We start from the raw sequence: 227,287 nt of genomic DNA, 5'->3' as shown, positions 1-227,287 counted from the left end.
ACTATGCCATGTAAAACTTCTTTCCAAAGAGGTGCCGCACGGCGGCACGCCGTTCGACCTCGGCTATAAAAAGGAGGCCCCTCATCATTGAGCTTAAACTTGAATCGGACTGCACTCATAGATATGTGAGAAGTTTGCCCCTGTTCCTTAGTGAAATGTTCATGGGCAACATTTGCGAATTTTGCTCTTCCAATTATTACCTGTTTTATTAATAACTAGCTAGACGGGTCCCGATCCGCAGCACTTTCTTTTACTTTATACGAAACAAAATTTTCTTTGAAATATTTATTTTTGACAATTATAGAGCTTTAAGTGAAATATCATGCTACGAAAATAGTATATCGCTTGATAAACAGTTTAACAATATTAGTGCATTTATCTGAATCCCATCTTTATTGGTCTACGAATTTAAGTTTGGATGTAAGGTGTACTCCATTCTTAAAATACTTTATTTCAGCCCGATATTATTATGATGTCTGATTTAGGGGTGTTTTGGGGAGTGGGGTGGTCCCCCAAACACTAAACTCTGAAAACTTACCACTAAACTAAGCCTGAAAAAGCCTGCAAATATGTACGTTCTGGGGTATGGGCCCTTAAATCTATGAATATCGAGCTCCACTGTCTTGAAGACCCAAATTGTCTTGGTGAGCAAATACGTCCTACTTGGGGGTTGTTGTGGTGGTGGGACGTTTTGGGGGATGGGGCTGCCACTCAGTGACTAGGCTTTGAAAATATATATCAGATTCGTGTTCTACTCTAAAATACCTCTTATTTGAGCCTCATATTGCAATGGTCAGTAAATACTTCCTATTTAGGTGGTGTTATGTGGGTGGGGTGGCACCATAGACACTTTTCTCGAACATTGATATCAGATTCGTGCTTTACTTCCAAAGACGTTTCATTTGAGTCTCATATTGCAATGGTCGTAAATTTGTCTTCTTTGTGGTATGTTCTCGGTGATGGGCGGCCCCCAAACACTTGATCTCACATCTTGATACCAGATTCGTATCTACACTCAAATACTTTTTATTTAACATATTGCCATGGTCAGTAAATAAATCCTGTTTGGGGGGTGTTTTGGGGAAGGGGTGGACCCCCAGAAATTTTGTACCAAATTTGGATATCAGATTCGAATTCTACTCGCAAATACCTTTCATTTGAGTCCCATATTGCCATGGTCGGTAAATATGTCGGATTTAGGGGTGTTTTGGGGGGGTGGTCCTCCAAACACTTGGTCCAAAAATTAGATATCAGATACGTTTTCCAATCTTAAATACCTTTCATTTGAATCCCATATTGTAGTGATTGGTGTATATATACATTTGGTAGGTTTTAGGTTGGGTCGCCGCCCCTAGATACCCCATCCAAAATTTGGCACACCCATCTCCGAGATCTGACGATTCTGAAAATAAGGGTAAGGGGTGGGTCCGCTCCCCCTTTGGTTATCAAAAAATATAGTACCCTATTTTCACCACGGGATCATTATGCACCGCCAGTGAAAATTTCAAGAAAGTCGGTGTACGGTGAACCAATAGTCGCAGCATACCATTTCTCGCAGCATGCAGTATTTTTGCTCATATCAGTTTCATGCGTTCCTATGATATGCAAATACTGCCTACGCAATAACAATAACAACAACAAATGACTGCTGTTTGCTATGCAGTATTTTTATTGCCTATACAAAACATACTCATAGCAATAATTAACTGTAACAAACTTAATTATAATGTTTCTGTTGTCTACTTTGTCTGCAGCATAAGACATTCTGCTGCCCTTTAGATTTTTTAGTCGTCGCCTAGCTGTTTTTGAATAAAGAATTTTGTCTTTGAATTAAACTTGAAGTAGAGCCACAATCGTTTGTTTTATTTAATAATTTTGGAAAGGGTCTGCAAAAAAGCTTGTAGATTGGAACATTGGTGACCCCGACGTGATATACTTGGATATCACAAAACTTTCGGTTCAATATCAAATCGGATATTTCTTTCCAAAATTATAATTTTCGTCGAACAAAGATTTTGGTTTTTTTATGTTGATTGCTAAACCATGTCTCATAATGAGGAAGCTCCGCCAACAGATCGTCGAAGCAATGAAGCATCAAAATTTCAGCTTTATAAGAAAAGGATTGGAGCCCTGCATAAGCAATTAACCGTCTTAAATATTTCGCTGACAGCAAATCTTTTGGGTGAGATGGACGAGTCTGACATTGCTGTTCGACTTGGGTATGTTGATGGGTTGCATAATACATTCGAGGAAGCCCAATTGTCTATGCTGGAATGTGATTTGGGCGACTTTGATTCTGATTTTGCCTCTAGTTTTGTCAACATATTTTTCGAAGTCAAGGCTAAACTCTCCAGAGAATTGGATAACAAACGAAAGCGACCAGGTTTATCACACACCTCAACGGTACGTCAGATTTCATTGGACAAAACCACGCCACAACGCAAACTACGCTTGCCGGAATTAAAGATTCCCCAATTTAATGGATCGTACACGGACTGGCCAGGATTCATAGCAATGTTCACCATGGTAATAGACAATGATGTTGATCTCAGTTAAATTGAAAATTTTCAGCACCTTCGAGTGAGTGTAACAGGTGCAGCGTTGGACACGATTTCCTCTTTGGAACCCACTGAAGAAAACTACGATAAAGACCTCGAACTTTTACGCAACAGGTTTGACAACAAGCTTCTCAATTTTCAAGCTCACATAAGGGAAATTTTTAATTTAAAATATGTCGATAAAGGTTCTACTGTTAGCCTACGCCAACTTAGTGATAAGTTAAATTCACATGTGCGAGCCCTACAATCTATATGCAAGCAAGAAGAAATTGCAGAGGGCTTCTTGGTTTACCTGGTGACTTCAAAATTGGATTCGAAGTCTCAATCGAAATGGTTGTCCATGTCGTTGTTTTTGGAACGTAGATGCAGAATGCTTGAAAATTTGGAAAATGCAATGGGCGTAAGTACTGCCAAGGCGAACAAAAAATGGAGCTCTTCAGGCCGCAATACGCTTGTAGCAGCTACGGTCCCTAATCCAACATGTGTTTTTTATGACGCCCAAGGTCATTACATTACCAGTTGTGCCAGTTTTGAAAATCTGCCTCCGACTGTAAGGTTTAAGGAAGCAAAAAGGTTACAATTGTGTTTAAACTGCCTGAAGAAAGGTCATATGTTGAAAAAGTGTAAGGCTTCTCGCTGTCGAATGTGCTCATCAAAACACCTCAGTATGCTGCATATATTTAGAAAATGTGGCTAATGAAACATCGGAGAGTGCAGTGACTCAACAGACGGAATCAAACACTTCGCGATCTGCTCTTGTATCATCAATACCGTCTGCAACCGTCGAGTCCCACTCTAGCACGAACGTTTTGTTAGCAACGGCCATCATTTTAGTCAAAGGTCAACATGGTGAGCTCATACCTTATCGTGCCTTATTGGATTCAGCATCACAACTGAATTTTATTACAAGTCGTGCTGCAAATCAATTGCGACTAAAACTGAATGAGTTTGCGGTAACCGTTTTTGGCATAGGCAATGGAAATTTCGTGGCAGATAAATCAGTAGATCTTAATATCCAGTCACGTCATCGAGACTACACAACTTTATTTTCTGCTCTTGTTGTACCCACTATCACCGATTATCAACCCGTTTCTGTTCCCAACATAAATGGGGAACAGAAACATGGGGAACATGGCCAGCGACGCATCGATATTTTAATAGGTGATGGGCTATTTTTCCATCTCTTATGCGTTGGGCAAATTAAGCTGAGCGGCAATTATCCAATATTGCAGAAAACGTTGTTGGGCTAGGTAGCATCAGGTGGAGTTTCTAGTTCGTCAAAGGTATGTTTGTTAGCTGCAGCGTGCAAATGCGTTGAAAATGAGTCTGACAGAAGTAGTTCAAAGTTTTTGGCAAGTAGAAAATAATTTCTTAGATACCTCTTCAAATGATGATGATTTTTGCGGGCGTCATTTTAGAGAAAATACCATTCGTCTTCAATCGGGAGAATATTCTGTGCTACTGCCTAAACGGCCCTACGTCGTTTTAAAGTGCTTGAGAGAAAACTAGACAAACAACCGGAGTTAAAGCTGCAGTATGTAAATTTTATAGAGGAGTACTCGACGTTAAATCATATGTCTATGGTCGCATCTCTTCCGAAGCACACACAAACATACTTTCTAAGAAAACGAATGGGGGAATCTTTTTATGGATATTTTACATATTTTTGGATATGAAATATATGTCGGCGGTAGAAAAAAATAGGAAAAGTACAGTTCAAATGGCCATGTGTTATAGAATTTTGAAGAACTTTTCGTGCAAATGTTATATGAGTGGTGAAATAATTGTTAATAAGTTTAAAATAATTGATTATATTGCCATAATATATATATAATATTGTGTTTATTAAATTTTGTTAATGTGACTTGCAATAAAATAGCATGGTCAAAACTCATTGTCACTGCTGTCCACGTGAAACCCAGAATTAGACGTCGTTGTCTGTGGGACAGAGAGTTTGTGGTTTATATCATATCTACTTTTTTTAATTGGCATAGGGACGGCATAGGTGCGCCCTCTTCATTTTGGCCAACGCACGTGTTTTTTTTGTCAGTACAGTACAACCATATCAACCAGTGGGACCAAGTTGCGGCATTCGGAGTCGATCCAGCTGCGATTGTAGGACTTATTCATTAAAGCCAGAGTCGGAAGTTGTGACAATTTTGTTCGCACGAAACACCACAGTAAGACAGAAAAGTGTAAATATACTTACTTGTATGATTAAGCTAATATCCCTGTTGTCGTCCTATATGTGTATATATTAAATAATTCAACTAACTATATAGAAATTTTTGTAATTATGAATATCAATCATTTACATAAACTTTTATAAACCAGTAAGAAAGAAAGGCCTGAGTAGTAAAGGTCAGTAGAAAAAGACATTGTAAAAGAGAAAACAAACCAAATTTGCTTCAGGAAAGGTATGCAGAGCTATTATCGTTCCTCAACCAAATTTGGCTCCAAACTAATTAAGAAATATAAAAAAAGTACACACAAAAAGAAAAGAAAGATATAATTGTATAAAGATAAATATTTATGTATAAAAAAAGTGAATACATGAATACTGAAATAATACATAAAAACCAAAAATATTAACAGTTACTATCAAAGTAAAATTTGAATTAATTTTTAAATTTAACATAAAAAAATAATAATTATATATGTGTTTATGAGAGTACTTTTGTACATGCATACGCGGGTATATGTATACATAAGCACTTACATAAATAGTAAAAAAGTTTAAAATTTATCAATGATAAAACAAATATAATATTAATTGAACCATAGTATTGAAGATTATAAATAATTTAAATTCATTCTTAAATTTAATGTTAAAAAGAAAAAATGAAATCTATTTCATTAAATCTAATTAAAATAATTAACTATTAATTAAAACAAATGTAAACTTGTATATAATATTTTTTTTTATAATAAAAAAAATATAATTCATGCTATGTAGTTTGTATAACAAACGAATATGTATTGAATGATTTACCTTAGGCTGAAAATGTAACGGCTATTAAATTTTAAATGGCAATATAAAATTTAGGGGTATTTTCATAACATAACCGGCCAAGAAAATACCACGGATGACTGAGAAGTCATACGGGGTGGGTAGCCGTGAGGAACAACAACACCCTGTTCCTTAGGATTCGAACCTAGTTGGACCAAGTCAAAGGCAGTGTCATTGTATATCCGATTCCGTTTTGTTTTGAATTGAGTTTTATTTTTTTCTTTGGCCGTTATAACCATATGGCACATCACATAAATATAAAATGTCAACCCTTAGAGGACAAAGAATCCCCCCATCCGGCGAGCTAAGCCGCAGCAGAGAACACCGTGCCATATCCTCTTCGTGTAAACAGGGGTTCGTGACACAATTCAACCAAAATTGTTTGACTCTCTTTTGCGTTATCGATTTTTGAAGGTAGCTCAAAGCAGCGATATTTGCAAGATGTATCGTTGTGTGAAAATGTCTTATTACGATGACTACCTACAATGCGTGCTGTGGAGAAACGATACATCTGAAAAAATTCAAACATTTAAATTAGATACTGTGACATATAGCACCAAACCAGCAGCATTTTTAGCAATTCGAGCTATGCACCAACTTGCATACGATGAGGAAAAGTCATATCCATTGGGTACTAAAATAGTAAGGCGTAATTTTTATGTTGATGACCTTCTGACTGGCGGGAGATTAAACGGCAAGTGACTGATCTCCTGAATTTGGGCAATTTCAAAATGAGAAAGTTGTGTTCAAATGTACCAGAGGTATTGAAAGGTGTTTCAGCTGATGATTGCGAACAATTTTTAAAATTTCACGATGGGGCAGATATTACCAAGACATTAGGCCTGATGTGGGACCCGAAAGCAGATGTTTTAGTTTTCACCTTTTGTCCTGCTATTGAAAAAGGTTCTGTTACTAAGCGCACTGTTTTGTCATGCATTGCAAGGCTGTATGATCCATTAGGCTTAATAAGTCCGGTGATTTCAAAGGCGAAGGTAATAATGCAAAGTTTATGGAAACAAAATTTACAATGGGACGAAAGTTTACCACAGGATTTGCATACAGCATGGTTGCAGTTTATAAACCAATTTCACATTTACATAAATTTTAATTTCCTAGATTCGTTTCAGTGCCAAAATCCGCAATGCAAATACATGCATTTTGCGACGCAAGCCTATCAGCATACGGAGCATGTATTTATGTCCGATCGGAATTTAATGGTGAGATTACCAACAACTTGTTCTGCTCAAAATCGAGAGTAGGACCTTTGAAGATGATGACGGTGCCGAAGCTGGAATTGTCTGCTGCTGCGCTGTTGGCTGACTTATTAGATAGTGTGTCGAAGGTATTACCAGATGGTTTGGAATATCATTGCTGGTCGGACTCGATGGTGGTGCTTTCTTGGATATGCGAGCAGCCATCCAATTTTAATATATTCCTTACAAACAATATGAAGTGGCATTACGTACCTACGGCCTTAAACCCATGCGATATTTTGTCAAGAGGAGCTAGCCCAACGGAACTCTTGACTTCAAGTTTATGGAAAAATGGTCCAGATTTTTTATTGAATGATCCAAAAGATTGGCCGCAAGGTTTAAACTTTATTTCGGAATTGCCAGAGCGTCGGCGCATAGTCCTATCGACTTCATCCCAGTTTGACATATCGCTAAATTGCAAATATTACAACTCATTTATGAAAATTCAGAGAATATTTGGATATGTTTATCGATTTACTAATTTAAAATCATCACCTAAAGATCGTAAGCGGTGCATCCAATTATCACTCCAAGAGATCGAAATGGGCACATATATGCTAATGAAATGTATTCAAAGGATTTTTTTCGCGAATGAACATAAACAATTATCTTCAAATTCGAACTTGAATCCTTCAAGTAAATTGTACTCTTTAAGCCCAATCATTGATTCTTATGGGCTGATAAGAGTGGGAGGGCGTTTGCAAAACTCGTTTCTTCAATAAGACGATTTCGATATCTGACAAGGTCAAATACTTAGGTCTGATCTTGGACAGGAAACTGAATTGGAAGTGTCACACTCAGGAGCGTATTGAGAAGGCTCACCCACGTTGGGCACTATGTAGACGGGCCGTAGGCTCGAAATGGGGCCTGAAACCGAGGATAGTCCACTGGCTCTACAGGAGTGTGATTAGACCAATACTTATTTACGGCTCAGTAGTTTGGTGGACTACTATGGAGAAAAAGTGCAACATAAGGACCATACAACAGGTTCAGAGAACATGTTGTCTTGGCATAGACGGAGCTGCCTGACCATAATACGGTCCTGCAGGCGGACATCCGGGCGATCACGGAATGCATGAAGTGGTGTGGTGCTAACGCGAGGACGTCGATTGTGAACATCTTTACCGAAAGTAAAATTGCCATAAGGGCAATAACAACCAGGACGATAAGGGGGGATATCCATCTTGCTCACCAGGTCTGGCTTCTCAGCGATCATCTTCCCCTTTCGTGGTGCCTGTGGCCTCCTTTTGGAAGTCACAGTCCTCCATGAAGACTCAGGGGCCGTGCGCGCTTCCTTTGTTTCTGTTCCAACTTTGTCTACCTCCGCAGCACACTGTCTGGAGTCTCCATTGCGAGATGCCGGGTTGGTTTCCCAGAGTACTTGAAAGCGGGGAGCTCTTTTTCTTCTTCAGTATTTTAGCAGTGTTTTGCTCTTCGGGAGATCTGATTCTTTTTCCAGCTTCCATGGAAGTGGTTCGAATGTCAGTTCTATCCCTTCCAGCATCCTGCACTTTCGCCCGATAACGCTGTCGGTACATACTCCTCTGTCTCCTTCGTCGTGCACCGGATCACTTTCTCGGTCTGCTTGTGAGCTTAGAAAAGCCATCGCTCACTTCTGCTGACATCCCGATGCCCTCATCTCTCGATTCGGCTGCGATGACTGTTTCATTGACACAGTCGCTGTCTGAATCTTAATAAAGGCTGGGGACGAACTGTGCATCCCTCTGGTTTATCCGTCTCATCCGCATTAATTAGTCTGATGACTAGTTGGGCGCTTGAAGCATTACTCTCGACTACAGGTGCCAGGCACCCACACCTATAGGAGGGGAGGACAACACGCTACGGTCTGACGCCAGCACCACAGATGTTGAGTCTTTGGAGTCCATTTCTAGCCTACTCCAAAAGGCTTTATAATTTTTTCGTAATAGGTCATACCTATTCCGAGATACGGATATATACATCAAAAAAAGTATTCATCATTTAATGTTTTTTTTTTAATAAGTCTACAAAAGACAATTGGAATAAAAACATATTAAACTAATGATGCAGTAGTGCTTGTGTGATATATATGTACACAATTTCATTGTTTTTAAAGAAAAAAATAGTATTTATTGGAACAAAAAGGGCCATTTTACAGCTGAACACAAAAAATTAAACAAAAAAAGTATTCATCATTGCAAAAAAACAAAAAAATAAATAACATAATTTAAAAAAATTAATACTTTGTTATTCGACCACCGCGTCTTATAACTTCTTTTAAACGGTTTGACATCGATTGGACTAATTTAGCGGTTATATTTTGGTCTATATTAGTCCATTCCTCCATTATCACCTGTTGCATTTGACTCTTGCTCGAAAAATTGCGCGTTCTCAATTTGCGTTCGAGATGTTCCCAAAGATGTTCAATTGGGTTCAAGTCGGGACTTTGAGGAGGAGTTTTAATGACTTTGGGGCAGTTATACAGCATCCACATCTTGGTATTTAAAGCAGAATGTTTGGGGTCATTATCTTGATAATATTGAAAGTTATTACCAAGCCCAAGTTTTACAGCACTATCTTTTAAATTCCTCTTTAAAATGTCAATGTAATACTTATGATCCATTACTCCATTAATAATTTCAAGATTTCCCGCTCCTGAAGCCGCCATACACCCCCAAACCATTAAACCACCTCCACCATGTTTTACAGTAGCAACTGTGTTTCGTTCTTCAAGCTCTGTATTTGGTTTTCTGTACACTATGACCTTTCCATCGCACCCAAAAAGATTAAACTTGCTCTCGTCTGCAAAAATGACTGTTTTCCAAAATGATTCGGGCTGTTTTACATACATTTTTGCGAAGTTTAGCCTTTTCACTCGGTTTATTTTATTTATAAAGGGCTTCTTACGTGCAGTTCTTCCTCTGTAACTATGCCTTTTGAGTGTATTTCGAATTGTTTGTGTAGTAACTTCCTTCCCTAAATATTCCATAGTGTTTTTACGAAGAATGGTCGCATTTGTCTTCGGAGTTTTCTGAACTTGCCGCACTAGCCAACGCACATCTCCAACTGAAAGTGCTTTTGGTCGACCAGATCTTGGTTTATTGTCAACAGTTTTCGTTTCTGTCCACTTTCTGATGATGGATTGTATAGTAGATCGTGGTCTATTTAATATTTCACTGATAGTTTTTTGAGTTAAACCATTCCTCTGGTGTTTTATTATCAAAACTTTTACCTCATCAGAAACCTCGTTTTGCTTACGACCCATTTTGACAAGAACTATATTTTCAATGAAATTAAATATTTCCTGTCAAGGGCAAAGCCTCCTTTACTAAATAAAACAGAAAAGGGGGATTCCCAAATAATATTTGAATTTGACTTTGATGATAGCACATCAATGATGAATACTTTTTTTGTTCTGTTTTTGGTGTTATTATATAAAATTGCATTTTTTGCGCTAATTAAATTTATTTTTTGAATTTATTTTAAAACATATTACGAAAAATAAACTATTGCATAAAACTGCATTATTTGTTTACTTTAAATTTTCTTCAATTACCCAAAATAAGTGAATTTATTATCAATTTTGCTAATGATGAATACTTTTTTTGACCGCTGTATCTAATTTCTTCTTTGACGAGCGAAATAAAACCACGCCCGCTTCACTCAACGGCTACAATACAAATTGTATTGTAGTCATTTTACTTAACAAAGTTTCTTCTCAACAAGTTAAATAATCCTATAGCAAACAACGTTTTTATTTTATTGTTGTTATGTTGAGTTCAATGCTTTCTATAAACCTAAACCTATATTCTTCAATTTGAATTTCTCAAATTTGAGTATAATTAAATAAATTAAATTAAGGTTTTAACTTAAAATTTTGTTTAAAATAAACTTAGGTTGACAGATTCTGTAACAGAGATGATTAAATCCATTCTTCTCAGTAATACCAAACATACATAGCTTTAATGCAATTATAAAGGTGTTTTTTAATCACGTTGTTTGTCAGTCATACAATAATCACATGAATTAAAACTTAGAATATCATAAAGAAAGGTGGATTTGTATTACTTTGTATGGGATAAATAGATCCATGTTAGAAACTCTAAATAAGAAAACCTTAGAAACCTTTAAAGGTTTATTACTGACACAAGTTCTTATTTCCTCTATTCACTTTTGCTGTGCAGTTAAGCATCATGCGCATGCGCGAACGACAAAAAGGCGTCAGCAACACACACACACAGATAACAGCTGAAAACCATGCAAATAAACACGCACAGGTTACAGCTGAAAACCATTCCCGTGACGCACAACGTCAGTGTGATGTACGCATTTTTCAAGAAAGGTCGTGCACGGTGGCAAGAAAGAAAATGAAAAAAATATGAAACAAATTTACCAAGGTAAATTTGGTGAGTCATGATATCCATCTCTTCTTTCTGTTCAAATAATGTTTTCCATTCTTGTCTTAGAATATAATTACAGAAAGAAATTCCGAATGGAATAGGCCGAACATACAGCGTGAAAAGTCCCGAAATTTGGGTAGCAATTTAATAAAAAACAATTGTTTTGTTTTACTGATCTATATTTAACTTTGTTTAAAATTGAAATGTGATCTACAATTTATGCAGCGATGGAATATTTTAACGCAAATGATTTCTCAGAGGATGTATACTTCTAATTACAGGCGGACACCGTTGATGGTAAGTATTAGAATGGAAATAAAACTACGTAAATATATTCAACACTTTCATTTAATTTTTAGCAGTCTATAAAATACTGTGTAAATGCCGAAAAGGAACTTCTGGGAAAATATGGTGCTTACTCCTATGCGACTTATTTGGCAATTTTCCAAAGGCATTAAAAACTAAATTTGTAAACGTTTTTATTTTAACAGTTAATATATACGAAATTTATATTCCCAACTTGTATATTGGAAATATGTTAATAAAATAGAACAAGCGATTAATATGAGAATAAATAATACACCTACAGAGATTTTGCCAAAATTTTGTTCAGTTGTATTACCACACAGTAAATGTTTCCGATATTTTATTCCATTAATTGTATTGATTTCAGTTCCAAATATATTTCACGACTGTTCATCATATGCACTGAGTAGAGAATAATTTAGTTCCATTTATAAGTCATGGTTGAACCATGTTCACATGAAGTTCGCCAAATATAGAAGGAGCTATAGTACTTGAATGATATTTTTTCTATTACAGAAGACTTAGATCTTCCAATTTTACTTCCTGAGACCACAAAATGCTCATTTTCTACCCGATTTGGCCCATACTAAATATGGGCCAAATCGGATAGTTTTCTGTATAGCTGCCTTGCCCAAATTTCTGCACAATCGCCTGATCGGCTTGGCCGATTGTGCTGAAATGTTGATCCAAAACCCGTGCTGAATATCATCCAAATTGGACCGTATTTGGATAACTTTCCTTCAAAAATATTCTGCTTCCTTGAATTTAATGGTTAAATAACACAATCGCCTTATTTCGGTTGGCGATGGCGTAGTCGAATGTCGAAATTTTTACAAAATGGTATTAGGTTGTCGAAGACGAAATTCGTTTGCATTTATGTTATCACATAAGTCAAATTCGACTGTAAAATTTTACGAAAACTATCGATGTACAAGTTAATTGCATTCTAAACTACATCACGCCTGTTTGTCGAAAGAATAAAGAACCTAGTTTTCATTACTTCTTTATTTACCATAATATTTTTCTGTTATCAAACTGTCGAAGGCGAATAAGAATCAGAATACCACGAAATGTGAAATTCGCCTTAGCACAAAGTTGATTTTTGTCCACATTAAGGGACTAAAAATATGCATATATCATAGTTATTGTTTTGTTTTATAAAATAAATACTTTGATGTCATATTTTTTGCCTTACTTCTGGAAAATAAACGAAAATTTTTATAAACGATAGGTAAATTGCTGCGACTAAAGACTCGCACATTTCAGTTCGAAGTTTCGAATAGAATCAATCTAAAATGGATGCTCGACTCGATCGTAAAAGTCCATTACGAATGCGAAAATCAGGCCTCTGAATTCGCTGACTGGACCATACTTTCGACGGTGTGTTTTCTTCTTCTTGTCTTAGGTTAGGTTGAAAAGAGTGTGAGGAAATGTATTCGCCCAATGCCACTACAGGCATACAGCTAAGCCTACAGTCGGCTTGTTTTTACCTTCTTCCTCTCTTATGCGTTATTTTCGTTTTTCTGTTCTTATTTGATGTCTTGTATCGTTCTATGGTATATGTTTATAGGTTCCATGACAGTCGGTTGTACTTACCAGATTGACCCGATCTTCACCCTTCATCTGCAAGACCTGCTACCTCAGACCTGCTACACACTGTTACAAAAACAACGGCATCAGTACTAAGTGATAATTGCACTTTTATTATTTACTAATAATTTGGCTTAATATTAATTTACACTTGTTATTCTGGATTTGTAAGTTAAACCACAATCCTTTATGATTTTATACTATTTCTGCTGAGTTCGGCATTTGTTTCGATGTCTAAAATGTCGTTTTCATCTAGGGGGTTTACCAAATCTTCTGGCGTCAGCTGAAAAAAAAAAAAAACATTTTAAATTTTCATCCAATTTCATGCAGTATGCAATGCTTACCACTCTAACTTTGTGACCCATTGATTGCAGTAGCTGTATTTTTAACCTTAATATTGCCACAGGTTGTCTACTAGTTAACAGTGTCTGGGATTCCGTCATAAATTCAACAAAGAAAGGTGTATTAGAAGTAGATGTTTTCACTACTAAACCTGGGATATTAATACCACTAATAGGACAAGCAATTTTAACCGATGAAACCTTTTCGCTTTCACACAATTGGGAAATTATTGCTTGATACGGTATACTAGTGTTCAAAAGGTATTGGGGTACTGCAGAGTTCAAATCAAAGGATTTAAAACTTTTTGGTAGGCTTGAGCACCAAGTGGGTTCTTCAATATGCGCGGCCGATAATAGAACCGTTAGACGACTGTCCACTTTCGGTTGATGTCGTTTTGACTGAGCTTGCAGCTTGAGGGAAACGGCATGATGCAATAATTCTTTTGATTTAAAACCAAGTATCCATAGCGACAGACACGACTCCACTAGTTGATCTGGGAAATAAACAAACTCGTTTTTTTGCACTTTCTCTAACAAGTTATCTTCCACCACACAAAACTGTTCTCTAGACATCCTATAGTTCAGCTGGGAACAACACCACAGAAAACTTGCTATGTCTTTACCCCTTACTCTATCGGCATATGTGTTCTTGGGTGGCATTTTTAAATTCCGAATGAATTCATCAACAAGTGTATTGGCAGCTGCAGAATTATCCCACAAGTTATCAGCGAAAAAGGCGAACATGTGAATTTGACCGCGGGGTTGAAACTGACGTAGTTTATTGGGATTTGTGCAAATATTAGTAAGATGCTTGCATACGTCTGTCGAATTCACTCGTTGGAATCGGAGCGACTTTATGAAAGTAATTAAAAGAGCATCATTTCCACCCTCTGCCAATGAAAACGAAAGAACCCCATCGACCAAACGTTGATTGAAGTTTTCATTCTCAATTTTAGTTGAAGTCTTGTAAATTGCACTAGCAACTAAGGCTAAATCAAGCACTCCCATTTGCGGCAAAAATCGGCTTAGATGCGCTTCCACAAACAATTTCCATGAATTCGCAAGATTTCCTCGGGACAAATTTTTAGATAGTCCGAAATAGAAGCACGTTTGAATAAATAATTCTTTAGATTCGCAATCCTTTTGGGCATTTCGAAGTAGATTCTTCATAGCTGCTGTATAAAAATCCAGTTTTGTCATCCAGTTAGGTATAAGGAACAAAAACGAGTAAAGCGTTCTCAATATAGTATCCGCATCCATTTTTTCCACATTTTCCATTGCAAATTTATCCATTTCGTTAAGAATTATGGCAAACTTTCCGGGATCGGCATTTGGACGATACGACGAAGCAAATACAATTACTGAGGCCAATTGATTCGTTGGAGTTTTTGAAAGTTCCCTTTGAAAATACCTTATGTCGCTAACGGGAAAATAATCTGCATATTGGACCTTTGTAGGAATCTCTTCACATATTTTTTGTCTCTCGATTGCAACATGTTTTGCGAAGCGTGTAAGAAGAGTACCGGCTTCGTCGGAGGTTTCATAAAGGATATCTTTTATGGTGAAGGATGCAAAACTTCGATTTGTTTTCTCCAAAATATTCCAACATCCACTTAAGGGCTTCCATCTGGTTATTGATTTCATACAGTTATTGATCATAATCACGTTAACTCAATACAACCAAAATTTATATAAGACCAAACCAAAATAATCTAAAATGTTGTTATTCTCCACCACGAGATATCAGCCGATTTTACAGAACACCAAGTCGATGCATAAAACATCTGTTTAGGAGCCAGCTCAAATTGGAACCTTTTGCATCAGCGCCTGTCAACGCATGCAACATTGTGGAACGACGAAACGGTCGGTAGGACGGCGAAAATTCTATGGGGGGATCCAGATCGTGAGAAGACGAGGCTATTGCTGAAAGGAAGGAAGAAGGAGGTCAGTATAGTTATTGGTATCATAACGGGACACATAGGACCACGAGCTCACTTATGTAAAATCGGTGCGCCAAGTGATAGCATGTGTAGGGCATGCGGGGAAGATTATGAGATGTCGGAGCATTTCCTTTCCCATTGACCGGCTTTCGCGTCTAACAGATACCAGCACTCAGGTGGAGACACAATACCAAATATAATCCAACTTAGGGGAGTGGTATTGAAACAATTAAGGATTTTGTACGTAGCACGGAATTCCTAAGTTTAAATTTTCTTTTTATAGGTTACTTTATAGTTTTTAGAGCCCCAACAAGCCAGTTTCTGGCTTAGGTGTATGACCATAGTGGCATGGGGCGGATTAATATCTGCACCCTCTTTTCAATCTAACCTAACATAACCTTATCCCAAATTAAATTGTTTTCAAATCATTAACTATTTGTAGCCATAACATCTTTTGCTTATATTTTTAGGTTATGTCATACAAAAATAGTATATGAAAAATGATGAAAATTGTCAATTTTCATAATAAATACCTATGATACATAAAGGTGGCATGTCATAAGATAAGAACATGTAGTGTGATAGAGCCTTTTCTGCGCTATAAGAAAGATTGCCTGAAAAGAAACATGTAATCTTTTAGTGACATCACATTCTGATGACCCGCCCTATACATTTAAGACTATTTAAAGGGTTTGTGTTGTTTCGTTTTTCTTTTTGAAAATAGAAACAGGAACGAAAACGCACTTGGCCTAAAGCTGCCATTAGACCATAATTCATATCATATGTAATTTCAATAACAGCACCTCTGAAAGTTGTACACATTGTGTGATAAATTTTCATCTTGATATAACAAATGGATTTGGTTCGTAGGTCGGCCAAAAAAACCCGCAACAAGAAATGACAGATACTTTTAGTGAAATCAACGTTGAAACCCATGGCGAAACAATTAAAGGTGGTCTCATTTGTACAACAACCACAAATCATATGGTGCAATCCGCCATGTTGCCATCAAGCTGATCGACGTTTTGCCAACACATACAAAAAAATGTGTGTATACGCAGAGAATATGCGAGAAAGAAAATAACAAAAAAATTAATGCAAACAAAAATATGCCGTCTTAATACCGTCAAACCTGGCCGGCTTTTAACAGCTGTTCGCGTGGGACCACCTTTTTAAATCCGCTTGGGTTAAAAACCGGGATTTCAGAAACATATTCATGGCAAGTAGCTGCGTTAAGGCTGGTACTACGTTTTTTGGGGAAATTTTTCCAAAAATCGTTCTTTCCATGGTTTGACAAGGATACCACAATTTTTTTGGATTTCTTTCCAATTTCATTCGATCGTCTTCAAATTTGGCACATATGTATATTTTTTTGGAGTAGTGACGCCTATTGAAATTCGAAAAAATCGATTCAGATTTGGATTTGGCTCCCATAAATATATTCGTCCGATTTGCAGTAATAATGCAAGCAAATGGTCATTTGTTAACCTATTCTCTCCAAATTTACAGTAACGATTTTCTCTTGAATCTCGACTCGAATTTCATAGAATCGGTTCAGATTTAGATATAGCTCTCATACATATATATCGACCGTTGTTCACTCATACCGAAAGCGTATTTACTGACCGATCTTGCTTTTGCACAACGCTTTCCTCGATGACCACCACAATACCTAAGAAGTTTGCTCAAAATCGGTTCAGATTTAGATATAGTTCCCATATATATGTTCGTCCGATTTTGAGAAATATTGCAATAAAGTGCTCATTTGTTAACCGATTCTCTCAAAATTTGGCAGGAAGGATTTTCTTATAGCTGGATGTTACTGGTGAAATTCATAAAAATCGGATTAGATATAACTGCCATATATGTATATTGCCCGATTTTCACTTCTAGAGCCACTGCAAGCGCATTTATTGACCAATATTGCCAAAATTGTGAAGAACGCTTTCATCGATGCCTACCACATTATCTACGAATTTTAGTCGAAATCTGTTCAGATTTAGATATAGCTCTCTTACATACGTTAGCCAGATTTTGGGTAATTTGCAATAATGCTGTCATTTGGCAACCGTAGTTATTACAGTTTGAACATATTTGTTTGGAATTTGATACGGATTGTTTAAAAACCCATCGGAAAACATCCACAGAGGTCCATCTAAATTGGTTCAGAATTAGATATAGCTCCCACTTTGTGCATATGGGGTAGGTGTAGGGTATTATACTGTCGGCACCGCCGGCTTTTCTCGACGAGTACCACATTATCTGAGAAGTTTGCTCGAAATCGGTTTAGAATTAGATATAGCTCCCATACATGTATATGTTCGTCAAATGTTGGGTAATTTGCAATAATGTTGTCATTTGTGAACCGTAGTTATTACAGTTTGAACATGTTTGTTCGAAATGTGATACGGATTTTTAATAACCCATCTGAAAACATCCGGCGAGGTCCATCAAAATTGTTTCAGAATTAGACACATCTCCCACTTTGTACCTATAGAGTACGTGTAGGGTATTATAAAGTCGGCACCGCCCGACTTTTGCCTTTCCTTACTGGTTTCATGATTGCTTTGTATGCATTTTTTTGCCACAAGCAACAAAATGAAAGCTAACATACTATGAATAAGAGATGATTCGAACCATTCGTTCAATATTTGTTGACATTTTGGTGTGGTGCGAAACGTGGAGTTAGAAATTTTACAAAAAATTAAATCTCTCTTACCTTACCAACACCGTCCAAAAGCAAAAGTGAACGGATCGGACAATATGGAACTCAAATGAAAGGTATTTGAGAGTAGAGTACGAATACTATATCAACACAATTGTATCCAAGTATTTAGTGGGCCGGCCCAGGCCCAAAATTGCCCCAAACCGAAAATCGCCCCAAATAGGCATTTTGGACGATCATGCCAATGAAATTAAAAATGCAGTCCAAGAAATTGGGGACCGCTCCAACCCCCTAAACCAGTCCCCAAATCGTAATATTAGCTGATCATGACTATATGGGGTTCAAATGAAAGGTATTTGCGAGTAGTTAGCTGACCAATCATGACAATGGTGGGATCAAGTGATGTATATTTGAAGTAGAATACGGACATAACATACAAACCAACACAATCTGAAATTTTCACAGATTGTGTAAGTTGGTCTGGAAGGAGCAATGGGCTATATTTTGTTTTTGTCGTAGCCAAATTTTTATGTAGAGTTGGCGATCCTCGACAAGCTCTTGTTGGTGAGCAAGCTCGTTCCGGTCCAAATGACCGATCGCCGCGGGAACAATGTGGCCATTGGTTATGTAAAGGCGCCAATAACCCGCCTTGTTATATCGAGCACACCTCATGACCATTGTCCGCGAATGCTGTTGCGTCTACTCCGTATAGAGCATTTAACTAACCGTAACCGTTAGCCCGCAGCTAAGACTCTCGTGACAGCAAGCGTGACAGATCGGACCTCAATGTTCCAGCCTGTGTGGTGCTCACAGCTATCCAATGCCGTGCCTATATAATATGTTAGTATCGCAACATGATGGACTCTCACCTAAAGGTGTTTGGAAGAACAACACGAATTTGGTATTCACTTCTGGGGCTAAATGCTGGTTGTTCAAAACACTTCCGAAACACCAACAAAAATGACCTACTTTCCGATAACGGCAATATGGGGGGTGGGCAGCCGGTTGTATGTACCGGATTGACCCGATGAAGTTCTTCATCGGCAAAGTCTGCCGCCTCGGTGTATAACACTGCTACAACAACAACCAGAATTGGATACCAAATGCGTGTTCTAAATGGTGATTTTTTAGCTCTTATCTTTTTGGCAACACTGGGTTAAACAGCTCACACACGTTTCGTGTTTTATTTCACTGTTATACATCTTCCGTTTGGTCTATAATTTAACCATAAATCGTCTTACAAACTAACAACGCTTGCAAATTATTGAATTTTATTATCAAAATGCGTGCTCTGTTAAGAAAGTTCATCGCGCGTTCATTTTAGCTCATTTTTGGCTCCATGGGTACATGAATAAGCAGAATTGGCGATTTTCAAGTGAAGATCAGCCAGAAGCATTGCAAGAGATTCCAATGCATCCAGAAAAGGTCACAGTTTGTTGCGGTTTAAGAGCTGGTGGCATCATTGGACCGTACTTCTTCAAAGATGATGCGATGATATCCAACATTTTTTTGCTAAAAATGCCAGAGCTTGAGCTTGGATGACATGTGGTTTCAACAAGATGGTGCCACATGCAAAACATGACCCGTAAAAATGGAATTATTGAGAGGCGAGTTCGGTGAACAATTTATTTCACGTTCGGGACCGGTCAATTGGCCCCCTAGATCGTTCGATTATAGCCTCTAGACTATTTTTTGTGGGGCTATGTTAAAGCTCATGTCTACGCAGACAAGCCCGCTTTAATTGACGCATTAGAAGACAACTTTGAAGCATTTTTTCATGAGATACCGGCCGAAATGTTGTAAAAAGTATGCCAAAATATGCCATTTGCATGAATATTCTTCAAACGTTAAATTATATGGGCCGTACTATCGATTGAAATAAAGATTTCATGCATTTTTCTGAATTTTATGTGTATTTTTAACTTCCCTATAGCTTTTAAAAAATTCTTTGGCATTCTCTTCCCCATTCTATGGTGGTGGGTACAACTGAAATTAACGAAGTATTTTAAAAATTTCCCTTTAAAAGCTATAAGGCTTTACAACAACACTAAAACTATTTACACCATTGGCTGCATATTCGTTGACTTTGAGAGTGTTAAGTAGATGAAGAAGTCATGCAATGCAATGCACGGCTTTCGCCATATTCACTTTCTATGACGACAATATGCATTATTTTTACTATTGGATTCATAGGCAATGGAAATGGCATTCAAACCGTTCTCTGATGCATATCGTCCCTTACTGCCTTTAACACTTCCATACATGAGCATTTTATTTCTTTATACATAATGTCGATATTACTTCATAAAATTTGTCAATCATTTCTTGATTGTCCTTATATCCAACAATTTCTTTTGCTGCCTCCTTAGTAAGCCATTTTAATTCCGTATGTTCTTCTGAAAGGGTAGGTTCTTTAGATGGATCATTTAATTCGGCCAGCCAGTAAATAACAACTTTAGGTTTGCCTTTTACTTCGTAGTTCAATGTAATTGGATTATCTTTGTATATATTCAAATCTTCTTCAGTGTATCTACAGAAAAGTTTTAGTGGTAAGTAAAACAAATAATAGTTTAATTTCGATTGCCTTACCCGGCTTCCTCTCTCGTTTCTCTTACAGCCGTAGTGTAATCATCTTCCCCAGGATCTACATGCCCTTTGGGTGCTGACCAATGGAAGTTGCCATAAGATGCCTGCAAATAATAAACAATAATGTAAATACTCTATCAAATATACCTAAGAATTGTAATTGTAAGCATTATACCTTTAGTAAAAGAAATTCTATTTCATCTTGTAGACGGCGAAATATGACAAATCCAGCAGCTCTTTTAGCCATTGTAATATAGCTGTTTGTAACTTTGGTTACTTTAAGGTGAGGTTGTTTTCTGCAATTAATAAATCTGTTCGTGTATATCAACATTTGTTTCGCATTACTTTTCATGGCATAAAGGTAGATCGATAGAATATAATACCATGGGACAGTCGGAACAGTTTTATAATTAACAAGTAATGGACCGTACAAGTCATAGAAAAATATCACCTCCAAAATTTCAAGCATGTTGAGTAATAATTGCGCCGTCACGAGGCTCGGAAAGTCTAAATCGGTTTATATGGCAACTATAATATATAATAAGTCATAACCAAACACCTCATGGCCAAATCGGATAAGAATTGCGCCCTCTAGAAGCTCAAGAAGTCTAATCGGGCGATCGGTTTATATGGCAGCTATATAAAAACATGGACCGATTTGGCCCATTTACAATCCCAACCGACTTACACTAGTAAGAATTATTTCCAACGCCTAGCTTTGCTCAATCGAAAGTTAGCGTGCTTTGGACAGACGGACGGACATGGCTAGGTGGGCTTAAAATGTCATGACGATCATGAACACATATATATTATGGGGTCTTGGAGGAATATTTCGAGGTGTTACAAACGGAATGACGAAATTAGTAATTGTGGTATACAAGGTTAACTCAAAATCATATTAAAAAAAGAGAGAAATATTCATGGTAGAATAAAAAAAAATAGAGGTACACCCACAGAATGTTGGTGATATTAGCAAACACAGCCTGTTTATATTAAATTAAAAATTTTAAACTTTTGAATAGTTTAGGCTATGGTTTAAGTGGCAGTCTTCCATCAGACTCACTTAAACGTTTGAGCCATTGTGATACCTCAGGAACAAGAACCTTTTAAAAAGCTCAACAACTTTCGAATGTTCATACCCGCTTATCAGACAAGAGAATTTAAAGTGGAACTCCTTCTGACTGCCAGTGCAGGACACACACGCAGCAGATGTTCTATAGTCTCTTCTTCCTCGACGTCCTCACAGCATCTGCAAAAGTTGTTACTTGCAACCTTCAGTCTGTCATCCACACTGTCTGGATCATCGGGCATTGTATCAGAATAACAAAGCGTCCGTAGCCGCCGCATGACCAAAGAGAAAGCTCCCTTAGCCTCACAGCAGTGGTGGCATTAATGTCCTGAGGCGTTAGATATAGCATTAAATTCAGTAAATCAGATGGTGTCGTCCTCAGTGCTGCTATGTACACAAACAAGCCATCATTTGGATCCGGTTGACTATTTCAGTAAATGGAACCTTCTCTCCTCCCGAGGAGACAGGCAAGATATATTTCCTGCTGAAAAGAACAACTTTTGTTTCCTGCTGAAAAGAACAACTTCCGTCTTAAGCTGAGTATTCTGTTCATCCTTTCAAACTCCATATAAAAAAAGTCGACGAAACGTTGGTTAAAAATAGGCGGAAAAGTAGTACTCTACTTATAGTGAGGAAAATGACAAAAATTATCAAAGTGGGAACACTTGAAACCATTGCCGGCATCATTTGTGTATGTTTTATTAATTTTAATGGTTCGTTTTTCTTCATTCGTAACCAGCTGATTAATTGTTTGATGACATTTTTATTTGAAAACGGCAACATTTTGGCCAAAGAAACCCAAAATATCAACCTTGCCAAACCACCGAAAGAACGATTTTCGGAAATTGTTCTGTAAAAAAGAACGTAGTACAAGCCTTTATTTGCGAAAAAAATTAAATGGAGAAAACAAAAAGTGCAGAAAAAGACATGTTTTGGTATGGAAACAAAAACATGTGATTGCTACCAAATTCCGCTCGCGGAACAATTAAAAATTTCAGCGACTATTCCGAAAGCAGAATAGAATACCAACTCTTAGACGGACTTACGTCTAGACGTCAAAGTTAAAAATTGTTAAATTGTTCGCGCTTTGCTTTTGCGATTGTCTATCCGCAAACGTTACGTCATCAGCACATGCGACGACATTTACATATTTTTCTTCCATAGACAATAATATATTGTTAATGGCTATATTCCAAAACAGAGGAGACAGTACACCTCCTAGAGTCATTTCTTTCTTGACAACAAAGATATTGCAAACAAAAATCTGACATCTTTATACCGCCAAAGCCGGCCGGCTGTTAACAGCTGGTCGCGTGAGACCAACTTTTAAAAATTCGCCTTGATCATCCAGCCGGTCGAATACCTCAAGTGCGGCACAATTTCCCGGCGCAAGCAGTGGTACTTGCAGCTAGCTAAATCTGGTAATAAACAGGGTAGTCAACGAACATAAGCGGAATCAGCGTGCTGAATCTGGAAATAAACAGGGAAGTCAATAAACATAAGCGGAATTTCACTTGGAGCAATGTAACTTAGGCACCTGTGTTCCACTGATAAGTCACTCTCGAACCCTGGTAGTCGGGATGACAGGACCTCAGTCACGGCACTGTTCAACCTCTACCTACCCCTACTCCACCCCCTCCAGGCGGCGTATCATATTTGGACGATTGTACGATCATGGCCTCAGGCCCCCCACCCATTGTTGACATCTGCGATAGGTTGAAAATCTACCTCAACGAACTTGCCTCACATTTCGCTGCAAGAAATCTGAAGATATCTGCCACCAAATCTTCAGCCACACTGTTCACTCCAAATACGCGTGAGGTGAAATCTGAACTGTAATGGTCGATGGAGAAATGATTCCGACCAAGAAGGGTCCCAAAATACTTGGCGTTACATTTGACAGCTCTTACATATGCTCCCCACATGGGCTGTCTCCTCAGTTCTCTTGTTGACCACCTCCATCAGGAGACAAAGATCCTACCAGTGCGAAGACATAACTACATGCTGTCTAAGCAATACCTTTTGGGCTGTTATCGCAGAGACCATCCAAATCATCATCTTGTGGATAGATATCCACCGCCCAGAAGCCTTAAGGTAGATCTACATGATCTAGAGCGTGAGGTTCAGCGCTACAAGAGAGAATTTCTAGATCAAGCAGGTCTAGACAACATTCATGCAGACACGGTAGCAGATGCGGTAATTGGCCGATGCGGTAAATTGACCTCCCCCGGCTCAATTACGTTCCGGCAGATGCAGACGCCTAAACTCCTACAGAGCAAGGATTGATGCCGACGTTCAAGATGTATGTCCCAATTGTAACCAGGGACAGCACGATACACTTCACCTGCTTAACTGCCCGGCCAGACCCACTCGACTCAGACCCATACCCCTGTGGACGCACCCCATTTTAGTCGCAGAGTTCCTCGGTCTTGACACTCAGCACAATCAAGCAGACGAAAGATATTGGGTTGCCCAAAAAGTAATTGCGGATTTTTTAAAAGAAAGTAAATGCATTTTTAATAAAACTTAGAATGAACTTTAATCAAATATACTTCTTTTACACATTTTTTTTTCTAAAGCAAGCTAAAAGTAACAGCTGATAACTGACAGAAGAAAGAATGCAATTACAGAGTCACAAGCTGTGAAAAAATTTGTCAACGCCGACTATATGAAAAATCCGCAATTACTTTTTGGGCAACCCAATAGAACACAATAAACTGCTACAACAACAACAACCCTATGATTTATGTTTTAATTTATTAACTGGATACCCTGGCAGGTATATGAGTCAGTTGACTCCGACAACTAATTAATAGTTAAAAAACATATAGCTAATTCAATATTTGTGGTCTTATAAAGGGTGATTTTTTTGAGGTTAGGATTTTCATGCATTAGTATTTGACAGATCACGTGGGATTTCAGACATGGTGTCAAAGAGAAAGATGCTCAGTATGCTTTGACATTTCATCATGAATAGACTTACTAACGAGCAACGCTTGCAAATCATTGAATTTTATTACCAAAATCAGTGTTCGGTTCGAAATGTGTTCATTCACCGTAACGTTGCGTCCAACAGCATCTTTGAAAAAATACGGTCCAATGATTCCACCAGCGTACAAACCACACCAAACAGTGCATTTTTCGGGATGCATGGGCAGTTCTTGAACGGCTTCTGGTTGCTCTTCACTCCAAATGCGGCAATTTTGCTTATTTACGTAGCCATTCAACCAGAAATGAGCCTCATCGCTGAACAAAATTTGTCAAAATTTGAACACATTTCGAACCGAACACTGATTTTGGTAATAAAATTCAATGATTTGCAAGCGTTGCTCGTTAGTAAGTCTATTCATGATGAAATGTCAAAGCATACTGAGCATCTTTCTCTTTGACACCATGTCTGAAATCCCACGTGATCTGTCAAATACTAATGCATGAAAATCCTAACCTCAAAAAATCACCCTTTATAAGAAATAGCGATTTTTCAAATTCAAGAAATAGCGAACAGACCATTTACTGCAAATTATAACAGCTGTTCTTTGTTGGCATCTTTGTTGTGCATTTTCTGTCAGTTGGGTGTATTTTGATAAGGCATAAGGAAAATCCGTTTATAAAATGTATTTTCAGTGATAAAGACTTGTAATTGGATTATGTGGTGTGTCCATCCCCTGCTTATAATAATAAATGAATGATTAATGTTCTGAGAAACTTAGCAAAGCTCGGTTTCATTTAGCCATTTACGATGTAGATCAGCTTTTGTTCAGATATTTGCCTCGGATAAGAAGAATACATACATATCAGATACGGGAAAATGATACATTGGAATATAGGCAAATGGAGGAAGTTGTTGATTTTCTTAATAATTATCGCTTTTCTCCTGGCGACTTGTCAAATATTGCAAGGTGAAAATGGAAAACAACGATGGACCACAAAAGCGGCACAAAACCACATTCCGCTGATAATTTGGTGGACACCCTTACTTGACGGTGGTTATGACTCAAAGCGAATGTGCGAAACGAATTTTTGTAAATTCACCACAAAACGGGATCAACTGAACGAGGCAAAGGTATGTTTTCAATAATTTATAAAAATGCCATGCCCTTAACAATTTATTAAGATTTTTTTTGATTCACGAGGACAAATATAAAAAAATGGGAATATACGGATCATTTTAGTTTTCTATGTACACATATTGATTTCTATAGTTGAATAAAAGTTTTTAATTTGGAAACAAACCTTGTCGTTCAGAGTAAAAAAGAATTCTTCGAAAATTCGAAAGTCATGTATAATTAAAAAATAGTACTCTTACTCAAATTTCTTATTACAAACCGTCTGAGCATTAAAAAAGGTACATCATTCCTTCAAATATCAAAAATTCCTTTCAGACATAACACAAAAGTGTTTCAATAAAAATTGAAAATAAAGACTTTTTTTATATTTTGAAGCTGCGTTAAGATTTTCCGGACCATGCGTCCATTTGGTGTCCACATTCTTTCATTATTGAAGTAAAACTAAAACGCATTAAGTTCGGACGGATCGAATTTGGCATAGTTACAACATTTCATCAAAATCCGGTAGCAAATGTACCAATTATGAACCCATAGTACGGTCCGATCAAGACTAAACTCCGCAAGGGCGTTAAGCACCGTTCCAAATTTCAGTAAATTAAACGTGCCATTATGGGTTAAAGATCATAAATTGGAAGATCAGTCAATAGGAAGCTATATCCAAATATAGTTCCATCTGCACTATATCCGGGAAGGATGTGTAGTGATCTAATAAAACTCTGTGCCAAATTTCAGCCGGTTAGGCTGGGTTGAAAAGAGGGTGCGGATATTAAAAATCAGAACAAATTTTTGAGGTGGTTTTACCTTCCTAATGCTGGCAAAATTTGTGAGGTACTATGCCATGTAAAACTTCTCTCCATTGATATGTGAGAAGTTTGCCCCTGTTCCTTAGTGGAATGTTCATGGTGCAAAATTTGCATTTGCAAGCATAGAAGACATTGACGACAACTTCAACAGAACTACCACTGCACTAGTGGATAGCTGTCCTCTTCGAAAAAGGAAATCAAACCGAAAAAACCCTGGATGACCGGGAAGATTTCCAACATTGGGAAAGTACGATGTAAAAAGCAGAAGTATATTGGTATGTGTTTACATACGGCTCATTGAATATAATAAAATTATCAGAGCGGCAAAACGTACCATTAGAAGCTTTTTGCGACTAGGTCGATACTGTTAATTACGCCGCCAAGATGAAAAAGTTTCTCTCAAAACCCAATGTCCAAACTGAAACATTAGTAGACGACATAGGAGTGAGAGCAGAGACAACGGAGGACGTCTTGAGGCTTTTGATGAAAACACGTTTTTCCCAGGAGAAAAGGTACTCACAAAAACACCGAAATTTTGAAAAATTGCGGTTGATCGAAGGCTTATCATAACGGAATTTATGACCAAGGAAGTCTTGAGGAGCTTCAAACCATTTGCTTAACTGCTTAAATACAAACAGCATGCCTATGTCAACGGAAAGTCAGCAGCCGGTTGTACGCACCGGATTGATCTGATGGAATCCTTAATCGACAAGGGCTGCCGTCTCAGCGTACGTGTTCGCCCTTTTTTCGTCATGGAAAAGGGGAATCCCGGAATGTCTTTTCCGCACGCTTGTGGTCCGTGCCGAGATTGAAAAGAACCCCGGACTCTGGTTATGTTCGGTTTGCCAGAACCGCCTCCATCATCGGTAGGTGAAGGTGAGGTGTAACCGGTGCATGGAGTGGGTACATTTCCAAATTTGGACTGGCCTTACATCACTACGAAATTATAGTTACACTGAATATGTTGCAAGGTGCTATGCGAACATAAGCAGAAGTAGGTAACAAACGTCGCCTTCTGCGTCCTTGTGGTCGGACTATATGACCCACCCTACCTATCTAGTGCGGCAATATACCCAACAGCATCATCCTAGCCCCAATATTGCGAGGCCAGCGACGGGAAGTATATCATTTTTGCAATTGAATTGCAAAGGTCTCCGTAGCAAGATCAACGAGATTGTGGATTTTATGAGTCGGAAGAACATATTGGTTGCAGCGATCCAGGAGACAAAGCTGATCAACACCTGCAGCTTGCACAGTTTTCACGGATATATTGTGCCACGTAAGGATCGCTCAAGGAATGGAGGTGGAGGATTGGCCTTCGTGATATACCATTCCGTGCAGTATAGACCCATCTCGCCTGCGGGATAGCAGTCAGGTCCGGTACAGTCGAGATAGAGCTATACCACGTGTACATACCGCCGGTTGGTAGCTGTGTCCCAGTTAACGGCCAGGTTTACAAGCCCGACATAGCTAAGCTATTATCTGCCTCGTAGGAGAATTTCCATTCGCCGAGCATCAAAATGGATTCCGAAGACTGTATAGCACAACAACTGCTTTGCATGCCATCACCGGACACAGCCCAGGCTTCAATCAGCCCAGGCCATGTGAAAGGACTGCCTCGTGGCACTGGACCTATCGAAGGCATTCGACACGGTCAGCCATGCCAAACTATTTGAGAACATAGCCAACACGTCCCTTCAGCCAGCCCTTACACATTCTCCCCACATGTCTCAGCAATTTGCGATAAAACAAAAGTAGAAACAAGGTCCTCAAGTCACTTGCCGGCAGCACTTGGGGTGCAGATAAAAATACCTTGTTGACCACGTACAAAGCAATTGACCGGTCTTTGGTAAGTTATGTAGCGCAAGTGTGGTCTCGTCAGCGCAACATAGCCAACACGTCCCTTCAGCCAGCACTTACACATTCTCCCCACATGTCTCAGCAATTTACGATAAAACAAAAGTAGAAACAAGGTCCTCAAGTCACTTGCCGGCAGCACTTGGGGTGCAGATAAAAAAACCTTGTTGACCACGTACAAAGCAATTGGCCGGTCTTTGGTAAGTTATGTAGCGCCAGTGTGGTCTCGTCAGCGCTACAAGAGAAAGCCTCTAGATCAAGCGGTAATCATGCGGGTCTAGACACGACACGGTAGCGGATACGGTAAATAGTTCAGTTCCACCTGAAGAAATTGACCTCCTCCGCCAAACCAGAGTAGTGCTGGCTCAATTACGTACCGGCAGATGCAGCCGCCTCAATTCCTACTTAGCAAGTATTGATGCAGACGTGCAAGATGTATGTCCCGATTGTGACCAGGGACCACACGACACACGTCACCTGTTTAAATGCCAAACAAACAAACAGCTACAACATCAACGGAATATCGGTGTAGACTGCCCTGCACGAGGTTGTGCTTTAAAAGAGATGAATCCTTCGATGCCAAGACGTACACATTGGCGGTTTGAATTGACATCGAGGAGACGTTGAACACTTGATCCAATCCTTAGATCAGTACCGGATGGACCAGGTCCTTAGAGCCTGGATAAACCATATGCCAAGGAACAGGTCGATAAATTTCGTGTCCCATGACATAAATATAAGGGAGATAGTCGCACAGGGCGCTCCACAGGGGGGCATTTTATAGCCACTCCTTTGGGTGATCACCATAAATTACGGATATTGACTGAGGAGGGATTTGAACTCTTTAATACTTCTTAGGGGTAATGATCCGAACCATCTATGCAGAAGGACAGAAAGGGTCTCGCATATGGCATATGACTAGGCTAGACCCAGGGGTTTCAATGTTAATCCAGAGAAGGCTGAAATATGCCTGTTCACGAGGAAGACGACGCAACAAAGCCTTTACTCAACAAAGCGATTTCGATATCTGACAAGATCAAATAGTTAGGAGTGATCTTGGATAGGAAACTTAATTAGAAGCGCCACATTCAGGAGCGTATTGAGGTTTCCGATCGGATACTTGAGGTCGAGTGCAAGGCATTGCTTGCAGCGGCACAGTCTTGGACTGACGGAACCATAGTAGATCATGTTACCCAGATGGGCGTAAAGTGGAAGATCATGTTACCCAGATGGGCGTAAAGTGGTGTGGTACTAACGCGAGGACGTCGATTGTGGACATCTTTACGGACAGTAAAATGGCCATAAGGGCAATAACAACCAGGACGGTAAGGTCACGAACAGTCTTGCAATGTATGAAGGATATTAACGCCTTCTCTGAGGATGGCACAATCCACATCGCATAGGCCCATTGGTGGGCGTTCAAATTTGGTCACCTCGCCCCTTCAAAATTTTGTTCGGGCTGTCAAAAGCGCTTTTATGGTCCGATTTTCAAATTTTTTTTCGGGAAAGTGCTTAAAATGCCCTACAAAACACATGCCTAAATGTGCCGGATATTTTTTATAGTGTCGAAGAAATTTGACTAACAAATTTTTTTGTTAAATTTTCGCTGAGGCTTGTCTCTTATTTTGTTGCTTGCGAAAGAATTTTTGAGCCGATTTAAATTTTTTTAACTAATTTGGAAAGCTAATAAAATTTATTATTTTTTATGAAAAGACAATATTTTTTTTTTTTGTAAAAAAAGATAATTTCAATGTTTCGTCTCTATACAGAAAACTCGGCCTAACACTATCAATTTTGCTTAAAGAAAACTTAATATAGATGAGTTTTAGGTGTTATTTTTATAAATTGTGTTAACTCTAATAAGAGATCTGCAAAGTACAATATTGGCTTTTTTTAACAAAAAAAAAAACTTGGAAAACACTTCGAGTTCTCAAAACGCAAAGCTGAAACCCCCAACTTTATAACGTACTTTTATTGCCCTAAGCAATAACTAATTGCATGCAAAAATTTTTTTGCGCCATCCAAGGATTGAGGTCTCTACGGACATTTTACAAAAAAATGCCAATTTTGCAAACATCTTTTCCCAGTGTGTAGATTTTGGGTGTTTTCATCACGAAATGTGGCCAACATGTTTACTCATTTTTTAAAAAAGATCTACAAATTTGTGCAAAATTAGAAAGATATCTTTAGTAGTTTTGGTTTTATGATATTTTCAATTTAAATTTTATTTTTCACAAAAGTGTATTTTTTGGCCTTATTTTGGGTTTTACCCAAATAATAAAACTAAAATTTTACTTTTTATACCCACCACCGAAGGATGGGGGTATATTCATTTTGTCATTCCGTTTGCAACACATCGAAATATCCATTTCCGACCCTATAAAGTATATATATTCTTGATCAGCGTAAAAATCTAAGACGATCTAGGCATGTCCGTCCGTCTGTCCGTCTGTCTGTTGAAATCACGCTACAGTCTTTAAAAATTGAGATATTGAGCTGAAATTTTGCACAGATTCTTTTTTTGTCCATAAGCAGGTTAAGTTCGAAGATGGGCTATATCGGACTATATCTTCATATAGCCACATTTATTACCCGATTTTGCTGAAATTTGGGACAGTGAGTTTTGTTAGGCCCTTCGACATCCTTTGTCAATTTGGCCCAGATCGGTTCAGATTTGGATATAGCTGCCATATAGACCGATCCTCCGATTTATGGTGTTAGGCCCATAAAAGCCACATTTATTACCCGATTTTGCTGAAATTTGGGACAGTGAGTTTTGTTAGGCCCTTCGACATCCTTCGTCAATTTGGCTCAGATCGGTTCAGATTTGGATATAGCTGCCATATAGACCGACCCTCCGATTTAGGGTCTAAGGGCCATAAAAGCCACATCTTTTATCCGATTCCACTGAAATTCGGGACAGTAAGTTGTGTTAGGCCCTTCGACATCCTTTGTCAATTTGGCCCAGATCGGTTCAGATTTGGATATAGCTGCCATATAGACCGATCCTCCGATTTATGGTGTAAGGCCCATAAAAGCCACATTTATTACCCGATTTTGCTGAAATTTGGGACAGTGAGTTGCGTTAGGCCCCTCGACATCTTACTTCAATTTGGCCCAGATCGGTTCAGATTTGGATATAGCTGCCATATAGACCGATTTCTTGATTTAAGGTTTTGGGCCCATAAAATGCTCATTTATTGTCCATGTCGCCGAAATTTGGGACAGTGAGTTAAGATAAGCTCCTTGACATACATCTGCAATATCGCACAGATCGGTCCAAATTTAGATATAGCTGCCATATAGACCGATATCTAGGTTTTAGGTTTTGGGGCCATAAAGACGCATTTATTGTCCGATGTCGCTGAAATTTGAGACAGTGAGTTTAGTTAGGCTCTTCGACGTCCTTCTTCAATTTTGCCCAGATCGATCCAGATTTGAATATAGCTGCCATGTAGACCGATCTCTCGATTTAAAGTCTTTGCCCCATAAAAAGCGCATTTATAATCCAATTTCACTGAAATTTTACATAGTAACTTATGTTAGGCTTTTCAACATCCGTGTCGTATATGGTTCAGATCGGTTAATTTTTCGATATAGGTACTGTACTTATTAGTATTTGGTCCAAATCGGAACATGTTTTGATATAACTGATATGGGTCATAAGGTGTGAAATTTTCACCGAATTTTGATGAAAGGTGGTTTACATATATACCCGAGGTGGTGGGTATCCAAAGTTCGGCCCGGCCGAACTTAACGCCTTTTTACTTGTTGCTTTTGCATTTTATTGTAGCACCCGTCTTGACCTTTCCAGAAACGCATAATTTGTATATATAAATATGATATTATGTGGGCCGAAATCGATGCACAATGTGCACACCTCGGTTATTTTGGAATTCATTCATGACATAAAAGTTGTCTCAAAATTATAATTGTGTTTGCTCGTTACTTATATGTTTGCTACATAAAATTATTACCCTACGTCATATTTAGTTGAAGTATGTCATAAAATATGACCTGCTTGACTTTAATCCACTATTTTTAATTACATCAATGTATTGGGTTGCCTAAAAAGTAATTGCGGATTTTTTAAAAGAAAGTAAATGCATTTTTAATAAAACTTAGAATGAACTTTAATCAAATATACTTTTTTACACTTTTTTCTAAAGCAAGCTAAAAGTAACAGCTGATAACTGACAGAAGAAAGAATGCAATTACAGAGTCACAAGCTGTGAAAAAATTTGTCAACGCCGACTATATGAAAAATCCGCAATTACTTTTTGAGCAACCTAGTATGTAGTCGAAATATGTCATAAAACATGAAGTGTGTTTTTTTATCCCAGCCAAAAATAACCCAACCCTTCGCAACAGATAAGAACACAACTAGAGATTTAAAAAAGTTTGGTTATATTTTTTATTTGTTATTTTGTATCTTTATATTATATGATTTCAATAAAGTGATCGTCTGTGTTGGACCCCAGATCTAAAAGGTACATTAAATCCCTTAAATTTTTTGGATTATCAGAGGTTAAAGACCTGTAACAAATCCATCGGTCCCTACGCGCTGATCTAATCGTTATAATCTGTGGTGGTATAGAGGAAGTGGTCGTGGATTAACAGCTGCAGGATCCCAGGTTCAATCTCTGGCCATAGAGAAGTTTCTTTTCAAAAATTTTGTTTGTTTTTTATATTTTTTAATAATATCCACCAAATTTGTTAAAATACCATGGTATTCTAACAAATTTTGTGCAATTTATTTGCTCCCCCTTCACTAAAAAGTACTTTTTATTTCTAGTTAATTCATATTAAACATCATATTTCGTTTATTATTCAAAATATGCAAATTGCAAATTTTGCCCATGAACATTCAACTAAGTAACAGGAGCAAACTTCTTATTCAAAATATATTAACATTAATAATTTTTGAAGACTTATCATTTATTTTGTTTCTTTGTTTTTTTTTAATGCAACTGTTTATGTTGTTGTAGTTGCTTATGTTGTATCTTGTTGTTTTTTTGTAGTTCATTTATTTTGTGTGGTGGCGCCCTCCGTTGAGTGTTTGGCCCCTTGCCACTACGGAATCTTTGGAGTGGTTAGGCCGACGACAGTACTTGCACATCGACAGAGCCTCACACTCCCACGCCTCGTGAGCTCGACCCAAGCATTTGAAACAAAGGTTCATCAATTTGACATTGATGAACCTTTGCTCCAAAGGAAGGGTCTTAAATTTCTGGCAAGGGGGCAAAGTGTGACCCCTCCGGCAAAATACACATTTAATTTGGCATTTTTGTGTCGGTTTCGGCGGCGGCTACGGTGGTGGCCCAAAAATAAACGCCAACGAATGATTCCAATTGTTTTTTATTAAACACATCACAATTTTTATGTTAATAATGTTTTGAACTTGTGTATGTGATTAAAATAAAGAAAATCGTAAACAAATTCAACATAGTTGCACAATCGTGCATACAAATTGGTAATAGATTAGGAGAAATGGGAAAAATACGCCTATGACAATCCCAAAATCGTAAGCATGTGAAAATGAACACTCTGACTTACGTATGTGCAGGCGAAAAATTAAATTTGACCTACACAAACTAATACATTCACCATTTTCCCACTGGGTATCTATAGAACAGACGTAACTGTAAACAGCACCTAGTGAGTAGTAAAGTGATATTAGTAAGTAGCTCAACCAGTAACATAGTTGGGAACGAACTGTATTTTAATTAATTTTAAGCTAAAACAAGTAAAAAGTCGTTAAGTTTGGCCGGGCCGAACTTTGGATACCCACCACCTCGGGTATATATGTAAACCACCTTTGATCAAAATTCGGTGAAAATTTCATAACTTATGTCCCATATCAGTTTTATCAAAATATGTTCCGATTTGGACCAAATACTAATAAGTACAGTAGCTATATCTAAAAATAAACCGATCTGAACCATATACGACACGGATGTCAAAAAGCATAACATAAGTCGCTTTTGGTCCCATAAAAGGCATTTATAGCCTTTTATGGGACCAAGACTTTAAATCGAGAGATCGGTCTATATGGCAGCTATATTCAAATCTGGTCCGATCTGGGCAAAGTTGAAGAAGGACGTCGAAGAGCCTGACTAAACTCACCCTCTCAAATTTCAGCGACATCGGACAAAAAAATGCGTCTTTTATGGCCCCAAAACCCAGATATCCGTCTATATGGCGCTATATCCAAATCTGGACCGATCTGTGCAATATTGCAGAAGTGTGTCTAGGGGCTTAACTTAACTCATTGTCCCTAATTTCGGCGACATCGGACAATAAATGAGCATTTTATGGGCCAAAAACATTAAATCAAGAAATCGGTCTATATGGCAGCTATATCCAAATCTGAACCGATCTGGGCTAAATTGAAGAAAGATGTCGAAGGGCCTAAGACAACTCACTGTCCCAAACCTCAGCAAAATCGAATAATAAATGTGGCTTTTATGGGTCTAATACCCTTAATCGGAGGATTGATCTATATGGCAGCTATATCCAAATCTGGACCGATCTGGGCCAAATTGACAAAGGATGTCGATGGACCTAAAACAATTCACTGTCTCGAATTTCATCAAAATCGGATAATAAATATGGCTTTTGTGAGCCTAAGACCCTAAATCGGAGGATCGGTCTATATGGCAGCTATATCCAAATCTGAACCGATCTGGTCCAAATTAACGAAGGAAGTCGAAGGGCCTAACACAACTCCCAGTCGCAAATTTCAGCGAAATCGGATAATAAATGTGGCTTTTATGGGCCTTAGACCCAAATTGGGAGGATCGGTCTATATGGCAGCTATATCTAAATCTGGACCGATTTGAGCCAAATTGACGAAGGATGTCGAAGGGCCTAACACAACTTACTGTCCCAAATTTCAGCAAAATCGGATAATAAATGAGGCTATTATGGCCCTAAATCGGCGGATCGGTCTATATGGGGGCTATATCAAGATATAGTCCGATAAAGCCCATCTTCGAACTTAACCTGCTTATGGACAAGAAAAGAATCTGTGCAAAATTTCAGCTTAATACCTCTATTTTTAAAGACTGTAGCGTGATTTCAACAGACAGACGGACTGACGGACGGACATGTCTAGATCGTCTTAGATTTTTACGCTGATCAAGAATATATATACTTTATAGGGTCGGAAATGGATATTTCGATGTGTTCCAAACGGAATGACAAAATGAATATACCCCTATCCCTCGGTGGTGGGTATAAAAAACGTGTATAGTCAACATGTAATAATATTAAGGGAAAGTTTGTATCTGCTTTACTGTGGCGTTAAAATGCAAAGGGAAACCCCTGTTTTGACAGCGCTTCTTAACCCTCTATGTATAAAGCGTTAATTTAAACTAACAAACTTTTAATTTGTACACATACATTTTACAACGTTTTTTTATTGTCTTTTATTTGTTATACAGATTCTTACGAAATATTTTTCTATTTCCTCAGAATTTGTAATTATGTACATTTAGTACATACTCGGCCGACACGGGGTAATTATGGGCACCACACAGGCTGGAACTTTGAGCTCCGACTTGTGTGGTGTCCATCGTTACCACGGGCTTAGCTGTAAGCTACCGGGAGCTTCCAGTGGCAAACTATTGTCCACTCCATGGAAAATGCCGCGAAAGGCGTATGCATCAGCTGATCTGCGCAATCTGGCCAGAAGAACGCATACCCGATAATTGGAACCTCAGCATACTATGTCCCGTACACAAGGAAGGAGACAAGACGGAATGTGCGACCTACAGATACTCTCGAGCGTACTGTGTGAAAGATTAAAACCTAAAATCAATGAGATAATTGGGGCCTATCAATGCGGCTCTAGACCTGGTAAATCCACCCTGGACCAGATATTCACACTGCGCCAAATCCTGGAAAAGACCCGAGAAGGATAAATTAACACCTACCATCTCTTTGTTGACCACAAAGTCGCTTTCGATACTCCTTTACGTTCAAAGGTATTTCAAGCCATGTCTGAGTTTGGTATCCCTGCAAAATTAATAAGACTCTGCAGGATGACACTTGCTGCCACGCGTTCCTCGGTAAGAATAGGAAAGAATCTCTCCGAACCATTTAATACCAAACGAGGTTTCAGATAAGAAGACAGCCTATCGTGTGATTTCTTTAATATTCTGCTGGAGAAGATTATACGAATGCAGATGTGAATAAATATGGCACACTAATCACAAGAGAACACATGCGCTTATGCCGACGACGTCGACATCATAGTTCGGTCACCGAAAGTAGTAACTGCTGCCTTTGAGAGAATCGAAAGGGAATCAATGAAAATGGGTCTGGCAGTAAATGAAGATAAGACGAAATGGATGGTTTCAACTCCTAAAACATCTTGTAAAACCGAACAGATAAAGAAAATGGAGAATGTTGGGAACCACAACTTTGAGATTGTAACTTTATCTACCTCGACACCGCCGTAAGCGAAACGAATGGCAACAATATTGAGGTAAAGCGAAAAATAATACTGGCAATCAGATGTTACTTTGGACTAAGTAAGCAGTTTAGAAGCAAGGCCATCTCTCGACAGACGAAGATTACACTATACAAGACACTGATACTACCCGTGGTGTTATATGGTTCTGAAGCATGGGTACTTGTGAAAGCAGATGAGGCCAAGCTTGGAGTATTTGATAGAAAGATTCCTCGTTAAATATATGGACCAGTTTGCGTTAATGGAGAATATAGATGACGTATAAAACACGAACTGTATGAACTGTACGACGACGATAGTATAGTTACATGCATCAAAATACAACGGCTGCGTTGGCTAGCCGTTGTATTCAGAATGGATAAAGAAGCTCCAGCAAAGAAGAACATGGTGGTACACGTAAACCGGGAAGACCAACAGCCCAATGGAAAGATCAAGTGGTGGGAGACACCAAGTGGTGTCAGAGATTTTAGAATCAGCGCAGAGATCATGGCGCTTGGAACGCTATTCTACGTTCGGCTAGTGGAACAAATGTTCTATCATAGCCAATTAAAGTAAGTAAAGTAAATTACATTGAGTACAATGTTGGATGAATTTTAAAATGAAAAATGAATTGCAAAGAAAATTAAATTGCAGATTTGCTTGAAGAATTTTTTCTACTGATGAAAGATAAAAGGAAAGCAGTCAATAACGCTATATCTGTTGTAGAACTATATGATGAAGACATTGTGGCAGAGGTGCCATCGAAAAATTTTCAAGACGAAGAGAAGCAAAAGTGTATAAATATTAGTGAAACGTCAGGAATTGGCAATATTGAAAAGGAAATCTCGGTCAAAAATATTCATAATGTTATTGAACCATTGTGGTAGTTCATCTTCGGAAAGCTTTCAAAGTTTTTTTCCAAGTACTGCATATGTCTTAAATTCGACTAAAATACAAGCCATTCCTAATCAAATATGTAAAAGAAGTGATAATCGAAACGATCAAAATGTAGATTTGCAATATCTTGTTGATGAAGTAATGAATTTGTCAAATGAAAATTAAGTTCAAAGAAATGAAAGTTCGTCAAATTCTGAATGGCCAATATCATCCAAGTTGGGTAAAACAGAGGTTTCAGCCGATAGTACGAAAATATTGAAATATGCTTTAGCATTGATCTCGAAGTCCTATGTGTCCCGTTATGATACAAATAGCTATACTGACCTCATACTTGCTTCCTTTCAGTAATAGCCTCGTCTTCTCACTATCTGGGTTGGATAGGATTTTCGCCGTCCTACCGACCGTTTCGCTGTTCCACAATGTTGCATGCGCATTCTTCGCCCACTCCCTTAACTCGGACTGCGTCGACCCGAAAGTTTATTGACGGAAGTCATCTGGCCTTCACCGCCAAATCGTGTGCCCTTTCATTTCCCCTTGCTCCGTTATGGCCCGGCATCTAAACGATGCGGATTTTGACATCCTCAGGGAAGCCGTTAATCTCCTTACACTGCAGGACTGTTCGTGACCTAACCGTCCTGGTTGTTATTGACTTATGGCAATTATACTGTCCGTAAAGATGTTCACACTCGACGTTCTCGCGGATCTCCGCCTGCAGGACCGTATTATGGTCAGGCAGTCTAAAACTGATCTCAGTCCCTGGGTTCTCAATGTAAATCCCCAGGCCCACTCTGTCCTCTAGCTTTGATCCATCTGTGTAACATAATCTCCCAGATGGCAATACTAGAGTTCCGTCAATCCAAGACTGAGCCGATGGCAGCAGTGCCTCGCACTCGACTTCAAGGTTCATCTCAGGTATCCTATCGGAAACCTCTTCTCTTCCTTCCAGGTTTCCTATCGTCGCCTCGATTATACCGCGATGGTATGAGCTGCTCCCATCCTCAATCCATTCTCCCATCGCCTTAAGTCTCATAGCCGCAGTGGCTGCCTCACACTTAATCTGTATGTCAATGGGTCGGATATCTAAAATAGTCTCCAATGCCCTAGTGGGCGTGGTTCTCATCGCTCCGCCTATGCCAAGACAACATGTTCTCTGAACCTATTGTATGGTCCTTATGTTGCACTTTCTCCCCATAGTAGTCCACCAAACTACTAAGGTGGAGTAAGTATTGGTCTAATCACGCTCCTGTAGAGCCAGTCGACTATCTTCGGATTTGTTGTAATAATAAACATTTCTACCGGTATTATTTTCTATGTTTCGTAAATGCTTTTGCAAATTAACGACTAAAAATAAAAAAGAGACATTTTTTTAATATATTTTACAGGCCATTTTATTTTATGGATCTAATGTGAAAATTGGTGACTTCCCTCTTCCACGGCAACCTCATCATATATGGGCCCTAATACACGAAGAATCGCCGCGAAATGTTCCGTTTATGCCATATATGGAGTGGCTTCAACATTTTAATTTTACGTCGACTTTTAGTCGCCACAGTAATATGCCGCTTACGACGTATTATTTGACTGACGTAGATAATTTAACAAGTCCCACCTATGTTATACCCATTGGAGAAAAATCAAGACACAAAGACGAAGCTCTGGTACTTTTTATGCAATCAGACTGTGATACTATGTCCGGACGCGATGATTATGTAAAGGAGTTAATGAATTACATTAAAGTGGATTCATACGGCACGTGTCTAAAGAATCGCAAGTTGCCTCCCAGGTACACTACAGAGAATAAGACATTTTTATAGATTGTATATTTTGTTTATATTGCATTCACACAAATATTAATTTGACCAGTCTGCAGAAAATTCAACATGACTACCTAAATAATCTATACTCTCCCGAACTGTTAAAATTCATGGCACGCTATAAGTTTATAATGTCGTATGAAAATGGTGTTTGCGAAGATTACATAACGGAGAAATTTTGGAGACCCCTTATTGCAGGAGCCATACCGATTTATTTTGGCTCGCCTTCAATAAAGGTAAGAGCAAATTATGTATTAGTAAAATGTGTGTAATTATACTTATTTGCAGGATTGGTCTCCAAACGAAAAATCATTTATAAATGTGCGAGATTTTAAGAGTCCGGAATCATTAGCCATTTACCTAAAGGAATTGGATTCACACGACAAAGCATACAATTCCTATTTAAATCATAAGTACAATATGCTTCAGCCAATTTCTAACAAGCGGCTATTGGACGAGCTCAATTCGCGTAAAGCAGCAATGTACAATGGTGATATATTTCAAAGCTTTGAATGCGCCGTCTGCTCATACGTTCATGAACAGACAAAACAAGCAAAACGTCAAATGGCGTCAGAACTGCCTTACCAATGTTCGCATGAGCCCGTGTACCCATCTATGTATGCTAAAGTTTCAAACTATGAGGATTGGTATTCAATAATGTCCGTAGGCAAATGCAAAGCTATTATACTAGACAATTTGTTTAAACGCAACAAGAATTTTTCAGACGCGGAATTTATGAAAATGTTAAATAAAGATCTATCTCTTGGTAAATGTTGAATATAATACAAACATATCTAATTAAAATTGAATTACCGTCGTAGTGTTTCAAATAGTTTTTGATTTTAATGAGATGTTTCAATAAAGAAAATGAAAAAAGTGTTGCTCGGCATTTTCTGATAACAGATTGACATACATACGTATATTGTTTGAGATAGCCCTTTTTTTTAAGAAATAAAACCAATCTTTACAAAAAATTTCAGTTACAAATCGAACAGCTTTATTAGATTAATTATTACTAACGAGTGAAAAACAATATTCACAAAAGAGGACTGTACAACCAAGATATATGCATTTACAGGTAGTAGCAGTTGCCCTACAACAAAATTTTGAGTGCACCATCTGTTATTAGTGCAACTCTGAGTTGAGTATATTACTATTGTAGTTTGCGCTATTTTTCGTTATTTGTGTGTATGGTTTTTAACTATAGTACACACACTCAAAACCGAAACTCGATGACAGATAGTGCACTTCGCGAGAAAAAATTGTACTCATCTGTTTGTGGTACAATACCTGGTATATATGACATGAACGTTACCCAAAATTTGTAGGTACGCAGCACAAATCAAATTTTCTTTGCGTAACAGGGTGACATGATTGGCATTGGTGAATTTTTTCTTGCAACTACGAATGAAAATTTATGTTTTAATAGCTCCATGCCAGGATGTACTTATTATGAAATTAAGTTATTAGCAAGTAAAAACGATTAATTAAAGCACATATGTACTTTACTAGGCAAAAATTATTAAAATTCGACCAAAATTCTACACAACTATTTTTCAGTGGCGACACAAATGTCTTGACTGCAACCGAAAATCTCAATCTCAATCCTGAAAACAAAGATTTTGAAATCTTTGTTTGCTAAAAAGCCTTGAGGTTTGAATGAAATTTGAAATTGGAATCCCCCAGAATTTCGACAGTTTTTAGCTTATAGGGGAATAGTTGCGGTGAAGTAGATGATGATATATAAAGGGTGATTTTTTTGAGGTTAGGATTTTCATGCATTAGTATTTGACAGATCACGTGGGATTTCAGACATTGTGTCAAAGAGAAAGATGCTCAGTATGCTTTGACATTTCATCATGAATAGACTTACTAACGAGCAACGCTTGCAAATCATTGAATTTTATTACCAAAATCAGTGTTCGGTTCGAAATGTGTTCATTCATGTGTTCAGCGATGAGGCTCATTTCTGGTTGAATGGCTACGTAAATAAGCAAAATTGCCGCATTTGGAGTGAAGAGCAACCAGAAGCCGTTCAAGAACTGCCCATGCATCCCGAAAAATGCACTGTTTGGTGTGGTTTGTACGCTGGTGGAATCATTGGACCGTATTTTTTCAAAGATGCTGTTGGACGCAACGTTACGGTGAATGAACACATTTCGAACCGAACACTGATTTTGGTAATAAAATTCAATGATTTGCAAGCGTTGCTCGTTAGTAAGTCTATTCATGATGAAATGTCAAAGCATACTGAGCATCTTTCTCTTTGACACCATGTCTGAAATCCCACGTGATCTGTCAAATACTAATGCATGAAAATCCTAACCTCAAAAAAATCACCCTTTACTACCAATTTCTTTTATTACACTACTCCTACCGAATGATTTGCTTTTCCAAACAATGTGACAGCAATGTGGCGGCCCCCATTTACTTGGACCCAATTTTTAATTTGAAATTCGCACTCTACTCTTAAATACCTTTCATTTAAGTCCTATATTGTCCCGAACGGTCCACTTTTATATTTGGGTAGTACTTTTGGGGTACCGCCCCCTTGCGATATCAGTAAATTATATAGCCTATACCTCCTTCCTGACCATATTCGTAATCTACTTCCGGATACCTTTCATTCGAGCTCAATATTGTCGTGTTCGGTCGGACCCCCAATTACTTAGACACAATTTTTTTTATGAAATTCGTTTTCTACTCTTGAATACCTTTCATTTAAGATCTATATTGTACCGATCGGTCCACTTTAATTTTTGGATGGTACTTTTGGAGAACTTGCGATATAAATAAATTATATAGCCTATACCTCCTTCCTGACCATATTCGTAATCTACTCCCGAATGCCTTTCATTCGAGCTCCATATTGTTGGGTTCGGGCGGACCTCAATTACTTGAACACATTTTTTATTTATGAAATTCGTACTCGACTCTTGAATACCTCTCATTTAAGACCTATATTGTCCCGATCGGTCCACTTCAATTTTTGGATGGTACTTTGGAGTAAGGAGGAACCACTCCCCGCAATCTAAGAAAATTTCGAAGAAATTGGTTTAGCCGCATTTGAGTCTATACGGAACAAACAAATTTACAAACCTACAAACAAACACAAATTCATGTTTATATATACATACATATAGATTTAAGTACAAAAATACCTAGAGGCTAATGCTATTAAATTATAAGTATTACTTCTGAAAAAAAGCATTCTTTAAGTCTTTTAACATTTTTAAAAACGTTTTGAGTTAAACAAAAACGATCTCTACTTTTATTATTATTTTTAAAGACTTATGTTTTGTGCTGAAAAGGAAAACAACTTGTCAATAAAATCTTAAATCAAAATTACCTTAAAACTTCAAAACAAATAATTTCTGTTTTTTTCGTATTATTAAGAGCAAATCTCGAATAATCGTTTATTATTGTCCGTTATCACATGCTTGCTTTAAACCTGCCACCAGAAATCTGGTGAATGCGGTGACGTAAGAAGGCTACCTTAGAATCGACCGCTAAGGACAAATGCTACTAGGCGTTCCCGACAGCCACTTCCGGCCGTCCATTGGTGGCAACAATCAATGCTGAAATGAGGTGTGTGGCCCTTTTGGTTTAACATGGGTTTGCCCTATGAAGGTAGAGTCAATCGCCCATATTAATTTATGCTGGGACTAGCGGTGGTGCGTTGATAGCTAGCGAAAATACACGCTTTACCTTGGTCCTTCGCACCACTCGGGGGTGATTTTACTCGCCACTTTATTGCTTGTCTTGTCGAAAATTTGTTAAACCCGGTACGGGATCACTATGAGCATCACACAGGCTGGAACTTTGAGCTCCAATATGTGCGTTGTTCTTCATCGCGAGAAGCTTAGCTGGGAACTAGGTTGCGGATAGTGGAATGCGTAGTTGCAACTGCAGTCGCGGACAATCCATGGTATCGAGTGAGAGGCCGGGCCATCATGTTCCCGCGACAATCGGTCGTATAGACCGGAACGAGTTTGCTCGCCATTAAGAGCTTAACGAGGATCGCCACTTCCACAAGCGAATGTGGCTATAACAACAATTTCTATTACCAAAACAACCACAATAACACACACAAAACAAGCAACAAAATAAAAAGAGTTTCCGTTACACACTGCTTTGGGGTTGTACACATGACATAATTATCAGGTAGTGTACCGTAAACAGCTGTGTACCATTTTTTCTCGCGAAGTACACTATCTGTCAAAGAGTTTTGGTTGTGTGTGTGTATTGTAGTTAAAAACCGTACCCACAAACAACGAAAAATGTTGCGAACTAGTAACATACACAAAATCGGAATTGCTCTAATCACTAATTTTGACAGATAGTGCACTTAATATTTTGTTGTTGGGCTAATGCCACTACCAAGGCGGATTTAATAAGATGGTCTCACGCGACAACTGTTAACAGCCGGCCAGGTTTGACAGTATTATGATGTCAGATTTTTGTTTCGATTCTCTTTGTTGTTATCTTCTTTGTCGCATATTCTCTGCTCATATATGCACACGTATACACACAAGCACACACATTTCTTTGCCTGGTGGGCAAAACGTCGATCAGTTTGATGACAAGATGGCGGATTGTCCCGCATGATTTGTGGATGTTGTACAAATGAGACCACCTTTAATTGTTTCTCCATGTGCCACTACCTGTAAATTAATATATTAGTGTGTAGTTTCTTTTGGTATTTATTTGAATTGAATCATATAGCCTTAAGTCTCTTTTCATATTTATTTGAATTGAACTGCTGGTTTTCATAAAACAGCCCAAACCTCCAGTAAGAATTTGTAAGCCCTCAATTACCAAACCCCTCAATTACCAAACTCTCAAATTTGTGCAAATTTCCACAAATTGTTACTGGAAATCTTTTGCGTACTTTATTTTCCAGCAGAACAGAGCGGTAGAGTGCGTGAGGACAAGCAAAATGTTGAGTTTGATAATTAAAAGCTTGCAAGTTTCTACTGGAGGTTTTTATTCCAACTTCCAGCATCGAACACAAGGTGAATTAATAAATGTGATCTCACGCGAACAGCTGAAACAGCAGGTCAGCTTGACGGTATTCAGATGTTAGTTTTGTGTTTGCATTCACAGCAAATCACTATACTTTTTTGCACGTTTTCTTTGTTTGTGGTTCTTTTACTCTCATTTTACTTATACACGTACACACACGAGTGCAAGTTTCTTTGGTTGTGTTGAAAACAATGTCAATTTTGAAGTGACATCTTGATTACGAGATAGCGGATTGCACCATATGACTCAAGATATATTAATTTACAGGTATACTATAGCGTAGGTATATGTATACTATATGTACTATTCTATAGTGGCAATAAAATATTGAGTGCACAATCAGTCAAAATCGGTGATTACTGCAACTCTGATTTTGTGTACGTTACTAGTTCAAGCCATTTTTCTTTTTTGTATTATGGTTCTTAACTATAATGCACACACACACAGCCAAAACTCGTGACAGATAGTGCACTTCGTGTGAAAAAATTGCACTCATTTGTTTACGGTACACTACCTGGCAAGGCATATTTATAAGGTGGCCGCATCGGCGAATTACTACAACAAAGCATCTTTTTTGCGAAATTGATATGTCAAAATTTGTAAACAGGGCGAAAGAAATTGAATTCGTCGTGACATTTAAAATTTTCGGAAAATTTGCTTCGACCAATAAGGGCAAGAAGAAAGAAATTTATTAATTTTTAAGTGTCAAGCAGAAAAAAACATATTTAAAAATTTTCGAAATTCCTATTAGCTCCAAACGAAACTACAAGATAGCAGGTTTAAATAGTTTTCACTAAAAGCTAGCAAGAATGCATTTAACCTCCCACGATAGACCAGGATAGTTCTAACTCCATTCCAATGGGGTTGGGATTGATTCCAACACCACACATCATATGTGTCAAAAGTATAACTCTCTGGTGGACATGAGTAGAGATAGGTTTCTACCGGGTAAATACCAATGCTTGGGTATTTATAATTTTGCCGATATCTTGGACATAAAAATATTTTCCAAACGATTTATGATGATTTTGTATTCTTTGTATATAAACCTGATCTCATAAAATCGGATTTTAGTTATATATAGCCGCCATATAGACTGATCTCCAGACTTAATGTCTTAAGGCAATAAATTAGTAATTTTTCATCCGATTTCGATCAAATTTGGCACAGTGAGTTGAATGAACTCCTTTATTCCTGCCTAAATTATTTTCAGGTACATAGTTCTTTCGCCATTTTTGAAAGCGATAGGGGCTTGAAATGGCATTATTGTCATGCATGTTGGCTCCTTATCTCCTTCTTTCTAATATCTGGCATTGTACTGCCGTAAATTGTGTGTTTGTTCTTCAGCGCTTGTTGAATCTATTCGGGGTCGACGCAATAAACCTCAGTTCCCTGAGTGAAGCTGATAGCGATTGAGATTGCTAGACGCAAACCATTATATAACCTAAGTTTAAGAACAAAAATAGCAGCAAACACAAAATTCAATTCATAAACTATTTATTTTTATAAGGCAAATTAAAAAATGATTTGACATATCAAATTCCATCAGATGTGCTGATGCGGCCACCTTATTAAATATGCTTCCCTACCTGGTAATTATGTCATGATATGACTTGTGGTTGCTGTACAAATGAGACCACATTTAACTAGGTCTGTTCGCGTAATTTTTCAGTAAAAATTTGCAGGAGAGTGTCATTTTAGTCTCTTTAAAAATACTGTCAGCAAAAGTACGCGAACGACGAGTGAAAATTTGCAGAGCAGCTGATTTTTGTTTTGGTTGTTTTTTATTTGCTTGCTTAGAGGAACAATTGTTTTAAAATAAAAAATGCTGGTGATACTTGTGTGGTATTTTCCTTAGATAAGCGTCAATTTATTGGCCCGATAGTGACAAGGCTAGAAGGGGAACCATTCTTCGTATCCGTGATCTCCATGTTGCTGGACAGTCATCACAATTTACCGTGCACGAAGCTACGAATGTCATCCGTGGTGCCAAGTCGCGCAAAGCGCTGGTCTACACTGATGCTAAGAAAATTCGATCTGCCTGGAGTCGAGTACCTTACACCTGTCCTCAGCCCGTCTGAATACTTTTATAGTACCGCATGTTTGGCAGACGGGCAGTGTGATCCCGCTACAGAAACATGGAAAGGGCACGAGAAAGGAGAGTAGTACAGACCGGAATATTGAGGTCCGATTTATGTGGTGTTCATTGCTGTCACGAGAAGCGTGGATGCGAGCTACCGTGCGCGTCCACAGGTAGCGGATAGTGGAATGCTCCATACGGAGTAGTTACAACGTTTGTCGCGGACAATCAGCGGAGAGCCTCAGTGAGAAGCCGGGCGGCACCGGCTCTTGCAAAAATACTTGTTGCTCGATAAAGCAAGGAGGGTTATTAGCGCCTTAAAATAACCAATGGATTCCCTGTTCCAGCGCCGATCGGTTTTTTGGACCAGAACGAACTTGATTATCTACAGGAGATTGACGAGGATCGCCACCTCCACACGAAAATGTGGGAACAACAACTGCGTTATCATTGCATATGTCTGTATTTGTTCACAACTGGCAGACTAATTCCACAATCGTGGCTTTTAACTGCCCTGCCAGACCCACTCAAATTCAAAGGAACTGTGTGGTTTCAAAAACTTCATTTGGCGAGTTTTCGTACCTGAACACTGATTGCTACCTTGAATCTTCATTAAGAGTAAATAAAAATTTAATACTTACCAATAAAGAATATATTTTTAGTTTTTACGTACCTCTGCCTTTTTGATTCATTTTGGTGTTAGGTTTTGCATTTTCATGTATGAGCTGCTCTTCATTAAACAGCTGACCGTTACAAAACAACTGTTCAAAGTTGCAAATTTTTGCTGGCAAAAAAGTTGCTTTCTCCCGAGCTCCTTTCTGCTTGCAAATAAAGTACGCAAAAATTTGTGAAAATTTACAAAAGTTTGAGTACCCGAACGCAGCTATTGTTTTGCTATGCATCGAACAGTTGTTTTATCGAAACCAAATGGTTAATATAAATAAATAGCAAAAAACATTAGTCTGCAAATTATACTGGAAAAGTACGCGAACAGACCTAACTTGATGTAAAATAAATTGGGGAGTGTAAATAGTTAAACAGCTGTTGAAGTGTATACTTGGCGAATTCTGAACGAAGTGTAAAAAGTGTTATATATTGCTTTATCTTGTTGTATCTTATGTACACCAATTAAACAATAAAATGGTATAAGAAACGTATGTGAAAAAAATGCTTAGACAGGAAAATTTGGCAGCTAATTTTTGTGGCTTATTGGTCAGCCAGGGTTGTACTGGTAAGACTTGTGTATATATTTGGTTTATTAAAGTACTATACACATACTGTTCTTTAGATAAGTCCATCGAGTGGCGTGTATTGGGCCAAGAACAAGATGGCTCAATGCTGGCTTCCTGGCAATTTGAAAAATTTTCAGAGGGAAAAGAAACATGCATTGGCCATTTCAATGCATCTACCAAAACATTGCGTATACTGTGGCGAATAAAGGAGTCCGTCGAAGTTGTTCAAGCCACGGTTAATAGCTCATTAAGTCTACTGTCATATGTTGTGAAAAAAATGTGGCTGGAGGAATGTGGAGACAGCACTGAGGATGAGAAATCGCCTGCGTTGCATTACTTTGCATACATCACTGAAGTTCGGGGGGAAAACATGAGTGCTGAAAGCACACCTTTGCTAACAAAACCTAGCAGACGTCAAGTATTGGTCCAATTCTTGTGGCGTACGGAAAATCGATTCGACAAAATATGGCAAGACAAGCTGCTGGTACTTACACATGAAATAAGTAAGTATAATTGTGAATGTGGCAGACATACAGAGGAACAGATGCTAATTAAAAGGGTTTGTAAATGGTTGAGTCTTCCAAAGAGATATCTAGCTGTTAATCCTTATTTGTATTCCTATTTTTTTGTAACCCAGGGTATCGTATTTTTGTTTATACATAGGTATACTTCAGTACACATGCACTATAAAACCAACGGATACAAACGCTCTGACGCTCGATTTCGCAAACGACAGTGCTTGGTTTTTGGACTCATCACTGTTGATGGCTGAGTGTTTGGCGAAAAGTTTTTCTTGGGCACAATTCGATAGTGATAATCAGGCTTTGTACTATATACATATGAAGCCTAAAGCGAAAAGCACAAGTCTTTTGGAGACGGATGACGGCGATAAAGAAATTAATGACGTGATGAGTCCAACGCTGTCCGCATTCCAGTTTAATGACAAATTACCTACGGAAACTGTGGTACGTTCAAGAAAATAGAAAAAAATTTTAAACTAACCTTTGGTTTATATTTCGTTGATGGCGATCACGGAACGACTAAATGTCCATTTCTTTATTATCGCGACGAAATTTATGCTATTTTTTTATTTTGCATATTTTTTTACCATGTCACACTATAAAAAGGTTTTATCTAGTCTAAATAAGAATCAAATTTGGCCAGCTTCGAAGTCGCGATCTTCGTAGCATGCCCAATGCATTTAAGTATTCCACAGACGCCATAACTTTAAAAGTTTTTTATTTTACTTTCTATTCTAAATAGAAATCCAACTATAAAATAAAACAATCAAATTAAAAAGTTGCCCAAAAATAGATAAATAAGATTACCATTAAATAAGTTGGTTGCTGTTGTTATACACACATTTTCATGTGGAGGTGGCGATCCTCGCCAAGCTCCTATGTGAGCAAGTTCGTTCCGGTCCAAAGGACCGATCGCTGCGGGAACAAGGTGGCCATTATTTATTTAAAGGCACCAATAACCCTCCTTGTCATATCGAGCATCATATTGGAGCAAGAGCCGGTGGCGCCCGGTCTCTCACTGAAACTTTCTGCTCGATACCACTGATTGTCCCCGACTGTCGTTACAGCTACTCCGTATGGAGACTTCCACTATCCGCAACCTGTGGACGTTTCCGGTAGCTGGCAGATAAGCTTCACGTGACAGCAACGAACACCACACAGATAGAACCTCAATGTTCCAGCTTGCGAGGTGCTCAAAGCTATCCCGTGGCCAAACACCATTGCATCAAAAAGTTTTTAGTGTCATTAGAAAAACATGTAAGGAAAGGCAAAAGTCGGGCGTTGCCGACCATTTACTTATAAAAAAATACATGCCAAATTTCATGAGAATCAGTTACCAAATTACTGCAATATTAGTCCAAACCGGACGAATAGATATGCAATAGGGTGATGACTATTTTACAACCTCATATTCCTGTATTATGTTGTTGTTGTTGTAGCAGTGTGCTGTACACTGAGGTGGCAGCCCTTGCCGATGAAGGACTTCATCGGGTCAATCCGGTACCTACAACCGGCTGCCATGGGATTGTTGCATTATATTTGGATGAGCTTTTTTTTAAGATTAGTTAAAATCTAACTTATAAGGTGATAAAAACAACCTCAAACACAAAATAATTTTAAAATTTGTACAGCATGTTGGGCTATTTTTTGAATTCTTGGTAAGCAGTTTTATAATTGAACACAGGCTTTAGAGCCATATATATGAAACATTACATAGGATCATCAAACCCACAAGGAAGTTAAATATTCACGTTGTCTATGGAGAGGATGAATGAACAGTGTTCCAGCCTGTGTGGTGCTCACAGCTATCCCTTGCCGGAGGTGATTTAGTCGACCCATGGAGCTCATCGCCCATGACAACGCTAAGATCGCGAAACAGCGCATGGTGCTGGCAATTGTTAAACTTGGGTAGGGGTGACCTTTTTTATCGAACATTTACTGCAGTCGAACTACAACGTCTGTCCTTTTGCTCTTATTCACGCTTGTTGAATCGGCAACAATCATCACAATTGATGCCCATAGGTTGAACCCATCTAACACCTTCTCGTGTCCTTCTGCGGTTCTGTTCTCAAGGAGATTGTCGTCAAAATGCTTGCTCCACTTTTCCGTGCTTACCAATTAATCGTTCACTCGAGTAGCTTTCTTTTAGATAGCTTGTGGATTCATGGCTGACATGGGGTTGGGATTTCAATGCCCACAGAGGAAAGCTGATGTCACACCGTTGCTGCCGATTGAAACGACCGCTTTGTGCTTTTTATTGCATTTTCCGTTACATCTCTATGGAAATGGTGATCCATTCTTTGAGTATTTTTAGTTTTATGAACCACAGCTTACCATGAAAAAGCACTCCATACCCATTATGTTTCCTCCATCAGGATTTATGGCCTTTAAAATATATTGAGGGTTAAGTTTTTTTGTTGACTTGCATGGTAAAAAATACATACGACGTCCTCCAAACAAAAAACTTGACCCTCAGTATACCTTAAAGGCTATAAATCCTGATGGGGGCAACATAATGGTTTTAGGGAATTTTTCGTGGTATTTTGTGGTTCTTAAACGTACAAAAACTTAAAGTATGGATCACCATTTCCATAGAGATACAACGGAGAAAACATTTGTTGTTATTGTTGTAGCCAAATTTTCATGTGCAGGTGGCGATCCTCGTCAAGCTCCTGTAGGTGAGCAAGCTCGTTCCGTTCCAAAGGACCGATCGCCGCGGGAACAGTGTGGCCATTGGTTATTTGAAGGCGTCAATAACCCTCCTTGTCATATCGAGTATCATAGGCACTCAGTATATGTACAAGAGCCGTAATCGCCCGGCCTCTGTCTGAGAATCTCCGCTCCATACCGCTGATTGCCCACGAATGCTGTTGCAGCTACGCCGTTTGCAGCATTCCACTACCGCAACCTGTGTATGCGCCCGGTAGCTCGCGGCTTAGCTACTCGTGACAGCAACGAACACCACACAGATCGAACCTCAATGTTTCCGCTTGTGAGGTGCTCACAGTTATCCGTACCGGTTATGTGGTTTTTTGCAAAGGTTATAAGCAATGACATTTTTTTCAGTTTTGGATTTATATGGTTTAAAAAGAATGAAACTATTTTAATTTTTCACACAAATATAACTTCCAAGTGGTTTATGCATTAACTTTTTCAACATTTAAATAAAATATATGTCATTTTAGTCATTAATAGGCCTAAGTTCATGCATTCATGACACAGTAAATTATTTTTGGGAAAAAAAAGTCAAAAAGTCATCACCCTAATATCCAATGTATGGGAGCTATATCCAAACCTGAGCCGGTGTTTCCAATCTTGGTCGTCCTCGTCTCCAGGCCAAAAGTGGAAGACGATAGGGTGAAAATTGCTACCTGTACTATGTACACAAAATAACATCCCAGCAAAATAAATTGGAATTTATTCTTATTATGTCCAAAGTGACATAGTTTGCAAATGCCATGTTAAGACGCTCCATGGAATATAAACTGGTAGGAGCCATGAATGAGACCTGAGAACGATCGAATACATGAGACGGCACTTGAGGTTGAGTGCACAGTCTTGAATTGGCGGAACCCTAGGTTTGCCATCTGGAAGATCATGTTACACGGGTGGATTAAAGCTAGAGGACAGAGAGGGTCTGGGAGTCTACACTGAAAACCTAGGGACTGTCATCTGTTTTCGACTGCCTGACTATAATTTGATCCTGCAGGCAGAGATCCGGGCGATTACGGAATGTGTGAAGTGGTGTGGTTTTCACGCGAGGACGTCGAGTGTGAACATGTTTAGGGACAGTAAACTAGCCATCAGGGCAATAACAATTAGGACGGTAAGGTCACGAACAGTCTTGGAGTGTAAGAAGGAGATTAATGCTTTCTCTGAGGATGCCAGGTCATAGCGGAGTAAGGGGGAATGAAAAAGCAGACGATGTGGCAGTGAAGCCCAGAGGACTGCCGTCAATAAACTTGGTTAATCCGAAGCTTTTCAGCTCTACGCAATTCGAGTTAATATCCGCACCCTTTTTTCAACCTAACCTAGCCTATGAATGAACAGAATTTTTCGCAGTTTTAAATGGACATATTCTTGGCTGAGAGTTATATGTTCCATACGCCATTTTATACTATTTGAGTTAGGTGCTTTAAAAGGGGTTTCGCCATGCACTTGCAGATTTTTGTCGGGTCGGCTTTTAGTTTCTTGGACAATTTTTTCTATGCCCTTGTTCCCAAGATCTTATTTAAACTTAATTTTGTAAACCGATTTAAGCTAGGTTAGGTTAGGTTGAAAAGCAACGAAAGCATAGTGTGATTGTTTATAGGCCTGACGGCTTCATATTTCATGAATGAATATTAATGCGCCCCATGCTACTATGGACATACACCTAAGCCAGTTGTCGGCTTGTTGTGCGCTCTAAAAACTATGAAGTAGCCTCTGAAAAGAAAATTTTAAGTTAGGAATTCCGTGTTACTTACAAAAATCTTAATTGTTTTCAATTCCACTCCCCTTAGTTGGTTCATGGCTCGTACTGTGTCTCCACCTTCGTGCCGGTATCTGTTAGTCGCGAAAGTTGGGCAATGGCATAGGAAATGCTCCAACGTCTCATAATCTTTCCCGCATGCCCTACACATGCTATCACTTGCCGCACCGATTTGGCATAAGTGATTACATAACCGATATAAAAAATATTGAGAATATTAATGTTGTTGTTGTTGTTGTTGTAGCATTGTGTTGTGCATTGTGGCGGCATCCCTTGCCGATTACGGATTTCATCTGGTCAATCCGATACGTACATCCGGCTGACATGGAATGGAATATTAATTTAATTAATATAAGTTTTAGAGTATGTCTAGATCCCCAAAAAATAAATGTTTTCTACATCTTTGGAAGCAAAAAGTTTGCTGGGATGGGCAAACGGACGGACTAAGCTATGTCGAATCAGAATTACTAATGTGTCAATACTTATTAATGTGTCAATCTCTCCTCTTTCTGGGAGTTGCAAACAAATGCGAAAATTATAATAAACTGTACCACAGTAGTGGGGTAAGCATGTATATGAAACACTTTTATATTGCTTTGAGGTAGATTAGGTTAAGTTGAAAAGAGCATGGTCATATGCCTAAGCCTCTAATCCGCTTGTTTTGCGCTTCAAATTCTAAAAAGTAACCTTAAAAAATCTATCTCAGTGGGGCTAACAAAATTCTTGATTGTGTTCCATACCACGTTTTATGTCTGGTATCATGTCTCTACCAGCAGTTAGGTGTGTCTGTAAGCCGTGAAAGTCGGGCAATGACATAGGAAATGATCCAACGCCTTTAACAAATTTATACTGCTTTGAGATAACAAACCAGTATAAGTTTGTTAAACTTTCTTCCTACATAATTTATCCTTTCATATGCACTACTTCTCAAGAGCCTCGTTGGAGAATTCCATTCGCTGGGCATTAGCATGAATTTCAAACACTGCTTAGCGCAATAATTGGTTTGCATGGCATCACCGCACTCATTTGCCGCGGCTTCAATTAGCGATTCCGCGACACGACCTTTCACTTCGCTTGCCACTTTCCGACTCTAACTCTTCGTCGGCCATCCTGTCATTGCATTCGTTCTCCAATGTTCTGTCGTTGATTTCGAATTCTTCTTGACTGCGTATATGAAATAAGTCGTCGTCGCTGATTACTTCGCTGTCATGTAGTGCTAGAACTTGTTCTGAGGAATATCTTGTTCTGAGGAATATCTTGTTCTGAGGAATATCTCTTGGTCAGAGCCCAAAGAGAAGCTGTTGTGGTGTTCTTCCTGTTGTTTTATTCGCCATCGTATTAATAGACCATTGTATTTTACGCAGCTGATCATCCCACCGCTTGTCTTCTTTCGTTGACGGTAGGAACATCCAGGATGCACTTATATATTTATACCCAACACCGAAGGATGGGGGTATATTCATAGAAATATCCACTTCCGACTCTATAAAGTATATATATTCTTGATCAGCGTAAAAAATCTAAGACGATCTAGCCATGTCTGTCCGTCTGTCTGTTGAAATCACGCTACAATCTTTAAAAATAGAGATATTGAGCTGAAACTTTGTACAGATTCTTTTTTTTGTCCATATACAGGTTAAGTTTGAAGATGGACTAAATCGGACTATATCTTGATATAGCCCACATATAGACCGATCCGCCGATTTAGGATCTTAGGCCCATAAAAGCCAAATCTATTATCCGATTTTGATGTAATTTCCAACATCTTTAATATCATCTTTAATAATCCAACATCTTTCTTCAATTTGGCCCAGATCCGTCCAGATTTGGATATAGCTGCCATATAGACCGATCTCTCGATTTAAGGTCATGGGTCCATAAAAGTCGCATTTATTGTCTGATTTTGCCAAAATTTGGGACAGTGAGTTGTGTTAGGCCCTTCGACATCATTCTTCAATTTGGCATAGATCGGTCTAAATGTGGATATATCTGCCATATAGATCGATCTCTCGACTTAAGGTTTTGAGCCCATTGAAGGAGCATTTATTGTCCGATGTCGCCGAAATTTGGGACAGTGAGTTGTGTTAGGCCCTTCGACATCCTTTTTCAATTTGGCCCAGATCGCTCCAGTTTTGAAGCGCATTTATTGTCCGATTTTGCCAAAGCCCTCGACATATTTCTGCAATTTGGATCAAGATTTGCATACAGCTGCCATATAGACCGATCTCTCGATTTAAAGTTTTGCGGCCATAAGAGGCGCATTTATTGTCCGATGCCGCCGAAATTTGGGACAGTGAGTTAAGTTAAGCCCCTCGACATACCTCTGCAATAAAACAGAGATCGATGCAGATTTGGATGTAGCTGCCATATTGACCGATCTCTCGATTTAAGGTTTTGGGCCCATAAAAGGCGCATTTCGCCGAAATTTGAGGCCGTGAGTTGTGTTAGGCTCTTCGACATTTTTCTGAAACTTGGCCCAAATCGGTGCAGATTTTGATATAGCTGCTATATAGACCGATATCTCGATTTGAAGTCTTCGCCACATAAAGGGCCCATTTATAATCCGATTTCACTGAAATTTGACATGTGATTTATGTTAGGCTTTTCGACATCCGTGCCGTATTTGGTTCAGATCGGTCTAAATTTGGATATGGCTACCGAATAGACCAATATTTTGTTCTGGAAAATTGAACAATGACTTGTACTTATTAGACCACTCAATATCCATGTCGAATTTGGTCCAAATCGAACCGTATTTCGATAATGTTACTAAGGGGCATAAATTATGAATTTTTCACCAGATTCTGACAAAAGGTGGTTTATATATATACCCGAGGTTTATATATTGGGTTGCCCAAAAAGTAATTGCGGATTTTTCATATAGTCGGCGTTGACAAATTTTTTCACAGCTTGTGACTCTGTAATTGCATTCTTTCTTCTGTCAGTTATCAGCTGTTACTTTTAGCTTGCTTTAGAAAAAAGTGTAAAAAACTATATTTGATTAAAGTTCATTCTAAGCTTTATTAAAAATGCATTTACTTTCTTTTAAAAAATCCGCAATTACTTTTTGGGCAACCCAATATATACCCAAAGTTTGGCCCCGCCGAACTTAACGCATTTTTACTTGTTTTACTTTTGCAGCAAATCCAAATGTCAAAGGCTTGAAAACACAGCTGTGATTTATTATATCCTTATATCATAGGATTTTTATGCCTACCTCGATTTTCATTTTAAATTCCAATTATATCATTACCCATCATCATCATAATATTGCTAAATGCAAGTATTTAAGGTTTGCTTGTTCTCCACTTGCGATATATTATCCGTTTTACTTCATTTTATGCATACAATTTCGATTTAATTTTTTTGTCTGCTAACTCACTTTGCCGTCAATATTATTGAGCCTAAAACTGTAATTGGACTGCACTCATTGATATGCGAGAAGTATCCCCTGTATCTTAATGTCATGTTCATGGGAAATTTAGTAACTCGCCTTGTCATATCGAGCATCAAAGGCACTCAGTATTTATGCAAAAGCCGGTGCCGCTCGTCCTGTCACTGAGACTCTCCGCTCGATGCCGCCGACTATCCGCGACTGCAGTTGCAGCTAATGCGTACGGAGCATTCCAACTTGTAGACGCGCATGGTAGTTCGCAACTAAGCCTCTCGTGGCAACAATGAACACTCCACAGATCGGAGCTCAAAGTTTAAGCATGTATGGTTTATGTTTTTCCCGCGCCGGGACTATTTGTGTATAATAATGTTGTCATTCCGTTTGCAAAACATCAAATTCTAGATCGTCATGAAATTTTAGTGTGATATAACCATATGAAGTTTTCCGTCTGCTGTAATTATGCTTCATTCTTTGAAAATGAGGATATTGGGTAAAAGGGTCTTTCGATGTCCATAGGCAGGCTAATTTCGAAGAACCTATACCTATATAACTATACCGAACAACATTTATAAATTCCCCACATAAATAGATTTATTGTCTAGAGCTCAATAGAAGTCGGGTAACCTAATACTAATGAGTGCTTGAAAAAAAAAAATAAATATAAAATTGCATTTTAAAAAGGGTTTCGATTGTTTTTATTTTTCCAAATAATTGAATAAATTGACTTTACTTCTAGCTCAATATTCCCTTGAACTTGCCGAAATTGCCCACCGGTTCATTCCATGACGACGATGATCCAACTTACGAAGATGATGTGGTTCCTTTGCGAGTTCACGACTCATCGCTGAATCTTATTATCTTGGCTGATCCGAGCGGCATGCTCTTTGTTTGCCATTACTATTTGTATCAACCAATTCAACCGAAGAATGTTGACGAAAGTGAAACACCATCGGCTGGCAGCTCAACAACGGCGTCTTCTACGTCATCAGCGAATGCGTCGCGCAAGGTGGATGTTCACTTTGCATATTCTGTTACTCTACTGCATCATGGTTGTGTGGTGCACTGTGTAATGCCGGGGGTGCCCTGGGAGAAAGCTCGACTTTTAAAACCTACATTTGCTCTACATGGCGCCCATCATTTGCTTGTATTCCAGCCAGACTTGTTTGTACATCTTTTGGACGTAGGTTTAACACATGAACCCTGTTGCCACATAGTGTGTCCAGCTCACAATCGCAATCCCTTAACTCATCTAGTCCCTTGTCGAAAGTGGGGATCTATGGCGTACGATACAGCAACATTGGATTTAGTATCATTGTCTGTACCGCGATCACATTTAATTGAAGCATTTCGAAATGACACATCGGTCGACAATCGCCTGAGCATTATTCACCATTTCTTGGTACACGCCTCAAACGACCAGCTAGATGTGTTGGCAGAACTTTTAAGTATTATAATGGAGCGTCCACTGTCCTTGGACACAGTAGCATTGTTAAAAGAGTCTCTAGTTGCTGGTAGCTATGCAGCGGCATTGCGTGGTCTTCCCTCGGATGCCTTGAGCATGTCAAAGTATCTCCCACTAACCACTGCGGATGCTTCAAAACCAATACAGGCAAGAGTGGCCGAAATTAGTGTCGGTATATCGCATGAAAGCTTATATAATACTAGTATGATGTTGTTGTCTCCACAACAAAGACTTTCTCCATATAAAGCTGATATATGGACACGTTTGTGGGAACATTTAAATGATGCAGGACAAAAAGAGAACTCAAGTTGCATCCACAGACGTTTTACAGTGGAACAAGTTAGTGAAAAACTTATGTTTTCACTGGCATGCTACCAGCCGGAAGCTCTGTCACGTTGCACAACACCCCAAACAACTACTCCAAGCAGTGGTGCAAATCTCGATTTTGCATCCGCTAGTCGACGAAGTTGCAATGAGGTCATGCCGTTTATTGAAATTGAATCATGTACAGCAACCAAACAAGAACACGTCATGTCGGTGGTAAGGAAAACTTTACCTAAGCACCTAATAATCCAGATTTTTCACAAATTTCTGCATCTTTTTAGACATTACGGGAGCTAAGTGTGCATTTGGTAAAAAATTCATCGAAACCAAATACAGGATTTCGTTGGCTCAAAGAAACCTTTTTTGAGAGATCCCAAGCGCCAGCACATGTACACGCAGTGGCTACACAGTATGTGGCATCGCAATTGGACCTCTCACGTTCACTTTGCTCATTAGTTTGTCGTGCTGCGGGATTAGATGCTCGTCACGAAACTTTTCGTGGCTTCCAGTTAATGTAATTTCGAATTGTTACTTTTGTGATTTGTATATTAACCCGTTTATTCCCCCGTTCTGAATGCAGAGACCAAATGAGCAATGGGCAGCAGTACTCACTATTTCTGATATTGGAGCGTTACTGTTTAGCGGTAGATTCGATTGCATTCCCATTACCACAGGGATTTGCTTCCTTCTTTACATATCTGGGTTACAGGGCTCTCACCTTTGAAATGTTTTTGCAGTATATCCAGAATTTTGTCTTCGAGCTTCAGATTGATGTTATGAAAACCATTTTAAGTGGTAATTATTTTATTTTATACTAACTGATAAACTTTATATATCTAATGTATTGCCTCTAGATATCGATGATTCCAAGGAGGGCATTGAGAAAAAATTATCTTTGCTATCTGCATTACCGAAGCAGCGTGCCCAACGTTTACTTAAAAATTGGCATCATCCCGAAAGTCTAATGATACGTGGTCGCGAACATGCTTCAAATATACTTTCCGGAAACCCGGTTCAGCAAAGGAAGGGCAGCGTATGTAATGTCAACTCGCAAATACGATCGACAATCCGGAGTGGTAAGTGGCAGTTTTTCGTTTCAATTAGAGACAGAAAACGGGAAAAGTGAGAAATATGACCTAAAGGCTGGTGCAAAATTCTTGTGGCGAAATTTTTTTGTGTTTACTTTTTTATATAATAGATATTTTGACGCAAAAAAACTTGGTGTTATTGTAGCCACATTTTCATGTGGAGATGGCGATCCTTGTCAAAGTCCCGTAGATGAGCAAGCTCGTTTCAATCGCCGCTCGATTACATAGGCACTTAATATTTGTGTCGTTGCCGCCCGGCCTCTACTGAGACCCCCCGCTCGATACCGATGATTGTCCGCGACTGCCGTTGCAGCTACTCCGTATGGAGCATTCCACCATCCGCAACCAGAGGACGGAATTTAAACGAAAGTATTATGTTCTCATTGAGATTATTGTAGTGTTTCAAAAATATAATCGCGAAAAAAATTGTGTTCAATTGCGAAAAATTAACATACTACCAGCCATAAGTTAAAATAATTTCTCTTATTTCTGGCATCGAAGCTCGCCAGTACATTTCTTGCAAACTTAGACAACACCCGCAGGTGTTCGAAATTCGTTTTTATTTCACATTTTCATTCACATCATCAATGTCAATCTGAGTTATAATGGAGCCAAATCCTATGATTTGACATGACCACTGATAAACATCCTCTTAACTGAATTTTCACTACTGTATCCACATTATCATTTTATCATTTTGTGTTTAGATTCCTTTGGCAAATCTGCCACATTCCAGTGTTGCAGGATACCGCTTTTATTTGTTACATTATTTCTGGTTACAATAGGACTTTCGATAATATGCATTACAATCGCTCGGAAAGGCAATTAGTTCTTTCAATATAATTAATGGTAAGAGAATAGTTGCAGAATAGGCTGTCGTGGTGTCTTAATTGTTGCAGGTAGATACACGTGTAGAAATGTTTCGATACTTGTTAACTCTTTCTGGTTAGACGTGCTGTATGTCTTTTACTTTCTCAATATGTAGATGGTACAACATATGTTCGATGAATTTTTTATTTTGAAATGTTCTAATTTGCTGTTTATTTTGCAGGTATTGCCGCTGAAAAACTTTCGCCATTGGATTCATTTTTGGATCTTCTCACAGCCAAAGCTAGTCTAAACGAATTGGATTACAATTTACTTATTGAAACTACAGTGTCATCCATGGAGCATTTGAATGTAGAATAATGATGTGCCATCGTACCTTCTCCTCCAACGTGCTGAAACGAGTATTTTTTACTTATGGCTGGTACCATGTTCGTTTTTCACCATTGAAACCCCTTTTTCCGCCATTACTTTTTTGAATCAATACAAAAAAAAAAAAAAAAAACAATTTTATTAAAATTTTACCATAAGTATTGAGCGAATGTACTTCTGAATAAAATCAGCAGGTTTGCTTGCTTTAAAATCTTATCTAGAAAAAGTAATCGAAAAATATCACGAATATAGTACCAGCCTTTAGATGTAATTTATATTAATAGATATAGTGTTCATTCACATTTATAACTGAAGCTATTGCAATACGCTAACGAGGCTATTCTTATCTCATGGCAATGTCTTTAGTCAATGTGCAATTTTTTGTAACAAAAAAATAAAATAAAATGTTCTGCAATGAGTTGTCAACTTGTAGGCTCCAGGCGATCAGAATCAGAGTGGCTGTGCCATCTTTTTTTTTATTAGTGTTTAAGTTGATGCAAGTATGATTTTATAAAACTCAATTACATTCCTGCTTATTTTGTTGCAAGTCATTTATATAAATTTTTGTTAGAATTATTTTTAAGGAATATATTTTGTTATTTATTAATTTATTGCAATAAAGTTATATTTTCTTTAACTTGACCTCTATCATTTTATTATTTTGTTTAAAAATGCCAAAATAAACTTTTTGAAAATTGTACGATATGCATCTTCATCGAAGTTTCGGTCGTCTGTTCTGCGTGCACCGACTCTGGGTTTGTATTCTAATCGGAACATCCATGATGAAACAATAAGTGTGTTAGTGTACTCAAAAATTTGTGCCAAATTGCAGAAGAGAGCGGGAGAGTGCGTGAGAGCGAGCAAAATATTGAGAGTTTGGTAATTGAGAGCTTGAAAATTTCTACTGGAGGTTTTTTGCCGGCAAAAATTTGCCATAGACTCTTACATAACATAGATATCCCATCCGACTCTTAAAAATCGTCAGTTGCAACGATTAGAAATAATCTATGAAATTTAAGAGAATATCAACGAGTAGAAATAAAACCGGGTGATTCAAAACTTGTTGTGCTTGATTTAGCCACAATTAGACCAATTTTGTATTTTTTTCCTTTGGAATTATATTTTATTTTTTACAAAGAGAACAAAAAGCATATAGTTGATATTCGTCTATGGTTTGCTGTGAATGCAAAAACAGAATTGATAACTTAATACAAACTGGACGGCTACTGACCGACTGTTCGCGTGAGACCACATTTTTAAATTCACCTTGCGGAACATCAGTCATTCGCATAACATGGTCAATTTTATCATTTTAATTATAGCCTACACCACTACTGTGGTACAGGGTATTATAACTTAGTGCATTTGTTTGTAACATCTAAATGGAAGAGAGATAGACCCATTGATAAGTATACCGATCGACTCAGAATCACTTTCTGATTCGATTTAGCTATGTCCGTTTGTCCATGTTAATTTGTGTACAAACTACAGGTCGCAATTTTCATCCGATCGTCTTAAAATTTGGTGTGGGAATGTTTTTCGGCCTAGAGACGAATCCTATTGAAAGTGGAAAAAACGGTTCAGATTTAGATATAGCTTCCATATTGGGTTGCCCAATAAGTAATTGCGGATTTTTTAAAAGAAAGTAAATGCATTTTTATAAATCTTAGAATGAACTTTAATCAAATATACTTTTTTAACACTTTTTTTCTAAAGCAAGCTAAAAGTAACAGCTGATAACTGACAGAAGAAAGAATGCAATTACAGAGTCACAAGCTGTGAAAAAAATTTGTCAACGCCGACTATATGAAAAATCCGCAATTACTTTTTGGGCAACCCAATATGTTTTTCCGAATTGCTGTAATAAACTGGCCATTTGTTAACCGATTCTCTCGAAATTTGGAAAGAAGTATTTTTATTTATTTTTTGTGACTCGTTTAATTATGTCAAAGTTTGTTTGACTCCATCGGGCCAATCCGGTACGTACAACCGGCTGCCATGGGATTGTTGTTGTAGCAGTGTGTAGTGTTCTACTCTTTCGTCTGCTTGATTCTGTTGAAATATCCAGAACTTGAAACTCGGTGACTAAGGTGCGTTCCGTCTAGAGGGAACTGGGTCTGAGTCGAGTGGGTCTGGCTGGTCAGTTAAATAGGTGACTTGTGGTCTCAGATCACAATCGGGACATACACCCTGCACGTTGGCATCAATCCTAGCTCTGTTGGAATTGAGGTGGCTGCATCTGCCGGATCGTAATTGAGCCAGAGCCACTCTGGTTTACCAGGGGAGGTCAATTTCTTCAGGTGCAATGGGAGGCGATCGTTCTCCAAGGACCACATTTACCCGGTGGATATTCAACGCATCTGCTACCTGCATGAATTTTGTCTAGACCCACTTGATATGCTGTTTAATCCAGAGGTTCTCTCTTGTAGCGTTGAACCTCCCACTCTAAATCATGTAGATCTACCTTAAGGCTTCTGGGCGGTGGATATAAGATGATGATTTGGATGGTAACTGCGATAACAGCCCAGAAGGTATTGCCTATGTCTTGGCACGGGTAGGATATTTGACCGTCGCAGTTCGAAGAGCGGAATTTTGACAGATCTTAATATTATTCCACTGTGTGTCACACACTGCCACACGCAGCGCAGAGGTTAGCATGTCCGTCTATGACGCTGAAGGCCTGGCGAGAACATCAAAAAAAAATTTCAGCTCCTGATGCTGGTGACATTTGTGAGGTATTATGCCATATTAAAACTTCTCCGCAAAGAGCTGTTGCAATGCGGCATGCCGTTTGGACTCAGCTATAAAAAGAGGCCCCCTATCATTGAGCCTAAAATTTGAATCGGACAACACTCAGTGATGTGTGAGATGTTTGCTCAAGATGAGATCACACAGGCGACGATTTATTTACGAGAGACCGGCCAATTGTTTTGTACGTAATCAACAAGGTTTCTTTGTCTACTTTTGACTTTATCGCAAATTGCTGTGTCATGTGGGGAGAACGTGAGATCTGTCCAATGTGACACCAAGTATTTTTTGACAGTTGATGGTCAGAATCGCTTCTCCATCGACTACCACCAGGATGCACTTATAAGGTGAAGTCATGCGAACAGCTGAGTATATATATTTTTTTTTGTTTGGATTTTGCAGTAAATCTAAATGTCAAAAGATGGATAAAACAGCTGTGATTTTTTTCTAAAATCCTTAAAATATGTTGATCCGTACTGTACTCAGGTGCTTGCATGACTTCAAATTATTAGTGTATTCTGAAGCTATTGGGTGTTTTGAATATTGCAGTGAAGTGAGAAGTGGTAAGTACTGCCGATACTATATAGATTTTTATGCCAAAAAAAGTTTTCCAACATGAAATAAGCATGAGGACACGGATAACAACTCATCTTTTTATTTTTAGGACCATTCCGAACTAACTATCGCCTGTAGGAGGAATTACGGCGTAAGAACTTAGTACAAATTTGCAAATCGAAGCCATTGATAGATAATCAAAATTTACACAAAAAAGGTAACCGTGAAGCAATTTTTCTTTGACTGTGGAATACCTGTGTTCGTGTTCAACGTCGATTTTATGCTCCGAAACGATCCAGCCTTCTCAGAGGCTGGTCAAGGATCGCTTGCAACAACAACAACACCACGCCCAGATTTATGTGTAAATTCTATCTCAATAAATTTAACTAAGTATCCCAGCTTTTGGTTTTATTTTTCTTTTCTTTTTTAGATGTAATGAAAGCATTTTATAAACAGTAGAAGAGAGTTCCATGAATATAATAAATATCATTATAAAATTTTTTCTAAATGTTATGAAAAATACTCTTAAATGTTATGCAAGTTTTTCATTAATGTTATGACACCTTTTCAAATACTTTATGTTTGATTTTCATAAATAGTATAACATGCTTCATTGAATTGAGATTTATGAAACGTTTTTCATAAATGTTATGAAAACTTCATTGGAACGTGTTTAAACATTTTTTCATAAATGTTATGACAAAATCATTAATATCATGAACATTTTCTTTTTGTGTGGTACGAGTGTTACGGTATCTCTTTCAAATTTCTTAAATTCTTGGTAGGAAATGCGGCTTTAAGCCTTCAATAGGAAAAGAGACCTAAGTGGCAGCCGCATACAAAGATGTTGAGGGGTCCATGCAACTCAAGGTAATAATGCAAATTGGTAGTAAAAGCGCATTTCTGGGCCCAAACATTTAAGTCGGGAGATAGCTTTATTCAAACTCGGCACGTTTGACAATTGAAATCGGGGCATAAATACGGGTATAAAGGGTGTTATGTTAAGATATAGGCCATCATAGAACGTAAGGCTAAAGAGTGATTTCAACAAACATACGGACAGACATGGATAGATCCTTTATGGATAACGACAGTACTAGATCGTTTGTAGCGTTGAAAATTTATGTATGTAGCGTTGAATATGATGTGTTTAAAATGTAATAACAAAATGGCCTAGTCTCCGGTGGCGGGTATAAAAACACATACCGCATTTTTGGCTTGTAGTACATTTGGTAGGTTTTGGTCGAGTGCGTACATGAGCAGTCAGAATTTCAACATTTACACAATAATATGCCTTTGGTGCATCCATCGTAAATAAAGGGTGATTTTTTAAGAGCTATAGGAAAGTTAAAAAAACACGTGTAATTAAAAAAAAAAAATCTGGACATCTTTTTTTGAATCGATAGTACGGTCCATATAATTAAATGTTTGAAGATTATTATTAGGATCGTGACTGCGCCCATCCGCTTAGTCCAATTTTGGAATACTCTTTCCATCTTTTCGGCCAGTATCTCACATAAATGCTTCAATGTTGTGTGCCAATGCGTCAATTGAAGCGGGAGCTTGAGCTTTAACATTACCCCACAAAAAATAGTCTAAATGCGTTAAATCGCACGATCTGGGCGGCCAATTGGCCGGCCCGGATGTGAAATAAAATGTTCACCGAACTCGTCTCTCAATAAGTCCATTGTTACACGTGCTGTGTGGCATGTGGCAAGCTCTTGCATTTTGGGCAAAAAAAAGTTGGATATCATCTCACGATAGCTCTCACCATTCACAGTTGCGTTCTTCATCACTTTGAAGAAGTACGGTCCAATGGTGCCACCAGTCCATAAACGGCATCAACCAAACTGTGACTATTTCTGGATGCATTGGTAGCTCTTGCAATGCTTCTGGCTGATCTTCATTCCAAAATCGACAATTCTACTTATTACGTACCCATTGAGTGAAAAATGAGATTCGTCTCTAAAGAAAAAGAAGCGCGCGATGCACCTTTTGTTAATAAAATTCGATAATTTGCAAGCGTTGTTCGTTTGTAAGACGATTCATTGCTAAATTATAGACTAAACTGAAAATGTTTGACAGTGAAACAAAACACGTGCGTGATCTGTTTAAACCAGTGTTGCCAAAAAGATAATAGCTAAAAAATCACCCTTTATTATGACCGCTTCACCATTCTCCTTGTGATGATTTATTTTGTGCAGAATATCGTTTATGCACATTGAAGCTGATAGGCATGTGTATTTAGTGGATATACATATTTGTTCTATTTCTCTATCCGGGTTTTTACAATTAAATTGATTATCTTCAAAAGGACTGGTATATGGGCCATAGGTCTATGGTTTGCAAAGATATCTAGATCTTTCTTTTTTTTTGGATTGGTACTATTTTAATTTTCCTCCTTTCATAACTTATCACGCAGTTAGTCCATGAGCTGTTCAGAGTAGGGGTCTAAAAGTCGACTTTCGATTAATCGACTATTTGCGTAAAAAAGTCGAAGTCGACTTTAACTGTATATAAAACAAGTAAAAGCGTGCTAAGTTCGGCCGGGCCGAATCTTATATACCCTCCACCATGGATCGCATTTGTCGAGTTGTTTTCCCGGCATCTCTTCTTAGCCAACAAAGGATATAAGAAAAGAGTTGCTCTGCTATTAAAACGATATCAAGATATGGTCCGGTTCGGACCACAATTAAATTATATGTTGGAGACCTGTGTAAAATTTCAGCCAATTCGTATAAGAATTGCGCCCATTGGGGCTCACGAAGTAAAATAGAGAGAACGATTTATATGGGATCTGTATCGGGCTATAGACCGATTCAGACTATAATAAACACGTTTGTTGATGGTCATGAGAGAATCCGTCGTACAAAATTTCAGGCATATCGGATAATAATTGCGACCTCTAGGGGTCAAGAAGTCAAGATCCCAGATCGGTTTATATGGCAGCTATATCAGGTTATGAACCGACTTGTACTTTATTTGACATAGTTGTTGAAAGTAAAAATAAAATACGTCATGCAAAATTTCATTCCAATCGTATAAGAATTGCGCCCTCTAGAAGCTCAAGAAGTCAAATCCCCAGATCTGTTTATATGGCAGCTATATCAGATTATGGACCGATTTCAACCATACTTGGCACAGTTGTTGGATATCATAACGAAATACTTCGTGCAAAAATTCATTCAAATCGGATAAAAATTGTGCCCTCTAGAGGCTCAAGAAGTCAAGACCCAAGATCGGTTTATATGGCAGCTATATCAGGTTATGGACCGATTTAAACCATACTTGGCACAGTTGTTGGGTATCATAACAAAACACGTCGTGCGAAATTCCATTTTAATCGGATAAGAATTGCGCACTCTAGAGGCTCAAGAAGTCAAGACCCAAGATCGGTTTATATGGCAGCTATATCAGGTTATGGACCGATTTAAACCATACTTGGCACAGTTGTTGGATATCATAACAAAACACGTCGTGCAAAATTTCATTCTGATCGGATAAGAACTGCGCACTCTAGAGGCTCAAGAAATCAAGACCCAAGATCGGTTTATATGGCAGCTATATAAAAACATGGACCGATATGGCCCATTTACAATACCAACCGACCTACACTAATAAGAAGTATTTGTGCAAAATTTCAAGCGGCTAGCTTTACTCCTTCGGAAGTTAGCGTGCTTTCGACAGACAGACGGACGGACTGACGGACGGACGGACGGACAGACGGACGGACATGGCTAGATCGACATAAAATGTCGCGACGATCAAGGATATATTTACTTTATGGGGTCTCAGACGAATATTTCGAGTAGTTACAAACAGAATGATGAAATTAGTATACCCCCCATCTTATGGTGGAGGGTATAAAAAGGAAGGTCAAAAAGTCGAAATGGTGCAATAGGTACAAACGTGATCTTTATAGGCAAACAATACCAAAAAGAACTCGAAATGGAGCGTTTAAAAAACGAAAGCAAAAAACACAAAACCCCAAATGCACCACCCAAAATCAAAAGTGAGGACAATATGGGTATCAAACGAAAGGTATTGAAAAGTAGAATACGAAAAAAATTTGGGTTCCAGTACACATGGGGGAGCTCCAACCCCAAAGCTCTTTCAAACAGACATATTGGAGTTCATGTCATTATGGGGCTCAGATGAAAGTAGATTAAAATATGGCATAGACATTAAGTCCATTACTTGGACTTGATTTTTATGCCCCCACTTCTAAAAATCCCTCCAAATGGGCATATTAATCGATAATAGCTATATGGGACTCAAATGAAAGGTAGTTGAGAGTAGGTTACGAATATGACATTAAAATTAAAACCACCTCAAAAAAGTTAATTGACCCATCATGTCAATCAGGTATCCAATTTTGTAACCAAGTGTTAGGGGGTCCCATAATACCCCCAAACGGTAAGGTATTTGGGAGTAGAGCATGCATTTGATGTCTATATCTAAGGCACAGTATCTGAAGGGCCATCCAACCCCAAAAAGAACACCTTATTATCCTAATTTCCAAAAAACCCCATATTTCGATGATGGGTGGTCCAAGCAAACCAAAATTTTTTTGCACTCTTATTTAAACTAAAAGCAAAAATTTCGTTTTAATTGCTCTGGTGGGGTGCCTAGAATCCGTACCCCCCAACACCGCCAAAATGACATAAAAATCAATCATGACAATATGCGACTCAAATAAAAGGTATTAGAGTAAACAAGTAACAAGGCATTAAGCTCGGCCGGACTGAACTTTGGAAACCGCCCACTCGGGTATATATGCATGTTAACTACCTATCGCCATAATATGGTGAAAAATGCATCATTTGTGAACCCATAGCAGCTATATCGTAATAGGGTCCGATTTGGACAAAACTCGGCACGGACGTCAAGAGGTCTAATAAATATAATTAACTGTTCAGGTTTGTAAAACAGAATATTGGTCATTATGGCAGCCATACCCAAATATACATCGATTTAAGCCATATGTGGCACGGATGTCGAAAAGCCTACCATAGGTCATTGTGCAAAATTTCAGCGAAATTGGGTAATAAACACTGTATTAATCGGCCAAAGGACTTAAATCGGGAGGTCGCATAAGCGTAGATAGCCCTATATGGGGGGATGGTGTCAGGCCTCCAGAATTTCTGGTGAGAAATTTAAAACAAAATTTTTAACTTTTTCATTTCAACGGATACAATATTTAACAAATCAAGTTAAATCGTTCTTATCCTTCCTGGATGTTGGGAATCCACCACCATAAATTCTACTAAAAATGTACACAACAAAACATAGTTCAAAGGGACATGTATCCAAAATCAGCCAAAAATTGAGGCTTCTTGGGACGGTAGGAGACTAATCGGGATATCGGTTTATATGAATGCCATTGGCGTAGCTTGGGGTGCCGGGGGATGCTAAACCACCAGCACAAAATCAGTAGCCCCCATACCATTACTGTGGTACAGGGTATTATAACTCCCGCACGGGTTACCTATGAACATCACACAGGCTGGAAGTTTTGCTCCATTATGGGCGGTGTTCTTCGTTATCACGAGAAGCTGAGCTGGGAGCAACCGGGCGCGTCCACAGGTTGCGCCCGGCCAAATATATATATATATATATATACATATATATATATTTGGCCGAAATTTTGCATCTCGTGTTCTGTTATGACTTCCAACAACTGTGCCAAGTATGGTTCAAATCGGTCTTTAACCTGATGTATTAAGATCCCAAATAAACTGATCTCCCGATTCGACTTCTTGAACTCTTACAAGGCGCAATCATTGTCCGATTTGGCTGACATTTTGAACACAGTCGTCTGTTATGACTTCCAACAGCTGTGCCAAGTACGGTTTAAATCGGTATATAGCCTGATATAGCTCCCATATAAACCGATCTCCCGATTTTATTTCTTAAGTCGTTACAAACCGCATTTTTTCCGATTTGGCTGAAATTTTTAAACTTCCAACAACTGTGCCAAGCACGGTCCAAATCAGTCTTTAACCTGATATAGCTCCCATATAATGCGGTCTCTTGATTATTCTTGTTCCTTAACTTAAACTTTTGTTAGTTTCACAGAAGTTTGGTATGTGAAAAATATTATGTCCTTCAACTAAATTTATTTTGTACAATTTTTTAGCAGAATCCATGGTGGTGAGTTCCCAAGATTTGGCCCGGCCGATCTAAGCACGCTTTCACTTATTTGTATCTAACTTAACTAAGGAGTAAAAAAAAATCATATCCCAATGTGAAATTTCAATTCCAAAAATAAACAATAGTGAAGAATAAGTAACAAGTAAAAGCGTGCTAAGTTCGGCCGGGCCGAATCTTATATACCCTCCACCATGGATCGTATTTGTCGAGTTCTTTTCCCGGCATCTCTTCTTAGGCAAAAACAAGAAGTAAAATAGAGAGATCGATTTATATGGAAGCTGTATCGGGCTATAGACCGATTCAGATCATAATAAACACGTATGTTAATGGTCCTGAAAGGATCCGTAGTACACAATTTCAGGCAAATAGGAAAAAAAAATTTGCGACCTCTAGAGGCTCAAGAATTCAAGATCCCAGATCGGTTTATGTGGCAGCTATATCAGGTTATGGACCGATTTGAACCATACTTGGCACAGTTGTTGGATATCATAACAAAACACGTCGTGCAAAATTTCATTCTGATCGGATAAGAACTGCGCACTCTAGAGGCTCAAGAAATCAAGACCCAAGATCAGTTTATATGGCAGCTATATAAAAACATGGACCGATTTGGCCCATTTACAATACCAACCGACCTACACTAATAAGAAGTATTTGTGCAAAATTTCAAGCGGCTAGCTTTACTCCTTCGGAAGTTAGCGTGCTTTCGACAGACAGACGGACGGACGGACGGACAGACAGACAGACATGGCTAGATCGACATAAAATGTCGCGACGATCAAGAATATATATACTTTATGGGGTCTCAGACGAATATTTCGAGTAGTTACAAACAGAATGACGAAATTAGTATACCCCCCATCTTATAGTGGAGGGTATAAAAATGTTATAATTTCGGCCGTGCCGAACCTTGGATACCCAACACTATGAATAAATTAACCAAACCCGTTTAAAACAGCTCTACTCCTATATCCATAGTAAAATGCAAATGGGGGCTGGTCTGGATCATATGTGATTGAGGTCCTGAGAACTCGGGCAACAAATCCTCTTTTTATTGGATTAAGACCCTAAATTGGAAGGTTGGTCTTTTTGGCAGCTATATCTAAATATAGTCTTATGTGCTTAAGATCCTGAATCGGCAGATTAGACTATATGGCAGCTATATCTAAATATAGGATGTCGGATGTCGGACGCATTCAAATTTCAAATCGTATAATATCTGCGGCTTTTATGGGTTCAAGACCCTTAATCGGCAGATCGGTCTATACGGCAGCTATATCTAAATACACTCCAATCTTAACCATATTTAAGTCGGATGTCGGGAGGCTTAAAAAACTCACTGTTTACAAGAAAGAATCTCTCCGAACCATTTAATATCAAACGAGGTTTAAGCCAAGGATACAGCCCGAACCGCACGGGTTCTGAAGCATGGGTACTTGTGAAAGCAGATGAGGCAGTGCTTGGAGTATTTGAGAGAAAGATGGAGAATATAGGAGACGTATGAACCACGAGCTGTATGACGACGATAGCATAGTTACCCGCATCAAAATATAACGGCTGCGTTGGCTAGGTCAAGTTGTCAGAATGGATGAAGAAGCAAAGAAGTCTTTTGACGGCAAACACGGTGGTACACGCAAACCGGGAAGACCAAAAGGCCGATGGAAAGATCAAGTGATGGGAGACACTTCGAAACTTGGTTCAGAAATTTTATAATGAGCGCAGAAGGTCGAGGCGCTTGGAACGCTATTCTACATTCAGCTAGTGGAACAAATATTCTTTCATAGCCAAATTAAGTAAAGTTTATAATTTCAGCGAAATCAGAATTCAACGGATAATAAATGCGCCTTTTACTGGCTTAAAACACTTAATCGACACATCGGTCTATATGGCAGCTATATGTAATTTTGATCCGATATGGGTCATATTCTGTTTGAATATCGGGGCCCCAAGTACAACTTCCTGTTTCAACATTTCAGCGAAATCTGACAAAAATGCGGCTTTTACGGGCTTAAGGCCCTAAATCGCTAGATCGGTCTATATAGGAGCTACATCCAAATATAGTCCAATTTGGCCTATTCAAGAATTTAACCTGCGTATGGAAGAGATACGAGTCTGTTCAAATTTTCAGCTCAATATCTCAATTTTGAAAGACTGTAGCGTGATTAGCAACGGACGGACACACGCATGGACAGAAACACGGGCATCGTTACATCGTCTTAGAAGTTTACGACGATCAAAAATATGTGTACTTTGTAGGGTCGGAAATTGATATACCGATGTGTTGCAAACGGAATGGCTAAATGGATATACACCCTATCCTTTGGTGGTGGGTATAAAAATCATGTGGCCATGCCAAGTTAAGCACATCCATTGCTTTAATCGACTGTACACGTCAGAAATCGAATGTTAGTAATGAAAAAAGTCTCAAAGTCTTTTCTACACTACTATTCCACCAGTCTTTAGGAGTGAAGTCGTTCCTAATATATTATATATTTTGCATTGCTTATTTCCGGCCCGAATTTCGCTTTCTTCACACTTCACACTAATTTCCATAGTTTCGACAATGTTTAATAATTTTTGTTTGACAACAATTTTTTGATCTTTTTAAGTTTTTGACATTTACTATTACGGGAAAATGGTGGCTTCCTTCTACGGTGGTTTCATGCACACGCCATGAAAGATCTGTGGTAGAGTTAAATCTAAGACAGACCCCCTAGTATCAACTAATCGTTTCTTGAAAGTAAGTATACCGTTGTATGTCTATAAACAGTTTATTTAATAAAATTGCAACAAGTCAGAGTGTGCAAATTTCGACTGGGCCGAATCTTTTATACCCTCCACCATTGATCGCATTTGTCGAGTTCTTTGCGCGGTATCTCTTTTTAGGCAAACAGAGAATAATGGAAAATTATTGTTATGCTGTAGGAGCTATGTCAAGCTATAGTCCGATTCGGACCATAAGTGAATTAAATGTTGGAAACCATAGTAGAAGTCATTGGGTACTATTTCAGTCCATTCGGATAAGAATTGCGCCTTGTAGGGGCTCAAAAAATTTCAGCAAAATCTGATAAGAATTGTACCCTCTAGTGGTTGAAGAAGTCAAGATGCAAGATCGGATTATATGGCAGCTATATCAGGTTATAGACAGATTTAAACCATACTTTGTTGTTTGAAGCGATACCAAAACACCACGTGCAAGAGGCTAAAGAAGTCAAGATCCCAGATCAGTTTATATGGCGGCAATATCAGTTTGTTGGAAGTCATAACAAAATACTTTGTGCTTAATTTCAGCTCAATCGGATAAGAATTGCGCCTTTTAGTGGTTCAAGAAGTCAAGATCCAAGATCGGATTATATGGCAGCTATATCAGGTTATAGACCGATTTAAACCATATTTGGCACAGTGGTTGGTTTCATTCTAAATTTCAGCCAAATCGGATGAGAATTGCGCCCTACAGTGGCAGAAGAAGTCAAGGCCCAAGATCGGTTTATATGGCATCTATATCAGGTTATGAACCGATTTGAATCATAATAAGCACAGTTGTTGAAAGTGAAAGTGATCGGTCTATATGGCAGCTATATCCAAATTTGGACCGATCTGGGCCAAATTGACGAAAGATGTCGAAGGGTCTAACACAACTCACTGTCCCGAATTTCAGCAAAATCGGATAATAAATGTGGCTGTTATGGGCCTAAGACCCTAAATCGGCGGATCGGTCTATATGGGGGCTATATCAAGATATAGTCCGATATAGCCCATCTTCGAACTTAACCTACTTATGGAAAAAAATGTCTGTGCAAAATTTCAGCTCAATATCTCTATTTTTAAAGACTGTACCGTGATTTCAACAGACAGACGGACGGACATGTCTAGATCGTCTTAGATTTTTACGCTGATCAAGAATATATATACTTTATAGGGTCGGAAATGGATATTTCGATGTGTTGCAAGCGGAATGACAAAATGAATATACCCCCATCCTTCGGTTGTGGGTATAAAAATTTGGTATCCAAATTTCGGATGATGTACCTAGGGGGGCCGCCCCACCCTAAAACCTACCAAACATATATTAAGGCCAATCACGACAATGTGGGACTCAAATGAAAGGTATTTAGGATAAGAAAACGTATCTGATATTCAATTGTCGAACCAAGTGCTAGGGGGACCACCCAAGCGCCAAAACACCCCTAAATTGGACATATTTACCGACCATGGCAATATGGGACTCAAATGTAAGGTATTTGCAAGTAGAATACGAATCTAATATCCAAATGTGGGACCACGTTTCTGGGGGTCCACCCCTTCCCCAAAACACCCCCCAAACTGGACTTATTTACTGACCATGGGAATATGGGACTTAAATAAAAGGTATTAGAATGTAAGATACGAATCTGATATCCAAATATGGGACCTGGTGTTTGGGGGCCCGCCTCTCCCCAAAAACAAAGAAGACAAATTTACGACCATAGCAATATGGGGGTTCAAATGAATGAATTTGATATCAATATTCGGGAAAAGTGTCTATGGGGCCACCCCACCCCCACAACACCACCCAAATAGTAAGTATTTCCTGACTATTGCAATATGAGGCTCAAATAAAAGGGTTTTTAAAGTGGAATCCGAATCCGATATATATTTTCAGCTCACTGAGTGGCCGCCCATTCCCCAAAACACCACCCAAGTCGATCATGTTTGCCGACTATGGAAATATGGGGCTCAAATTAAAGGTATGTGGGAGTAGACCACGTATCTGATATAAACATTAGGGGCCAACTGTCTAGCGGACGTCCCACCACCATTACAACTCCCAAATAGGACGTATTTGCTCACCAAGACAATTTGGGTCTTAAAGAGAGTGGAACTAAATATTTATAGCTTTTAGGGCCAATACCCCAAACCGGACATATTATCTGACTTTTGCAATAAGGAGTTTAAAGGAGATTAGAAAACGAATTTGATATCCAATTGTGGGGGCAAGGGCAATATGGGGTTCAAATAAATGATATATAGATATATGAGAATAGAGCACGTTGCTGATATATTTTCCGGGCTTAATGTTTGGAGGACCACCCCAATCGCCAAAACACCCCTAATGTGGAGCTTAAATGAAAGGTATTTGGGGATAGAGCAAGAATTGATACCCACTTTCGCAAGAATTGATACCCAAAATACCCCACAAACAGCAATTTGTTAGTGACCATCGCTATATGGAGCTCAAATAAAGGTATTTGATAGTAGAATACAAATTTGATATCCAAATTTAGGACCATGTATTTAGGGCATCACCCCTTTCGCAAAACACCCCCAAAGGGAAAAAATTTTTCAAACATGTTAATATGAGGCTCAAATGAAAGGTATTTGAGATTAGAAAACGAATTTGATAACCTATTTTGGGGCCATGTGTTTGGGGGACGTCTCATCCTGTAAACTCCTCTTAAGCCAATGGCAATATGGGCTTTAAATAAATGGTATTTGAGAGAAGAGCACGGTGCTGATATTTTTTCAGGGCCAAGTATCTGGGGGACCACCTCTCCCCCTAAAACATCACCAAATCAGACATAATGAGAATATTAGGCTGAAATGAAGTATTTTAAAAATGGAGTACACCTTACATCCAAATTTAAATTCGTAGACCAATAGAGATAGTATGGGATTCAGATAAAGGCACTTATATTATTAAACTGTTAGTCAAGCGGCATACTATTTTCGTTGCATGGTATTTCACTAAAAGATCTTTTATGTCGAAAATAAATATTCCACTTTTACTTTTGTTCCATTTAAAGTAAAAAAAGCGGAGCGGGCCCGGGTCAGCTAGTATATATATATATATATATATATATATATATATATATATATATATATATATATATATATATATATATATATATATATATATATATATATATATATATATTCATAGGCAAAATTTGCAAAAATTTTTCAATCTTATCTTTTTCAATCCACGCTCCTTCCGTGTATAAATGTTCAATTCAATTAAAAATTTGTATAAGATGTATTATATAAATTTCAATTTCTTTTATTTTCACAAGTAGTCAGCACGACTTTCCAATGTTTGGTATGATATGTTCTTAAAGTTAACATATAGTATTTAGGTAAAGAAAGCATTCATCCATATTCTGGTTGCCGAAGGCGTAGTCGATTTTCAACAAATCTGTATTATTTCGCATGGTGCCAGTTTTAAAAATCAAGCATAATGAAAATTTTGATCGACAGTTTTCGCCAAATTTTGCCATTCAACAGGACTTGGGGATATTGGAAAGCAAGTAACGGTTCTGATTGGTTTTGACTTGCCAAAATCCAGGCTTATCTTGATATTTCTTCATCTCAAATGGGGACACAAACCTCGCCACTGTGTCACCTTAAAGATAGTGAGCTAAGATATGCGACGAGTTCACCTATAGAGCAATAAAAGGATAGGTTGGGGTGTCGGGATATTAGCCCATCACCCGGAAAATTTGAAGGAATTACTTTGAAAAAAAAAAAAAAAAAATAACAAGAAGTAAGGATAGGCTAAAGTCGGACGAATCCTACCTTTTGATACCCTACACCACATTGGAAATGTAGGCTAAGTCGCCGAATTAAAAATTTTTTAATATTTGATTTGTAGAACTTCGATCAAAACTGATACATATTGTAGGAGCCATAGAGTAAATCGTTGGAAAAATTTTTGGAAAGATCGATTGATAAATGCGTTAGCAAAGGCCTTAAAAGTGAAAATCAGGAGATGCATATATATGGGAGCTATATCTATGAAATCTATATGACATTCATCAGTCATAAGAAGAGTTATAAGAGAATCCCTCGTGCAAAATGTCGTTAGAATCGGTTTACAAATGACGATATAATTGTAATTTTAGACCAAATCGGACGAATAATTGTTTGGGAGCTATATCTAAATCTGAACCGATTCCTATGAAATCTCCAATAGTGTTAAGATTTATAAAAAAACGCCTCGTGCAAAATTTCGTGAAAATCGGTTTACAAATGACGATATCTAAATCGTCTCTAGGCCCAAGAAACATGGACAGAGACATACGGACAGACAGATAGACAGACGGACACTGCTAAATCGAATCAGAAGGTGATTCTGAGTCGATCGGTATAGCTTTCAATGGGTCTATCTCTCTTCCTTCTGGGTGTTACAAACAAATTCACTAAGTTGTAATACACAGTAATGGTGTAGGGTATAAAAAGGGGATCCTCCTTGTTGACGGCCCCGCGAACGTTTTAAGGACCATGATTTGTGTATCTGCACCTGGAATGTCCGCACTCTTTATAGAGAGGGTGCAGTGTACGCACTGGCGGATGTATTTGAGAAATACAAGGCAGACATTACTGCAATACAGGAAGTGCGATGGCACGGGGAAGGCTCCACAACAATACCGAGTGGTGACGCCCTATATTATAGCTGCTATGAGACGAGGCATGAATTCGGCTGTGGATTTGTGTTTAGTCGGAGAATGAAACACCTTGTATCCAGGTTCACTCCGGTGGCATAAAGGCCTAATTCTTTAACATGAGTCTTATTTTTGTCCATGGACAGTGGTCATAGTCCCTACCGCCTAGAAAGGGAATATGACCACTGTCCCGACCATGACATTAATATCATTCTGGGAGATTTTATTTCGAAAATAGGGAAGGAAAATATCTTTGGGCCAACAGTCGGAAAATTAAGCCTACACGATGAAACTTCCTATAATGGATTGTGGCTAATAGACTTCGCCGAGGCAAAGAACATGGTAGTGAGCAGCATCAGATTTCAACATCGAAGGATTCACACTGTCACATGACTGTCACCCGATCAAAAGGCAAGCAACCAAATAGATTATATTGTAATTGACCAGCGTGTTAGATGAAAAGCTGCAAACACAACGTATGACAATGGCATACTCCGCTCGACTGACCCAACTGCTCGATGGAAGCATGCCTTCTCCCAATGATATAATGACGCAGTGGCAGTCGATTGTCCACTCCATGAAAATGCTGCAAAATCCGTACTTGGGTACAGGAAGCCTCCCCCAAAGAACCCATGGTACGACCAAGTGTGTCGAAATGCTACAGAAGCTAGAGGAATCCTGCAATCAGTAGCAACGCGCCAGATGCAGGAGAGTGATTGGGAGAAAAGGAGAAAGGAGAAGCGTCTAATCCGCAGAAAGAAAAAAGGAATGGAAAGACGTGAGTGTGAGCGAATTGAGATGTATGGGAGTCAGAAGGAAGTCCGAAAATTCTACCAAAGGATTAAACATCAAACCGATGGCACATCCTCCTGCAGAGACAAAGAAGGAAATCTGGTAACTGACACAGATAGCGTGCTGATGGAAAGAACATTTTACCGTAGAACAAATCTCTGATGAAGGTGTAAAATGTTCACCTCCTAGTCATAACGAGGTCCTGGTAGCAGTGACCCGACTGAAGAACAACAAGGCAGCAGGAGCCGACGGGGTACCCGCTGAACTATTTAAGAATGGCGGCGACACGCTGAGAAGACGTTCCTCAGTAAGAATAGGAAGGAATCTCTCCGAACCATTCCCTGCCAAACGAGGTTTCAGACAAGGAGACAGCTTATCGTGTGATCTCTTTAATATCCTGCTGGAGAAGATTATATGAGATGCAGATGTGAATAGATATGGCACACTACTCACAAGAGAACACATGCTACTCGCCTATGCCGACGACATCGATATAATATCCCGGTCACCGGAAGTAGTAACTGTAGCCTTTGAAAGAATCGAAAGAGAGTCAATGAAATTGGGTCTGGTTGTAAATGTAGAAAAGACGAAAGAGACGGTTTCAACTTGCAAAACAACTTGTACAACCGATCAGATAAACAAAATAGAGAAAATTTGGAACAATAACTTTGAGATAGTCATTAACTTTATCTATCTCGGCAACGCCATAACCGAAACGAACGACACGATTTTTGAAATAAAGCGAAGAATAATGCTAACAAACAGATGCTACTTTGGATGAAGTAGGCAGATTGAAAAACAAGGCCGCCTCTCGACAGACGATGATAACACTGTACAATACACTGATACTACCCGTGTTGTTATATGGTCCCGGGGCATGGGTACTTGTGAAAGCAAACGAGGCAGTGCTTGGAGTATTTAAGAGAAAGATTCTTCGTAAAATATATGGACCAGTTTGCATTAATGGAGAATATAGGCGTCGTATGAATCACGAGCTGTATGACGACGATAGCATAGTTACAAGTATCAAAACATAACGGTTGCGTTGGCTAGATCATGTTGTCAGAATGGATGAAGAAGCTCCTGCAAAGAAGTCTTTTGAAGGCAAACATGGTGATACACGAAAACCGGGACGACCAAAAGCCCGATGGAAATATCAAGTGGAATAAGAGATTTTAGAATAAGCGCAGAAGATGGAGGCGCTGGGAATGCTATTTTTCATTGGGCTAATGGGTCAAATATTCTGTCATAGCCAATTAAAGTAAAGTAAGTACTGTTTCATTGTTTTTCAAGTCCATCTCAATGATCAAGCGAGTGCAACACATAAAGGAGAGATTGTTGGATGAGTTTTGAAAGTCAAAAAAGTACTAAAATAAATCACAGTATATATAACAGATAAACACAAAGGAAGAAATACATTTTTGAACCTCAGGGACTCAATGTGCTCTATGAATTAAAAAGATGAAAAGTGTTGCTTGTGTGGGTTTTAAAAATTTTTTGATGATGGCACCCCTCTAAAATGTTTCATATTGTTAGATTTTAAGATTCCCAAAATTGAAGCACAATTGGAAGATATGCGATTTAAGTGACTTTGAGGACCCATATCTAAATTTTTAACAATTTATGTTCAATAACATAAGTGGTACTGAATTCGAGATAATGAAGCCAATGTCCCTAAAAATGTGCAAGGTAACCCTTGTGCTGATAGTCAGTCTGTCGTTTTTTGTAATTTAGGTAGAGATCGCATTTATTTATTATCCAATCATCCTTAAAATGTTCACATATCACTTTTTAAGCTCAAAACCAAAGGTTATCAATTGTGGAAAAAAATGGTTCCGATTTAGATATAGCTCCCATATATATAATGCGTCCGATTTACACTTAAAAGAGCGTAGTTACAATAATTTTGAATGGATATGCACTAAATTCGGTATGGAATGTTATATTACTCATCTGGAAGCCTCTGCCAATTTTCGGTCTAAATTTTGATATAACTTCCATATAAAGACAGTAGCCGAAGTTGATTTATTGGGATGTAGTGACTATAGGTTGAAACTATAATGGGAACTATCTCCAAATCAAATTTACAGCAAAAAGAAAAAAAAAAATAAAGATACACATATTGGAAGCTACGACTGTCGAAGCCCTATATACGTGCAGTACGCCATAGTTGCCTGCACGGGAAAGGAAATATTGCATATTTACAAAATGCAAACGAGGCAAACTGCATGCCATTGAGAGCAGAATTCTGCTTGCGGCATGTTCTAAGATAAGTCTCATTTATCTATATTCACACGCTCCACCAACCAATGTGCTCTATGAATTAAAAAGATGAAAGTGTTGCTTGGGTGGGTTTTACAAATTTTTTGATGATGGCACCCCTCTAAAATGTTTCATATTGTTAGATTTTAAGATTCCCAAAATTGAAGCACAATTGGAAGATATGCGATTTTAGTGACTTTGAGGACCCATATCTAAATTTTTAACAATTTATGTTCAATAACATAAGTGGTACTGAATTCGAGATAATGAAGCCAATGTCCCTAAAAATGTGCAAGGTAACCCTTGTGCTGATAGTCAGTCTGTCGTTTTTTGTAATTTAGGTAGAGATCGCATTTATTTATTATCCAATCATCCTTAAAATTTTCACATATCACTTTCTAAGCTCAAAACCAAAGGTTATCAATTGTGGAAAAAAATGGTTCCGATTTAGATATAGCTCCCATATATATAATGCGTCCGATTTACACTTAAAAGAGTGTAGTTACAATAATTTTGAATGGATATGCACTAAATTCGGTATGGAATGTTGTATTACTCATCTGGAAGCCTCTGCCAATTTTCGGTCTAAATTTTGATATAACTTCCATATAAAGACAGTAGCCGAAGTTGATTTATTGGGATGTAGTGACTATAGGTTGAAACTATAATGGGAATTATCTCCAAATCAAATTTACAGCAAAAAGAAAAAAAAAAACAAGTAAGAAGGCGTTAAGTTCGGCCAGGCCGAACTTTGGATACCCACCACCTCGGGTATATATGTGAACCACATTTCGTCAAAATCCAGTGAAAAATGCATACCTTATGCCCCATAGCAGCTCTATAGATATCATCCGATTTAGACCAAATGCTTATAAGTACATGTCATTGTTCAACCGAGAGATCGGTCTATATGGCAGCTATATCCAAATCTGGACCGATCTGAGCTAAATTGAAGACAAATATCGAAGGGCCCAACACAAGTCATTGTCCCAAATTTCGGCGACATCGGACAATAAATGCGCCTTTTATGGGCCAAAACCTTAAATCGAGAGATCGGTCTATATGGCAGCTATATCAAAATCTGAACCGATCAGAGCCAAATAGAAGAAAGATGTCGAAGGGCCTAAGGCAAATCACTGTCCCAAATTTCAGCAAAATCGGATAATAAATGTGGCTTTTATGGGCCTAAGACCATAAATCGGAGGATCGGTCTATATGGCAGCTATATCCAAATTTGGACCGATCTGGGCCAAATTGACGAAGGATGTCGAAGGGCTCAACGCAACTCACTGTCCCAAATTGCAGCAAAATCGGATAATAAATGTGGCTTTTATGGGCCTAAGACCATAAATCGGAGGATCGGTCTATATGGCAGCTATATCCAAATCTGGACCGATCTGGGCCAAATTGACGAAGGATATTGAAGGGCCCAACGTAACTCACTGTCCCAAATTTCAGCAAAATCGGATAATAAATGTGGCTTTTAAGGGCCTAAGACCCTAAATCGGCGGATCGGTCTATATGGGGGCCATATCAAGATATAGTCCGATATAGCCCATCTTCGAACTTAACCTGCTTATGGACAAAAAAAGAATCTGTGCAAAATTTCAGCTTAATATTTCAATTTTTAAAGACTGTAGCGTGATTTCAACAGACAGACGGACAGACGGACGGACATGTCTAGATCGTCTTAGATTTTTACGCTGATCAAGAATATATATACTTTATAGGGTCGGAAATGGATATTTCGATGTGTTGCAAACGGAATGACAAAATGAATATACCCCCATCCTTCGGTGGTGGGTATAAAAAAATAAAGATACACATATTGGAAGCTACGACTGTCGAAACCCTATATACGTGCAGTACGCCATAGTTGCCTGCACGTGAAAGGAAATATTGCATATTTACAAAATGCAAACGAGGCAAACTGCATGCCGTTGAGAGCAGAATTCTGCTTGCGGCATGTTCTAAGATAAGTCTCATTTATCTATATTCACAAGCTCCACCAACCAGTCTATTTTTATACCTACCATCATAGGATGGGGGTATACTAACCTAGCTATCCCGTTCGTAGCACCTCGAAATAACGATCGGCGACCACGTAAAGCATATTCTGGATCGTCTCGACATTCAAAAATCGAATCGAATCGTCGAAATCATTATAGCGGTCGAACGCGTAAAGCTAGCTGCTTGAAATTTTGCACAGATACTTAATATTGATATAGGTCGTTTGGGATTGCCAATGGGTCATATCGGTTCAGATTTGGATATAGCTTCCATATAAATCGATCTCCCGATTTGACTTCTTGAACCCCTGGAATCCGCAATTTTTGTCCGATTTGGCTGAAATTTTGTATGTGGTGTTCCGTTATGCCTGTTAACAAGTACGGTTCGAAACGGTCTATAACCTGATATAGCTCCCATATAAACCCATCTCCCGATTCGACTTCTTGAGCCCTTACAACCCGAAATTTTTGCCCAATTTAACTACAATTTTGCAGTTAGGGTTTTGTTATGACTTCCAATTACTGTACCAAGTACTGTCCGAATCGGTCTATAAATTGATATAGATCCCATAAAAACCGATCTCCTGATTTGACTTTTTGAACCCTTACTAGCCGCATTTTTTCCCGATTTGACTAAAATTTTATATGCGGTGTTCTGTGATGACTTCCAACAACTGTGGCGAGTACGGTCCAAATCAGCCTATAACCTGATATAGCTCCCATATTAACCAGTCTCTCGATTATCCTCGTTCGGTTCCGAGAAGCTGTAATTTTTGCTGGTTTGACAGAAGTTTGGTAAGTAGAATAAAATTATGGCCTTCACCTAAATTTAGTTTGTATAAACTTTTAGCAGAATCCATGGTGGTGGGTTCCAACGATTCGGCACGGCCGAACTTAGCACGCTTTTACTTGTTTAAGTTCAAATTCTTTATCTATATATAATTTATCTATGCTTCAGATTCTGAAAATGCTGTCAAATTCCGGTTTGAAATGTTAATGTTCCATTGCCAGCTAACATAAAATGCATTGAAATTTTGTATGTTGAAGTCATTCAGGCAAGTTCCTCTTTAGCTGAGAGCAAAGTAGAAGAGATAACTAAACGAAACTCAACTCTGAAAGATAGGAAATACTTTAATTGCTGGTATGTAGTAACACATGTTGCTAGTGGAAAGAATTCATTTGTTATGTGGTAAATATACAGCCACTAGGAGAATAGACATGAACATCCAGTATTGATTTGTAGCCGATATAGGTATTTAAACATACATAAACTGATAAAACGATTGTATCCACATAGATCCCACATTACCCCTTCAAAGGGGAAGTTCACCACTGTTTTAAGTGTTATACATTTTATTGGAAGGAGATACATTGCCAAGGAATTAATAACCTTTCGTTACCAGCAGATGGCAGCAGTGGTATTGGACAAAATAAGGTGTTTGTGCAAGTGAGAGTAAATGGTAAACACCGAGAGAAACGGATACAAAAGAGCCAGTTTCAAACTGTAATAAAGAGAAGCCCGCAATTCGCCATCGAATGTTATATTCGTTTGCAACAACGACGTACTACCGTATTGTGGATGGTGCATACTTCCTCCACTGGCGCTCCAGTTGGACATTGCCTTATGTTGTTCTTGTTGTTGACTGACGGTGGTGGTGGTGGTGTATAATATCTGGCTGAATGGCTGCTGGTTGGCGCGGCTCAGATGGGTTTGTTTATTTATCCAGTTGACAGTTGTTGGAAACTCGTCACGGTGTGCACATTAAAACTCGGATGATACTCTGCTGCTTTGCTTCGTTGTTCCGTTACGACAAAACGAGCAAAATCTAATCAAATTCAATCGCAATTGAACGTATTTAATACAGCCTTGGTCTTCCGTGTGGACGTAGTAACTTTACATCAATAACGCCATCAACATCAGGGATCCATCACTTTGGCGTTTCGCATGTTTTTATCTTCTCTAGCGGGATTCGATTATTTTGAAATGCATTCGACATTGATTCGGAAATCACATAACTAGATTATGGTGAAAATTAAGGAATAAAAAAGAAATAAAAGAAAAATATAATAATAATAATAATATCGATATATATATATATATATGTATGTATACAAATAACCAAATATAGTTGTAACAATGTTAAAAGTGCATAGAAGTGAGCGACACAATTAAAAATGTCCAATTCATATCTATTGGACTTCATAGAAAATTAAAGTTAAACAATTCAATCAAAAATACTTGGCATTCAAGAGGATTACAGTGTTGAAAATAATTCATATCCCACTATTTATCAATCATTCTGCGGCAATGTGTTCCAGCACATCGTTAACCCTTGGATTACTTTTCTTAGCTATCTGCAGCCTGGTCCAGAGTCATTTAAATGTTTATCTAAATCTACATGAGGTCATGCGCCTAATTGGTAAGTCTTTCTGACGATATGCAAAAGAAGCAAATATGTGTCCAATTTCCTAGGGCATTGTAACTGCAAATGTTGAGCAGTTGGCATTTGGCATGCTGAAAATTTAAGTTCTAAATGTGTGACAAAAAATTCTGTTCTGTTGTGAGAATTGTTTCTTATTTCAAAAGTTATAGAAGAAGGCTTCTCTATATTACATTATGTTCTGATCTTGACAATATTCGGGTCTGACACAACTAACTGTATCAAATTACAGCGAAATCTGGTATTAAATGTGACTTTTATGGTCTGAAGACCTATTATTTGGAGATCGGACCATATGGCACCTATATCTAAATATGGTCCGATCTAGACCATACTCTGCACAGATGTAAACTCAGTGATCCTTATTTCGGCGAAATTGGGCAGTAGATGCTCCTTTTTTGTGTCTATGTGTTATGGTATATACAAACATGGCCCGATCTGGAAAACATAAACAGTCCAACTCTAAAAACTTCCTAAGAGTTGATTCCCAAAAATTTTTTTCGAACAAAATTCTTCCTATTCGGATTGAGGAATAGGGGAATTGAGGAATAGGGGAATAATTTAGCAGAAGGAATTTCGAATTTTCGAAAACAGCTGTTTTGCTTCAGCTGCTTTATTTTGGCTAAACATTTGACTATTATTTTTTGGAAAGAAGAACATAAAATGGTGAAATAGGCAAAAAAAAAGTTAAAACAGTTTACAAACATGTTTAGTGTTGCTTTTGTAATCTTTGGTTTACTTTATTTATTATAATTTAATATTGCACAATTATGGCCTACAGCTTGTCACGTTATATCTGTATTGCAATAACAACTTTCCGCCTTCATCCATCAATCGTTGGCCAAAATGTGATGCTTCCAGAGTGGTCTGGTGGACAGATGAACAGATTAATTGTGTCGTGTTGTCCCTGATTGCATGCGGGGCACACATCCTGCACGTTGGCGTTTTCCCTTACCAAAAAAATTTTAGATAGCTGAATCTACCGGATCGTTCTTGGGCAGAACTACTTTAGTTAGAAGTAGAAGTTTGATTCTATAGCCGAAAATCGACTATGGATTTATTCCTACTCCCGTGGAGTAAATGCTGCCAAATGGTCTGAAGTGTAATTTTGCAAATTACCCCCCAAAAATATTCAATCAAGGAACAGGCAGAAGACTTCTTACATATCAAAGAGTCCTGCCCGATTCTACTTTAAGTTCAATAATAAGGGACCCCTTTTAGTATCCGGTTTGCCACTAAGCGATACGTATATCATTATACACATGAGTCTAAAAATATCAAAATATGAACTGACGCTGAATATTGCGATTGCTAATCGGCCACTTGTGGCTTATAATTGCATAATAAACAAATCAATAAAATAAATAAATATTTTGATACCTATGTAGCATATTCATATACCAATTCTAAAATTCTCGTCTTTTGTTGTCAATAAAACTGAAAAACTTATGCAAACCTTCTATGGTGGGTACATGCCATATTTATACCTGGAGGGCCTAACTAAATTTCTTCCTATTTTTGACGATAGTGAAAAATAATTTGCGTTCATAATAAATTGTTCGTAAATAGTAAGAGGTGGAATCATTAAAAAAACAATTAAATTCATAATTTGTATACATTCCGTTTGTAATACCTCGAAATATTCTTCTAAAACCCCATAAAATAAATATATTCTTGATCATTATGACATTTTAGGTCGATCTAGCCATGTTCATCCGTCTGTCTGTCGAGAGCACGCTAACTTTTGAAGGAGTAAATATTCGTCTAATACCCCATAAAATATATATATTCTTGTTTGTTATGAAATTATAAGTCGATCTAGCCATGTTTGTCAGCATGTCTATCGAAAGCGCGCTAACTTTCGAAGAAGTAAAGGTAGGCGCTTAAAATTTTGCACAAATACTTCTTATCAATGCAGGTCGGTTAGGATTGTAAATGGGACAAATCGGTCCACGTTTTGATATAGCTAGCCACCGATCTTGGGTCTTGACTTCGGGAGCTTCAAGAGGGCGCAATTCTTATCCGATTTGGCTGAAATTTTACATGAAATATTTTAGTTAGACATACAACAACTGTGCTTAGCATTGTCTAAATCTATACATAACACACACATAATACACATAATAGATGCTATATAAACCATACACATAATAGATGCTATATAAACCGAACTCCCGATTAGGCTTCTTAAGCTTCTAGAGGACGCAATTATTATTCGATTTGGCTGAAATTTTGTACATAGCGTTTTGGTATGACTTCCAACAACTGTATCAAGTATGGTATAAATCAATCTTTTTCTTGATATAGCTGCCATATAAACTGATCTCCCGATTAGACTTCTTGAGTTTCTAGAGGGCGTAATTTGGTATGACTTCCAACAACTGCGTTAAGTACGATCATATTTCAGTCCAGCTCCTGATATAGCCGCCACATAGTCCGACCTCCCGATTAAACTTCTTAAGTCCTAGACGGCGCAATTCTTATCCAATTTAGCTGAAAGCTGAAATTTTTCATATGTTGTGTTGGTATGACTTCCAACAACTATGCCAAGTATGATCTAAATCGGTTCATAACCTCATATATCTGCCATATAAACTGATCTTCCAATTTGACTTTCTGAGCCTCTTGAGGGGGCAATTATTATTCAGTTTGCCTGAAAATTTCAAGGTGATATTTTTCTATGACAAGTACGGTCAATAACCTCATATAGCTCATATATATTTGAAAAAGTAATTCAAAGTACTTGACAGATGAGATCCATGGTGAAGGGTATATAAGATTCGGCCCGGTCGAACTCAGCACACATTTACTTTTTTTATCCTAACTCCCTTCTATTTGTTTGGGGGAATTTTTCCCAAATTTGTCGTCTCTTTCTTCCTTTTATTTCAATTCAGTATACCTGCATTTTTCTTTGGGAGATATTTCCCTTTTTCGAAAAACAAACTCCCAGGGAATTGTTATTTAGAATAGGGCTGAACATTCCATTTTTCAGCTACTACTGTATTTGTATATTGACATTCAAATAAATGGACAATGCTTTATATATAGTTTGGTATTAAATTCACATTGGATGTAGACAAATGTTGCGATTTGTAGATAAGTCGTAACGGATTCTAACTCCTACTAAGAAGTTCTCAAAGTAACAATTTGATTTAGATTTTCCAGGTCCACATTATTTTCATGATGCAGGATTTTATTATTATTTATTTCATTTTAATACTTTCCTACAAAAAAGAGTATATTCGACTTTTATAACTTTAAAAAATACATTCAGGGGAAGGCTTCAGTATTTTGTAAGTTCATTAAACATAATTTGGCAATTCTTTTTGAGAGATTTCTGAAGACGCAGTTAAATTAAATTGCTGCAAATACTTCGTTGTGTAAGTTTTGATGCTTACCGGACCATGTCAATGAACTGAGAAATAGTCATAATCATTATTTGCAACCTCCTCTAATTCTGTTCTTAGATAAAAATAAGAAAAGATTTGAAAAAACTTAAGCTAAATTTTTTATACATATACAGTCGAACTGCTCTCTAACGAACTTCCCTAGAAAGAATTGTTCTACCTAACGAATAAAAATTGAAAACACAAGTTTTTTCAGCCATTTTCACCTCTCTATGACGAATACTTCTCTGCTAAGAATTGTTTATAAAGCGAAAGTTGAAATTCTCTCAGAAACTAATCTCTCTATAACGATTTTTTTGGCAAGTTCACACAAGAAAGGTGAAGTTCACACAAAACGAAACTCATCTAATGTTGATAATTTACGCAATTGTAGACGGTCAAAAAATAAAAACTGCCGTAAAATAGGTTACATATGCATTGACTACTATGTCTAGTTTCTCGGATGAATAATCCAGCAAAGCTTTGTTTTTGCATTTTTAGTGGTCTAACGATTGATTGGAAAATTGCGAACAAAAGAAAAAAAAAATACCAATTTAAAATAAGTTGTGTACTGATCGGACGACAGACAAAAAAAAGTCAAAACGTAACGTATCTGTTGAAGAAAAGTGTTATATTATATCCAAAGTTGATGAAGGCTTTAAAAAATTGAGGCATATCGACTAGAACACTCTCAAATATTTCAAAAACAGAAACGCCATCCGCAATTTATTGTATCCAGCAATTTTCAGAACGTTAGGATGCCTGAGATGCTTTACAATGGGTAAGAATCCGAAAAATGAGCAAAAAATCAGCCGTGTGAACGGATAGAGATTATGTGTAAAATTTCAAGGCCGTCATTTGTCCGGGCGCCTCTCATCAGGCCACTAAAATTGGTCACCTCGGCATTTGGAAAACTTTTTCCGGCTGCAAAATCTTTGTTTGTGGTCCGATTTCCAAATATCTTTTCAGGTCTCGAGGATTTCCGGCTTTTAAGTTTTTTTTAAATTTTAGCCGAGACAGGCTTCCTAAACATTTTTTCCACCAAACAATATTTGTTGCCTCCTTCACTGCCAATTTACTACAGGCCATCTTTGCCCGAAATGGGTGTTTGGGTGTATTCATGAAGCTTTTATTTTTTGTTTTTTATGAGAGTTTTATCTGCACACTTCGAAATGATCGTTTTCAGAAAATTGAAAGTCGGACCACAAATGAAGATTTTATTTAGGGACTTGCCAAGAGATACCGGGGCGCCCATTTTCTCTTGTACTTACACTGGCGTAATAGGTCAATGTTTATTTAATTCTTCTTTTCAAATATATTGAAACTAACGTAAAAAAATAAATGATACATAAATGGTATAAAAACTTAAATTACATATTGGCAAATAAACAATTTTATATTTTACAGTCTGTAGAAGGCCGTATCAGGCAGTCTATTCTTTTTATTAATTTATATTTAATTTAATCTATTTAAATATTGTTTTAATCTATTTAAATAAATATTACGGTAACAGAAAAGGGGCACACATTCTCATATTTTAAATACACAAAACCTATCTGCTAAATCTCGGTCTGACCAAATGGATTTGTTGTTCAATCATCTTCATGGAATACACCAGTGATGGGCACACTAACACAATTGAAAAAACTAAACTTTGTTTGTATGAGGGATAGTAAAACTCGAACGACCAACCCAGTGAATTAGCTAAGTAAAATATCAATAATGTGTCAACCGAACGAAGCCGTACGGAGTTGCTTACACTATCGGTACTATTCATTTTTCCTGTGCGTTGGATTTTATTTGTGATTGTGTGTTATTACCCATCATGGGTATACACTGTTTCTGTGCATCTTTCTAAAGTTGTATTAATAGCTTCGAACGCTGGATAACGGCCAGAGAGGTCCGTATGACGATTTTCTAGGTTTTCGACAATCAAAAAGTTGTAAACGTAGAATATGTCATATACTTGTATAAAATTTAATAAACGGGATCTTTTTGTTCTTAATTTGTTATGCATTTTTATTTACATAAAATATTGAAATCGTTGCTTAATTTGCTCTCAATACGTCATTTAGCATTTTTCACATACATTTTAATATTGGGTTGCCCAAAAAGTAATTGCGGATTTTTCATATAGTCGGCGTTGACAAATTTTTTCACAGCTTGTGACTCTGTAATTGCATTCTTTCTTCTGTCAGTTATCAGCTGTTACTTTTAGCTTGCTTTAGAAAAAAGTGTAAAAAACTATATTTGATTAAAGTTCATTCTAAGTTTTATTAAAAATGCATTTACTTTCTTTTAAAAAATCCGCAATGACTTTTTGGGCAACCCAATAGCATTCATGCAATTAAAATCTTAAAATTTGAAAAATTCACACGTTTTGCGCTACATAATTTGTTCTTGAAATAATTCATACAATCGGATATTATACGGAATATCCGTTGAAATTTTTAATTGTTTCGCGAGCGAAATTTGACGGCTGTCAAATGTTTTTGTTTCCATACCAAAACACGTTTCATTTTCTTCACTTATTGTTTTCTCTATTTTATATATTTTTTCTCAATTAGATAAAGAAAAACAAACCATTTAAACCAACAAAACAAACAAAAATGATGCCGCCAATAGTTTCAAGTGTTGCCACTTGGATAGTTTTTTTTGCAATTTTCCTCACTTTAAACAGAGCACTACTTTTCTGCCTATTTTTAGCCAACGATTCGCCGACGTTTTTATACCCTCCACCATAAGATGGGGGGTATACTAATTTCGTCATTCTGTTTGTAACTACTCGAAATATTCGTCTGAGACCCCATAAAGTATATATATTCTTGATCGTCGTGACATTTTATGTCGATCTAGCCATGCAGGAGATTAATGCAAACACATTCTTAAATAAATAAACATGTACAATGAGAAATTAGAATTATATTGAAGTTGGATGTGTATGGGAATGTCCTAAACAATACTCGTGCGTATACAAATACATTTTAGTTACGAACATAATCGTTCACTTACATGTGTTGACATAACAAGCAAACATTGTCATTTGATATGATTATAAGATGTTGGCAGTACGACATATCCAACCACAAAACCACAATCAATAGTCATGTAGAGGGAATAATTGTAGATTAAGAATTAAATCCACATGAGAACATCTGCAGTTTAAGTAATGCAGTATATCGTTCAGCTGCACTGCTGTTGACTTAAAGACAGATAAGATGGCCTCAACTAACCCTTTGGGTGCGGTATAGCCTGGTGATCATATCGTAAATTACAAAAATGTTTATTTACGAAATTAGTTAATCTGCGAGTGGCATTCGAGTTAACAGAAAAGTGATTGATCGATTGATGACTGAGTTGATTTATTTGTTTATTTGGAATAGCGCTACCAAAAGTACATCGATTGATTTATGAGTAATAGAATTACAAAAGAGAAACCTCTAGTGTTTCCACTCTATATTTGTTCATTTATTAAGAATGGCGCAAATAGTGCCACTAGTCAGCGCCACCCAAATAATAGAAAATACAGTCACAGAATGCTGCTTCTGCAGCGATGGAAGAAGTGTTCAATCGCCCAAACTACGGGGCCTTAAATCCAGAAATTTGTATTTGAGTTTTGGCCAAATAAAAACCTCTCAAGTAGAACGGCAAGCTCGAAGCTTCTAGGGAAGAAGAAGTGTTCAATCGCCCAAACTACGGGGCCTTAAATCCAGAAATTTGTATTTGAGTTTTGGCCAAATAAAAACCTCTCAAGTAGAACGGCAAGCTCGAAGCTTCTAGGGCGCCATGAAGTCAAATAAGAAGATCGGGCTATAGGGGGGATATATACATATGAACAAGATGCTAAAAACAGAATAACAAAATTAGTATACCCCCATCCTATGATGGACCTATTTTAATCGTATTCAAAAACGCTCTCTGTGCCCTCAAGAAAAGTATCGTGAGATCGATTCATGTGGAGGCTTTATCGAGAATTTAGACCAGATTGCCTTTGCTAGGGGGCTATCGGGCCCGAGCCTCGCGTTTATATACTTATTATGTTTTGTTGTTCTAACATGGCCCGCTTCAAAATAAAATCCTGGTTATGTCCCTGTCCAGGATATATAATTTATTGGGTCGAAAATACCAATGGTCTCTACAGGCCTTTTAAGGCCCCTTGAACTCTTGCAATATGTTTATTAAACCTACTATTTTATCAGCGCCTTATGCCTCATAAGAGCACTTTGTATTGGCATGTAGTATCCGTTTATCGGGAAAGGTACCTGCAACAGCTGATGTACGCGATTGTTTGCGCTTATCAAGCTTAACCTAAATTCTAAATCCAACAAAGGAAATAAAAGTTAAGTTATTCGTCGGTCGGTTCCAACACACATAATCAAACTCAAACTGCAGCACAAGATTGTTAAACAAAAATTTATTGTTTATTTACACAAAAATGTTCACATTTGATTTGTTATGGGCTAGATAACGCCAGATACGTTAATCAACCGCAGACTATTTGTTACGTGCGAGTGGTTGTTTAAATAACAACACTGACTCCAATTAAGGGGAGAAATGCGGTAAAAGTGCCTATCAGTTAGTTTTGTTGACAGAATTGGCGTCTGGCAAAGAAGACATTGTAATTGTAGTGCATTTTTCCTGACCAAAGATGAACTAAAATTCTAGCGCCATCCTTCTTATTTGGTTTTATAGTGGAAGTTCTTAAACAAAACGAACCAGGTTAGCTATCAAAGAAGATTATCGGGAACTTGTCATGGAATATTATGACATGTCAATTGATACGTGGGTAGGTATTCACACCATTCACATACGGGTGACGGTTCGGATAGCTATCAATGATGTGCCACTAAGTATCGCAAATAAAGGGTGATTTTTTAGCTATTATCTTTTTGACCACTCTGGTTCAAACAGCTCACGTACGTTTCGTGTTTTGTTTCATTGTCAAACATCTTCAGTTTGGTCTATAATTTAAGCATGAACAACGCTTGCAAATTATTGAATTTTATTATCAAGAGTGTGCTCTGTTAAGAAAGTTAATCGTGCGCGTCAACCATTGAGCGACGAAGCTCATTTTTGACTCAATGGTTACGCAAATAATCAGAATCGTCGTTTTGGAGTGAAGATCAGCCAGAAGCATTGCAAGAGTTACCAATGCATACAGAATCGCCTAGATCGTGCGATTTCACGTCTTTAGACTATTTTTTGCCCGCTTCAATTGACGCATCGGAGACAACATGGAAGCATTTATTGGTGAGATACCGGCCGAAATGTTGGAAAGAGTATGCCGAAATTGGACTAAGCGGATGGACCATTTGACGCGCAGTCATAAAATAAAATAATCTACAAATATTAAATTATATAGGCCGTACTATCGATTCAAATAAAAATTTCATGCATTTTTCCGAATTTTATGTGTTTTTTTCAAAACTTTCCTATAACTTTTAAAAAATCATCCTTTACAATACTTGCAACAGGGGTCTTAATGCATTACTTCGTCAACGTAGCCGTTGTATGTTTAATTTTTTTTTTATTATCAAGACATCATCGTTACTCGGTTTTATTTCACATCATTGTTCTAGCCCATCGATCAATTATGCGTATGTATTAATGGTTATTGTGTCAGCAATGCTTTCAATAATTGAAGTCACAATGGCTATTTTTGTGTGAGAGCTGTCACTTGACAGAGTTGTGATATGCTTACCTTAAGACACTCCACACATCTACCACTACTACTACCACACTACCATGTAATATTTTAAGATGGACAACAGATCCAATGTCAAATATTTTAATTTATGACAAACTGTGAAAACCAAAAGATTTTCTTCAACACGGTAGATTTGAGTTTTGCCATTTTCTGTAATGTTCGAGGGTGCAGCATTTTCTAAAAAGTTATGCAAGGTGCTGGATGCGTTTATGGCATCTTGCAATGACGTTTTTATACCCTCCACCATAGGTTGGGGGTATACTAATTTCGTCATTCTGTTTGTAACTCCTCGAAATATTCGTCTGAGACCCCATAAAGTATATATAGATCGACATAAAATGTCGCAACGATCAAGAATATATATACTTTATGGGGTCTCAGGTGAATATTTCGAGTAGTTACAAACAGAATGACGAAATTAGTATACTCCCCATCCTATGGTGGAGGGTATAAAAATGTTCAACTTTAAATACGCCGTAAGAAAAAAGTAAACTGTATGGTTTCAATGGTATTGATAGTAAAGCAACACCATGAATTAATAGTAGAACAATACCGTATGGTATTTATAATGCTTTACATCATCCATACCATACGGTAATGTTTTGGTATTACTTTACTATCATTACCGTTGGTAAAAATTGTTCCTTTCGGCGTGGGGGTTTGCATTTCCCGTCTTTTTACAATGCCGGGAAAACGGGAATATTTTTTTTTTAAAATATATGTTAAATATTTTTTAATAAATATAAAAACTAAATGGGAGTAGGAAATGTTCGTGTTTAACTGTTAGTGAAAAGTTTTGTCCTTAAATATTATATAAACTCATATTACCCTTAAATTGTCTAATGAGTTTCTTGCACGGTTATTTTCACTATTCAATATTCCTACATAGACGGTATCAAGAACAATAAATTGACCCTTGTTATAAATACCGGAAGCGTTCCAGATAATCGATTTTCCCGGTTAATCGAGGTAAATGTTTGTACTCGTTTTTACATAGATATTCGTTACCTATTTATATTTTATTTTTCTTACGCGATTAGTTAACAAGTAAAAAGGCGTTAAGTTCGGACGGGTCGAACTTTGGATACCCACCACCTCGGGTATATATGTATACCATCTTTCGTCATAATCCGGTGAAAAATGCATAATTAATGCCCCCCATAGCAGCTTTATCGAAATATCGTCCGATTTGGACCAAATTCGATACGGGTATTGAGTGACCTATTAAGTACAAGTCATTGTTCAATTTTGTGGAACCAAATATTTGTCTTTTTGGTAGCCATATCCATATATAGACCGATCTGAACCATATATGACACGGATGTCGAAAAGCTTACCATAAGTCACTGTGTCAAATTTCAGCGAAATCGGATTATAAATGTGCCTTTTATGGGGCGAAGACTTTAAATCGAGAGATCGGATTATATGGCAGCTTTATAAAGATATCCGATATGGGCTGCATCTTCGAATTTATGAACAAAAAAGAATCTGTGCAAAGTTTTAGCTCAATATCTCCATTTTTAAAGACTGTACCGTGAATTCAACAGACAGACGGACGGACATCGCCAGATTGTCTTAGATTTTTACGCCGATCAAGAATATATATACTTTATAGGGTCGGAAATGGATATTTCGATGTGTTGCAAACGGAATGACAAAATGAATATACCCCCATCCTCCGGTGGTGGGTATAAAAATGTCTTATAAAGTGGTTTTCTTTTCTTCTTGACCTCTGTAGTTTGCTTTTCATGATTTTCTGGAATTTTTTTTTTATTTTGTCTTTATCTTTCAAAAAATCATAAAACGTTCGCTTCCCAACACTACATTTTTGTGTTAATATTTGAACAGAAACATTTTGTTTGGAATATTCGTTGATTATACTATACTTTTCTTGCACTGTTAATTCTATTCTTTTTTCCTTCTGTTCGGTTTTACGGATGATGATGCCACTATAAAATTGCAAAACAATCCCGATGGCTCAAATTTCTAATGAAAACATCAAAATAATGGTATTCCCCTTATTCACTTTATACACATGTTTGCTAACTCGTTTAAAGCAACTATCGACAACATAGACACATGTTTTGCAATCCCGGATAATCGAGGTAATCACGGTTAGTATATATATTTCTTTCGCAATCGATCCCACATTGTATGCACTTTCACGCATCATAAAATGTATACCCTTATGTTAGTTTAACAGTTGTAAAACTGCCCAAAGGTTAAGCGGAGACTTCCGCTTTCAATATGCTGCTAATTATATTCCGGTACCGCCTCAATCCCATGGCAGCCGGTTGTACGTACTGGATTGACCTGATGGAGTCCCTCATCGACAAGTTCTACCGTCTCAGTGTTCAACACACTGCTACAATAACAACAACAACAGATACCGACTGAAAAACATGAAATAAGTTTACCAAGAGCATTTCCCGAACTTTTATATTGAGAGCTTAATTTAAAAAATGCGCTTGGAGTTTGGTTTTCATTTCACAAAGCAAAAGCTTATTTTGAATTACTTTAGAAACTTTTGTAGTTTCATACCGTACTGCAAAGGATGCAGGTTGCAACATATCACATTTCATCATTCGATACAAAACCCGAAAGATTTTATCGGTAATATTCTAATATGAGTGGTTTATTTAATCTGGGCTGGTATCTCGTAGAAAAAATAAAGTTAGTGTTAGCTAACCGGACCATTTTTTTATCGTGGGGATAAACCTCCTGTTAACAAATTTCGTTTTCTGGTACACTTTAAGGTAATTTAGAAGATATGACTACATTACGCAGCTATCAGCAGTAAGGGGGTTCGCGTACTCAAAAATTTGCACAAACGTTAAGCGAAAGTCGTGCCTGTTTTCAATAAGAAAGAGTGTGAAAAGAATGTTAGAGTGTTTTGTAAATAAGACGTTTCAAATTTCTGCTGGAAGTTTTTTTCCCCCAGTAGAAGTTTCTTACTCTCCTGCAAATTTTTACTGGCAAATTGTTACTGGATAAGTACGCGAACACACCTAGTATTGCGCAGCAATTTCTAAAAAAACTGTATTTATTGGGACGATAGGGCACTAACCGGCACCCATCTGCCGGTTGTCGTTAGCAATTAGCATATATTTAAAACACCAAATTCCTTCAACTAGAAGAATATCGATTCAATAAATGAAATTGAATTCGCTTTAATGAAAAATCGCTTAACTGAACATACCGCTAAAATACCAAACCTCATTTTTATATGAAACTGAAATAGCATAAGTGAAGATATTATTTCTATACGAGTCTATGTGAAATCGAAAACATTCGATTTCACGCAAAAATATATTTTAACATTTTTTAACAGTTCAACTGAGCATTGCTCTTCTTCAACTCAAGTTGTTTTACACACAATTGGCATGTTGTCGAAAATTCGATTTCCCTTATCCTTTTATCGCTTAACTGTAAATGAATTTCAGTTATCCGAACTATTCTTCACTGGACTGTACTTTCATTGAATGTATTGATTTGAACTTATTTATTACATTGCGATGTTTTTAACTGAAGAGTTTTTTTTGAAGGTATTGATATTTTATTCGCCCTTTCTTAAATTTTTTAAGGGACTTTTTCAAATTTTTAAATATCTTAGAATTTTTTTGTAATTTCTTAAAATGAAATTTTAAAATCTATATCAGAATAACCAGTATTCCCGGAATCACGACTCACCAGAAAGCACGACTCAAGATTCTCTTTGATTACTTTTGGAATTTTTCCAAAAAGAGTTGAGCTTATGATCATGAGAAATTTTGTGAATTTGTGATATATTACTTCAAAGAAATTACCTGATGAACAATTTTCTTGTGCACCATTTATATACATTTCGAAAGGTGGCTGAATGCGCTTGCAATTTTGTTGCTTTCCTTATGCTTACATGACTTTCATGGGTACTTATTTCGAAATTTATCAAATAAGTTTATGGAATATAAACATCCCCCGCACTTGGGCGGGGACACTTTACCAGGCATGAACCAACTTAAGGGAGTGACATGGAAAACAATTAAGGATTTTGTAAGTAGAACGGAATTCCTAACTTAGATTTTCTTTTCGAGGTTACATTTTTTTTGTATTTAGAGCGTACAACAAGCCGATTACTGGCTTAGGAGTATGTTCATAGTGGCATGGGGCCGATTAATATCTACACCCTCTTTTCAACCTAACATAACCTAACTTTTGTGCAACGTAACAAAAAAGTTCTATCCATTGCTGTTGAAAGTTGTTTTTTTTTTTTGCAAAATCATATGTGCAGTGCAACAAAAACATTCTGTTCTTTGTTGGAAGTTCTTCCAACAATCCACATCCAACTTGTAGCTTGAAACCCCTGTTTTTAATGTTATCTTTCTTTGAAACTCAACAACAACTACATTACTTTAATGTTTTTTCTGTGCCGCAGACCACGCGTAATCGGTGGAATGTTAAGCAATTACTCATGTTTGCCTGTTACTGCCGGATATGTGTTTTTATTAGTTTAGGTATTTTTTCAGGCTGCGATTAGGCAATTTTTAAATTTAAATTTTATTTTATTTTGGTTTACTCTCGCATCATTAATTAAGCAGCAGTCATTTTTAGAAAACAATAGACTTTTCAGCAGCCAGCCTGCTGTTGTAGAATTGCAGAACTACTGCTGCAAAAGCAGCAAAATTAACTACCAACAGTCTGCAGACAGTGTTTGCTATTTTCATAATGACACACCAGCACGATTTACTAATTCCCGCCGTATCGAACTGGGATGTCGATGGGCTATCCCAAATTTCAGCGAATCGAATGATAAATGCGCATTTTATGGGCCCAAGACATTAAATCGGTCTATATGGCAGCTATATCCAAATCTACCTCGTATTGAATAAGGATGTGGAGATAGCTAATATAACTCACTGTCTCAAATTTCAGCGAAATCGGATAATAAATGTGACTTTAATGGGCCTAAGATCTTAAGTCGGCAGATCGTTCTATGTGGGGCCCATATTAAAATAAAGGGTGAATTTTTAAGATGTATAGGAAAGTAAAAAAAATAAGTAAAAGCGTGCTAAGTTCGGCAGTGCCGAATCTTAATACCCTCCACCATGGATCGCATTTGTCGAGTTCTTTTCCCGGCATCTCTTCTCAGGCAAAAAAAAGGATATAAGAAAAGATTTGCTCTGCTATTAGAGCGGTATCAAGATATGGTCCGGTTTGGACCACAATTAAATTATATGTTGGAGACCTGTGTAAAATGTCAGCCAATTCGAACAAGAAGTAAAATAGAGAGATCGATTTATATGGGAGCTGTATCGGTCTATAGACCGATTCAGACCATAATAAACCCGTATGTTGATGGTCATGAGAGGATCCGTCGTACAAAATTTCAGGCAAATCGAATAATAATTGCGACCTCTAGAGGCTCAAGAATTCAAGATCTCAGATCGGTTTATATGGCAGCTATATCAGGTTATGAACCGATTTGAACCTTATTTGACACAGTAGTTGAATCGGATAGGAATTGCGCCCTCTAGAAGCTCAAGAAGTCAAGTCCCCAGATCTGTTTATATGACAGCTATATCAGGTTATGGACCGATCCATACTTAGCACAGTTGTTGGATATTATAACAAAACACGTCGTGCAAATATTCATTCAAATCGGATAAGAATTGCGCCCTCTAGAGGCTCAAGAAGTCAAGACCCAAGATCGGTTTATATGACAGCTATATCAGGTTTTGGACCGACTTGAACCATACTTAGCACAGTTGTTGGATATCATAACAAAACAAGTCGTGCAAAATTTCAGCTATATCAAAACATGGACCGATATGGCCCATTTACAATACCAACTGACCTACACTAATAAAAAATATTTGTGCAAAATTTCAAGCGGCTGGCTTTACTCCTTCGGAAGTTAGCGTGCTTTCGACAGACAGACGGACGGACGAACGGACATGGCTAGATTGACATAAAATGTCGTGACGATCAAGAATATATATACTTTATGGGGTCTCAGACGAATATTTCGAGGAGTTACAAACAGAATGACGAAATTAGTATACCTCCATCCTATGGTGGAGGGTATAAAAATAAAAATTCAAGAAAATGCATTAAATCTTTGTTTGAATCGATAGTACGGTCCATACAATTTAATATTCGAAGATTATTTTATGCAAATGTTGATCGTGACTGCGCCTCAAATGGTCAATCTTCAATGGTCATGCGTCAATTGAAGCGGGCTTGTCTGTATAGACGTGAGCTTTTACATAGCCCCGCAAAAAATAGTCTAAATGCGATAAATCGCACGATATAGGCTGCCAATGTGGCACCGTCTTGTTGAAACCACATGTCAAGCAAGTCAAGTTCTTGCATTTTCCTTTCAAAAAGTTGGATAACATCTCACTATAGCGCTCATCATTCATAGTTACGTTACGATTTGCATCATCTTTGAAGAAGTACGGTCCAATGATGCCACCAGCCCATAAACCGCACCAAGCTGGATGCATTGGTAGCTCTTGCAATGCTTCTGGCTGATCTTCACTCTAAAATCTACTATTCTGGTTATTAACGTAAACATTGAGCCAAAAATGAGCTTCGGCCATAAAATGAAAGAAGCACGCGATGAACTTTGTTAACAGAGCGCACTCTTGATAATAAAATTCAATAATTTGCAAGCTCTGTTCGTTGGTAAAACGATTCTTAGTTAAATTATAGACCAAACGTAAGATGTTTGACACACGAAACGAGAGTGAGCTGTTTAAACCAGTTTAAATAATTAATAACTTGGATAAAGTTAAATGTTTGTGAATATTAATCTGTCATTTTTAGATAATTAAAACGGTATTGATTGTTTTGGTATATACCCTTTTTATATACCCTCCACCAGGATCGCGGCATACTAGTATCGCGGTATTCTAGCACCTCATCTTTCATGATTTCTTCCTATAGGAAGGTAAAAATGTTCAAAAAGTAAAATCAAAAGATGGGTTTGATGTGGCAGCAATACCAGGTTGGCTACCGAATTGGATTAAACTTGACTTGGGTAGTAGTAGTTATAAACGAAATAGATATACAAATTTCGATGAATGTTCTCACTAAGATTCGAACACAGGCTAAAAACTGCGCCACTGAAGCATCGGCGACATAATTTTTATCAATTATGAAAAATAACAGCTTTTTGTAAAATTAAATGACAAAACCACTAAAACTTTGTAGCATGTATCGTTCGCCAATTGTTTGCAAATCAGAGACGAAGTTTAAATTTCCAAAAATCAAAAAATTCAAATCTACGTTAAGTTTTGTGAATACCGGTGATAGACTATTTCATACACAGAAAAAAAGTTCAAGATTTTCCTTATATGTAAGATTTTATCAATGAAAAAGAGCCAATAATCAAAACTTTAAAATAAAAATGCTATCTTTAATTTATTTAATTTTTTAAATACTAAAGGACTCGACCATCCATTTCAAATTTTGTTGGGTGATTGATTTTTTCACTACATAGATGAATTTCCAATTATATTAAAGACGCTTCTACTTCTAAGGCTATTTTGCGTCTTAAACTGAGTTACACTGTATTCTCTTCCCAAAGTAAATTTCCTAACATTCAACGATATTTTAACTTTCATCTATTAACCTACCATTTAACATAAAAAGTTCTTGATATAAAGGAAAATATCTTCCACCCAAGGAAATGTTTCCCTTAAATGTTGGAAAATTTAATATATTTAAATTATATTTGCTTATCTTTGGCTCGAATCTTTAAAATTAGGACAAACATTTTTTCAGTGTTGAAAACTCTCCTATTATCCATTTGATATGCTAAATTTTCTTTGCTTAAAATTAGAAGCCAGAATATGGTTGGCTCATCCCGACTTTTGCTTTTCCCTAGTTATAAGAATATCAATACAATTTGATACTCTTTAATGAGCATATATTAACTTTCACTAATTCTACACAATGTTTGGAACTTAACTCTTCCACAATTAGGCTTCACAAGCTACTTGTTTGCGTAAGTAATCTGTCTACGAAATCAATTGTAATTTGGTGCAAATCTTAGAACACAAGTCATGGCCTGTTTTTAGTTTGAAACGCATATTTTTTAATCCCATCCTCCACTACGATAAAATTTTTCCCAAATTAGATTTACTCAATTGGAGTTTAGAAGGAAGTTCTTAGAAGTTTGTACTTACGTGCGTGTATGACGACTGCAAAATGTTACCAAGAAGAAGGCGGCGGGAGTTGCTGATGTTTAAAACGTGATTGCTGTAATGATTTGAAAACTTTTAATTGAGATCTATAAGATATCGTGTGATGCATACCGTGCACAGGCTAGAGCATGTGTGCTTTGACATGTATGCCTTTGAAACATATGCAAATACACACACTTCGGGTGGGAGACGAAAGGTGGCGAGTTAAGTAAAAGTGCTCTTACACGGCTTACTACATATGTAAGAGTGAAGCAGTTAATCACGTATTTTATTAAGCACAACATCAGAAAAAGGCTAACAACACATGACACCTTGACAGAGCAATGTAGAAAGTAATGACATCTCTCTTACAACCTGCTTCAAAGTAGCAACAGGATACTAAAACTCCAAAGCCATGACATGTAAACCAAGACAAAATGTTTATTAAAATATATTATTTTCCGCTCTTGCTCACGTGCAACAAAAAAATTTGGCACTCTATATTTTTCTTTCAATTCATTTCTGGCCGCGACAGCCTGAAGACTTCGCCGTGTCTGAGTTATGAGCTGTACAAGCTTTCCTTTTTCCCTTGCCCCAAAACTTGGCGTTGTAATTAAGTGATTGTAGCATGGTATACGTGTTATAAATTTAAACAAAGCTGTAATAATTATTATCTCTTATCTCACGCACCTTGCGTGAACAATGGTTACGTTTCAAGTCGAAACGACGAAGCTAGGTTGAATGCAATACCACTAAACCCATGGAAATTTGTTCCTTCTTTAAAAATGGTAATGAAATGACCTCGTCAAAAGCATTTTCAAGTGCATAATTTAGCATGTCATTATTCAAATAGTGCATTTACTTATTCGGTATTATTAAAAGGATAAATTTTCAACTGAAAACGAACAAGTTTAAATATGAAGGAAAAGGAACTGTTATATGCATGTACATAGCTAATACTTAGGGCTTTGCAAAGGGAATTCCTGAGCCGGGAAATTCCCGGAACTCCCACTTTTTTTGAAAACGGGAATTTTACAGGAAAATTTTTAATTTTTACCGGGAACGAACAATATGGTCTTTCTGAGATGTTTTTATTTAAAGGCTGGTGCAATGTTCGCTTTCAACGAATTTTTTTCGTGATTACTTATTGTATATTTTAAAGCAAAAGAACCTTCTTGATGATTTCATTCAGTTGGACATTCCCCCATAATTTATGAAGCAATTTTAATAAGAGAATTATGCTTTCATTGAGCATTTTGTATTGTTCTAAAAAAGTAATCACAAAGACAAACGTAGTATCAGGCATAAAAAGAAACAAGTAAAATAGCATTTAGTTCGGCCGGGCCGAACTTTTGATAAAACACCTTTCGTCATAATCCAGTGAAAAGTGCATAATTTATGCACCCATAGCAGCTTTACCGAAATATGGTCCGATTTGGACAAATTCGGCATGAACATTGGGTGGTCTTTTTGGCAGCTATATCCAAATATAGACCGATCTGAACCATATAGGATTCAGATGTGTAAAAGCCTAACAAAAGACATTGTGTCAAATGCAGAGAAATCGGATGATAAATGAGGACAAGACTTTAAATCGAGAGATCGGTCTATATGGCAGCCATACCTAAAAAAGATCGATCTGGGCTATATTGAACACGAATGTCCAAGAGCCTAACACAGAAATCGAATAAGAACATGCTGTTATGGTCCGATCTGAGCCGTATTGAGTGGCATAATGCAACTCGCTGTCCCAAATTTCAGCGAAATCGGACGAGAAATGCGCCTATTATGGGCGCAAGACATTATATTGAGAGATCGGCCTATATGGCAGTTATATTGAAATATAGGCCGATCTTAACCACACTCGGTGCGATCGTCGAGGGCCCTAATGCACTCATTGTAGCTAGTTTTAGCAAATTCGGTTAATAATCACACCTTTCATTGGCCTAAACCTTAAATCGGCATATATGGCAGCTATATCCAAATGTGGACCGATCGGGGTTGTATTGAACAGTGATGTTGAGGAGCCTAGCACAACTCGCTATTCAGTGAAATCGGACAATAAATGCGCCATTAATGGACCCGAAGTCATAAATAGGCAGATCGGTATATCGATTTATGGGCCCTAGATCTTAATCCAGCAGATAGGTATATATCCAAATCTGGACCGATCTGGGCCAAATTGAAGAAGGATGTCGAAGGGCCGAACACAACTCGTTGTCCCAAATTTCAGCGAAATCGAACGATAAATACGTCTTTTATGGGCCCAAGACCTTAAATCGGGAGATCGGTCTATATGGCATATATGGCAGCTATATCCAAATCTGGACCGATCGGGGTTGTATTGAACAGTGATGTTGAGGACCCTAGCACAACTCGCTATCCCAAATTTCAGTGAAATCGGACAATAAATGCGCCATTAATGGACCCGAGGTCATTAATAGGCAGATCGGTATATATCGCAGCTATAGCCAAATCTGGACCGATTTGGGCCAAAAGCGAGATCGGACAATAAATGCGCGATTTATGGGCCCTAGATTTTATATATACACGGAAATTTAAAAAAAAAAACATTAAATTCTAAAAATATGCATTAAATCCTTATTTGAATCGACAGTACGGTCCATATAATTTAATGTTTGAAGATTATTTCATGTAAATGTTGATCGTGATTGCGCCTTAAATGGTCCATCCGCTTAGTCCAATTTTGGCATACTCTTTCCAGCTTTTCGGCCGGTTTCTCACGAATAAATGCTTCAATGTAATCTTTGAATGCATCAATTGAAGTGGGCTTATCTGTATAGACATGAGTTTTAACATAGCCCCATAAAAAATAGTCTAAAGGCCTTAAATCGCACGATCAAGGCTGCCAATTGACCGGTCCCGAACGTGAAATAAAATATTCTCCGAATTCGCCGCTCAATAAGTCCATTGTTACGCTTTCGTGTGTGTCAGCGTAATCGGATTAAAAATGTGCATTTTATCGAGAGATCGGATTATATGGCAGCTATAAAAAAATCTGAACCGATCTAGGCCAAATTGAAGTGGGGTGACTAAGGGCCTAACTCAACTCACTGTCCCAAATGTCGGCGAAATCGGACAATAAATGTGCCTTTTATGGGGTCAAGACCTTAAATCGAGAGAGGCAGCTATATTCAAATCTGGACCGATCTGGGCCAAATTACAGAATGTTGTCGAAGAACCTAACGCAACTCACTGTTCGAAATTTCGGCGAAATCGAACATTAAATGTGCCTTTTATGGGCCCAAGACCTTAAATAGAGCGATCGGTATATATGGCAGCTATATCCAAATCTGGACCGATCTAAGCCATATTGCAAGAAAATGTCGAGGGGCCAAACACTACTCACTGTCCCAAATTTCGTCGACATCGGACAATAAATGCGCCTTTTATGGGCCCAAAACCTTAAATCGAGAGAACGGTCTATATGGTAGTTATATTCAAATCTGGGCCAAATTGAAGAAGGTTATCGACTGGCCTAACACAACTCACTGTCCCAAATTTCAGCAAAATCGGACAAAAAATGTGGCTTTTATGGGCCTTAGACCCTAAATCGGCGGATCGGTCTATAAGGGGGCTATATCAAGATATAGTTCGAGATAGCCCATCTTCGAACTTAACCTGCTTATGGACAAAAAAAGAATCTGTGCAAAGTTTCAGCTCAATATCTCTATTTTTAAAGACTGTAGCGTGATTTCAACAGCCAGACGGACGGATATGGCTAGATCGTCTTAGATTTTTACGCTGGATATGGATATTTCGATGTGTTGCAAACGGAATGACAAAATAATATACACCCATCCTTCGGTGGTGGGTATAAAAACTTGAACAAAGTTAAATGTTGGTGAATATTAATCTGTCATTTTTTAGAAAATAAGAGGATATTGATTTTATTGGTATCCTATAACTTTAATAGCATTGTAAATTTTTTATGTTTTGCATTAGTCAGATTCAAAATCTCTGTATATGTTGTTTTCCCCTCATATTATGGCGCTTTTTGGATGGTTTGTCTGTCTGCGGTTGTATGCGTACAAAATATAATTTGCTCGTGGTACATTTAAAGGTTTTGCAACTATTGGGTGTAAGACACTCAAATAGCGCGCAATTTTTATTTGCCAATGATAAATAAGAATTGAAAGTCTATAGTCTAAATATACCATGAGCAAATGTGGGCGTATGTATTTCTATATATCATTTTTTACAAACTAGGGAACTTCCTAAAAAACAGGTAAAAGCGTGTTAAGTTCGGCCGGGCCGAATCTTGGGAACCCACCACCCGGGATTTTAACAAAATAAATTGAGGGGCATAATTTTATTTTGCATACCAAACTTTTATGAAACCAGCAAAAATTAAACCTTCTTGGTACCAAACAAGGATGATCGAGAGACCGGTTTACATGGGAGCAATATCAGGTTATAGACTGATTTGGACCGTATTTGACCATATTTGGCACATTTGTTGGAAGTCGTAACAGAACACCGCAAGCTAAATTTCAGCCAAATCGGAAAAATATTGCTGCTTGTAAAGGCTCAAGAAGTCAAATCGGGATATCGGTTTATATGGGAGCTTTATCTAAATCGGAACCGATATAGCCCATTTGCAATCCCTAACGACCTAAACAATATTAAGTATCTGTGAGCGGCTAGCTTCGACCGTTCGACCGCTATCGTGATTTCGACAGACGGACGGACATGGCTAGATCGCCACCAGCGAAGGACGGGGGATAAAGATATTGAGCTGCAACTTTGACTTGTCCAAGATGGCATATATCTTGCTATATCTTTATATAACCTCCCGATTAGGCCTTAGGCCCATAAAAGTCGAATTTATCGCCCGATATATCTTGATAATATTGCTGAGTATGTCCCAATGGGATCCACATTCGGATATAGCTGTCGTATATACCGATTTCCCGATTTAAGGAAAAATAGAACACATATGTGTGTCTCAATGGATATTTATAATCGCCACTGAATGTATACATTCCATAATTATTTTTCTTTCAATTAAGATACAAAAGGCCATGCCAGTCATGTGCACATTAGTACAGCAATAACAAACAAGTAAGACTGTGCTAAGTTCGGCCGGGCCGAATCTTATATACCCTCCACCATGGATCGCATTTGTCGAGTTCTTTGCGCGGTATCTCTTTTTAGGCAAAAAAAGAATAATTAGTAAGAACTGTTATGCTATTGGAGCTAAATCAAGTTATAGTCCGATTCGGACCATAAATGAATTGAATCTTGAACATTGTCCATTCGGATAAGAATTCCGCCTTGTAGGGGCTCAAGAAGCAAAATCGGGACATCGGTTTATATGAGAGCTGTATGAAGCTATAGATCGATTCAAACCATATTGGACACGTATGTTGAAGGTCATGGGAGAAGAAGTTGTACAAAATGTCAGCCAAATTGGATGAAAATTGCGCTCTCCAGCGGCTCAAGAAGTCAAGATCCAAGATCGGTTTATATGGCAGCTATACCAGGTTATGAACGGTTTTCAATCATACTTAGCACAGTTGTTGAAAGTGATAGAAAAACATCAGGTACAAAATTACAGTCAAATCGGATAAGATTGCGACCTCTAAAAGCAGAAGAAGTCAATACCCAAGATCGGTTTATATGGTGGCGGCTATATCAGGTTATGAAACGATTTGAGCCATACTTTGCTCAATACAAAGTGATACCAAAACACCATGTGCAAAATTTCAGTCAAATCGGACAAGAATTGCGCCCTCTAGAGGCTCAAGCAGTCAAGACCCAAGATCAGTTTATATGGCAGTTGTATCAAAACATGAGTCGATTTGGCCCATTTACAATGCCAACCGACCTACACTAATAAGAAATATTTTGTGCAAAATTTCAAGCGTCTAGCTTTACTCCTTCGAAGTTTAGCGTGCTTTCAACAGACAAACGGACGGATAGACGAACGATCATGGCTAGATCGACTTAAAATCTCATGGTGGAGGGTATAAAAATGGAGCTAGCTCAGCTACATTTCGAAATGTATACCAATGGATGTATCAAGTAGGTTCTTTACATTAATATTCCACAAATTAAAAACAACTCTTCCGACAAAATTCTTAAAAAAAAAATTCTAGAATATGCCTAAAGTAATCAAAACAAGTAACTGACAATCGTAAAAAGTAGCATAAATGTTTTTTTTTTTTCAGCAGACTTGTGTGCTCGGAACAGCAGCAAAAAAATGTTTGCTAATACAGCAGCCCTATGTTAGCTGAAACTGCATTAATATCTGCTTTCCCATTTTCAGCAGACAAAAACTGTCAATATTTTTGCTGTTTTGAATAACAAATTTAGTTGAGTGTAGCTTTTTACTTTACTCTATGAGTCCTCTATTTTTATACCCTCCACCATAACTACTCGAAATATTCGTCTGAGACCCCATAAAGTATATATATTCTTGATCGTCGCGAAATTTTATGTCGATCTAGCCATGTCCGTCCGTCTGTCTGTCGAAAGCACGCTAACTTCCGAAGGAGTAGAGCTAGGCGCTTGAAATTTTGCACAAATACTTCTTATTAGTGTAGGTCGGTTGGTATTGTAAATGGGCCATATCGGTCCATGTTTTGATATAGCTGCCATATAAACTGATCTTGGGTCTTGACTTCTTGAGCCTCTAGAGTGCGCAATTCTTATCCGATTTGAATGAAATTTTGCACGACGTATTTTGTTATGATATCCAACAGCTGTGCCAAGTATGGTTCAAATCGGTTCATAATCTGGTATAGCTGTCATATAAACCGATCTTGGGTCTTGACTTCTTGCGCCTCTATAGTGCGCAATTCTTATCCGATTTGAATGAAATTTTGCACGACGTATTTTGTTATGATATCCAACAGCTGTGCCAAGTATGGTTCAAATCGGTTCATAATCTGGTATAGCTGTGATATAAACCGATCTTGGGTCTTGACTTCTTGAGCCTCTAGAGGGCGCAATTATCGTCCGATTTAATTTTGCACGTAGTGTTTTGGTATTACTTTCAACAACTATGCTAAGTATGATTCAAATCGGTTCATAATCTGGTATAGCTGTCATATAAACCGATCTTGGATCTTGACTTCTTGAGCCAAGTGATGGCGCAATTCTCATCCGATTTGGCTTAAATTTTGCATGAGGTATTTTGTTATGACTTCCAATAACTGTGCTAAGTATGGCCTAGATCGATATAGAACCTGATATAGCTGCCATATAAACCGATCTGGGATCTTGACTTCTCGAACCTCTAGAGGGCGCAATTCTCATCCGATTTGGCTGAAATTTTGTACAAGGCCTTCTCTCATGACCTTCAATATACGTGTCTAGTATGGTCTGAATCGATCAATAGCTTGATACAGCTCCCATATAAACCTATCTCCCGATTTTGCTTCTTGAGCCCTTACAAGGCGCAATTTTTATCCGAATGAACTGAAATATTACACAATGACTTCTACAATGTCAATCAGCATTCAATTATTGTCCAAATCGGACTATAACTTGATATAGCTCCAATAGGATAACAGTTCTTATTCAATTATTATTATTTGTCTAAAAAGAGATACCGCGCATAGAACTCGACAAATGCGATCAATGGTGGAGGGTATATAAGATTCGGCCCGGCCGAACTTAGCACGCTCTTACTTGTTTGATCTAAATAGTCCAGATATGTACCACGTATGTTTTATCGGATTTCGAGAAGTTTGAATAGAAAATATAACCGTGGTGGTGAGGCCAACTTAATGCGGTTTTACTTGTTTGTGTTCGATAGCTGCTTCAATAAAATAGCCATTTTAGTAGGTATTACTCTAATATAATGGCAACATTTTTAATCACTAGCTGTTCGCTGGCTGGATTTTTATGCTAAATAAATTACTGACATTTGTATTTTATGCCCTTAATGTAGAATTCTGTTTGCTGTATGGTTGTTGTACAACCAAGAATACAGTCAAATGTAAACAAACTATCTATCCCCCCGATAATAAGTGGTCATAATTGTTATTTTCAGAAGCCTGCCCCTTTCGAAAAGGGCAAGCAACACGCATCCGCTTGTGAATGAAGCTCCCATAAAATGGTCATTGCATAGGGCCTCGTAAATTAAATTGTTAAATATTACAATTAAACACAATTAATTAGGCTATTTTATGTGGCAATTGTGGATATCAGCAGCTTCGTCATTGATAACGATGATGATGATGATGATGATGAAGAAGATTGCAATTACATTTGGAGTGGTCATATTTGCATTTTCGAACCAGTTTCAATTTGAAACACTACTTTATTGTCCCCTTCTTTGCGTCTGCGGCCAAAATAAGGGGGATAGGGAGCTGCACATTGGCATGCGAACGATATAAACTTTATTGTTATTATTAGACTCCCATTATAGTTTGTGATTAGAATTTTTTTTTGCCTCATGGAAATCTTTTGTGGGAGGTGAACTGTTCACTTTAGTGGCTCTGCGGTGACCCACGTCCCATGCATGCCATTATCTTCCAGTTTGTTTCGGCTTTTTCTTGGGCCTTTGTTGTTATTGCTATGGACGTTGTCTTGACTCCACTTCATTTCATGTTTTTTATTTCTTGCCTAAAGTCGTCGTGAGTAATGGCCATAAATCACATTGAGTGGACACAAGCAATTGAATTTAATTAAAATGAATTCCATTTAAAGTACGCCCGACCTATATTAAATTTACTTACACATGCACACACCAACACACTCTCTCGCACATCCGTATTTCGAAATAGAAATGGAAGGAAGTATAGGCAAGGAGCATATTTCTGAAGAGCCAACACACATCTCCAGTCGCTTAACTCAATACAAATTGGGTGTTTGGCCAGAAATACATTGGGGTTTCCTAACAAATTTGGCAAATTTAGATAATGTTTCGGCTGGGTGGGTGTCGGATATACACACACACATACACAGTCGTTTAAACGAAATGACCATGACAAGCAGCGCCAGGATATTTTTGTATAGCACAATGTGTTGGCCACAATTCTATGGGTGAATGTGGTGGTGTAGTAGGTCATAAACAACATGAAACTGTTTTGACAGTTTTTTCTTCTGGCTTTTTTGCCTGTTACAGCCTTCCGTACACTCTTCCCATTACACTGGATATAGGAACGAAAGTACATACTCGTACAATATTATTTTATTTTTTCACTTTTGTTGGGCCATAAATTTGAGATTTTCCTCTTATTAGTATTTGCACAATTTAATGGAAGATCGCAAGCTTTCCATAATATAGGATACTCTATCATCTGTTAATTACCACAGCTAATATTGTTTCATTAATACTTGTCTCAGTAAAAGCAAATTCCCGGACATTAGGTAATTATTTGTAATCAAGAAAATAGAAATCATGTTCATCGAAAAGTTTTATCAAAGGTTTGTTTAGCTATAATTTTAAGCAAAATCCTCACGCCATGGACGGAGGGCATGTACTATGAGAACATAGCATCTATTCGCCAATATGAACAAAAGTTGTTCGTATTTAGGTCCGGGTTTAAGAAGTCTTGAATGTCTACATATGTTTTAGGGAAATCGCTTTTCAGTTGGATAAATCAAATCGGGCATGTTTTGGCCAAGTAAGATGATAATTACTCACTCAGTAAGATCAAATAAAAACGTGCCACGTACCAGCCGAATCTTAGGCACCCACTATCATCGATTCTGTTAAAACTTTACTCAAATGAATGTAGTTGAGATGGATTTATATGAATGCTATTTTTTGCAAATTTGTTATTCAAAACACCAAAATGTTTGCTAAAACAGCAGCTTTTGTCTGCTGAAAATGGGAAGGCAGACATAACTGCTGTTTAAGCAAACATAGGACATTTCGGTCAGCTAAATCAGCAAACAAAATCTGATGTTTTAAGTACAAAAATCTGCTGAAAAAAAATATTAAGCTATTTTTTATGTTTGCCTGTTTCTTGTTTTGATTTCTTTAGACATTTTTTAGAATTTGTTTAGAAATTTTGTTGGAAGAGATGATTTTAATTTGAGGGAATATTACTGCAAAGAAGCTACCTGATCAATCCATTGGTATACATTTTGAAATGTTGCTGCGCTCGCTAGCATTTTTTGTTATTGCTCTATCGGCCCATCCCCCAAAACCTTCCAAATATTAGAGCAAAATGATTTCTCAAGAAAAACGGTAACGGATCTCATAAAACACGTGAAGAACAAGAAGTAAAAGCGTGCTAAGTTCGGCCGGCCGAATTTTATATACCCTCCACATGGATCGCATTTGTCGAGTTCTTTCCCGGTATCTCTTTTTAGACAAAACAAGTAAAAGCGTGCTAAGTTCGGCCGGGTCGAATCTTAAATATATAGACCAATCATGACAATATGGGACTCAAATGAATGGAATTTAAGAGTAGAAAACGTATCTGCTATCCAATTGTCAGATTAAGTGTTTGGCGGACCACCCCAACCGCCAAAACAGCTCTAAATCAGACATATTTACCGACCTTTGCAATATGGGACTCAAATGAGAGGTATTTGCGAGTACAATACGAATTTGGTATTTAAATGTGGGACCAAGTTTCTGGGGGTGCACCCCTTCCGCAAAACACCCCCCAAAAAGGACTTATTTACTGATCATGGCAATATTGGCCTAAAATAAAAGGTATTTAAGTGTAGAATATGAATCTGATATCCAAATGTGGGACCAAGTGTATGGGGGCCGCCCCTTCCAAAAACAACCCTCAAAGAGGACAAATTTACTACAATAGCAATATGGGGCTCAAATGAAAGGTCTTTGGGAGTAAAATACGAATCTGAGATCAATATTCGCGAAAAAGTGTGTATGGGGCCATCCACAACACCACCCATATAGGAAGTATTTTCTGACTATTGCAATATGGGTCTGTAATAAGAAGTATTTTAGAATAGAACACAAATCTGATATATATTTTCAGGGCCAAGTCACTGAACGGCCGCCCTATCCCCCAAAACACCCCCCAAACCGGTCATGTTTGCCGACTATGGAAATATTGGGCTCAAATGAAAGGTATTTGGGAGTAGACCACGAATCTGATATCAACATTCGGGACCAGCTGCCCCCATAACAACCCCCAAATAGGACATATTTGCTCACCATGACAATTTTGGGCCTTGAAGGGAGTGGATCTTGATATTGATAGTTTCTAGGGCCCTTACCCTAAACCGGACATATTTGCAGACTTTTGCAATAAGGTGTTTAAAAGAAAGATATTTGAGATTAGAAAACGGATTTGATAACCAATTTTGAGGCCAATGGCGATATGGGGTTCAGATAAATGATATTTGAGAGTAGAGCGCGATGCTGATATATTTTCAGGGCTAAGTGTTTAAGGGATCACCTCACTCCCCAAAACACCCCTAAATCGGGCATATTTACCAACTACGTCAACCTTCCCTAAAACACCCCACACACAACAATTATTTACTGACCATCGCAATAAGGGGCTCAAAAAAAGGTATTTGGGAGTAGAATTCGAATCTGATATCCAAATGTGATACCATGTATTTGGGGCACCGCCCCTTTCCCAAAACACCCCCCAAACAGCACAAATTTTGGGGCCAAATGTTTGAGGACGCCTCATCCCATAAACTCCCCTTAAACCAATGGCAATATGGGATTTAAATAAATGGTATTAGAGAGAAGAGCCCTATGGTGATATTTTTTTCTGGGCCAAGAGTCTGAGGGACCACCTCACCCCCGAAAACACCCCGAAATCGGACATCATGACAATATCGAGCTGAAATAAAGACTTTTATGGAGTTTATCTAACACCCACACGTTAATGACCCTAAACCATGCGAGCGAATTCATAGACCAGTAAAGATCATATGGGATTCAGATAAAGGCATTTATATTGTTATGCTTTTGCGAAATACATACATTATTTTCGTAGCATGGTATTTCACTAAAAGCTCATTAATTGTCGAAAATAAATATTCAACTCATTCAGATACTCAAAATGTCAAATAGGAGATAGGTTTATATGGGAGCCATATCAGTTTTTAGACCGATTTGGGTCATACTAGGCACGGTTGTTTGAAATCGTAAAGGAACATAACGTGCAAAATTTCACCCAAGTCGGATAACACTTGCGGTTTCTTTGTGCTCAAAAATTAATTTGGTTTATATGGGAGCTATATCAGGTTATAGACCGATTTAGACCATACTTTCCCCAATCGATTCATGAAAAAACACTATTTGTAAAATTTCAGTCAAATCGGATAATAATTGTGGCTTCTAGAGTCATGTCGGACGCCCAATTTTATCTCATATGCATAAGAGTTAATTACATAATACTCGTTAGTCCATAATATTTATCCACCGTTAGTTAAAAATTCCTTCAAAGTGAGAAAAAAAATCACATTGTACGAAAAAAGTAACTACTTGTGAGTATAGATAAGAAATTATTGAACTCGCAACGAGCATATTGTTTTTTAGCGCCATAGAAAGTTCAATATTTCTCAAAATTAGTTTATTTTAACTAGTGATGAGGTGCAAAATGTTTTGAGTGTGGTAGCACCAAAACCGTTGATATTGGGTAATTATTAGGCCTGTTATGGGACCAAGACTTACATCGGAAGATCGGTCGAGTGTGGTCTGATCAAGACCATATTGAATAGAGATGTCGAGGGTTGCAATATAGAAAATGTGCTTTCTATGGTGTCAAAACCCTTATTTGGGATATCTGTCTATTTGGGAGCTATATCAATATGTGGTCTCATCTGGACAATAAGAGGCAAGACCAGATTAAAATTCATGGTTTCAAATTTCACGTCGAGTGTGAACATCTTTACTCGCAGTAAACTGGCCATCAAGGCTATAAAAACGGATCTACCTTAAGGCTTCTTGGCGGTGGATATCAATCCACAAGATGATGATTTGGACGGTCTCTGCGGTAAGGATCTTTGTCTCCTGATTTAGGTGGTCCACATGAGAGCTGAGGAGACTGCCCGTCGCAGTTCGGAGGGCGGCATTCTGACAGATCTGACTATTATTCCACTGCGTGTCACAAAGTTGAGGAGACCACACTGGCGCTGCATAACTTCACTCTACGGTGCTTTGACTTCTTATCCCTAAATTCCACAAATGACCACACAGGTAATTCGCGATCTATCGTTTCAGGCCTGGCTGGAGGGACGTGTTGGCGATGTCCTCAAATAATTTGGCATGGCTGACCGTGTCGAATGCCTCCGTTAGGACCAGGAAGACCGTCCTATCACATGAGCTGGGCTGATTGAAGCCACGGCAAATGTGTGCGGTGATGGCATGCTGTTGTTGTGCTTTACAGTCTTCGATATCCATGTTGATGCTCGGCGAATGGTTATTGATTTCTCGGAATTTCCTCTCGGTCACTAGCACATCAGAGGGGGGTGGCAGTTCACTGAAGCGGCGATTGGTATACTCTCTGAAGCCAGCCCAATCGACCTTCTTACGATTGATAAACGTCCGGCGTTCAGAGGTTATGAAGTCGGGTGGTCGGTCGATGGAGAGAATTATGGGGAGGTGGTCTGCCCCTAAAGAGATGACGGCTTGCCAGAATACGTCACTCAGGAGATCAGGGGATGCAATGGAGATGTCTGGCGAGCTGCTGCACCTCCTCGTAATCCTAGTGGGGCATCCTTATTCACCGTGCAAAACGTGGAGCTGGTCGTTACCTAAGGGAGGATGCCATGAAGTGTGATGCGCATTAAAATCCCATAGAACCAGACGACTATGGCCAGATAGCAACCCACTTATGTCGGGGTTGTAAGCCTGGCCATTAAACAGGACACAGCTACCAACCGGAGGTATGTATACGTTTAATAGCTCTATCTCGGCAGTACCGGACCTGACTGCTATTCCCATGCATTCCATGTAGGGCTCACTAGTGCCATGCGCAAGCGAGATAGGTCTATATTGCACGGATTGGTGTATCACGAAGGCCAATCCCCCACATCCATTCCTTGAGCGATCCTTACGTAGCACATTGTAACTGTTACAATGTACGTAGCACATTGAAACAGTTGAACTGCAAAAACGTTACACTTCCCGGCAGTTGAACTGCAAAAACGATACACTTCCCGGCACTGGCCTGGCAATATTTGGGCTGGTATGCTGCCGTTGCGTAAATTGCCATACAGGAGTGGTCGGGGGGTCACATAGTCCGACGACGAGGAGACGTAGAAGGCGACGCTATGTTCGCACAGCACCTTGCGATATAACCAGTATTACTATACTCCCGTAGTGAAGTGAGGCTAGAACAAGATCGGAAATGTACCCACTCTATGCACCGGTTACACCTCACCGACCGATGATGGAGGCGGTTCTGGCAAACCGAACAGAACCGGGGTCCGGTGTTCTTTTCAATCCCGGCACGGACCAGAATCGTGCGGAGAAGGCACTCCGGGATGTGCCTCTCCCATGACGAAAAAAGACGAACACGTACACTGAGGTGGCAGCCCTTGCCGATGAGGATTCCATCGGGTCAATCCGGTGCGTACAACCGGCTGCCATGGGATTGATTGTTTGGGTGACGGGCCGTAGCGGAGCAAGGGAGAATGAAAGAGCAGACGATTGTGCAGTGCAGGCTAGAGGACTGCCGTCAATAAACTTGGTTAACCCTAACCCTTCCAGGTCGATGCACTTTGAGTAAAGGCCGAGAGCATGTAGCACTTTGGAACAACGAAACGGTCGGCAGGACAACCAATAGGAGATCCGGCTCATGAAAAGATAATGCTACGGTTCGAATCGGTCTATAACCTGATATAGCTTCCATATATACCGAACTCCCAAATTGACTTCTTGAGTCCTTACGTGCCGCAATTTTTGTCCGATTTGGCTTCAATTTTGCATGCGGTGTTCTGTTACGACTTTCAACAACTTTCGAACAACCTGGCCGAACTTAAAGGGTTTTACTTGTTTTAAAATTGAATTACTGTACAATAATGCTTTTACAGTTATTTCATCGTGAAAAAAATAATGTCGGTAGGCTAGAGGATGCCTGCAAGATTACCAAACATAAGATAAGAGTTTAAATCGCGCGGCGGGCAAAATGAATAAAATTATGCGTCAGGAAATCGGTCTATGTGACAGCTATTTTCAAATATGATCTGATTTTGCTGGTTCAACCTGGGTACGTAAAAAAAACGAATGAAAAATCAGGATGTTACAAAATAGACCCTTATAAAATACTTACTTTCATTTTACGCACAATATGCAACAAAAAAGTACTGTACTTATAGCACATTATTATGTAGTCTTTGATACATCGCCCAAAATGCAATAGGGACTTGACAACGTTGAATTTATTTAGTGAACGCACTCTTACACTAATTATCGAACTGTCACTGTCAATTTATTGTGTAATCTCAACATATTCATCATGCTAAATTACACCAACGAACAATGTCTGGGAATCATAAAAATTGGGAGTTTGAGTGAATTTCTTACCGGGAGTAGTCATACCTTGTCGCAGCTCCAGATATTTCCGAGTCTATTGCTGTATTCGGCCTTTCCACACAAAACGGCTACTGATTTAATAAAGTTCCTCTACCTGGCCATTGTTGGGCATTGAAGTGCGGTTGATACCACAGCTGGCCTTTCACAAAATAGCGATTTTAAAATCAAAATAACACAGAATTGAAATTTATTTTATTGGAAAGTGTAAATTATCGCAATTTTACTCAAAGGTGCAAAGAGTTGTGACGGACGACCAAAGAAAACAGCTGTGTTTATTTCTTTCTGGCAAATAGTGGTTTTAAGCGGTTGCCACCTTTTATAACGCTGGTATGTAAATGCACAGCTTATTATAATCCCAGAAAAAGAGGAAGAATACCAGTTGCGCCTAAACACACACTACATATTTTGGAAATATTGCCAGTTCCACCTAATTTCTTAGTCGTCATTGCATTAACGTCGCTAAATCTAGTACCAAAACTTGGACTCTAAAAGCATGTCAACGCCACCAGTTAACTCACCGTACAACACAAGTAACACAGTGGGCCTCATCGAACAAAAAGCTAAGCGAAAACTGATGGAGACTTCTCCTGAAAACCCGGTAATTGTAGGAAACATGCCAACCATGGAGCTTATGAAAATGATGCAGGATTCAATGTCAAAATTGCTAGACGAGAAATTAGAAAATCTCCCAACTAAATCAGACATCACCGACCTAAAAAACAACATTGAAGGGGTAAAAGACGACATTAAGCGCTTAAAAATCGAAAACGAAGAATTAAAGGCAGAGGTGCAAAAGCTTAGAGAAGATAAGGAGGAAGACAAAAAAAGACTTCAAAAACTGGAAGACCAATTGGGAAGAAACAAGTTAATTGTGAGAGGTCTACCTTACCAGAAATCGTTGCATGGGGCAGTCAAGAAACTTTTCAATGGAAACCTGAAGATGAGCATTGAACCGGAAATCGACTTTATAAAAAAAGTGCAGGAGACAAATGAGAAAATGACAGTTTTAGTGGAATTCAAGTCAACCAAAACAGTGGCTGATGTCCTTAGAAATACTAAAATGTTAGCTGGCACATCCATATTTATTGAACGCGATTTGAGTGGTGTTAGGCTGCAGAGAAAGAAGATTATGTTGCTTCTAAAAAAAGAATTGCAGAAGCACAACGGAGAAAAAAGGATTGGAGTTAGAGGAGAGCAGTTGGTACTGGATGGAAGAAGCTTTTATTGGAACAATAAAAATGAACTAATGAGTGGCCAAAACAATGGTATGAAAATATTGCAAAGCATCATTGGTAACAGTATTGAAAATATAGATTTAAGTTATGAACACTTTATCGAAATTTTGTCTTCAAAAAACTACTAAAAGCAAATACTTTTTCCAACAACAATAATAATACTAGTAATAATATAAATATTAAGAATAAAAATACCGAGGTGAAAGATGATTTTATATTAAAAATTGTAGCATACAATGTCCATGGGTTAGCTAGCAAAAATCTTCATCAGAGTTTTTACGAATATATAGAAAACTTTCATATTTTTATACTTTCCGAAACACATGTCGAATTGAAAAATCAAGAAAACTATACGAAAAAATTTAAAAATTTCAAAATCTATTGGAAAGCCGCATCCAGAAACTATCTAAGAGGGAGAGGTATAGGTGGTCAGTTATATGGTGTGAGAAACGATTTGGAAGAAGAAGGTTTTAAACATTCACTACTACAATGGGAAAACCAGGATGTGATTCGGTGTGAATTAAATGCAACAATGTTCGAGATAATACCTGTGTATCTGAGAGGCGTAAACTGGGAAGCAGATTTTAATGGATTGAAAGCTACTATAGCGAGTAACGATAGCCTTAAAATTGTTATCGGTGACCATAATATCCGGATAGGCGAGGAACAAGACTTGCCCGAGGAAATTGCGGAAAGATATACTCGAAAGTCTGAAGACAAAACGAGCAGTGCAAATGGGAAAAAATTCATCGAATTCTGCAATGGAAATGGGTTAGTAGTTTTGAATGGCAGAACCTCAGGAGATGAAGATGGAAAGTTTACTTTTGCAAATAGAAACGGTAGCTCAGTAATCGATTTGGCTGTCGTATCTTTGGATATTATGCCCTACGTGTATAAATTTGAAGTTGAAGATAAAATTTGGTCCGACCATTTCCCAATTGTGCTAACAATAAAGATACCTCGTACTTCAGGACGGGGAAAGCAAAAAAGTAAACTCTTGCCGAAATTAATATGGAGGGAGGCAAATAAAATTGTCTATCAAAATGCTCTAATTCGTGAAACAAAAAATTTACCCGCAAATCCAGATATGGAAATGTTTATCAAAGCTATCAACGATTCATACCCGAAACAGTCAACCAGAAAAAATGGGCGTTTCAAAGAAAGTTGGTTCGACCAGGAGTGCTTAAAAAGCAGAGTCAAGACCATGAAAAAACTTGGTTTATACAGAAAAACTGGAAATATAGTCAACAGAACTGAGTACATCCAGCAGAAGAAATGTTATGAAAAGTTGTGCAGGCGGAAAAAACTTGAATATAACCAGAAAATTGAGCTCAGAATTGACATGGTGACCGACAGTAAATCTTGGTGGAGATTAGCCAAAGAAATAAGACAAAGAGACAATGATTGCAGTTGTAGTATTCCGGCGCTAGCCTTAAAAGATTATTTTGAGCCCCTATTAAACCCAAAATCCAATATCGTCGACATATCCTACGCCCCCTATTTTGTTTTTGATAGAGACTTAGATAGAGATTTCACTCTTCAAGAAATCAAGTTCTTATTGAATACCCTCAAATCATATAAGGCACCCGGAGAGGACCGAGTCCCGTACGAGTTTTTTGTACACGCACCAGAGGAGTTCTTAGTTGCACTATGCAATGCTTTTACCAAAATTCTAAATGGCTACGACGACTTTAAAACATTTCGCTCCGGTGTCATATTTCCAATTCACAAGAAAGGAAATATCAATGATGTAAGAAACTATAGAGGTATCACATTCATGAACTGTGTTGGGAAGCTGATGATAGGAATGATGAACAATAGAATCACTGAATGGGTAAACAAACACAAAGTATTAAATGAGTACCAGGCGGGCTTTAGAAGAGGCTATTCCACCATAGACAATATATTTAATTTGATGGCAATAATTAACATAAAGTTAAGTGAGAACAGAAAAGTCTACGCATTTTTCGTCGACTTTAAAGCCGCCTTTGATAGAGTGCCGAGGCAGCTTCTGATATTCAAACTACATGAGATTGGACTTTCTTCGAAAATAGTGAAGTTTATAGAAAATATTTATATCGAAACTAAGTCAGCTGTGTGGACCGGTACAGGATTATCGGACTACTTCAACACTACTACTGGAGTAAAACATGGGTGTTTACTATCGCCTATGCTCTTCTCAATATACCTAAATGATCTACACGATTATCTCGAAGGAGGCCTTTTTGTGGACGATATAAATTTGCGCGTCCTAATGTACGCGGACGACATTGTTATATTGGCTGATGATCCAAACACTCTGCAAAGAATGATAAAAAGGCTGGAAATGTACTGTAAAAAATGGGGTATGGAAGTAAACCAAGTCAAATCGGAGATTATGGTGTTCAGGAATGGAGGGCGCCTTGCCGCAAGCGAAAAATGGTTGTACAATGATGAGATAATACGAGTTGTAAACGAATATAAATACCTTGGTTTAACGTTGACCCCGAAACTATCATTTTCAAAGCACTTATCTCAAAAAGAAGTAGGGGCTAAAGTGTCGATTAACTCAACATGGAAAAACTTTATTTCAAAACCCGCCGTATCTTTGAAAGCAAAATGGAAAATGTTCCTTTCGGTTTGCCGCTGCATTCATAGTTATGGAGCCGAAGTCTGGGGAAACTCATACTTTGAGGATGTGGACAAACTTTATCGTTATTTTATCAAACGTGTATTGAGACTACCGGAATGTACACCGAATTATATAGTAGCTTTGGAAACTGGATACGAACCCGGATACATACACACGTATTCTTTACATTTATCATATTTATCAAAGTTGCTGTTTAAGCTTGAAGATTACAGACTTCCACACATCCTTGCATTAAAACTATCCGAAAAAAACCTAGCCTGGTTTAAAGATTATAGAGTCCAACTTTCATCCTATAACATTGATAATAGAAACATTATGCTTGACCAGACATGTTGGCATGGTGTAAGTCAAGAACTCCTTTACAAAATTACAGAAAATGCCTATAACTCACATATCCAAAAAGCTCAAGAAAGCGAACGGCGTGGATACAAATACCTTGATTTTAATATAGGGGTTTACTACTGCAATGAAAAATTTACCTTGGAACAAATTTCACTTATAATGAAAGCAAGAGGTGACCTTTTCCCACTAAATGGAAATAAATATGGGCCGGATGTCGACCAACGATGCTCACTGTGTAATTCAGGGGAAGTTGAGTCTTTAGATCACTTTATATGCAGATGCCCAGTACTAAACGGGATACGAATAAAATATTTCAACCAATCATCATTGGAGCGAAATGACTTAATATATATACTGAACGGGTGTGAAGATTTTTGCTGGCTTACTTTATGCAATTATTTGAAGAAAGCGATTGCTTACAGAAAAACTTTAATAGAGGAATTTAATTATTAATCAAAACTATTATACTCATTCTTCCAGCAGACGGTTTATACATAAACCACGCTGTGACATTCTTTATTAATATAGTATTATTATACTGCACATTGAAATAATTTTTGTAACGTTATATGAAATAAAGAACATTGAATTGAATTGAATTGAAATCATAAAAATTTACTACCGAAATTCGGAGTCGGTGACCGCTTTTTTAAGAGCATTAACTCATTTTTTTTGGCTTAATGGGTTGGTCATAAAAAAATGGTGCGTTATTGGTCAGGTTTAAAAGCACAAGTGCTTCATGAATCTAAGCTTCATCCACAAGAAATAACTGTTTGGTGCGGTTTGCAAGCCCGCGGCGTCATTGGGCCATACTTCTTCGTCGACGATGCCCATCGTCATGTTACCGTGAATGGACAATGCTACCCCACCATGCTCACTGATTATTTAGGTCTGCATTGGGAGATATGAACCTAGACGATATGTGGTTTCAACAAGACGGTGCACAAGCAACACAGCACACGTTACAATCGATTTGTTGGAGAGTATGTTTGATGAGCGTGTTATTTCAAGAAATGGCCCAGTTGATTGGCCACCTCGTTCGTGCAATTTGACGTCTCTGGACTATTTTCTTTGTGGCTACGTCATATCATTGGTATATGCCAACAAGAAGAAGACGTTGAAAGAGCTCTCAGCCAACATTGAACGAGAAATAACGTCCGTTTCGCCTGAGTCATCGAAAATTGAGTCCAACGTATTGACAGATGCAAACGTGACCGCGATGGCCATACGAACGAAGTCGAATTCCATTTATAAAAAATTTGTTTATACTTCAAGCCGACAATAAAGTTTTTGAAATATCTCAAATGATTTGCGTTTTATTTAAAAAAGAGTTGTCAACTCCTTATCGGAAAATCCATATATACCCAAAAAGTGTTCTACAACAGATCGAAAATTCAAATCTTCTCCGCACATGGAACATCAAGAGAAATCTACATATAAATTCAAATTCATTCATTCAAAGGAAAGCATATTACTTACTGGATTCATACAGCAATTTACGAAAACAAAACAATTTTTTTTGAAATTGCCCGAATAAAAAGGAGGATATGAATTCCGTTTTTGAGGTCAATGCATGGCGACGAATATGGGCAACAATGAACTCAAATAAAAGAACATTTTGTGTAGAATATGAATTTGCCCGTACGTGAAAAGCGGGAGGGCACTAGAGAATTTTAATACCAATTTTTGCATTATATTTTTCCATTTTCTCAAACAGAGAATTAAATAGGATCGTGCGTCTTTCGTATATATAAAAGGTTGTACATAATATTGAAATAAACGGAATTTTCTGTGGAAACCTTAACCTGTCCTCAGATGAATAAAAGTCGGATTTCATGATATTGTTACAACTTGTCTCTCTTTTTCGCCACATAACCGGGGGATAAGGTAACACTTTAACAGAACAACCGATTTATAATTTAAAGAGTTTCCTTTCCTCATGGCACAGGCATATGCGACAATAAGTGAGAAATGTTGTCTACGGTCTGTCAACTTTGACAACATTTGTCACTTTCACCCTAGCCCCAGCATTGTCACTTTTTGCTTAATCGACCAGAATGTCTAAAATAAACAGGGCTGCAGAGTATGCACGCATTCACGTAACATTTATGATGAACAAAGGGTCCTTGGTCCTTCAGGAGTGGAAAGAGGACGACACGCACGTATGTCTGTACATACCCGTAGTAGTATTGGCACGCATCGTGAAGAGATGGGTTGATATGAATCTATGTCCGGCATTAATACATTCTCACATGTACTTACCTTCATATCTACGCCAAGTTGTCGTAGAAAGAGGAAAAGTAAACATTTATTTAAAGCAGCAACAATGGGAAGCAGTAATGCAAACACCAGCCGGAAGTGAACTAACACATTGCAACACCAGCACCTACTGTTACCAAGGGCCATTGCACACCCACAGATACTACCACGTCTGGAATGGCCTCTGTCAACAAACAATGTATTCCGGAATACACGTTTCATTGCATTGTAGCAAATGCCATGCCGTTGCCATTGTTTTCCTGTGATGGTTTTCATGTTGATGGTACAGATGACGATGATGCCATTTTATTGGAAACATCCTCCCCTTAAAATGCCTTTTCATGTGCACTGCCCAAACACCGGAGGTGGAGTTAAATGGATTTAAGGACCTTCTAATGATGCTCGCTTTGAAATGATGTGCAACAGTGTTGAAAAATGAGCTGAACGTTACCATTTTGAGTTCAGGTTGCTCTCTTAATGCGGAATGCTGCAACGTATTGAGTTAGGCAAACATTTAATGCCAAAAATTCTGCAGCAATTTTTAAAAATTATTTGTAAAATATTATTTGTCTTTAAACGGAATTGGAAGTATAACACCGACATAAAATATAGAGAGCGAGAGAGAGTTATAAAATGTATCATAAAGGGCATATACCCTTCAAACATTTTGAATTGACAAATAATTTTTCGCGTTTCTTCTAGATGATGATGATGATGATGATCGCGGAAGGACTTATCTAAGAGTCGTCGACGAATTCTACGTTGTGACGAGTTTTGACCTCGGGACGAACCTGGCAGAGTTTCAATCTTTTATGTATGTTACCAACAAGTAACTCCGGGGAGTCTTTAAGAGTTGCCCTTTTTCATGTTTGTTTTAAGTACTATATAGTGCAAATCACTATTAATCGTTTCCTATTATCTGTTATTCCATGTTATCGATAACTCACCAACCTTGCAACTTCGCACTGATATTTTATGCAGAACATCTGATTTACACTGGATAGGACTAAAATAAAACACAGAAATTTTTCTTTTGAATGAAAATAATGACATGGAGCATCGCCCAAGGCAATCGTATCAGGCGAGTCAATCGTATACGATTAGAATTAAATAAGTTATACAGAGTGCAATTGTTGTGAAGGTCAAGGTTATTTTGCCTTAAACAATCGTCATTCAACCTACTGAGAATTCTTCTTGATGTTGTCGAAAAACATCACAAAACATAATGCAATCCCAGCCCTTGTATCTTTATAAGTTGAGCAATTGGAAATAGTTGCTCAGCCAATTTATAAACAAATACTCGGAACGATAACTACATACTGAGTTTTAATTGAGTCATGTCGTAGAGTTGTCATCTGCTCCGCAGAGACTATCATATCGAATCCTGGCGAAACTATCATAAAATTTTCAGCGGTGGTTATCCCCTCCTAATGCTGGCGACATTTGTGGGGTACAATGCCATGTAACAACTTCTCCTCAAAAGAGGTGTTCCGGACTCGGTTATAAAAAGGAGGCCCTTTATCATTGAGCTTAAACTTGAATCGGACTCCACTCATTAATATGAGAGAAGTTTGCCTCTTTTCCTTAATGAAATGCTCATGGCCTAATTTGCAATCCAATGATTATGTAAAAATCTTCCAGAATATAGTTTTATTCTTCCCGCGTACGAAAGCTCTTCTAAAATTATCAAAAATGTTTGCAGGATACATATATTCACGCTTCTATAAATTCACCCACATCATCTGAGTGTCATTTTATTTACCTCAAACTTAGTTTAAACGGTCTCAAAATATAAAGAGTATTTTTTTTAAAGCTCAACCTTAATTTTTTCCCTTTGATTGAAATTATCGCGATCGGTTAGCTATAATTTCAATGAGCTTCTGGATTTTGTACCAAACCGTTAATGTTTTTATTACCAAACCAAACAAATGAAACGGCAGGGCCGAACTTTTAATACCCACCACCATGTATATATTTATTATCCAAATGTATTATAACATTTCTATATCCATATTAATAGCCAAATATAGGCCGATCTTCATCATGTTTGGTTCAGATACCGAGAAGCCCTATGCAAGCAACAGATTCAAATTTCAGCGAAAGCTGGTAATAAATGCGCCGTTTATGTGATTAAGCTCTTAATAGGATAATCGATCTATGTGACAGCTATATCTAAATATGATCCTATCTAAACCGTATTTGGGTTGGATGTTGGGAGTCTTAAAACAGTCTTTTAAATTTCAGGAAGAAAATATGCGCCTTTTATGGTGTTTAAACCTTAAAGCTAAATATGGGTCTCTATGGCAACTATATCTAAATATAGCCGATCTCTATCATTTTCGTGAGTTGGGATTTCTAATACTACTCACTGTTCCATATTTCAGTGAAGTCGGATAAAAAATGTGCCTATTGTAGGCCTAAGACCCAAAATCGGCATATCGGTCTATATGGCAGCTATATCCAAATATGGTCCATTTTTAGTTCGGATATTGACGGGCTTTATAAAACCCACTGTTCTGAATTTCAGCGAAATCGGGTAATAAATGCGCCTGTTATAGGCCTATCGGTCCATATGGCAGCTATATGTAAATATGGCCCATTCAAGAACTTAACCTGCGTATAGAAAAAATACGAGTCTGTCAAAATTTCAACTCAATATCTCCATTTTTAATGACTGTATAGTGATTACAACTAACGGACAAACGGATATCGCTAAATCGTCGAAGAATTTCGCGACGATCCGAAATATATATACTTTGAAGGGTCGGAAATAAATACTGCGATGAATTCCAAAACGGAAGGGCTAAATGAATATACTTTTTAATCTAAGTGGTGCGTATAAAAACATTGGAAATTATTTATATTCTAAATTGCAAAAAATAATGTTACACCGTCATCAACCTCGACTCTTTTTATTCAGTAATTGATTCCATATCCATTGATTTCCAGTAGTGGTTTTCATAAGAATGCGCCAATACAGCACCGTTTACCACACAACAGATTTTATCATGTTTTTGATATAGATAAAGTTCTTAGAGTTTATACTTTTTGCCATTTTCATCGCTGTCAAGTATTTGAACACGTTTTTAGCCACTCAAATCGTATTAAATCATTTTATTAAAGTAAAACAAATATTTTATGATGGATCCAATATTTTAAGTACAAAGTTAAAACAACACTTTTTGCCGCGGTGACAAGAATACAAATATAACGCCGTCAATTTTCAATGGCCTTCATCGACTGGTATTAAACTGATACCAAGTGGTATTAAAAATATTTGCAGCGAATATATTAATACCGCCTGCTAATGGTATTGGTAAAGTGTCGTATTTTTCTATCAGTGTACTATTTTAGTCATTACGTCAAAATATTGATCTGCGATCCTATGACATATATAAATTTTTGATAGCGTTGACATTCTAGGTCGAAATCACTATAGCGTATTATAGAGTAATTCGCTTGATGTTTAGCACATATATTTCCTATCAGTAAAGGTCGTTAGGGATTGTAAATGGGTGAAATCGGTCCTTGTTTAGATATAGCGCCCATCATGCAATTTTCATAACGACTGATCTCATGCAATTTTCATAACGACTTCCCTCATAACCTTCAACATCGGTGCCAAAAATGGTTCAAATCGGTCCATAACCTGATATAGCTCCCAAATAATCCTTTTTCTCGATTTGACTTTTTGAGCACCTACAGGAAGTAATTGTTATCCAAATACATATATCCATGGCATTTATATTGATGGGCTTAATATTGGGTTGCCCAAAAAGTAACTGCGGATTTTTCATATAGTCGGCGTTGACAAATTTTTTCACAGCTTGTGACTCTTATTTTCCTTTTTTTAATCCTGTAAAGAGAATAAGAATATGGAGGCCACCGTTGCGCAGAGATTGTCGTGTCCGGCTATGATGTCGAACGGTTGGGTTAAAATCCCGGCATGAAAATCAAAAAAATTTTCAGCGGTGGTTATGCCCTTACTAATGCTGGATACTTCTCTCATATCAATGAGTGCAGTCCGATTAAAGTTAAGCTCAATGATAAGCGACCTTATTTTTTATGCCGGGTCCGAACGGTGCACTGTGGGGAATTGGACCTCAAAAGTGTGGTTTAATTTAAAATTAAAATTTCAAACTATAATAAAGTATTATGCACCTTTCGAAAGGGTATAAAATTCTCTTGCATTTCTTAGGACATATAACCTAGTAGTTTATGAACATACATTTTTCTAAGGTTTTTATATCCTCCACCATAGGATGGGGGTATACCAATTTCGTCATTCAGTTTGTAACACCTCGAAATATGCGTCTGAGACCCGACAAAGTATATATATTCTTGATTGTCATGTCATTTCAAGTCGATCTAGCCATGTCAGTCCGTCTGTCCATCCGTCCGTCTGTCTGTCGAAAGCACCCTAACTTTCGAATGAGTTAATCTAGCCGCTTGAAATTTTGCACAAATACTTTTTATTAGTCTAGGACGGTTGGGATTGTAAATGGGCCTAATCGGTCTATGTTGTGATAAAGCCGCCATATAAACCGATCTTGGGTCTTGACTTCTTGAGCCTCTGGAGTGCGCAATTCTCGTCCGATTTGACTGAAATTTTGCACTGGGTGTTTTGGTATCACTTACAACAACTGCGCTAAGTATGGTTCAAATCGGAACATGTTTTGATATAGCTGCCATATTAACCGATCTGGGATCTTGATTTCTCGAGCCCCTACGAGGCGCAATTCTTATCCGAATGAACTGAAATATTACACAATGACTTCTACAATCCTTTTTTTGAATTTCTACTAAATAGTTTGGTATGTATATATATTAGAATTATATCTAAATCTGATTCGATTTCCTTGATAGTTATGAATTTTTTTCTCATTTACCAACATCTTTGGTGTATTTTGTACCTTACGATTTTTAAATGGGACAATATAATGACAATTAAAATCTTTAAAACTATTTGCGAATATTCCAAAAATATCCAAATTTGAACCGATTTTGTTGAAACTGTCCACACATTTTCTAATACGCGTGGACAACGTTTTCAGTAAATTTCGGCCAGATCTGTTGTTTAATATTGATGTTGTATCACTTTGAAGAAATATCCCAAATACTATATATATCGGAGCTTTATATAAATCTGAACCGATTTTCTTGAAATTCACTATATATCATTTCCTAGGCATCGGCAACATCTGAAATTTCGTCCTAATCAGTTGTTGTTTGTAGATGTAATAGCATTAGAAAGAAATATCACAAGACATATGTATGTCGGATAAATCTGAATTTTTATACCCTCCACCATAGGATGGGTTGAAATTTTGCACAAATACTTCTTATTAGTGTAGGTCGGTTGGTATTGTAAATGGGTCATATCGGTCCATGTTTTGATATAACTGAAATTTTGCACGACGTGTTTTGTTATGATATCCAACAACTGTGCCAAGTATGATTCAAATCGGTTCATAATCTGGTATAGCTGTCATATAAACCGATCTTGGGTCTTGACTTCTTGAGCCTCTAGAGGGCGCAATTCTTATCCGATTTTATTGAAATTTTGCACGTAGTGTTTTGGAATCACTTCCAACAACTATAAACCAATCTTCCGATTTTGCTTTTTGAGCCCCTACAATACACAATGACTTCTCCAATGTTCAGCATTCATTTATGGTCCGAATCGGACTATAACTTGATATAGCTCCAATAGCATAACAATTCTTATTCAATATTCTATGTTTGTCTAACAAGTAATACCGCGCATAGAACTCGACAAATGCGATCAATGGTAGAGGGTATATAAGATTCGGCCCGGCCGAACTTAGCACGCTCTTACTTGTTTCGTTTGATATTCACCAAAAATCTTCTTTTTATCTTCCTTTCTTCCTGTGCTGAATTTTTTGAAATTTTATTCTTAGCTAATGGCTGTAGTAGGCGATGTTGCATATATTCTAAATAGAGAATATTCCATGTTTGATATAAGATCGACATTTTTAATCGACTTATTGTAGTAGCCTTTTGAGAAAAACGATGCACACCATAAGTTGGCCTCAAAGATTTTTTTACTAACCCTACTGTAGAAGAATTGTTGTATTTATGGCTTTTATTAGTTCCAATATCCTTTAGCTTTATCTTCCTTATTGTAGTAGCCTTTTGAGAAAAACGATGCACACCATAAGTTGGCCTCAAAGATTTTTTTACTAACCCTACTGTAGAAGAATTGTTGTATTTATGGCTTATATTAGTTCCAATATCCTTTAGCTTTATCTTCCTTCACTCATATGCACTTTAGAGAATTGTGAAGCACAAAGCGAGCCATTAATATGGGTCACATCTTGAACTCACTCATGCAGTCTACTTATGTCGCAAGCACCATGCCGTGAATACTATAGCGTATGGCTAAATAGAGCAACATATCCTTTGATTACCAAGAGGGTTACTTTGGTTTGTACTTGCGAATGTGAATACTTCCGCATTAAGTGAAAGTGGGTTAGTGCAACCCCATACCAAACCCAAAAGCCTGAAATTCAATTTCAGCTTAAACGATGGAAGAACAAAGAAAACAAGTAAAAGCGTGGTAAGTTCGGCCGGGCCGAATCTTATATACCCTCCACCATGAATCGCATTTGTCGACTTCTTTTCCCGGCATCTCTTCTTAGGCAAAAAAGGATATAAGAAAAGAGTTGCTCTGCTATTAAAACGATATCAAGATATGGTCCGGTTCGGACCACAATTAAATTATATGTTGGAGACCTGTGTAAAATTTCAGCCAATTCGTATAAGAATTGCGCCCATTGGGGCTCACGAAGTAAAATAGAGAGAACGATTTATATGGGATCTGTATCGGGCTATAGACCGATTCAGACCATAATAAACACGTTTGTTGATGGTCATGAGAGGATCCGTCGTACAAAATTTTAGGCATATCGGATATTAATTGCGACTTCTAGGGGTCAAGAAGTCAAGATCCCAGATCGGTTTATATGGCAGCTATATCAGGTTATGAACCGATTTGAACCTTATTTGACACAGTTGTTGAAAGTAAAAATAAAATACGTCATGCAAAATTTCAGCCAAATCGGATAGATTTGGCTGAAAGAAGTCAAATCCCCAGATCTGTTTATATGAGAGCTATATCCGGTTATGGACCGATTTCAACCATACTTGGCACAGTTGTTGGATATCATAACGAAATACTTGGTGCAAAAATTCATTCAAATCGGATAAGAATTGTGCTCTCTAGAGGCTCAAGAAGTCAAGACCCAAGATCGGTTTATATGGCAGCTATATCAGGTTATGGACCGATTTGAACCATATTTGGCACAGTTGTTTGGTATTATAACAAAACACGTCGTGCGAAGTTCCATTCCATTCGGATAAGAATTGCGCCCTCTAGAGGCTCAAGAAGTCAAGACCCAAGATCGGTTTATATGGCAGCTATAACAGGTTATGGACCGATTTGGACCATACTTGGCACAGTTGTTGGATATCGTAACAAAACACGTCGTGCAAAATTTCATTCCAATCGGATAAGAATTGCGCACGCTAGAGGCTCAAGAAGTCAAGACCCAAGATCGGTTTATATGGCAGCTATATCAGGTTATGGACCGATTTGAACTATACTTGACACAGTTGTTGGATATCATAACAAAACACGTCGTGCAAAATTTCATTCCAATCGAATAAGAATTGCGCACTCTAGAGGCTCAAGAAGTCAAGACCCAAGATCGGTTTATATGGCAGCTATATCAAAACATGGACCGATATGGCCCATTTACAATACCAACCGACCTACACTAATAAAAAGTATTTGTGCAAAATTTCAAGCGGCTAGCTTTACTCCTTCGGAAGTTAGCGTGCTTTCGATAGACAGACGGACGGACGGACGGACAGACGGACGGACATGGCTAGATCGACATACAATTTCACGACGATCAAGAATATATATACTTTATGGGGTCTCAAACGAATATTTCGAGTAGTTACAAACAGAATGACGAAATTAGTATACCCCCCATCTTATGGTGGAGGGTATAAAAACTTAATTACAGCTATTTTAGAGTTGGGGGATTATCTAGGCAGAGTGTATCGCATCGCATATAACAACATATATTGTTTTTTGCTCAAGTCTGCTCGTTGTGCCTTAGTTAAATTTTCCTAATTGCCCTTGTCAGAAGTTATGGATCTAAACACATAGTTCCCACTTCTGATAAATTGGATTAAAAATGTTTGTTGTTGTTGTAGCAGTGTTTTGTGTTCTTTTTTTCGTCTGCTTGGTTCTGTTGAATATCCAGATACAGGAATTCTGCGACTAAGGTGGGGTGTGTATAGAGGGATCCGGGTCTGAGTCGAATGAAGAATTGAAGATTTAGGTGTCATTTTTATACCCACCACCGAAGAATGGGGGTATATTCATTTTGTCATTCCGTTTGCAAAACATAGAAATATCCATTTCCGACCCTATAAAGTATATATATATTCTTGATCAGCGTAAAAATCTAAGACGATCTAGACATGTCCGTCCGTCTGTCTGCTGAAATGACGCTACAGTCTTTAAAAATAGAGATATTGAGCTGAAATTTTGCACAGGTTCTTTTTTTGTCCATAAGCAGGTTAAGTTCGAAGATGGGCTATATCGGACTATATCTTGATATAGCCCCCATATAGACCGACCGGCCGATTTAGGGTCTTAGGCCCATAAAAGCCACGTTTATTATCCGATTTTGCAGAAATTTGGGTCAGTGAGTTGTGTTAGGCCCTTCGACATCCTTCGTGAATTTGGCTCAGATCGGTCCAGATTTGGATATAGCTGCCATATAGACCGATCCTCCGATTAAGGGTTTTAGGCCAATAAAATCCACATTTATTGTCCGATTTTGCTGAAATTTAAGACAGTGAGTTGAGTTAGGCCCTTCGACATCCTTCGACAATTTGGCCTAGATCGGTCCAGATTTGTATATAGCTGCCACATAGACCGATCCTCCGATTTAGGGTCTTGGGCCCATAAAATCCACATTTATTATCCGATTTTGCTGAAATTAGGGACAGTGAGTTGTGTTAGGCCTTTCGACATCCTTCTTCAATTTGGCCCAGATCGGTCCAGATTTGGATATAGCTGCCGTATAGACCGTTCCTCCGATTTCGGGTCTTAGGCCCATAAAAGCCACATTTATTGTCCGATTTTGCTGAAATTTTGGACAGTGAGTTGTGTTAGACCCTTCGACATCCTTCGTTAATTTGGCTCAGATCGGTCCAGATTTGGATATAGCTGCCATATAGACCGATTCTCCGATTGAGGGTCTTAGGCCCATAAAAGCCACACTTATTATCCGATTTTGCTGAAATTTGGGACAGTGAGTTAAGTTAAGCCCCATGACATACTTCTGCAATATCGCACAGATCGGTCCAGGTTTGGATATAGCTGCCATATAGACCGATCTCTCGGTTTTAGGTCCTTAAAAGGCGCATTTATTGTGCGATTTCGCCGAAATTTGGGACAGTGAATTGAATTCGACATTTTTCAGCAACTTGGCCCAAATCGGTCCAGATTTGGATAAAGCTGCCATGTAGACCGATATCTCGATTTAAAGTCTTGGCCCCATAAAAAGGCGCATTTATATTCCGATTTCACCGAAATTTGACACAGTGACTTATGTTAGTCTTTTCGACATCCGTGTAGTATATGGTTCAAATAGGTTTATTTTTAGATATAGCTACTAAAAAGACCAGTATTTTGTTATACACAATTGAACAATGACTTGTATTTATTAGTATTTGGTCCAAATCGGAACATATTTCGATATAACTGCTATGGGACATAAGGTATGCAATTTCACGGGATTTTGATGAAAAGTGGTTTACATATGTACCAGAGGTGGTGGGTATCCAAAGTTCGGCCCGGCCGAACTTAACTTCACTCGCCCCAACCCTAATAGATCAATAGTTTGGAAACATTGTAGAAAAGATGTAAATAACAGTCCATAATGTGTATTTATGATTTAATACATAATTGAATACATATGATTAATACATACATAGCCATAATTGTGCAATCGTTCGCATATGATACGATGATGATGCTCAATGTAGTCTGGAGATAGTAGAATAGAGGAGAAGTAGAGTTTAAACAGTTCCAGAAATATCACCCCGCTTTGGGGAACTCCCTGTTTCATTCTACGGGGTTTTGACTTCTTATCTTTAAATTCCACAAACGACTGGAGACCACAAAGATAATTTGTGACCCAACGACGCAGGCCTGGTTGAAAAGCGAGTTTAGCGATATCCTCAAACATTTTGGCATGGCTGACCGTGCCGAATGCATTCGACAGGTACAGTGCTACGAGAACCATCCTATGACATAGCCTGGGCTGATTGAAGCCACGGTGATGTCATGCAAAGCAGTTGCCGTGTCATGCAGTCTTCACTGATGCTCAGTGAATGGAACTTCTTCAATGAGGCTCGGTAGGAATTGTCCCTCATGCGTCTTGGCTACTGGTGAGAGATTGGAAATCGGTCTGTACGACTACCCTTTAGTCAGGTCATTTCCAGGCTTCAGTAGCGTGAATACTATGCCCATCTTTCAGACATCGGGTACTAAAGGGCCATTATCTTTTTTTAGCCATTATCTTTATGGCAACACTGGTTAAATCAGCTCACCTACGTTTCGTGTTTTGTTTCACTATCAAACATCTTCAGTTTGGTCTGTATAAATCGTCTAACAAACGAACAACGCTTGCAAATTATTGAATTTTATTATCAAAATACGTGCTCTGTTAAGAAAGTTCATCGCGTACTTTTTCCATTTTATGGACTCATATTTGACCCAATGGGGGGTACGTAAATAAGCAGAATCGTCGATTTTGGAGTGAATATCAGCCAGAAGCATTGCAAGAGCTACCAATGCACCCAGAAAAAGTCTCAGTTTGGTGCGATTTATAGGCAGGTGGCATCATTGGACCGTACTTCTTCGAATCGTAACGTAACTGTGCATGGTGAGCGCTATAGTGATGATATCCAAATTTTTTTAAAGGAAAATGCAAGAGCTTGACTTGCATGACATGTGGTTTCAACAAGACGGTGCCACATGCCACACAACAAGCGTAACAATGGACTTATTGAGAGGCGAGTACGGTGAACATTTTATTGCACGTTGTGACCGGTCAATTGGCAGCCTATATCGTCGGATTTATCGCATTTAGACTATTTTGCGGGGCTATGTAAAAGCTCATGTCTATACAGACAAGCCCGCTTCATTTGACGCATTGAAGGACAACATTGAAGCGTTTATTCGTGAGGTACGGGCCGAAATGTTGGAAAGAGTATGTACACAATTATAATATACACAAGAGAACGGACGTGTTTCAATTACCTCCTTGAAGTTTTAATAGAAACATCAGTTTAAACCCATTTCAATCTACCGACAACCAAAGATTGCCATAACAAATTCACTGTGATACCTAAAATAACAGAAAAACAGTCAAACACCGTCGATACAAATAAACAAAACAAAATAGAATAAACAAAACAACTTGTTTGCTACAAGTACATATACATCAAACTAGATAAATTTGAACATCTCTCTGTGCTCTTTATCTAAATTCTCGTGAGTGTCTGCGCTTGAAAATATAAAGAACCAATTAACATTCAGTGCAAATTCTTAAGTGACAACAAAACAAAAACAAAAAAAAAAAAAAAAAAAACACAAACCGAAAAAATAAATAAATATCTCTTAGCATGGCACACTCTGAGCAAGTACCAGTAATTGAAATAACAACAATAAACAGTGAAAACACGCTCACCACAGATAAGTTGGTTATGGCGCCAAAAAGGTGGAGAGAAGGCCGTGGATCTTACTCTGATGAGAACGTATGCAAAACTCCTCGCTTGTCTAATTATGACTCTCCTCAACGTATTGTTCAACTCATAGATAAACGGTTCGAGAAACAATCTGAGCTTATCAAAGCATTGATACTCGAGAGTGAATCTAGACTCTTAAGTGTTATAGATAAGAGCATGGATGAATTTAGAAAAGACATTGGTAAGCTATCAGAAAAGCTTTCTAATATAACCAATCGTGTTGAGAAAATTGAAACAGTGGCAGACAAAATTGAAAACATGAACCAGGATATAGGTGTATTAAAACATGAAATCGAAAAACTAAAAGTTCAACAACAAAAACACGAAAATTTACACGTTGCGAGTGACCTTCGGATAAACGGTATCCCTTATACAAATAACGAAAATCTATTTCAAATTTTTGACACTCTTTGCAACAATCTAAACATTGCTACTCCAACCATCAGAGCAATTTATCGAGTCTGCAATGTTAATAAAAATAGAGACACTCCAGAAACAATCATGGTGAATCTAACATCACCCTCTGATAAAAACTTTATTTTAAAAAATATATCGCAGTTCAAAAAAAGTCATAAAACTGCATTGCAACTACAACATGTGGGATATGATTCCGATAAACATATCTATGTAAACGAAAATCTTACCAGTTATAACTACAAAATACTTCAAAATGCACTTAAACTAAAACGGCAAAAATGCATCGAGTCAACATTTAGTCTCCGTGGCCTCGTATATGTCAAAAGAACAAAAGATGAGCCACCTATCATGGTTGATAGTACCAGCAAATTAATCAATCTTTTTCGCGGCGGTCCTGAACCAATCAACATGCCAGCAGAATATTCCAGCAATAATAATGATCAAAATTAAAATATTTCATGACTCAATATATAAATTATTCGAACTTTTTATTATTATTTACATAAATTGTTACTCACTGATTTCCTGCATAGAAAAAATAAATGTTACACCACTTACTTTAAGTAAATTTCACATTGTAGTCCTAAGTAACTATACAAACCTTTGTAGCATTACTTATTTTTCTTATAATATTAGATAGAGCAAAACAATGTTCCAAAGACAACTTAAAATGCATGATACGAATACTATCAAAACAAAAAACAGGCCTAAAACTGGTGCACATAAATGCCCAAAGTCTTAATAACAAAATGGATGAGTTTCGCGATACATTTATTAACTCCGACATCGACGCCATTTGTATATCTGAAACGTGGTTTCATCCTGAAATCGATAGCAGCATTTTTCATGTTACGGGATACAAACTGTTTAGAGCGGATCGTCATACTCATGGCGGCGGGGTAGCTATATATATCAAACATGGTATAAGCTGCTCTCTCAAATGTATGTCAAACCGCTCTTCCCGCATTGAATACTTATTTCTGGAACTTTTATCTGATGACAAGAAAAGATTACTGCTGGGTTGCGTCTACAGACCAAATTCATCAATAGATTTTGAAGAATTAATAGAAACTATTGATATAATTTCCATCGAGTACGACAATATAATCGTAGCTGGTGATTTTAATAGCAACTTGCTTGTTGAGCGCTGTCTTGCCGACTCAATGCAAACCCTAGGGCTACTTCCTGTGAATGATTCCGCACCAACTCACTTCACAAGAAGTAACGCGAGTCTGCTAGATGTGTTCTTTGTCAGCCATTTGTCCAAAATATCTCTCTACAATCAGCTAGATGCCCCCGCATTCTCCAAGCATGATTTGCTTTTCGTCACATACCACTTCGAAATTAATCCCACTGTTTGTACATCGACATATCGCGACTTCAAAAACATTGACTGGCCACTTCTGCATCAAAGTTTAGATGAAGTACCTTGGGAAGAGATTTTCTATATGGAAGGTGTTGACGAACAAGTTTCCTTCCTAAATCATAACCTTTGCTCAATTTACGACACATGCGTTCCTGTCAAAGTCATTTATACTAACAGAAAACAACAGCCATGGTTTACTCCTGAAATCAAGCACTTGATCAGCGTTCGAAATTTGGCATATAAAAGATGGAAACGTTATAGACTGCCTACACTGTATGACACGTTTAAATCCGCTAGAAGAGATGTGCTCAAAAAGACTAACGAGTCCAAAAAGCAGTACTATAAAAGGAAATTCGAAAATGCAATTGATAGTAAGCGAAAATGGAAAGAAATAAGGAACATCGGAATTGGATCGAAATCCAATACCAACACTGATTGTCTTTCTATCTCTGACCTAGATGAGATAAATGAAAACTTTTTGAAAATAAATACTGTGGACCCTGGCACAAACACTTATTCTAATATTTCTACAGCACAGATTGAAGACACATTCTCGTTTAGATGTGTTAGTCCCGAAGAAGTCTTACAAAGTTTTGCAACCATAAAGTCTGACGCAATGGGATTTGATGGCATACATCCTAGATTTGCCAAATTGGTACTGCCGAAAATACTTCCATTTGTTACACACATTTATAACAACATTCTTACAAAGTCAACGTTCCCAACAGACTGGAAATTGGCAAAAATTATACCGATACCCAAACAGAATTCAGAGTTCCGTCCGATTGCTATCCTGCCGTTTTTCTCTAAAGCTTTGGAACGTATTATAAATACTCAAATAGATGCCTTCCTGAGTTTCAGAGGTCTTTTGAATGATAGACAATCTGGTTTTCGAACAAAAAGAAACTGCTCTACTGTATTAATTGACGTTGTGGAAGAATTGAGACAAAATATGGATAATAATATGGTATCATTTCTGGTTTTACTGGACCACAGTAAAGCCTTTGACACAGTGAACCATGATATTCTTATCTCGAAGCTTGACAGACTTTTCTTTTTCTCCAAACCGGCCTGTAAACTGATTTCATCATACATTACCGGACGCCGTCAATCCGTCAATGTCGGTGATACAACATCTGCGGCACTTGATGTACCTAGAGGTGTTCCGCAGGGCTCTATCCTTGGTCCCTTACTTTTTTCTGTATACATAAATGATCTACCTGATATTCCAATGCATTGTAATGTGCAAATGTACGCTGACGATGTTCAGCTTTTCTCCAGCGCTAAACCAAATTGCGTACAATCATGTATAAATAATATTAATTGCGATCTGAATGAAATCCAGAACTGGGCGAGTAAAAATAGTCTCTGTCTAAATCCGTCAAAAACTAAACTGATGAAAATTTTAAAACGATCAACCACCCAGATTCCTCCTGTAAGAGCTACTTTGAACAACTCGGTAATAGAAACTGTTGATACATCCTGCAACCTTGGTGTAATATTCAATTCCAAACTGACTTGGACTAATCATATAAACAAAGCTGTTGGTAAAGTTCAAGGAATGCTGCGAAGTTTGTGGTCTGTGCGGACTTCTACACCTTTTCAAGTACGTATGCTTTTAGCGAAATCTTACCTTATACCTACTCTACTTTATGGATGTGAAATTTTCGCAAATTGTGATTCGAGAGACTTCAACAAACTAAAAGTAAGCTACAATAACATTGCTCGCTACATATTTAATAAGAAAAGGAGAGACCGAATTTCTCAATTCGCCCACAAAATATTCGACATTAGTTTCGAAAACCTCCTCAAAGCGAAATGCGTTATTTTACTGCAAAAAATAATCTATCTTAAGCAGCCAAAATATCTTTATGATCATCTCCATTTTGCTCGATCTGGCAGAGGACTAAAAATCATTCTACCACGCTTCCGAACCTCAAACTCTGAAAAACAATTTTTAATCAACAGTATTCGTCTTTGGAACAATTTGCCATCCAACATCCAAACCATAAGTAATGCTACTCTTTTCAAGAAAACAATTTTCAAACACTATATTTAAAGTATAATTCCTAAAAAAATTCTCTTATGATAAATTTTATAATATAATTACTTTTTTATTTATATTTTTCTTAACACATATTCGATGTAATCCATTCCTTAAACCGGCATCGTCACTTATAAGATTTTTATCTTGTGATGTCTGGTATCAATAAACAAACAAACAAACAAAATTGGACTAAGCGGATGGACGATTTAAGGCGCAGTCACGGTCAAAATTTGCCTGAAATAATCTTTTAAACATTAAATTATATGGACCGTACTATCGATTTAAATAAAGATTTCATGCATTTTTCATGCAAATAAAGCAACTGAGCATTCTGATCGTCTGACATATATGAAGCATTTGAGATGAAAAACGTATGTTGGAACCTATACGCAAATTTTCCATTAGAGCGGACATACAATTTTCATCCGACATACAAGAAATATGTTAATAAAAGTGCAATACATATGACAAAAACATGCCGATTACAGCTCGCTCTATTAGTATCTGGCATACATAATTATGTTGGAAAGAGTATGCCAAAATTGGACTAAGCGGATGGACGATTTAAGGCGCAGTCACGGTCAAAATTTGCCTGAAATAATCTTTTAAACATTAAATTATATGGACCGTACTATCGATTTAAATAAAGATTTCATGCATTTTTCATGCAAATAAAGCAACTGAGCATTCTGATCGTCTGACATATATGAAGCATTTGAGATGAAAAACGTATGTTGGAACCTATACGCAAATTTTCCATTAGAGCGGACATACAATTTTCATCCGACATACAAGAAATATGTTAATAAAAGTGCAATACATATGACAAAAACATGCCGATTACAGCTCGCTCTATTAGTATCTGGCATACATAATTATAGTTATATTGATAACATATCAAATTATTAAACCCCATAAGGTATATAAATTTTTGGACCTCGTGACATTTGAAGCCGATCTAGCCATGTCCGTCAATCTGTCTGACTGTCGAAAGAAGGCTAGCTTTCGAAAGAGTAAAGCTAGGTGCTTTAAATTTTGCCTAAAGAGTATTGGGATTGTAAATGAACTATATCGGTTCATGTTTTGATATAACTCCCATATGCACCGATCTCGGTGTATTGCGTCTATAGGGCGCAATTCGTATCCGATTTGCCTGAAATTTTGCACAATGACTTCTTATATGGTCCCCAACATCCATTTGAAGTATGCCCTGTGTCCCATAGCATAGCAAGTTTTATCCATTATCCCTTGGTTGCCTATAAAGAGATACCAAGCAAAGAACTTGACAAATTCGATCCATGGTAGATCGGCCGAAAATAGCACGCTTTTATTTGTTGATTCAGGTTTGACACGTATTAGCAACAAAAATGTTGGTGCATTTTTACCTGTGTACAAATCAGGGCTGCGGAGTCAAGCAAATTTGACTCGACACCGACTCCGGGCAAATTGTTCGACTCCGACTCCGGGCACTTAAAAGTGCAATGTTTTATACCCACCACTAAAAAATGGGGGTTAGGTGCTCCAACCTAGGCAATATGCATATCAAATTAAAGGTATTTGCCAGTAGATTACGAATATGTAAAAACTAAACAAGTAGAAGCGTGCTAAGTTCGGCCGGGCCGAATCTTTTACACCCTCCACCATGCATCGCATTTGTCGAGTTCTTTGCGCGGTGTCTCTTTTTAGGCAAACAAGGAATATTAAATAAGAACTGTTATGCTATTGAAGCTATATAAAGTTAAAGTCCGATTCGGACCATAAATGAATTGAATGCTAAACTTTGTAGAAAGTATTGTGTAATATTTCAGTCCATTCGGATAAGAATTGCGTCTTATAGGGGCTCAAGAAGCAAAATCGGGAGATCGGTTTTTATGGGAGCTGTATCAAGCTATTAATCGATTCATACCATATTAGACACGTATGTTGAAGATCATGAGAGAAGCCGTTGTACAAAATTTTTGCAAAATCGGATCGGCCATACTTAGCACAGTTACTGCAAGTCATAACGAAACACCTCATGAAAAATTTCATAATATGCGCTAAATGATGCAAAATTATAATTATTTTGTACTCTCTTCTTTTAGAAGCAATTCTACCGTCGATAAATTGTAGAAGGATATTGCAACAGCTTAGAAAAGAGATATATTTATTGCCAAACGATATTTAAAAATTAAAAAATAATTATTATTGTTAAATTAATTTGTTTTCGTTTTGAATTAATTCTAAATTGTTTTGTTTTTATACCCTCCACCATAGGAAATATTCGAAATACTCGAAATATTCGTCTGAGACCCCATAAAGTATATATATTCTTGATCGTCGTGAGTTTTATGTCGATCTAGCCATGTCCGCCCGTCTGTCTGTCGAAAGCACGCTAACTTCCGAAGGAGTAAAGCTAGTCGCTTGAAATTTTGCACAAATACTTCTAATTAGTGTAGGTCGGTTGGTATTGTAAATGGGCCATATCGGTCCATGTTTTGATATAGCTGCCATATAAACCGATCTTGGGTCTTGACTTCTTGAGCCTCTAGAGTGCGCAATTCTTATCCGATTGGGATGAAATTTTTCACGACGTGTTTTGTTATGATATCCAACAACTGTGTTAAGTATGGTTAAAATCGGTTTATTACCTGATATAGCTGCCATATAAACCGATCTTGGCTCTTGACTTCTTGAGCATCAAGAGTGCGCGATTCTTATCCAATTTGAATGAATTTTGGCACATAGTATTTTGATATGATATCCAACAACTGTGCCAAGTATGGTTCAAATCGGTTCATAACCTGATATAGCTGTCATATAAACATATCTGGGGACTTGACTTCTTGTGCTTCTAGAGGGCGCAATTCCTATCCGATTTGGCTGAAATTTTGCAAGACGTTTTTTGTTGTTGCTTTCAACAACTATGTCAAATAAGGTACAAGTCGGTTCATAATCTGATATAGCTGCCATATAAACCGATCTGGGATCTTGACTTCTTCAGCCTCTAGAGGTCGCAATTATTATCCGATTTGCCTGAAATTTTGTACGACGGATTCTCTCATAACCATCAACATACGTGTTTATTATGGTCTGAATCGGTCTATAGCCCGATACAGCTCCCATCTAAATCGATCTCTCTATTTTACATCTTGAGCCGCAAAGGGCGCAATTCTTATTCGAATTGGCTGACATTTTACACAGGTCTCCAACATATAATTTAATTGTGGTCCAAACCGGACCATATCTTGGTATCGCTCTAATGGCAGAGCAAATCTTTTCTTATATCATTTTTTTGCCTAAAAAGAGATGCCGGGAAAAGAACTCGACAAATGCGATCCATGATGGAGGGTATATAAGATTCGGCCCGGCCGAACTTAGCACGCTTTTACTTGTTTTATACACCCACCATCATATAATGGGGGTTTACTAATTAAGTCATTCCGTTTGTAACACCTAGAAATATTGATCTAAGAACCCATAAAGTGCATGTATTCTTGATCGTCTCGACATTCCGAGTCGATCTAGCCATGTCCGTCCGTCTTTCGAAATGACCACAGAGATTGAACGCGTAAAGCTGCCTCTTGAAATTTTGCACAGATTCATACTATTGATGTAGATCGTTGGGGATAGCAAATGTTCCATATCAGCTCTGATTTGAAAATAGCTCCCATATAAACAGATCTTCCGATTTGATTTCTTGAGCCCTTACAAGCCGCAATTTTTGTCCGATTTGGCTGAAATTAGGCATATAGTGTTTTGTTATGAGTTTCAACAACTGTGCCAAGTACGGTCCGAATCGGTGTAGATCCTGATATAGCTCCCATATAAACTGGTCTCCTGATTTGACTTCTCGTGATTTTTGTCCGACTTGGCTGAAACTTTGCATATCGTGCTCTGTCACGACTTCCAACAACTGTGCCAAATACTGTCCCAGTCGAGCTATAACCTGATATAGCTCCCATGTAAACTTGTCTCTTGATTATCCTTGTTGGTGTGTAGAATGAAATTATGCACTGCAACTAAATTTATATTGCATACATTTTTAGCAGAATCCATGGTGGTGGGTTCCTTAGATTCGGCCCGGTCGAACTTAGCACGCTTTTACTTGTTTTAATTGCTATATATCTAAGGAATTAAATCACATGTTAATAATCCATGTTTATGCATTTTTTACATAGAATATTGAAATATTTAAAAACACTCGAAGTTCACCGTTGTCGCTGTTGGTATATTCTGCGAATTCATTGCAAAACACAGTAAAATAAAAAGCTGATAAAATGCTTACAACATATTACGGAATACGTCAGTAGCATATGAAAATATAAGCGATTATTAGATTTTTTCCCCCAAATTTAGTTCATTTTAAGTACACCATTTTCTATAGTAATTCAGAAAAGTCCAATAAAAAATTCATTTGTTATTCAGAATTTCCATTTGAAATTCAGAAATTCCATTTGTAATTCAGAAATTTCATTTGAAATTCAGATACTCCACTTGAAATTCAGAATGTTTCAATTGAAATTCAGATATTTTATTTGTAATTCAGAAATTCCATTTAGAATTCAGAATATTTCAATTGAAATTCAAAATATTTTAATTGAAAATTGGAATATTTTAATAGGAAATCATAATATTTTATTTGATATTTCGAATATTTCATTTGAATTTCAGAATACTGCAATTGAAATTCAGAATATTTCAATTGGAATTCAGAATATTTCAATTGAAATTCAGAATATTTCAATTGAAATTCAGAACAATCTTATGTCTAAATAACTATAAAGTATGAAATAATTAAGAAGTTTTTTGGTCTTGGTCTTTTTTGTTTTTTGGCTAAATCTTCTTTTTCATGTCTTTATTGTTAGTATCTTTGTTATTATTATTATCTTTATTTTAAATAATTGTAGTTAATTGATTTCCTTTTTATTTTTTTGTTTCATAGAACTACTTGGTATGATCTTTGTTATCTTTGAAGATATTCCAACAGGTATATCTTTCAGAGATAGGGCTTCTTCCTGGAATGTTGGATGGCGCGACTACAGTCACCAACAACAATAGTTAATCAGCTTCGTATTTAGAGTCAGTTATCTCTAAATATTTCAGTCAATGCTATCCAATATTTGGAAGTACCATGATTGGAGTATGCATATGATATTTGACGTAGATTTTCATTTTACTCCATATTATTTCAATGGGGTTCATTTGAGGTGAATATGAAGCCAATCTTAAAACAGATGCGGGAGACAGTGAAAATCTACTACATAACATAAGTTCTGACAATTGGTTCTTGAGAAAACCAACTGGACCCACTAATTTGCTCCCAGTCCCTCTGATAAAATGTTTGCATAAATTATCAGATGGCTGATGGTATGATTACTGTGCTATCCCAATTAAGTAATCATTATATTAAATGTTAAGGTTATTATTTGCTTTAACCCTCAAGTTGATGCTCTGGTATTTGCTTTATAGTCTGAGTTTCAATCGAAATTTTCTGAATTTCAATTGAAATATTTTGAATTTCAAATGAAATATTCTGAAATTCAATTGAAATATTCTGAAATTCAATTGAAATATTCTGAAATTCAATTGAAATATTCTGAAATGCTAATGAAATTTCTGAATTAAAAATTTTATATCTGAAATTCAATTGAAATATTCTGAATTTCAAATGGAGTATCTGAATTTCAAATGAAATATTTTGAATTTCAAATAGAATTTCTGAATTTCGAATGCAATATCTGAATTTCAAATGGAATTTCTGAATTACAAATGGAATTTCTGAATTTCAATTGGAATTTTCTAAATTTCAATTAAAAATGGCGTAGTGTTGAGACTCAAAATCTAGATAAAAATCTACCCCCAACGAAACAACCTTGATTGGCAAATGCCGTAAATGCAAATGTCAAAGTGGTTTTAGAAAAAACTTTGTTTTACAATTTATCTTCTTCAAATGTGTTTTAAAGTTATATTTCCATCATATAACACTGCTTTGTTGCTTATGTGTTGGTAATCGGATCAAATAAAACATCGTTTTAAGATCTTAGATCTTATTTGACATTTGGATTTAATGCAAAATCAACGCAAAAATAAAAAATTTTACTCAACTGTCCGCATGACCCCACCTTATAGGTGTATCCTGGTCTGTGATAATATCATGGGGTTTCCATACATTTGCAACACTGTGCGGCATTCCATATTCCATTCACTCACCATATTCTTCAAAACGGCAGTGAGTGTTCGAATGAGCCAGAGTATTTAAAGCGTAATTTTTTTTTCCAACTACTGCAGCATTTGTTGGGATTAATTTAGAAGGTGGATGGTAGGTGTTGCCGACGAACAACAAACAATGCCAATAACAATAATGCGGCACCTGTAATGAGTGTGTGCCACATCAACTGCAACAACACAAACGGTTGTCCTGGTTGTCGTCATTAGCATCAAGTGATGGAGAGTACAACTATATCAGCACACACTGCACATATAAGTGCTGTTTTATCTGAGCTCTGTAAACCAAGAGACAAGAATAAATCGCATAAAATGTATCCAGTACAAGATTCGTAAAAACGAGTTAAGATATTTGCTAATAAATAAACCTCGCGAAAAATGTGTAGCAATGGCTTAGAATGAAATTTGTTCACATAGCTTTATACATAAATAGCTGATCTGGTATGATTGGCCAAACAAGGCCCTAAAAAGGCTTTTTGAAAAAACAAATATTTGTTTCAATCAACTCTCCTGTCCCGGAGGTCTAGCGTTGTTAAAAATAGGGGTCGCACCCTCCTCTCAAATATCATAAAAAGTACCCTTTTTCATCGGAGGCTCGAACTATACATTCTCTGAAAATTTTACCAAAATGTGTTCAGATATTTCTGAGTCCCTACAGAAGCAATAAAGAAACAAAAACTTTTTTCTCTTATATGTAAGGAGAAGAAGTGTGAAATTTAAACAAAAATATCACTCTTCCTATGTCTAGACGTATTTATTGAGTTTGCCACACTTATTGGTGAAAAAAGTACGACGACAATTATGGAGGACAATGTACCTCTGCACTAGATTTCTATTCCGAACGTCTTTGTACTGCATAAATTGCATTTCTACACAATTTGCACTGCAATATATAGTACTAAAATATAAAACAGGGCTATGATAATCGCACACCATGTCACATCCCCATCAAAGTGAGATTGTATTTGCTCATATATTGGTTTCCCTTTTTGAAATGCAGAAATCCACATCTTCATATGGTGCTCAGATCAATGATTACAGATTTGTGGTAATGAAATAATGCAACAGCATCAATGCCATACCACACAGATGAGCTTGGATGCAGGCTGTATTACTGCATGCTCCGATATACTTGGGCATACAACGTTACTGCCACATCAAATAGACATATTTCGCCTCCTATTATTGTTATTGTCATCATTTCCCTCATCAAGTGCCAATAATTACGCCTCTGCCGCAAGAAAACAATTGGTGGTCTTTCTCGGTGATGCCATAATCGCCTGCTGCTTGGTAGGTTGGCGATTGTATGACTAATGGAAACATATGATGATGGTGCTGTGATTATGATCAGGGATGATTAGATAGAGGGATGTCTTATGAATGCGACCTGTGAGTGGCAACTAACTGGATCAGATGAATGTACGACTTGCACGTGCCCCTCATTTGTGTGTAATTGTCCGTTTGTTGCACATGCCAAGCATTTTAGCGAATTCTTCCGTACTTTAACCTCTCGTCCCACTTCACACCAGATTTACTTCGCTCACACGCAGACTACGTACACACAAAAGTCGTGCACATTCGACTCCCATGTACGACAAGCAACAGTAACAGCAACAATTTTCATTCGACTTTAATAAGTGTCAATTTGACTAAATTGCAATATTGTGTTCGTGCTGCGAATTTAGATGCTAATTTGATTATAAACATTGCGAATGCATGCACCTTAGGGCGGGAAGTGGGATATAGAAACATTTTTCATAGGCTACGGCTGCCCATTTTTGGCTTGATGTTATAAACGGGTTTATAAAATGCTAAGATATCTTATAAAAGGTTTTCCAATAAGGACTTGACAACTTCGATTTTAATTTATGGACGCACTCTTACGCACCAAAATCCACCAAATATATGTATAAATTGACCAATCACAACAATATGGGACTCCAATGAAAGGTATTTAAGAGTGCAAAACGTATCCGATAAACCCCATTCCCATAACACCTCTCCCCCCCAAATCGGACGTATTTCCTGACCTTTGCAAATGAATTTTAAAGTAGGAAACGAATCTGATATTTATTTTTAGGGCCAAGTTATGTTTGCTGCCTATGGAAATATGGGGCTTAAATGAGTATTATTTGGGAGTAGAGCAGGACGTATTTGCTCACCACGACAATTTGGGGCTCAAATAGCAGAGCACGATATTAATAGATTTTAGGACCCATCCCCCAAACATATTTGTTGACTATTGTAAAAAATTGATACCCACATTCGGGACCACGTTTCTGTGGATCCACACCAACCCTTAAACCCACAAACCACCACTATTGGGCCCTTCCCACTCCCAGAATTCTCCTCTAACATCCAAACTTGAATCACCCTAAACCCTCCGAGCGAATTCGTAGACCAACAATGATCATATGGGTTTCACATAAAGGTATTTATATTCTTATACTGGAATATTCTTAAATAAATATTCAAGCTGAAAATAGCAATTTTTGTCTGCTAAAAACGGGAAAGCAGACATTAATGCTGTTTCAGCAAACGTAGGGCTGCTGTATTAGCAAACATTTCGGTCAGCAAAATCAGCAAATCAGATGTTTTAAGTACGAAAATCTGCTGAAAAAACCCCCAAACTGAAGTATATACCGAACAGCACAATCCACTTTTGGCGCCGAGTATTTTGGAAGACGCCCACCCTCCAAACAACCCGCTCACACGACTTATTTACCATCAATAGCGATATAGGGCTCAAATAAAAGGTATTAGAGAGTGAATGAAGGTGCAGCGGACCGGTCCAGGCCATTAAATGTCTGAAGAACATGTTTCTGAATTCCAAGCCTTGGCTATCGCAAATCTCTCAACCCATCTCATTAACCCATCTAGTTAACAATTTAATAAATAAATCTCGTTTGGTTACTTAACAACTATCTAATAAACACTCAAAGAAATTTGTTAGTAAGAACAGCAAAAATGTTTGTTGTAACAGCAGAAAGTCTGCTGAAAAGGGGACAGGAGACATTAATTTGTTGCCAAAAACGCAAACGGTATAACATTTTGAAAAAAGCTCAATAAATATTTGAACAATTTGTATATTCCATCTTATCTTTCAATTTTACATGCATATAACGCAAAAGTTTTTGTAATTTGTTAATTTTTTTTTAACGAACGAATAATAGCAGAAAATATAACTACTACCATAATATATATGCTTTTAAACAAACAATTACCGTCTAAAATTGCTAATTTTTTTATTATTATATAGCAAATGCCACAATAGTTGTTTGGAAGTTCAAATATATTGAATAGATTTTTTCAAAAGTTTCAGTGTTTGCTCTTATCAGCAGAGTTATCAATTAGTAGATGTGCCTTGCGACGCTTTAAAGCTTGGCTAGGTGCAAAGATTAGAAAAAACGAAGAAAATTAAGAGAAGATAGAATTTTATGAGTACTGTAAATGATCAATGAAAGTTTTTTAAGCAAGTTTTCAATCGAGTGTGGACATTTTGTTGCTTAAAAACCTTAAATTTTTTCTACAAAACAATTTTTTGCTTTCAATTATTTTTGCCTGTTAGGGCGAAGATCATTAGAATTCCGCAATTTTCGTTTGTTTCTCTTTCGAGAGAATTTGCTTGTGTTTTTTGCATTTTGTAAGTTCATTCATTTACTTTTTTCTTTCTAACTCTCCCTTGAGGTGACTCTTATGAAAGAAACAAAAGAAAATGTTATCGCTGCATTTAGAAGTCATTTTTCTCGAAGAGGGAATGCTTATCTACCTATATATGGTCTATGGTCGCTTGCAACTTACTTCTTCTTTTGTTCAAAGACGTTCGTTTTTTGATGAACGATTTCGAACGGTGTTGCGACAAGTATATACGAACTACCTTACACATTCCAAAATACAAATGGGCAAGAATTGGAGAATGGCCAAACAACGAATGAAACAAATATAATAGATTGCGTGTGACTTGACAGGAACGATGCCGTAAGAAGATGGATATCACTGGTTACAGCACATCGAATTTGAGCCAATATTTCAGCGGCGAGGACTTTGGCTCTACGGCCCTCGTTTCAGACTCGACTTCTAAATGTACCATAATTTTGTAATGTAACTAAACTTCATTTCTTCATCTTTTTATTCGCTCCACACCAATGAAGTTTTCGTACATAGTTGTACAGCTTCCAGGTTCTCATTAAATAAAATCTAATTTGTCTACACTTTGAAATGCCAATACAATACAATAGTCACTATAAGCCACAATATTGACTGTAAGATGTCAATGATAGATTCAGTTCTTGCTGGTGTCAATATCATTAAGGGGCTGGTGGTTAAAATTTCAAGAAATTTGCTAATAATTGATTTTGATGTTCTTCAGAAGGTATTTAAATAAAGGTGTAATGTAATAAAATCGGGGTTCGAAATTGGACGCTTTAAAGGTGCTCATATGTATATTGATGTTGTAGTCTACCTTGCACAGTGTGTATTTGAAATATACATTAAATATACAGTCAATCAAATAAATTTACGTACACTTTATTTATTCAACAATCATCCAATTAAAAATCCTCATGATGTACAATTTCTTAATAAGCACTTTAGTCGTAAAGACGAGATCATGAAGACATTATATGTTATTGACCAGAGAAGTAGCCTTAATTTTGGTCGCAATGTCCCAAATTCCACAGATTTTGGTTGTTAAAATGACGTGATATTTGTACGAATGTAGCAATAAAAAATTAAATCCCCATGTTATTCAAAAAATTCTGTAAAGGGACTGTTGTGTATCATGTCAAAAACATGTACTTTTAAAAGCAACACAAATGATTGTTTGGAGTTAGCTCACACAGCATTTAGTGTTGTCGATATTTTTTTTAGGTTTAAGCGATGGGTCAGTATAGAATATTTTTGAATCGGATTGTCCATTAAATGGGGGAAAAACTACTGACGCTTTGAAGCTAAACCATAACATTTCTCCTTTATGGCTTGGGGTGCCCTGGCTTTGGTAAACTATTTGCCATCGTGGAAAAATGGATAACCATATTTATCTAAACCTAATCTGACTTAATCAGTAATTATTTAGAAAAATGTGGCATAATTCCAGCAAATTTTATTTTCCACCAACCGTTGGTCTAAAAAATACGGCTAATAGAGTTCGAAAATGATAATGAAGTGATTGTTTAGAGCTTTTAACACTTATACAGGGGAAATGTACACCCAAACTCTGGTTAAAAGCAAACAAGTAAAAAGGCGTTAAGTTCGGCCGGACCGAACTTTGGATACCCACCACCTCGGGAATATACGTAAAATATCTTTCATCAAAATCCGGTGAAAATTGTATACCCTTTGTCCCATAGCAGTTATATCAAAATATGCTCCGATTTGGACCAAATACTTATAAGTATAAGTCATTGTTCAATTGTGTATAACAAAATATTGGTCTTTTAAGTAGCTTTTTCTAAAAATAAACCGAACTGAGCTACACACGACACGGATTTCGAAAAGCCTAACATAAGTAACTGTGTCAAATTTCAGTGAAATCGGATTATAAATGCACCTTTTATGGGGCCAACTTTAAATCGAGATATCGGTCTATATGGCAGCTATATCCAAATCTGAACCGATTTGGCCCAAGTTTCAGAAAAACTTCGAAGGGCCTAACTCAACTCACTGTCCCAAATTTCGGCGAAATCGGACAATAAATGCGCCTTTTATGGACACAAAACCTTATATCGAGAGGTCGGTCTATATGGCAGCTATATTCAAATCTGGACTGATCTGGGCCATATTACAGTAGAAAGTCGAAGGGCTTAACCTAACTCACTGTCCCAAATTTCGGCGAGATTGGACAATAAATGAGCATTTTATGAGCCCAAAATTAAATCGAGAGATCGGTCTATATGGCAGCTATATCCAAAACTGGACCGATCTGCACCAAATTGATGAGGGATATCAAGGGGCCTAACACAATTTACTGTCCCAAATTTCAGCAAAATCGGATAATAAATGTGGCTTTTATGGGCCTAAGACCCTAAATCGGTGGATCGGTCTATATGGCAGCTATATCCAAATCTGGACCGATCTGGCCAAATTGACGAAGGATATCAAAAAGCCTAACACAATTTACTGTCCCAAATTTCAGAAAAATCAGATAATAAATGTGGCTTTTATGTCCCTAAGACCCTAAATCGGAGGATCGGTCTATATGGCAGCTATATCCAAATCTGGACCGATCTGCGCCAAATTGACGAATGATGTCGAAGGGCCTAACACAACTCACTGTCCCAAATTTCAGCAAAATCGGATAATAAATGTGGCTTTTATGGGCCTAAGACCCTAAATCGGAGGATCGGTCTATATGGCAGCTATATCCAAATCTGGACCGATCTGAACCAAATTGACGAAGGATGTTGAGGGGCATAACACAACTCACTGTCCCGAATTTCAGCAAAATCGAATAATAAATGTAGCATTTATGGGCCTAAGACCCTTAATCGGAGGATCGGTCTATATGGCAGCTATATTCAACTCTGGACCGATTTGATCCAAATTGACGAAGGATGTCGAAGGGCCTAACACAACTCACTGTCCCAAATTTCAGCAAAATCGGATAATAAATGTGGTTTTTATGGGCCGAAGACCCTAAATCGGAGGATCGGTCTATATGGCAGCTATATCCAAATCTTAACCGATCTGGGCCAAATTAATGAATGTTGTCGAAGGGTCTAACGCAACTCACTGTCCCAAATTTCAGCAAAATCGGATAATAAATATGGCTTTTATGGGCCTAAGACCCTAAATCGGCGGATCGGTCTATATGGGGGCTATATCAAGATATAGTCCGATGTAGCCCATCTTTGAACTTAACCTGCTTATGGACAAAAAAAGAACCTGTGCAAAATTTAAGCTCAATATCTCTATTTTTAAAGACTGTAGTTTGATTTCAACAGACAGACGGACAGATGGACAGACGGACAGACGGACGGACATGTCTAGATCGTCTTAGATTTTTACGCTGATCAAGAATATATATACTTTATAGGGTCGGAAATGGATATTTCGATGTGTTGCAAACGGAATGACAAAATGAATATACCCCCATCCTTCGGTGGTGGGTATAAAAAATTGACGATTCGCAGCAATTGCCGCATTTAAATAAAAATTATTTAGTTTTCTAAACACAATTATGCTCTTCTTAATGAACATAAATTTTGTTTATGATTTTCCGACAATTTTTACGTTTTTCGCTACATTTCTACCTTCTCGTAAACTTAACGCGGTAAAAACCTGTTATATATTGCAATTTAGAGCAAAAAAAATAAATTAAATATCTATATATTAATGGTAGGAATACAGCCTTTTTATTTGTTAGACACATGTGTGAGTAAACTTGTACATACAGTCAATTGATAAAGTTTACGTACACATGTGTCTAGCAAATAAAGAGGCAGTATTGTAGATTTCACACTACTGTTGAATATATTGACTTTTGTGTTATGTGTTTTTACCCTTTTATGCTCTTTGATTTGATTCATGCTCCTTATTTCATCACCGTTTTTTCGCCAATATCTCTGAATTTTGGTTCAAATCGGTTCAGACATAGATATAGCTCCCATATACATATATAAATTTTTTTCCAATCACCTTTATCTTTCTCTTTTTGATTCAATTGAGCTATGTCAGTCTGTCTGACTGTCTATGGAAGTTTGTATGCAAAGTCCGTACTGCAGTTTAAATCTTTTTTTTAATTTGGCACAGGTGACATTCAAGTAGTAGAGACAAATTCTACTGAAATTGGTAACCATATATGTTCGCTTGTTTTATACTAAATCAAATGATAAAATTTAATAGGTCATTTTAATTATCTGCATCGGCCATTGTTGTGGCTTTATGTTATATGCTCTGAATATATGAATATTTAGTAAACAAACTTCACAGAATTTCGGCACATTAGATTCCTTTATGATGTTTGATATTATAGTTGCATTTTATAAAAATCAGTTTAAATTTAGATATAGCTCGCTTATTCATATATGTAAAAAGCGATTTTCACTACTACAGCTATAGCAAGCGACATCTCAAAATGTTGCACAATGATTTCTTTTATGATTACACTGAAAACAAATTGGTAACGTATGATATTAATGGTATTCATAGTAAAGAAAAACTGTGATTTAATACCAAAACATTGTAATATCCAACAAAGAGAAAAACCCACAAATCGATTTAGACGAGTCTTTTGATCGAATAAATCAATGGAGCGACCTATGCGGGGCCTCCCTTTCCAGAACGAAATGCAAATACATCCATATATGTTGCAAACAATCATGCCAATGCAGAAAAAAATCTTTGGACTATGTTTCGACTGAGACCGACTCTTTGCGAATACTATTCACTTCACAAATATTGAAACATTATAAAGTGTTTGGCTTCGAAATCGTATAATTGCAGCACCAACCCCCTTATATATATTTCCAATGCAATGATTTTGTCACGCATTAGGTTCTCTTTACCTTTTTTTAGCTCTTCACCCAGCTCAAAATTAAAACGAATTAACACTTTTAAAAACTCTGCCATCCAGTGTATCACAATGTCTAAAGAATGTGGTCAATATCGGTATTGATTTACATATAGCTCTCATCGAAATTTGAGTTATTATGGAATAATTTATTTTCTTAAACGATCTTTACGAAATTTCAAAAAAAATGTTCTATTGTGACTATTTATATTAGCGGTAGCTCCGATTTATAAGTATCACCTGATTTTCTGTTACCGTAATGTTGTTTTCTAAAGACGCTTTTATTTTGCTTTGTACTTATTTGCACTACACCTAAAGAAAAATTGATACCGTATGGTACCAATTGTATTGATAGTAAAACAAGTTAAAGCGTGCAAAGTTCAACCGGGCCGAATCTTATATACCCTCCACCATGGATCGCATGTGTCGAGTTCTTTTCCCGGCATATCTTCTTAGGCAAAAAAGGATACAAGAAAAGATTTCCCCTCCTATTAGAGCGATATCAAGATATGGTCCGGTTCGGACCACAATTAAATTATATGTTGGAGACCTGTGTAAAATTTCAGCCAATTCGAAAAAGAATTGCGCCCATTGGGGGCTCAAGAAGTAAAATAGAGAGAACGATTTATATGGGAGCTGTATCGGGCAATAGACCGATTCAGACCATAATAAAGACGTTTGTTGATGGTCATGTGAGGATCCGTCGCACAAAATTTCAGGCAAATCGGATAATAATTGCGACCTCTAGAGGCTCAAGAAGTCAAGATCCCAGATCGGTTTATTTGGGAGCGATATCAGGTTCTGAACCGATTTGAACCTTATTTGACACAGTTGTTGAAAGAAAATTTCAGCCAAATCGGATAGGAATTGCGCCGTCTACAAGCTCAAGAAATAAAGTCCCCATATCTGTTTATACGGCAGCTATATCAGGTTATGAACCGATTTGAACCATACTTTGCACAGTTGTTGGATATCATAACAAAATACTTCGTACAAAAATTCATTCAAATCGGTTAAGAATTGCGCACTCTAGAGGCTCAAGAAGTCAAGTCCCAAGATCGGTTTATATGACAACTATATCAGGTTATGAACCGATTTAAACCATACTTGGCACAGTTGTTGGATATCATAACAAAACACATGGTGCAAAACTTCAGTCCAATCGGATAAGAATTGCGGCCTCTAGAGGCTCAAGAAATCAAGACCCAAGATCGGTTTATATGGCAGCTATATCAGGTTATGGACCGATTTGAACCATTCTTAACACAGTAGTTGAATGTCATAACTAAACACGTCGTTCAAAATTTCATTCCAATCGGATAAGAAATGCGCACTCTAGAGGCTCAAGAAGTCAAGACCCAAGATCGGTTTATATGGCAGCTATATCAAAAGATGGACCGATTTGAACCATACTCGGCACATTTGTTGAATATCATAATAAAACACGTCGTGCAATATTTCATTCCAATCGGATAAGAATTGCGCACTGTAGAGGCTCAAGAAATCAAGACCCAAGATCGGTTTATATGGCAGCTATATCAGGTTATGGACCGATTTGAACCATACTTAACATAGTAGTTGAATGTCATAACAAAACAATCGGATAAGAATTGCGCACTGTAGAGGCTCAAGAAGTCAAGACCCAAGATCGGTTTATATGGCAGCTATATCAAAACATGGACCGATATGGCTCATTTACAAAACCCAACCGACCTACACTATTAAGAAGTATTCGTGCAAAATTTCAAGCGGCTAGCTTCACTCCTTCGGAAGTTAGCGTGCTTTCGACAGACAGACGGACGGACATGGCTAGATCGACATAAAATGTCGCGACGATCAAGAATATATATACTTTATGGGGTCTCAGACGAATATTTCGAGTAGTTACAAACAGAATGACGAAATTAGTATACCCCCCATCCTATGGTGGAGGGTATAACAACAATACCGAGGATTAATTACAAAACTATAACAGATTGTATTTATAGAGCTTTACACAATGCATACCATACGGTGTTGTTTTGGTATTATTTTACTATCAAAGCCGTTGCTATCAATTTTTTTGTTCGGTGTATGGTTTACGGTATGAAAATGTTGGCTTTAGTCCGTACTTACCTTTAGTAGCTTAGAGTTTCAGTAACCGGCATTTCCCTACACCTATACTAATCATCAACAGTAAGCACTCCCAATGTAATGGGAAGTTGAGTGGCGCAGGAATGAATGCATGGGAGTGCCACCGCAAAATATGTAATTTAGGGTTATTATATTTCCAGCACCAACCGAAATTAGGTTTTCCATACCTGTTTAAGCAGTCATTTGTTTTCTAACTACTTTAGGTCTATTTCATTTTAGCAAATATTTATGCAACTCGAGTTACTATCTTAAATCCATTTTCCCTGTATCACTCAAGGAAATAGAGAACCACTTAGGAATGGAGTTCATATTTGCGGGGTTTTACAAAAGAACTTCTAAATGTTTTCAAAAGACTGTGTAAAGTTTTTATTCAAACTCACAGACAATGAATTGTGTAGACTTGGGTTTTTTGTGTCCTTTTTTATCGTCACATACCTCTACGACTAAATTGAAAATGTAGCCACTTTTTATGAGCAGCACGTTTGAAATGTGTCACAAAGCAAATGGGGAGCTAATGCTAACGCTGGAGAAATGATGTAAATAATGTCACCCGCATCAGCATCATTATTATCTTGGAGAACTCAGCATGATGCAACAACTAACATTGCCACATTGTATACGAGCCTCATATGCTTACAAACATGGAACTCTCTTGATTGTGACAAAATGGAATGCAGTCTTCTCTAACGATAGGAACTGAACCACCACACTTATCACTAGCACAAAACTTACCGAAGGGAGGTGCCAGTATGCGGGGAAAACAATTGTTGCAATTGTAACTAAGTAAACAAACAATTTTGTTTGAAAAAAAAAAAACAACACAAAAAGAAGAGAAATAAAACAAGAGTCACAGCTGGTAAATAGACCATAGTATGGATACATATTTATCGAGTACATAGTCTATACGAGACTCCATACATACATAGTCATATCTGCACGCCCATCTGAAACATCTGCAACAACTCATCCCAATCATAAAAAAAAATTGCGAGCCATGTATCGAAAAATGAGGTTCGACTGATAAGTTGGTTAAAAAAGGACTTGACATTTTATTTTGTGGTTACTGTACTCTGCATTCACTTCAGGAATTCAACAAATTTGAAGGAAAATTAAGCTTCCTATGGCTTACACAATCAAAAATATGATTTTACCTTTTTATACCCTCCACCATAGGATGGGGGGTATACTAATTTCATCCTTCCGTCTGTCACACCTCGAAATATGCGTCTAAGACCCCATAAAGTATATATATTCTTGATCGTCATGACATTTTAAGTCGATCTAGCCATTTCCGTCCGTCTATCCGTCCGTTCGTACGTCTGTCGATAGCACGCTAACTTTCGAAGGAGTAAAGCTAGGCGCTTGAAATTTTGCACAAATAGTTCTTATTAGAGTAGATCGGTTGGTTTTGATATAGATGCCATATAAACCGGCCTTGGGTCTTGACTTCTTGAGCTTCTAGAGGGCGCAATTCTAATCCGATTTGACTGAAATTTTCTGATATGACTTTTAACAACTGTGCCAAGTATAGTCTACATGATGTTGCTGCCATACAAACCGATCTTCCGAATAGGCTTCTTGAGCCTCTAGAAGCCGAAATCCTTATTCAATATGGTTGAAATTTTGCATATGTTGTTTTGGTATGACTTCCAGCAACTATTCTAAGTATGGTCTACATCGGTATATAACCTGATATAGTTGCCATATAAACCGATCTCTCAGTTTGATTTTGAGCCTCTGGGGGCGCAATTGTTTCTCGATTTGCCTGAAATTTTGGAGGTGGTGTTTTTCTATGACTGGTATTTTTCTATTCGAAAAAGTCATTTATAGAACTTGACAAATGCGATCCATGGTGGAGGGTATAAAAGATTCGTCCCGGCCGAACTTATCACGGTTTTACTTATTTATATTTGACACATTTGCCAATGGTTTGGCGTTTCTGCTTGTTGCTGAATTTTGAGTAAAGCGTTGCATTAAGGTCATTATTTTTATACCCTCCACCATAAGATGGGGTTTACTAATTTCGTCATTCTGTTTGTATAACCTCGAAATATGCGCCTGAGACCACATAAAGTATATATGTTCTTGATATACAATATGTTCTTTTAAGTCGATCTAGCCATGTCCGTCCGTCTGTTTGTCGAAAGCACTCTAACTTTCGAAGAAGTAAGGCTAGCTGCTTGAAATTTTGCACAAATATTTTTTATTAGTGTAGGTCGGTTGGGATTGTAAATGGGCCAAATCGGTCCATGTTTTGATATAGCTGTCATATAAACCGATCTTCGGTCTCGACTTCTTGAGCCTCTAGAGAGCGCAATTCTAGTATGATTTGACTTAAATGTTGCACGTAGTGTTTTGGTATCACTTCCAACAACTGTGTTAAGTATGATTCAAATCGGTTCATAATCTGATAATCATATAAACCGATCTTGGATCTTGACTTCTTGAGCCGCTGGAGGGCGCAATTGTCATCCGATTTGGCTGAAATTTTGCATGAGGTGTTTTGTTATGACATGTTATGACTGTGCTAAGTATGGCGCAAATCGGTGCATAACCTAATATAGCTGTCATATAAACCGATCTTGGATCTTGACTTCTTGTACCTCTTGAGGGCGCAATTTTCATCCGATTTGAAAGAAATTTTGTACAACGGCTTCTCTCATGACCTTCAACATACGTGTCTAATATGGTCTGAATGGGTCAATAGCTTGAAACTGCTCCTATATAAACCGATCTCCCGATTTTGCTTCTTGAGCCCCTACAAACCGCAATTCTTATCCGAATGAACTGAAATATTACACAATGACTTTTACAATGTTCAGCATTTATTTGTGGTCCGAATCGGATTATAACTTGATATAGCTCCAATAGCACAACAGTTCTTATTCAATATTCTTTGTTTGCCTAAAAAGAGATATAACTCGACAAATGCAATCCATGGTGGAGGGTATATAAGATTCGGCCCGGCCGAACTTAGCACGCTCTTACTTGTTTATAGCTGCATTTTCAAACTTAGAGCCATTCTTCCACTATTGTGAACATGGAGACACGACGTGAACTTGTTGATCTTTTTGGCTATAGTGAAATCACGATATCCATTGCTTTCAAAAGCTTATTTTGTCTAACTTTTAAAACGGTATTTTGATTTTCTTTTGCTTCTTTTACAGAAGGAAGAAAGAAAAGCGATTAAAGCGAAGAAAGAAAGACAATTTACTGTTGAAATTATAAAATTTCAAAAAAGTATGGTTCTTTGACTTTTATTCAAGGTATAATTGAGGAGGTGTTGAATGAGCTTTAGGCAATATTTTCGACAGTGTTGTTTATTTCGCGAAAAGTTGGTAAAGACATTAAACGTAACATAATTGTATTCTTTGTCCCAAGATTGGGTGATCGCATGATGGATCCAATTTGAGTTAATATGTTTATGATATATCCCACTACACCCGACAAAAGGAATATTAAAAATTAGAAATATTTTCTTAGACCGAAAGATTTTTGAAATAATTGGTAACCAAACCATTTAAAGTGAGCATCTTTATTTTTAAAATATAAATATTGAAAAACGCCCCTTTTGGTAAGGTTTCTTGAGTCTTTGACTAAGGTAAAATATAAACCTAAACTAACATTAAAAGATATTTTGACCTTCATTTAAAGATTTTTCACTTTTAAAATAAGACACAAAGCTTTGGATCTATAAAATTTCTATTTAGGATAAGACGAACTTAGTTATTACACACATCATCATTGGATAGGAGCGTACTAAACAGAAAAAATATAGGCCTATATTTGACCGCTTAAATATGGTATTGACTTATAAAAACTTTTCAAAAAAAATCGATTTTTTTCCGTAACACGGCATGTGATTGGTAAACAAGGCATACGTTGAACATATTTTTCATTGTACGAATTAAATTGTTATTTAATAGTATAATTTGTGTATTGATCAAGATAATATTATTTTTCCTTTCACTCATATCCATTGAGAGAAGTAAGAATGTGTCAAACATATTCCTCGATTCTATCATATTCATAAACAAATTGGCGTGGGTAGACAAAAAAAAACAAGAAAAATAGAAAGAGTAGTTTTTTAACTCTCCACAAAATTTCTTTAATTGCAATTTTTCTTCTTGTCCGATGCTTGGGATCATTAAATAAAAAATATATTTATTTTTTTATACGCAATTTAATCCAATGAAATAAAAAGTTGTTTATACATGTGAAAAATATCAATAATTATTTTTATTAAAGCAGTAAAACAGTTGCTTAAAAGAAAGGGTAAATTTCAAATAATTAGTTTATGGAGTTAATAACCACTTTAACTGGATTTTTGAGCTAATCATAAATCCAAATTGCAAAATTGTTAATCAATAACACAAATTCCTTTATACAACCGATTTCAGCAAATTTTTTAATTAAATGTACACATTTCATAATTGAACTTAGTTTTTAATATTTTCTGTATGTAGTCATTTCATTTGATACGCTCCGAAATATGGACGTACAACCTTATAAAGTATTTATATATATTCTTGATCGTCTTGACATTCTTAGCCATTCCAGCCATGAGGCCCCATTGGATCTTTAAAATAATCCTAATATAAACTAGGTTCCTTTTTGTAAATTTATTCTAACAAGGTTCGCGTTGAGTGCTTTTTTTTGTTCGACTTAATTGGATCATTAAAATGGTTGATTTTTCTTGAGATTTCCTAATTTATTTCTCAGAGGGCTTCGTGCATAGATAAACAATGTAGGGGATATTATTTACTGGCGCTTCCTTCCCTTTTCCGTCCTTCATTATGCTGTTCCATCACGAATGTGTCCCATAGTGACACATATGGCTTTTTCCTTCTATTACTAAAATTATTATGACACTGAAACTCTGAACTGAAGATAGAGATGACGTGAATGTGGGATCCTGCGATAGAAATGTGGAAGTTGGTGAAATTGAATACTTTTTTGGGTTTTGCTTGTTGTTTTTGTTTCTTTTTCCGTCTTCTATCGTCCCTCTTCTAATATTTACACAACAAAAATATTTACAATTGTAATAAATTATTCAAAATAACCCACCGTAGTAAGCCGAAACAATTGAGACTGCAATTTGTCTCACACAGTGTGTCGTCTTGGATTGTGACATTCAAGGAACGGACATGTTGATATACAAACATGAGTCGCACTCAGTCCCTAGCAAGTCCTTGCCGCATCTGTTGGCTGGCTGAATGCCACCTAGTAGAGATAGCCACATGGGTTGCTTGGGTTGTGTTTGAAGTGTTTCCTTGAAATTGGTAGTAAATTTTCTTCAGCATCATTGTTTTTGTCTGTGCAGAGCATCGTTGGAATTGGAAATTAGGACATGGCCATAAATATGATTTGTTTTTAAAATTTTGTTTCATTTTCAATCTCTTGGGCGAAAACTGGCGAATGTTTAAAGTTTCAGGTATTTTATAATTCTATTTGTCACATAATCGGCGTCAAAAGTTTAGTTAACAAGTAAAAGGCATTCAGTTCGCCCTGGCCGAACTTTAGAGTCCCCCACTTCGGATATATTGTATAAAAAAAAAATTTCCGTTGAAAAATGTAAATACTGAACCTATAGCAGCTCTATCGAAATGTGGTCCTAGCTGAACAGAACTCGCCACAATTTACAATTAAAAATGTCAGCGTAGTCTGGTAATAAAAAAGTGTATGGGTTGAAGACCGTAAATCCGAAGATCGATATATATATAGCAGCTATATCCAAATAACATCCGATCTGAACCAAATTTGGGGTTTTTACCATATAGGGGAGCTATACTCAAAAATAATCCGAACAAAACCATACTCGACTGGGACTTGGAAGGGCTGAACACATCTCACTGTGTTAAATCAGCTTTTATGAGCCTAAGACCCTAAAATGGAAAATCGGTATATATGGGGGCTATGTTAAGGTACAGACCGATCCGAACCAGGCACAGAAGTTGGTTATATAAACACAAATCGTTGTGCTTAATTTCAGCCAAATCAGATAATAAATACAGCTTTTATGAGCCTAAGACCCCAAAATGGAAAATCTGTCTATTTGGGGCTCTATTTAGATCCAGGTCGATCGGAACCATATTCGGCACTGATATCAAGGATTTTAGCACAAATAATTGTGCTAAATAATTTGTATACCCTACCTCACCATTGTGATACAGGGTATTTGAACTTAGTGCATTTGATTGTAACACCCAGAAGGAAGATATATAGACCCATTGATAAGTAATCCGATCGACACGGAATCACTTTCTGATTCCATTTAGCTATGTCCGTCCGTCTGTCTGTTTGTCGATCTGTCCCTGTTCATTTGTGTACAAACTACAGGCCGCAGTTTTCATCCAATGTTCTTCAAATTTGGCACATACTTTTTTTTGGCGCAGAGACGAAGCCTGTTGAAATTGGAAAAAATCGGTACAGATTTGGATATAGCTCCCATATATATGTTCGTTCGATTAGGACTAACATTGCAATAATGTGGTCATTTGTTAACCGATTCTATCGAAATTTGGTATGACTCCTAATATTACCGGTCAATTTCATAGAAATCGGTTAAGATTAAGATATAGCTACCATATATGTTTATCGCCCGATTTTCACTTCAAGAGCCACTGCAAGCGCATTTATTGAACAATATTGCCAAAATTTTGCACAACGACTATCACAATATCTGTGGAGTTTGGTCGAAATCAGTTCAGATTTGGATATAGTTCCCATATATATGTTAGTCAGATTTTGGGTAATTTGCAATAATGTCATTGCCAACCGTAGTTAATACAGTATGAACATAGTTGATCGAAATTTGATAGGGATTGTTTAACAACCCATATGAAACGACCGGTATTATACAAACGGCACCGCATGACTTTTGCTTTTCCCTACTAGTTTTTACTGAATCTGAACTTTTTCTATTATGAAAAATTAAAAAACTAATTGATTCAATCAGTTTTTATGCCCACCATCATAGGATGGGAATATACTAACCTAGTCATTTAGTTTGTAAAACCCTCAAATATTGATTTACGACCGCACGAAGTATATACATTCCGGATCGTCCTCACATTTTATGTCGATGTAGTCTTGTTCGTCCGTCCATCCCGATAACGTTCGAACCAATAAAGATATCCGCTTGAAATTTTGCACAGAGACATCTTATATCAGTCTATGGCAGTCTATCAGACGTTTTCGTCCATTGTGATACCACAGGAACAGAAGAAGGAAGATGCCTTCTAGTTCTTACCGTTGAACCATCAAGATCGCTTAAAAAAGCCCAACAACTTGCGAATGTTCACATCCGGTAAATCAGACAGGTTCTCAAAGAAATGAGAACCTTATGCGGAATCCCTTCTGAATGTCAGTGCGGGACACACACATAGAAGGTGTTCTATAGTCTCTTCTTCTTCGATGTCGTCTCAGCTTCTGCTGAGTCGTCGTCGTTACTGGCAAACTTTAGTCTGTCAGCATGTTTTCCGATTAGGCAGTGACCTGTCATGAAGGACACAATGACTGAGACGTCTGTTCAAGTCACTGACAACAAAGCGGTACACCTCTTCAAGTCTAGATTAGGCCACATAGTTTTGGAATACTCACAGCCCCCTCTTTGTGATTATCTATCATTCGTTGTCCTTCGGGCCTGATACTGAAATCTAAGCTTACATGTCGCTAGAGGCATACCCACAGATGCCAGTTTCCTTGGAATGTGTAAGGTAGTTCCTAGTCTGGGAAGTTCACCCAGAATAGGTGAATTTTGAACTGTTCAACCATCTGGTTGAGAGATCTGCGAGAGTCGAGGGTGTTTTTTGTGTTCAGAAATACGTTCTCCAGTGAGAAGATATTTATGCCTATCGTCGTTATGGCATTCTATCTATGTATTATTGTATTAAGGATAACACAGTGGCCAATAACCTGACATAGATCCCATAGAAACCGATCTCCAGATTTGAGATTTTTGTTTGATTTAACTGAAGTTTTGCACTGTGTGTTTTGTTATGAGTTCCAACACCTGTGCCAGGTACCGTCCAAATCGGTCTATAACCTGATACAACTTCCATGCGCCGAGAAACCTGTATTTGTGCATCATTCACATGTTTTGCTGCAGCAACAAAAAGCTGCTCATTCTAATTAATTGAAGATTAAAAAATTTCAATAACGATTGTGATGGCAAAAATTGCAATCACAACTGTAAATATTGAAAAAAATCATATTCAATCAAAACAAGTAAGAGCGCGCTAAGTTCGGCCGGGTCGAATACCTTATATACCCTCCATCATGGATAGCATTTGTCGAGTTCTTTGCGCAGTATCTCTTTTAAGCAAACAAAGAATGATGAATAAGAACTGTTATACTATTGGAGCTATATCAAGTTATAGTCCAATTCGGACCATAAATTAATTGAATGCTGAACATTGTAGAAGTCATTGTGTAATATTTCGGTGCATTTGGATAAGAATTTCGCCTTGTAGGGTCTCAAGAAGCACAATCGGGAATTCGGTTTATATGGAAGCTGCATCAAGCTATAGATCGATTCAGACCATATTGAACACGCATGTTGAAGGTCACGGGAGAAGCCATTGTACAAAATTTCTGCAAAATCGGATTAGAATTTCGCCCTTTAGAGGCTTAAGAAGTCAATATCCCAGATCAGTTTATATAGCAGCTCTATTAAGTTATGTACCGATTTGCGCCATACTTCGCACAATTGTTGAAAGTCATAACAAAATACCTGATGCTAAATTTCAGCCAAGTAGGGTGAGAATTGCTCCCTCTAGCGGCTCAAGAAGTCAAGATCCACGATCGGTTTATATGGCAGCTATACAAGGTTATGAACCGATTGGAACCATACTTAACTGTTGGAAGTGATAGCAAAACACCACGTGAAAAATTACAGCCAAATCGGATATGAGTTGCGACCTCTAAAAGTTGAAGAAGTCAAGACCAAAGATCGGTTCATATGGCAACTATATCAGGTTATGAACCGATATAAACCATACTTAGCAAATATATTGAAAGTGATACCAAAACACCACGTGCAAAATTTTAGCTAAATCGGACGAGGATTGCGCCCTCTAGAGGCTCAAGAAGTCAAGACCTAAGATCGGTTTATATGTCAGCTATATCAAAACACGGACCGATTTGTCCCATTTACATTTCCATCCGACCAACGCTAATAAAACGTATTTGTGCAAAATTTCAAGGGCCTAGCTTACTTCTTCGAAAATTAGCGTGCTTTCGACAGACAGACAGACGGACGGACGGATGGCTACATCGACTTAGGTTGTCATGACGAATAAAGAATATATATACTTTATGGGGTCTTAGACGAATATTTCGAGGTGTTACAAACAGAATAACTAAATTAGTATACCCCCATCCTATGATTGAGTACATTATTTTTTTTTATTGTCCATTAAATTTTCTATAGATTTTTTTTTGAGATTTTTTTCTGAAAGGTTATATGAAAACACACCACGACATACGTGCATTTTTGGAAACCTCCTAGTGGTTTGGATATAAATACCACCCTTGCCTCCTGCCAGGATTTCGGAGTATATGCAACTACTAGGCACAATGTGAAAATATTGTCCAGGTGGGACTCCAGATAGTCGGCTTCCTTCTGTAGTAACGCCGGAAATATTCCATCAGGTCCGAAGCTCCTTAAGGATTCCTTCAATATAAAAACCATTGATCAACATCATTATTCCAAGATTCCGGTGTCTCCTGTGGAAAATGGGGTTTCATCGAAAGCCTCAACATGTCCTTCGTTGTCTCTGCTCTCACTCCCATGTTGTCTACTAAAGTTTCAGTTTGGACATGGGTTTTTGAGAGAAACTTTTTTAACTTTGCGGCTGCATTAACGCTATCGACCTGTTCGCAGAAAAGCTTCCAGAAGGCACGTTTTGCCGGTAGTCTTATTGTATTCATTGAGCCGTGTGTAATACTCGTCCCAATAAACTTCCGCTTTTTTACGACGTGCCAATCTCCCCGGTCATTCAGGGTTTTTCTTAGGCTGATTTCCTTTCCCGAAGAGGACAACTATCTTCGAAGGACCCCACCAGCGCAGTCGTAATCCTATTGACATTTTCGTCAATGTCTTCTATGCTTGGACAATTTAAATTATATTGCCCAAGTCTTCTTCTGTGTAGTCCTCCGAATTTTGTCCAGTTGGTTTTCAACTTATTCCGGAAACTTATCGGATTCGGTGCTGGTCGTGCTATTCTAAACCTAATGTAGCGATGGTCTGAGAAAGAATGTTCCATGGAGACCCTTTAATCTTTAACCTCATCGGTTAAATTTTCGGAATATTTCTTCAAATCGAATTCCTTCTCCCTAATCCTATTAACAAAGGAAGCCGTGTAACCAATATTAAGTGTTATTAGGCCGTTAGTATTCAAGAACTCTGCTAGGGCTTGGCCCCGCTTATTTTTGCAGGTATAACTCCACAAAATATGGTGAGAGTTCGCATTGCAGCCTATTTGTACCTCGTTTCCTGTCAGTTTTGCTTTTCTCACATGCCGTTGCAGCTCTGATGTGGGTGGCGGTGTCGGAGCCTCTAAATGCAGATAAAGTGATGTAAGGTATGCTCCACCGTCTCCCTGTATCACGACTGTTGCATCCGACGTTGACAACTCTGGGGAAATTATGTAATGTACATTTTTAAGACAAATAACGTAGGACCTCGACCGAGTACAAGTGTTTGATATGGTTCAGTCCAGAAACTATTTTCGGGGTCGTCCTCCTGAATTAAGGCAATATGAATCTTGCCCTTGCTGATTTTCTCCAACAGATCGTGTGTAGCAATCTAGCTCCGATGGGGTTTATCTGGATTACCTCAATCATTGGCACTCCTGTAGATATGCATCTTGGGAGTGGGTGATGATCGTCTGCTTCCTCTTTTTAGACAGCATTGGCTTTCTTGTCACTGCACTGCCTGATTTCATCGTATTAGGTTCTTTGCCTATCCTAGTCTTCAGAATCTTTGTAAAGTCGGCAATGGTTCCATATTTGGGTCCTTGTTCGTTAGGTTGTATTGAGTTTCCATTCCCTGTACTGCCAGATGTTTCAATACTAGGATCTTTGCCTACTTATTCTTCCAAATCTTAAGTAAATGGGCTTCTTGGGAGTAGGTGATGGTACCATAGTCGGCTCCCTATTCGTTAGGCTGCATTGAGACTCCGGTCTTTTAAATTAAAATCTTGAAGTCGGTGATGAGTTTGTCGTCGGGCCCCTGTTTGTTAGGCTGGGTTTGGTCTCGCCACTGCATTGCCTGATATTTTAGTATTAGGATCTTTGCTTTTTCTAGTCTTTCCAAAATTAAGAGAGGCTGTGATTGTCCCGTCGTCTGGCCCCTGTACGTTGAGCAGTATTAAGTCACCTGCCACTGCACGGCTTGATGTCTCAATACGAGGATTTATGCCTATTCTAATCTTCCCAATCTTGGAAAAGATTGCTCCCGCAATGGACCTAGCCTTTAGTCTTAGCCAAACTCGCCGCGGAGATTTAATCAACGTCAACCACAAGGAGAGTTCCTTCCTCCTTCTCTCCCCTGTGGAAGACCTCCCACTTATCTGCGACCAAACCTTGGTTTTGCTTCCCAAAGAATTCCAACAAGAGTTCCTTCGCAAATTTACTGCCCAATCCCTTGACAAAGACTGTCGCCTTTCTGAGCTGGGGGATATCCATCCTTCTCACCAGGTCGAGCTTTGCGCCCTCCCAGGGAACGTTGATAACTCTGGCAAGCTGTTTGACGGTATCAATACATTCCGACGACGCAAAACGCAGCGTAATACTATACTCTATACTCGCAGCTCATCATTTGAATGGGTGGATCCTCTATAGAGTTCCATACATGTTCGAAAATCCGCTTGTTAACCTGATCCTTTACTTGGGACCGATGATCTGGTAGAATCCTTGATGATTGCATAAGTTATCTCATCTTTGTTGTGCTTCCTTACCACCCTGTTGTAAGAGGGCGGCTCCTTAACAATCTCAGCGACCATCTTCCCCTTCCCCATCCTTTTGGAAGTCACAGTTTACTTGGTTCCTGTTCCGAATTTGTTTACCTCCGCTGGACACTGTCTGGATCTCGATTGCGGGATGGCTAGCTTGGAAAGTGGGAAGTCTTTTCTTTTTCACCATTTTAGCAGTGTTATGGGAGATCTGATTCTATTTCCAGCTTCAGTAGAAGTGTCAGGTCTATCCCTTCCAGCATCCTGCACTCTGTCTCTTTCGTCGTGCCCGGATCGCTTTCTAGATCTGCTTGTGAGCTTAGCAAAGCTATTGCTCACTTCTGCCGTTATCCCGGTGCACTCATCTTTCGATTCGGCTGCGATGACTGTTTCATTGACACCGCTGCTGTCTGATTCCGAGTCGGAAATACCACCTTAACTTAAAGGCTGGGGGACGAACTGTGTATGCCTCTGGTTTATCCGCCTCTTCCTCATTAATTAGTCTGACGACTAGTTGTGCTAAGGCACCCACACCTATAGGAGGGGAGAACAACATGCTACGGTCTGACGCCACCACCGCAGGTGTTGGGTCTTTATAGTCCATTTCTAGCCTACTCCAAAAAGCCTTAAAATTTTCCTTAATAGGTAGTACCTATTCCGATATAAGGATAATTCTTCTTTGAGGAGCGAAGAAAACATGTCCGCCCCACACAACGGCTACAATACCTAGTTATATATAAGTTATAACAATAAAATGTATGCTCTTTGATGTTGTGCACCCAAAACATAGAATAAGCAGGAACGTTTTTGTCTTGATCTCGCATTAATTGAATAAATTAACTTTTAATCGCAATTTAGTTTTAAAGCTATTATCCTTGTACAAGTACATGTACAAGGACATGCTGTAGAACTTTCTCTAATTCAATTGACCAATCTTTCTTTCCACTAATTATCCTCTTTACGGTGTCAATATCTGTGAAATTGCATCACAGCCACTTATTATCCTTAAAATAGTCCCCATGAAATAGATCTCGGATGGCCGTAGCGCAATTTCGAGTCACACGAGCACCCCTATTAAAAAATAATTGCTAAACAAAAAGGAGAAACCGTAGATTTCATGGTCTTTTAACATTGCCCAAAATATACATACACACGCCGTGTTCGCACGTACTTTGATCCTTGTTCAAGGAGGAAAGTTGGGTGTTGTTGTGTTAAGTGAAATGCCATTTAATCGGATTAAAATAAAACTAATTACTTCACGGTGAGAAGGAGAGTCCGTTCTTGTGTATACCGGAATAGAAAAAAAATTTACACTTTTTTAATTTGATTATCTTCACATGTCAAATTAAAAGAATTTGAAAAAGGTCCTTTCTGCCACAACACTTTTAAGTGGGGCCATGTTGGTGTGTGCAATACATTCACATTTCACATGGCAGTTAAGAATAGATGAGGGTATTGAAACTATTTCCTGAGTGTGTACTCGCCCATGATGAGCGTGTGAGGCGTCCAAGCGTTTATGACCCTTTGTTTCATCAAAATATCAGGACCAAAATAAATTTTACAAAAACTATAATTTAGTAAGAGCCCATATTTTTTTTCGTTTAATCATCAGGGTTAATAATTTTATTTTTAAACGTGTGTTATAAACATAACAGCGAAAGAGAGGGGATAAACTTGTCTAACGTTAAATGAAAAAAAAAAAATCTTCCTCAATTTTGAATTCTTAGTTTTAGTAAACTATGAAAGAAAGCAAGCAACCACACAGTTACAGCAATGGACTTGTGATTGACAAAATTGGGATTTAAAGTTAGAAAAAGAATTTTATAAACAGGTTTGGCTTTAAAACAAAAACGATTTTATGGGACCCACTACAAGAGTAGTAGTCCAAATCTTGTTAATTGACATGATACCTTTATTTTTAAAGGATGAGCACATCAACTATAATTTTTTAGAAGTGAAAGCAACTTCCACACCCATGTACATAGTGTTATTAGAAGAGACAGACTGTCTAGAATTGGAAGCACACAATGTGTTGCCATCTTAAATGAAAGACAACGTGATTCGCACAACATAAACTTCACAGGAAAAGAAAAACCTGGTTGCACTAAAAGTATGTTAACAGCGGTAGTACAACTGTTGGATTTTGAGCTTTCGTTTCGTATGAAATTAATTTTTAGTTAAGGAAAACAAAATAAATTATTATTGGCAAATTTTGTTGGTATACTCTCAACTCTTAATCCGTCCAAACTGAACAAAGTTTGCAGATGCAGTGACATCTCATATAATACAAAAGTCAGAATCTTTAACAGTAGTGTGAAATCTACTTTATTATATGCCTGTACAACTAGGAACTTGACACAAGCGACAAAATCCAAGTTTTTATAAATTGCTGCCTACGACAAATACGTCCAATTTCTTGGTAATCCCAATTTCAAATTGCCCCATTCAAAACCCCGAAACTAACCATTTGGATATAAATATCTAGGGCTAACTCTTAGACTCAAGCCGACGTATTGATGGAAGGTCGATCCTGTCTATAATTAGCACATAATATAAAACAAAATTTTGTGTATTTGGGACCTTTAGAACGTGGAATCGGTGCATAGTGTTCCGTTCATGACAATATTAAATTTGAAAACAAAGTACATTTAAGAAAGTTGCCGGCAGGACCATGTCACCTTTAAAATGTTGAACGTTCACGTTTTTGAACTGTTGCTCTTTTGTAAATCTATTGGTGAGTATATTTCCATTTTGCTGATAGCATTGGGACCAGGGATGTATCCGCGGGCCCTTGAAACCACCGAATTCCTTCAGCGTTCTTTTTAAGAACATTTTTAAAAAAAAATAATAGGTGTGAACCATGTACAAACTACGCATTCTGGAAAACTGTAGAATTCCATTTTTATGTAATATGGTTTTCTAGTAAATTTTAATAAATTGTATACTACCGAAAAAAGCGCAGTGGCGCTGACCTTGTCCAGCTAGATAAATATAAAATTAAATGAGCAATAGCAAATATTGCCGTTAATTTTTTTTATAAATTACTGCGTTCTTCCAACAAAGTGAAGTAGTTTTGAGATTTACTCCTTATAGCAATTTTCAACTGGAGGCCACCGTAGCGCAGAGGTTAGCATGTCCGCCTATGACGTGAACAGTTGGGTTCGAATCCTGGCGAGACCATCAGAAAAAATTTTCAGCGGTGGTTTTCCCCTCCTAACGCTGGCAACATTTGTGAGGTACTTACTTACTTTACTTTAATTGGCTATGACATAAAACATTTGTTCCACTAGCCAAACTTAGAATAGCGTTCCAAGCGCCTCGATTTCCTGCGCTCAGTTTAAAATCTCTGACACCAAGTTTCGAGGTGTCTCCCACCACTTGATCTTTCCATCGGGCTTTTGGTCTTTCCGGTTTGCGTGTACCACCATGTTTGCCTTCAAATGTCTTTTTTGCTGGAGCTTCTTCATCCATTCTGACAACTAATGCGTATAACTATGCTATCGTCGTCATACAGCTCATACAGCACGTGGTTCATACGTCAACTACATTCTCCGTTAACGCAAACCGGTCCCTATATCTTACGAAGAATCTTTTTTTCTTAAGCTTTAAGCACTGCTTTCACAAGTACCCATGCTTCAGAACCATATAACAACACGGGTAGTATCAGTGTCTTGTATAGTGTAATCTTCGGTCGAAAGGTGGCCTTGTTTCTAAACTGCTTACTTAGTCCAAAGTAGCATCAGTTTGCCAGTATTATTCTTCGCTTTATCTCAAAACTGGTGTCATTTGTTTCGGTTACGGCGGTTCTGAGGTAGATAAAGTTTCTGACTATCTCAAGTTGTGGTTCCCAACTTTCTCCATTTCCTTTATCTGCTCGGTTGTAAAAGGTGTTTTAGGAGTTGAAACCATCCATTTTGTCTTATCTACATTTACTGCCAGACCCATTTTCACTGACTCTCTTTCGATTCTTTCAAAGGCTGCAGTTACTACTTCCGTTGTGCGGTACTATGCCATGTAAAACTTCTCTCCAAAGAGGTGTCGCACTGCCGTTCGGACTCGGCTATAAAAAGGAGACCCCTTATCATTGAGCTTAAACTTGAATCGGACTGCACTCATTTATATGTGAGAAGTTTGCCCCTGTTCCTTAGTGGAATGTTCATGGGCGAAAAATTTGCATTTTAGCAATTTTTAACTTAGAATCATACATATTTACTCGAAACTAATGCAGTTTCGACTGTACAAAAAGTTCTTCTGCAAACATATAATTTTTTTCTTGCATTACTTACTCTCCATTTAAGGTGACGATGTGTTATTTCATATATATCTTCTGCGAATATCCAAATCCTATTTCTATTGGAAAAGTTTGATTATCTTTTTATACCCTCCACCATAAGATGGGGGGTATACTAATTTCGTCATTCTGTTTGTAACTACTCGAAATATTCGTCTGAGACCCCATAAAGTATATATATTCTTGATCGTCGCGACATTTTATGTCGATCTAGCCATGTCCGTCCGTCTGTCCGTCCGTCCGTCTGTCCGTCCGTCCGTCCGTCCGTCCGTCCGTCCGTCCGTCCGTCCGTCTGTCTGTCGAAAGCACGCTAACTTCCGAAGGAGTAAAGCTAGCCGCTTGAAATTTTGCACAAATACTTCTTATTAGTGTAGGTCGGTTGGTATTGTAAATGGGCCATATCGGTCCATGTTTTGATATAGCTGCCATATAAACCGATCTTGGGTCTTGACTTCTTGAGCCTCTAGAGTGCGCAATTCTTATCAGATTGGAATGAAATTTTGCACGACGTGTTTTGCTATGATATCCAATAACTGTGCCAAGTACAGTTCAAATCGGTCTATAACCTGATATAGCTGCCATATAAACCGATCTTGGGTCTTGACTTCTTGAGCCTCTAGAGGGCGCAATTCTTATCCGATTGAAATGGAATTTCGCACGACGTGTTTTGTTATTATATCCAACAAGTGTGCCAAGTATGGTTCAAATCGGTCCATAACCTGATATAGCTGCCATATAAACCGATCTTGGGTCTTGAATTCTTGAGCCTGTAGCGTGCGCAATTCTTATCCGATTGAAATGAAATTTTGCACGACATGTTTTGTTATTATGTCCAACAACTGTGACAAGTATGGTTCAAATCGGTTCATAACCTGATATAGCTGCCATATAAACCGATCTTGGGTCTTGACTTCTTGAGCCTCTAGAGGGCGCAATTCTTATCCGATTGAAATGGAAATTCGCACGACGTGTTTTGTTATGATACCCAACAACTGTGCCAAGTATGGTTTAAATCGGTCTATAACCTGATATAGCTGCCATATAAACCGATCTTGGGTCTTGACTTCTTGAGCCTCTAGAGTGCGCAATTCTAATCCGATTGGAATCAATTTTTGGCACCAAGTATTTCGTTATGATATCCAACAACTGTGCCAAGTATGGTTGAAATCGGTCCATAACCTGATATAGCTGTCATATAAACAGATCTGGGGATTTGACTTCTTGAGCTTCTAGAGGGCGCAATTCCTATCCGATTTGGCTAAAATTTTGCATGACGTATTTTATTTTTACTTTCAACAACTATGTCAAATAAGGTTCAAATCGGTTCATAACCTGATATAGCTGCCATATAAACCGATCTGGAATCTTGACTTCTTGACCCCTAGAAGTCGCAATTATTATCCGATATGCCTGAAATTTTGTACGACGGATCCTCTCATGACCATCAACAAACGTGTTTATTATGGTCTGAATCGGTCTATAGCCCGATACAGATCCCATATAAATCGTTCTGTCTATTTTACTTCGTGAGCCGCAATGTGCGCAATTCTTATACGAATTGGCTGAAATTTTACACAGGTCTCCAACATATAATTTAATTGTGGTCCGAACCGGACCATATCTTGATATCGTTTTAATAGCAGAGCAACTCTTTTCTTATATCCTTTTTTGCCTAAGAAGAGATGCCGGGAAAAGAACTCGACAAATGCGATCCATGGTGGAGGGTATATAAGATTCGGCCCGGCCGAACTTAGCACGCTTTTACTTGTTCGATATTAGTTTTTATACGCTCCTCCATATGGGAGTATACTGATTTCGTCATTCTGTTTGTAACTCCTCGAAATATTCGTCTATGACCCCATAAAGTATATATATTCTTGATCGTCATGACATTTTAAAACGATATAGCCCTGTCCGTCCGTCTGTCTGTCGAAAGCACGCTAACTTTCAAAGGAGTAAAGTTAGCCGCTTGAAATTTTGATCAAATACTTCTTATTCGTGTAGGTCGATTGGGATTGTAAATGGGCCAAATCGGTCCATGTTTTGATATAGCTGCCATATAAACCGATTTTGGATCTTGACTTCTTGAGCCTCTAGAGGGCGCTATTACTATCCGATTTGGCATGATATGTTTTGTAATGATACCCACAAGTGTGCAAAGTATGGTTAAAATCGGTTCATAACCTGATATAGCTGTCATATAAACCGATATGGGGTCTTGACTTCTTGATCCTCTAGAGGGCGCTATTACTATCCGATTTGGCTGAAATTTGGCATGACATGTTTTGTTATGACTTCCAACAACGGTTTCTCATGACCTTCAACATACGTGTAAAATATTGTCTGAAAAGAACTCGACGAATTTTATGCATGGTGGAGGGTATATAAGATTCGACCCGGCAGAACTTAGCACGTGTTTACTTGTTAGTATTTAGAGCGCACAACAAGTCGATTACTGGCTTAGGTGTATGTTCATAGTGGCAGAGCAATATCCGCACCAACTTTCGACCCAATCTAAACTATGACTTTTAGCCACAGAGAATTTCACACACATTCTAAAGTGGCAATAATTCTTCATGAAATCTTATAATTTTTAATTCTTTTACATTTAGTGCCTGAGTTGCACTTAATTTCTGTCGAAAGACATCTGTATTTTATTTCCTCCCTGGGAGAAAAGCATTTGTGTACAATTTTATGGGGGTAATCAGTTTATCGTTTCTACTTAAAAGTGCTGCTCTTACTACAGTAACTGAAAGTGAATAAAACGAGGAGTAAAGATGAAAAGCATTTCCCTGCATAAAAGGCAACACCAATCAAATCAAATTAATCTTCATATTTTTTTACTTCCCAAGGACAGCGGCAGCGAAAAGGAAAAAAGAAAATGCAGTTACAGCCATTACTAATGAACAAGACGAGAAAAAACTCAATAGTATGAAACTTTATTTTGTTTGATAACTAAATGTGACATTTCATGCCGAATCTGCCGATGAAGCACTAACGTATAAATTCTGTTATTGGACAAATGGACGGAACTTAATTAAAACAATAAAAAAGCCATACAGAATCCATTTCAAGTGGGTATTTCACAATCATTTTCTATGACAGTACTCGAATAGCCACAGGGCCGTTCAGTTTGAATTTGAAGAAATGTGGTTGCAATGGAAATTAAATTACAACAATTTTTTGAAAAAGTTTTCAAAATAACTCGCATTCATATCGTCGAAAAAGGGCGGGCGAGTTTGTTGTTATAGCTGAGTATTTACTAAGCAAGTTGTTACAGTTGAATTCGAATGGTGTCCTGCACTCTGGGCGTGTTCATTTTACAATTGAGATGCATGTTTTTCTTGAATTCCCAACGGATTTTCAAGTGGGAAATTCCCGGCTAGAGAAAAGCTTCGCCGGTGAACACAATTTTTTGATAAAAAAGAATCTTCATTCAACATTGCCAACGCCCATTCACCAAAAGGTAGCCTTTGTGGTAGATCATTATTATTAAATTATGAAGCAAATTAAGCGTTGAACCCAAATAAGTAACCAAAATGTAAGTTGCCCTTTATACACCCATAGAATGAAGTTTGCAGAAAAAAGCAAACACTGTCTGCTGACTGTTAGCCGGTGAACTGCTTTTGCTGCTATTACAGCAGTAGTTCTGCAATTTCAGAACAGCAGGTTGACTGCTGAAAAATCTGTTGTTTGTTGAATATAAGAAAATGAGAAAAAAGAGGTTGCGGTCGCACACCCACACTGCACACAAAAAAATGTGTTTTAAGTACAGGCAGCGCATATGCGAATTAGGACATAGTAAAAAGGGTCATGGTTGTGTTAAGAAATACACAGCACACATCATAAGCAATAAGTAGGTATGAAACATTAACGCAGCATTTCCGCTTTAAAATACGTTAAAAATAAAATATGTTAAAATGCAAACATGTCTTAAAAAACAATCAAATGTATTTTCTCGCAGAAACGGAGAGTAAGAAGGGACAATATATAGGTAGACCATAGAAAAATGTTGGCACAGGCAGATTTAAGGAAGTTTCGTTAATGAGATATTGAGGCAAATGGAGATGTGTGTCTCTCATTGGTAGACTAAAATATGTTGGCACAGGCAGATTTAAGAAAATTCTTGAATGACATATTGACCAGGAGGCGAATGGAGATGTGTGTCGCAGTGGCCATTTACATTCCATATGGTTTGTCCATATAATATCGATATACAATAAGTAGAAATAAGCTATTCAGTGCAGCAATAAAATGAGGAGTGAGTTCTCCAGTATAGAACAATGCCCGCAATGTCTATGTGTACAAGGATCTGTTGATCAGGTAATTTCCTTTCAGTAATATTCCACAAATTAAAATCTTTTCATCCAACATAATTTATCGTGTTCATTAGCTCGACTCGCTTTGTAAAAAGTGCCCAAAGTAATCTAAACATACGACAGACCGTAAAATGCAAATAATTGCATAAAATAAAAATCATTTTTTTATACCCTCCACCATAAGATGGGGGGTATACTAATTTCGTCATTCTGTTTGTAACTACTCCAAATAATCGTCTGAGACTCCATAAAGTATATATATTCTTGATCGTCGTGACATTTTATGTCGATCTAGCCATGTCCGTCCGTCCGTCCGTCTGTCTGTGGAAAGCACGCTAACTTCCGAAGGAGTAAAGCTAGCCGCTTGAAATTTTGCACAAATACTTCTTATTAGTGTAGGTCGGTTGGTATTGTAAATGGGCCATATCGGTCCATGTTTTGATATAGCTGCCATATAAACCGATCTTGGGTCTTGACTTCTTGAGCCTCTAGAGTGCGCAATTCTTATCCGATTGGAATGAAATTTTGCACGACGTATTTTGATATGAGATCTAAGAACTGTGCCAAGTATGGTTCAAATCGGTTCGTAACCTGATATAGCTGCCATATAAACGGATCTTGGGTCTTGACTTCTAGAGCCTCTAGAGTGCGCAATTCTTTTCCGATTGGAATGAAATTTCGCACGACGTGTTTTGTCATGATATCCAACAACTATGCCAAGAATGGATCAAATCGGTTTATAACCTGATATAGCTGTCATATAAACCGATCTTGGGTCTTGACTTCTTGAGCCTCTAGAGGGCGCAATTCTTATCCGATTTGAATGAATTTTGCACGACGTGTTTTGTTATTATATCCAACAACTGTGCCAAGTATGGTTCAAATCGGCCCATAACCTGATATAGCTGCCATATAAACCGATCTTGGGTCTTGACTTCTTGAGCCTCTAGAGGGCGCAATTCTTATCCGAATGGAATGAAATTTTGCACGACGTGTTTTGTTATGATACCCAACAACCGTGCCAAGTATGGTTTACATCGGTCCATAACCTGATATAGCTGTCATATAAACCGATCTTGGGTCTTGACTTCTTGAGCCTCTAGAGTGCGCAATTCTTATCCGATTGGCATGAAATTTTGCACGACGTGTTTTGTTATTATATCCAACAACTGTGCCAAGTATGGTTCAAATCGGCCCATAACCTGATATAGCTGCCATATAAACCGATCTTGGGTCTTGACTTCTTGAGCCTCTAGAGGGCGCAATTATTATCCGATTTGCCTGAAATTTTGTACGACGGATTCTGTCATGACCATCAACATATGTGTTTATTATGGTCCAAATCGGTCTATAGCCCGATACAGCTCCCATATAAATCGATCTCTCTATTTTACTTCTTGAGCCCCCAAAGGGCGCAATTCTTATTCGAATTGGCTGAAATTTTACACAGGCCTCCAACATATAATTTAATTGTGGTCCAAACCGGACCATATCTTGATATCGCTCTAATAGCAGAGCTAATCTTTTCTTATATCCCGTTGTGCCTAAGAAGAGATGCCGGGAAAAAAAAACTCGACAAATGCGATCCATGGTGGAGGGTATATAAGATTCGGCCCGGCCGAACTTAGCACGCTTTTACTTGTTTTTATTTCAGCAGATTGTTGTTCAGTATTTTTTAAATATTTTAGCAAATTTTGTTTGCTGAAATTGCTGTAACAAATGTAACGAAATGTCAAAAACAACAGCACTATGTTTGCTGAAAGAGCAGTAATGTCTGCTTTCCCTTTTTCAGCAAACAAAAACACTTTTGCTATTTTGAATAACAAATTTCGTTGAGTGTAAGATTCAAACATAAATTTTATTTAATATCTCGAAAGAGCGTTCTTTGTATTGACAAGACTAACAACACATGTTATTTATATATTGACAGCATTCGTGAACACATGTCCTGGTAAATAAGCAAGCAATTACATCGGGTGACAGTGAACAATTAAAATATGAAAAATAAAATGTACTATGGTATTTCAAAATATAGATTTCCTTGCAGCCTTTTCTCATAGCATTCTCTTTGAGTCTAACTATGCAGATACAACTTTTGGGGAATTTTTCAATACTCCTTACAGCATGTAATAGTTTTAATTAATTTATTTCCTGTAACTAAATTAATTGCCCAACTAAAATTATAGGCTTAATGTGTAATAGTGATTTTGAGCCGCTGCTGGTAGTAACATTGCTTGTTTGCTGTCGCACTGGTATTGTAGCCATGTAGCTGGGTATAAAGTACTTGCAGTACATACTTTAATACAGGAAACTAATTTCCATAAGAGGCAAGCAACTACATACAGCACAATGACTATATGTTGCTGACACAAGGGTACGACATGCGTGTACTAAATAAAACGGCAAGCTAGCAATGGGACAGACTTCCTAACAATACATCCTCTGGTTTCCCACTTATTGTCAAGGTGAAGGAAGGGTGCTCGTTTTTATTGTGCCTCTAAATGCTTAATGCTAGTATTTTACCTCTTCCATGTTGTCTTTCTGTTAAGCCAATGTCTAAGAGATACTGTAGCTAGTCCCATGAATCCAAATAAACGGCCAAGTTCTATCCGTATTCATGTGTGTATGCCACAGCCCATATGGACGCACTGTGCATTTGCAAATGTGAAAGCAAAAGACACCTGCAGTCCTGCATAATTTTGCTGAAAGCCAAGCCATTTAATATGAAATAAGGTGACCAACTATAATTAAGTCGCAAAAGCTGTGACTTTAAGATGTATGCCCATATTCACAAAACCTAAGGAAGCGTTAAAGTAGGCTTATTGGACAGATTTCCTCTATAGAACTGTCAAATAAACCCTCTATAAAGCTGTTTTAAGTTTTATGAATACGGTGTTATTTTACAACTTGTACAAAAAATGTCTTTATATAGTTTTGGCGTTCGACGTTATAATTTTTAGGAAACATGAAAATTAGTGATGAGTTAATACAGTAGTAAAAGGGAATGATGATTTAGGTATATATAGGTTTCAGAAAGTAATAAAAATTGGGAATTCAAAAACATTAACAAACGGCAACATTTATTGTACTTTTTAATAAATAGTAAAAAGTAACTGAGAATAGATCTTAGTCCTGATGGACGGTTGTTCTCAACACACACAGTATTAGTGAAAAATTGAACTTTAGAAATTAGGTACTTATGTCAAATAGGTGTAATACAATTTCAGAAATACGAGTTTGTAATCAACCTTTATATGGTGGAGAATTTTGCTAATATAACAACACTGTTATGTTAATACCCTATGCCACCGTTGTGGTACGGAGTATTATAACATGTGGCGATTTCGATTGTGCAAAAAAATTTAGCATTTTTTCTACATGTTACACTGCAATTGAAATTTTGTGTTCGTTTGGCTCAAAAATATGTAACCCCACCACCAGGTGTAGTGTTCGTTTTGTATTGGTGTTGCCTACAGAAATTGGAAAAATGTTGCATTTCTTACACCGTGCCAAGTCTACGGTGGAGAATGTCGCACTTTAAATCTGCAGCTATCATTTTGTTTGAAAAGAAGAAGTTAAAATTTGTTTAATGTTTGGGAAAAAAGCGGCAAAATATTTTAAAGATATATATAAAAAGTAAGGACGGGCTAAAGTCGGACGAAGCTGACCGCTTGATGCACTACACCACACTGAATATGCAGGCTAAGTCGTCGAATTTAAAATTTTCTTGTATTGTGTATGTATAACTAGCTGTACCGGGCCCGCTCCGCTGCGCCTTCTTTTACTTTATGTGGAACAGAATTTTCCTTGGAATATTTATTTTCGACAATTAAAGAGATTTTAGTGAAATACCATGCTACAAAAATAGTATATCGCTTGACAAACAGTTTAACAATACAAGTGCCTTTATCTGAATCCCATCTTTATTGGTCTACGAATTTAAGTTTGGATGTAAGGTGTACTTCATTCTTAACTTTGTGAAGTTCGGTTAGTAAATGACGATATAATTGCTATATCCAAACCTGAACCGATTTTTTCCAATTTCAATAGGCTTCATCTCTAGGCCCAAGAAAACGCTGGTGTCAAATTTGAAGACGATCACAAATTATATCAATTATACACAAATTAACATGGACAGATGGACACAGCTAAATCGAATCAGGAAGTGATTCTGAGTCAATCAGTATACTTATTAATGGTTCGGTTAGCAGATAACGATATAATTGCAATTTTAGTCCAAATTGGACGAATATATATATATATATATCTTAACCGATTTCTACAAAATTCACCAGTAATGTCGAGACTTCTAAGAGAACCCCTTGTGCAAAATTTCGTAAGAATCAGTTTACAAATGATGATATAATTGTAATTTTAGTCTAAATCGGGCGAACATATATACGAAACCTATATCCAAATCGTCTCTAGGCCTAGGAAAACGCTTGTGTCAAACACAAATACGCAAATTAACATGGACAGACGGACACAGCTAAATCTAATCAGGAAGTGCTTCTGAGTCGATCAGTATACTTATCAATGATTCTCTCATCTTCTGGGTGTTACAAAGAAATTCACAAAGTTATAATACCCTGTCTACAGTAGTTACGTAGGGTATAAAAATGGAAAAAGTGAACGCGCTTTATTTAGCTAGCGGCATATTAGATGGATTGCTGGAAAGTTGTTCATTCGAAGACGAGGATACGATTTTTACCGTATTATTTTGTCGAAATGAGTACATATGAAAATGTTCGAATGAAAATGCAAAAAGTGTAACACTACGAGAGGGTTGGGACGACATTTGCAAAATGTTGTACTGTAAAAGTGCAATATTAGTGTAACATTTTTTGCCAGAATCGAAATCACCATTAGTGCATTTGTTTGTAATACCCAGAAGGAAGAGAGATAGAGCCATTGATAAGTATATCGATCGACTCAGAATCACTTTCTGATTCGATTTAGCTATGTCCGTCTGTCAAAGTTAATTTATACAGGTCGCAATTTTCATCCGATCGTCTTAAAATTTGGTACAGGCACGTTTTTCGATCTAGAGACAAAGCCAATTGACATTGGACAAAATCGGTTCAGTTTTGGATATAGCTCTCATATATATGTTCTTCCTATTTGCACTAATATTGCAACAAAGTGCTCATTTGCAAACCGATTCTATCAAAATTCGGTAGAAAGCATTTCCTCTTGATTCTCGGCATTATTGGTGAACTTTCATTGAAATCGGTTTAGATTTAGACATAGCTCTCATATATGTATATCGGACGATTTTCCCTTCTAGATCCACTTCAAGCGCAATAATTGACCAGTCTTGCCAGTCTTGTACAACGCTCTCCTCGACGACTACCAAAATGTCTATAGAGTTTGGTCGAAATCGGTTTAGATTTAGAAATAACTCCCATATATATGTTTGTCAGATTTTGTGAAATATTGCTATGAAGTGCTTATTTGTTAACCGATTCTATCGAAATTTGGCAGAAAGGATTTTCTTATGACTCTTAATATTACTGGTGAATTTCATATAAATCGGTTCAGATTTAGATGTGGCTGCCGTATACATATGTATATTGCCCGATTTTCACTATTATATACACTGCTAGCGCATTTATTGACCAATCGACGACTACCACACAAAATCTTTTAAAAACACTTGGTAAAAGATGTAATTCTTAAGCTCAAAAAGGCAATCATCTTATGTAGTCAATAGAACATCATACACCGCAGACAAAATTTTCTTATGGTTTTGTCTTTCACCTTAAATAGTGCCACATTTTAAACTTAAGTCGAATATTGGAGGCAAACATTACATAATTATTTGTAAAAAGACTTTGTTTGTCACAACAATTTCTCAAATGTTAAATGAAATCGTATAGTTGTTGAGCTGAAAACTCAGTGATGGTTCAGATAGGAAATGGTCCGTATCTACAAATTTGCTTACGAGCATTCCTTTAAGGAACAGTGGCAAGCTTCTCACATATCAATGAGTGTTGTCCGATTCAAGTTTATAGGGACCTCCTTTTTATAGTCGGGTCCCAACGGCTTGCCGCAGTGCGACACCTCTTTGGGGAAAAGTTTCGAAATGGCATAGTACCTTACAAATGGCGCCAGTATTAGGAGGTGAAACCCAAAGCTGAAAAGTTTCTGATGTTTTCGCCAGGATTCGAACCCAGGCGATAAGCGCCATAGGCGGATATGCTAACCTCTGCGCTGCGTTCCTAAACAATCAAATTTTTCAGTCATATCGTTTAAAGTGGCCACCCTAATTGACCCGAAAAATGACTCAATGTAGCTTAAGGTTCCCTTTATCAGAGTGTGCCTGAACGGCATGTGGCATTTTTGGCAAAGCACATGACACTCGCTTATACTATTCAATCTGGTCACATATTCATTTAAGCCTTGTTGCCGTGTTCCTGCTCATCTGTAACTTATTGTTGGACTTTGGCATGTTTTCTTAACTACATCATCCAGGGAAGTGAGTGAGTCCGTCCGTGTATGTTCTGTAGGTCTCATTCGCAAGGAGGTTGGCTGCTGGATATACTTGTGTCTGAGGCTGGACGATCTCCGCCTCTTTCATATGGCACATCATAATCATTATGCATCATGCATCATGATATTTTACCCATAGTTGAGGCTTCTGTGTGTTGCTGTTATCTCTACTCATTGCATTGGGCTACGATGTTCGTTCGGATGAATGGATGCATTGGACAAAATGTTGGCGAGTGGGTTCGATTTGTGGGTTGGACGTTTCATTCGTTGGTCCTATTTTGTTATTTGCCATGTTGGAGCTTTGGCGTATGGCTTTTCCTAGATTCCTTCTCATTTCCAGCCGAAGTGGAAATGGCGTTGTTGTTGCGGCCTTTAGGCTACTAGTTTTTTGTGCAGCTTTCGTAGTGGCAACAATCACTAGGACGACGATGTTTTCCCCATACTGACAATCTTGTGTTGGGCACTGATGTGCATACCAATCTGTTTTGGAAATCACATTACACATTGTTCTTTTTTTTACTTATTGTTGCCTTCTGTGCTCGCATAGATGGTTCAAAGTCTTTTTCTAAAAACGGACATTTGAAAACGGCCAATGAATGTTGATGTGGAATAATATCTGACCAAGAACGCTGCTATGACATGTCCAACATTCGAGGGATGGACTTGAAAATTCGATAAAAATTTGTAAATGCATTCTCGTTTTTCTTTTCCAATAAATGTACTACACTTTTCTAATTCTCATGGTTCAAGACGGAATTCATACATAAGTTGTAACAACATTGATTCTATCTCAATGGAACCACCCTTCGCATACCAAATTGTATCTTTGGGTTACTAAAAAAGTTGGAAACAAAAATTCGTTTAAATCTCGTTACTTATCTCGGAGATGTGGCGTTTTTGAAAATTGAGGTATGGGAACCCATTTTCACCACATTACCATTCTACATCTCCTGTGAAAATTGGCTCAGCCGCCCTACACCGTAGGGCGGGGGTGTACTAATTTAGCTTACACCTAGAATTATTGGTCCCATTCTAGGTGTAAAGTATATATGGCATTTTAAGTCACTCTAGCCATGGCCATCCGTCTGTCTGTCTGCCTGTGGAAAGCACTCTAAGTTTCGAAGGAGTAAAGCTAGGCGCTTGAAATTTTGCATAAATACTTCCCATTAGTGCAGATCGCTTGGGATTGTAAATGGGCCACATCGGTCCATATTTAGATATAGCTCCAATATAAACCGATCTCCAGATTTTACTTCTTGCGCCTATTGAAGGCGCAATTCTTACACCGATTTTGCTGAAATTTTGCCAAGTGTTCGAATCGGCTCAAAACCTGATATAGCTCCCAGGCAAACCCATCTCCCCATTTCACTTCTTAAGTCCCTCTAGGGCGCAATTCTTATCCAATTTGGTTAACACTGTTTATAACCTGACAATATAGCATAGCAACTCTTATCTATTATCCTTTGTTTGCGTATAAAGAGATACCGCTCAAAAAACTTGACAAATGCGATCCATGGTGGAGGGTATACAAGATTCGACCCAGCCGAACTTAGCATGCTTTTGCTTGTTATATAAGAGTTGTGGAAGCGAGTTAATTAGTGGTATAGATGTATTTGTGGAGGCCACCGTAGCGCAGAGGTTAACATGTCCGCCTATGACGCTGAACGCCTGGGTTCGAATCCTGGCGGAAACATCAGAAAAAACTTTCAGCGGTGGGTTTCCCCTCCTAATGCTGGCAACATTTGTGAGGTACTATGCCATGTAAAACGGTGTCGCACTGGGCGTGCCGCAGTTCGGACTCGGCTATAAAAAGGAGGCCCCTTATCATTGAGCTTAAACATGAATCGGACTGTACTCAATGATATGTGAGAAGTTTGCCCCTGTTCCATAATGCAATGTTCATGGGCAAAATTTGCATTTGCATACATGTATTTGTGGTTGATGATTGAGAATGAATAATATTTTGATTATTAGGTCTTCTTTAACCAAGTGCAACAAATAAAATGAAATGAATTGGCGTAAAATGAAACTGACGGTTCCATTTGTTCGGTGGCTATATCCAATACTGGACCAATCTGGGTGGTATTTTGCATTTTCTGCTCATTCAGGCGACAATTGAAGCTTCTTGAGGCTGAACAGAACTCTGATTGCAAAAGTTGAATCAAATCAATTCGAAGGACCAATTTATATGGGAGGTGTATCTAAATGTGAACCGATTTGGCCCGCTGGCAGTTCCTAACGACAATACGAAGTATCTGTACAACGGAGAACTTAATCATTGGACCGCTATTATGATTTCTACAGAAGAAAAGACATTAATTAATTTTTGGACTTCCAAACTGTAGAACTTGCAATTGAGTTATCAGATGTGGACTCTTTTTAAGGTAAAGTCGTTGTTAATTTTGTCGCGAATGAAAATCGACCTACAAATGCCTTCGTAAATTGCCAAGCAGGTCTCGGTCAAAATTAAAAAAAAAAAGTAAAAAGGCGTTAAGTTCGGCCGGGCCGAACTTTGGATACCCACCACCTCGGGTATATATGTAAACCACCTTCTATCAAAATTCGGTGAAAATTTCATACCTTATACTCATATACCTCATACCGATCTGAACTATATACCACACGGATGTCGAAAAGCCGAACATAAGTCACTGTGTCAAATTTCAGTGAAATCGGATTATAAATGCGCCTTTTATGGGGCCAAGACTTTAAATCGAGATATCGGTCTACATGGCAGCTATATCCAAATCGGGACCGATTTGGGCCAAGTTGCATAAACATGTCGAAGAGCCTAACACTAAGCACTGTCCCAAATTTCGGCGAAATCGGACAATAAATGCCTCTTTTATGGGCCCTAAACCTTTAATCCAGAGATCGGTCTATATGGCAGCTATATTCAAATCTGGACCGATCTGAACCAAATTAAAGAAACATGTCAAAGGGCCTAAGGCAACTCACTGTCCCAAATTTCAGCGAAATCGGACCATAAATGTGGCTTTTATGGGCCTTAGACCCTAAATCGGAGGATCGGTCTATATGGCAGCTATATCCAAATCTGGACCGATCTGAGCCAAATTGACAAAGGATGTCAAAGGGCCTAACACAACTCACTGTCCCAAATTTCAACAAAATCGGATAATAAATGTGGCTTTTATGGGCCTAAGACCTTAAATCGGCGGATCGGTCTATATGGGGGCTATATCAAGATATAGTCCGATATAGCCCATCTTCGAACTTAACCTGCTTATGGACAAAAAAAGAATCTGTTCAAAATTTCAGCTCAATATCTCTACTTTTAAAGACTGTAGCGTGATTTCAACAGACAGACGGACGGACATGGCTAGATCGTCTTAGATTTTTAAGCTGATCAAGAACATATATACTTAAAGGGTCGGAAGTGGATATTTCGATGTGTTGAAAACGGAATGACAAAATGATACCTCGATGGTGGGTATAAAAGAGGAGAAAAATTATTTCCCTAAAAACATCGTTGGAAATTTTTCGCCGATATGACTGCAGTTATGAAAACGATCACATAGTGCAATTTAACTCCGACTCTGAGTATTAGTATTTGTAATGGTAATATTAATATTAGTATGTATGGGCATTTATATGAATTACATGCTTATTTTTCCTAAATGAATTTATTTCCGACTATATCAGCGACCAAATTGCACCAGAGTATCGTAGCGACCAAATCCAAAATGTTGGTAAAGCACATCCGAATTTCTTACGCAATATTTGAAATTTTAGGCTACCAAAGGTCACTATTCTACAAAAGAATTGCAGCTTTTTAATTCATTGCCCAATGAAGTAAAGCTTGAAGCCAATACAAACTTTTTAATCGATAAATTGCAAAGTTTATAAAAATTAAAATTTTAAACTAAATTAATATATAAGTTGTAATTTGTAATACAATGCATTAAGTATACTTAAAAAGTTTGATAATAATAATTTCATATAGTTTTTCAAAGAACTGGAATAATTTTGTATGTATTGTAGATCAACTCAAGCAATAAAATTGGAGCTTTAAGGTATGAGTTATTTAAATTTCGATTTAGGTTAGGTTAGGTTGAAAAGAGGGTGTGGATATTAATCCGCCCCATGCTACTATAAACATATACCTAAGCCAGTGATTGGCTTGTTGTTGCGCTCTAAATACTAAAAAGTAACCTCGAAAAAGAAAATCTAAGTCAAGAACTCCGAGCTGCTTACAACATCCCTTATTGTTCTCCATACCACGCCCCTTACAAAATCCCTTATTGTTCTCCATACCACGCCCCTTAGTTGGCTTATGTCTGGTATTGTGTCCCCACCTAAGTGCCGGTGTCTGTTAGCTGCGAAGGCCGGACAGTGATATAGAAAATGCTCAAACGTCTCATCATCTTCTCCGCATGCCCTACACATGCTACCACTTGGCGCACCGATTTTGAATAAATGAACTTGTAATTTTATGTGTCCTGTTATGATACCGAAAGCTATTCTGACCTTACTTTCTTTCAGTAATAGCCTCGTATTCTCAAAATCCGAATCTGTATGTCTATGAGTCGTGCCATAGTAGGCATGATCATCATCGTTTCACCTATGCCAAGACAACATGTTCTCTGAACCTGTATTATCCTAACGTTGTACCTGTATTATCCTAACGTTGTACTTTTTCTCCATCGCAGTCCACCAAACTACTGAGGCGTAATTAAGTATTGGTCTTTTCACGCTCCTGAAGGACTTTCCTTGGATTCAGGCCCCATTTTGAGCCTACGGCCCGTCCACATAGTGCCCAACATCTGTGAGCCTTCTCAGTACGGTCCAATTCAGTTTCCTGTCCAAGGTCACACCTAAGTATTTCATCTTGTTAAATATCAAAATCGTTCCATTGAGGAGACGTGGTGCGATAAATTTGTCTTCGGCCCTTCTGAATAGGTGGTTCGGTTCCTTACCTCCTAGATGTACTATAACATTGTATTATAACAGTGTGTCGGTCCGCACATTGTTAAAGCCCCATCGATGCCAATGCATACCGCCGTGTGTACGTCTTGGCATCGAAGGATTCTTCTATTTTATGCATAACCTCGTGCAATGCAGTCTCCGCCGACCTTTTCTTGATATAGGCATGCTGTTTGTATTTAAGCAGTTCGTTGGATGTCCTACTCTTTATCATGCCATCCGCAATGCGTTCTATAGTTTTGAAAGGATGTAAGGCGTATATCGTATTAGGTTTTTTGCCTATCCTAGTCTTCCGAATTTTTATAAAGTCTTTATTGGTTCCATCGTCGGGTCTCTGTTCGTTAGGCTGCATGTAGACTCCTCTCGCTGAGCTGCCTGATGTTTCAATATTAGGATCTTAACCTGTCCTAGTCTTCCAAACCTAGAAGTCGTTGATGGATCTGTCGTCGGCTAGGATGTGTTGGGTCTCTCGCCCCTGCACTACCTGTTGTTTTAGTATTAGGATCTTTGCTTATCCTAGTTTTATCCTAGACGGGATTGTCCCTTCCTCGGCCCCATGTTCGTTAGGCGTTTTTAAGTGTCCTGCCACTGCACAGCCTGATAGCCCAATATGAGGATATTTGCCTATCCTAGTCTTTCCAATCTTGAAAAGACGTCCTTGCTAAATTTGTCACGGTGACTTGATCAATGCTCACCACAAGGAGAGTTACTTCCCCCTTCTCCTCCCTGTGGAAGACCTCCTATTTTGTAAAACCTCCAAATCTTGGTAAACCACCACCATGGAGTTTGCTAACAATTTTAAAAAATTAACGTAGTTCAAAGGGCATATGTGTAATTTACGTACCAAATTTCTGCCAAATCTGACAAAAATTTTAGGTGCCGTTGAAGGCTAACCAGAAGATCGGATTATATGGGAGCTATATCAAGTTGTAGACCGGAAACTTCAGCCAAATGGGAACAGAATTTGGTCTTCTAGGGGCTCAAAATGTCATATCGTAACATCGGTTTATATGGAAGCTATATGAGATTATAGGCCGATTGTTGTTGCAAGTTGTAAATAGCACGTGCAAAATTTCAGCTAAATCGGACCACAATTGCGGCTTCTGATGGCTTCAGAAGTAAAATCGGGAGATCGGTTTATGTCGGAGCAATATCAGATTATACACAGACTTGAACCATACTTACCATATTAAAACATTATTTCAGCCAAATCGGCCCGTTTGCAATTCCCAAGGACCTAAATACATCAATAAGAAGCATCTATGCAAAATTTTGAGAGAATACGTGTACCTTTATTTGTTCGACGGCTATTGTGATTTCGACCGACTGAGGGACGGTCGACTTAGAAAGTTAAGACGATCAAGAATATATACAGTTTATGGTAACACTTTCAATATTTCGAGGTGTTAAACATATTTTGTTATGATTTTTAACAGTCAGGGCAAATACGATCCCTATCGGTCCATAACTTGATAAGGCTTCTACAATATTAAAAGGTTACCTATTTGGAAATAAGAAGGCCTGTAGAGACCTATAAAAGATTTGGCCCAATCCACCGTAGCGCTGAGGTAAGCATGTCCGCCTATGAGGCCAGGGTACGACTCCATGTAAAACTTCTCTCCAAAGAGGCTTCGTTCTGCGGCACCCCGTTCGGACTCGGCTATAAAAAGGAGGAGGAAGGAGGCCTCTTACCATTGAGCTTAAACATGATTCGGACTTCACTCATTGATATGTGAGAAGATTGTCCCTGTTCCTTAGTGGAAGGAATGTTCATGGGAAAATTTTTTTAATTTTACTATGACATGTAAAAACTTCTCCCCAAAGTGGTGTCGTACTGCGTCCGCCGTTCGGACTCGGCTATAATTAGGAGATCCCTTATAATTCAGATCTAATTTCAATCGGACAACACTCATTGATATGTGCGCATTTGGCCTCTGTTCCTTAGTGGAGTGTTCATGGACAAATTTGCAAATTGTATCAAATCCACCACATATGTATCTTATTTTCATATTACTCTTTAATTCTTACTTATTATAAACCGATTTGAGCAAAAATTTGGTTTTAATTCTAACCGTCAATGCTGTTGATTTGCTTATACCATACCACCTTTTACTTTGCATAGGACTTTATGCAACAAAACCTAATTTAAAAATCGACCTTTTATTTTTTAAGAAAAGTGGGATTTGGCGGGTAAACAGTAAAAGAGCGGGATAATCCCCACAAAATGCAGTCTAAGTACTTTTTATCAAAATTCTCATGCACCTCTCGTATTTTCAACGCTACGTCTCGCTCAATCCAGTTCTTTAAATGCTGCGTCTTTTGGGTGAACTATTCAAAGACTTCTATCCTTCCATCATGGCCACATCATTTGTTTTCCAATGAAGGCTTGGTAAGTTTCTGTCAGTCTAAGAAATTTTTGTCATTTTTCCTTCTCTCGATCAACCCGAAAAGAATTTTCACTAGGAGTCTGGTCTGGCAGCGTATGGTTGGTTGGTTTTTGCTTCGATGATGACCATTGAAGCTTGAATTTCTTTGGCACCATTTTATTTAAAAGCCTTGTGGCAAAGTTTCAACATCAACATCCTCGTCATCATCACCACTAGTGTCACCATCGCCTTGTCGCTGCTCTGGCCTTACATCCAACTATTGGTATTGGTATGTATGTCTGTGGGGCCAAATATGTGGCAGAATAAATTAAGTGTTGGTTTAAGCATCCATACCAATCTATCCAGGCATCCTCTGCTTGGTGCTAGCTCGCCTTACTCGCCTTCAGTGTCGTCATATATGGGATTTTGTTTGTCGTTTAAGGTGATGCGTTTTTAATTGGAAAAATAAACTTTGTCTCCATAAATCTATTAGATTTTCTTTTGTAAAGAGAAGAACATGAAACAAAGAACGAGTCGACTCTACATATGCACGAATAAGTTGTGTGTATATGATTGGAGCTATTTTGTATATGTATGGACTATTTTCAAGAAATATTATAAATAATCTTTGAGACTGACTATAATACAGCAAACGAATTAAAAAGGCTTGAAGCTGTACAGACATACTGACTTTTTTCATAGCATTATAGGCCTGCTGGACATGTTAGGCCCCACCATAAGCCTCATATAGTCGCCGATTTGCCTTCTTCACATATAGAGCTTATTTGTTTACTTTTATAGCTGAGTTCAAAGTTCGACCCGGTTCGGCCGCTTTTTATTTATTATTTTTCATTTCACTCAGGCGTTCCTCTTGATAGACAGCAGAGCATATGGGCATAGATAGCTTTATTTTAATTTTATCAAATAATTCAAAAGATTCATTGCGTTCATTACATTTCGCAGGGACACAAAATGAATTCACAGAAAAGTTTTATCCCATCAACACCAGCAGTTTAAATTAAACTTTTCCATTCATATGAGGTGACTTTTTTAATGACTTTCCTTCATCAATTTCCTCCTTCCGAACGTTGTGTCATTCATTTGTTAATCGTCCTACCTCGAAAGGACTTAAGTTGTGCCGGCGAATAGCGGCGTTGGTGGGAACAACTTTGCTTCAATTCAATTATATCGAAACTGTAAACAAACCAACCAAAGTGGAACAAAGAAACTTTTCTCGGATTTCTCTTCGTTCTCATCTTGTGTTTATCAGTACTCTGGCATGGATAGAACTTCAGCAAATCGTCGAACATCCATCATAATTTTTGACTTGCAGTGACAGTGGCAATGGCGGACAGCTGGCAGCCTGTGGCAACTCATTTTCAATTTTCAGCCCCGAAGGGAGTTGGCGTCGAAAATTGTTCCCTTGAGTGCGAACGAGATTTTCGCTTTGGCAAGGGCTTAACTTGTATGACGGCGTACTAGCATTTGTAGGTATGGTGTGTGCCTGTTCTTTTCAACGACTGGTTCAGGAAAAAGGAAGTGTTTTGACAAGTGGGCCGATCAATTTGATTATTGCCCGTCGAAGAAGACATTGTTTGAAGCCGTAGGTCGGTCCCGCATGCTTGAGTGATGGACAAATGTTTGTATTTTTGGGATTTATTACTTGCGCTGTTATTGCGGTTGGAGCTACTACCCGGCCAGTAGCCAGCTTGAACCCACCATCAATGGCTAGATTATTATTTTCTTTTCGGTTATTGTTCCTCGGTTTTTGTTTATTACAAATGTTTACTTTTACAAATTGAAAAAGTTTGCTGTTTTCGTTGATTTTTTTGTGGTTTTGGATTTACTTTGACGCAAAGGTAAATGAGTTATGATGGGACGTGGAATTTAATGTCATATTGGGGATTATTATTCACAGTCTCCGTTGTTGAGTTGGCACATTTCCATTGACGGTCAATCATCGGTGGGATTGCGAGGAATTAACAAGAAATGAGTGCGGAAATATGAGCATAATGGACCCTTTGGGTACCATAAAATATAAAGAGTCCTATGCTTACAATTCATGGGGAACAGGCCCATCATGTGCTATATAATGGTACACAAAAAAAAAGTGTGCTACTTCAATAGCTACGTTAATATATCGAGAGTCATCGAGTGATATGGAAACAGACAAAAAATATCTAAGTTCGGCCAGTCCGAACCTTGGGTACCCATCACCAAGGAGTCTGCTGAATATAAAAAGTAGTTAAATCAGTTTATATTTGTATAATTTTGATGGTATAAAATAGGGTAATAATTGGGGTTTCATGGGGCTCAAGAAGCTATATCGCGGCAACGGTTTATAAGAAATTTTGATTTGTTTATTACCCCATACGATTAACAATTAGTGTCAATTTTGAGTAACTTGTTTTACCAAATTTCGGCTAAATCTGAAAAAAAAAAACAGTAAGGAAAGGCAAAAAACCGAGCAGTGCTGCTGTATAATACCTTACACCTACCCTATAAGTACAAAGTGGGAGTTGGATCTAATTCTTGACCAATTTTGATGGACCTCGGCGGATTTTTTCGAATGGGTTATTAACAATTCGTATCGAATTTCGAGCAAATATGTTCAAACTGTAATAACTACGCTTGAAAAACGACAACATTATTATAAATCACTCAAAATCTGACGATCATATATATAAGAACTATATCTAAATAGCCGTCGAGGAAAGAGTTGTAAAAAATTTTGTCAAGATCGGTCAATAAATGTGCTTGCAGTGGCTCTTGGAGTGAACATCGGGCGATATATATATGTGACAGCTATATCTAAAACTGGACCGATTTTTATGAAATTCACCAGTTATATTAAGAGTCATAAGAAAATCTTTCCTGCCAAATTTCGAGAGAATCGATTAAGAACTGAGCTCATTATTTCAATATTTCTCAAAATCGGACGTACATATATATGGGAGCTATATCTACAGCTGAATATTGTTTTAGTCGTCGAGGAAAGCGTTGTGGAAAATGTTGGCAATATTGGTCAATAATTGCACTTGCTGTGACTCTATAGGTACATCATATAGCAGCTTTATCTGAACCGATTTCAATGAAATTCACCAGTAATGTCGAGAGACAAGAGCAAATCCGTCGTACCAAATTTCGAGAGAATCGTTTAGCATATAACCATTTTAATGCATTATTACTGTAAATCGGACGAACATATATATGAGAGCTATATCCAAATCTGGCCGGAAAGCATGCCTGTACCAAAGTTGAAGACGATCGGATGAAAATTACGACCTATACTTTGTACACAAATTAACATGGATAGATAGATGGACAGACGGACAGACAGATGGACAGACAGACATAGCTAAATTGAATCAGAAACTGAGTCTAGGTGTTTCAAAAAATATCCTGTCCACAGTTGTGGTATGAGGAATAAAAATAAGGCTTGAAAGAGCTAAAGAAGTCAAATCAAAGGCCCATTTTGTAGGGGAGGTATATCCAAATTTGAACCAATATGTATCATTTACAAGCCCCTATGATCTACACAATTAGAAGTGTTTGTTCAAAATTTCAATGGGATTTCGATAAACAGATAGACGGACGGATGGACATGGCTAGGTCAACTTAGATCAAGACGATAAAAAAACTGTACAAAATGAGTAGCAAATTTTATACTCATTCCGAATGTTGCCAATTTACATTCAATAATAAATAAACACTTACTCAAGAAATATTGGGTTGCCCAAAAAGTAATTGCGGATTTTTCATATAGTCGGCGTTGACAAATTTTTTCACAGCTTGTGACTCTGTAATTGCATTCTTTCTTCTGTCAGTTATCAGCTGTTACTTTTAGCTTGCTTTAGAAAAAAAGTGTAAACAAGTAAGAGCGTGCCAAGTTCGGCCGGGCCGAATCTTATATACCCTCCACCATTGATCGCATTTGTCGAGTTCTATGCGCGGTATCTCTTTTTAGACAAATAATAATAATTGAATAAGAACTGTTATCCTATTGGAGCTATATCAAGTTATAGTCCGATTTGGACCATAATTGAATGCTGATTGACATTGTAGAAGTCATTGTGTAATATTTCAGTTCATTCGGATAAAAATTGCGCCTTGTAAGGGCTCAAGAAGCAAAATCGGGAGATAGGTTTATATGGGAGCTGTATCAAGCTATTGATCGATTCAGACCATACTAGACACGTATATTGAAGGTCATGAGAGAAGGCCTTGTACAAAATTTCAGCCAAATCGGATGAGAATTGCGCCCTCTAGAGGTTCGAGAAGTCAAGATCCCAGATCGGTTTATATGGCAGCTATATCAGGTTATGGACCGATTTATACCATACTTTGCACAATTGTTGGATATCATACCAAAATACGTCGTGTAAAATTTCATTCAAATCGAATAAGAATTGCGCACTCTAGAGGCTCAAGAAGTCAAGACCCAAGATCGGTTTATATGGCAGCTATATCAGGTTATGGACCGATATGGCCCATTTACAATACCAACCGACCTACACTAATAAGAAGTATTTGTGCAAAATTTCAAGCGGCTAGCTTTACTCCTTCGGAAGTTAGCGTGCTTTCGACAGACAGACGGACGGACGGACGGACAGACGGACGGACATGGCTAGATCGACATAAAATGTCACGACGATGAAGAATATATATACTTTATGGGGTCTCAGACGAATATTTCGAGTAGTTACAAACAGGATGACGAAATTAGTATACCCCCCATCCTATGGTGGAGGGTATAAAAAAGCATATTTGATTAAAGTTCATTCTAAGTTTTATTAAAAATGCATTTACTTTCTTTTACAAAATCCGCAATTACTTTTTGGGCAACCCAATACAAAATTAGTAGTCGGCAGTTTTAGGATTGTTGTTTTGTTTTGTTTTAGTTGCATTAACACAAAATTTTTATTTCCTTTATAAATTTTGTGAAATTTGAAATTTAAAAAAAAGCGATGTTCGGATTGACATGTTGCTAAAGTCGCCACATCGTATTTTCTTAAAGAAAATATTAATTAACAAAGAAACTTACTGATGCGTTTATTTTAAAACACAGATTTTACATTATTAACTCCCTTCTTTACACAAACAAGTAAAGCGTGCTAAGTTCGGCCCGGTCGAATCTTGGGAACCCACCACCAGTATACGGATCGGCTTAGAATCACTTTCTGATTCGATTACCCTATGTTCCTCTATCTGCCTGATCATGTATTCTTGTGATCAAGGTACAGGTCTCATTTATTGTCCGATTGTCTAGAAATTATCCATATGCCATTTTTTTGGCCGAAGGACGAACGCTGTCGATTTTGAACAAAATCGGTTCAAAAAATTTAGATATAGTTCCCATATATATCTTTCATCCGATATGGTTTTTAAAGCTGTAGCAGTCACAATTTTGGTCCGATCTCTACAAAATTTAGCACGATACATTTTTTTAACGTCGCAGTACATGTGCAAATTTTCATTAAAATCGGATCAGATGTAAATATAGCTTCCATATATGTCTTTCATCCGATAAGGCCTTTTAAGGCAGTAGAAGCCAAAGTACTTGTCTGATCTTTATAAAAGTTAGCATGAGATGTTTTATGTAACGTTCCAATATGTGTGCAAAATTTCATTAAAATCAGTTCAAATTTAGATATAGTTTCCATACATATCTTTCATCCGATATGGCCTTTTAAGGCTGTGGTTCTATTCAATATTTCATTAGGTATGCAAAATAAAAGTCTGCATTGATTTCAACATAGGTTCCATGTATTGAGCGTAGTATGTATTCTCGGTGGTGAAGGATATAATATACGAACCAAAATAAATGGGTTTAGAGCAATGGTGGTCAAATACACACTGCATTTTATTGTGCACGCGCACGAGAACATAAGCCCGTAGGCTTGGAAGAAGTGTGCACATCATTTAGGGCGCCCACCATTGGTATAGAATACTGAATAAAGAAATGGTAATGGTAATGGTTTCAAGTACATTCTTTGGCTGTAAATGTGCTTTTTAAATCCGTTTTCTTCTAACTGTGCTTTGAGTACCAAAGTTGAGTTCAAATTTGTACCAATCTGCCGACTTAATATCTTAAAGAGTATATGTTCCAATTTCGTTTACAGTTTTTTTTGTTGGAAATTTTCTTTCATTTTTTATGTTCTGTAATTATCTGTGATGGAGGCCACCGAAGCGCAGAGGTTAACATGTCCGCAGCTCATAGTAAGTTAGGATCGAAATCTATCAGAAAATAACAAGCATCGTTGATTATTGTAGAAATTTATTAATTCTGTAGGCTTAGACCGTAAGGTTGGACACACTGAAAAATTTTTAAAAAATTTTAAATTTTACATTTTGAATTATTGATTTTGTTTAAAAAAAATCTTTTCACAATGAAAAGAACTTAATGCGCACCTTAAGTAAGGAAATGTTAAAATAATACTAGTCGGCAGACTTTTGTCTGTGAGAGCAAGTTTTATATTGTGCTTACGGTTGTCGCTAGGCCATTTGACATCAATTATTTATTTACATCATCTACCGAGCATCATTTAAGCAGAACGTAGATGGCTCGTCGTAAAAACTGATCAAAATTTATCTTTTTTTTTAAATATTTATAACATTTAAATTTGCAAATTTCTTCAATTGGTTTGAGTAAAATTTTATGAAAGTAAAAGTCTTTTAAATCCAATTGACCGACACAAACAATAACCTGTTGAAATCATAAAACTAGTTTGAGAGCAAATTAAAATGAGCGCAAACTAAATTTCATCAATATACTGAATCTAATTCACCAAAACAATCACTTTAAAACTAAGATATTCGCAAAGACAAACACATTTTAAAGGCTTTGAAAGATTAGGATCGGCCTATAAATAGTGTGTTGGCAAGCAGTAAGAAATTCAAAGGACTTAAACCAAATATCACCGCTGATGGGACAGTTCCTGCACACAGTAGCGGCCACAATTTTCAAAAAAAGTTTGAGTTTGATCTTTCCCAATTTCACAGTAACAGAACAATTTTAGCAATTTTCGTTTTAAAAAAAATGTGGGGTGGTCTCCCCCCCAATCGGAACCGATTTTGACCAAATTCGATGCACATTATAGGAGTCATAGAAGAGGACATTGTGCAAAATTTGATAAATACTCTTGCAAAAAGCCCTAGAAGTGAAAATTAATTGAATGATATATATCAGAGCTATAAAATAAACTGAACCGATTTCTGTAAAATTCACCAGTAATCTCAAGACTCCAAAAAAAATTTTGCGTGCTAAATTTCGTGTAGATTAGTTGACAAATGACCAAATTATTGCAATATTAGACCGAGTCGGACGATCATATATATGGGAGCTATGTCTAAATCTGAACGGATTTCATACAATTTGAGTATATTCTGTCTCCAGGCCTTAAAATTCATCTATGCGAAATTTCAAAAAAATCGGATCAAACATGCGTTTGAAAATAATTGCTATGCTATTGGAGCTATATCAAGTTATGATCAGATTCGGACCATAATATGTTGGAGACTATAGGTGAAGTCATTGTGTAAAATTTCAGCCAAATCGAATAAGAATTGCGTCCTTTAGGGGCTCAAAAAGTAAAATAGGGAGATAGTTTTGTAGAGGAACTGTATTAGGCTATAGACCGATTCAGACCATATTTGACACGTATGTTGAAGGTCATGTTCTAAAAATTTCAACCAAATCAGATAATAATTGCGCCCTGTAGAGGCTCAAGATGTCAAGATCCCAGATCGATTTATATGGCAGCTATATCAGGTTATGAACCCATTTAAACCATACTTTGCACAGTTGTTGAAAGTCATAACGAAACATGTCATGAAAAATTACAGCGAAATCGGATAGGATTTGCGCCCTCTAAAGGCTTAAGAAGAACACCTCGTGCAAAATTTCAGCCAAATCGGATAAGAATTGCGTCCTCTAGTGGCTCAAGAAGTTAAGACCCCAGATCGGTTTATACGACAGCTATATCAGGTTATGGACCGATTTGAGCCATACTTAGCTTAGATGTTGGAAGTGATACTAAAACATATATATGACAGCTATATCAAAACATGGATCGATATGGCCCATTTACAATCCCAAGCGACCTACACCTATAAGAAGTATTTGTGCAAAATTTCAAGCGTCTAGCTTTATTCCTTCGAAAGTTAGCGTGCTTTCGATAGACAGACGGACGATCGGACAGACGGACGTCTGATCTGATATTCATGATCGTCATGATGATCAAGAATATATATACTTTATGTGGTCTGAGTCTAATATTTCGAGGAGTTACAAACAGAATGACGAAATTAGTATACCCCCATCCTATGGTGGAGGGTATAAAAACGCCAAGAAGTGTGATTGTTTGTTGTTAATCCCATTATGCTTTGTTTTGTGTTGCCTTACAAATTATTGATCGTCTACAAATAGTACAGATTCGAAACCAGTTCATCATGATCTGTAGTGAAAGAAAGGGAATGTTGACTCTCGACCATAACAATTTTCAACCTCCTATTGTGAAGAAACATACAAATATAAAAATTATTGAAATTTAAGTTTGATTTGTTCATCGTTTTTGTTCTATTCATTGATCCTCGCCTTGTGACGGCTATATATTTTCTGTCACGGATTTATAACATTAAACACCTTGATAGTGCTCTTTTTATCTACAGTGGTGTCCTCATATAGCTTTACGATTAGGTTAGAGGTTTTCAGATTAGAATAGTTGACATCATTTATTTGCATTGATTTGTATGCTCATTGGCAGCAGCGCCTATTATAGGATGAGGGGAGCCGTTTCGATTGCATTCTGCTGTAAGGGGAATTGTTGGTGGAATCAAGATTTCAATCTCTCCCTTTTTTTTTTTTTTTTTTTTTTTTTTTTTTTTTTTATTTTTTTTTTCCTCATCTCTTCTTTGTTCTGTCATACCTAGCGGTATCATGCTTCAAGGGGACAACATGAATTGAACCGACTGGCGCATAGGTTATGACATCTGCTATTTCAGTTTTAGTGCTCATTCCCATTCAGTGCCGGTGAAGTAAAGATCGAAATTAGTGGCCTAAAATACTTTGGGTAAATACACAGTGAACAACGTCTTGCCAGTGCTCGTTCACGGGTTTTAATTATTTCCTGTCAGGTGGAATTGTGACAATTAGCAAGTGCTATAAAGGTAGTGTTTTTGCATAGATTTGAAGTGAATTTGCTAAATCCATCATTTTCTTCAAGATTTGTGTCCACGATTTTAAAAGGGGTCCACGTGGGTCGACCGATAACTTAAGGCCCCACGTGGCCAATTCAATTGTATGATCCTGGTGATTTGGATATGTATGACCAAAGATTGATATAGAAGGAGGCTTAGTGAATGGGAATTGATCATAATTCTGCTGTCCAGACATTTGGAGTTACACTCGGCGAGGTTAGAGCAGTGGCATACCATTTGGAAGCATTGGAATTTTTATACCATCAGCACAATTTGATTTGGACGACAAGTGCTATAAATACCTTTGTTTGATTTTAAATTTATTTAACCGCCCTTCCTGGACTCGCAAGGTTACATTTATAACGTGGATATTTTGTTGCTGTTAAGTGATTTTGATTTCATTCATCATTTTCATTCATCATTTTCATTCATTATTTGCATTTGCCATTTTCATTCATCACCCCGTGCTTCCTTGATATTTCTTTTTTTTTATTCTCAAATATCTATTCTTTGCTATTCCTTGTTATTCTATTGTTCTCTTTCTCACAAAATTTTAACTCTCTGAGACAGACTTACAGTGGCTGTGGTTAATGGGGAGTTGATCTCGTCTTCCCTCCACCTCCCCGCTAACTTAGGCTACTTGTCTCAAAGCATAGCAGAGAAAAGAGATTAAAAGTAACTAAGTAATGTTGTTGTTGTAACCACAGATTGAATGAGTAACTGAGTAGTAATATTGCAAACTCTTATACTTCTATTTAGCGAGTTTGTTTTGTTTTTTTAAGTACGTACTCGTTATTTACTTTTCATATCAATGTAAATAATAGTTCATTTTGATACATTTTGGCGAGTTTGTAATTATAAGTACATATCATTAGTTTTAATATAAAGTTATTCCCAGCGAACGTTTTCACCGCATGCAGAGGCCTCAGCATAATGGATGTTCGGAGTTAGACATGTAAGTTGTTTCTATCATTCTATCATTATTCTATTGTTTTTTTTTTTGATATTTAGATTTACTTAATTACCAAGGTCATTACCTATATAATACGTTTAAGAGAATACCTTTGTTTTCTAGAATAAGAATTGAATAATTAAATATGGGCTAATTTTTGTTTAAGAAGTTAAAAGGGGGCCAAGCCAAAATCGGTGTCCATTCAGGGGTTCTCCATAAAATGAGAAGGGACTTTATGAGAACATAGGTCGGCGTGGGCAAGGGGTCTTTAAGAGCAATAGACCCACATATGTAAGGTGAAATGACTTAATTTTTTTAATATTAGAGTCAGTCATAGTCCGATTAACGTCCTTCCGATATTTAATTAGTACATACTATAGCTTTGCACGTTCGATTTCTTGTTTTGGTCGATGGAGGATTTAAGAGAGCACAAGAACCCCACCCCATCCGGCGAGTCCTAGCCTTTTCTAAGAACGTGCAGTCCTCTCTGAAGTCCGAACGAAATCCTTTTCATACCACTGTTACGTGATAACGAAAAGAGACCATTACAGATGGCGCCCAACGTGGGGCCTGACTATCCAAATCGTCCGTAACCATTCGACTCTATCTTGTTACATGGGATTAGTCAGGTTTCTACATCTACAAGGTGCAGTTATTCGGGATCATATTAAGGAAATTTGCAGGAATTACTAGTTGTCATGTGATAGACATACATTGTCACTAGTCCACAAGTGGAACTCTTTTGAGATCGTTAATGCATCTACTCAATAACTTTCTTTAGATTACCATAGCCAATTTGGAAACGTTGTGGAATTTTAACCCTTTGTGGACGATTTTAGGTACTCTGGAATATAGCTTTTATTGTCACTTCTGATAGATCAGTTATCCGATACTTAAACGTCACACGTGATAGGATCTCCGATGTTTTCCATCCATTTATTCACAGTTTTTCACCTTACAATAAATTTTATTCACTGCTTTGGCTTGGCTTCTATAACTTCATAATACTTATTAGAAACGTAAAATTTCAAATTTGACTTGAAATTTAAAGATGGCAACCCCGATGAATTTACAGTGTAGTATTTGTTCCAATTTATTTGATAATCTGCAAGTTCTTGTGTCTACTAAATGCTCCCATACATTTCATTACGTATGCCTACAGAACTTCACCGAGAATAATCCATTTTGTCCAACTTGTCAGGCTTCGGTTGATATGACTGGTCTGACGCAGTTTAGACTGTCGTCAGTTCCACCTCCTCAAGGTACGGGGGCAAAGAAGAAGACGACATCCTCGAAGGCAAATACGATTCAAACTAGGTCTGCTAGAAGGTTGGCTGGACTTGATGGCAACAGGAATCTTTCACTACCAGGTAGTGGTGAAACGCAGAATCCTTCCGGGGTGAATAACCATACGTTACCGAACTCAGATACTGTTCCGCGTGATGATTTAGGTGCCGACGATAATGTCGGAAATGAGATTACCAAAATTTATCAGACTATAGAGAGGTTGTCACGAAAATTAGATGAACTGAATGTCAGTAGGGTTTTCGAACCAGATTTTCCGCAGGACGTTTTTCCGCCACTTAATACCCGACCGACATTCCTTGGTGGTCATCCTTTGGGCCGAAATACGGCATCTGGGGCCAATTATGATATTCCACAGTTGAATTTTGCTGACGTGAGTCGGGGTGGACATAACGACACAATTTCCTCGATATCTCTCACAAATAGTAGTAAGGTGGCCAATGTGATAAATAGTTGGTCCGTGAAATTTGATGGCAATTCGACAAATTTTCCTGTTGGAAAATTTTTATACGTAATTACTTCATTGACACGGGACAATCTAGGAGGAGATTTTCAGCTTCTATGTGACCATTTCCACATTCTTTTGATTGGAAGAGCAAAAGAATGGTACTGGAGGTATCGCAGTGCAGTGGGAGTAATAAGATGGGATCCGTTGCGTGGAGCATTGAGGTCGTATTTTTCAGATCACCTTTCGGATAATGATATAAGGGAGATGATAAGGGATCGAAAGCAGATGGCTGGTGAGAATTTCGACGAGTATTATACGGACGTTTTGAAACTTTGCGATAGGCTCCGGTACCCATTGTTGGAACACGATTTGGTGGAGATGCTCAAAAGGAATTTAAGGCCGCAATTGAGAAAGGAGCTCTTTTACATTGACGTAGCTTCCGTAGCCCACCTTCGACATTTGTTACTGAGGAGAGAAGTGCTGAATAGTGAGATTGAAAAGCAGACTTATAGGACTCCTATGAAGCGAGTAAATGAATTAGAGTTAGATGAGGTTGAGGATGTTGCAGCGGATGTTTCTGCAATGGACCGGGGTTCCAATGTTGTCTGCTGGAATTGCAGGAAACCCGGCCATACCTTCGCGGATTGCTTAGAAGAGAGATCCATCTTCTGCTACGGTTGTGGAGCAGAGGAGGTTTTGAAACCGAACTGCTCGAATTGTAAGATTCAGGGAAACGGGAGAGCGGGCGGATTCCGCTCGAAAAAATAGAATCACATAATTCTGTATCTACCCAGACATGTCAATTACCTCCAAGCCACGGCTTCGGATATGAACCTAGACTTACACCAATTATACCCTATCATGAGAGATTGAGACGATATCAGGCCATTAGGAGCCGAATATTTTGTGAATCGATTGCTTTCTTGCCTACTCGAAATGGAACTTCGAAACGGAACACAGAAAGGCTTCGAAGATTTTGGAAAGATGTCAAATTGAACCGAAAATTTCTTAAAAATTCCATGAACGCCTTCACGGATACTAAGGAGGATTTAAGACCGTACGTGAGGTTGAACGTATTAGGAATGGATCTTTTGGGACTGGTTGATACGGGTGCATCTGTCACTTGCATTGGAGGAACCGCAGCTAGATCATTCTTAGAAAGAGATGTACCGTATAGGCGATTGCGTGAGACAATTTCGACCGCAGGAGGCTCTCAGTGTAATATCGCCGGTTATGTGGACTGCGATATTGGATTTCGTGGCGAGAAAAAGGGTTTTAGGGTCTATATTGTTCCGGATTTGAAGTACGAATTGTATTTAGGAATAGACTTTGTGAAATCATTCGCCCTTTTGAACTTGGTTGGCCTAGAGGTTAACGAAGTATCTCGGACAGCTGTGCCGGATGGACATGCGCTCACAGCTGATATGCAGACGAGGCTCAACACCGTAATTGAATTATTTCCGTCCTTCAAGCGAGAGGGCTTGGGTAGAACATCGTTGCTGGAGCATACCATTGAGGTCGAGACTGGCGCGAGACCCGTAAAGCAGAGGTACTTTTCTGTATCTCCCGCCATAGAGCGTTTGATACATGCGGAAGTAGATGAGATGCTACGTTTGGGGGTCATCGAGGTCGCGCCGCCGAACTGTCCTTGGAGCAGCCCAGTCACTCTCGTCAGGAGGAATGGCAAGTCAAGGCTATGTTTAGATTCAAGGAGGCTCAATGCGGTGACAGTAAAGGATGCATATCCTCAACCTAAGATAAGTAATATACTGTCCCGTTTGCCTAAGGCGGAATATATAACCTCCTTGGATCTAAAACATGCATTTTGGCAGATTGGGCTGGCTCGAGATTCAAGGGACATGACGGCTTTCACCGTACCCAATAGGCCTTTGTATAGGTTTTGTGTGATGCCTTTCGGATTGACGAATGCCCCCCAAACCATGAGTCGCCTAATGGATGTTGTTATTCCGGCCAATCTGAGACATCAGGTATTTATTTATTTGGACGACCTTTTGCTCGTATCACAATCGTTTGCGGATCACCTTGAATTGCTTATAGAGGTCTCACAGTGTCTAAGGAAGGCTGGTCTCACACTGAATATTGATAAGTGTAGGTGGTGTTTGAGGCAAGTGAAGTACCTTGGGTATGTCATCGGAAATGGGGTGATAAAGACCGATCCCGACAAAATTTCGGCGATAAGAGATCTATTACCACCAAAGTCTGTTCGGGAGGTGAGGCAATTTCTGGGTCTGGCCAGTTGGTACAGACGATTTATTGATGGCTTTTCTGCTCTGACCGCACCCATTTCCGATTTGACGAAGAAGACGACCCGATTTGCTTGGACGAAAGAGGCGGACGAGGCATTCGAGACCCTTAAAACCCGTTTGACAAGTGCTCCCGTTCTCATTACACCGGACTTCGACAAACCCTTCGTGATTCAATGTGACGCCTCGAAGGTTGGAATTGGAGGTGTTTTGGCCCAGGAGGACGAAGAGGGGGTTGAAAGACCTATATCATTCTTTTCCTATAAACTGAATAAGTCCCAGAGGAATTATTCAATTACTGAACTGGAGTGCTTGGCGGCTTTAAAATCGATCGAGAAGTTCAGAGAATACGTGGAAGGCCATAGATTCAAGGTAGTCACAGACCACGCCAGTCTACAGTGGCTGATGCGGCAGACCGACTTGAATGGTCGCTTGGTGCGGTGGTCGCTGAAGCTGCAAGGCTTCGATTTCAAGATTGAGCATCGAAGAGGTAGTCTTCAGACTGTACCGGATGCTCTTTCCCGCCTGTCGCTGGAATCATTTTCTCTTGAGGACACTGGACCTGATATTGATTTACAGTCCCCGGCGTTTAGTGGGCCCAAATACACAGATTTGCGTAGTTCGATTCTAAAGGAGCAGTGTAATCTTCCGGATCTGAAGATCATCGATAATTTTATATATAAGCGCACGAATTTCTCGGATGGCAATCCTTTTAGCGAAGCTTCGAACTGGAAATTGTGGGTGCCGGGGGAATTAACAGCAGGTGTTATACGCAGATGTCACTCCTCGCCTAATTCTGCCCATTGCGGCATAGGTAAGACCCTGGAGAAGATACGGAGGAACCTGTTTTGGCCTAAAATGACAGTGGAAGTTAGGAATTTTATAAATAAGTGTGTGGAGTGCAAACAATCCAAGGCTCCGAACGTTGTCTTGAGACCCCTTATGGGTGATCGTGTAGTTAGTGAGAGGCCATTCCAGCGAGTGTATATGGATTTCCTTGGGCCATATCCTAGATCGAAAATGGGACATATTGGGATACTTGTATTACTTGACCACTTTTCGAAATTTCCTATATTAAAAGCTGTGAAGCGTTTTACAGCCAGTGACGTTTCCGATTTTCTTCAGTCTTTCCTTTTTACTTATTATGGAGTCCCGGAGTACATTGTGACAGATAATGGGAGCCAGTTTCGGTCGGTACAATTTAAGGAACTCATGGGAAGGTACGGTATTCGACACGTTTTTACTGCACCATATAGTCCACAGTCCAATGCATCCGAACGTCTCAATCGCTCGATCTTGGCTTCGGTGCGATCTTACCTGAAACGGGACCAACGAGAATGGGATGTCCATCTGGATAGCATTTCTATAGCCTTACGTAGCCTCGTTCATACTTCCATAGGTTACTCCCCATACCACGTCCTATTTGGATACCCAATGATTACGCACGGTGGGTCGTATGAACTCCTGAGACGTTTGGATGGACTTAACGAAGGTGAGGATATATGTCATTCGGATAAGCTGCAAATCATTCGACAAAATGTGAAAGAGAATTTGGAATCCGCGTATAACTCATGCCAAAGGATATATAATTTGCGATCAAGAGCCATAGAGTATAAGGAAGGGGACATCGCGTATAGAAGGAATTTTGTCCAAAGCCGGAAGGCCGACAACTTTAATTCGAAATTGGCACCACGGTGGCTACAGTGCAAGATTGTCAGACGAGTAGGGAATTGCTACTATGAATTAGTTGACCATGAAGGAAATCCTATAGGTACCTATCATGGAAAGGATTTAAAGCCGGCATAGTTGGCCGTTTCCAGATATATTTTCATTGGGATAAATGAAAATCTACCTGCTTTGTGACGGCTATATATTTTCTGTCACGGATTTATAACATTAAACACCTTGATAGTGCTCTTTTTATCTACAGTGGTGTCCTCATATAGCTTTACGATTAGGTTAGAGGTTTTCAGATTAGAATAGTTGACATCATTTATTTGCATTGATTTGTATGCTCATTGGCAGCAGCGCCTATTATAGGATGAGGGGAGCCGTTTCGATTGCATTCTGCTGTAAGGGGAATTGTTGGTGGAATCAAGATTTCAATCTCTCCCTTTTTTTTTTTTTTTTTTTTTTTTTTTTTTTTTTTATTTTTTTTTTCCTCATCTCTTCTTTGTTCTGTCATACCTAGCGGTATCATGCTTCAAGGGGACAACATGAATTGAACCGACTGGCGCATAGGTTATGACATCTGCTATTTCAGTTTTAGTGCTCATTCCCATTCAGTGCCGGTGAAGTAAAGATCGAAATTAGTGGCCTAAAATACTTTGGGTAAATACACAGTGAACAACGTCTTGCCAGTGCTCGTTCACGGGTTTTAATTATTTCCTGTCAGGTGGAATTGTGACAATTAGCAAGTGCTATAAAGGTAGTGTTTTTGCATAGATTTGAAGTGAATTTGCTAAATCCATCATTTTCTTCAAGATTTGTGTCCACGATTTTAAAAGGGGTCCACGTGGGTCGACCGATAACTTAAGGCCCCACGTGGCCAATTCAATTGTATGATCCTGGTGATTTGGATATGTATGACCAAAGATTGATATAGAAGGAGGCTTAGTGAATGGGAATTGATCATAATTCTGCTGTCCAGACATTTGGAGTTACACTCGGCGAGGTTAGAGCAGTGGCATACCATTTGGAAGCATTGGAATTTTTATACCATCAGCACAATTTGATTTGGACGACAAGTGCTATAAATACCTTTGTTTGATTTTAAATTTATTTAACCGCCCTTCCTGGACTCGCAAGGTTACATTTATAACGTGGATATTTTGTTGCTGTTAAGTGATTTTGATTTCATTCATCATTTTCATTCATCATTTTCATTCATTATTTGCATTTGCCATTTTCATTCATCACCCCGTGCTTCCTTGATATTTCTTTTTTTTTATTCTCAAATATCTATTCTTTGCTATTCCTTGTTATTCTATTGTTCTCTTTCTCACAAAATTTTAACTCTCTGAGACAGACTTACAGTGGCTGTGGTTAATGGGGAGTTGATCTCGTCTTCCCTCCACCTCCCCGCTAACTTAGGCTACTTGTCTCAAAGCATAGCAGAGAAAAGAGATTAAAAGTAACTAAGTAATGTTGTTGTTGTAACCACAGATTGAATGAGTAACTGAGTAGTAATATTGCAAACTCTTATACTTCTATTTAGCGAGTTTGTTTTGTTTTTTTAAGTACGTACTCGTTATTTACTTTTCATATCAATGTAAATAATAGTTCATTTTGATACATTTTGGCGAGTTTGTAATTATAAGTACATATCATTAGTTTTAATATAAAGTTATTCCCAGCGAACGTTTTCACCGCATGCAGAGGCCTCAGCATAATGGATGTTCGGAGTTAGACATGTAAGTTGTTTCTATCATTCTATCATTATTCTATTGTTTTTTTTTTTGATATTTAGATTTACTTAATTACCAAGGTCATTACCTATATAATACGTTTAAGAGAATACCTTTGTTTTCTAGAATAAGAATTGAATAATTAAATATGGGCTAATTTTTGTTTAAGAAGTTAAAAGGGGGCCAAGCCAAAATCGGTGTCCATTCAGGGGTTCTCCATAAAATGAGAAGGGACTTTATGAGAACATAGGTCGGCGTGGGCAAGGGGTCTTTAAGAGCAATAGACCCACATATGTAAGGTGAAATGACTTAATTTTTTTAATATTAGAGTCAGTCATAGTCCGATTAACGTCCTTCCGATATTTAATTAGTACATACTATAGCTTTGCACGTTCGATTTCTTGTTTTGGTCGATGGAGGATTTAAGAGAGCACAAGAACCCCACCCCATCCGGCGAGTCCTAGCCTTTTCTAAGAACGTGCAGTCCTCTCTGAAGTCCGAACGAAATCCTTTTCATACCACTGTTACGTGATAACGAAAAGAGACCATTACAGCCTACTGTGAATATGTCTCCTAGGTCACTATTTACAGTAGCGATGGGCACTAATAAACTATAGAATATTGTTTCCCAATTCTTACGATGTACGCAACAATTGTAATTGTGTGAGTATGCCCATCACTGGTTAAGAGGAAAAGACAAACGAAAACTCTTCTGTCTTGGGCAATCTCAACGTTGTGTTGTTGTGGCCACAATCCCCATCTGTTTTTCGCGTTCTGAAATTGTTCATTCAAAATCCAATTAATTTAGCAAAGTGAAGAAATCAAATGGATGTGATTCAATTTGGCGTATTTGGTATTTTAAATTTCATTGCTAGCGAAGATTTCTCTTTTATCCTTTAAACTTCTGCATTGCGCTTCCGTTTTGTTTCGAGTCATAATTCAATTTGAGTTTTTAAGGAATTGCTTTTTGGTGCCATCGCCTATTTTGCTTGTTTCAGCCAAATAATACTACCGTCACATTTGTAGGGGTGAGATGCGAAACTTAAAAACAAACCAAAAAAAGGTTCTTAATGTCTTTCCGACGTTAGGGGTGGCGTGGATGGGGACTCTATTCTAAAGTTTTAAATAAATTCGAGTAATACCATGTTATCTAAGGTTTTTTTCTCCTCCCTCTTCCTTGCAGGTGTGTCTGCCGAATTGTACTACGTACGCGAGGGCCAAGTCAATGATTATGCCTTAAACTTTGCCGTTCCTGTGCCGGCGAACATTAATGAAATATCATTTACATGGCAGAGCTTGGCACATAATCCGCTGGCCTACAGTCTCAACATAATCACTTCAGATCCGTCGGTGTTGCCGCGGCCAACAGTGAATATTTCGCGCATAGGCGAAATACCCTTAGAACCGCAGACATTCGCCATTGGCATGAAATGCTCCGGCCTTCGCGATGCTGAGGTTGAAGTGACCATAGCTGTGGAAATTATACTAGATCAACAGACGCATAACATAACGGATTTGGTGTTTAGACGTAAGAAAAAATGTCAGGCCGGTCTGCAAGAGGATAGTCACAACGAACCACACCAGAGTGTTGAGTTTAATGGGGTTGGAGGCGTTGGTATGCCACACAGTGGCTTGGGTGGCGATGGATTCATGCACGACACATCGTCTGTGGTTGACAGTACGCGCCTGGAGGAACACTCGTCAGAGGATGGCGTCAACAATCACCACCACAGTGATAATAGTGCCAATACAGGTGGCATGCCCATGGGTGGAGGAATATTGCATGAGTTTGATCCCATGTTGAAGGAGACAATAGCTCCCCCAACTGGCAGTTTAATAACATTAATAATTGGCGTTGTTTTAGCTTTAATCCTTGTGACAATCTTAATATTGATTGCTTATTGTGCCAAGGGTCCAACAAAACGACCCAACCATCATGGAGTCCATCTTATAAAAACTGCCAGCTTTCAGCGATTGCCCACCATCTCCTCGACAGCGCACAATTCTATTTATGCATGTCCCTCCACCATTACACCTACATATGCCACACTGACGCGACCCTTCCGGGAGTACGAGCATGAGCCGGAAGAGTTTAGTCGACGTCTCAACGAATTGAATGTACAAAAGTGTCGCGTACGTCTCTCGTGTTTGCTGCAGGAGGGCACCTATGGGCGCATTTATCGCGGTACTTATAATGACTGCCAGGAGGTCTTGGTGAAGACAGTGGCCCAACATGCCAATCAGATGCAGGTGACTTTGTTATTGCAGGAGGGCATGATGTTGTACGAAGCCGCTCATCCCAATGTTCTGTCCATATTGGGCGTATCGATTGAGGATTATACCACGCCCTTTGTTTTGTATGCCGCTGCTAGCAACTCAAGAAACTTAAAATTATTTTTGCAAGAGCCAGCTTATGCCCGAAGTGTGACCACCATCCAGACGGTGTTGATGTCATCGCAGTTGGCCATGGCCATGGAGCATTTGCACAATCATGGTGTAATACATAAAGATATTGCAGCAAGAAATTGTGTGTAAGTACATACATTAGAGTGGCTCAAAAAACCTAAAGTTTATTTTTGAAACGCACACCCGTTATATACATGAGAAAATGTTGCGCTTTGCTTGTTTTTTTTTTATCCGTAATTTTCACAAATTTTTCACAGATAGTAAAGTCTGGCCCCAGGCGAAAATAGGGTACTTACTTTTGTGGGTACAGTACGGGTACGGTACGGAGATGGGACCTTATGGTAACCCAAAAGCATAAATTGTTCTAAAACGTTGGGGTCAAATAACCTGGGGGACGCCCCACCCTAACACCAACCAAACGGACATGTTTACATATTGGGACAATATGGCTATCAAATGAATGGTAATTGGAAGTAGAGTACGAAACTGATATGCAATCTTAGCCTAAGGTGTCTGGGAGTCACCCAACCCCCAAAAAGCCTCCTGAAATGCATTTTAAAGTAAATTATAACTCTCATATAAAAATTTTTATCTTAGAGTTTCTTGGGGGCTGCCCACCCCTTAAACGGGAATGCATGCCCATTGACACAAAATGGAAATGAAAAGGATGTCATATCGAGAAGACTACGGGATAATATGGGATTTTAATGAAAGGTCTTTGACAGTAGAGTATGAATCTGCACGCAAAAAAATAAAAAATAAAACACTTGAAATATCTTTGAGACAAAAAAATGTGTTTTTATTGGAGGAGGGCTTTTTTTAAAGTAACTGTGCAACAGTTTCGCTCCACTTTAGTTATGGGCAAACTTTTAGGAACTTCGTCTTTAGTAAAGATGGGTTGTTACAGGAAATGAAAATTCGCTTGGCTTGCTTAAATCTTGTGTAGAGTGAAGCTCAAAAAACGATTTATTTTTCTTTTTTCATTGAATAAAGGCCAGTAAGCCAGGAATGCGAATGTAAACTCCGAAAACGACAACAAATTTTTGCTCAGATAGAAAATATATCTGTATTTACAATATTTTTGCGTGTGATATTAATGCTAGGGACCAAGCCCTTCGATAGGATAAGTGTATCGCGACTATAAGCGACTGGTATAAAAAGTCTTCGACAAGTGTCGGAGGAATCGAGGTGTAGCGAAGCGGATCGGGCCATCTAGTTCAAATAAAAAAAAAGAAACTCGGAAAAGCTAAAGACTAGTATTTTTATGTTATAATCATATATCTTTTTGTTTCATTTTTTTCGTTTGTCCAGCATTGACGACCAGCTGCGTGTCAAACTTTGTGACAGCTCCTTAAGTCGCGATTTATTCCCTGGCGACTATCATTGCCTCGGTGACGGGGAGAATCGTCCCATTAAATGGATGTCACTGGAAGCTATACAAAAGAAACATTTTAATGAAGGTAGCGATGTGTGGTCTTTCGGTGTTCTAATGTGGGAGATGTGTACTTTAGCTAAGATGCCTTACGCCGAAATAGATCCCTACGAGATGGAACATTATCTCAAGGATGGCTACAGACTCGCGCAACCATTCAACTGTCCCGATGAACTGTAAGTAATTGCTTGATCTCACACACCCATTGTATTTTTAACAAATTGAATGCATTTTATAACTTTTTTTCGATACACTTCATTTGCTTATAAAAATTCTTTACAATTTTTCTTTTCTTTGGCAGATTTACTATTATGGCCTATTGCTGGGCTTCACTTCCAACGGAACGGCCTTCGTTTGGCCAACTGCAAGTCTGTTTGTCGGAGTTTCACACACAAATCACGCGTTATGTGTAAATCGCGCGTTGACTAATTTCAACTTCTTTGTAAATATCTAGAATTTAGTTTTAAGCGACGCGGCTGGCAATGCTTTACACTGCAGCCAGCAGAAACAGAATCAACCCTAAGACAAACAAAAGTAAATTATTTTTGTAGTTTGTAGATAGTATGCAACTCCTCATCCCGTCCCATTAACGTCTCGTCTTCTCCCAAATGTTTCTCCTAATTTGTAATATTACCAAAAAAGCCGTACGATACTTTAACCTCATAACAGCTAGATTTACACTCCCACAATGACGTCAAACTACCATCACATTGTATATATACCCGTACACTTTGCGATATTTGTTTATCTCCAAACTTCATTAAGCCTCTACTTTTCCAATCTCTAATAACCGTCAATGTAATCATCCTTTGTATGTTATTTAGTGACTAACTCCGGATTGCGTTATCCTCTTGCCGTCTCTCACACTCAGGTGTAGTTACTTTGTTTGTATCATTCTATTTATTATTACGTCTACTTTCGTCTGTCCATTCTGTCTCTATTTGATTGCCTTTTTCTATTGTATTTGTGTTCAATGTTCTACACATAAAGTATATCCTAGTTTTACGAAGGCATTAACGATTATGTTAAGTTATGTCTTAATTGCATCCTTCCTTGTAAAAATGATAAGCAAGCATATAAGAAGTAATAAAATCGAATAAAACAAATCTTAAATTTTAATGTCTAATCGATAAACATACTGAAGTTAGATTCCTTGTGAGTGGTAATGGAGAATAAGAATTCATTGGTAAGTATAAATAAGTTTTAATTCTATTTTGATATTTGGACACATGTAAATCTTGAATCTGAAACTCAGATTAACCAATAACTTGGGCAGTGTGGACCAGGGCTGTGGAGACGACTAATTTTGTATCGACTCCCACTCCGGAATAAACTCCGAGCACTTTTCTTTTGAAAAAAACTTGAAGAATTTTTAAAAAAATAAAACTTAATTTCTTGTTATTGCTTAAAGCCTAGTACTGACTTCATTAGCACCGAAAATGCCTATTAAATTATTGCGGACTTTTTTCTTTGTCAGAAAACCAACCAAAAGTCAAACAACAACACGCAACAAAGACAACAGCATTGAAGCAGGGTTGATTCGGCACATTTCATGAGCATTTAATTATATTTGCAATTAAAATTGTGCGAAACTTATCCTGATGCAGGGACATGTCGCTACTATTTTGCTCGTAGCACTTGGTACCACTCGTACGGAATTTGTTCACATTATCTTCGTTATTCTACATACCAAACTTCTGTCAAACCAGCAAAAATTATAGCTTCTATGAACCGAACAAGGATGATCGAAAGACCGGTTTACCAAAACACCATGTGCAAAATTTCAGTCTAATCGGACGAGAATTGCGCCCTCTAGAGTCTCGAGAAGTCAAGACCCAAATCGCTTTATATGACAGCTATATCAAAACATGGACCGATATAGCCCATTTACAATCCCAACCGACCTACACTAATAAAAATTATTTGGGCAAAATTTCAAGTGGCTAGCCTTACTCCTTTGAAAGTTAGCGTGCTTTCAACAGACAGACGGACGGACACAGCTAGGTCGACTTTAAATGACATGACGATCAAGAATATATTTACTTTATGGGGCCTAAGACACATATTTCGAGGTGATACAAACAGAATGACGAAATTAGTATACCCCCATCCTATGGTGGAGGGTATAAAAATTGCTATGATATTGGAGCTATATCAACTTATTGTCCGATGGTCCGGACCAAAACTGAACTGAATGTTGAAGGCCATAGTAGAAGTCGTTGTGTAAAATTTCAGCTATATGAGGTTATGAACCAATTAAAACCATATTTGGCACAACTGTTGAAAGTCATAACAAAATTTTAGCCAAATCGGACAAGAATTGCGCTCTCTAGTGGGTCAGGAAGTTAAGATTCAAGATCATTTATATGGGAGCTATTACAGGTTATGGACCGATTTAAACCATACTTAACACATTTATTGGAAGTTATAACAAAACACCTCATGCAAAATTTCAGCCAAATCGGATAGGAATTGCGCCCTCTAGTGACTCAAGAAGTCAAGATCCAAGATCGGTTGGTATGGTAGCTATATCAAAACAAGGGCCGATATGTCGCATTTACAATCCCACGGCTATATACCGATTCAGACCATAAATAACACGTATGCGAGAAGTTGTTGTACAAAATTTCAGCCAAATCGGATAATAATTGCGACCTCTAGAGGCTGAAGAAGTCAAGACCCCAGATCGTTTTATATGACAGCTATATCAGGTTATGAACCGATTTGAACCACACTTAGCACAATTATTGGAAATTATAACAAAACACATCGTGCAAAATTTCAGCTATATCGGGTGAGAATTGCACCGTCTAGTGACACAAGAAGTCAAGATCCAAAATCGGTTTATATGGCAGCTATATGAAAACAAGGGCCGATATGTCCCATTTACAATCTAAACCGACCTACGCTAATAAGAAGTTTCCGTGCAAAATTTCAAGTGACTGGCTTTACTCCTTCGAAAGTAAGCGTGCTTTCGACAGACAGACGGATATGGCTAGATCGACTTAAAATGTCATGACGAGCAAGAATATATACACTCTATGTGGTCTCAGAGGAATATTTCGAGGAGTTACAAATAGAATGACGAAATTATTATACCCCCATCCTATGGCGAAGAGTATAAAAATGCCTAAAGTTATCAAAACAAGTTACAGACAAACATAAAAAATAAAACAAGTAAAAGCATGCATGGCCGTGCTATGTTCGGCAGTCAAGACCCCAGATCGGTTTATATGGCAGCTATACCAGGATATGGGCCGATTCGAACCATATTTAGCACATCAGTTAAAAGTCATAACAAAACACATCATGCAAAATTTGAGCTAAATCGGATAATAATTGTGCCCTCTAGTCGCTCAAGAAGTCAAGACCCCAGATCGGTTTATATGGCAGCTATATAAGGTTATAAACCGATGTCAACTATTCTTAGCACAGTTGTTGAAAGTCATAACAAAATACCTTATGCAAAATTTCAGCTAAATCGGATAGAAATTGCGCACTCTAGACGCTCAAGAAGTCAAGACCCCAAATAGGTTTATATGACACCTATATCAGGTTATGGAGCGACTTGAACTATACTAAGCACAGCTGTTGGAAGTCATAATAAAAACACTTCATGCAAGATTTCAGCCAAATCGGATAAGAATGTTGCCTTCTAGCGGCTCAAGAAGTCAAGATCCCAGAACGGTTTATATGGCAGCCACGTTTTGATATCGTGGACCGATATAACCCATTTATAATCCCAACCGACCTACACTAATAAAAGTATTTGTGCAAAATTTTAAGCGCCTAGCTTTGCTCCTTCGAAAGTTAGCATGCTGTCGACAGACAGGCGGACGGATATGGCTAGATCGACTTAAAATGTCATGACGATCAAGAATACTTTATGGGGTCTCAGACGCGTATTTTAAGGAGTTACAAACAGAATGATGAAATAAGTATACCCCCATCCCATGGTGGAGGGTGTAAAAAATAAAATTTTTCAGCAGATTTTTATATTGACCGAAATGTTTGCTAATATAGAAGCCCTATTTTTGCTGAAACAGCAGTTATATCTCTTTTCCCATTTTCAGCAGACAAAAACTGTTGTTTTGGTAAACATTTTTGCTGTTTTGAGCAACAAATTTTGTTGAGGGTAGATAAACCATATGCTTAGAAAATCCACCTTTTTCTTATGAGTCTTACGACATAAATATAGGAGAGAAAATGGCGCAGAGCACACAACATTTTATAGCAGCTCCTGCACAGAAAAAAACAAGTAAAAGCGTGCTAAGTTCGGCCGGGCCGAATCTTATATACCCTCCACCATGGATCGCATTTGTCGAGTTCTTTTCCCGGCATCTCTTCTTAGGCAAAAAAATGATATAAGAAAAGATTTGCTCTGCTATTAGAGCGATATTAAGATATGTTCCGGTTTGGACTACAATTAAATTATGTGTTGGAGACCTGTGTAAAATGTCAGCCAATTCGAATAAGAATTGCGCCCTTTGTGGGCTCAAGAAGTAAAATAGAGGGTCGATTTATATGGGTGCTGTATCGGGCTATAGACCGATTCAGACCATAATAAACACGTATGTTAATGGTCATGAGAGGATCCGTCGTACAAAATTTCAAGCAAATCGGATAATAATTGCGACCTCTAGAGGCTCAAGAAGTCAAGATCCCAGATCGGTTTATATGGCAGCTATATCAGGTTATGAACCGATTAGAATCATACTTGGCACAGTTATTGGATGTCATAAAAAAACACGTCGTGCAAAATTTCAGCAAAATCGGATAGGAATTGCGCCCTCTTAAAGCTCAAGAAGTCAAATCCCCAGATCTGTTTATATGACAGCTATATCAGGTTATGGACCGATTTCAACCATACTTGGCACAGTTGTTGGATATCATAACGAAATACTTCGTGCAAAAATTCGTTCAAATCGGATAAGAATTGCGCCGTCTGGAAGCTCAAGAAGTCAAGAAAAGAACTCGACAAATGCGATCCATGATGGAGGGTATATAAGATTCGGCCCGGCCGACCTTAGCACGCTTTTACTTGTTTTATATACCCACCATCATATAATGGGGGTTTACTAATTTCGTCATTCTGATTGTAACTACTCGAAATATTCGTCTGAGACCCCATAAAGTATATATATTCTTGATCGTCGTGAAATTTTATGTCGATCTAGCCATGTCCGTCCGTCCGTCTGTCTGTCGAAAGCACGCTAACTTCCGAAGGAGTAAAGCTAGCTGCTTGAAATTTTGCACAAATACTTTTTATTAGTGTAGGTCGGTTGGTATTGCAAATGGGCCATATCGGTCCATATTTTGATATAGCTGCCATATAAACCGATCTTAGGTCTTGACTTCTTGAGCCTCTAGAGGGCGCAATTCTCATCCGATTGGGATGAAATTTTGCATGACGTGTTTTGTTATGATATCCAACAACTGTGCCAAGTATGGTTCAAATCGGTGCATAACCTGATAAAGCTGCCATATAAACCGATCTGGGGTCTTGACTTCTTGAGCCTCTAGAGAACGCAGGTATACTTCAAATCGGTTTTTAAACTGTTATAGCTGCCATATAAACCGATCTTGGGTCTTGACTTCTTGAGCCTCTAGAGTGCGCAATTCTTATCCGATTGGAATGAAATTTTGCACGACGTGTTTTGTTATTATATCCAACTGTGCCAACTGTGCCAAGTATGGTTTAAATCGGCCCATAAATTTTGGAATGAAATTTTGCACGACGTGTTTTGTTATTATATCCAACTGTGCCAAGTATGGTTTAAATCGGCCCATAACCTTATATAGCTGTCATATAAACCGATCTTGGGTTTTGACTTCTTGAGCCTCTAGAGGGCGCAATTCTCATCCAATTTGAATGAATTTTGGCACGTAGAATTTTGTTACGATATCCAACAACTGTGCCAAATATGGTTCAAATCGGTTCAAAACCTGATATAGCTGTCATATAAACAGATCTGGGGACTTGACTTCTTGAGCTTCTAGAGAGCGCAATTCCTATCCAATTTGGCTGAAATTTCGGAAGACGTTTTTTATTGTTTCTTTCAACAACTATGCCAAATAAAGTACAAGTCGGCTCATAACCTGATATAGCTGCCATATTAACCGATCTGGGATCTTAACTTCTTGAGCCTCTAGAGGTCGCAATTATTATCCGATTTGCCTGAAATTTACGACGGATTCTCTCATGACCATTAACATACGGGTTTATTATGGTCTGAATCGGTCTATAGCCCGATACAGCTCCCATATAAATCGATCTCTCTATTTTACTTCTTGAACCCACAAAGGGCGCAATTCTTATTCGAATTGGCTGACATTTTACACAGGTCTCCAACATATAATTTAATTGTGGTCCAAACCGGAACATATCTTGATATCGCTCTAATAGCAGAGCAAATCTTTTCTTATATCCTTTATTTTGCCTAAGAAGAGATGCCGGGAAAAGATCTCGACAAATGCGATCCAAGGTGGAGGGTATATAAGATTCGGCCCGGCCGAACTTAGCACGCTTTTACTTGTTTGACTTATGGCGTTCCAATGGAATATACAAGTATATCATATACGTACAGAGACTATAGAAACATCGGTTATAACTAACTACTTTGTGAAAATGGCAACATTGAGTGGCAGAAGCTTTATGGTATGTCTTGCATGGACGAACAGACTTCATTTCTTCAACGTAATGTGTGTCAGATTTTCGACAAATGTGTTCCGATGAAGACCCGAACTGTTTTTTCGAATGGGAATCATTGCGTACTTACGATGGAACACCTGAACTCATTAATGATTTCAAGCGTGCGAGGAACCAGACCACTTCTTGTATAAAGATGAAGAAAATAGTTTATTTTAGTCGTAAATTTCAAGAGGCATTGAACACGAAAGATACTTCGAGTCATATTAAGTCAATTAGAGTAGGAAGTGGTAATGCATCAATTGGTAATCATGTTAATTTGGGTGAAATTAATAGGAGTTTCTTGAACATATCTTTTCCTGAGCCAAACGTACATTTCTATGACAGCGAATTTAGTAACGTAGACCATAATAGTAACAACACCTCACCAGACCTGCGTTTTGATCTTCAGCGTTTTGAACAGTGTGATATTCTTAGCTTTGTAGAATCGATAAAGTCTAATGCCATTGGTTCTGATGGTATTAACCCAAGATTTTTTAGGATATTCTACCCTTTATTCTTTCGTATATATGCCATCTCTATAACAATATTATACGGGCAAGGATAGTCCCAATTTTAAAGAATAACTAGGAATTTAGGCCAATAGCAATACTTCTATACATCTCTAAGATATTTGAGACTCTAGTCAACCGGAAAATATCAGGGTATATTGCGAATAATTCGCCGCTAACAAAATGTTTTATCTGGTTTCCGGCCAAAACACAGTTGCCCTCCTGCACTTTTAAAAGAAGTTGAAGATGTAAGGAGTGATATTGACAGCGATAAAGTGACTTTTAGATCATTCAAAGACATTTGATTCCGTTGATCAAAATATACCTGCCTTAAACTGAAACATTTATTTAAATTTTCTGAAAGAACAACGGATCTTATATTTTCCCACCTTTTGAACAGAAGTCAATTGTTATGTGTTGATAGCCGGTGTTATAGTTATCTTCCAGAGAGGCTGATCGATGGCGTACTTCGCCTTAATAGTGACTTGGATAAACACATGGGCAAACGCCAACGGACTACTTTTAAATCCAAAAAGTCAAAGTGCCTTGTGATTGGTAGGAATCGTGTGACAATGCCGCCCAATCTTAATGTGGCAATTGCTGGAGCCCCAATAGAGATTGTTTCGTCTGCAAGAAACCTTGGGTTGGAGTTTGATGATAGACTTTCATGAAAGAATCATGTCAGTACGACAGTGGGCAGCACCTATGGCGTTTTACGGAACTTATGTATGAGTCAACAGTACACCCATTTGTCCATAAGAATGCTTTTGGCTAGGAAATTTATTCTTCCGAAACTATAATACTCTTGCGAGGTTTTGTACGGTTGTGATGTAACTCATAGAAATAAATTGTACGTAGCTTTTAACGATGTCGTTGATAAATTTTTGGTTTGCGTAGAAGAGAGCGGGTATTTAACTTTGCCAGACAAGTATATGGTGTCTCATTTAACTCGTTCCTTAAGATACGCTCGTTGCAAATGATCCACAAGATTATTTATACCAATGAACCGTCATATCTGGGTTCTGTATTGCGTTTTGCCAACCCTACAAGAGGCAAAAAACGAATACAAATATGTTATGTATCTGAACATCAGTTCTTTGTTAATGCTATACGTCTCTGGCATAATCTTCCCAATAGTATTCAAATTATAAGAAATGAACGACACTTCAAATCTTCGATTTACAATCATTTTAACAAATTATTGCTTTTGTCTTTTTTTATAACTTTTTATTTATTTATTTTATTAGTAACTTTGAATCAATTGTTAAATTTTTTTTCAAGTTTCTTTCTCTGTTTTTTTTATTTATTTATTGTATCAGTTAAATTGTTAAATATTTTTTTTAAAATTATTGTTCTATTTATATGAAAACTTGTTGAACTGATTGTACGTATCAATTTACCAACCCATGCTTTACATAAGACATTGTCTTTTGTATGGGTTTTATCATAATAAAATACAAATACAAAAAACAATACATGAGTTAGCCTTTCGAATTGACCACTTGAAACGAAGTTGCGAGCTACATTTATATGAAGTTATTTTTAACAAGTAAAAGTATGCTAAATTCGGCCGGGCGTAATTTTATATACCCCTGCACCATGGATCGCATTTGTAGAATTCTTTGCCCGGTATATCTTTATAGGCAAACAAAGGATAACGGATAAGAATGGTTATGAATCGATTCGGGCCATACTTGGATTGGATTTTGAAGTCCATACAAGATGTCACTGGGCAAAGTTTCAATCAAATTGGTTAAGAAATGAACAAGAGACGCAAAAAGTAAAATCGGGGGATCGGTTTATATGGGAGATGTATCAAGTTATTGATATATCTAAATGTTAGAGGCTAGGATCGGATAAGAATTGCTCCCTGTAGAAGGTTAATTAATAGGAAGTTTTTGTGCAAAATTTCAAGCGCCTAGCATTACTCCTTCCAAAGTTAGCGTACTTTCCACAGACGGACAGACAGATTATTAAAATGTGTGTACTTTAAGAGATCTTAGACCAAAACTTCGATGTGTAACAAACAGAATGACGATGTGGGTATACCCCCATCCTTGGGTGGAGCGTCTTAAAAGTAAATGACAAAGACCAATTTATCGAGTAAAAAGCAAGTAAAAATGCATTAAGTTCGGCTGTAAAGAAATTTGATACCCATGGTGGAATATATTTATTATCCAAATTTATTATAACATTACTATATCCATATTAACATCCAAATATAGCCCGATCTTAATCATATTTGGTTCAGGTGCCGAAAAGATCTATACAAGTAACAGTTCCAAATTTCAGAGAAATCGGGTAATAAGAGCGCTGTTTATTTGATTAAGCCCTAAATCCGATGATCAATCTATATGACCGCTATATCTTATCGCTATATCTATATCGCTATATCGGAGAATAAATGCGCCTTTTGTGGTCTTTAGACCCTAAAGCAGAAGATCGGTCTCTATGGCAGCTATATATATATGGCCCTATCTGAAACATTTTTGGGAAAAATGTTGGGAGTCTTGATATAACTCACTGTTCCAAATTTCAGTGAAGTCAGGTAATAAAAGCGCCTATTATAAGCCTTATAAGACCCAAAATAGGCAGATCGGTCTATATGGCAGCTATAAGCAAATATTTTCCGATCTAAACCATTTTTGGTTCAGTTATTGACGGGCCTAATAAAACTCACTGTTCTGAATTTAGACGAAATCGAGTAAGAAATGCACCTGTTATAGGCTTAAGACAGTAAATCGACATATCGGTCTATATGGCAGCTATATATATATATGGTCCGATACACATCATTTTCGGCTTTTTCACCATTCTCACAGTTTATAATTTTAACAAAATCGGAGAATAAATGCCCATTTTATGGTCTCTATACCCTAAAGCTGAAGACCGGCCTCTATTGCAGCTATATCTTAATATACCCTGATCTGAACCATATTTGGAACAGATATTGGGAGTCTTGATAAAATTCACTGTTACAAATTTCGGCGAAGTCGGGTAATAAATGCGCCTGTTACAGGCCCAAAAATCGGCAGAACGGTCTAAATGGCAGCTTTATCTAAATGTGGTCCGATATACAACATATTCGGGTCGGATGTCGAGGCCTCTATTGCAACTCACTGTCTCATATTTTAGCAAAATCGGAGAATAAATGCTCATTTTTTTGGTATTTAGCCCCTAAAGCTGAAGATCGGTCTCTATGGCAGCTATATCTTAATATAGCCCGATCTGCATCATATTCGGAACAGATTTTTCGAGTCGTGACATAACCCACTGTTACAAATTTCAGCGGAGTCGGGTAGTAAATCGATCTATAGGCAGCTATATCTAAATATGTTCCGATCCTAATAAAACTCACTATGCCACATTTCAGCGAAATCTGGTTATAACTGCTTAAGACCCTAAATCGCCAGTTCGATGTATATGGCAGCTATATCAAAATATAGTCTGTGCAATATTTCAACTCAATATCTAAATTTCTAAAGACTGTAGCGTGATTACAAGTGACGGACACTCGGACGGACAGACACACGTGCTTCGTTAAATCGTCTTAGTATTTTACAACGATCTACTGATCTATAAATACTTTGTAGGGTCGGAAATTGATATTTCGATGTGTTGCAAACGGAATGACCAAATGTATGTACCCCTATCCTATGGTGGTGGGTATAGAAAAAACCTGTATCTCAACATAATGTGGATCATTAAAATGAAGTGATTCCTGTTGTCGAAGCCATATTTTGCAAAATATGGGCTGGCGCATGTTGCGGCTGTGCATTTACTGGTACTTCACCGTAGAAAAGTATGTACAAGTTTCAGTTCGTGATCACTGTTGCGTCTTGTGCGTTAAAAATGTTTTGCAAAAACAAACGTCTCCATCCATAAACATTCCTTGGGCACTGCGACACTTTTGGTACATTTTGAAAAAGAAGCGACTGGTTCCATTCGCAAAATTAGGTTCAATTCAAAATAGATTTGTACAAACCGATACATGCCACGTATTCTAAGGGCCAATTTTTTAAATATCCTAGGCACGTATCTAAACTTCTTGCCAATGGCTTGAAGTTTTTGGTGACCTCGGGTGATGCAATGGACGGTCAGTCATTTCGCACCAAGCAAAAGGCTATAATAGTTATGAGAACAACAACAAACGCAATAAAAGTGAGGAAAAGTGAACAGCAGCAACATTAACCATAAGCCAATCCCAAGAATGTACGTGCGAACGAAGTGCTATGTGCTTGGCTTAAAGGATTTGCTCGAATTGTGTTTGCAAATCTATGTGGGATTTCGTATCGTTTGCCCAGCAATTCATTCGTATGTTTCTGCTGATATTTAAATGCGTGAATGTGAAAGCACATTATTGAACTCTCACCTTCAACTGATGATTGGTTTCTAATTAACCTGATTTTACAAAACCGTAAACCTCTTGAACTTTTACCTCTCCCCGCCCACTCAACACCTCCCTTTACAATATCACCTACCCTACCTCAGTTGTTACTCATCTTCAAGCGCGACGGTTGTATACAAATCGCGAGATTTAATTAGGCCGATTAACAAGGTGTAATTACATGGCAGCGTGCCAGGAAAGGGTGACATGAAGGCTTGATTACCATGAGCACGACATTTAAAATACAATAGAATGAGTAATTGCTAATAAAATGTCAGTAAATTTCTAGCTGCATGGTTGTTATTAATTTTTAGCATTCGTTATCGTTGTGGGTTCATTTGCTCATTAGATTTCCGAAAACATACATATTCCTTAAACAGTTAAATAAAATTATATTTCCATATCCTCCATCATGTTTGGATGTTTAAGCCAATCATACTTCTTGAGAACCTAGAGAGTAGGTTCTATTGATTGTAACTTCAATTTTGTTATAACTATAAACCAGTGTTGCCGTTGAGAATTTTAACAAGAAGAAGCGTGCTAAGTTCGGCCGTTCCGAATCTTATATACCAGCCACCATGAATCGCATTTGTCAAGTTCTTTGAATGACTTTTTCAATATATATATATGAGCTACATCATGTTTCTGGCCAATATGAACCATACTTGTCATGGCTGTTGGAAGTCATAGAAAAATACCATCTCCAAAATTTCAGGCAAATCGATTAAAAATTGCACCCTCCAGAGGCTCAAGAAGTCAAATCGGGAGATTGGTTTATATGAGAGCTAGATCCAAATCTGAACCGATGTGGCCCATTTGCAATTCCCAACGACCTACATCAATACTAAGTATCTGCGCAAATTTTCAAGCGGCTAGCTTAACGCGATCGACCGATATCGTAACTTCGACAGACGGACGGGCATCTTGGTGTCAACAAACATAGAAGAAGAAAACAATCAGTTGCCAGCAGATAATTGTTCGTGTAACGACTAAATGTAATAGTTAATTAAAGTTTCTTAAAAATTACTGTTTTTCTAAAATTTGTGGTTTTTTTGTTCAAATACATCTAGCATTGAAAATGGTCTACCAAAATATTGAAGATTTATAAAAGAATAACATCAAATATTTGTGTCTTAATGGACAACACGACAAGATTTCATAAAAATTTCATAAATTTTAATAACTTTTTTTCAATGACAATATTTTCCAAAATATTTTTCTAACGACAAAAATCTATATAAATATGTTAAAAGTAAAAATTTTAACCAAATTTTCTCTAAAGACTGAATTACAATATACATTTTTCAAGAGATACAACTTCGAGAAACTTCTTATTGACGTAAATACTTCTTATACTTCTTATTGACGTAGCTACTTATTTTAAAATTTTCTTTAAGCCAAAATCTTCAAGGAATTTTTTGAAAAAAAATAAATTCAATACAAATTGTTCCGAAAGGAAAACATTTAAGAAAAATTTCTCTTAGACATAGTTATATATGAATTTTCTCTTAATTCTAGTTTTATTATTATTATTATAATTGAATTTCTATCTGTAGAAAAATATTAATTAAAAATTACATTTAAACAAGTAGTCAAGATCCCAGATTGGTTTACATGGCAGCTATATTAGGTTATGGATCTATTTTAACCATATTTGGTACAGTTATTAAAAGTCATAACAAAACACGTCATGCGAAATTTCAGCCAAATCGGATAAGAATTGCGCCATCTTTTGCCTCAAGGAGTCAAGCTTCAAGATCGGTTTATATGACAGCTATATCAGGTTATGGACCGATTTAGACCATACTTTGCAGAGTTTTTGGAAGTCATTACAAAACACGTCATGCAAAATTTCAGCTACGGACTAACATTGCTTGATCGACTTAAAATGTCATGACGATCAAGAACATATATACTTTATGGGGTCTAAGACGAATATTTCGATCAGTTACAAACAGAACGACGAAATTAGTATACCCCCATCCTATGGTGGAGGATATAAAAAGGTTGCACACAAAATTTGTTTTTCGGAAAAATATTTGTACAATGTTCATTAACACGTTTACCACACTAAATAATTATTAACAGTGTAGAATAAAGATAAAACCTTTAGGATTATTTAAAAACAAGTCAAACAAGTGCTATGTTTGGCCTCGCCGAATCCTTGGTACTCACCATCATGGATTCTGTACAAAATTTCCGCAAACAAACGTACTTGAAGACATCTGTGTATTTTACGTACCCAATTTATGCCAAATCAGACACAATCACTAAGTGTTTTGATATGACTTACAATAACTGTGCCAAATACAGGTTAAATCGGTCAATATATTTAACTCGTACTTGGCACAGTTATTGTAAGTCATATCAAAGCACTTAGTGCAAAATAATTAAGTAGCCGTTGAGTGGAGCGGACGTGTTTTCATTTCGCTTCTTAAAGAAAAATATCCGTATCCCGGAATAGGTTTTACCTATTACAAAAAATTTAAAAGCCTTTTTGGAGGAGGCTTAAACTAGACTCTAAAGGCCCAACAGCAGCGGTGGTGGCATCATACCGCAGCATATTGTCCACCTCTCCTATAGGTGTGGTTGCTTTGGCACCTGTAGTCGAGAGTAATGCTTCAAGCGCACAACTATTCGTCAGACTAAGAAATATGGAAGAGATGGGTAAACCAGAGGGATGCACAGATCGTTCCCAGCCTTTAAGTAAAGGCGGTGTTTTCGATTCGGATTCAGACAGCGACAGTGTCAATGAGACAGTCATCGCAGCCGAGTCGAGAGATGAGGGCACTGGGATGACGGATAACACAGATAACATGCTGAGGATATTTAAAGAACATTTTACCCAACTATTAGTGTCTGACGTTGGCGGCGAAGAGGATACCGCAGAACCAATCAATGATGATGGTATAGAATGTTTACCTTTTAGTCAAAATGAGGTCCAATTGGCAGTGACCCGACTTGAGAACAACGAAGGCAGCGGGAGCCGACGCGTTACCCGCTGAACTATTTAAGACCGGAGGCGACAGAAAGAACCTCTCCGAACCATTTAATACCAAACGAGGTTTCAGACAAGTAGACAGCCTATCGTGTGATCTCTTCAATATCCTGCGGGAGAAGATTATACGAGATGCAGATGTGAATAGATAAGGCACACTACTCACAAGAGAACACATGCTACTCGCCTATGCCGACGACATCATAGGTCGGTCACCGGAAGTTGTAACTGCTGCCTTTGAAAAAATCGAAAGAGAGTCAGTGAAAATGGGTCTAATAGAAAGTGGAGATAAGGCCAACCCCCCAAGCCGGTCATGTTTGCCCACTATGGAAATATGGGGGTTAAATTAAAGGTATTTGGGAGTAGACCACGTATTTGATATCAACATTATTTGATATCAACAACCCCCAAATAGGGCGTATTTGCTCACCA

The 227,287-nt window shown here is 37.8% G+C and overlaps 5 protein-coding genes and 2 long non-coding RNA genes across 8 annotated transcripts; 4 read left to right on the top strand and 3 right to left on the bottom strand.

The window, feature by feature from the left end:
* The first annotated feature begins 11,125 nt into the window (after window positions 1–11,125).
* On the top strand, window positions 11,126–11,790 carry LOC106086898 (uncharacterized). The gene is made up of 3 exons (XR_001221203.2): window positions 11,126–11,206; window positions 11,267–11,497; window positions 11,560–11,790. It is a non-coding gene; the product is annotated as an uncharacterized LOC106086898 (long non-coding RNA).
* Window positions 11,791–13,186: 1,396 nt separating this feature from the next.
* LOC106086892 (uncharacterized) lies at window positions 13,187–15,206 on the bottom strand. Its single transcript, XM_013251715.2, has 2 exons — window positions 13,441–15,206; window positions 13,187–13,379 (listed from the first exon to the last, which is right to left on the bottom strand). The coding sequence occupies exons 1-2, from the start codon at window positions 15,094–15,096 to the stop codon at window positions 13,284–13,286; spliced, it is 1,752 nt and encodes a 583-aa protein (XP_013107169.1). The 5' UTR covers window positions 15,097–15,206; the 3' UTR covers window positions 13,187–13,283.
* A 4,892-nt stretch (window positions 15,207–20,098) lies between these two features.
* LOC106086895 (bis(5'-nucleosyl)-tetraphosphatase [asymmetrical]) lies at window positions 20,099–20,931 on the bottom strand. Its single transcript, XM_013251719.2, has 3 exons — window positions 20,804–20,931; window positions 20,632–20,732; window positions 20,099–20,572 (listed from the first exon to the last, which is right to left on the bottom strand). Exons 1-3 carry the CDS (start codon window positions 20,873–20,875, stop codon window positions 20,314–20,316), a joined length of 432 nt encoding a protein of 143 aa, XP_013107173.1. The 5' UTR covers window positions 20,876–20,931; the 3' UTR covers window positions 20,099–20,313.
* A 4,313-nt stretch (window positions 20,932–25,244) lies between these two features.
* LOC106095170 (alpha-(1,3)-fucosyltransferase B) lies at window positions 25,245–40,399 on the top strand. Its single transcript, XM_059365207.1, has 4 exons — window positions 25,245–25,760; window positions 39,159–39,559; window positions 39,640–39,826; window positions 39,879–40,399. The coding sequence occupies exons 1-4, from the start codon at window positions 25,506–25,508 to the stop codon at window positions 40,365–40,367; spliced, it is 1,332 nt and encodes a 443-aa protein (XP_059221190.1). The 5' UTR covers window positions 25,245–25,505; the 3' UTR covers window positions 40,368–40,399.
* A 7,336-nt stretch (window positions 40,400–47,735) lies between these two features.
* Window positions 47,736–61,026, top strand: LOC106094251 (protein pigeon). Of its 2 annotated transcripts, none has more exons than XM_013261456.2 (8): window positions 47,736–47,926; window positions 47,984–48,430; window positions 48,591–48,892; window positions 57,050–58,315; window positions 58,381–58,613; window positions 58,680–58,894; window positions 58,954–59,175; window positions 60,239–61,026. In XM_013261456.2, the coding sequence occupies exons 1-8, from the start codon at window positions 47,863–47,865 to the stop codon at window positions 60,373–60,375; spliced, it is 2,886 nt and encodes a 961-aa protein (XP_013116910.2). In that variant the 5' UTR covers window positions 47,736–47,862; the 3' UTR covers window positions 60,376–61,026. The 2 variants fall into 2 exon arrangements, with proteins under 2 accessions (XP_013116910.2, XP_059221189.1); XM_059365206.1 differs by lacking the exon at window positions 60,239–61,026 and adding an exon at window positions 59,298–60,225.
* A 22,408-nt stretch (window positions 61,027–83,434) lies between these two features.
* Window positions 83,435–117,781, bottom strand: LOC106094253 (uncharacterized). Its single transcript, XR_001222524.2, has 2 exons — window positions 117,475–117,781; window positions 83,435–84,337 (listed from the first exon to the last, which is right to left on the bottom strand). It is a non-coding gene; the product is annotated as an uncharacterized LOC106094253 (long non-coding RNA).
* Window positions 84,272–212,908, top strand: LOC106090604 (tyrosine-protein kinase Drl). The gene is made up of 5 exons (XM_059365208.1): window positions 84,272–84,347; window positions 84,451–84,741; window positions 209,616–210,963; window positions 212,150–212,446; window positions 212,572–212,908. Exons 2-5 carry the CDS (start codon window positions 84,630–84,632, stop codon window positions 212,681–212,683), a joined length of 1,869 nt encoding a protein of 622 aa, XP_059221191.1. The 5' UTR covers window positions 84,272–84,347; window positions 84,451–84,629; the 3' UTR covers window positions 212,684–212,908.
* The last annotated feature ends 14,379 nt before the right edge of the window (window positions 212,909–227,287 follow it).

The sequence above is a fragment of the Stomoxys calcitrans genome, chromosome 3 (assembly GCF_963082655.1).
Source record: "Stomoxys calcitrans chromosome 3, idStoCalc2.1, whole genome shotgun sequence".
NCBI classification, from domain to species: Eukaryota; Metazoa; Arthropoda; class Insecta; order Diptera; family Muscidae; genus Stomoxys; species Stomoxys calcitrans.
This window is presented reverse-complemented; position numbering and strand designations above follow the sequence as displayed.

Coding starts and splice junctions, on each gene's coding strand:
- LOC106086892 (XM_013251715.2), bottom strand. CDS start 15,096: ATGATCAATAACTGTATGAAATCAATAACCAGATGGAAGCCCTTAAGT. Junction 13,380..13,440: donor TGGGTCACAAAGTTAGAGTG/GTAAGCATTGCA, acceptor TTTTTTTTTCAG/CTGACGCCAGAAGATTTGGT.
- LOC106086895 (XM_013251719.2), bottom strand. CDS start 20,875: ATGGCTAAAAGAGCTGCTGGATTTGTCATATTTCGCCGTCTACAAGAT. Junction 20,733..20,803: donor TAGAATTTCTTTTACTAAAG/GTATAATGCTTA, acceptor TATTATTTGCAG/GCATCTTATGGCAACTTCCA. Junction 20,573..20,631: donor GAAACGAGAGAGGAAGCCGG/GTAAGGCAATCG, acceptor ACTTTTCTGTAG/ATACACTGAAGAAGATTTGA.
- LOC106095170 (XM_059365207.1), top strand. CDS start 25,506: ATGATACATTGGAATATAGGCAAATGGAGGAAGTTGTTGATTTTCTTA. Junction 25,761..39,158: donor ATCAACTGAACGAGGCAAAG/GTATGTTTTCAA, acceptor TATATTTTACAG/GCCATTTTATTTTATGGATC. Junction 39,560..39,639: donor AATCGCAAGTTGCCTCCCAG/GTACACTACAGA, acceptor TAATTTGACCAG/TCTGCAGAAAATTCAACATG.
- LOC106094251 (XM_013261456.2), top strand. CDS start 47,863: ATGCTTAGACAGGAAAATTTGGCAGCTAATTTTTGTGGCTTATTGGTC. Junction 48,431..48,590: donor GGTACTTACACATGAAATAA/GTAAGTATAATT, acceptor GTTTATACATAG/GTATACTTCAGTACACATGC. Junction 58,614..58,679: donor TTTCGTGGCTTCCAGTTAAT/GTAATTTCGAAT, acceptor TTCTGAATGCAG/AGACCAAATGAGCAATGGGC.
- LOC106090604 (XM_059365208.1), top strand. CDS start 84,630: ATGTGTTCCAGCACATCGTTAACCCTTGGATTACTTTTCTTAGCTATC. Junction 84,742..209,615: donor TGAGGTCATGCGCCTAATTG/GTAAGTCTTTCT, acceptor TCTTCCTTGCAG/GTGTGTCTGCCGAATTGTAC. Junction 212,447..212,571: donor TTCAACTGTCCCGATGAACT/GTAAGTAATTGC, acceptor TTTCTTTGGCAG/ATTTACTATTATGGCCTATT.